The sequence below is a fragment of the Phallusia mammillata genome, chromosome 3, assembly GCF_965637545.1.
Source record: "Phallusia mammillata chromosome 3, kaPhaMamm4.hap1.1, whole genome shotgun sequence".
In the NCBI taxonomy this organism is placed as follows: Eukaryota; Metazoa; Chordata; class Ascidiacea; order Phlebobranchia; family Ascidiidae; genus Phallusia; species Phallusia mammillata.
The window spans coordinates 1,569,771-1,839,684 of NC_137254.1; the positions used below are offsets into that span (position 1 = coordinate 1,569,771).

The 269,914-nt window shown below is 37.3% G+C and overlaps 17 protein-coding genes, 2 long non-coding RNA genes and 3 pseudogenes across 22 annotated transcripts; 10 read left to right on the forward strand and 12 right to left on the reverse strand.

Moving 5' to 3' along the window:
* Nucleotides 1-4,209: 4,209 nt before the first annotated feature.
* LOC145218146 (CD320 antigen-like) lies at nucleotides 4,210-16,317 on the forward strand. Its single transcript, XM_080085543.1, has 6 exons — nucleotides 4,210-4,216; nucleotides 4,629-4,757; nucleotides 14,414-14,530; nucleotides 14,967-15,080; nucleotides 15,571-15,687; nucleotides 16,178-16,317. The coding sequence occupies exons 1-6, from the start codon at nucleotides 4,210-4,212 to the stop codon at nucleotides 16,315-16,317; spliced, it is 624 nt and encodes a 207-aa protein (XP_079941669.1).
* A 110-nt stretch (nucleotides 16,318-16,427) lies between these two features.
* LOC145218147 (uncharacterized) lies at nucleotides 16,428-21,652 on the forward strand. Its single transcript, XM_080085544.1, has 11 exons — nucleotides 16,428-16,521; nucleotides 16,664-16,774; nucleotides 16,920-17,042; nucleotides 17,455-17,494; nucleotides 17,644-17,815; nucleotides 19,768-19,937; nucleotides 20,196-20,367; nucleotides 20,423-20,490; nucleotides 20,550-20,733; nucleotides 20,959-21,064; nucleotides 21,525-21,652. The coding sequence occupies exons 1-11, from the start codon at nucleotides 16,428-16,430 to the stop codon at nucleotides 21,650-21,652; spliced, it is 1,368 nt and encodes a 455-aa protein (XP_079941670.1).
* Nucleotides 21,653-29,839: 8,187 nt separating this feature from the next.
* Nucleotides 29,840-31,582, forward strand: LOC145217922 (uncharacterized). Its single transcript, XR_013857522.1, has 3 exons — nucleotides 29,840-29,945; nucleotides 30,002-30,820; nucleotides 31,517-31,582. It is a non-coding gene; the product is annotated as an uncharacterized LOC145217922 (long non-coding RNA).
* On the reverse strand, nucleotides 31,503-40,190 carry LOC145217920 (uncharacterized). The gene is made up of 3 exons (XR_013857520.1): nucleotides 39,035-40,190; nucleotides 32,020-38,509; nucleotides 31,503-31,749 (listed from the first exon to the last, which is right to left on the reverse strand). It is a non-coding gene; the product is annotated as an uncharacterized LOC145217920 (long non-coding RNA).
* Nucleotides 35,079-46,944, forward strand: LOC145217903 (uncharacterized). Its single transcript, XM_080085285.1, has 8 exons — nucleotides 35,079-35,136; nucleotides 35,650-35,745; nucleotides 37,190-37,306; nucleotides 38,401-38,517; nucleotides 40,182-40,307; nucleotides 40,869-40,979; nucleotides 45,898-46,020; nucleotides 46,766-46,944. The coding sequence occupies exons 1-8, from the start codon at nucleotides 35,079-35,081 to the stop codon at nucleotides 46,942-46,944; spliced, it is 927 nt and encodes a 308-aa protein (XP_079941411.1).
* Nucleotides 46,945-49,442: 2,498 nt separating this feature from the next.
* On the forward strand, nucleotides 49,443-59,616 carry LOC145217893 (zona pellucida sperm-binding protein 2-like). Its single transcript, XM_080085276.1, has 14 exons — nucleotides 49,443-49,770; nucleotides 50,463-50,576; nucleotides 51,351-51,470; nucleotides 51,830-51,961; nucleotides 52,481-52,585; nucleotides 53,324-53,452; nucleotides 54,336-54,372; nucleotides 54,973-55,138; nucleotides 55,547-55,704; nucleotides 56,228-56,393; nucleotides 57,696-57,766; nucleotides 57,849-58,038; nucleotides 58,515-58,623; nucleotides 59,112-59,616. Exons 2-14 carry the CDS (start codon nucleotides 50,519-50,521, stop codon nucleotides 59,264-59,266), a joined length of 1,596 nt encoding a protein of 531 aa, XP_079941402.1. The 5' UTR covers nucleotides 49,443-49,770; nucleotides 50,463-50,518; the 3' UTR covers nucleotides 59,267-59,616.
* A 2,293-nt stretch (nucleotides 59,617-61,909) lies between these two features.
* LOC145218151 (neuronal migration protein doublecortin-like) lies at nucleotides 61,910-67,287 on the forward strand. Its single transcript, XM_080085547.1, has 5 exons — nucleotides 61,910-62,012; nucleotides 62,311-62,457; nucleotides 62,807-62,860; nucleotides 64,876-65,000; nucleotides 67,160-67,287. The coding sequence occupies exons 2-5, from the start codon at nucleotides 62,366-62,368 to the stop codon at nucleotides 67,285-67,287; spliced, it is 399 nt and encodes a 132-aa protein (XP_079941673.1). The 5' UTR covers nucleotides 61,910-62,012; nucleotides 62,311-62,365.
* Nucleotides 67,288-77,696: 10,409 nt separating this feature from the next.
* LOC145217890 (serine/threonine-protein kinase DCLK3-like) lies at nucleotides 77,697-96,072 on the forward strand. 3 transcript variants are annotated; one of them, XM_080085269.1, is made up of 18 exons: nucleotides 77,697-77,836; nucleotides 85,288-85,448; nucleotides 85,611-85,766; nucleotides 86,411-86,490; nucleotides 87,014-87,122; nucleotides 87,435-87,601; nucleotides 87,847-88,011; nucleotides 88,735-88,923; nucleotides 89,710-89,739; nucleotides 90,206-90,419; nucleotides 91,001-91,141; nucleotides 91,201-91,320; nucleotides 91,731-91,908; nucleotides 92,334-92,440; nucleotides 93,180-93,326; nucleotides 93,770-93,902; nucleotides 94,359-94,526; nucleotides 94,921-96,072. In XM_080085269.1, the coding sequence occupies exons 1-18, from the start codon at nucleotides 77,755-77,757 to the stop codon at nucleotides 95,124-95,126; spliced, it is 2,553 nt and encodes an 850-aa protein (XP_079941395.1). In that variant the 5' UTR covers nucleotides 77,697-77,754; the 3' UTR covers nucleotides 95,127-96,072. The 3 variants fall into 3 exon arrangements, with proteins under 3 accessions (XP_079941395.1, XP_079941394.1, XP_079941396.1); XM_080085268.1 differs by lacking the exon at nucleotides 77,697-77,836 and adding an exon at nucleotides 83,229-84,504; XM_080085270.1 differs by lacking the exon at nucleotides 77,697-77,836 and adding an exon at nucleotides 83,229-84,504 and having other exon boundaries at nucleotides 91,204-91,320.
* LOC145217892 (uncharacterized) lies at nucleotides 78,994-83,247 on the forward strand. Its single transcript, XM_080085275.1, has 2 exons — nucleotides 78,994-81,643; nucleotides 83,193-83,247. Exons 1-2 carry the CDS (start codon nucleotides 79,648-79,650, stop codon nucleotides 83,216-83,218), a joined length of 2,022 nt encoding a protein of 673 aa, XP_079941401.1. The 5' UTR covers nucleotides 78,994-79,647; the 3' UTR covers nucleotides 83,219-83,247.
* A 782-nt stretch (nucleotides 96,073-96,854) lies between the features above and the next one.
* On the reverse strand, nucleotides 96,855-99,634 carry LOC145217911 (uncharacterized). Its single transcript, XM_080085294.1, has 4 exons — nucleotides 99,516-99,634; nucleotides 98,538-98,663; nucleotides 98,175-98,295; nucleotides 96,855-97,151 (listed from the first exon to the last, which is right to left on the reverse strand). Exons 1-4 carry the CDS (start codon nucleotides 99,623-99,625, stop codon nucleotides 97,005-97,007), a joined length of 504 nt encoding a protein of 167 aa, XP_079941420.1. The 5' UTR covers nucleotides 99,626-99,634; the 3' UTR covers nucleotides 96,855-97,004.
* Nucleotides 99,635-107,722: 8,088 nt separating this feature from the next.
* On the forward strand, nucleotides 107,723-112,630 carry LOC145217913 (cytoglobin-1-like). Its single transcript, XM_080085295.1, has 4 exons — nucleotides 107,723-107,852; nucleotides 108,413-108,538; nucleotides 109,413-109,533; nucleotides 111,309-112,630. The coding sequence occupies exons 1-4, from the start codon at nucleotides 107,752-107,754 to the stop codon at nucleotides 111,426-111,428; spliced, it is 468 nt and encodes a 155-aa protein (XP_079941421.1). The 5' UTR covers nucleotides 107,723-107,751; the 3' UTR covers nucleotides 111,429-112,630.
* A 1,368-nt stretch (nucleotides 112,631-113,998) lies between these two features.
* Nucleotides 113,999-119,570, forward strand: LOC145217898 (transmembrane 6 superfamily member 1-like). Its single transcript, XM_080085280.1, has 4 exons — nucleotides 113,999-114,669; nucleotides 115,145-115,361; nucleotides 115,888-115,971; nucleotides 117,936-119,570. Exons 1-4 carry the CDS (start codon nucleotides 114,038-114,040, stop codon nucleotides 118,131-118,133), a joined length of 1,131 nt encoding a protein of 376 aa, XP_079941406.1. The 5' UTR covers nucleotides 113,999-114,037; the 3' UTR covers nucleotides 118,134-119,570.
* A 1,140-nt stretch (nucleotides 119,571-120,710) lies between these two features.
* On the reverse strand, nucleotides 120,711-123,314 carry LOC145217894 (uncharacterized). Its single transcript, XM_080085277.1, has one exon. The coding sequence runs from the start codon at nucleotides 122,616-122,618 to the stop codon at nucleotides 121,329-121,331; it is 1,290 nt and encodes a 429-aa protein (XP_079941403.1). The 5' UTR covers nucleotides 122,619-123,314; the 3' UTR covers nucleotides 120,711-121,328.
* A 13,598-nt stretch (nucleotides 123,315-136,912) lies between these two features.
* Nucleotides 136,913-143,564, reverse strand: LOC145217889 (uncharacterized). The gene is made up of 3 exons (XM_080085267.1): nucleotides 137,217-143,564; nucleotides 137,085-137,144; nucleotides 136,913-137,022 (listed from the first exon to the last, which is right to left on the reverse strand). Exon 1 carries the CDS (start codon nucleotides 143,562-143,564, stop codon nucleotides 137,670-137,672), a length of 5,895 nt encoding a protein of 1,964 aa, XP_079941393.1. The 3' UTR covers nucleotides 136,913-137,022; nucleotides 137,085-137,144; nucleotides 137,217-137,669.
* A 1,734-nt stretch (nucleotides 143,565-145,298) lies between these two features.
* Nucleotides 145,299-152,588, reverse strand: LOC145217901 (uncharacterized; annotated as a pseudogene). The gene is made up of 3 exons (XR_013857512.1): nucleotides 152,048-152,588; nucleotides 151,749-151,878; nucleotides 145,299-146,351 (listed from the first exon to the last, which is right to left on the reverse strand). The product of XR_013857512.1 is annotated as an uncharacterized LOC145217901 (transcript).
* A 632-nt stretch (nucleotides 152,589-153,220) lies between these two features.
* Nucleotides 153,221-154,703, reverse strand: LOC145217895 (uncharacterized). Its single transcript, XM_080085278.1, has one exon. It carries the CDS (start codon nucleotides 154,585-154,587, stop codon nucleotides 153,316-153,318), a length of 1,272 nt encoding a protein of 423 aa, XP_079941404.1. The 5' UTR covers nucleotides 154,588-154,703; the 3' UTR covers nucleotides 153,221-153,315.
* An 8,305-nt stretch (nucleotides 154,704-163,008) lies between these two features.
* On the reverse strand, nucleotides 163,009-169,522 carry LOC145218154 (uncharacterized). The gene is made up of 3 exons (XM_080085549.1): nucleotides 167,895-169,522; nucleotides 166,369-166,379; nucleotides 163,009-164,579 (listed from the first exon to the last, which is right to left on the reverse strand). The coding sequence occupies exons 1-3, from the start codon at nucleotides 168,432-168,434 to the stop codon at nucleotides 163,457-163,459; spliced, it is 1,674 nt and encodes a 557-aa protein (XP_079941675.1). The 5' UTR covers nucleotides 168,435-169,522; the 3' UTR covers nucleotides 163,009-163,456.
* Nucleotides 169,523-176,552: 7,030 nt separating this feature from the next.
* Nucleotides 176,553-182,155, reverse strand: LOC145218155 (uncharacterized). Its single transcript, XM_080085550.1, has 2 exons — nucleotides 181,051-182,155; nucleotides 176,553-177,339 (listed from the first exon to the last, which is right to left on the reverse strand). The coding sequence occupies exons 1-2, from the start codon at nucleotides 181,754-181,756 to the stop codon at nucleotides 176,867-176,869; spliced, it is 1,179 nt and encodes a 392-aa protein (XP_079941676.1). The 5' UTR covers nucleotides 181,757-182,155; the 3' UTR covers nucleotides 176,553-176,866.
* Nucleotides 182,156-188,731: 6,576 nt separating this feature from the next.
* Nucleotides 188,732-224,402, reverse strand: LOC145218156 (uncharacterized; annotated as a pseudogene).
* On the reverse strand, nucleotides 191,045-191,792 carry LOC145217910 (zinc finger BED domain-containing protein 5-like; annotated as a pseudogene).
* Nucleotides 224,403-234,847: 10,445 nt separating the features above from the next.
* Nucleotides 234,848-236,644, reverse strand: LOC145217897 (uncharacterized). Its single transcript, XM_080085279.1, has one exon. The coding sequence runs from the start codon at nucleotides 236,413-236,415 to the stop codon at nucleotides 235,219-235,221; it is 1,197 nt and encodes a 398-aa protein (XP_079941405.1). The 5' UTR covers nucleotides 236,416-236,644; the 3' UTR covers nucleotides 234,848-235,218.
* A 4,859-nt stretch (nucleotides 236,645-241,503) lies between these two features.
* Nucleotides 241,504-246,973, reverse strand: LOC145218158 (uncharacterized). Its single transcript, XM_080085551.1, has 2 exons — nucleotides 246,154-246,973; nucleotides 241,504-242,139 (listed from the first exon to the last, which is right to left on the reverse strand). Exons 1-2 carry the CDS (start codon nucleotides 246,971-246,973, stop codon nucleotides 241,640-241,642), a joined length of 1,320 nt encoding a protein of 439 aa, XP_079941677.1. The 3' UTR covers nucleotides 241,504-241,639.
* Between the last annotated feature and the right edge of the window lie 22,941 nt (nucleotides 246,974-269,914).

The following is a 269,914-nucleotide window of genomic DNA, read 5'->3' on the forward strand; positions in this document are numbered from 1 at the left end:
GGTCGGCACATCAGGATTATGACTCAACAATCATCTGACGATTCCCGCGCGATTTCCGGGTTCTGTGTCTGCCGTCGTGTAACGCAGGAATGTATTAGAACAGCCACGTATTAGTTTGTATCTCCACAGTAAGGTGTGCCGTTTATTATATTGGGGATGCTGGTAGTTATTATTAGAGGTGTGTTCAGCAGAAACACGTAGATAGTGCGTTCATTTCTTTTAAAAAATTGTTAAAGTTAAACATGAACGCAGTTTGTTTTATATTGTATTATCATTTTTGAGAGTATTTGTGGTTATTTACTAGTTTTAATTTTCACCAGAAGTTTACAGGTCGTGTTGTACAAAATAAAAATATGATCTTATTCTACTTTAAGATTCTGGCCGTCTTTGCGATCTTCTTTATACAACCCGGTAAGACAGTTAACAATTTTCATGCCTAGTACAATTTGAACATTAAAATAATTGTAGAACTGTAACCAGTAATGCGTTATAATGGTGCGTATTCTAATGTAGGATACGGCAAGTTTTAGAAACCCGACTTGCCACTGTAATTATTACCCATAGACTTTTTTTTTAAGTTTTTATGTAAAAATCATAGAACTATGTGGAGATTTGAATCCCAACCATGTAGCTTTGTTCGTTGACAGGAACTGGCCAGTTCTGCCCAAAACATATGTTTGAGTGTCAAGATCGCAACTGTCTACCACAATACGAAAGATGTGATGGGTTTGAAGTCTGTTTTGGTGATGAAGTCAATTGCCATGGTGAGCTTGAAATCACCTTTCGTAAAGAATGTGTGTCCTTGGCCACCATTCTATTTTCATATTTTCCAGATTTAAGTTAATTTGATTTGTTTCTTCCTCACCTTATGACATCATAGTCTGTCACGCACGTTTATACACGAACGATATTTCACAAAGTGATACTTCAAAGTGAAATTCAATTGAATTGTTATTTCCAACAGGGAACTGCCCAGCTGACCAATACGAATGCCAATCTGGAAACTGTATTGATCTTTATAAGAAGTGCGACCGAAAACATGATTGTAATGACACTCTTAACAGCGAAGACGAATTCAACTGCATAAGTAAGTGATAAATTCGTCTATGTTTAATTAGGCAAAAAAGTAACAGAGAGTTTTTAGTCAACGCATGCCAAAGTAGGAATTGTTAATCTTTCACCTATTTCTCTGATTGCAGCAGGTTTTAGGTATTTTTATGTGGTTTACTTCCAGTTTTTAAAAAGTTAACAAATTCCCTTGTATTTCTAATTTGTTTGAGTTCTAGGTTACATCTAGAGATGAGCCATAATAAGTTGTTATGTCATGGGTTTTACTTTGCGAAATGTGTATAGAACATAGTGTTTAAAACCATTATTTTCATTGACCCTATACATTATTGGCATTTTATACTTCCAGATTCTAAAGGTTGCCGATATCATGAATTCCAATGTTTCCCTTCGATGGTATGCCGATTAAATTTGCGAAAGTGCGAGGCCAACATTTGCCCAGCTGGTGACGAAACACCCGTATGCGATGGTAAGATTTATATGGTTGGACGCTAGATGGTGCATGTTTGAGACGCTAGATTTGCTTTATATTCTTGTATGGATGTATTTCCAGCAATAAAGTATATTTTCTGTTCGAAGCAAAATATTACATAAGGGTTTCAAAGATTTTGCTGTTTCTGGCCAAAACTGATCCAAAACGCAAGCCTTATTGTACACTTTGTAGGCAGTGGTGCCTAATTACACGATAGATTTTTCCAGATATACAAAGTCGCATCAATTTAACTTTTTCCCTTCTTGCAGGAAACTGTGCAGCCGAAGAATTCCAATGTCAATCTGGAGCCTGTATTCCTCAAGCTTACCGCTGTGACCGAGTACCTGATTGTGGGGGTGGGGATGATGAGTGGGGATGTCTTCCACATGATTATATAATGGGCAAGTTCTGCTCCTAAAGTCCAAAAATCTCACATATAAATTTTAGCTTGTAACAGGCGCTGTGGTTGACTGCACGAAACTTGTTAAGAACCTGCATTAAGCTTGCAAAGTCGTGCATGTAACAAGCGCTATGGTTGACTGCACGAAGGTCGTTTGAAAACCCGTGAAGCGGCTCGTAGCGGGAAATATTTTCACTTGAAACGATTGGGTTGATTAACCACGCAAACACCTTCTGTTACAATCTAACAGCGGTATAACTCGGGCAATGGTTGTGGTGATTTACGATTTCCACGCGATCGTTGCGCGACTGCACAACACGGGTAGCGTGAGCACGGCTCAACTGGTGCAAGTTATAGTCGATGTGGGTGACTGCCTTCTGGTCTCCGATTGATTGAAATTCCTTTCATCTGGCCCCGAATATATTTCCAAAGGCCTCGCGCGTTGGTTGCCAGCGTTTCTCGGGCTCGTCCCAGTAAAAACACTAAGCCGAATCGAGGTTGATTTAAATACTCGTCTAGGGTAGGCTGGTATTCTGAAGACAGCTCTGCATAACTAGCGAGTATTGCATCTACATCCAGTAATTCAAAAACCGTTAAACCTGTATTGGATCTCTTAACTAAAACCTAACTAAATATTGTTTATGATTAATCTAAGCGCCACCGCTAGTGCCCAATTGTATTTCCTTTAGCCCCTATGAGCCGCTCGGGTTCCCGCGGGAATTCGCTCGTCGCAATCCCGCAGAATGACCGAGCGCTTGCCCGATCGGCTGTATGATCGCGTGCTAAACTCGGTCCTCTTATTTTTGATTGGTCCTATATCTGGTTATATATTTATTTGATACATTGATCTCAAGTTGGCGCAGTTAACCCAGGACACTATGTACATAAATCTTTACTGACCTGCGTCGCGAAGTTTTTTCTCGTTGGGAAACCCGCTCTAAGCTTGCAAAGTCGTGCATGTAACAAGCGCTGTGGTTGACTGCACGAAGCTCGTTGGGAAACCCGCTTTAAGCTTGCAAAGTCGCACGTGTAACAAGCGCTATGGTTGACTGCAAGAAGCTCGTTGGGAAACCCGCTTTAAGCTTGCAAAGTCGCACGTGTAACAAGCGCTATGGTTGATTGCAAGAAGCTCGTTGGGAAACCCGCTCTAAGCTTGCAAAGTCGTGTATGTAACAAACGCTCTGGTTGACAGCTCGAAGCTCGTTAGGGAACCCGCTTTAAGCTTGCAAAGTCGTGCATGTATCAAGCGCTATGGTTGACTACACGAAGCTCGTTAGCAACCCTGATTTATGCTTGCAAAATCGTGCATTTTACAGCAACCAGTAATTATTTTTTTTCACACAGATATGGATAACTGCACTGCACATCAATTTAGCTGCATTGGGGAGTGTACTGACATTTATCATGCCTGCAGTGAAATCGTGTGTCACCCTGTCAATTACCAAAGCACGTGTTATGGTAATTAACCTCTGATAGTTAATTAGATATGTTCAAATTAGAATCCCGTGAACGACAAAGGGCAATTTTCAGTTCTCGGACTGCCGCCTGATTGTCGAAAAATACCATAAAAAAAATGTTCAAATTAGAATATCAAATCCAATTTGGCCGTATATAACTACGTTTATGTGTGTTGTCATCGTTCAATTGTTTTCCGATTTTGACCACCAAAAAAAAAACAATCAACGATTTTGCGTTAATCGACAGTAAGCCATTTTACATGAGCGAGTCGAATCGAATCGTTGATGCGCGTTTTGTGACGTCACGTTTTCGATTCGCTAAAGCCTAAAATTACCTGGTTGCCGAACCGAATCGCATTCAAGGTTTTCAGCTTCGCGCAAAAAAGATGTGGTGGTTTCTGTAAAGTGACATATAAACATTAGGCCGGTTGATTGTTAATTACAAAGTATTTTCTCGACTGTTGGCCTATTCTTCCGAAAAAATCTAAATAAATTTGTTGGCAGCAGCTGTTTGCGTCTAGCTTAGACATACCAAATGTACAAATTTGTTTATTGTTAACTGTTAAACCCTCAGGAATAGTTGGAAGAAACATTCGAAATGTATAGATCACTCTGACTTCATTGTCCAATAGTAATAAGTGCTGATTTCTAAGTTGTACATACTAAAACTGTATTACATATCCAGGCCATACAGTAGCACATTAGAAAAGTCCTTCATATGACTGTACAAATCTATTAAATTTGTTTCATTACAGTCTCTTGTGGGTTATATGTATAAAAAAACTGACTGATTTATGTAACTTTGCACCAGTATGGAACGTTTGTTTAGCATTAACGTTAAATTTCCCCGTTATTTTCGGCACCAAATTAAACAAACTACATATGGTTTCAAGTTGACCCACTTGTTAGCAAAAGAGTTCTCCTAAGCGTATTGGCGCCTAAGCGTATTCAAACCACCTGTGCCGAGCACATCGACAATCGGAGAAGTCTAATACGCTTTGCTTTTTTTCTTTTTCGAAAACGAGAGAAAGGCGTATCGAATACGCTTAAACGCTCCATGTAAAAAGGCTTAGTAAGAAGCTTTTCCAAGTTTTTGAAGGTTTTAAATATCCCAAAAGAGAATGCAGTTGTGCACAGTTATAATCCTGTGACGTTAAACACCTGACAAACATAAAAATGTGCTGTTCTAGTGTTAGTCATCGGACGACTTCTGCACTTTTTTTCATCACAGGAGAATGTGGACCCGGTTTTCATCAATGCCGATCTGGTTACTGCCTTCCAGAACGATATGTATGCGACGGATTTCACGACTGTTATGACTTTGACGATGACGAAGTTAATTGTCCAGAGCCAGTTCCAGGTTTGTTGTCAATATTTTAACTCACAAGTGCACTGGCTTATGACAACAAAAATTAACAAAGTTGAAATTACAAGCAGTAATACATGTAAAGCTCACTAACCACTTTGCCATCCTAAAGACAATTCTGCTATCTCATGGGTCATCCTAGCCAAATGACAAGCAGGAATATGAATTACCAACCATACGACTGCAAGGTGGATACAATATCCACAGGGTCACCTTAGGGGACCGACTTGGGATTATAACAAACAAACTTGTAAGGCGGTTGCATTAAGCAGTAGGTCACCTTACCGACCAAATCTAATTTACAACCACCAACCTTACGAGTGCAAGACGGGTACACTAGCCACTGGGTCACCTTAGGGGCCGAATCGGGTTAAGAATTACCAACCTTACGATTACAAGACAGTTGCAATAACCACTGGGTCACCTTAAAAGTCAAGCTTAAATTACAATCACCAACCACACGATTACAAGGCGGTTGCAGTAATCACTGGGCCATCCTAAAGGATAAGCAAGGATATGAATTACTAACCCTACTATTGCAAGGCGATTGTACCAACTACTGAGTCTTCCTAAAGGGCAAGCAGGGATATGAATTACCAACCATACGATTGCAAGGCGGTTGCACTAACTACTGGTCCATCCTTGTAGGAAAGCAGGGATATGAATTACCAACCTTACCATTGCAAGGCAGTTCTACTATCCACTAAGCCAGGGCTAGGGAACCTTTTTGTTTATAAAGGTCACGTAACGTTTGATCGACACTCATTTAGGCGCATAGACTATTTCACAGGCCTGGTGTTTTAACTTTTTGCCTTACATGGTCGATCGTTTTGCTATTCCCTTGTGGAGTTGTAGGACATACAGCCCAAGCTAAATAAAATTCCTCCCTACATTTCCACCTTCACTTCAACATTCAGGATTTATTTAACCTAGAAACTGGCTTGTTTACAAATATCAATGATCTAAGAGCAGCTTGTGACGTCACAGACGATTTTAAGACATTCGATTATGCGCAAACAACCATTCTTTTGCCACTCCAGTAAGATTTTAGAACCTTGGGCTTAGTGCAGTAGTGCTACGAAAATCGATTTGTGTACCTCTATGGGACCATGGGCTCTTGTTTGAAAATCGCTGCCCTAGAACAAATTAAATAGAAGGTAAAAAAAACGTTTCTGTCTGGTTTTCAGCGCCTGCTGCAGTCTGTAATATCAACATCCTAAAAATGTATTCTGACCTTCAAGGCCGCATTTGGTGCCCTAAAAAGCCGCATGTGGCCTTTAGGCCGCAAGCTCCCCACCCCTGCACTAGGCCATCCTAAAGGCCAAGTAGGTATATGACTTACTAACCGTTTGATTGCAAGGTGAATAAAACATCAACTGGGTCACCTTAGGAGCCGAATTACGATTACAGGACGGTTGCAGTAAGCACTGCGTCATCCTAAAGGGCAAGTTGGTATATGAATTACCAACCGCGCGACTACAAGGTGGATACAACATCTACTGGGTCACCTTAGGGGCCGAACTTAAATTACAACCAGCCTTAGGATTGCAAGACGGGTGCACTAACCACTGGGTCATCTTGGGGGCCGAATTGAGTTAACAAATACCAACCATACGATAACAAGGTGGTTGCAATAACCACTGGGCCATCATTATAGGCAAGCAGGGATATGAATTACTAACCGTCCGATTGCAAGGTGGATGCAAAATTCACTGGGTCACCTCAGGGTGCGACTTGGGATTACAGCAAACATCTTTACGATTGTAAGGCGGTTGCACTAAGCACTGGATCACCTTCGGGGCCATACTTTAATTACAACCACCAACCTTGCGATTGTAAGACGGTTGCACTAAACACTGGGTTATTTTTAGGGGCCAAACTTACATTACAACCCCCAACCTTACGACTGCAAGACCGGTGGACCAACTACTGGGTTACCTCAGGGGCCGTATTGAGTTAAGAATTACCAACCTTACGATTACAAGACGGTTGCATTAAGCACTGCGTCATTCTAAAGGGCAAGTTGGCATCTAAATTACCAACCATACGACTGCAAGGTGGATACAACATCTACTGGGCAACCTTACGATTATAAGGGCATTGCACTAAGCACTGGATCATTGTAAAGGCCGAACTTGCATTACAACCACCAACCTTACGAGTGCAAGAGGGGTGCACTAATCACTGGGTCATATTAGGGGCCGTATTGGTTTAGAACAGGGGCGCGCAACTTCTCCAGTCGGCGGGCCGGATATGGGAAAATGAAGTACTTGGCGGGCCTGATTCCTGAATAGATATTTATTAATCGCGTATTTATCCAGTGATTTAAAACGGATTTTAGACCACCTAAACCAAATACATTCAAGAACATCACAAATACAATACAGTCCAAACAATCTAACTGATATAACATAAAATTATTCACCACAGCAAATGTAATGCATACACCACAGACTTAGATACTGCTCAAACACTAACTAGGCTACACGTGTGGAAACAAAGGAAACAGTGAAAGCAGGCCACACACAAGGTTGGCAGTTATGTCGTAACAATGGATGTATGGTGCAATGGTAACAACGGCGGGAAAGTTTTTTTGCTATTGGGGAGCGTTACTGACCGTTATAACTATAATTTGACGCAGTAAGCAAGTAGTGGGGGATTGCGGCAGACTGTGGCCGCGGGCCATATTATCATGTAAGACCTGAAACTGTCTGCGGGCCGCTCAAAATCCCGTCGCAGGCCGGATCCGGCCCGCGGGCCGTATGTTGCCCGCCCCTGGTTTAGAATTACCACATTACGATTACAAGGCGGTTGCAATAATCACTGGTCCATCCTAAAGGGCAAGCAGAGATATGAATTACCATCTGTATAGTTGCAAGGCGGTTGCACTAACTACTGGGCCATCCTCATAGGCAAACATGGATATGAATTATCAACCGTACGATTGTAAAGTGGCTGCAACAACTACTGGGCCATCCTAAAGGGCAAGTTGGGATATGAATTACCAACCATACAATTGCAAGGGTTGCACTAACCACTAGACCATTCAAAAAGGCATCCAGAGATATCAATTGCCAACCTCACGATTACAAGGCCTTTGCAATCACCACTGGGTCACTTTAGAGGTCGAGCTTAAAATAAAATCGCCAACCACACGATTGCAAGGCGGTTGCACTAACTACCGCACGATTACCAGGCGGTTGCAGTAATTACTGGCCCATCCTACAGGGCAATCAAAGATATGAATTACAGACCAAACGATTGCAAAACGGTTGCACTGAATACTGGATCACCTTAAAATTGAGCTTAAATTACAATCATTAGCCAACCGCACGATTGCAAGGCGGTGGCAGAAATCACAGGAACATCCTAAATGGCAAGCCGAGATATGAATTACCAACCGTACTACCGCAAGGCGGTTGCACTAACTACTGGGCCATCCTTATAAGCAATCAGGGATATGAGTTACAAACCGAACGGTTGCAAGGCGGTTGCACTACTACTGGGACATCCTTATGTAACCATACGATTGCAAGGCGGTTGCACTAACTACTGGGTTACCTTAGGGGCCGAATCGAGTTAAGAATTACCAACCTTACGATTACAAGGCCGTTGCAATAACCACTGGGTCACCCTAAAAGTCAAGCTTAAATTCCAATCACCAACCACACGAAAGGGCGAGCAGGAATATGATTTACAAACTGTATGATTGCAAGGCGATTGCTCTAACTACTGGGCCATACTTATAATCAAGCAAAGATATGAATTACCAACCTTACGATTCTAACGTGGTTGCACTAAGCACTGGGTCACCTTAGGGGCCATACTTGAATTACAACCACCAACCTCACGATTGCTAGGCCATTGCACTAAGAACTGGGTTATTTTACGTACCTAACATACAGTACATAACAACCACCAACCTTACGAGTGCAAAACGGGTGCACCAACCACTGGAACCATTGCCAACCATTGTAGGCAAGCAGTGATATGAATTACCAACCGTTAGATTGCAAGGCGGCTTATTATCCACTGGGTCACCCTAAAGTGCAAGCAGAGATATGATTTACCAAACGCACTATTGAAAGACAGTTGCACCAACTACTGGGCCATTCTTGTAGGCAAGCAGTGATATGAATTACCAACCGTACGATTACAATGCGGTTGCAATAACCATTGTGTCCCATTAAAGGCTGAGCTTAAATTACAATCACCAACCGCACGATTGCCAGGCGGTTGCAGTAATCACTAGGCCATAGTAAAGGGCAAGCAAGGATATGAATTACTAACCGTTTGATTGCAAGGTGAATAAAACATTAACTGGGTCACCTTAGGAGCCGAATTGAGTTAAGAATTACCAACCTTACGATTACAAGACGGTTGCAGTAACCACTGGGTCACTTTAAAGGTCCAGCTTAAATTATAATCACCAACCTCGCGATTGCAAGGCGGTTGCACTAACTAATGCGTCATTCATAGAAGCAAGCAGGGACATGAATTCTTAACCGTACGATTGCAAAACGGTTGCACTAACCACTGTACCATCCTAAAGGGCAAGCAGGGGTATGAATTTCTAACCGTCTGATTACAAGTTGGAAACAACAGCCACTGGGTCACCTTATGGGCCGACTTGGGATTACAGCAAACAGTATTAGGGTTGTAAGCCGGTTGCACTAAGCCAGTGGTTCCCAAACTGTAGGCCATGGCCCAGTACTAGGCCACCAAGACATTTTCAACGGGCCACAGAGCCATTTGAACAAATTCTACGGTTTTGTTATACTGTAGATATTATGCACTTTGGTTTGAAAAACATAATATTTGCAAAGAATTCCCAATCTAGTAGCCAAATTTCAGGAGCATGTATTTCATTAAAAAGAGATTGCAAAAAAACATTTCACCTGTTTTAGAGTTAAATTTTCAAAATTGTTTCTGCCCAAATTTTGCAGCACATGGTGAGACATGAATCGCTATTAAATAGACATTTGGGCCACAGACCTAAAAAGTTTGGGAACCCCTGCACTAAGCACTGGGTCACCTTGGAGGCCTTACTTAAATTACAACCACCTACCTTACGATTGTAAAGGGCATTGCCCCAAGCACTGGGTCATTTTAGGGGCCGAACTTACATTACAACCACCAACTTTACGAGTGCAAGACGGTTGCAATAACCACTGGGTCACCTTTAAGGTTGAGCTCAAATTACAACCACCAACCGCACCATAGGATGGCGGTTGTAGTAATCACTACGCTATCGTAATAGGCAAGCAGGGGTATGAATTACCAACCTTGCGATTACAAGGCGGTTACAATAACCACTGGGCCATCCTTATAGGCAAGCAGGGATATGATTTATTAATCGTCCGATTGCAAGGTGAACACAACATCCACCGGGTCACCTATGGGGCAGACTTGGGATTACAGCAAACAACCTTACGATTGTAAGGCGGTTTCACTAAGCACTGGATCCCCTTAGACGCCATACTTCAATTACAATCACCAACCTTGCGATTGTAAGACGGTTGCACTAAACACTGGGTTATTTTTAGGGGCCAAACTTACATTACAACCCCCAACCTTACGACTGCAAGACCGGTGGACCAACTACTGGGTTACCTCAGGGGCCGTATTGAGTTAAGAATTACCAACCTTACGATTACAAGACGGTTGCATTAAGCACTGCGTCATTCTAAAGGGCAAGTTGGCATCTAAATTACCAACCATACGACTGCAAGGTGGATACAACATCTACTGGGCAACCTTACGATTATAAGGGCATTGCACTAAGCACTGGATCATTGTAAAGGCCGAACTTACATTACAACCACCAACCTTACGAGTGCAAGAGGGGTGCACTAATCACTGGGTCATATTAGGGGCCGTATTGGTTTAGAACAGGGGCGCGCAACTTCTCCAGTCGGCGGGCCGGATATGGGAAAATGAAGTACTTGGCGGGCCTGATTCCTGAATAGATATTTATTAATCACGTATTTATCCAGTGATTTAAAACGGATTTTTGACCACCTAAACCAAATACATTCAACATCACAAATACAATACAGTCCAAACAATCTAACTGATATAACATAAAATTATTCACCACAGCAAATGTAATGCATACACCACAGACTTAGATACTGCTCAAACACTAACTAGGCTACACGTGTGGAAACAAAGGAAACAGTGAAAGCAGGCCACACACAAGGTTGGCAGTTATGTCGTAACAATGGATGTATGGAGCAATGGTAACAACGGCGGGAAAGTTTTTTTGCTATTGGGGAGCGTTACTGACCGTTATAACTATAATTTGACGCAGTAAGCAAGTAGTGGGGGATTGCGGCAGACTGTGGCCGCGGGCCATATTATCATGTAAGACCTGAAACTGTCTGCGGGCCGCTCAAAATCCCCGGGCCGTATGTTGCCCGCCCCTGGTTTAGAATTACCACATTACGATTACAAGGCGGTTGCAATAATCACTGGTCCATCCTAAAGGGCAAGCAGAGATATGAATTACCATCTGTATAGTTGCAAGGCGGTTGCACTAACTACTGGGCCATCCTCATAGGCAAACATGGATATGAATTATCAACCGTACGATTGTAAAGTGGCTGCAACAACTACTGGGCCATCCTAAAGGGCAAGTTGGGATATGAATTACCAACCATACAATTGCAAGGGTTGCACTAACCACTAGACCATTCAAAAAGGCATCCAGAGATATCAATTGCCAACCTCACGATTACAAGGCCTTTGCAATCACCACTGGGTCACTTTAGAGGTCGAGCTTAAAATAAAATCACCAACCACACGATTGCAAGGCGGTTGCACTAACTACCGCACGATTACCAGGCGGTTGCAGTAATTACTGGCCCATCCTACAGGGCAATCAAAGATATGAATTACAGACCAAACGATTGCAAAACGGTTGCACTGAATACTGGATCACCTTAAAATTGAGCTTAAATTACAATCATTAGCCAACCGCACGATTGCTAGGCCATTGCACTAAGAACTGGGTTATTTTACGTACCTAACATACAGTACATAACAACCACCAACCTTACGAGTGCAAAACGGGTGCACCAACCACTGGAACCATTGCCAACCATTGTAGGCAAGCAGTGATATGAATTACCAACCGTTAGATTGCAAGGCGGCTTATTATCCACTGGGTCACCCTAAAGTGCAAGCAGAGATATGATTTACCAAACGCACTATTGAAAGACAGTTGCACCAACTACTGGGCCATTCTTGTAGGCAAGCAGTGATATGAATTACCAACCGTACGATTACAATGCGGTTGCAATAACCATTGTGTCCCATTAAAGGCTGAGCTTAAATTACAATCACCAACCGCACGATTGCCAGGCGGTTGCAGTAATCACTAGGCCATAGTAAAAGGCAAGCAAGGAGGTGAATGAATAAATTGCAAGGTGAATAAAACATTAACTGGGTCACCTTAGGAGCCGAATTGAGTTAAGAATTACCAACCTTACGATTACAAGACGGTTGCAGTAACCACTGGGTCACTTTAAAGGTCCAGCTTAAATTATAATCACCAACCTCGCGATTGCAAGGCGGTTGCACTAACTAATGCGTCATTCATAGAAGCAAGCAGGGACATGAATTCTTAACCGTACGATTGCAAAACGGTTGCACTAACCACTGTACCATCCTAAAGGGCAAGCAGGGGTATGAATTTCTAACCGTCTGATTACAAGTTGGAAACAACAGCCACTGGGTCACCTTATGGGCCGACTTGGGATTACAGCAAACAGTATTAGGGTTGTAAGCCGGTTGCACTAAGCCAGTGGTTCCCAAACTGTAGGCCATGGCCCAGTACTAGGCCACCAAGACATTTTCAACGGGCCACAGAGCCATTTGAACAAATTCTACGGTTTTGTTATACTGTAGATATTATGCACTTTGGTTTGAAAAACATAATATTTGCAAAGAATTCCCAATCTAGTAGCCAAATTTCAGGAGCATGTATTTCATTAAAAAGAGATTGCAAAAAAACATTTCACCTGTTTTAGAGTTAAATTTTCAAAATTGTTTCTGCCCAAATTTTGCAGCACATGGTGAGACATGAATCGCTATTAAATAGACATTTGGGCCACAGACCTAAAAAGTTTGGGAACCCCTGCACTAAGCACTGGGTCACCTTGGAGGCCTTACTTAAATTACAACCACCTACCTTACGATTGTAAAGGGCATTGCCCCAAGCACTGGGTCATTTTAGGGGCCGAACTTACATTACAACCACCAACTTTACGAGTGCAAGACGGTTGCAATAACCACTGGGTCACCTTTAAGGTTGAGCTCAAATTACAACCACCAACCGCACCATAGGATGGCGGTTGTAGTAATCACTACGCTATCGTAATAGGCAAGCAGGGGTATGAATTACCAACCTTGCGATTACAAGGCGGTTACAATAACCACTGGGCCATCCTTATAGGCAAGCAGGGATATGATTTATTAATCGTCCGATTGCAAGGTGAACACAACATCCACCGGGTCACCTATGTGGCAGACTTGGGATTACAGCAAACAACCTTACGATTGTAAGGCGGTTTCACTAAGCACTGGATCCCCTTAGACGCCATACTTCAATTACAATCACCAACCTTGCGATTGTAAGACGGTTGCACTAAACACTGGGTTATTTTTAGGGGCCAAACTTACATTACAACCCCCAACCTTACGACTGCAAGACCGGTGGACCAACTACTGGGTTACCTCAGGGGCCGTATTGAGTTAAGAATTACCAACCTTACGATTACAAGACGGTTGCATTAAGCACTGCGTCATCCTAAAGGGCAAGTTGGTATCTAAATTACCAACCATACGACTGCAAGGTGGATACAACATCTACTGGGTCACCTTAAGAGCCGAATTGAGTTGAGAACCACCAACCGCGCGATTGTAAGGCGGTTGCACTAACCACTGGGCCATCCTAAATGGCAAGTTGGTATCTAAATTACCAACCGCGCGACTGCAAGGTGGGTACAACATCCACTTGGTCACTTTAGGGGGCGATTTGGGATTACAACAAAAAACTTTACGATTATAAGTCGGTTGTAATAAGCACTGGGCCACCTTAGGGGACAAAGTTAAATTACAACCAGCAACCTTAGGAGTGCAAGACGAGTGCACCAATCACAGGGTTCCGTATTTAAGAATTACCACATTACGATTACAAAGCGGTTGCACTAACTTCAAGGCCATCCTTATAGGCAAGCAGGGATATGAATTACCAACCGTACGATTGCAAGGCGGTTCTGCTAACCACTGGGCCACATTAGAGGCCCAATTGGAGGTAGAATTGCCAACTCTACTATTGCAAAGCTGTTGCAATAATCACTGGTCGCTATTGAGGCTGAATTGGGATTAGAGTTACCAACCGTATGATTTCAAGGCAATTGAAATAACCACTGGGCCATATTAGAGGCCGAACTGGAATTATAATTACCAACTGTACGATTTCTTGGCGATTGCAAAACGGTCACTCCAAGCATTATGTAACCGGTTTAGCAGGGAATGAAACCATAGTACGACTAAAGATTAAAACCGTCAAGAGTCCGTGCTTGACACGATAAAATTATAATAAATATTTCACAAAACAATTGCTAAACAATATTCATGAACAGTGATAGAAAGAGTTTGCCCGGAACAGAATTTTCAGTGTGGAGACCAGACTTGCCTTTCGCACTCTCTTAGATGTGACGGAAATGCCTTTTGTGACAATGATGAACTAAACTGCGACGGTCAGTAAGAATTTTTTTTTGCTTTTGATCACTGATGGTTGAATGTTGTTTTGGTGCATCGTTTGGAAGTTTGTGTGGATCTTTGGACATTTTTTTTTCAGTATTTTGTCGCAATCCCAAATCTTTCATTTTAAGACGTAATGATTTAATCGGATGATTATTTTAAATATTAATGCGGTTTGTGATCCAAAATGCAACACAATGGAATAATCAAATTACCAAAGTAAATAACTAAACTATTTAGAGACTTGATCTTAATCTAACGACATTATTGCATACAGCCTCATCCAGATAACATAATACTGGTTAATACTGGTACATTTGAAACTTCGGTTTTGATGCATAACAAACTGTGGCGCATGATTTTACCCTGCAGGTGTTGCCACCAGACAATACAAAAACTATTTTGTTTATTAAACTTTGATCTTTCTCGCAGGAAACTGCACAGCTGACGAATTTAAATGTCAATCTGGAGCTTGCATTCCTCTCCATATGAAATGTAACAGAAGGCAGGATTGTGCTCACAGTGCTGATGAGATTAACTGCACAAGTAACACACATTGATTTATAGCACCTTTCTCAATCGAGAGTTTAGTAGTGTAGGAAAACAGCACAAGACAGTTGGTCTATTTTATTGTGGCCAAAACCTTTTTTTGTCTGTTTGTATGAAATTATTACCTGTCTTAATGGATTAGTAACGTAACTTTAAGTGCTGCAAGTTTGCCATTTGCAGCTGGAGGGCCACGGACCCTGGGAGTTACTTAAGGGTCGAAAATAACGACGACAAAATCGGTTTGACAAGCAATTGAAAGTCTAAGATATAGGTCAAGGCAGTTAACGTTCCAAAGCGGGTTGCTCTACTAATTAACCAATAATATTCTTATGGAATGTAGTAGGTGGCAACAATAGAATAAGTGGAACATATTGGCAATAAATATAGCAAAGCTATTCTTCGAGTTTTTTATTGTTGGTAAAAGAGTTTGCACATATATATTTTGGACAAATCTGATGTTTACTTGACGTATATTATTTACTTATAGATACAGAGGGTTGCAGGTATCATGAATTTCAGTGTTTTCCTTCGATGGAATGCAAACCGAATAGGGCTATGTGTGATTCCGCTTGCCCAGCCGGTGACCAACAGCCCGTCTGCGGTGGTAAGTTTTCTATCAAGCGGATACTTCACTCTTTTTTGCACTTTTCACGTCAACACTCGGATTCATCACAAACTTGAGTGATTTCTGTTGCAAACGCCTCTGGTGGTAAAAAATATAGTTGTGAAACCCTAATTAATCCCCCCACGACCGAAGTCATCAACAATCATCTAACAAGCACGCTAAAGCGATTCAGTCTAAAATAATGTACAATATTAAATAAGTTTGAGTTGAGTTTATTTCGCTTGATGGAACAAATCATAGAAGCACAATTGCACGGAAACAATCACCAAGACGAAATAGCCGCGCAACGTTGAGATTCGGGTTTTTAAAACCTCAAATATAACAACACACAGTATTGTTGTTTGCTGATTATGTTTTAGTATCCAAATTTTATAACATTTCAACATGTGTTGAATATTGTCAACGAGACTAAATACCAATTTTGTTGTAAGTTTACATTTGAACTCCTAAAATTGATGCTGCGATTTAGGTCAATGCGAGCCCGATGAGTTTGAGTGCGACTCTGGAGCCTGCATTCCTGGATTCTACCGGTGTGATGGACAGAGTGATTGTGCAAGTGGAAACGATGAAAATGGATGCGAAGCAATACAAATGGGCGAGTTTTTGTAATCTCACGTCCAAATTTGACTGCACGAAGCTCGTTAGAAAACCCGTTTAACCGGTGCGATGATTGACTGCAAAAAAACTTTAATGTAACGTTAACTAAATACTGGTCAATCATGCGATCCTCTAGTTCTAGTCCGACATATGTAGCTCAGCACTGTGCCTGCGTAGCTCAGTTGGTAGAGCGCGAGTCCCGGAAAGACTTCTGTCGTAGGTTGGAGTCCCACCGCAGGCTAGATTTTTCTTGACTACGTTTTGCCATATGACAATGCTTGGTTGACCAACCGATTCGTTTTTGCGCTTTAAATTGGCCTGGCGTACCAGGATTTTGATGTATGGTTTTATGTTACAGGTTTCGACAACTGTCTTGTCAATCAGTTCAATTGTTCTGGACCATGTTATCTTTTATCTTATGCTTGCTTTTCGCTCAATTGTCACCCCGACTTCTCTGACGATTGCTTGGGTAACAAATTGTTCTTTCCTGTTTTATAATATGCCACTTTATATGATATATTGTGAGTACAAAGTTAACATGGTGATAGCCACTATTCTACTTTACAAAATTGTCCAACCCTTAGAAAAACCATAGCTACATGTTTTCATCACAGGACATTGTGGACCTGACGAGTATCAATGCCGATCTGGATTCTGTCTTCCACAACATTATGTCTGTGATGGTTTCCATGATTGCACGGATTTCGATGACGACGAAGCCAATTGTGATGCCCCAGGTTTGTTTTCACCCTTCTGCTGGATTCAAAGTTTAAGCCATGCAAAAACGAAATTGATTTAATTTGCCAACCAACCGATTGCAAGCCAATCGCACCAGCCACTGGGTCATTTTAGAGGCAAGCTGGGATTAGAACCACCAACCTTACGATTGCAAGGCTGTTACATTAACTACTGGGTGATCTTAGATGCCGGCTGAGATTACAACCACCAACTTTGTGATTGCAAGGCTGTTGCATCAACTAGGTCATCTCGGATGCCGGCTGAGATTACAACCACCAACTTTGTGATTGCAAGGCTGTTGCATCAACTAGGTCATCTCGGATGCCGACTTATTATTTGGTTATCTTAGATTGCGAGATTAGAATCGAGCCACCAACTTTACAAATGTTTTAATGTTTTCCGTTTTTTCAGTGATCACGACCAACTGCAGCACGACTGGAGTTTCGGCAAGGTTAGAAATTAAAATTTGTTTTGATTGTCTATAATCTGCCAATATATTTTGTCGCTACGAACAGATTTGAATATTGTGCAACAGATTTTCTTTGTCGTTGTTATCGTTTTGTTATATTTTCTTCCATTATCTTTTGCTTATTTCCGCAGCCTTCCAGGAAGTTTCGTCCGATCTTGGCTCCCCGGAGCCGGCGATCAGCTTGAAATGATCGGTGACGATTCGTCACCACTTGAAAATTGCTTTGCACTGAAGGACAACCAGACTGACGAGTATAACATGCATTTCCCGGCTGGAGTTGAACATTGTTCTGCAAACATTAATGTAAGATTCAAAGCCGGGGTGTCAAACTCGTGGGGTTCGGGGGCCACATTGCAGTTTGAAAATTATGCCGAGGGCCGCATATGATTTTGAATCTAGTTTTATACACTTAAACAACCATTTCGCTAGGACGACCGCATCCTTATTTCACCAACAGCCGCCAATTACCTTCTAGTTTTTGTTTTAAAATTGCAGATGTAAAGAAATAGGTTTATATCATATATAATATATATATACCATCTATTGACGCCCCAAAAGCCCAGATTAATTTTAAACTTGTTGCACTGCACAATGTGAATGTCAGTTTTCAATGTTTATTACGTCATATTCTATTGTGACGCTTTTGGTACCTGTTTTTTTTTGCATTGTTTGCACACAATCGGCCTAAAAATAGTCTGCTAAGCTGGTAATACTCTTTTCAGTAACACAAAATCTGCTTAGGGCAGTTTAAAAATCAAAAGTTTTGGCAAAGGAGTTTTAATTACTTCACGGCCCCCAGTACATGCATTTTAATGAGGCCGTATGGCCGCAGGTTGTACACCCTTGGCTTAAACTTTAACCCTTTGAGGGTTACTGGTACATATATGTACCACAACTTTGAAGCGTCGTAGAAAATTAATTTGTTGTTCGATCGACATAATTTTCACACAACCTCTCAATTTGGATTTAATGTTTATATTTCTATGATTTTTTTGCACTTGCCACCTTCAGATCAGCTGTTTTTGTGCCTTAAAGTAGTCAGTTTTCGGTCATTCTCAAGGGCATAGTTGTTTCACTTACTGGTGAGTATGCAAAAACATAAAAACAAGTGACTGATAACGTTTTTTATTGTTTGTGTGTTGGTTATCAATAATTAGTAGTTTTAAAAAATAAAACCCAAGTAAAAATGTAAAAATTTTGGACATACATGTTATGGTACATATATGTACCACTGTCCATTTGGGGAAAAAAGTCAAAATTTTCAGTTTTGTTGAAAAATGCTGTTGTTTGTTTTTTAAGTCCAATTAGAACTACAAAACAGCACATTTACGGTTTTTAGTATTTTATATCATGAAAAATAAGTTTCTGTGCTTGATTTTGTTGTATTTTAATTTTTTGTGACCTGTTACCATTTGCTATCTATGCCTTCTTCGTACAAAACTAGCATTTCCTTTTCATCTCTATATTTTTGTGAAGCTAAGTTTACTGAACTGAAATCCTACACCGGTAATGACAACAACTATTGTTGAAATACCTGCACCATTATTCTATATTTACAAGTTTTCTGGCATTTTTGTATGCTGTTGACTAGGTTTTGTTTGTTGTTTAGTATTTACTAATCAAATACATGGAATATAAGTATTTTTAGTAAACAGAGTTTACTTACAGTGATCCTTGAATGCAGTTTCTACTATAAAAATGGATTTGCACCAAAATTGAAAAAAAAAATTTTCCAAAAAAAATTCCCCCAAACGGTTGCTGGTACATATATGTACCATGCTCTAAAATAAACAAACTAAGAAATTACACAAATTTTTTGGGGGGAATACTTTTTTTGACCCATTTTAACTAAGATTTGTTGATTGAATTAAAAAAAGTGTGTCCCTCAAAGGGTTAAGGAACGGTTTAATTACTATCGTTTCTATTCATAACATATGAATTTGTATTTATAATTCAAATTTCTGTAATGTCTGTTTAAAAAATAGCTTTCACTTTAAAAAGTAAGAAAAATTAATTACAATTAGATAAAAATCTGACAAAATACTACAATTGTTGTTGAGTGTTCGTGGGCCGCATTGGAGGGCTTAGTGGGCCGCACCCCTGTTCTAAAGTACTGATCATATGTTTTTTTGAGATATATTCAAAAGTATTGTTAATCTGTCATACACCATAAGCGATAGAATGTGCTGTTTTTTCCATTTTTTTGTTATTGGCCGTGTTGATTCCGCCGTCGAGCTTTGTATTTTCTATTCCAGGAGAGCGAAACAGAAATTGTGGTAACATACAAAGTCTCGCTGGGTCTTCCTGCTGGCTCGTCGTCACAAATAATAACTCGCAACGGGGAATCGTCAGTCGTGGTGTTTCAATGCGCTTACAACCGTTCAGGAATAGCAACAATGGATCAACCTCTGTTGGCAATGATCAGGTTAAATAATTGTAAAATGCTACTGTATTTTCTTTTTATGCATGTGACGTATAATTGATTCCCGAGGCCGTTATGACGGACTCTAAAAACCTATGTGATTTGCAAATGAGTGTTCAGTTACGGCATGTGAGCATAAACGTTTTAAGGCAGATCCAATACACTAATATGTGCTTGTTTATATTTCAATAATAATACAGTAGTTAACAGCTGTCGTACAGTGACAAATTTTTGCAGTCCTGGTTTTATCTTCTTTTGCAGCCGCATTGAGGTGGATTTGGGCAAAACATCGTCATCATTCACTATGGAAATGGCTCGTTACACCTCGGATAGTTTTACTACAATTGAAACTGAACAAATGATAACAATTGGATCCCCTGTTTACATTGGTGTTAACATCGATGTGGAAGCTGACGCCAACTTGGTTTTGCAGGTATAATGTCACATAAACACTTTCTTGCCAACTGTTTTATCACTTTGATCTTTAGGGAATTGTTTGTGTTCTGACGGACAGTGAGAATCTAACTGAAACTATTTATCCTGTTGTCATCGAAGGGTGAGCGCTTGTAATTCACGGTGAGGAAAGTTCCACTTTAACATTTATCGTTTTGACAGTTGTGCCGCGCCTGATCCTCTTGATGCGGACGGAAATGTCATCTACAATGTGACCGACACTCGCAAGTTTGATTTCTCTTTCTTGGGATTCAGCTGGTTTGGTGTACGAGACTCGTACCAGGAGATATGGCTTTTCTGCAAAATTAATATCTGCGAACCATCGGAAGGCAACGACTGCAAAATAGTATGAAGTTTGTTTTTTCGGATAGTTTTGTGAATTTCACTAAAACCACTTACTTTTATAACCTCAGTGCATCCTGCTATACTGCTTTACTAACATTGTTACAAAGGCCATGTTGTAACATACACAATTTAATTGCAGAAGAGTGATTAAAATTGTCATTCCTCGCAATTAATGCCACTTCAAATATCCATTTTTACAACTACATTTAAACCTTTGTTTGATTAGGACTGTCCACCTTCCATACCCGATCTTCCAGTCAAAAGATCAATCATAGACGAAACAAGAGACACAACAAAGAAAATTTCTCTCGGACCTTTTGTCCTTGCACCTGGTAAGAACTTTTAAATCTTTTGCTGATTGTTCAACCTAAACGCATATTAGCAACAAAAGGGAAAACATGGCGCAAAAAAAGCGAAAAATGGGCTGCAACACGGTTTAGCAGTTTTGTGTTGTTACCGCACATGATGTGTGTATAACACTTGCACCTGGTAAAAACTTTTAAATATTTTGCTGATTGTTCAACCTAACCGCATATTAGCAACAAAAGTGAAAAAAATGGCCCGAAAAACACTTGAAAAACAAGCGAAAATATGAGCTGCAACACGTTTTAGCAGTTTTGTGTTGTTACAGCACAGGATGTGTGAAACACAAGAGAAGTAAAAAGCCAAGGCATTTACTTCCAACAAATGCTTAAGAAACTTTCAAAGTATTATTCATTGATTATCAGGCCCTTTTCAGAAGTATATTCAGCTGAAACACAATTAAAGAGGTTCTTCAAATTTTGTATTTAGTTCATTCTCCAACTCTGATGGAGGTCTCTCTCATCTCGAATCTCTGCCTGATGATATTGATCATTCTCATTCTCACTGTTGTCGTGGTGATGAAGAAGAAGAACGCTGGGAAGAAGATTGAGATTTAAACCGAAAAGGGGAAATAATAATGTGATGATGACACAAAAGACTTACTATACAGATTGCAATTGATTATCGTGTGGTTGTGCCAATATAAAATAACCCACTTCATTTTGCCTGTTCATAACAGTGGTTTGGGATAGATAGTGACTTGTTGGACATCCTAGAGGCCGAGCTAGAATCGGAACCACCAACCCGATGATAGCAAGCAGTTACAATTACCACTGGGCAATCTTAAGACAAAGCTTGGATTAGAACCACCAATCTTACGATTGCAAGACAATTGTACTTACCACTAGGCCAACAATGAATGCAGTATTTTGTATATTTGATTAGTGAAGACAGATCCGTCGGTCACCACTCTGGTACAAAGGCTGATTCATGCAGTCTGCTATGACATTGCACTTATACCAAAATTGAAACTTTTGTGTTTTCTTGTCAAGAGGTATGGGCCATATCCCAAACTTTGTTCAGCAATTTGAAATAATAGCGCAGCTTGTTTTTGACAGGCCTATCTGTGACGGCTTTCGGAAGTAATGCTCACCTTTCCAAAGCATAACACTTAACCAACAAAGCATGAAATTTGTAAATCATTTACTTCTAGTCAGTACAGCTTAACAGTTATACGTTTTTGGGGCTTGTGGGTGAACCGGTGGGTCATTCGGACAAAAACAATATGTGTTCCCTTCAGAAGGGGGTCCATAATAAGCTGCAAACATTGGCACTTTGAAATAAAAAGTTTACAAGAATAACTACCTGGATAAACTGCTGCACTTTTTATAACAAACACACTAATTTACAAAAAAATACACCCTTACCTAAAGATTCGACAAACAGCATTTGACCCAAACCTGAATGCAAGAGTTTTTTTGCCACTATATGCTTGAGTATTTCTATGTTTTATTGCTTTTCAGTTTTCAAGCAGATTGTGACCTCCTTAAAGCTTCACTGATGTTGAAAAATAATCAAATTTGGTAATTGGACTCATTTCCATAGATAATAGGATAAAAAATTTTGAACATTACATGGCATTAGCAGTTAAACACATAACATTATTTCAATAAAATCATTTCCATTAGAAAACACCAGGGAGTCGAACCGGAACTGATGTTTGTTATTTACTGAGCAAAAAAGCAAGGGCCAGTATACTTGTGTAAAACATTAGTACGTTTCGACAAGTGCTATTGTCATCATCTTAATTAAAAGCAACAGAGAGCACTCAACTAGGTGTCGCACAAAGGTAAAAAAAGGCGACACGAAGTAAAAGGTAAAAGCAATTAAAAAAAGATAAAACAAAACGCACGATTAAAGGTTGCAAACGGGTGACACGACCGCTAGATATTAAACAAGTAGTGTGGTGTTGATTCCTGATCTTGTTTTTTACTGTTCCTTACTCATATGTTATAGGACGAATTGGGATGCTCTCGCATGTGTGGTATCGACACGACAGGTGTAGCTTACTGTTATTGCCCTCAGGGTTACTTTTTCATGAATGATGGGAAGACTTGCCTTGGTAGGACACTTTTTCAATTTTTTTTTCACATAATCTATCCATCTCCTTTTCAAGTAAAGTGACGATTCAGGTTCATTAAAATCAGATCAGTTTGCTTATAAAAACGCAATGCATTGTTTTTGTCCCACAAATAAAACACTACGACCGATTTGGTGGTTTTCACGCTAAAATTTCTTGAAGTAAATAAGTGTCAGTATTATCTAGCCACCGTACTCTTGTTTTGTCGATAGTACCCCTTGGTACCTTTACTACCTTATTTTTAAAGAACAGAAATGGCGGTTTCCAAATCTACTTTTTATTACGATTTGAGAGCCAACATAAACTGCTATTTCCTTTTGTTAGAGGTCAAGCAGTTCGTTAAGAAACTGATGGAGGGCTCTCTTATCTCGAGTGAGGGGAGATTTGAAAAGAACGAAGAGTTGGAGGAATGAAACTAAGACGATGCAGTAAAAAGACAAACCGAGCATTATAGTCTATCTTTACATGGAATGTTTTTTCGTGTGGTTGTTTTATTACAAAAATAACCCACTTAAATTGGCTTGTTTATAGATGTGGTCTTTTTGTGTTTGTGAAAGCATAGTAAGGCCACATCCACCTTTGCTGCTTTGATGATTTAGGTTGTAAATAGGTTACGTTATAAATGTAAGTGAAATGTAATGACAGGCTACAGGAATTAGTCTGTGTAACAGGGCGATGACCGACGGTGACTATCTTCACCTATATTAGGGTTGCCATATTTTATAATACTCAATCCCTGACAAAATTTATTTCAATGCGTTAACCTAGTGGTTCTCAAACTTTTTCGTTATTTTCTCTAAACGGATTCTTTGCCATTATTTCGAGGGCTTGTGGTCCTTAAGCCTGAATGGGTTTTTCAGAAAAAGGAAAACTGATTGCAAGATTTTAGCCAGTTATGCAAAATTGCGCATAACAATGATCCAAATCTGGCATTACAGACAAGACAAAAACATTACCACTGTGCGCGAACAATTGCATTTTTGGCATGCAATAAAGCCTATTGTTAGTTGGCATTAGGGCTGTTATCAAATAAATAATTATTTGCTTATTTAAAATTTTTAATTATTTGAAAATTTATCAAATAATTTGTTACTCATTTCAAATAATCAAATATTTTTTTCCTATGCTGTAAACCAAAATATATGTGCAAAATCATATTTGAATACATTGGTGACATTGCTATGGAATTGCGGTTACACAAAAGCACTTAAGCATATGTTTTCAGCCTTAAATTAATGTTCATTACCCATTTCTTCAAAATATTAGACTAAAAAAGCACGACAATTTACTGTTCATTCCGGTATTAGTTACACCCAGAAATAATTCAAGTTTTGCATGCAAGTGATTAAAATGGTACAGATCACAATTCAATTCAGCCAGTATCCAAGAAAAACCAGTTGTAATGGTGTAAAAATACACACGGAATACGATCATGTGCTTTTGCCAAATTACAGAGATTAATTGAAACATGTCTCTATCTGTACTAATTATTGCTTTAACCCTTTAACTGCTGAATTATTTTTGACAAAAATTAATGTTTAGACATGCTCTTGCTCTTTAGGGTTTTATGCAAAATCGATAGAAGATAGGCAAAAACTTTCTCTGGGAAAGTTGTTGGGTATAAAATTTTCTACAATTTGAAGATAAAAAAATTTCGGTGACGTCATCACTTACGAAATGACGTCATTTCAATTCTATTTTTCCATAAAATTGCAGTTTATCGGTGTTTTTCGTTACAATTATTAGTTCCAAGTTGTTTTACAAACAATTCCTTACAAAACTTGATGTGTGTTTTTTCGATGACGTCATTAATTAGCTCATGACGTCATAATGATCAATTTTAGTTTCTTATTTTTCTGTAGTAAAGGATAAAATTAATGTTTTTGAGCGTATGAAACTTGTTTTCAATAATGATTTTTGGCAATCTTGACAATTTACGGACTTATTCAAACGTTTACTAAATACCTGTACACACATAATTCATTTACAAGTGTTTGTACATGGGATGTTTATTATGTATCATTACACCACAACATGTGCAAGTTTGAAACACAGATCACAGAAGTTAGCAGAAAAAACACAATTCCAAGCATTCCCAAGGTACTTTGCCCTGATTCTTCTGTATTTGTTGTCCATTCATGAAGCCAAATCCTACCATTTGGCAATGTAAATGCAGTTGAGGACCAGATATAATCAAAATATTGGTCAGCAACCACAAACTTCCCAAGTCAAAATGCTTCTACAACAGTTGTTTTCTTGATAAATAACTGCTGTCACCACGAATAGTAAAGCTAAACTGACTGATACAGCAGTATAATCAAGCAAACCAAGGCAAATTTACTGCCCAAAACTATCCACTTTCAAGCCCAATTCAGCTGAACACACATCAAATTGTAAACAAAGATCGCCACAACGCCCTTACAGAGCCCTGAAACAAACTCCAAGCAGCTGTGTGGTAATCAACCAAGCGTAAAATAACAAAAAAATGGCTGCAAAACATAAATTAGAAAAAAACACGTTTTTTCTGAATTTTGACTTTCTCCTTAGTGTAATTAATTTTTTTCAAATACTAACATATCATTTTTTTCGAATAAATTGAAGCTAATATGCATAAGCTTTCAAACGCACCCCAGTTGTAAAAAATATCCGCACAAATACGATTTTTATCGCTGTTTAGAACCAGGCATGTGTCGGGGCGCATTTATGCGCCCGCCGCAGTTAACCAGGGAGTCGAACCGGAACTGAACCCGAACCCGCGAACCGGTTTGAGCGGTTAATTTCATTAAACCCGAACCGAACCCGAACCGCTAATTACGATTTTCTAAAAACCCGAACCGGAGTTGAACCCCATATTTTGTTTGGCGTTGGACCCGAACCGGACTTGAACCAGTAAAAAATGCAGTCTGTTTAATATTTTGTGATTTTTTTTCTCAAAACAGCGCACTGAAGAATACGCGAAATAACACTTATAGGGCGTGTCAAAAATAACAGAGCAGGGGCAAAATTCTTTTGGAGTTTATATAAGGCCAGGTAGATGATGGGTAGAATTAAAATGAAACGAATAAAAATTTGAACCGGTTTAAAAACCGCAAACCGGTTCGGACCGGATAATTTGCCCAAACCGGAACAAAACCCGAACCCGAAAATATACATTTTTAAAAACCTGAACCGAACCCGAACCCTTAAAAACAAAACCAAGTGAACCCGAACCGAACCTGAACCCATATGACAAGCGGTTCGACTCCCTGCTTTAAACAGAAAAAAAGATATAGCCTAGATTTTTTCTACCATCCTTATTTAATAATAACTCTGGGCCTTATGTATCCGGTATTCTAAATTATTTGAATTGTTCGCATTATTTGATTATTTGAAAAAATAAAATTCTTTATTTGATAACAGCCCTAGTTGGCATGCAATAAAGCCTATTGTTTGGCAATGGAGACGGTCGATTCTCAATCTCACTTTAATTTAAATTTATTTAGTTGCACAAACTGACGCTAAATTAGAATATAGAATTATTTCCAGCTTTTTGCGGTCCCCGCAAAATCGCCTCACGGAGCCATAAAGGACCGCGGACCCCGGTTTGAGAACCGTTGGGTTAACCTTTTTTGCGATCCAATTACTTCTTTAGATAGTAACGTTAGATACGATACCCTGATCCTTGTTGATTAACTTTCTGCGTAGGCTTCTGTTTATTTAAGTTTATTAAGCTAAGCTTACTACTCTCACTATCCTTGAAACATTAAGCGCATATATCACGGGCCGTCAACCTTTGCCACTCTTAAAACTATTAGGACCATTTAAAAAATGTCACAGAAAAAAACAACACTGGAAACCCCCCTTTTAAAGACCTCTTTTTTAAATTTGAAATAAAATGCTACTGTAAAAACGTGTTTACATCTCACGACATTCGACGTTTTGTTGTTAGTTAGTTTCTTGCGTATTAGGTACCAGTTAAAGCAAATGGAACTTCCCACGTTCCCACGTAGCATCGAACGCTGTGTTTTCTTGAGACGCGGATTTTTATTTCTGCATTTAACGCGTATTGTTAGACAACTAGTAACAAACAGGTATTGTTACGCGTGCACACACACTGCAAAACGAAACAGTAACCTTGTGCGTTAACCTGTCCGCCGCCAATTTACCTCTTTACGTTTCATGGTATGGACGCGGTCGTAGCTAACTACTAGAAATTTTCTCCGTTGGTGCATTAATTTCATAGTATATCTATATTTTTTTCTTAAATTCCTGACTTTTAAGTACATTTTCACATTTCTCCCTGAAGCAGATTTGAACACTAAATTCCCTGACATGTCAGGGAAAATCCTGACGTATGGCAACCCTAACCTATATGTCGGTCGTCTGCAGGTCTTCTTGATTATATTTTGAATACGCTACTTTACTTTATGAAAGAATTACTTCAGGAAAGTTTTAGGAAAAACACTGACACCAAACACGATTTAATCTTAATTATGAGTAAGTTCAAAAATGTTTGCGATATTTGTAGTGTTTCGTTTCCATGAGGATCAGCAGTTGTTTCCTAGAGAGTTGGTTCAGTCATAGAAATCAAACTCAATCAAACAATCACTCAACCGTGAATATTGTTTAAAAAATTGGCGCAGTGTATCAAATATTTGCAAAACAAAACGGTAATAGAAAACTATTTGTATATGTTAGTCAACTAGACTGGAGTTGAACATAAATAGTGTATTTGTTATAAATACAGCCTAGATCAGATGTAGTATATTCTAGGATTTGCTGTCGATTATGAAGTTGTAACCCATCACAATAAAAAATAAAGGTTGTACATGAATTCAAGCATAGGCAACCACTTTGTTGCTTGCTATATTTGTGAATAAAAATATGTATATTAGGCAACAGATTAATATTTTGTTTCCAATTAAATGGAGTGCGTGGCAAACCAGGCGGTTTTAAGCTTGTGTAAAAACTTTACACTAGAAAGGTGCAGATGTTTAGTTTATTGTCATTTTCCTACATGAGTTTGTATTGTAGTTCAAGACTAACATTCTGTGGTGCTTGTGAGATTTGAAAGCGTCAATTAGTAAGAAGAAGCTTCTGAAATGCAGTAATTTGCAGAGTATGACTATAAACTATTTGGGAACTGCAAGCAATGACTAATGCTAGGTATTTGTTGATAAATATAAATTGTAATTTGCTTGCTTTTTAATATCATGCAATAATTAAGCAGCTGTGATTTTTTTATCAGAGATGATTTTCAATTACCCTGTTTCCCTTCTCTGCAAAAGCAAGTATTGAAACCCATTTTTAAATCCGATGAGTGACTTCTAGATCAGCCTCTCAGAGATGATAATTTCACCACCAGCCATTTCTTTGGTCTGGTAAGTTGATCTTCAAATTTTTTGTGCAAGAAATTAATAGATCTGTTAATTAAAATCATCAGACAGGCCTTAAACCAAACCATTTAATCTACAATTTTTAGTAAAAATACAGATGAGAAATAGATGTTAAGAATGAAAACAATGGTGTAGATGTTTTTGTTCCTGTTTAATTTCTATTAGTTGTGAGCAGTTGCAGTTAACACAAACGTATTGTTTCTTCAAGCAAACACAGCCGTTTACAAAGCAGCCATTGGATGGAACTTAAACCCACAATCTTTAAGATCCCCAGAAGAAGTCACAAATAATGTACGTTTGTTTATAAATGGTGTATTTGTTTCGTTCAGTGCCTTTATGCATAATATCAACAGCACGCAGCTACCAACACAGGGTCGTATAACAATACGCGATGTGTGCGAGGAAATGGTTGCACGCTCGACAGCAATTAGATGCCAGTCACCCGAGCCTGCAGCTTGCCGGTGTATTACGCAACCATTACATTCTGTGTTCTAGCTGTTACAAAATAATACCTACAGTTATGTCCTATCGACAAATGATGTTGTAATGTCGATATTCCCAAACAAACCTTTTTTTGACTTAAAAAACCTTTGATATTTTGTTGAAATATATGGTCGTTCTTACTTGTAATCCGATTTTAATATTTTTTTAACTTCATTTTAAAAGTTACCATCTGCAAACGGTCAAAATCACGTTTCTGCTCACTTCTAGGGATGTTTAAAGGTTATGCTGGATGTTGAAACACCGATTACAAGGCGGTGGTACCATACTTCTTGATTTTTTCAACATTTTGACCTACAGTTATGTCTTATCAACCAATGATGTTGTAATGTCGATATTTCCTAACAAACCTTTATTTTGTGTTTGCAAACCCTTTTATAGTTTTAAATTTGGATAGGAACTGGCAATCCAATTGGAATAACAATTCAACTCCATTTGATTAGTTAAAGAGCGTAAACGGTCTTTGAAGCGCTTATACTCGTAGAACTTTCTACAGATTGAACTGGGATTTGAACCAGTGATGCACGTAAGTTTCGGTTGATCGAAATGTATCGGCAGAATATACTGTTTTTAAGTTGTTTTCGGTTTCTACAGGAATGCTTGGTCACAGATTATTATTAAGTAAATGCAATGTGTGACAAACCCAATCCCAATTAACCGGAATAATTTGAAAGCTATCTCCGTTTCAAGTATTTGTAAAAACTGTCCTTGTTCTTATATGAGTTTGTATTGTAGTTAAAGCCTGATATTCTGTGCTTTGTTGTGGGATGCAGAAACATTAACTTAAAACAAGAAGTTTTCTGATTTGTGGATATATGTTGTGCAGAGTATGACACGAAAAAAATTTCACAAAAGTGCAAGATTGCAAGAATTGCAAGAAATGACCAATGCCAGGTAACTGTTTGTTAAATTGCGTAAATAATTCCCGATATTTACATGTCAATCAATAGAGGTGCCCTGTCAGACGTCGGCGACAATCAAATGTTCCTGTTTTTCCATACACTTGATGATGTCCAGCGTCGAACTGTCCGTGACACGTGACAGCCATCCAAGATAATCAAACGCTGCCGACCACGACCTCTTCGCCCCTCCACCTTTCCGGTGAGCACCAAATGTTCCAATTGCTTTTTACGAATCACGTGGCCGAGAAATCGAACCTGTCTCGTGACGATGGTCCGCATCAATTGCCTTGTTCACATGTAACAAACTGAATAATGGTGTTGTCAGTTTTCTGTGTTCTGTATAGTTTTTTCTAATGTGCAAAGGATGAATGTTTCGGAGTAAATTGCATTGTCATGAACTGAGACACCTGACAAATGATATAGTGATATAGAACTATTGAAAAAAGAAAACCCATAACAACAGTTCATATTATATAAAACAAAAAGTTTCTCAGTTTGCACATTTAATCATGGATGCATTTTTTCAGAATGAAATAACCAATCTCTGCATCAACTTTAGGAACCACTACTAAATCCGATGAGCGATTTGTAAATACCTGTAAAGGTGATAATTTCTTCACCAGACATTTCTTCATCAATTTCCAGCATATAAATTCCCATGAATAAATCGCAGCAAAAGATGATAGAAATGAAATAAATGATGTAGATCGCAACGTTTTTGTTCCCGTTTATTTTCTATCAGATGTAGGCAGTTGCAATTAACATGAACGTATTTTCTTTCCAAGCCAACACAGCTGTTCACAAAGCAGCTATTGAGTGGGATTCGACCCACAATATTTAAGATCTCCAGAAGAAATCACAAAGAATGTAAGTTTGGCGGTTTTAAGTGATTAATTAGTAAATCATTCAGTAGCTTTATGTGTTGCATACTGTAATAGTGTAATGCTTCGGGTGGAATATTAACAGCATGCAGCTACCAACATAGGCTCGTATAACAATACGCGATGTGTGCGAGGAAATCGTTGCGCGCTCGGCAGCAATTAGATGCCAGTCACCCGAGCTAGCAGCTTGCCGGTGTATTACGCAACCGTTTCATTCTGTGTTTCTACCTGTTGCGAAATAATACTTATAGTTAAATCCTATCGCACAATCATGCTAAAATTGCAACATTTCAAAAGAAACCTTTATTTTGCTTTTGCAAGCCCTTTTAAAATTGTATGTAAGTTTGGTTAGGAACTTGCAATCCAATTGTAATAACAATTCAACTCAAATTGATTAGTTAAAGAGCGTAAACGGTCTTTGAAGCGCTTATACTCACATCTAGGACTTTCTACAGGCTGATCTGGGATTTGAACTCGTGATGTACGTAAGTTTCGGTTGACCGAAATGTATCGGGCGAATATACTGTTTTAATGTTGTTTTCGGTTGCTACAGTAATGCTTGGCCACAGATTATTATTTAAGTATGCAATTAAATGCAATGTGCGAAAAACCCAATTCCAGTTAAATATAATTGCTTATATTTGCGTAAAATAATTGCTTATATTTACATGTCAATCAATAGAGATGCCCTGTCAGGCGTCGGCGACAATCAAATGTTCCTGTTTTTCCATACACTTGATGATGTCCAGCGTCGATCTATCCGTGACACGTGACAGCCATCCAAGATAAACGCTGCCGACCACGACCTCTTCACCCCTCTACCTTTCCAGTGAGCACCAGATGTTCCAATTGCTTTTTACGAAGTACGTGGCCGAGAAATCGAACATGTCTCCTGACCATGGTCCACATCATTGCCTTGTTTACATTTAACAAATTGAATAATGGTGTTGTCTAGTTTGTTCTAATTGCATTGTCATGAACTAAGACACCTGACAAATGATGTTTGTTATTGTGATATAGAACTATTGAAAAATGAAAACGCATAACAACAGTTCATATTATATAAAACAAAGAGTTTCTCAGTTTGCAAATGTAATCGTGGATGCATTTTTTCAGAATGAAATAAACAATCGCTGCGTCAACTTTTGAACCCACTACTAAATCCGATGAGCGATTTGTTAATACCTGTAACGATGATAATTTCTCTAACATTCCTTTGTTTACTCTGGTAAGTTGATCTTCTAATTCCTCTGTATCAAAAATTAATAGAGCTTTTGAATAAAATCAACATACCAGCCCTGAACAAAAAAACATTTGGTTTACATTTTTTTAGCAAAATACTAGCTGGAAAATTAGAATTCTTTGCACTATAACTCCCAGCAGATAAACATCCATAAATAAATGTAAGCAAAAGATGATAGAAATGAAAAAATTGGTGCAGATTACAACGTTTTTGTTTATGTTTACTTTCTATCAGATGTAGGCAGTTGCAATTAACACAAACGTACTTTTATTCCAAGCTAGCACTGCTGTTCACAAATCAGCTATTGATTGGGATTCGAACAACAATCTGTAAGATGTCCGTATGAAGTCACAAAAAATGTCAGTTTGGCGATTTTAGGTGTTTAATGGGAAAGTCATTCAATAGCTTTATGTGTTGTATATGTTAATGCATCGGGTGGAATATTAAAAGCATGCAGCTACTAACACTGGTTCGTATAACAATACGCGATGTGCGCTCGGCAGCAATTAGATGCCAGTCACCCGAACTTGCAGCTTGTCGGTGTATTACGCAACCGTTACATTCTGTGTTCTAGGCCTTGCGAAATAATACCTTTAGTTAAGTCCTATTGACCAACAATGTTGTAATGTCGATATTCCCAAACAAACCTATATTTTGTGTTGACGATTGTTTGAATATTGGGACTTTCGTACTTGCAATGTGCATCATGTTAGAATTGCAACATTTTGAAAGTAAACCTGAATTTTGCCTTACAAATCCTTTTTGTAACTTATTTCGGCCCACATAAAAGTTAGGGTAGGCACTTATTCACTCGTAATTCTTTTGGGGCAATAATTAAAATCCAAAATAGCTCGAAACTGTAACAGGTTTATGAACAAAAAGGTTTTCTTCACTTCTAGCGCTGTTTACAGTTTAAGCTGAAATTTAAACCACCATCCTTACGATTGTAAAGTAGATCCGCATATATAACACATATAGTTTATTTTGTTTGTTTGTTTTTGCCTTGGAAATTTCTTGCTGCATGTACTGACCCAAATTGGTTCGTACTTTGATAGTCTGTGTAATTTTGTTGTATGCTAGTAAAACCGATGTAACGTTGTTGTTTTTTCTGTTTTACAGCCAGCGAAGTGTGTAAAGAATGCAACAACTGCAAAGCAGCCAAAACGCTTGTAAGTGCGATCGGTAAAGAAGCACCAAACAAATGGTTTGTTCTTGTTTTATTGTTATCTTTCCAATGCAATACAAAGATTGAGACGGGATGCCCCGGTAGGTGCCACACCGTTAGTATGTAACTACAGAGTCGCCATGCATTTGCATAAAAACAGCTTATTCTGTTCAGGGCAATGATTAAAAGCAAAAACCTTAATTTGGTGGAATTTGTGACGGTTTTTTCCTGCTATGGTGGGTCAGCTGGTAAACTCATCGGTCACTTTATTATAAAGCACAAGTAAAATAATAAATGTTATGTGATACGAACGCCAGACAAGTGCGTATAATGTGGCATGAACAAAAACAAAACTGCCACAGAGCTTGTGTAGATTGCAGACGATTTTACAAACGCTATGTTCATCCTATACGCAGTTGTGGACCAGTTACAACAAACACAAACATAACAAGCCAACACAACTGTTTCAGTGAAGCCATTGGCTGGAACTTAAACCCACATCTTAAGATCTCCTAAGTCACAAAAAATGTAAGTTTGACGCTTTTAAGTGTTTAACTTGAAAGTCATTCATCAGCTTTATGCGTTGTATATGTTAATGCATCGTGTGGAATATTAACAGCATGCAGCTACCAACACAGGGCCGTATAACAATACGCGATGTGTGCGAGGAAATCGTTGCACACTCGGCAGCAATTAGATGCCAGTCACCCGAGCTAGTAGCTTGCCGGTGTATTACGCAACCACTACATTCTGTGTTTCTAGCTGTTTTATCCTATCCATCAAATATGTTGTAGTGTCGATATTCCCAAACAAACCTTTATTTTGTGTTGACAATCGTTTGAATATAGGGACTTTCGTACTTGCAATGTGTATGGAATATACATCTAACTTTTAAATAGATTTTAAACAGTTGAATAGCTATAAGCTGCAAAATAGTCTTTAATCGTTTCTGCTTCGTTCTACGGCTTCTTGAAGTTGAGCTGGAACTCAAACCACCGACGTTACGATTGCAATGGGGTTGCACCATACTTTGAGCCTCCTTGGATCCAGAAACCCACTAACCCTTTGATTGCAATGCAGTTGTACTAACCACTGGACCATCTTAGATCTAGAAATTAGATTAAAACCACCAACCTTGCCATTTTAAGGCGGTTAACCATACTGTGGGCCATCTTAGATCCAAATTTTGTTTTGCAAGACTGTTTTTCTTGTCACTAGACTATCTTAGAGAATGAAATGGGATTACGATGATTAATCTTATGATTGTAATGAGGTTGTATGGACCTGGGTCATCTTGGGGAGCAAATTGGGCTTAAAACCGTCAAATAGAAAATTATACTAAGGTTGAACTACTATCATGTACTTGTACACAGAGAAGGGTTGTTTTCAACACAGGAGCATACGATCAAGCATGTTTATCAGGATTATGAATCAACAATTGTTCTACGATCACAATACGGTTTCCTGTTTTTGCGTCCGTTGTTGAACGACGTATTGGATCAAAGCCAGGTACCAGTTTGTATCTCCACAGTAAGGTCTGTGGTTTAATATAGTCGTGACGCTGGTATCGTTAACCATAGATATTCAGTAGATAACTTGAATACTTAAAAATGCGTGTAGTTGTCTGATACCAGTAGTAATGTTATTTTTCTTGATACCTATATAAGTACAGCCAACTTATATAGGTATCATTTGTTTTATTAAAACCAATTTATCTTCGTGGATTTTTGGTAGCTTATGTTTTCCACATTTTATTATTTGCTTGGTAAAATTAATACTTTTTATTCATTGTGTTTCAAATAGGAGTTCATAGGATTTGTTGTACAAACTAAAACTATGTCAATTTTCAACTGGAAGTTACTGACTATTTTTGCCATCTTCTTTATAAAATACGGTAAGAGATAAATAAATTTCCAGTCATATTGCAAGATGAACTTTAAGTTGTTTAGGAACACACTAATTATGATCACTTATGCGTCATAATAACCCACATTCTAATTCTATAACCTTGTTATGCCTCAATAATTTTACTTTTTTTGTCTTAATTAGTTTTTGTTTAATGGTATGAGTGGAATACCCATTACACGACGAGTGCCAACAAAATTAAATTGGACGACCTAATACTACCTGAACCAATCGAAAATAGTTTTCGAAGCTTTATAACCGTTTGTTTGTCACAAAATTCATTTCCCAGAAAACTTATTTGGTGACTAATTTTTTTTAACAATCACTATAGCTAAGATTTGAACCGACGACCTTGCGAACACAAGGCGTCAAAATTATTGAGCTTTGAGGGTTGATTTAATTGTGCAAAGTTTAAAGTATCGCAGTAACAAAACCAAAACTATTATAAAGGTAGATTTCCCGGTAGTATACAAAGCTTAACTGTTACGTCTTTGATTGACAGGCTCTGCACAAGTCTGTCCAAACCACATGGTTGAATGTCCAGATGGCTCTTGTAGTGTATACGGTGGCCAGTGTACAAACTGTTTAGTATGCAACGGTACGTAAAATGCTTGTCTATAATTTTGACTGATTAAAATTTTTGCTGACTAAGCAATTATTGCCATTGCAAACGCCTGTGCTTCATTGCGCTACCTACCGGAAATTAGGCGGCCTGTGCCGTGAGTTCTTTTTATAGTAGCTCTCGGAAAACGAGCGTTTTTCTGCTTATCACGCAGCTTGAACCGGCGAAACGGTTTGTGTTATGGCTGTGCACGGGTTTCTGATTTAAAAATGTTGTTTTTTAGACATAGATAAAAGATAGTATGCTATTTCCCTGAAATTTAATTACTTATCACATTCTTGTGATTACATGTTTTTTTGTTGGTCTTTGAATATTGTAATTGAGCGCATATAAATAATGTGTTTGTACTTACTACCAAGCATAGGGGACTACATGCTCGTAAAACATGAAAGTAAGATAACATCCTAAACAATCTTGTCTAATTACCAAGATACAAAATCACAAAATAGATGAACATAATTTCATAACTGGGATCAGCACTGAAGCGCTTATGCAGACCAGCGATCGCGGCACACTTATATATAAATCACAGTGCGCCAGGGCTAGAAAAATGGCGTCTTTAATGGGCCTGTTGTACTGTGAAATCACAAAATATTCAAATAGTAATCATCCACAGTTATTGTGAGGTTAAAATGACGTCGAGCATACTATTGAGTAAAGTTAGGTACACCAAAAAATGCAGTGCAAACCGAAAGGAGTCCCAAGGCAGGGTTAGGTTAGGTTAGGTCGCAGGAGGTATGGTAAAACATTTTTCATAATTTTTCAATTTAACAGGAGCACAATCTGAATAAAAATAAAAAGGGGGGAGACATAAGCACTTAGCGTCAAAACTGCCTAGCGAGTTCCAGCTTGGTAAAGTCTACGCCAGGGCTGGTAAGCCATACGACCCTCGCGCTTGATTAAACAAAGTATCCGGTCCGCTGTAAATAAGGTTTAGTGATGCCTGATCTAACCGATTAGAATCTGTGTGGGTGTGCATTTGTACAAAGAGGGACTAAACCATGCTAAACCATAGGACTAAGTTTTGACAGAAAAATTACCAACATATGCTGCAGACAGTGCGCACTGTTTTGAAATCAGCCGTATCTCTCGTCACCACCTGCATTGACGAGACCTTATATGTCAAAACAGTGTGCAGTGTCTGCAGGCACAATTATAAACTGCATCATAAAATCTATTAACTCACTCATTACCTTTTGTCTCATTGCTAATGCTATTGTTACACAGCATTCAGTTCTTGTTTTGTTTCTTTATACTAACCCTTTAAAGGTTTTTATTTACATGTTGTTGTCTAAAACTGTTTAATACCAGTTTTTGTATCTCATTGCTAAGATGTTGATCTAATCTTATAATGCAACAGTGGACAATTTAGCTCAACAGAAACAAAATCGTGTCTATTCAACGCTGTTTCTTCTTGTAGGAAATTGCGACCCTTTAAACGAATTCGAATGCCAATCAGGTGGATGTATTCCTTTGACTAGAAAATGTGACCGAGTACAAGATTGTCCAGGCAGTGAGGACGAAAATGGCTGTCCCAGTAAGTGGCAGAAAGGCCGTGGTATTTTACTATCTACTTATTTACCCTTTTACGTTTTTCAAAAATACAATGTAATTCACATACTGATAGTAGCGCTTGTAATTCTATTACAAAGTTAAATGACGATTTAATATCATCAACTGCTATATTTAGCGAACACGTGCCATTTCTTACCTGTTTTTATTGTCGCTTGGGAGGTAATAACCATGATATCCATATTGCATTATTACAGAAACCAATATTATGCCGTGTGTGTGGTTACAGGAACTAATTTAAGAATAAAATTCAAAAGCACAAATACAAGATTATTCCGCATGCTGATAGTAGCGCCTGTAATTCTATTTCACAAGTAAACAAAGATTTAATATTATCAATTATAAGTAGAAGATACAACTTTACTCGTGTTGAAGGCTTTATAAAAACAAATAAGCAAGCGTTCGAAAATCAAAACATTCAAATTGGCAAACTCAAAACATGACAAAGCATTTTTTACGTGGTTCGAACCCCGGACGCTCCCAGGCGAAGTCCGGTTAAGGTTTTATTTATGTCTGTATGTGGGTCAGGCTCGCCGGGCCATTCGGCCATGCTCCTGCCCGTTTGGCCAGACATTGGCCCTATCAAAAATGACTTTTATGCTCCCTGTTGGCGGAGAAATAGCGTTTTAGACTCTCGTGCCGACTTGGATTGCATTAACCTGGCTACTCCAACATGCACGTCCAATATCTTGTCAGCAGCTGCGCTAGTAAAACCCTGATCGTTGCAATAGCTCCATGTTTTTATGCTGATAGTGTACTAATTTTACACCGCCTTGGTTCCCATGCAGTTGGTTAGCCATTGAGTATGCAGTTCTCCTGTGGTTTTTGCACAGTTTGTGGCATTGAACAAAGGATTGGGCACACCTTGTTCGCCTTGTATTTCCAACAACCTGCGTTGTCATAGCCTCCCTACACTAGCCTGTAAGGCCAATATACATATATTACAATATACTTGACCTTACAGCCAGGCTGCTGCACTTTGTTGAGAGTAGCATTTTGAAAGCAATCACTCACCTTTGTTCAGAACAATACAAAGGTAACGTAAATTTTTGCTTCTAGTTTCTGAGGGTTGCTGGTATCATTACTTCCAGTGTACTCCTTCGATGGAATGTAAATGGAACCCATCAATGTGCGATTCCCCTTGCCCAGCTGGTGACACACAGCCCATCTGCGATAGTAAGATGTTTGTTGTTTTTATCATCCGGTACCTTAGGGTGGGACGTTGTGATGGTTGATAATACGCCAGGCCTGTTGAAGGCGATTTACTGAATCAGCCGGTCACCAAGCATATCTATATGGCATGGCGTAGCTAAAAACATTTGATTCGGAATGATGTCTTTGATGGGGCTGACGTAGTATGATTTACAAATGAGTTTAATGGCAGGTGAAGTCTTTCTGCAACGGGCTCGACGTGTAACTGCTTAGCGGGGACGTTGCACTTTGCTTAGTTGTGACGTAGAAGTTTTCGTTGCGATTAGTTTTGGGTTTTGGACCTGCTCCGCTCCTCTTGGGCGAGGGAAGGCGCAGTGCTTTATGTTCCAGCGCTCCTTGGCGCCCTTGAGCGTGCAGCGAAATCAAATTATGGAGCACGGTTTTTATCATGACAAATGTAAAAAAAACATGTGTAGTTTAATGTCATTCTTCTACAGCTTTTCGATAGGCCTTTGACATACCATTATTTGATTTCACATACCTTTGCAACCTTCTGTCTTTCTTTTTTTTAAGGGGGGGGGAGGTGTCGGACTTTAAAATAAAACTTCGATAGCTGGAAAATCTGTAAGACCTACAATAACGGGCAGTCGTAAAACTGAGTGTGTATTCAAATATGTGGTGTAAATACGGTAACAGATTAACAGTGCATATATAACAAGCTCGGCACCACTCCCAGGTTAACACCACGTGGAGAATTGCTGCTAACACTATATATCACGGCAGATCCACGATTAGCTGAATTACTAATTTAGCAGCAAAAGATGTGTAGGGTTAGGAAGCAAGTTTTTGAAATGTGATAACATGAACTTTGGTTTTGATTTGTTATTGATAATACCTTTCCTTCACCCAAACATACCTATTCGCAGCATTTTTAGAAACATATCCTTCCAAATATGTATTTGTGCATGTTGCACCACCTATCGTAAATTAGCTATATATGGATTTGCCATATAGTGTTAGTAGATTATCTGCCTAATAGGGCCTCGTTGTATACTACAGCGACATAACGTATTATGATAATTACGACGTCATAGTCGGTGACAAATGACTTCCTTTGCTTTATGTTGTTGTGCTCCCTGCCATAACGCTGCACAACTAACGATAAAATAAATAAAACAGACAAGTACGGAACCATGCCTAGTATGCACAGCTTTGTAATAGGAATACCAGACCATTCAGTTAAGATGAACATAAATTCAAACCGCGGTTAGCCATTAAGCTCGCAGTAAACGCGAGTCCGGTCGTAACCTCAAAAAGTAAAACACTCCGGTCGTAACCTCAAAAACCTCGAATCCCACTGCAGCCTTGCCAAATGGGAATACTCGATGACAGGCTGTACTATAATTTGTATGTGTATGCCGTGAAAGCAGGTCTGCATGAACGCTTTAAGGCTAATACCAGTTATTAATTTAAGTTTATCTAAACTGATTACTGGTCAATCGGTGCAAAAACGGTGCGCGTGAATTGACTTTCAAAGGGCTCACCACAAAGCCTGTGTTCTTCACTGGGTAAAGCATGAGTCCTGAATAGATTTCTATAGTGGGTTTGAATCCCACAGCAAGCTTGATTAAGCTTGATATTTTGAGTTAATCACGACATTAATAAGTAAAACTGAAGTTGTGATGCAGGTCAATGCGGTGCCGATGAGTTTTTGTGCGATTCCGGGGCTTGTATCCCAATGTATCACCGTTGTGATGGAGCAAAAGACTGTGCAAGTGCGAACGATGAAGCTGGCTGTGCAGTAATACCAGTGGGTAAGTATTTGTGTTCTTAATATCACATGTAAAAGCGATATTATTGACTGCACAAAACTCGGTTGGAAACCTGCTTTAAGATTGCAAAGTCATGCATGTAACAAGCGCTATGGTTGACTCCACGAAACTCGTTAGGAAACCCGCTTTAAGCTTGTAAAGTCATGGATGTAACAAGCATTGTTGTTGACTGCACGATACTCGTTAGGAAACCTGCTTTAAGCCCGCAAAGTAGTGCATGTAACAAGCGCTGTGGTTGACTGCACGAAGCTCGTTAGGAAACCCGCTTTAAGCCCACAAAGTAGTGCATCTAACAAGCGCTGTGGTTGACTGCACGAAACTCGTTAGGAAACCCGTTTTGAGCTTGCAAAGTCGTGCATGTAACAAGTGCTATGGTTGACTGCACGATGCTCGTTAGGAAAACAGTTTTAAGTGTGCAAAGTCGTGCATGTAACAAGCGCCATGGTTGACTGCACGAAGCTCGTTAGGAAACCCACTTTAAGCTTGCAAAGTCGTTCATGTAACAAGCGCTCACAATTTCATGATCACTATTTTTACCTGCAGATGTGGACGGCTGCCCTTTACATCAGTTTGACTGCGGTGGCTCGTGTAGTGGGATTCAACTTGCTTGTAACGCTGGATCCTGTATCTTTGATATTGCAGCCCAATGCTCCGGTGACTATTAAAAAACTTTAGTTATGCCTACTTATGTCTCTAAAAGAGATGCCTGTCCCCATCTTTGGTGGCTTGATTCGGTATGATGCCGTCAATGGGCCTGGCGTATAAACGAATCCGGTTAATCGCATCATCGATTTGCCAAAACATTTAATGCGATTAACCGGATTATGTGATAATCTGGTTGTAATGTAAACAGCCTTTAACATAAGTGCTCATTTTCAATTTCCCATCTAACAAAGTTGAATTGACGTTTAACTACGGCTAAAGTGCAGTATTTTCTCTTTTTTTATGCCAAGAATAAAAATAAGTACTCTAAAGTCATGCTTTCTAGCTGTCGTGGCCCATTTGCACAAACAATAACAAATTTGGGAGATTGAAGAAACAACTTTTAAAAAACTAACATGTCTAGCTTGCTTCAAAACAAACTACAAAAAATTCCACAAAATCATTACTTAAAACTTATGGTTGATAGTTTTAGATAAACTCTTCTTGAATATATATTTTATAATGTGGTAAAGAAACAGTAGCAACGCACACGCAGTCTTTAGTTGGCGCACACACCAACAAATTGTTTGATTTGTGCTTTCTCTTGCACCAAGATCTATTTTAAAAGATGTGTTACATCGCACCTTAGACAGGTGTATCCTGAAAATGTTTGCAGGGTCGCAATATTTTGATTATGACGTTTTGGTTCCGCTTTGGGAAGTTTCTCTTTTGTTTTTTAATTAAAAACGTCGCGTAGGTGCAGAATTGTAAGCATGTACCAACTTATAAAAGTACAAGACCGAAACCTGGTCAAAAACTTCGGCACATTCTACACGGGAAGGGCGCTAAGGCGAGCTGCGTCAGTTACTTTTGTAATCCATTATCCAATTGACATAAAAATAATTAATCTTAGCAAAACCTGACTCAGATTGCGGCGCTGGTTTCTGGCTGATTCGGCGAAACTGCAGCTGCAAGATTAGATCAATGTACGATCGTTGCTTTAAAAATTGAAACTAGCAACTGCAACAACTACTAGAGGAATAAATACCTTTCAGAATCGGTGATCCACCTATTAAGTTGCGCAAGGTCACGAAGAAAAGACATTAATTTTGCCAAGCATTGGCACTTCACCAATTATGTGAACCTGAACAACATAGTTTGATTACCTGCGATCTAAGATTTATTGCAACCATTGCGAGTTTGGAGGGTCACAAACAATGTAACAGTAAACGTTTTTAACCATTTGTTTTGCATTTAACATTCTTTAAAATACAGTTTGATGCTTTAAGCTTGTGCAGTTCGCACTTTGCAAGAAATTACAATCTTTGCAAGAACATCAGTTTCGTAATTTTAACACATTGGACTCATCATTTATTGGATATTAGACAAACCAACATAATAGGTTAATGCGCACTTTAAGATAACGACTTATTGTTATCGCTCAGCGGTAAACGGAACGTCTATTTAATATCCTAATAACTCTTCAAAAAGAAAGGGGTTCCGGAAATAGTTGCATGCAATTGTTTCAAGAGCAACCACACACAGAACATTGCTCTGCTACGGCGTTTTTAAAGCGGCAATGGCGATTAAATGAAAAAAAGCAAATGGAACGCTTTGATTGCGTTTATGGAGAGGCAATAGCGTTTAAAAAAGGCAAATAGCACGCTTCATAGCGCATAAGCGAATACGGTAGTGAGGTCGCTACAATATCGTCGTTTTCCATTTGAAAAATCTGTCTGTGCGACTTTCTCATAACTTAGAAATCATCAATCCGGTTAAACGCATATTTTGTTCAAAATCGATGCGATTATCCAGTTTATGGAATAAACCGATGTGCGATTAACCTGTAGTGACAACACGCATTACGTTTGCAAGAAACGCCTTTTTTCCTGCGTTTTGTTTTTGTCTCTCGTTTTGGCGTGGCCGGCTCATTCTTAACCGGACACGCTTAATAAAAACAACTTCGCTACATATTGGTGACCGCCGACTACAAGATACGTTTTATCTTGCTTCAAAGATGACAAACCAAGAAAACGCTGTGTCTATTAAATTGCCCACTTTTTGGGCAGAACAGCCAAGGATTTGGTTTCAACAAACCGAAGCGCGATTTGCCCTAAAGAAAATTACCTGCGATCAAACCAAGTACTATTATGTGGTCGCATCACTTGATCAACAAACAGCAAGTAGGTTGATTGATTTATTAGAAGAACCGCCAGAAGAAGGAAAATACACCACGATTAAGCAGCGACTTCTGAGTGTATTAAGTCTTTCCGAATATGAAAGAGCCGCAAAATTATTCCGTATAAACGATCTCGGAGATAAGAAGCCGTCGCAACTTATGGATGAGATGCTGTCTCTGATGTGTGGTCATGTTAACTGCTTTTTGTTTCGATATATATTCTTGCAAGTTTTGCCAAAAGATATACGTTTGATTCTAGCAAAAGAAAGCTTTGATGATCCTCGGAAACTTGCTCTACGAGCTGATGTGCTTTGGCAGGCGAAAGGGCATGAATTGCAAATATCAAAAATTAACAAACGGGATGTAGAAGTGCCCAGAAACTACACGTTCCGGTCTAAAAAGCAGGCTGGATTATGCTTTTATCACGAGCGTTTTGGTAAAAAAAGCTATAAAGTGTCAGAAACCTTGCAGTTGGCAGGGAAATTTACCAGCCGGTCACTCCTAACATCTTCAGCGACCGGCCAATTCAACAACTTGTTTTATGTATGGGATAAAAATACCTGTCAACGCTTTTTAGTTGACACAGGGGCAGAGATTAGTGTTTATCCTGCGTCTGCGTTTCAGCGTAGGAATTGCATTTGTGGTAAATAACTTCAAACAGCCAACGACACCCGCATCTAAACATACGGCAAAAAGCAACTCCAGTTGGATTTAACAATTGGAAGGTTTTCCTGGAATTTCACGCTGGCGCAAGTTTCTAGACCACTCCTTGGTGCTGATTTTGTGCGCGCATTCCTTGATTGTCGACCTCAAGCACAATTGCCTGTTGAATGCTAAATTGTTTTCGAGCATTCCTTTCCAAGCTGCCCCCAAGCTGAACAACATTGCCTGAAACACAGACGCATACGCGAAGCTTCTTTCTAAATTTCCGGTGATTACAGCACCCACTCTACCTTCCACGCCGCCAAAACACAACGTCAAACATTACATCGTGACAACAGGACCACCGGTGCATTCAAGGGCTCGCCGATTGTCTCTTGAAAAACTGGCCATAGCCAAGCAAGAATTCAAAAAAATTCTTGACATGGGAATAACTCGAAGATCAGGGAGTCCCTGGGCTTCGCCCCTACATATGGTTCCCAAAGATGGTACAGGCTGGCGCCCTTGTGGCGATTATCGCAGGTTAAATGCGATAACAGAACCAGACCGATACACACTGCCACACATTCAAGATTTTTCAGCAGGTCTGGCTGGCGCAAAGATGTTTTCCAAAATAGATTTGGTCAAGGGTTACCACCAAGTACCAGTAGCACAAGAAGATATTCCAAAGACGGCAGTTATAACGCCTTTTGGTTTGTTCGAGTTTCTGCGAATGCCATTCGGTATGAAGAATTCCGCGCATTTTCAACGATTAATGGACAGCATTTGCCAGACTCACAATTTTGCATTTGTTTACTTAGAAGACATTCTGATAGCAAGTAAATCCAAGAAGCAACATCTTTCTCATCTTGAGCTTTTTCAGAATTTGTCTGCAAATGGACTGGTAGTCAATTTAAATAAATGCTTATTTGGGAAAACTCACATTGAGTTTCTTGGTCATCACATTTATGCAAACGGAGCTAAACCTCTGACAAGCAAGGTAGCAGCCATTCAACGCTTTCAACGCCCACACACAATTAAAGGTCTGCAGCAATTTGCAGGAATGGTAAATTTCTACCACCGCTTTATTCCTTCGGCCGCAAGCATTATGCTACCCATTTATAAAGCTCTATCAAAGAAGGCTAAACAGTTGGTTTGGACAAAAGAACTGCAGTCCAGTTTTGATGAGGCGAAAAATGCTTTAGCTAAAGCAGTGACACTTGTTCACCGGCAGCCACAAGCACCAGTATCATTAACCACGGCCGCATTGGATCATGCTATAGGCGGGGTTCTACAACAAATGGTTCATGGCTCCTGGGAGCCTCTTGCGTTTTTCAGTCGTCAATTAAGACAAGCTGAAAAGAAATACAGCACGTTTGACCGAGAACTACTCGCTTTGCATGTGCAATCTCTTAAACGAACTTGAACAAGTTCGAAACAGTCCATTCTGTTTTGCCCATGAGCGGAAAAATCACTTTTGCTAGGTTCGTCGTAAGATTGTAGGTTGGGCTACCAACAAACGAAACAATTGGTTGCAGAGGGATGCCTTCCTTGTGAATTTTTGGTAAGCCGTAGATACGCGGGACGGAGCCGTCCGTGCTATGCAGTTGATGGAATAGCCAATACTTTCCGCAAGCTACTGAGTCACTCGAAAGGTCTCATCAATGCCTTTGAACAACGTGGTGTTGAATATTCTATTCCCTGCGCCAAGTGTCCGTTAATATATATCGGGGAAAGTCGACCCTTTCCAATCACGAGGTATCACAAGGCCAACGTATTGATTTGTTCTGGCCCGAGAGCCTGACTACAGGAAAGACTATTTCTTGAGTCATTGAATATTTACCAACGGGGAAACACAAAAAACATCAAAACAGACATGATGGACTTAGAGCGCTACAGGCACCATTCCTCAGCACACAGTATTTTTGTTGCGGTGTGATGTGCTTGTGCTAAATTCTTTTTTCCTTTGTTTATCGTGCACTGTACTACGGGCATTCAGTGTTATTTATCCTGATAAAGGCGACCTGTATAGGACATCGAAATGTAGGAATAAAAATACATTTGCCATAAAAGCTCTGTAGTTCCTTAGTTTGACCACAAATGTTATCACAGGGGTGTGTGGAGCTAACGAGCATGCGTGCCGATCCGGTTACTGCCTTCCGAATCATTATGTCTGTGATGGTTTCCACGATTGCTCTGACTATGACGACGATGAAGCTAATTGTCCGGCCCCAGGTTTGCTACCTTTGTATTTAAAAATTTGTTTATCAGTCACCATCCTTGCGCCAGGGAAAAATTCCAAAGGTTTAGATCAGTGATGCACAATCTTTTTGCTAATCGCAGATCCTTATTTTACCAATGGCCCCCATTTACCTGCCTATTTTTGTTTCAAAATTACTGATGTAAAGAAATTGGTTTATATCATAAATATACTATCTAATAGTGCCAAAAAATAGATTAATTTCCAGCTTGGTGCACGGATTGAGATGCACAGTATAAAGATCAGTCAAGTGTTTATGTCACAGTACGCCAGGCCCATTGAAGGCGCTATTATGACGTCATCAAGTGTTTATGACGTCATAAACTATATTGTAATGCTTGTGGTACCTGTTTTGTTGGCATTGTTATATCTATGGTCAAACGATAGATGGCGCACCCTTGTATGATGTTATCTGCTTGGTATAGTCGCCTACTAGAAAGAAGTCATTTGAAACGGGGTATAGTAGATTAACTTTTTACGGATGTTTAAATGTAATGTATTCCCGCCATGAAGCCAAACAATCAAAGATACCATTTATATAATTATAAAAGTTGCAATGATTTAATTGTTCCCTGCTTTATATAATCCAAAAATCCAAGCCCTTTATGATGTTAGCTTCTTTATGGCATACTGCGAATGGACTGGTGCTTGATAACAACTGACCGATTTTTTCACCAGGTGAAATAAGTGACAATAATTCAACTTTGTTACTTGTTGCAGGAAACTGTGCATCTGACGAATTCCAATGCCTATCTGGAGCCTGTATCCCACGATTTTACCGCTGTGACCGTGTATGGGATTGTGTGAATGGGGATGATGAAGATGGATGCACCCCGGATTATATCCAAGGCAAGTTTCTTTCTCGGATGTCAAAAAAACTTACCAAAATTCACATGTAAATTTGAGCATGTAACAAGCGCTATGGTTCACCACTGAAAGTTCGTTAGCAACCCGCTTTAAGTCTGCAAAGTCGTGTATGTAATAAGCGCTGTGGTTGACCGCACGAAGCTCGTCAGGTAACCCGCTTTAAGCTTGCAAAGTCGTGCATGTAACCAGCGCTATAGTTAACTGCATGAAGCTCAAATCCTGCAATCAACTTTCGTTTTTATGAAATACACATTTAGGCTTAAGGACCGCGAGCCCTCGAAATAATGGCAAAGGGACCGTTTTAAAAAGAAATATGAAAAAGTTTGGGAACCACTGCCCTAGATGAATGCATTTATACTGTGATCAGCTCTAAAGCGTTAATGCAGACCAGCGATCACGGTACACTCAACGATAAACCAAAAAAATCTAGGTTTTTCTAGCCTGTGCCTTGTCACACGCGAATGCTGTGGAAAGGCCGGTTCATTCGATATAACGTCTTCAATAGGCCTGGCGTGCCATGATTCTATAAATCTTGTTTTACACTTAGGTGAAAAACTGCACTGATAATGACACGTGCAATTGTCTTCTGCAACACTTAGTTGACAAACTGCACTGATAATGACACGAGCAATTGTCTTCTGCAACACTTAGTTGACAAACTGCACTGATAATGACACGAGCAATTGTCTTCTGCAACACTTAGTTGACAAACCGCGCTGATAATGACAAGAGAAACTGTCGACTGCAACACTTAGTTGACAAACTGCACTGATAATGACAAGAGAAATTGTCTTCTGCAACACTTAGTTGACAAACTGCACTGATAATGACACGAGCAATTGTCTTCTGCAACACTTAGTTGACAAACTGCACTGATAATGACACGAGCAATTGTCTTCTGCAACACTTAGTTGACAAACTGCACTGATAATGACACGAGCAATTGTCTTCTGCAACACTTAGTTGACAAACTGCACTGATAATGACAAGAGAAATTGTCGACAGCAACACTTAGTTGACAAACTGCACTGATAATGATAAGAGCAGTTGTCCTCTGAAACACTTAGTTGACAAACTGCACTGATAATGACACGAGCAATTGTCTTCTGCAACACTTAGTTGACAAACTGCACTGATAATGACACGAGCAATTGTCTTCTGCAACACTTAGTTGACAAACCGCGCTGATAATGACACGAGCAATTGTCTTCTGCAACACTTAGTTGACAAACTGCACTGATAATGACACGAGCAATTGTCTTCTGCAACACTTAGTTGACAAACCGCACTGATAATGACAAGAGAAATTGTCGACTGCAACACTTAGTTGACAAACCGCACTGATAATGACAAGAGAAATTGTCGACTGCAACACTTAGTTGACAAACTGCACTGATAATGACACGAGCAATTGTCTTCTGCAACACTTAGTTGACAAACTGCACTGATAATGACACGAGCAATTGTCTTCTGCAACACTTAGTTGACAAACCGCACTGATAATGACAAGAGAAATTGTCGACTGCAACACTTAGTTGACAAACTGCACTGATAATGACACGAGCAATTGTCTTCTGCAACACTTAGTTGACAAACTGCACTGATAATGACACGAGCAATTGTCTTCTGCAACACTTAGTTGACAAACTGCACTGATAATGACAAGAGAAATTGTCGACAGCAACACTTAGTTGACAAACTGCACTGATAATGATAAGAGCAGTTGTCGTCTGAAACACTTAGTTGACAAACTGCACTGATAATGACACGAGCAATTGTCTTCTGCAACACTTAGTTGACAAACTGCACTGATAATGACAAGAGAAATTGTCGACAGCAACACTTAGTTGACAAACTGCACTGATAATGATAAGAGCAGTTGTCGTCTGAAACACTTAGTTGACAAACTGCACTGATAATGACACGAGCAATTGTCTTCTGCAACACTTAGTTGACAAACTGCACTGATAATGACACGAGCAATTGTCTTCTGCAACACTTAGTTGACAAACCGCGCTGATAATGACACGAGCAATTGTCTTCTGCAACACTTAGTTGACAAACTGCACTGATAATGACACGAGCAATTGTCTTCTGCAACACTTAGTTGACAAACCGCACTGATAATGACAAGAGAAATTGTCGACTGCAACACTTAGTTGACAAACTGCACTGATAATGACACGAGCAATTGTCTTCTGCAACACTTAGTTGACAAACTGCACTGATTATGACAAGAGAAATTGTCGACTGCAACACTTAGTTGACAAACCGCACTGATAATGACACGAGCAATTGTCTTCTGCAACACTTAGTTGACAAACCGCACTGATAATGACAAGAGAAATTGTCGACTGCAACACTTAGTTGACAAACTGCACTGATAATGACACGAGCAATTGTCTTCTGCAACACTTAGTTGACATACCGCACTGATAATGACAAGAGAAATTGTCGACTGCAACACTTAGTTGACAAACTGCACTGATAATGACACGAGCAATTGTCTTCTGCAACACTTAGGTGAAAAACTGCACTGATAATGACACGAGCAATTGTCTTCTGCAACACTTAGTTGACAAACCGCGCTGATAATGACAAGAGAAATTGTCGACTGCAACACTTAGTTGACAAACTGCACTGATAATGATAAGAGCAGTTGTCGTCTGCACTAAGATGCATTCTATATGAACACAATTTCTCTGGCAGCTGTGTTTTGATTTAATTATGATCGTTAACAGTTGTTGAAAGAGTCTGCCCGATCGACGCCTTTCAATGTGAAGACCAAACTTGCATCTCATATTTGTTCAGATGCAACGGACAGTCTCAATGTGACAACGATGAACAAAACTGTGATGGTAAGTTATAAAACAACTCTATACAAAGCTATTTTATCTACTATTTTAGCTAATGATAGCCACAGATTTGGATTTAACCTGAAAGAAACTTTTTTCTTTCATATTGATAGTCACAGATTTAGATTTAATGTGAAATAATTTTGTTCTCTACTATTAATAGCCACATATTTTGATTCAATATGCAATAAATCCATTTTTTTAATCTATGGTGTGAGCTAGTGGTAGGCCACAGTTTCTGATTCCGTATGCAATTAAACGAAACTTGCCACAAACATGTTTGCAATTGACCTGAATCTTTCTGTATTTCAAATTTCATACAAAAAAATGTATGTATAGATCAGTCCGTTGTATACAATTTAGATAATGGAGTAAAAAAAAACTTAAAAAATTGTCTTTTATGCCATCAACCGTATTCGTTTGTCCTTTACTTACTGTGATGCTAAAAAGTTGAAATTTCATTTCGTATTAAAAACACTAGGCTCACAATATATTTCTCAGTTTTATTGTAATTTGTTTCAGAATTATACTTAGTGGGCCTTTCAGTTTTCTAAACCTATTGGCGTCTAATTCCGAAACCATTTTACTCCGAATGAGTTTTAAGTGATGGAAAAGTATCGAAAATAAGTTATAACCAACATATTTTCCACCAAGCAATAAAAGTGGCATCAATTCAGTTATGTTCTTTCTTGTAGGAAACTGTGCAGCTGACGAATTCCCATGCCAATCTGGCTCCTGTATCCCTCGCTATATGGAGTGTAACAGAAGAATAGATTGCTATGATGGCACCGACGAAATGGATTGTACATGTAATTAAACATTTAGCTCATTTTGAGATCATTTTTAAAAAGTAGCAGCTAGACTTAAACAAAAACACGGAGAATAGAAATTGAAAACTTAAAAACTCTTTTTTTTTCTGCTTGAAGAAAACCACTAAAAATATTTACATTTTGAATATTTATATTAAAGATATTTAAAGATTGTTTTTAGTGTTGTTAGTTTCTGGTGTTTTAAAAGTTATAAATGTCCTGTTGTAAAGTATTTGATATGCAAGAAATAAGTGCATTGATAAGCTAGATATAAAAAGTTTCAAACATTTTTATTCCTTTCTTGCATGCTGATTTTTCTCATATTATACATTTGTTATTTCACAATACAAGTAAGGCTTTAATCGAAAACTTATGACAAGACATTAAAATATGTTTTAAATTTTGCGAAATGTAAATGAAACACATAACTTTCGTCAAGTTTCTAGAGCTCTTCTGGCAAATGTAATTTTATTCCAAGGTTTCGACGTCCCATACAGGTCTTCTTCATGAGGGGAAAAATATATCGCGCAGTGTTTTCGTTGCGTTTGTGACGTGCTTGCATTTCTTTCTTTTTTTCCTTTGTTTATCGTGTACTGTACTAGTCGCATTCGGTGTTATTTACCCTGAAGAAGGCGACCTGTATAAGACGTCGAAACCTCGGAATTTTTACATTTGCCAGAAGAGCTCTACAAACTTGATACTATGCCTGGCAGCAATAGCTTATATATTACTTTCGTGGCCGCCATTTTAGTTATAGATATTCTACACTTCTAGATTCTGAGGGTTGTAGATACCATGCGTTCCAATGTTTTCCTTCAATGACATGCACGCCAAACCGTGACATGTGTTTGTCAAACAGTTGCCCAGCTGGTGACGACGCTCCCGCATGTGATGGTAAGATATCTATGGTCAAACGATAGATGGCGCACCCTTGTATGATGTTATCTGCTTGGTATAGTCGCCTACTAGAAAGAAGTCATTTGAAACGGGGTATAGTAGATTAACTTTTTACGGATGTTTAAATGTAATGTATTCCCGCCATGAAGCCAAACAATCAAAGATACCATTTATATAATTATAAAAGTTGCAATGATTTAATTGTTCCCTGCTTTATATAATCCAAAAATCCAAGCCCTTTATGATGTTAGCTTCTTTATGGCATACTGCGAATGGACTGGTGCTTGATAACAACTGACCGATTTTTTCACCAGGTGAAATAAGTGACAATAATTCAACTTTGTTACTTGTTGCAGGAAACTGTGCATCTGACGAATTCCAATGCCTATCTGGAGCCTGTATCCCACGATTTTACCGCTGTGACCGTGTACGGGATTGTATGAGTGGGGATGATGAAGTTGGATGCACCCCGGATGATTATATCCAAGGCAAGTTTCTTTCTCGGATGTCAAAAAAACTTACCAAAATTCACATGTAAATTTGAGCATGTAACAAGCGCTATGGTTCACCACTGAAAGTTCGTTAGCAACCCGCTTTAAGTCTGCAAAGTCGTGTATGTAACAAGCGCTGTGGTTGACCGCACGAAGCTCGTTAGATAACCCGCTTTAAGCTTGCAAAGTCGTGCATGCAACAAGCGCTGTGATTGACTGCACGAAGCTCGTTAGGAAACCCGCTTTAAGCTTGCAAAGTCGTGCATGCAACAAGCGCTGTGATTGACTGCACGAAGCTCGTTAGGAAACCCGCTTTAAGCTTGCAAAGTCGTGCATGTGACAACTGGTTTAGTTTACTGCACGACGCTCGTTAGGAAACCCGCTTTAAGCTTGCAAAGTCGTGCATGTAACAAGCGCTATCGTTGACTTGATGCAGTTTCTTACGAATGCCGCTCCAAGGATGTCATGTAAAAAATCTAATTTCGACAATCTTGTGATTAATTTCTTTCCATGCAGATGCAGACAACTGTACTCGCCATCAACTCTACTGCGATGAAGTTTGTACCGACATTTATGTCGCCTGCTACGTGTGTTACACCGATTTCAATGTCGAGTGTTTAGGTAACAAACCTATGATAATTACTATGGACTTTTTCAAAAAAGACCTACTTTTATTTTTCGTAATCCTATTTTTGCATTTTTATTATTTATTAGATTTAGAGCAAAAGAGCATGATAGCCCTATGCTTATCGTGTTTGTGTAATACTGGAATTTAAAATGCAAATCCTTTTTTTATTTAGCAGAATTACCCTGTCTTTGATTTACAAGCCTGGAGCTAGCATGCTCGTCTCCCATATTGGATGTTCGATAATTTATATGCGTTGGGGAACCATGTATTTCTGCCCAATTAACTAAATCAGGCTACAAAACACTTCGACAATCTGGGACCCTATGTAACGTAACGTAGAAAATCTACAGTCTAAAGGTGCAGTTTGCCCCAAAGTTAGAACAAAAACAAGTCTATGAATCTATTACGGGCGAATCCGGTTAATCGCATCATCGATTTGCTGAGACATTTTATGCGATTAACCGGATACGCATATTTCGATCAAAATTAATGCGATTAACCGGATTTTTCTGTAATTGGATTTCCAACCTTCGCAAGTGTAATTGGCTATCGCTGTGGAATGTTTTATCAAATCGTTTGTTAACAAGATGCCTATTTAACAACGTGATGTCAGATAAGAAATAGGCAAAGAAACAGGATGTGTTAGGGCGTCTGAAATTTACACGTTTGTCAACAAAGGACAGGATTAATTTTGCTTATTTCATCGCCCGTTTTACATTTAACCATCACAGGACAATGTGGACTGGACGAGTATCAATGCATATCTGGTTACTGCCTTCCAGAACGATTTGTATGCGACGGATGGCACGACTGTTTCGACTTTGACGATGATGAAGCTAATTGCACATCTCCAGTTCCAGGTTTGTTTCAATCCTTTGTATTTTAACTTTAATTCGACACCTACAATGGGGCTTTGAGCGAACTATGCACTATTAGAACTAAAAACCTTCTGCAGGGTGGTTACACTAACCATTGGGTCATCATAGCGACCCAGCATACATCAGAACCACCAACCTTACAATTGCAAAGTAACAGAAGGCCGAGCTAAGACAAGGGGAACCAACCTTACGATTGCAAAGCGGTTGCACTAACCATTGGGTCATCTTAGAAGCTGAGCTGGGCTTATAACCGCCAACCTTACGATTGCAAGGCAGTTGCACTAACCACTGGGTCATCTTAGAAGCCCGGCTGGGATTAGAACCATTAACCTTATGATTGCAGGGCAGTTTTACTAACAACTGGGTTATTAAGAAGCTGAGCTGGGATTAGAACCACCAAACTTACGATTGTAAGGCGGTTGCACTAACCACTAGGCTAGCATAAAAGCCCTGAAGCGTCCATGCAGACCAGCGTTAGCGGCACACTCATCGATAACCAAAAAAATCTAGATTTTTTAGCCTGTGCCTTGCCATACGGCAATGCTTGGGAGACCAGCTTGATTCGGTATGACGCCGTTAGTAAGCCTGGTGTACCATAATTTTATAAATCCTGTTTTACACTTAGGTTTGTCTGCACTAAGATGCATTCTATATAAACACAAGCTCTCTGGCAGCTGTGTTTTGATTTAATTATGATCGCAAATGCGCCGGGCAGTCAAATTGTGACCAGGATAAAACACATCTACATTTTAGTTTTTAATGTAACGTGTGTTTTAGGTTATTATGGCGAATCACTCTGAATTTGAGAATGACAAAAGACACCCTAAAGACTAAAAATTAAATAATTTTAAATAATTGTTTTTAGTGACACTTGAATGCAAGGATCAAGATTTGACTATTTCGTAAGTTTTATATTTTGATATGTATGCCAAAAAACTGAAATATCATTCGTTATCGTACGAGGCAGGCAACGGTGCTTAGTGATTTAACATTCGGCGGGGTCACCATTGAGCCTGTGTAGCTTAAATGGTAAACCGTGAGAGACAGAATAGGTCCTGTCATGGGTTTAAATCCTACCCAAATCCAAATATATTAGACTGTGCTTGGCGTATGGAATGTTTGAAATGCTGTAACTTTTACTTTATTTGGCCTGCTGTCGGGTATTGGAAAAATTAAACGACAAATTGTCATTACTTTGTCGTTGGATGTTGGAGAGATTTAATTACATTTACTGTAGTTACTCTCAAAAAGTGTAAAAACTTTTGATGCCAATTTGTAAACCGAGACTATACAATTCGTGGACCAACTAGTGTTTTGCACTCTTTTAGTGTGACTTTAATTTTACTCTTAGCTAAAACCTAATGTAGTTGATTTGGCATGAAAAAAGTCTACTTGTGTTATAGAAAGATTGCCCTCCGCTCGTGGTAGACAACTAAATATATTTTTCTTTGTCCTGCTAAATTTATTGATCTGGAAAAAACCTCACAATACAATCTTAACAGAGTAACAGCTGATGAGCAGATAACATTAGACTACGAACTCGGTGACACACTTTACATCGCATTGGACCGGGAAACTCCCCTTTCTCATCTCCATGACAACTGCAAGGTCACGGGATCAGATCCCGTGTTTGTGTTTGACTTGGGCGATTGTGAAGGTTCCTATAAGGTAACAAATAATATAAAAGCATTAAGGCCAATAAATGATAAGTCAGACACACGGCTACACTAGCCAATACGGGCTAAACTTAAACAAGTTTTAGAACAAATACTGCAAACCAGTTTCTTTTGAGTTTTATGCCCTGTGGTGTAAAACAGAATTTGTAAAATTTGTATGTTACTCCCATCAAACTAAAGTGCCTTTGGATGGCTACACTAGCCAATACGGCCTAAAGTCTCAGTACCATCTGCACTGAAGGTACCTTACGTGTCGAAAAGGTATGTACTGTCTGCAGTTGGTGTTGAAATAAAACTAACAAGAGAAAGTAACGACTCCAAATTCATTGCTTTATTTCCTTTAAAGAAACCAAGTGTTTCCAATAAGCGGCAAGAAAGTAACTTTGTTATACACGCACAGAATGACAACGGAATGGTGTCGGTGTCTTTCCTGATCTGGAGATTCCTAGCTCCAACTTCTGCTGTGATCCAGCGCGCCCCTCAAAACAAGCTCAATGTGACTTGTCTATTTGACGCGGACGTTCTTCTCTCGTCTTCCAACGTCATACCACAAATCGAGTAAGAAACATTTAAAAACATTGGAATTGCCAATTAAAAATGCATTAGCATTGACATTGGCCCTTAAAATGCATCAAGGCTTTTATATGGCACTGAAATTGGTACTGGCTTAAACATGTATACAGTCGTTAAAATAGGCATCGCTATTAGGACTGGCACTTTCAAAATACAAGTATTTAAGCTACTGGTACTTGAACTGGTATTACATGTCCTAAATGCACTTTGTCTCAAAAAAGCCACAGACACTTCAAAATGCGTTTATTTTTTTATAACAGGCGCTGGCACTTAAAAAATGCTTTCGCTGTTAAAAAACTCACAATGGCAATGGAATTGTCATTTGCACTGCCACTTAAACAATGCATTTAGTCCCCAACACGGGCACTTGCTTTGACACTAAAATGCATTCCCTGTTCAAACACTGCACTTGCAATGGCATCGCTGTCACAATTTGCACTGCTACTCAAAATATGCATTCAGTGTCACAAAAAGCCACTGGAATTTAAAATTCTCAAAACGTTTGTAGAGCCGATGAAATATACGCTGGCAATACTGGAGCCTTTGCTGTCGCTCTAAACCTGTTCAGCAACGAATATTTCAACGAAAGCTTGTCCGGGGAGGTTAATGTGCCAAGCTACATTTATGCTGAAGTCAAACTTGTTGATCTAGACGACGACCACACTATTGTGCAGGTTTGAGCTGCTTTACTTATGTTTAACTTATGTGTGTGTAGTCACCAAACTTTTTTCACTGCGGGCCGGATAAGTTTAATAATAATTTGTGCAGGCCGCATAGTTTACATGCCCTCACGCGTTCTTACCAAACTTGGCCCGCTAAGCGATTTTTATAGGGGCGCCAAGATAGGGTCTTTCTACAATCCCATTTAAAATCTGGTGATCGACCGTTAAATTGTGTAGTTAGTCTCATCTTAGGAGCAATGCTTGTATATTACGTCAGAAGTAACTAAAGAAGGCACAATTGACACTTGCAGTCTTGTCTGTGACGTAACAAACTGGCTTTGAATTAATACTGGACGTTGTCATCGTATAAAACTAGGTAATATCAATTCTACATATCGCGACAGGAAAGCTTACGTAAGGAGTAGATAAATTTTTGGAGTAGAATATTACAAAGTTATCTATACCATTTGGCAAACCAAAAAAAGTGGTCGCGGGCCGAATGAAATGGCCCCGAGGGCCGTAGTTTGGTGACCCTGCTATAAAGAATGCCAAGTTTTTGCTTTTATTTTAGAAAACACCAAGTAATAAACGCCAAGTTGAACTGTTTAGTGAAAATGAACTGGACTGAAGCCCTGACCAAATAGCCTAGCAATGTTACATGCTAACACAAAGATTCTCAACTCCAAAGACGCGCCTAATTTGGGCAAAACCACGACACTAAATTACAATTGCTGGATATGTGACTAACTTAAAGTTTCAGATCATTTACTGCCACGCAACAATTCTAGCAAATTGACAAACTGTTATAACAACAGAATGACAAACAAATATCACTTTTATTATTATTTACGGTAAAATGAATTGATTTCATGTGGTAATTATGAGTATTGAATTGGTGAAAAGTAAAAAAAATGAGTTAATACGTTCTTGAAACAAAAACGTTTTTTTATTATAAAAGCATCACTCAATCCTTTTGAGCTTGATTGTGCTTGAAGCCCTTTGAAGGCGTTATATTCAATTTATTGGTCGACCTGGCAATGCCCTGCTTCGAAGCTGGAAATACGTAGAAGACTGGCTGATTCTGTATGGCGCCTTTAATTGCCCTGGCGTACTATGATTGGTTTATAAGTGTGCCGTGAACGCTTTAGGGATTACCTCAGTTTATGAATGACTATTTATCCTAATTGTTTGAAGTATTTAAGTATATTTTTGAACCGTATTTAAATGGAACTAAATTCTAAATTCGAAGTCATTATGTTACTACTTTTTAGTTATTGTGTATGACTTACTTAATGAGCTATTTTTTGTACACAGCTTGAAGAATGTTGGGCGACACGCACCGAAAACAACAGTGGTTTACCCACTTATTCCATTGTACAAAGCGGGTAAGCGTAATCAGCAATAAGTATGGTAAAAGTTCTTTATTTATTTTTTATTTTTTTTTTCACCCTGCTAATAAATTATCAGATGTGTTGCGCCACCCAGTGGAAGCGAACCTGCCGACGCAAAAATGTTGATCCGAAATTACCAACCCAACTTTGCCACGTTCAAGCTGATGAGCTTTGTGTGGACAAACTTTACCGACGCAGAACAATTTATCTACATCCACTGCGACGTGACCATCTGCCAAAACTCAACTGGACAATGCGACTCACCAGTAAGTTAAGTTGAGTTAATCAAACTTAGTCGGGAAATGGGCTTGACAGTTGAGTTGAGTTAAGTATTTTAACTTTAGTAACAAAACGTAACTGAGCAATGCACTAGACGTTTGTTAGGCACATTAACCTAAGTAATAAAACTCAACCGGCCAATGGACTTGACAGTAAGTTAAGTTGAGTTAATCAAACTTAGTCGGGAAATGGGCTTGACAGTTGAGTTGAGTTAAGTATTTTAACTTTAGTAACAAAACGTAACTGAGCAATGCACTAGACGTTTGTTAGGCACATTAACCTAAGTAATAAAACTCAACCGGCCAATGGACTTGATAGTTAAGAGTATGTTTAGTTCGGTTTCAAAGTTAAAGTGGACAATTAATTAGGTTCATTTTGAAACGAAATAAATATGGAGTAAGTTTTTTTTGAGACTATTTGTTTCCTAGAGTCCTAGAACTACAAAACACTAAATTATTTCCAGACATGTCCTGAGAAAAAACGACGATCTGTTGACAACAATGGACATAGCCAACGACTTTCTGCAGGACCAGTCCACATTGTACAAACTACCGATCATTTGCTTTTGCAAGGTAACATCGCAACATGCAAGTTTATAATGAGGTTTCATAAGAAACCGTGGATCTTCAACAAGTTGAATACAATTCTGTTTTGCACTTCTGATTCTCGACCTAAACCATAGATTGTAGGCTCAAATCTTAGAATTTCGCGTACGCTTTGTCTTTTTCAGGAGCAATTAAATCAACGATTTTGGTGGAATTTTTTGTATTTAAACAAATAATATTGGATAATTCACTTGTGACTTTTATTACTATGGCAAAACTCTCGATTTTATGTCAGATTGTTCTCACACAAACCAATCCAGCAAATTCTTGTTCTAATAACAGCGGTCTATAGTTGTTTCAGTTTGTTAAAATAAGCATCGTTATATACAACGCTTCTTGCATAGCTAGGTCTTTGGAACCAGTAATGTGGCATTATCGCTGGTCTGCACTTATCAAATATTACTCTAGGCCTACATTGTACGTTATATCTGATTTAAACATATATTTTGTCGCAGACGGTGCAGGAGACGAAGATGAAGCAAATGAATCAGCTTACAACATCTTTCAACTTGTGATGTTTGTGCTTCTGGCTTCTGTAATGATCGGAGCTGGTTACCTCATATGGGGCAAACTTGTTCAAGACCGAAAAGCTAAGGAAATCCTTCTGTAGATGAAATTTAGTGCATACCGAACAGTGTATTGTATAGAGTGCTTTCAACATGTAAATATAGGTCTAAGTAGTTTCTTGAAATGCGCACATTTGTTCAGCACCCTATTGTAATACAATTTTGAAAATGTAAAAGTACTTCGAGCATGAATTTGTGTATGTATTTGAAAAGTACCCGTGGTATAGTGTTTTTTCGTTCCGTTCCGTAAAAAGAATGAACCCACATCTCTTGTATGGCTAACATACAAATAGACATTGGATTCAGTGCTTAACTGTTGTCATAAATGTGCTTTGTCGTTGTCTTTTGTTGTGTCTGTGCGTTCATTACTACAATATAGTCGAGTTTAATCCAATCGTGCTGCACTATGTTGAAGTTTTACACAGAACAGCTTTTTGACAACATTTTTGCTACCGTTGCTCTTGGTTGGCTAATGTACCTCTACCGTCAATAAGTCAATCACAATCACACCTTATAGTTTTAGGAAACCAGATTTTCGAAAATATTAGCGAGTTAAAAACTGTTTAGCACAGGCGTTTACATAAATTATTTTATAGGGTGGCATATTTGACCCGAAAAAGTTGCGAATAACACTGACAAGGATAGCAGACGGTACGGTACGTATTGCGTTGACCGAACCACGTACCTCGTTACGAATAGCGTACCACGAAACCGTACCAAATGTAAAAAATCGAAACGTACCGTACCACTGTACCATACTTGAGGTACGGTATGCTAAATCAATCGGAATCTGGATCTGGATAAGTGTTATGATATACTTAAATGAGAGGTGTCTTAACAAGCTGCCCCACTACAAAACCTGTTCATTCGAAATGAAAGGTTTATGTACTTTCTACGATGGGCTCGTGCAGCGACCGTGTGTAATTTTTAACAGCATACTTTTGTAATGTCAAATCATTGGTTTAAAAGAGACTATAAGATTAAATAACTTTTTTAACTAATATCAATCATTTGCAAATGCCGATTTAATGTCTGTTACTGTTGTAGCAGCACCTGCCTCGATGGCGACTTGTTTAAGGCGGCTACAATGTAAACAATGATGTTCATTGCAAATTGTTGGGTAAGTCTGATCTTTGCATCTCAATAACAGCTGACTGATTAACAGCCCCACAGAGTGTCTCTTATTTCTTTGTATTCTTGAGTTAACGTTTAAAGGCGAACGATTAAATCAGCTTCCACATCCCCAAAGGGAGAAAAATAGAAGAAAATAGACTACCAGAAGACTAAAAATAGTCTAAGAACAGACCCAGAATAGACCAAAAATAGCCCGGCGACAAAGTCGAAAACAAGCTATTATACGGAAACGACAGTATAAACGACAGTAGAGGAAGTGTGCGTAATGATAAACGAACACCTTATGTTTGTGCAGAACATTCTAGAATAACCAAATGACTCAAAATATCTTATGACTTGCATGAGAACGGAAATACCAACACTTACATCCAGTTATAAAGAGGTTAAACACTTCCCCTACATGATGTGTAACATTATTGCAAACAACATGCTAACGTTAAACATAAACTTTGTGCACATTAATATCATGACCGCTACACTGTCATGTGTCCGTTTCATTAATAGGTCTACAGTTTCGGGCAATTTCAGCAAGTTTCGGGCAATTTCAATATTATCTGCAAATGGTAACGACCCAAAAATCCGTTTATACAACATTCTTTTCTTACCAGTGCGGTGGTACGGTACGCTTTCGGTACGATGGCAGGTACGCTCTGGTGAAGGAGCGTACGTTCAGCGTACCATCGTACCGTACCCCTACCTCTGCTTTTGTGTGTACCTTACCTACGTAAGGTACTTTTTGATGAGTTTTGCTCCGTACCGTATCGTATCGTACTGCCATCCTTGCACACTGTACCGATTTAGAAAAAAGAGTATTTGTGGACTTATTGAGTCGTTTTGCCATAGAAATCATAGTCAACATAATAATCACTGAACCGTAAAATTTGGTAATATTTACTCCAAGCTTTCAATGAGTTAAGTTGAGACTTGAGTGCCTTAGTGACGGTGTAAAACTATAAAGATGGTAATTTTATGCGTATTGTTTGAAAAATAAGTTTACTAATAACCATTGAAAGCGCTGACGTTTGATAGTTGTATCAAACTATTTGTTTCAACAACTAACCCTTGTTAAGGTGTTGTAGAAAATTTAAATTTGCCATAAGTTAAGAATATTTTTAGTCCCACTCCCAAACTTATCTTAATTGATGCTTACTGCTAAGACGTTTTGAAACCAAAAAAATGGCCACATTTCAGCAGATTTTTCCTGTTTGAAGTTGGTTTAGTGCATTAGGTGTGAATAATAAGTGCAGCCAGCTTATATATGGAAAGTAAATTGCTTTAAAAAACAGTTTCAACTGCTACATGTTGTTATTGAAATTACCAAAAACTTCTGTAACTAGCTTTAGCTTTTTTTAAGTCTTTTTACACCAATCTGAAAAAAAGTCATCTTTGTAATGAGTGAAAAATTAGTTGTAGTAGAAAAATTCGGAAAATTGTCTAATCAAGCTTAAATTTAGAAATTCAAAGAAATGAACAATCTTAACTTTAGAAAAGACAATTATGTCAACTTATTACTTATCCAGTAGCTGTACTTTACCTAGACAAGACAGAAACCTTGAGTCTTATTATTTTTATAGTGTTTGCTGATTTTAATTATGTTGTAGCAATATTGTACAAGATTTGGCTATTTTGTATTTTGGGAGCTTGAAAATTTTCCTGGTAAGTAAAGTATGTTTTTGTTTAAAGATAATTTCATTTTTGTGTGAGGACATTGGCATTTTTTGTTGTTAGTAATTTGTTTTACTTTTAGTAATAACTTAAACTAGCAGTGCCAGCCTGAGCATGGCAGCTGCACAGTGCATACACGATCTATTTGAAAATATTTTAGTTGCACACGGAAGTTGTGCATGTGGGACATATTGGTACTGCATGCCCAAGATCTCGTTAGGAACTGCCATGTTTTGCAGACTCGCCAAAGTGTAAGACTGGATTACCTTTGATATTTTTTGTTGTTCAGGCATAAATTTCTTGTGGGACATAGAAAAACATCTTCAAGAAGCAGGGTTTCTGAAATGCGGGAATGTGTTGTTGTGCAGAGCATGGCACGAAAACCATTTCACAAAAGTGCTATATCGCAAGAATTGCAAGACCTTACCGATGACAGGTAGTTCCTCTTTGAAATACCGCAACAAATTACATGGTTTAATCATAAACATAACCGTGTCTGCATGGTGTATTCTATATACACTAGTTCCTTGGCAGTTGTGTTTGTGATTAAACTACTTTTCAAATTTGTGTATAGTGTTCCTAAATTACATATTCTTGACTATTTTACGAATTAACATTGATTTTCGCGAAATTTTGTGCAGAATTTCATGTGGTTTCTGCAAAACAATGCCAGCATATTTTTCAGTACTTTTTCAGTAAAATTTTATGTTTTTTTGTGTTAGTTCTGTTTTAGCAAGTGTAGCTGTCATTTATGTAAGAAATAATATGTCAATTGTTATTTGTAGATATCGTGATTTGAGAAGACCCAGAATTGTGATGTTTTACAAAAATGGAGACAGGTAAAGAAGTAATTGATATTGTTCACCCTTTATCATTCCGAGATTGATTTACTGTAAATGTGTCCTTCATTTTCAAACTGCCAATATACATAAACATTTATTAGCATTGTTCATGTGATTTATACAACCTTTTGGTTTTTTAAGCTGTCATGTAATTATATTTTTTGCTTAACCTGGTCCCAGATTAGCATTGCTTTTCCTAAATTTGCAAGTTCAGTTTTTTCTATTGCTATGGACCTTTGCCAAACAATTACTGTAGTGGCATGTATAGGTGACAAGTTTATATGTTAGTTTTCTGATTATTTGATTTCCAATTTAACAGGCATATGATTATCTGTTCACCTAGTTAAAGGAATTATTAAGTAACAACGTAATCAAACAAACGTTTGTTTTTAACACTTTTATATTGATATGCAAATTAAATAGGGAATGCAAACCAGTCTATAAAGGATTCTATCATTTCAAAGGGCAGCATTTTGTTTTTAATTTTCTGGATTGGAACTCAGCATTTAGTATTTAGTTTCTTCATCACAGCATGTGACTTACAATCAAGTAAATACTGTATCTTATATTGCTCATTGGAACAGACTTTCAAACATTTTGTCTAAACTAGTCAGTCCTGAAGGCATCCCTTTGTATAGCAATTAATAGGAAATACTGTTCTTTTTACACTGAACATGCTCAACTACCACTATGTATGTGTAAGTTCTGTAAAGGTAAACACAAATGCAATTATTTTAAGTGTGGCAGTTGTCAAAATGATATTTCTTAAAAACATTTTAATATCTGTTTGTTACCAAAACACCAAAAGAAGAAAAATGTATAGTTTGATTTATGATGTTTATCTATAAAACTAAACATACAGCACAGTAATGAAAACGTTGTTCAGTTTAGGCAAATTTGTGCTCGGATGTGCCTAGAGTATTCAATTGAACTTGTACAAATCATTTAAAGTGCCTTTTCAATTTGTTTAAGTGAATCAAGTGTATTAAGTGCTTGATAATCATAAAATGATTCATCAAATTACGCATGCAAAGCTACATTCATTAAGCCGTAACCAAAGCTTTTGTTGTTAATTTAAAAGTTGTCATACAAAGTCCATGTATGTTTTTTTTGTTGGACTAATGTGCAGAAGACAATTAGTTTAATGCGTCTATCATAAAGTCATGTAACTATTTTTTGAACGTCTGCATTTTGAAACAGAATGCCTTCAATCTTTCTTACCAACAAGCAGCTAATAATAAATACATTTTATGTATGTTGTTCGGCAAATATTTTAAAGGATACTGAAACTGTACTTTTTACCAATAGGCCTAAAAGTGCCTTTGTTTAAAATCCAATCTCATGGCCGTTGCTTTAACAATTTTTAACCTGGTTTGAAACCCCTGTTTTAAACTAAAACTTAATTTAATTTTTCCAAACAAACATTAGACATGCCCTTTAAAAAGTAGTTTTAGCAAATACCACACACCTGGATAGCTTTCAAAAGCAGATTTTTGCACTGTAATGTGTTTAGTATGAAATGACATTTTAGTGGTTTTATTTCATGCTATTGCACTACGAACGCAGTCCAGTTTGTTTAGGAAATTAGTGTAATATTACCCTCCTGCTTTACATTCACCAATTCTGCCTTTATTGTTTACTGCTGTCAAAGTGCTTTTGTTTTGTTTTGAGGCAAATATTATGGCTTTAATTACAGTATTATGGCTTTAATAATAATTTTCTCCTTTGAGTAATAGCTAATCTCTAATTTGTCAAGTTTTATTGTATGATTACCTGGAGTATATATATTTTTAACTAATGATAGGATTCATTTTGAAATTAAGTAAGCAATAAAATATTTGCTATTAACCGGACTATTATCGTTACTAATGATAGTTTTAGCTTTTAGGTTCAGCATATAAGCAACAAAAATGTCTCTGTGAACAATTGCAACATTTCCTTGACTAATAATAGCTTGCAGTTTGGGATTGAGTTTGTAACACAAGGAAACTTGCAATTGTGTTTTGCTACAGGTACTTTAAAGGCAAAACTCTCCACATTACGCCGCACCGCTACTTGCATTACGATGAACTTCTGTCTGACCTTTCAAAGTCTATGTCTTTGCCATATGGCGTAAGAAGAATTTATACGCCAATAGGTAAGTGATATAAAAAAAAGAGTCATTTTTCACAGAGGTTTATGACTAGTAAATCACTGAATATTTTGAAAGATAAAAATTGACATATTTGTTTTTAGCCAGCTAATTTGTAGGGTGATAGTGTGTTTTATGTTCTAAGTTTAGTGTTTGGATCTCAGATTTTTTTCGGCGTAACCATAGCAGACTCTAGAAAACTCAAAAAAAACTATGAAACAGTATAAAGCTAAAAAAATTTGAGATGGTCACAGACTTATATACATCTTCAATAGATTTAGCGTGGATAAACGCTATCCTACCATATGATCACATAATGTACCATAAAAGTTTTCAAATCCTAGAATTTAAATAAGTTCTTTTTTTACATTACCTAAATATTGCAATATCTTTAAAAGGACATGTATGGCTAGTTAATTTTATCTTATAAAGACTACATATTGTTTGTTTTTAATTTAAAAAGCTGTCCTGGATTGTCTACATCACTGAAAAGGTTTGTTCACTCACAATGCTTGTATTGTTTTGTTATGAATTCAATTTAAATTCATTTGTTGTTGGCGTTTTGTGTTTGGTGAACAATTGCACAAACAATTATTTGTTATTTCAAAAACAGTTTTGTATAACTCGATTCTGTTTTAATATTCAGTATATTTGTGTGAACAAGTATACCGTTTTTGCATGACCAAATGTTTTGTGTGATTCTTCATTCTTTATTTTTTTGGGGGTTATTGTTCCAAGCGATTTTTTTTAATTTAAAAAGTTTTTTTGTGTGTGTGTCTTGCGAAATTTATGTGTTTTTTTAATAGTTTCCAATTTTTATTAATAAACTCACACAATAAATTTTGCACTTCTAAGTGATTTAATTGAAATAAAACTTCCCAATCTTTTTCTATTTTTTAGTCTATGCAACCACCTTATGTAGTATTATTTTCAATATCATAAGGCTTTAATACCACATAGCTTGGATAAAAATATCCCTCTAGTACAGGGGTGGGCAACATACGGCCCGCGGGCCAGATCCGGCCTGCGACGGGATTTTGAGCAGCCCGCGGACAGTTCCCGGTCTTACATGATAATGTGACCCGCGGCCACAGTCTGCCGCAATCCCCCATTACTTGCTTACTACGTCAAATTACAGTTGTAACGGACAGTAACGCAAACGCACCCAATAGCAAAAAAAAATTCCCGCCGTTGTTACCATTGCACCATACGTCCATTGTTACGACATAACTACCAACCTTGTGTGTGTCCTACTTTAACGGTTTCCTTTGTTTCCACACGTATAGCCTAGTTCAGGGGTGGGGAACCTGCGGCCTAAAGGCCACATGCGGCCTTTTAGGGCACTAAGTGCGGCCTTCGATGGCAAAATACATTTTTAAGATGTTGATATAACAGACTGCACCAGGCGCTGAAAAAAATAGACAGAAACGTATTTTTGATTTTATTGCAGATTATTTTTTGATTAGTTCCAGGACAGCGGTTTTCAAACAAGACCCATGGTCCCATAGTGGTACATAAAGCGATTTCCATAGGACTACCAAAAACTCCAGGTTCAGCAATTTCTAGGTTAAATAAATCCTGAATGTTGTAGTGAAGATGAAAATGTAGTGAGGAATTTTAATTAGCTTGGACCGTAAGTCCCACAAACTACGAGGTAATAGCAAAACGACCATTCTGTAAGTCAAAAAGTTTGAACATCACTGTCCTTGGCCTGGGAAATAGTCTATGCGGCCTACACGAGTGTCAATAAATCGTTTGGTAGCCTTTATAAACAAAAAGGTTCCCCAACCCTGGTTAGGTGGTCAAAAATCCGTTTTAAATCACTGGATAAATACGCGATTAATGTATCGATTCAGGAATCCGGCCCGCCAAGTATTTCATTTTCCCATATCAGGCCCGCCGACTGGAGAAGTTGCCCGCCCCTGCTCTAGTATATAGTATTTTGACACACACACACATATATATAGACTGTCTAAATTTGGTTCAGATTGACTTTCCTGTCAACAATTACAAGCACGTAACAACAGACCACTGTAGTTTTGCCAATCTCTGTTCTTGAACTGTCTAGGTCAGCAATATAAAAAAGCATGCATATTTTTTCAACTGTTTATATTCAAAACAGAATAGCCAACTTTTTAATCTAAGACTTGTGTACATATGAATAGGTGGAAGACTGATTGAAGACATTGAAGAACTAAAAGATGGGGAAGCCTACGTTTGTGCATCGTTCGAAAAGTTTCAAAGAATCAAATACGGAATGTACAACGACCAATCACATTTACGTGAGTTATGATTGAAAATATCTTTCAACATACACATAGTTTTGTTGTGTAAAGGTTGAATTTTGCTTAACAGTAATTGCAATTTTTGCTTAACAGTAATTATTACAATAATGTAGCATTAAATGTTGTTGTATGTGTAGTGTTTTTTTTCTGTAGTCAGTTGTAGGTGATATTTATGAAAGCCAGCCCAATTTTTTTTTGACTTTAAAAAAGAAAGTTATTTTACAATATCTATGTACTACTTTGCCAACCAATGCATAGATATATTTAAATTAAAGAATTAAAATCTCCTTTTTTCACTTGATGTTAATTATTTGTAAAACTTTTGAAAGTTTATTTAGTATGAAACTATGTAATATATTCAGTAAGATATTGTCAGTACCATTTAACTCATAAAAAATGTTTCACAAAAAATGCCTTTTCTGCGTCAATGGCAGAATAAAGCAGAAAAGATGAGTAGTTTTTGTGACCCTGTGTGCTGTGGCAGGCACTTGTAATTTTCACAATAGCATAGAGTGCTGTTAACAGCCCATCTCTTATGCTTGAATGGTCACTGTGGATTGTTTGTCTGATGCTTCAAAGCTGACCAATACTTATTATCTCATTATTGCATAAGGTGTTGTGGCTTGCATTTTTGGTCTCATGTTTCTTGCAAAAAAATACTTTTCATAAACGACAGACTACTTAAAGTTAACTTGCATTTAACAATGATTGAGTGGTACAAATTTTTCCCAAGTTGATGGTCTTACCAGATTTAAGTCTGCTTTTTAGTCTGTTTTAGTATAAAATATTAATTTGGTCTACTGCAAGTCACGTAAAACCATGTTATTGTGCTGGTGTACATATCAATCTCAAATTTAATCAAAATTACAACCATGCACAACCAGTTCTCTGTACATACAACTTGTTTGTGCCCAAATCTTTTTTATTGCTCGGTTAGAAGGGTTTTTGTTGTGATTTAGTAACAATTTTACTATTTCCGATTTGAGTTGAGTTTATTTCGCTTGGTGAAAGAAAACATAGCGACACAATTGCACTAAAAACAATCACCAAGCCGTAAATAGCTGCGCAACGTTGAGACTTTATGAGGCACAAAAAAAGTGGAGGGCACAATTGGTGGATAATGATTAAACGCGCTGCAGCTACACTGTATTATAAAGCGTTATGTGGCAGGAGCTCACCAGAAAGTGAGTTTGGCGCACTGTGAGAATAAGTATGGATAAATATGTTACTTTTGTAAAATTGGTAAAGTTTTATCTCGACATTCACTTATGTGCAAGAGAAGTTTATGTTTATAATACTGTTTGATGGAGCATTTCTGCAGATTTTTTGCTTTGTTTTGACAATTTATTTTAAAATTCATTTTTTTTGACAAAATGATTGAAAGGTGGAAAGTACCAAAAATTATAAACAAAATCAGAACATTGAAAAAATATTTTTTCAGTCTGTTTCAATACTTACAATGGATTTGTATTTGGTTTTAAATAAACTTTTTCCTTGTGCAAATTAAGTTCTTTAAGTTAATGGCTAGGTTTATAGCTTTAATGGCATGGTATTTAAAAATCTGAGCAAACTCGTTCCTGTATCATTGGTGACTCTCACAAACCATTGTTATGTCACAAACACTTTACAAATCGTGGAACAAACTTTCCAAGTTGCGTTTGTTTGAACTGCCCTACGTTGGGAGCCCCGTGTTTTCATTGCAAGGCGATAAGTCGTTCTATAAATCTGTGTACAATGCCGCCGCGCGCGCCAATTGTTGTTTCTGTCTGACGCCTGGTGACCATGGCAACCGTATCGCGTGTGAATATTGCAACCCTGACGCGTGTTTCTTTGTTTCCCTAAAGGTTACATTTTTTGTAAGGCAGATTTCTTATCCTGGTTGTGTAAAGCTAGAGTGGTCGAACTTCACACACGTGGTCGATATAGATAATTATCTGAAGTATAGGCACACTTCGCAGGTAAACATAACAAAAGTTGTTCAAAGAATGATAGTTTTCAACTTTTTTGCAGTGGGTAAGGATGCTTTCATTACCAAAAACAAAGTATGAGCTATTTGACCCTGTCATGCACACCGGTATTTCGTCACGAAGTCCTAAAACACCAAGGAATTGATGCACTTTAAAATGGCGAATATTTCGCGGCATATTTGAAAATCTCTCACGGTAATTTTGGTCTATTAATTAAACCACTGTCCTCTAAAATGTGCAGTTTTAAAAAAGCGTGATTAGATCTTATTTTCTTTAAGGGTATTGTTTTGTTGTTGTTTTTAGTGTCTATCACCAGTTGTTGTTTCTCATCAACAAGTGGTTCACACTGACTTAAATATACTTAAAGTTGTGGTCTGTAAATCCATTTTCGTTGTCCGATTGTCAACTTCTATCACGCAGGTTTATGGTTTTTCTGAGACAAACTAAAGGAACAGGGTTGAAATCCCGCTACTTAACATGCAGGTCGTCTAATTTGTCGACGAAACAACTTAGGGGGTTAAATCCTGCTTATCAAGTTTCTCAAGGGTTTTATACAAAAAATACCTGTTCGTGATTGAACTAGGGGCCTCACGCATGCGAAGCGTGCACTCCACCACTGAGCTACATCCACCAAGCGACGAGGATGGGATTCGAACCCACACCTACAAACAAAAATGGAATAGCAGTCCATCGCCTTAACAAATAGGCCAATAGGTCAACGATATCCCACATTTTAATTCATTTGAACAAAAAATTAAACGCATGTTTACAAAGAAAAGCAGCCTTCCTGGTAATTGTCACAAGCTTGTTATTTGTTTCACTACCAAGAACAGCGGGGTCTTTTCGCTGATTTCATCCATAATCCCTTTTCCCGATTGTATCGTTTTTTGTTCGGATCATCATATTGCCCCTACTTGACGCCCTCAAGTGGCCACTTCAACGTCACCGCGTCCAAAGAGCCGCCTCTACCCGCCACGTTGCCATAGCGACGCGCTGTTGTGAATGGCCGATTGTTACGTATGAGTTTGAGTTCGCCGAATGTCTGGGACCAGTTTTGTTGTTTGGTTTTTCACTCCGCGGTTAAAAAGTACACTACGGTTGTAATGCGAGAAAACAAAACTACCAAAGAGTTTATTAATAGGAAAGAAATTATTGCAAACCTTTTGTCCAATGTTGTTATCAATATCAAATAATTGAAACGCCCACAGAAATTGCATTTACTATGCACTTTTGAAGTCCGTATTATTTGTTTTTCTAAAGCACGTACCATGTGGACAATAACTCCTCTTTTCTTATCACCCTTTTTAACAATAAGTGACAACCTATAACCATTTTATGTAGGGACCTTAAATAAAACTGCAAAACTGGTTTATTCTTAGACCAGTGGTTCGCAAACGTTTTCATTATTTGTTTAAAACGGTTCCTTTGCCATTATTTCGAGGGCTCGCGGTCCTTAAGCCTAAATGTGTATGTCAGAAAAACGAAAGTTGATTGCAGGATTTTAGCTGGTTATGCGAAATTGCTCATAACAATTATTCAAAGACAGGTTGTGACGTCACAGACAAGACAAAAAAGCATTACTACTGTGCGCGAACAATTGCATTTTTGTTAGTTGTCATGCAATAAAGGCTATTGTTTAGCAATGGAGACAGTCAATTCTCAATTCTACTTTGATTTAAACTTATTCCGGATTACAGAATAACTTCAACCTTTTCGCGGTCCCCCCAAAATTGCCTTACGGACCCCGAAAGGACCGCGGACCCAAGTTTGAGAACCGGTTGTGTCTATTATGTTCCCTAGGGCTTTAATTCTTTCCAGGCTTTTATAGATGACGCAATTTTTAATTATGACAGTGGCGTGCTTTGTTTCCTAGCAACGCAAGTGTAACCAAAATTGTGACCACTAGCGACATCTGGCGGCAGCCAAAATTAGTAAATTGATCAGAAATTAGGTCAATTTTTGTCGTATATTTACTGCTTTGATCCTAATGCCGTAAAATATTTTCTGAAAAAAATGTAGTCTAACCATAGCGCTTGTTACGTACACGACTTTGCAAGCTTAAAGCGGGTTGCCTAACGAACTTCGTGCAGTCAATCATAGCGCTTGTTACCTGCACGACTTTGCAAGCTTACAGCGGGTTTCCTAACGAGTTTCATGCAGTCAACCATAGCGCTTGTTAGCTGCACGACTTTGCAAGCTTAAAGCGGGTTGCCTAACGAGCTTCGTGCAGTCAATCATAGCGCTTGTTACATGCACGACTTTGTAGACTTAAAACGGTTTTTCTAACGAGCTTCGTGCAGTCAACCACAGCGCTTGTTACATGCACAACTTTGCAAGCTTAAAGTGGATTTCCCAACGAGTTTCGTGTAGTCAACTACATTGCGTTTGTTACATGCACAACTTTACAAGCATAAAACACGAAATTAGCTGAAATTTCGACGTGGAAAGCTGTATAAGTTTGAATGACATTTTAATGAGCGTATTTACAACACTTACTTACACTTCTTCGGCAAATAGCTTCGTTCAAATCAATCATTAACTAGCCTGATTATTCTCACTTGGTCCTGTGCCGTTCTCCACATCTCACGCATTGTCTTTGCGCCAGTGCGAGTGAATGGTTTGTGTAAATAGATGAGACTCGGTTGGAATTGAGCTGGTAATACCTTGTGTAAAGCCAGAACTGGTTTGTCTTGGATACCAGGTTGTATACAGATTCAGTTCTTAGCTGAAACTTCTGGCTTCAGGTTTTGTAATAAAGGTTTAAATTCAGCTAAGCGGTTTGTTTTATAAAATGTTGTTTGTTTAGACACAAGGATTACCTTTTCTTTGTTTTGGGAATGATGTTGTGTAGGGCAGTTCAAAAACTGTTGAATTGAACTGGGTATATTTTCGCTTGTTGAATGAAAAGTAGCGATACAATAGCACTAGAACAATCGCTAATCCGAAAATATCTGCATAATACACATGGTATGTAGTGCAAAATATTAGCGGGAACGAATTTTGGATCATCGCTAAACGCGCTACATTTTAGGAGACTAGTTAGGTAGTGTTTAAGTTGCAGTATGTTTCGATGTAGCTAAATACTACCAATGCCACTTCGGCACTTGCACCTTAAACGCCTTAATGTTCTTGTATTTTTCATTATTATGTGAAACCTTTGCGGTGATACGGTCTATACTGTTAAACATTAAACTAACTTTATAGAGGTTAACGAAAATATGGTGTGGTACAAGGCCGGTGTAATGTTAAAAAAGAAATGCATGTGATAGCACCTTGTTGGTAATAACTCAAACTTATTGGACAGCAACCGATTTGTTTATACTGCAACCTGTTTACGTTTTTTTACCAGTATTAAACGTTTAGTAAAATGTGCGGGCAAAATGTTAAATACCCAAACCTTTTTGCGGTTTGACAGATAAAGCTATACGCATCCCTAAAATTAAAAAGTTACCTAAATGTATGTTTTTTTTATTGGAAACTGTCCAAAATAAACATACTCGTGCAATGCCTGGTTGTCGTGGCCACCTCAATAAATATAGATGACGTAACCATAAGCCACGTCATTCAGGGTGGTCATTAAAATCGTAGGTTACAATTATAGGCTCTGGTAATGACATTTTGGGCTGTGTCTAGCTTGACAGCAGAGTTGTAAACGGGCCTGCAATTGAAGCCCGAACTCGGCCCAAACCCGAATCGTTTTTGAGAAGCCCGATTAGGCCCGAAAATTTAATTGACAGCCTCAGAAAAGACCAAAACAACCAACACAATAGACAGTTGGTCTCGAACAAGGCGTTTTGGGGCTGTTTGGCATTAGGTCAGGTCCAGCAACTGGTTATTTAGCTAGTTAAATTTATTTTTAAAACATACTGATACAAAGTGTAAAACTCTGGTCGACAACTCTGGTTCACAGTATAAATCAGAACAGAAAGAGGGTCTAAATTTTATGGACCGAATGTGAAAATACAAAACTATAGTTTTATAGCCGTAAATTTGTGTCGAAACTGTCAATTGAACCCGAATACTTATTTTTTCCAGTGAACTACTGGGGCCTGCATAAAGGCAAACACGGCTAACCAATACGTGCGAAGAATTTAAAATTACAAAGTTATTGTTGCAAAGATTAAACTCTGGCCAACTTTACTGGCATTCTTATAAAAACTTCCAAACCCAAACACAATGTGATATGAACCAAAGGGAACCGTGCCCATTAAATATTCATACACGTAACTTAATAACAGGGATATCGTGTGAAACGGACCGTAAACGCCACTGTCCAATCAGAGGCTTAGTTCTACTTGATGTGGTAGCAGTGGCACTATAAGTCTTGCGATATAGGCTGGCAATGTTTTTGTGTTGTTAGGGCAAAATACTTTGAATTGATGTACGTGTTAGTAGTGGTCGTTTATGTTACTGACTGTATCTAAGTGAGATTTTCAAGTTTTGCATTTGTTTGTCTTTTTGTGTTTTTGCAAATTTTTATTTTATGTCTTGGGCTTGGGGACAAAATGTAGTTTTGTATGAAGATGCTACAAACCTTGTTTTTCAATCTTATATGTCCCATAAAGGAGTTTCAATAGTCACTTATGCAGCTTAATACCACAGTTTACTTAACCTGTAAAATGTGACGCAAAATGTTGCGAAAAGTGTTAAGAACAGTGGTATTTGTGTCTAAGTTTTTGCTAAAAATAACTGCAGAAAAATGGGAACAAAATACTAAACTATTCAGTTAGCCGAAATGTGTTTATCTCATGTAAATTCATTGACTGATTCTGTTACTTGGAAATTATTTCCCGTTGTCAGTTACTTATTGTCATAAACAGTTATTGTCAATGTGTGTTGTAGGGTCTAATGCTGTTTGGTATAATGCTTCTCAGTAAACCAAACCAGATTTGAACTGCTAAATTGCTTGATTTTGACAAATTGGCGCCTTTAATGGGCCTGGAGTACTGTGATTTTTGACGAATTGTGCCCTTTATGTGCATTTTAACATATTTCTTTTTAATTGTGGCTCTGTAGACCTAATTATAGCGTAAGTATGTAGTGGATTCTAAACTGCGAACAGTTTCCTTTCTGCTGTGGTTATTGGGCATCGATTTAAGAAGTGAAAATGGCCGATTTGGCTGCTAGTCTGTTTGTTAATGTGGCTGATTTGCCAAAAGCACAACATCTTGGGACTATCAAACGCAAGGTAGCTGTTGTGAAGCAGAGAAAAGCTAAACAACAAGCCCAAAAAAGCCACAAAGACGTAGGCACTGTAAAAGGTAAGCAATTCATTAATTCAAACTTATATATACCTCAATTTTGGCTTGAAACTTCCAATGGCTTGTGTAGCTCATTTGGTAAAACTGCCAACTACTAAAAGACTGCTGTTGTGGGTTCGAATCCCAGTGTGGTATAGACTTTTTTCAATCACAGAGCATACTGCTTTAAGGTATTATACTTTGTTCTATACGATGTGTTTTTCTTACCTGGGTTTCTCTGGATTTGATACTGTTATCGTAGACGGGTTTGAACGCACCAGGGCTGTGATACCAGTTCATAGTTGTGAAATAATGGTCGAACTGGCGATCCCCTTCTACGAAGTCGACATGCGCAGAATACGAAACAGGCAACGGTGCTTGTGATTCAACTTTCGGCGGATTCTCCACTGAGCCCGTGTAGCTCAGTTGGTAGAGCGCGAGTACCGGAAAGACTCCTGTCGTGGATTCGAATCCCACTGCAGGCTAGATTTTTCTAGCCTACTCGTTCCATTCTATTCAATGTTTCTTGTCTATTATAGAAGTTTATAGAAGCATTGTAAATGCAGTACATTGCGCCGTAAACTATTCGCTAGGAACATGTACCAACCCAATGCCTGTGATTACAATACTTTGAAACTACACGATGAAATTACAACACACGACAGTGGATACATGCTAAAGTTGTAAATACGCTGGACGTGGCACCTCAAAGCAATAATAGGACAGGACATTTCGTCAATACGAGGTTGTCCTAGAAACGGTTTTAACTCTTAAAAGTTATTGCAAGATGAAAACCTTTTGTATCTGTAACAGGACACGACTTTGGTGCGCATTCCGAACTGTAAAGTTTAAGAGAAGATGTTTTATCTCCTTTCAACCTTGTTTGTTTTGTTCCCTTTACATCTGTCCAACCGCACTTAATGTTTGCTTCAGAAGTTGCCACTTTCTTGTGCTACCTATCCGTCGTCTTGGTCTCTTAGCCCCAACCATAATCGCTTATGTACATAAACTGTCAAGTGTTTGACGTCTGCGCTGCTATTATGTACGTCACAAGTCCATTTGTGACATTAAAAAAACACGTTTGTTACGTAACACACACAAAGTGGTGTTGAAGTTCAAATTGGCTTGGCACTCGAGATTTTTTCATCAGGCGGACTGTTTGCATCTTGCCGCTAGATGATGCTGCTGAGGTATCAAAGCCAGTCACATTGGTCGTATCTGGGATTAGAACCACCAACCTTGCGATTGCAAGGCGGTTGCACCAACCACTGGGCCATTTTACAGGTCCAGCTGGGATTAGAACCACCAACCTTACGATTGCAAAGCGGTTGCACTAACCACTGGGTCATCTTATAAGCCGAGCTGGAATAAGAACCACCAACCTTACGATTGCAAGGCGGTTGCACTAACCACTGGGTCATTTTAGCGGCTAAGCTGGGATTGAAACCACCAACCTAACGATTGCAAGGCGATTTCCATAACCACTATTACGATTGCAAGACGTTTGCACTAACCATTGGGTTAGCGTCGTAGCGGGGGTTAGACAATATAACTTTACGACTGCAAGGCGGTTGCAGTTAGTTATCTATGTGCCTGGGCTGGGATCAGACCATTGATCTATAGATAAATTCCTTTGCTGCACAAATTATGTGGGCTTTAATTTACCATATTTGGAAGATACACATCCAGGTTACTCGTAAAGACAAAGTTTCATTTCAAATGTGATTTTAACACGATTTAAACCCAACTCGCACTATGGAAACCACATTCAGCTAAAATAACACCTATTTTCGTGGACCATTGTTGCGTTATAGAGCCTGCATTGTGACGCAAAGGTGTTCATTATTCTCGAATGTGAGATTGTCGCGAAAGCCCATTGTGTTGTTCGACTTTCGCTATCTGAAATCTAAAAGTTGGAGTGCCCTGGACACAATGCTTTCAAGTAGTACTTTAAGCTGTAGCGTGTACACGGGTGCTTGTTTAGCGGGCAAAAGCGTGGCCCCTGAATGTAACGTAACTGTCGCACTTGTAATTCATTTTAGGTTAGCTCGAGGTTTTTAAATTTGGAGATTTTTTTGCAGAACTTTCGAGGCATTTGGTACAGCTGATAATATTCTAAGGTGGAAATTTGCAAGCTAAGTCTTAAATGCATGTTCAAATTAAGGAATGACTTTTTAGTTAATTATGCAGAAAAGTATATAGACTAGTGATTTACTAGGTTTTGCGACAAGTCGGAGACATATAAAATAATTATAAAACTTACATAAAGAGGAAAAATATTATTCATGAATTTGCATTGTTTCAGATTTATTGATATCACAGACGCAACTTTGAAGAAAATTAGGTTTCGAAGTGAAATGAACAGGAACACCATAGGGAAACGTAACCCGAAAGAAGTGAAAACTTAGGGAGGTTGAAAGTATAGAAAGGCAAAATACAAATAGCAAATGGTTCTTGAACATTTTATCAGCTAATGTAGGCCTAACTCTTTACTAACAGGTAATCAGATTACACCAGATCCACAAGAGTCGAGCAAATCAACCCGATTACCAAGCCAGAAAAGATTCACCTATTGTGGGTTTCGAACCCACGAAGACACTCTTTTCGATACTTTTACACTGCTTAAAGCTCGTTAGGAAGACCACCTTATATGTGTTAAACAAATTTTATTTGTAAACGTAATTGGTCTGTAGAAAGAGACGCCTGTACTGGGTGTGACAGAGTAGTCATTCGTAAGAAACACACGGTTGTATTCAGTCTTGTAGAAAAACAGTGTGCTTAGTCTATCTTTAGGTTTTGATACTGATTTGAAATTGACAGACTTAGACGTCAACAGATACAAGTATCAACAGGATTCAATATCAGATCGTTTAGCGGGTTAAACGTCGACCTTTACGTGCTAGAAAGAGAACTGAAAAAAATATTCAGAAGGTTGATATACCAGAAAATCTTAGCTTTGCGGTTACGAAAGTTTCCTACCAAACCCTGTTTTACACTGTACAGAAAAAGTTGTAAAAGGGCTCCACAGATTAACTATACCCGAGCAGTTAATCATGGTTTAAGCTTATACTCAACCACATTTTACATCAGATATTTAGACTGATTTACAGTAAGTTGATTAAAATACAAAAAACATTCCTTATTTACCAGAACATGTCCTTTTTCGTTTACTCATTCATATGGCATATTGCTTATCAGAATAAACTTCAAGTCTGAATAAACTAAGGTTTATAACTGACGTCACTGATGACGTAATAACCGTGACGTCATGCCCGTGTTTCTGGAGTCAGTGGACGGTGAAGCCGACAGTCCTTGGTTGTGCAAGAAGTACATATGGGGACGGCTGCCACGTAAGGACAATAAAAAAATGTTTGTATGTTTTAACTTTGTATGTTTTCGGTTCTCTATGGTTGACTGCACGAAGCTGGTTAGAAAACCCGCTTTAAGCTTGCGAAGCCGTGTATGTAACAAGCGCTATGGTTGACTGCGACAAGCTCGTTAGGAAACCGCTTTAAGCTTGCAAAGTCGTATATGTAACGAGCGCTGTGGTTGACTGCACGAAGCTCGTTAGGAAACCCGATTTAAGTCGTGCAAGTAACAAGCGCTATGGTTGACTGTATGAAGCAAGTAAGGAAACCCGCTTTATGTGTGCAAAGTCGTGCATGCAAGAAGCGCTGTGGTTGACTGCACGAAGCTCGTAAGGATACTCGCTTTAAGCTTGCAAAGTCATAAACGTACCAAGCGCTATGGTTGACTGCACGAAGTTCGTTAGGAAACCCGGTTTAGGCGCAACAAGTCGTTACAAAATGTAATACACAACCGTTCAATACATTACAATGCGCGAACGAGGCTTAATATTACAGTTCAATTACTTATTTGAAGCGCCCTCTTTCAAATATCAAGTGGTGTTGCTTGTTACAATGTGCTAGCAAATATACCAGTCTCACTTTGTAATAAACTTTGCCGAGTCGAAGTGATAATATCTGATATTAAAAGTTTCTTGTGTCGAAGTAAAAATGCAAGATAGACAATACTGGAGACGGGGTAAGAATAGCTGCCTAGAATTATGTTGTGTGCTTCAAATTTTGCTTTTGGCTGCAGTTTTTTTATTCTGAGTGGCTAAAACTATGTCTAAATGTGACATGTTCTTTCAGCGTTTTTTTCTAGCCGTGTTTACTGCAGTAAGTTATTTTTTAAAGTGGCACCGAGCGAACGAAAAGTAGCTAGCAGGTTAAGGTCGCAAAATGTACCTGTTTTTCGTATGGGAAGTACATTTGTTTGCAAATGATACGCTTCTTACATGGAGACAATAACTGATGTGTAAAAGTGTTTAAGTGTTGTTTCAATAGTGATTAATATGTTAGGGTTAGCTAAATCCAAATACCTCTAATCAACTTATATTTTAATCAACAATACTTATAACCGCGCAATCGCTTTGTTACGACACTATCGCGAACAATTAGCGTCTCTAATTATTACGTCACTATCATCGTCAATTATGACGAATCACCGCGATTGTTCATTTTCCCACGGTGGGTGTTCGACTGTCCGCCGTGATTTGGAACAGTTCCAATTGTGCGCTATCTTACCTCGCATCCACTTAAACCCTGATTGGGATGTTTGTTTTAAGGATGAGACGTACGTGCGCCCCATTGTTATGGCAACTGGCCGTCTATAAAACCTTGGTTCGGTGCGTGCAGGCGCAGGAAGAAAGATTGGTCGTACAGTTGCCATTGCTAGCTCGTCTGCATGTACAGAATTTCGTTGTATTTTTGAGTTATAAGGTTTCGGGATTAGATGTCTTGTTCAGTTTTGAACCAAAGTGCTGCAAAACAATAATTCCGGGTTTGTGCTTTTGTTGGAGTCTGGCTTAATTGACCATTTGAGTCACCCAGTATTTAGAAGATTAGCATTTGATTTCGTTTCGTGGCTTTTCGCCTTAAAATTGCTTTCAAATCTTTATGAATGCAGAAAGGATTAAAGACAATACGAATCCTCGCATTCCACCACTGCGGTTATACAACCAACATTATTGCAGCTATATTTTTTCCATTTGCCGATTTTCTAAGTGGTAAAACTATTGACCAAGAACAGTTTTCAGTCTGTAAATTAAAGACCTCTCAAGACTTACGATTTCAACATTTTGACGTAGTAAGCAGAAATGCCACACAGGGGTTTATTTTCAGTGGAGGAATTAAAACGTTCGTGTCCCCGACTTGTCAGTTATTCAGTGCCTGAAAAACCTCTCTGGAATCAGTACATCCCTAAAGGTCAACGTGGGGTCACATTGCTCTACTCTGATTCGTCAAAATGCCCCGCTTGCGATGTTATCAAACATAAAAAGCCGAGCGTTTCCGAAATTTGCCGAAGAAGTCCGAAGTTGAGTGAAAGTTTCCGATGTTTACCGAATCATTCCGAAACTATAAATACTCGTAAAAATGCCGATTATGACCTTAAGATTGATCTTGGAAGCTTATCGCAATGCGAAAGTGACGAGATTATTTCGTTTTCTCCTAAATTTGCAACGTCAAGTCCGAAATTTGCAAGCTGTAGGACAAAAAGATGCAATTCTCCTAATATTTTGCGTAATGAAGCAATCTGCCCAGAACCTTTTCCAGTGACTAAATATGAACACATTGAAAGAGAAATTGAAACGCAATGCGCACAAAGAATTAGTGCACCACACCAGCCTTACAAGTATGCAACATGTTTTATGTCGAAACCTTCTGTCAGTGTAGACTACAAAAGCACAAGAGGACAGTTTTCAACGGGACAGAATAGAACAACTCGTCTCTATGGCATTAAAGAAGAAACTGATACGAAATCTGCCAACAAGATTTGTAACAGGCAAAACCAACATTCCCAGTTCATAAGCACGTCTGTAGCGCAAACAGAAACTAAAACAACTGTTAACATTTTATCTGAACAAAAAGATACGAAAACTCAATGCAATGTGTCCAATCAAAACTGCAATGATGTTTTGGATAAACAGAAAAATGTTGATGATGAAAAACAAAGTGATGTTGATTTCATTGATTTCGTGGACGGCTTGACTACAGCAGAAGTAGAAAGTATATCTACGGACCGTACAAATAACAACCCACCGACTTTGGTTGTAAATCAAATTCAAGATTCAAATGTGACAAATAGAAGAGAGAAAAATATTTCTACGGGTCTGAAAAATAACAGCGATCCAGTAGGGACAAAGAAAGAGCGCTCTCGGTTGGATGATGTGTCTAAAGATGATTTTAAAAAGAAAGCAAAAACTAAACCTGCTAAAACCAAGACAACATCCAAACGCAGTTTCACTCAGACTTCGTTTAACTTTTTCAGCAATCTCACTGTAACTCGCTTCAAAGACACAAAACCAAAAAAGAAAATGACCAAACCAAAAAAACAGACAAAGAAATCAAAACTGGGACTTCTGCGAGCGCTGATGACGTCATCGTCTACGTCATCGATTGACTGTGACGTTTCGAGGCGAAGCAGGGCACGGGCGGTGTATAGAAACACCGAACTGTCTCAACTTAAAGCTATAAAGACAACGACACCTAATGGGCAAAATAAACCTAATAGCTCGTCCGCTAAACGGCGCTCTGGAGCGAGGACTTCAAAATTAGTTTCATCAGACTCTCACAAGTTTGGTCGGGGCTCAAGGGTGAGTGACGTCACAAAAACCGAAGACGTCACGAAAACTGCTGACGTCAGTAAAAGCGAAGTACAATCACCAAAACTGTCTAACAACAATACGAAGGACTTAAAATATAGCGTATCAAATTTAAGGCCAGGACAAAATTTCTCAAAAGCTAAAGAAAATAACACAAAAACTAATAGTGGGTTCAGAAATAGTCAATCTGCATTAAACAGATCCTCTGGGGCTTATAACGCGCAACCAATGAAGCAGTTTGCCACACCAGTTCAGAATATAGTCAGACCGATTGCAAGACCCGAATATCCATTTCCACATCCGGGACACTTTCAAACGTTTAAGCTTCTTACACCGATTCAGTATCTCGCCGTGAAACAACAGGCTGTTTTGCATGAGCCAGTGAACCGTGACCGTGACGTAAGCGCCTACGATAGCGTTCACGCATCGCTGCCTTTCAGGAATTTTCCGTGTTTTTCTGAAACTTGTGAATCCCAACCACTGATACCAGGTGAGTGTTTTATTGTTTCAGCCCAGTGAGTGTGTTTGACTTCGCTCAAACTGCTGCTGTTTTTGCTAGTACTCCACTTGAGTTTCATTTTACTTAATAGGCAGGTAATTGTATTTGCTGAGAATATTAATTGGTTGACTTGACTGGGGTTGTTTTGTCATCATCTTTGTTAGCTGTTTTGACGTGGAATTACTTTTTGGGTGTTTTGTAAAATTCTGTGTGGATTTTTTTTCGCTTTGCACAAAGTGCTGCTGTTTCGGCTAGTGAGTTTTGAAACTTGAGTACTTTTCTTAGGTGAGTTTTGAAATTGCTCAGGATATGAAGTTGATTTGACTTCATCGTTTGCTTTTTTGACTTGTCATTACTTTTGGGCGTTCTGTATAATTCTGTCTGGGTTTGACTTTGTCCAAATCGCTGCTGTTAGTATTTGGCTTGAGTGCTTTACTTATACGGAGGGAAGCGTTTTGAGTATTGAGTTATTTACGTGATTGTGGTTGTTGATTGTTTAACTTTAATCTAAGGATCTTAGACCTGGCATAACTTATGGGCGAAGTTTTGTTGGCAGCATGAACTTTGTATGTGTAAAAAAGAAAATTTGAAGTAAAATATATTTCGCCTATTTGCATCTTACCAAAATTTTGCCGGCCAAACAAAATTCAGTTCATTTTATTTCGCCTATTGGACATACATACTGCTTCGAAAATCCAAAAACGCTTTAGAATAAGGTAAGCATCAAACCGAACTACCTAAAACCCGATATCTCATTAAACTGTAGCGAAGTCCTCGATCTTTTGTTGAAAAACGCAATTTCACGCTTAATCGCCACCAGCTCTTGACAGTTTTATTACAAAACCCTGCGTGAAGGACTTAGAAGGGCCCTCAACTCTCTCACAGTGAAGATATAACTTACAACGTTTCGTCAGATTTATCGATTTGTTTCGCGATTTTCGAGTTGTTGACTGTGTAGAGATGAGATATGTGACATATTAATTGCCAACTGATGTTCGAGAGTTGCTGATAGATATCCCTTATGAGCTTCTGCACCTGTTATTGTCGTTGTCAGTAGCAACGCCTCGCTTTTGGTTGCCATGCCAACGTAATGTGCAGAGCTGTTTAAATTTGAGTTGAGTTAGTAGGTTTTACTGTTGTTTGAGTTGAACATCTGATTGAGTTTGTAGGTTATAGTTGAGTTGGAAAGATGGTTGTAACTGTTCATGTTTGAAATTCCTTTGAGGTTTATTTTTTAGTGTTTTAGTTTTTGGCAACTAATAACTATAAATTTGTGAAAATCAAGCAAGGAGTGTTCATATCTGGGTGTGTCTGACTTGTTCTTTATTAACAACATTGATTTGTTTGTAAGTTTCAACTGGAGGTGTAAAAAATAGTTAGTGATTTCCAAGTAAACGTGTAAAAATCCATAAAACCATTGTTTTAATCCATTTTTAAACCTTTAGGTTATTTACGCGTTTTACTACGAGTTTGGCTGTTTGTTGTGTTGCATCAAAGACCGGGTTTTAATTTAGTTAAATTACAACTTCTGTTTAACCAGCCGAGCTTCAGAAGAAACTTTGCTGAAAAAATTCTGATGGTAACCAATAGCAACCACTGTAGAAACGACGCGGTGAGCGACGTCAGTGCAAACTTCAAAAATGACGTCATTCATCCAGTGGTGACGTCAACGCCAAGGTCATCTGCAACCCCGATGTTATCGACTGTGAAAATACGTCAGCGAGTAAAACTGACCCCTAAAACCCCAGTGGAGGTTGTGCCGCCCCTGGATTTGACCCATGTTGTAAAAGCAAGCCCCAAAGTGGACCCAGGTTGTGGGGTTAAAACTGTGGGGGACGGGGGTGTGAAACTTTCTGAAGCAGATAATCAGAAGGTTTTACGGTTTGAGAACGCAGCGCCAAGTTATGAAGACTTTGAACCGGACGAAAACTTTAATTCAGAAACTTACCCTGATGAAAAACCGGTTACCATCCCCAATTCCGTTGCCAGGGCAACCAGGCGTTTTTTGTTCAGCAGCTCGAGTCGAAGCCCCGCCCTGACTAAAGCACCGTCCGTCGACCAGCAGCCAATCAAAGCCGGCAGCGACCCTTTGATTGACGTGCGGCCCGAGCGGGCGAAGGAATCGAGCGGAGTTCGTTCCGAAGACGATTTTTCTTATTACCGCAAGGTGGCGTGTTTCAGTGTGAGTGGAACGCCGGAAGATTTTGAAGAATTAAAAGTGAAGAAAAACCCAGAGAAAGAAAAAAAGCGGATTTCTATGGACAAACGCACTAATACATCATCAACAACGTCATCGAGTTCCGGTTCGCTGGGTTCAAAAGGGGTAAGTCCTTATGAGCAGAAGTTAGCCCCAACTTTGGAAGCGGGGCGAAAAAAGGTGGTGAAGAAACAGCCCCCGGAACCCACGAAGGATAAAAAGCCCTTGAAGCCCCATAAACGTTTACCCACCGTCACTAACCCAATCAGGGTGACCCCAAAAGTCAAAGTCAACTCCCGTAGAAGGGCTCTAAGCACAGCTTCAGTACCAAAGAAAGTTCAGATGAAATCTTTCCTGCTCTTAAACGACGTTGAAATCCCCACAAACGAACAAACCAACTTCTACATTGAGAAAATCCAATCATCGTTTCTTCAGCGTCACCAGATCCGGGACTATCCCGACGGGGAATTCCCGGACTTCCGGTCCCACGAGGACTTCATTCTTAACTCCGAGATCCGAGCGGGCGGTCTCAGCTCTAGACGCACTCATGCGCGTCCGATGCGCCATGACGTCATTGACCACGTGGTCGGTGACGTAGAAGGTTACGCGAGGTCACGTAGAGAGGAAGACGTTGAATATATTGCAACCACTACTGGTACAAAAATAGTTTTAGATACGGTTTCTGTTGATAACAGTTACAACTAAAGTTGCTTTAAGTGTGTTTGTTAGAATGAAAAGTATTTTTTGTGGAAATTTGTTTCAAATGAGACGTTTTGCTTGGCGACGATATATTAGGAGGTTTTCTTGTGAGCATCGAGCCAATAAACGATAAGCTGCAGACAGCTAGATTGGCTTATTGAAAGGCACTACTTTCTTTTTAAATGTAAGAAACATGTTGCACTGACTGTTATGAACAGTTCTGAGCATAAGTTTATGACAAATTGACTTGGTCTTACTCAATGGTTTGTTGTAAGGTAATGTACGAAAGTTAAATTGGTTGTGTAAGAGTGACAGGTAAACAATTTTGCCCAAGCATTTTCAGCTTTCGTGATCAATTTTTGTAGCATTTTGAGAGAAACAAGTTTTTGCGATTTCCGCTTCTCCTGAAACAATTTCTAAATATTGCTTAAGTACCTGAAACTATCGATGTACAAATGCCGAGGAGTTTGTCTGTAGGAGTAACGAGTTTTCTGGGTTTGGGGACGAGTAATTTGTAATACATTATACATATGGAGTCGTTTTTTTGACAAAGAGAGTACATTTTTTAAACAAGTGACGAGTAGTTTTTTAAGTTTTTGGTGCGTATCGAGTACTTAAAACACTCTGTTCGCGATCGTAACGAGTACAAATACTTTTTCTCATCGAGTAGCGAGTATTAAGCAACACAACTCTTCGAGTAACACACAAAGACACACAACCACTGTTGTTTTGCATACAGGACACCGGATACCAAACTACAATAGCAACAACAACAGTAGCAGCAACGCCTATCATGGTTTCAACGACTCCGATTCGGGTTTTCCCCACACGAGTACGGGCGCTGGGAGAAACGGACTCCGCTCTACGTTTCCACCTAGCGGCAGAAATGTTTTCGGAAAAGTATTACATTTTTTTTGTTATAACCTACTTTTTTAAATCTTTGCCTTTGCATTTTTATTTTTGGTTTCAAATAAAAAAAAATATTTGTGATGGAAATTAAGAAAATATACTTTAACCCAAAAGGTGATTTCCTGTTTAACCCTTTTTTCTTTTTTACCCCAGCACCGGCCAATGACGTTTGGGACAGCCCCTAGAGGTGATTATGCACACACAACTCATTCTGACAATTCACCGATGAAACCGAAAGTTGTTACAGTGGTTCGAGCTGGACCTACCCGACCTCACAAGAAGATTACGATTCTACTAAATAGAAGAGCTGTAAGCTTGTTGATTTATATCTCTTCAACTAATGTTAGTTTGTTGACCATTTCAATGTGAAACTACTTACATAAGACCTTTAAGCTGGTTTCTAAACTCGTTCATTTAACCATAGCGCTTAATAATCATTTACAATATCATGCAACTGAAACATGTTTCCCAACAAGCTTCGTGCAGGCCACTTTAACAACTTTACAGGCTTAATGTGGTTTCTTAACGAGTTTTTATAAGTCAATCATGGCGCTTGTTACATGCACGACTTTACGAGCTAATTGGGGCTTTCCTGACGAACTTCGTGCCGTGAACAATAGTGCTTTTTGCATGCACGATTTAGCACGTTATAAGCGGGTTTCCTGACTACACACTTTGTGGATTTCTAAACGAGTTTCATGCATTTAACCATAGCGCTTGTAAAATTCATGTATAATTTTTGTACCATAAAACATGTTTGAGCTTCGTGCAGTCAACTGTATTGACTTTAAACGCCTAAAGCACGGTTTTCTAACAGTTTTCTTAAGTTATCCAGCATCGTGGTCGTAACCGCAGAAATATTCCACTTGTATTTCTTGATCGGTGCAGTTTTTGGCAAAATTTTATTTTACATGATGTACATGATAAACAATTGCTTCCTATTTGTAACGCAGGTTCAAACTTACGAACAACTGGTAGCGGATATTTCAGAAGCGCTTGGACAGCCTAAGTGGAAAAACGACCACATAAGAAAGTGAGTTCAACAACCTAACCTAAGTTTCATCATCCCCGACGCACTAAATGTATGCTTCCAATCAAAATAATGTGTATCTTAACAATGTTGTTAAATTATTTATTAAAATATGAACATTCTGTTCTGCTTAAACAGTTTTGTTATTTAACGAATCTCCCGCAGACAATAGAATGCAAGACTGTATTAGACTGTTTTATTTAAAAAGCAGGTAAAACGCATTAATCCTTACCTTAAATAACAGAAATATATATTTCGCCTTAAATAAACTAGCATTGTCAGTTTCTTATTCAAATATAATCTAATTCTTTTTTCTTATATTCAGGCAAAGGATTTTTACCTGTTTTTTTATGAAACAGTCAAATATCATTCTGTTTTGTTGAGACAAATCCCCTGAAATCATGTTATTTTGACCCACTTGCAATCACAAAATTTTTTTATAGTGCAACGACACTGTAATAAAATACCCTATTTGTTCAACACTTACATTTTTCTGAGTCAAAATTCACACCTATTCATGTTGCAGGCTGTACACGTTAAAGGGGCGCGAGGTTCGGTCTGTGTCGGATTTCTTTCGCGAAGATGACGTTTTCATAGCAGTCGGACGTGAACAGCTAACCACTATGGACGTTCAGGTACCCTAATGGACAAACTGCTAGTGCTATGACTTGCCTAGTATAGGACATTTTTGTTGTTATTTGAATTCTGCTTCTTATTGTTCTCATTCTTATTGTAATATGACGTTTTGATGACGTAACTATAGATTAATTTTGTTTTATGTTTTATTTTCTAGAACTGCAATGTTACGGATTTTGCGTTTTTTTAACTTTTGTTACGTCATTCATGCGTGACGTCATCACCGAATAGCTCACAATTTCAATTTGGGAATCGAAACTATCCAAATCCATTTTATAATTTATAACCGAATCCTCCGTTTATGTCTTTAGGAAGTTCTACAAGAGCTCTACCCGGATTCGCCTTACGCAGAAAGTCTAATAAGACAGAACCTGCAAAAAGCCTACAAACAAAATAAACAGAGTAGAAGACATCTAACAGAACAATCGAAGGGTTCTAAATCCGATTCGGGTCTTGGAGATTCGACTGAAGGCGAAAGGTGAGGTTTCGGGTAATATCGGTTCTTAAATACCAGCGGGTTGTGCCGATTCGGGTAATACCGATTCTTGATAACCAGCGGGTTTTGCCGACTCGGGTAATTCTGGGTAATTAAATTGTTTTAGTGGTATAAAGGTAGTGATGTTACACTAGTTAAAAAAAAACATCGTCCAGTACTTGTTAACAGTGGTTAAGTATTCGAAACTGTTCTAGAATAATTATTTTCTCCAAATCGCGCGATTTTAGACGCTTCAACGACGCCACCTACCGATCACCTCGCATGGAAAAGGGCCGCGCACGCCAACTAGTCACGGAACGACGTCGCTTTCAGGACCAGGAGAGGATCAAAGCGCAGAAGTGGGAGAGAGGAAGATGGGAGCGGGAGCAGGAAGAGCTGGAGGATGAGCTAAGGTGAGATGACGTCATGGAAAAAATTTAAAATAAAAATCTTAAACAGAATGTCTGGAGTTAAGATACCGAGGAAAAAAATTGAAACCTTTTTAATTATTTTTAGTTTTTTTTAGGATTTAATCCTCTTTAGTTTACAGCTCACTGACCGAAAGAATTTTTTTGTTCCACTATTTTTGTCTATAGTTTACGAATTCTTTTTTTTGTTCCACTATTTTTGTCTATAGTTTACGAATTCTTTCAGGCTTTGACAAAAATATATTTATTTCTGAAAACTAAATTAAAATCTATAACTGTTAAGTAAACCTGTTTATGATATGCAACCTTTCGTATATTTTTTATTTCAGATATATTTAAAATAAGAAACAATATTATAATCCACTTTTTGTGCACTTTTGTATGAAATGTACATCTTTTTTTGCAAACCAACATTTTGTAACCTTTAAAACACAGTGCCAATAAAACAATGACTTCAAAATGATCGATCAAAAGTTCTAAAGGAATGAATTAAAAAGTGCTAAACGGAAACGTCAATACAATCTTCAACTGACACTTTTTTCAGTTGCATATTTTTCTTCAATCAATTGAACGTCGCCACGGCGAACTAAAAATACAAGTCGTAATGAGAACTCCAATCAATTAATTTCTGATTTTTTGCACATTTTTCTTGATTAAAAATTTCCCCAAAAAAAATTGACGATTATTTAACAACGTTATTTTTGTCAGACGTCGCCACGGCAACCGGGATTCCCCTAGCGACGACCTCAACCAATCACTGCGCGACGCTGAGAGGAGGAAGAAGGAGCGAGCGCAGTGGGAGTCGGAGGAGCGGGAGAGACAAAGAAGGAAACAATTGGAGGAGGAGGAGCGCAGGAGGAGAGAGGACGAAGAGAAAAGAGAAAGAGATAGACTCAGGTGGGAAAATATACAGTAAAATAAAAGTATATTTGTAAGTTCGAAACATTAGATTTAAAAAAAATGCTTTTGCAATTTCAAGATAACATAGGCTCAGGTGAAAAAATTAAAAAAAGATCATATACCAAAGATAAACGTCATAAAGCTTTTCTGGCAATTGTATTTAACGCTTTTACAAAATTTCAATTGCCAGAAGAGCTCTGTAAAGTTGATATTCTGCCTGGCAGCAACAGCTTGCATAAGATAATTTAAAAAAATATTTTTTTTTCAATTGTAAGTTACAAAAATTGCTTTGCTGAATAATTGATAACGTTAATAACAAAAACGCGTTTAGAGAGTACCAATATAGTAATTTCCAAGCGAAGAAAAAAAAGTATTTCTGGAAAAGATACTGAAATTTGACACTGTATAAGTTTGAGAGTTTCTTTGCTACCTTATCGGAGCCTTATTCAAATAGAATCAAAAACATATAGTTAGTAAACATAAAACGAGCACAAAATAAGTCAAAAACACTTCAAATAAAGTTAAGTCAATCTAACACCAACTGAAATCATTAGAAACAGAAAACAAAACAAATGACCAAATAAGTAACTAAAACACAAAATAATGAAAAAATGATTATTTGCCGAATCTTTTGAATAATAAAGCATGTCTCTTTTTACGTCTATTTGGACCGTTTTATTCGTCATTAAACTTATGAACAGATCTCTGCCTAGTGTTCCAAATCAAGGTTAAATAGATCAAATACAATGTTAAAAAATTTCTTACCGGATTTCCTATATGTAGGCGCAGTAAATTAACCCTGGCAAATTACAGGTAAGATTGTCACATGTTGACGCATGAACACTTCTGATTGGTTGAGCTTAGTCACGTGATTTTACGCATGACTTCCATCAGCACCCTTGAAAACTGGGATTTTTGTGAACGTGTACAAAACTTTATTTACGTTTTCACTTTTTTTCCTTTCTGATTGCAATTTGATAAAACTGTGCGAGACGCTTTGATTACGATTTGTTGTTGTCACAGATTGATTGATTGTTTCAAAAATGATGTGCGATTTTTCTTCAAAATGTTTTAAAAACTCCTTATTAGTATGTTAACTTTAGTATAATTGATTATGTATTTTGACGTTATGATTTCCTAACCTCTACGAATCTTGATTGATTTTGAAAAACAAAATCAAAAAAAACTCTGAAAGTAATGCCTTAAGTTGTGTATGTCGTCATAATATTTTTACACAATACGTCATTCGTGACCTTTATGGCGTCATAATCGGTTTTAGGCGGGAGCGAGAAATGGAAGAACAACGAAAACTGAAACACCTCGAAGACGAACTGAAACGAGAGAGACAGAAAGACGACGCCGAGAGAAAAAGGCGAATAAGAGAAGAAGAGGAAAAAAGGCGAAGGAGAGAAGAAGACGAAGAACGGAAACTGAGAGAGATCGAAAACGAGAGAAAGAAGCTGGAAGAGGAAAGGCGCCGCCTAGAGGAAGAAGTAAGTTAACAGTTTTTGATATTTTCCTGAAAAAAAAATGTTTTCGTTTAGAGGTTTTTTATCTAACGCGTTTGGTCAAAAAAGAGTGCTTTAAACTTATTCAAATTTACACACATGCTGGCAAGTTATCCAAATTTGATCCTCCTGAAGTTTGACCCCGATTGACCCAGCGGTTCACCCACAGGCCCCCCAAAACGTAAATTTTTTAAAACGACTGTACTGATAAAGTATATAATCTAGGAGTTTCATGTTTTGTGGGTTGGTGCAATGTATAGAATTCTGAAGTAATTTGCAACTATTAATTTGATTCGTTCTTTTTTTACCCCTTAAGCTCGAAATGTCCGTGTTAAGGTTTCCCTGTCCTCAAGGTCAGAAATATAAACCCCAATATGCTGAATTTTAAACTATTGATTCTTCGTTTTATATTTACAATTTTTGCCTGATCGGTCGACTGGCCACCTTTAGTGCTGTATTTCAATGTATATCTAGTTAATCGTTAAATAGAACACATACAAATACATAAAATAAAAAATACATAAAAAAGCCAGCCTTGTAGTTTTTTTTGTAAATAAATTTTGCAGAAAAAACGAATAAGAGACGAAGATGAGCGGAGAAAAAAACGAGAGGAGCGACACCGGGATGAGCAGGAGAGGAGAGAGATGATTGAAAGAGAGAAACGGGAGCGGGATGAAGAAGAGCGAAGGAGAAAACGAGAAATTGAGGTAAAAAAATTGTTAAAAAACCTTTGTGGCAAAAATTTTAAAACGAGAGAATTTTGCAGCAGATGGAAGAAGAAAGGCGAAGAAGAGAAGCAGCGGACCGTAAAGATGTTCACTCACCCGTGACGTACACGAATAAAGCTGACGACACAGATCGGCTTCGACGAATCCAAAAATTCAAGGTTCGTTTGAGCGGTTACAAATCGGGTAGTTTCGAATCCGAATATTTCATACTTTGAATATGAGTAGTCGAGAATCTGAATTGTCAAGAATTTAAATTTGAATATTTAGGAACCAGAATAGTTTGAAAGCTTTAAAAAGTTAACAATCCAAATAGTTAAGGAACCGAATCTCGATCGTTACGAAACCAAATTGGTGGGAATTTATATTAATAGTGTTGGGGTGTCACGAATTTGCATTTCAATATTTAGAAACCAGAATAGTTATGGATCCGAATAGTTGACGATTCGATTCTGAATAGTTGTGAAGCTTTGAAAAGTTGACAATCCAAATAGTTCAAGAACCGCATTCGGATAGTTAGTTTAAAAACCTGAAGAAATATTTCTGCTAACCCCCGGTTTGTCTCCTACAGGCCCCATCTCGGCGAATAATCAACAGGGGTGATATCGAGAGTCGATATGAAATCGGTAAAACGATTGGAGACGGCAATTTTGCAGTTGTGAAGGAATGTAGGCTCCGAAATACCGAATCGGAATACGCCATGAAGATCATAGACAAGTCCAAGTTGAAAGGCAAAGAGGACATGATAGGTAGGTTATTACACGTTTATTATTTTTGATAAATGACTGACCTGGCAATCCCCTACTACAAAGTTGACATGTGCAGCATACGAGGCAGGCAACGGTGCTTGTGATTCAACTTTCGGCGGTTTCTCCATTGAACCTGTGTAGCTCTATTGGTAATGCGCGAGTCCTGAAAATACTCCTGTCGTGGGTTCGATTCCCGGCGCAGGCTAGACTTTTCTCGCCTACGCCTTGCCATATGGGAAATGTTTGGTGACCGGCTGTTTTGGATTTTGATTTGAATGACGCCTTTAATAGGCCCGTATACTATGATTTGTATTTGAGTGTGCGCTGGACTGCATGAAAGCTACAGGGCTGATCCAGTAATGAGTACAATTTGTCTTCAAGCAAAACCCACTTTCATTACACAAAAAAAAATTTTATTTTTACAGAAAACGAAATCGCTATTATGAAGAACTGTCATCACCCTAACATTGTTCGTCTTATCGAAGAGTTTGAAACCGAAGATGAGATTTACCTTGTACTTGAATACATTAAGGTAAATACATATTTCGCTAGGAGAGTGTTTCTCAACCCGTTTAAATCCATGGACATCCAGTTCAATTAAATAAATGTCGTGGACCAGTCCATTGTTAAGTAAAGATAAAGAAAGCATCCATATCGGGTTGAGCCGATTTTTTTACTACTTCAAACAAATCGTAGCAGCACAATTGGCCCTAAATATTTACCAAAATAATAATGTGAAGCCGGAAAATAGCTGCACAACGTTAAGACGTTATAAGGCTCAACCAAGCAGAGGGCACATTCACTTTACTGGGTGAGGTTGGCTCGTTGGGATATCAAGACTGGGAAGCTACGTTGGTGGAACCAGTCAAGTTGGAACCTAAAATCTAACCACCCGTGTTAGGGAAAGAGGGTGGCGCCTTATGTCGTAGTTTGGAACAAAAATGTCATGATTACTGAACTTTTTCGCGCTTTATAACAGTTTAACGTTGCGCCCCTGTCTTGGTGAATATTTTAGTGCAATTGTACCGGTAAGATTTGTTTGAACCAGTCAAATAAACTCAACTAAAACTAGGCTTTTTCTCAACTTTGCTTTAAATGTGTATAAATGATGTGACAGGAATTAACATAAGGTCGGCGTTAAACATCGCAGGGTATAAGTCATCTGCCTACGCCTGCCACTTAGAAAACCACCTTTATATTGTATACTGTGGGCATGTTATACCATAATAAAGTACTTGATGTCCATAAATCTTTAACTTTTCGCATTACAGGGTGGAGATTTATTCGATGCGATCACCGAAAGTGTAAAGTTCACTGAAAGAGACGCAGCAAATATGGTGGCCGACCTGTCCGAAGCTCTTGCATTTCTGCACTCCAAGAACATCATACACAGAGATCTTAAACCGGAAAACTTACTGGTAAGCGACACGAAACAGTGTGAAAATAACAGGCGTGTTGAAAATCATGTGGGTACGGTTGGTAACACCCTGATTCGGTTTGACACCTTCAATAGGCCTGGTGTATTATGATTTATATATGAGTGTGCCGTGATCGCTGGTCTGCATGAACGGTTCAGGGTTGATCCTTTATACACATATACGTTCATCACCGCTAACTAATATAAAAAGCCTGTTTTACAGCAAAAGACAATTAATTTTAAAAGCTGGTCGCTCACTTTTTACATTTTCTTTTAAATTAAAGGAAAACGTAATAAAAAAATAAAAAAATAATATTTCTAACTCTAAAATTAGTAGCAAGTTTCACGATTAAATTTAAATGAAACAACAACGCTAAGCACATTTAACGTGTAAGTTCGTTTGTTACGTCACAGACACTGTATTATGACGTCATAATATTACAGGTGTCGCGTAACAAAGACGGAAGTATGACGTTGAAGCTAGCCGACTTCGGACTTGCGATGGAAGTAACGGAACCGATTTACACAGTTTGCGGAACGCCTACCTACGTTGCGCCCGAAATACTTGCCGAAACTGGTAAGATATTACGTCACTCTAACATACGATTGGACCATGACGTCAGAATGGAGTTGTTACGTCACAATAATGTTTTATGTTTGTTTTGTGGCACACATAAAATTTTGACGTAATTTTCCGAAAAAGTTTGACATGTTTTGTTTTTGTTTTTTATCTCAACACAAATGAACAAAATCTGTTTTGTTGGTTTTTGCTGGAATTTTTTTAATTCTGAAAAGTTCTCTGTCCTTACCGAACCTCCTGACAGGTTAAAACCAAAACTGAAACATAAAATTTGAGCCCGATTTTTGAAAAACGTTGGTTTTAACCGAAATATTCCACTTTCAAAGTGGTTTCTGCCTTCCAATGAGCCCCCTTGTTTTGACCGCTAATGTTATTGCTTCTCAGTTTTCAAATCAATTTAATACCACGTTTTTTTTGGTTTCGAATAATTTCGAATCCTATTGTATCTACCAGGTTACGGGTTGGAGGTGGATATGTGGGCAACAGGCGTGATCACCTATATTCTGTTGTGCGGCTTCCCGCCATTCCGAAGCCTGGAACGAGATCAAGAGGAACTATTTGAAATAATTCAGCTCGGAGAATATGAATTCCTTTCTCCTTACTGGGACAATATTTCAGATGGTAAGAAAAATATCCTTTTGGTGGCAGGCTTAAAGCGAGTTACGTAACGAGCTTTGTGCAGTCAACCATAGCGCCTGTTACATGCACGAATTTGCAAGCTTAAAGTGGATTTTGTAGTAGGTTCGTGCTGTCTACAGTAGCGCTTGCTACATGTACGACTTAGAACGTTTAAAGCGGGTTTCCTAACGATCTTTGTGCAGTCAACCATGGCGCTTGTTACATTCACGACTTTGCAAGCTTGAAGCAGGTTTCCTAACGAGCTTCGTTAAGTCAACTATAGCGCTTGTTACACACACGACTTTGTTAAAGCGGGTTTCTTAACGAGCTTCTTTAAGTCGACCATGGCACTTTTCTAGACAGTCAATCACCAAACAAAATTGTCTTTGCTTTTCAGCTGCGAAAGATCTTATTCAAAGACTGCTCGTTGTCGACACCAAGCGGCGATATACAGCTGAGCAAGTTTTAGCTCATCCCTGGATTCAGTCTGAAGGTTCATACAAGGGTCCAAACCTCCAGAGGGAAATCACAATGAATTTGGAGAAAAACTTCGGCGACAGAAACCGCCGTAAGGTGGCGCTCTCACAGCAGGCCGTCCATTGAAGAGTTTCAGTTTGTTTGTTGTTTAAAGTTTGCACAGCGGCAAAGTGAAGTGTAGTTGTACGTCTTTGTATCTTTTTCTCGACACTGTACAGTGCCGCATGTTTGTTTTTTGTTTTCCAAAACTGTTTACCTGAAGTTTACCCCCTGAAGCAGAAGCTTTTTTTAACTTCATGAAAACAACAAAATCACGTCGATTTTCTTTATTTGACCTTTAATGACCTTCCGTTTATGACGTCATAATGCGTTTGTCGATTTCGCGTTCCTGCCACGATGTTCACTGTTACACGAAAACTGCTTTCTTTGTTCCCGTTTTAAATTGAACTAGCAACTATTCTAATTAGATCCGATACAATTCCTTTGTTGGAAACGGTTCCCATCGACTTGTTTCGGTTTATTTTCGGATCTTGACCCACAACTTGTCTTTGATGGTAAAATTCTATCCGAATCCGACATGTGCAAAAGCCTTACTAAGCTGCCCATTGTGACGTCACTTGCAATTCTTCCCTCCACAATCAAGTTGAGCGCGACAATCTTTTATGACGTCGTGGCTGCTGTTCTAATCCCCTATGACGTCACAAGTCAATATTGGTAAAAAATTAACTAAACCTAATGTTTTAAAATCTGGGGGGGAAATTTACGCTTTTGTGAAATTTTATTAGCCTTCCGTCCCTATATGTGTCCGACCTAAGTGAATCGGATCCGGATTTCTCTGTAGTCTTCAAATGCCCTTTTGTGTCTTCAATTTTACATACAAAGATCGTGAAGCCGAATATCCTTTTTTATTGTAACATGACAATCGTTTTTTTGTTGTTGTTTTTTCTGCGTGTACAGAAATGTATATTGTGTTTAAATTAAGATTTTTTGCGTGTAGTTTTTATTTTTGTAGCTCACTTCAGTTTTCTCACTTTTCCGTGCGAAGATGAATAAAATAAATTTTGTAAGTTAAGCTTTTACAAGAAAGCACGAGATTGTTATTCATAGTACGCCAGACCAACTAAAGGCGTCATACCGAATCAAGTCGGTCTCCCATTTTCACATGGGATAGGCTAAAAAAAACTATTTTTCAATTTAACCTACTACCCTTTTGCTAAAATATTAAGAAGTTTGTTAAACCTATTTATTATTAGGAATCTATAATGTATTTTTATTTTGTTCGAACCCCAACCATTTAGCACAAGGCTCTATATTTTTGTTGGAAATATGCTAAAGCTAATTTCTTGCCGAACAGGAGTGCATGAAAGACCGAAATTATTAGGTGAAATGCTTTTATTAGGCCAGGCGTGCTGTGAATTATACCACTGTCTATATTTTAAAGATAGAAATTACTACTAAAAGCACGACTTTAATGTTTAGCCACAGAAAGGGGCCAAACGTTATTGGTTTGTGTCTAAAAGTGTGTCAACAGTTTGGTCTATTTTTGTAGCAGACATGTTTTCATGCACATTGCTTATGAGAAATTTACCGGATGAAAGAGTCGTGCCAAACGCTTGTAGGCCGCAGACAGTTCAGCAATTAGTCATTCCCTACCGGTGTTATATTGCGTTCTTTTACATCACGATTTAAGGTGCCTAATTAGATGCATGCCACGTCAAATGATTCATGCTTTGTAACCCAAGTAATTGTTTTTTTGTTAAATTTTTTTTGCACATGTACATACTTTTCCAATTCCGAACGTTTGGCACAATCAAAAATGTACACATTAATTAAAAAACATGTAATCCTGTAATTCTTAGTTCAGAAAACGCAAAAAAAACATCATGTACAATAAACACATTCTAAAATTGATGATGCAACAAACATACGTATGACATCACAAGTCCGTTTATAATCCAGGCACACTATTGGAACACATGTAAACTGTTTAGAATCAACGAATTATTACATATTTTGCCGTTTTTCCACCATGCCTTCCCACATAACATCGGTCATGTCCGCTAAGACTTTTTTGAAAGCGTCGTAAGTGGTGGAACCAAACTCCACATCGTATTTTTCACACAAAACTTGCAACACGGCTACCTCCAACGCCTGCAAAATACAGCTTTTGTTAGCTTAAGCACGTTTATACCAGTAAGGGTTACGCGTTGCTTTAGGTCAGTGGTTCTTGAACTGTGGTACGTGGTACGTGAGTAGCTTTCTGCTATACTTAATTCAAGCCACATCAAGATTTGCTGCTCAACTGACCAAACCGATCAGCCCTTTTTTTGCAGAAACATTGTCTAGGACATTACAATAAAAAACTGCCGGAAGAGCTAAAAATTCTGTTAATACGTTATGCCTGGCAGCAACAGTGTATTCATTGTCTAGGACGTTTTTAGGAATTGCTAACATGCTGGTTTCCTAAAGAAGATTTAGGTGGTACACGGCGATAGAAAAAGTCGCCGCAATCAGTATAAGTTTCAGAACCACTACTTTAGGTAGACCGAGCTGGGATCAGAACCACCAACCTAACGATTGCAAGGCGGTTGCACTAACCACTGGGTTATCGTAGAGGCTGAATTGGGATTAGAACCACCAACCTTACGATTGCAAGGCGGTTGCACTAACCACTGGGTTATCGTAGAGGCTGAATTGGGATTAGAACCACCAACCTTACGATTGCAAGGCGGTTGCACTAACCACCGGGTCATCTTAGAGGCCAAGCTGGGATTAGAACCATCAACCTTACGATTGTAAGGCGGTTGCACTAACCACTTGGTTATCTTAGGGCCAAGCTGGGCTTAGAGCCACCAACCTTACGATTGCAAGGCGGTTGCACTAACCACTTGGTTATCTTAGGGCCAAGCTGGGCTTAGAACCACCAACCTTACGATTACCGGGCGGTTGCACTAACCACTGGGTCATCTCAGAGGCTGAATTGGGATTAGAACCACCAACCTTGCAATTGCAAGGCGGTTGCTTTAACAATTAATTCTGTTTAGAGGCCGAGATTGGATTAGGAATGGTTGTTCTATCCACTGCGTTAACTTCGAGGCCGAGCTGGGATTGGAACCACCAACCTTACGATTGCAATACAGTTGCACTAGCCACTGTGCCACCAGTGTAACTTACCCTCAAGTGTTCGAGTTCGAGGTCAAGTCTTGCATGAGCTCTTCCCATCCTCATTCCGGTTTTGTAGAAAGCTTCTGGTTCTTCGATCAGCATTATCAATTTCCTCATGGCTGCAAATTGCCTAAAACCAAAATGTTGCGATAATCGTGTTCATCACAGTTGTGTGACAACGCGTTATGACGTCACAGAGCAAATATGACGTCATACAGAACTTATTGCGACGTCATAGCGACGATGCACTTTTACAATAAAAACTTTCTTTTTTTTGAATTTTTTCGGTTTTGAAAAATTGACAGCTATTTCTCTGCTTTAACAATCGCTGAAAGGGTGTTTGTGACGTCATATAGGCGCATTATGACGTACCTCGGAATGCGAACTTTCATCTTCTCGTTTTCCTGTAACATTGGGATAGTGATGGGGCAATCCGCTTCTTGGGGAAGTCCGTAAGAACGAAACACTTTTCGGGAATCCAGGTTTTCGTTTAACATTCTGCGATAAAATATTTCAGGATTATTCCATACAACTTCACTGTAGCAATTTTGGTATTTTTGACTGTTTTCAAATTTTTTTGTAGATGCTGAAAAATCTTGTTTTAAACAACAAAATTATCGGACAAATTGAATTTAAAACATAAGTTTTTTGGCAACAACGCGCTATTAAACTGATGTAGGTGTGCATGAATATTTATATTCTGTTAATCAATACATGTGTAGTTTTGGTACTGGGTGTAGAACATATAAGTTTGTGTTGAGTTGAGTTTACTTCGCTTGGTGAACGCACACATAGAGACGCAATTGCACTGAAAACAATCACCGAGCCGGAAATAGCTGCGCAACGTTAAAAAGTTAAGGGGCGCAAATTAGTGAAGGGCACAGTTAGTGGTTAATGACTCAACGCGCTGCAGCTACACCGTATTATGAAATTTTTAAACATTTATTTTTATTAAAACATATTCATTTTACTATTGCAGCGTTAAAGAGGTTTTCAAATACGGAGCAAAACGCCTTTTTTGCAAACTCTACTTTTTAGTTTTCAGCTGCAATGCGTTTCCTTTCGCCAATTGTGCCCTTACTTTTGTCGCGCTTTATAACGTCTCAACGTTGCGCAGCTATTTCCGGCTTGGTGAATATTTTAGTGCTATTATGCTGCTACGATTTGTTTTAACGCTGAGCAACAATATACATTTGTGCTTCACAACGCCAGTACATCAAATTTTTAGCTACTTTAAAACCTTACAATTATTTGTTAATTTTTAGGTAATGTGTAGTTGTCAACTGAAACACTTGAACAACTTGCGTGAGTTTTGAACCATTGACCTTTGGGTTGTAATTTGTGTGTTACCTTTCAAATATCACCAAACCGAATTCGGTCTTGTAGTCGTCATTGCAGGTTCCGAATGTTTGGGCCGAAACCTGAAGAACGGCATCGGTTTCAGATTTTGACATACGCATAATGCTACGTTTTTAACTGGTTTCTAAAAGACAAAACATTGGCCTATAAACCATGTGCAATTAAAACAGCGACTGATGCGATATATGTAAAAATCGTAAACGGTAAATGCATATTGCATCATCAACCATGTTATTATGCTCTACGTCTCCCATCGAAAACTTCATAAAATTAACATATATGCTGGTATATGTTGCCTTGATACCTAATTCGTTTACCCAGCAATCGACTTTCTGTTTTTTTGAACGGTTTGTATCAAGAGATTATATGATAAAAAACCTAACGTGTTTTAAACCTTTATAGTTTGGCATTTTTTTTCTGTATTACAATGCTTAGAGCAGTGGTTCCCAACCTTTTTTGTTACATTCCTCCCTTCGCCCATTTTCGAGTTATTCATTCCTCCCCATAAGAAGAAAAACAAATATAACATAAAAAATTATAGCAATTTGAAATAGACCTTATAATCAAGGATGTCCATGCAGTATCCTTTACCAAATGTGAACCGGGTCCAAATTATAATGGACATAATAATGTATTTACAAAAATATTCTGTAACATTTCCAATGTAATTTGTTTTGCAGTTTTTATGAAATTCCTCCCCTGAACTCATAAAATTCCTCCCTAGGGAGGAATTCCTCCCAGGTTGGGAACCACTGGCTTAGAGAGTTCATTCCCTAAAAAGCACAACACAAAACAACCGACATTCAAAACAAACACTTGACAAAATTGCGGTATGTTAAGTGTATACGACACCACGATTTGTCGGGAGGTGCAAACCAGGATATGTGCAATAACAGTTAGGAAATCCGCAAAAATACTTCGCGTATAACATCAACAAATTTCGAGTATTTTATTCACACACACACACAACTTTGCAAGCATAAAACAGGTTTCTTAACGAGCTTCGGGCAGTCAACTATAGCGCTTGTTACATGTATGAACTTGCACTCTTAAGGTGGGTTTACTAATGAGCTTCGTGCAGTCAACTATAGCGCTTGTTACATGTACGAACTTGCACTCTTAAGGTGGGTTTACTAATGAGCTTCGTGCAGTCAACTATAGCACATAATACATGCACGACTTTGCACGTTTCAAATGGGTTTCCTAATAACTTCGTGCAGTCAACCATAGTGCTTAATTGTTACATGCACGACTTTGCACACTTAAAGTAGGTTTCCTAATAACTTCGTGCAGTCAACGGTAGCGCATGTTACTGCAAGACTACGCTCCCTTGAAGCGGGTTTTCTAACAAACTCTAAACAGGTTTTGCAACAAGCTTGTATATAGCTCAATTTGAGTCTAATTTATACGAGCAACACGTGCTGCTGTTAAAATGTCTACCATATGTGTTAAACGCTTCCAGTCTTACTTAAACAGTAAGCAAAGCACCACACGCAAATACATCAACAAAGAAATACTACAAAGATACTTGAGCTGTTACAACGTTCAATGTTTGCAGTTGTTATAAACTAGTGTGTAAATAATTCAAAGTCTTTCTCCTCACTATGTTGAACTTTGCATTTAAATTTTCTACCGCTTTATGCAAAACAGTTTCTCGAAATATATTTATTTTAAACAGGAGAATTAGCCCTGTGTCTAAATTATTCCGAAATTGTCGACATAGCAGAAATATTTTCAATATAGTTTCTATATAACTTACAGCAGTGATTCCTTTTAGCCACAAATATGTATTTATGTTGAGAAATTACTTTGCATGGAAATAACAACCACTTTAAAATTTCTATACTTAGCTTAACAGATCATTATTCCAGGTCATTATTGGTTTGACATAACAATTAAATTAGCACTCAACAATTAAAAGGTTACCTATACCGTTGGCCAGCAAACACTACCGCCATCTTAACAAATGAGCACACCAATCAACTAAGTTTTGAGTATTACATTTTACGATTTATCTAACCATGGCCACGGTTTTATTAGACATAGGTCCAAATACTTTTTAAACCAATTTCTTTTCTTTATATTTCAACGGTAAACTTAGCCTCGACAAATTCTGCTTACTTATATTTACCCCCAAGCGTTACTTATTCCCGCCCAATGTACTTTGTCATAAACGTTCACTTAACGACAGGTAGACCTAATTCATGTCCGAACACTTTCCGGTAACGCTTTTTGTAAACCTTCTTTCTCATAAGCGTGGCTGCAAACTCTTAGTGCAAAATTAACCCCATTTTTTTCATTTACCAAAATTTAATTAACAAAAGTTACTAAAATATAATGTCCAAACAAATGGATTTTATTGCTCCCTTAAACAAAAGTTTAACTTTACAATCTGTCAGCCTAAAGCTCTCTCAATCGATCAACAGTGCGATGAAATGTGAATTAGAATGGAGAAGTTTTTAAGCAATCAGACCATTTCCGTTTAACATGGTATGCAGTGACTGTTGAACGCAGATACATTGCACCAGCTATTCGCGTCACGTTTTTGTGACGTCACAGACGGTTGTGAAGTTAAAAATATGACACGTGCCGGAAGTGACGCACTTCGTGGGTTACGTTGAAGTGGGAGGAGTTTTTGTGACGTAACAATAAAAACACGGTTTTAGAAGAAGTGACATGTATAGATGGGACAATTTGAGCTAAAAATGTTATTAAATGTTTGTTGTAACATCGCTATGTAAAACGTTAATGAATTTTTATGTTTGTTTCTTTCCTTGTATTGTATTGTTTCTAAGTTTGTTTTTTAATACGTTTGGTTGCTACTACATTACCATGCAACTTTGCTCCATTAATCACTCTACTACGGTTTTTTTATCGTCCCTTTTTTAATCGTGCTACTAAAGACTGTAATGGGTCAATGACTTGGCGGCCAATGACCTTTTATTGACCTTTCACGCAGTTACCTTTGTTCTGCAATTTCCTTCATTTTTTGAAATCGTGACAAATATTAATTGATTGATTGTTTGTTTCCACAACATTTGAAAGAACGATTTTGGAACGCCGTGTAAAATAATATGCGCAGTGGGTTAGGCTTTGACAAGGACTGTCAATCACGGGGCTGTAATTCTTCGTCGCCATTTCATTATTTGGCTAATTAATTGCGGGTTAATATATCGCATAATGAATTGATGGCATGGTAATTTCAGCGGGGATTAATTCATTACACTGTGAATACATCGCAATGTACGGAAAGACTAAACTAAACTCAGAGTTTAAGCGAGCCTAAACCCGAAACGACAAAAAACGAAACAGATTGGCTTCATTTTACAAGATTATGGGATCAAATTCCAACTCGGACGCTTGTGTTTCCGAGCAAAAAACTTGAGCGTCATTGCTTCAACTCAGTGGTTCCCGATGGGTTGAAATAAATTAAAGTCATCATTCACCTCAAGACGTAAAAAAATGTTTCATCGGACTTGCAATAAAACAGGCATCTCGAATGCGGACTCATTGTGAGCATAACGCATTCAGGCGTTGCCCGCCCACCGATGATAAAAATGAAACAACAAACAAATGAACATAACTGGGATCAGCCCTGAAGCGTTTATGTCGACCACTGTAGCTTAATTGGTAGAGCGCGAGTCCCGGAAAAACGTTTCACGAAATACAGGAAACGCATAACAATTATTTAATTAACCGTTTTTGTTTTGTACATAGATACTGTGTTCGTTCGTCATATATTACGTACATAATAGAGCAGTTGGTATTTGGATTAAGAAATACATTTCAAGCCTCTTCTTTATGCAGTTAGAACACATTTCAAGCGTTTTTGTCATCCTGAATAGAAAGGAGAGTCTAAAAACGTTTTATTATTAATAATAAAGTTTATAGTACATTTATTACAACTTTTTAAAATGGTAACTTTGTAATCAGGAATATAAACAGAATAAGATAGTAGAGGCCAATAAAGTATTTTAAACATTTAACAAAGTTACCGTATACAAGCTTTTATTCTCATATTCTATAACAAGTGTTTTTTTCGCACACACGACGGAAAAACATGCTGTAAAGCTAGAAGGTAGACGACGGTTAAAAATAGCATCAAGCAACCTTTTATAGGTCTGTATATTTTGCTTTAAATGGTGTAAGTTTAAAACTTTTACCAGTTAGATTCATACCTTTTCTAAGGTGAATTGTTTAGTGTCAATTTCGTGATTAGAAAAGGAATTAAACATAAATTAAACCATTCGGTTCCTGGACTTAAAATAGATTTTGGTCATGTTTAAGTAATAGGTACAGCGCACCCACTAACGGATAAAATGTATGCAGATTATCAATCACAAGTTTGCCTCAATACTATGCTACCTTTTTTTATGTTTTGTTTTGTTTTTTGTCCCGGGGTTCGAACCCAGGACACTCCCGGGGACGAATCCCGATCAAGGTTTTTTTATGTCCTTAGTATATGTTTCTTCGGTTTAGAATAGGCAATGCCATCCACCGGATTAACTCCAAAATATAGGTCGAATACGAAATGGTGTTTGAATTGTAAAAGCATATTTAACGAAATTATTTTAAGTATGCGAAAGTAATTACTACTGCATGAAGCTCGTTAGGAAACCCGCTTTTAGCGTGCAAAGTTGTGTATGTAACAAGCGCTATGGTTTACTACACAAAGCTCGTTAGGAAACCCGCTTTAGGTGTGCAAAGTAGTGCATGTAACAAGCGTTATGGTTGACTACACGAAGCTCGTTAGAGCAGTGGTTCCCAACCTATGGGTCGCGACACAAAGTTGGGTCGCCTAAAAATTCTGTTGGGTCGTCTGTTTCTGTGACAATAAGAGATTACTCATGCCTCTTAGCGTTTTTTCCCATTTCGTGGCTCTTTCCCCAAAGCTTTAAATCAGGGTTCTTCAATGGGGACGAGTTTAACATTACTGATTGTATGAATACACAAGCGTACAAGCACTGTGGGACTCAGTTAACTTAAAGGATTCTCCTCTACCGAATAATGCACTATTGTTTCAACAAAAGATGGGTATTGTTTGCTAATAATCGTATTATTATTATTTTTTTATGATGCAACAAACTGTTTTAAATTGTTGCCCGAAGATAGTTTTAAGACAACTTGACATGGTAATGATTAATCTGACTTTGCTTTATACCGGCTCTAAAGTTCTCGCCTAATTGAAATTTGGTGTCGAAAAAACGAATAGTGTTTGTTTGATTTTTAATTTTTCAAACTGGCGTAATAATTTTCGAAAAGCTTAACTGATTTATGGGCAAAAATACAACCACAATAATAAAAATGCGTGTCCGCGGGTCGCGAGAAACCCAAAAACAAAATTTTGGGAAGTATTTGGGTCGCGTCAAAAAAAGTTGGGAACCACTGCGTTAGGGTACTCGCTTTAAGCTTGCAAAGTCGTACATGTAACAAGCGCTATGATTGACTGCCAACAGCTAGTTAGAAAACCCGTGTTGACATGCAAACAAAGTCGTGCATGAGAGGTTGTTACGAAATCAGTTTCAAGCGTTTAAAGTCACGTCGGTATTAAGATACAGTGTTAACAATAGGACAGTATCTTGGAACAGACTAAGCTGTCATTACCAGCAGACCAATTTCCCTGTAACCGGCGTTTGATTTATGAAAGGTGTCAAACACAGAAACAAAAATTAGTCACGGAATTAAAACGATGTCCGTTTTTTGTTACGTAAGAAACGTTTCACGATTTGACGTTTTGTATCAAAACATTACATGTGTATAAACTGTACACAGTCGTACCGATTTAGCAACAGTTTAAAAATATAGAAATACTAGAAATTAGGTTCTATTCTTTTCGTATATCAGTTTAATTTCTTTCAGCTTTCTTTGTAGTTTTGTAATCTTCTAATGTCTTTAATGTTTATGTTTAAACGACATTAGAACAGTGGTAGAAAATACCAGATTTGTAAGTGAAATAAATCTAGGTTGTAACAAACGCTATGGTTGACTGTACGAAGCTCGTTAAGAAACCTGCTTTAAGTGTGCAAAATCGTATGTGTAACACGCGCCATGGTTGACTGCACGAAACTCGTCAGGAAACTCGCTTTAAGCTTGCAAAGTCGTGCATGTAATAAGCGCCATGGTTGATTGCACGAAATTCGTTAGAAAATCTGCTTTAAGCTTGCAAAGTCGTGCATGTAAAAAGCGCTATGGTTGATTGCACGAAGTTCGTTAGGAAACTCGCTTTAAGCTCGCAAAGTTGTGCATGTAACAAGCGATATTGTTGACTACACGAAGCACGTAAGGAAATCTGCTTAAAGCGTTCAAAATTGTGCATGGTAAAAGCTATATGGTTGACTTCAGAAACCCGCTTTACGCGCACACAGCCGTGATTGAAGCAACATTTTTGCAAATGCGTCATTCCGCCGCAGTCAGACATGACGCCAAGCTTGCTGTTGGCGACAGATGATAAGGTTTATGCAATGTGCCAAAGACAGAAAAAAATCGGTTTTGAAAATTGTTGCTGAGACATGTCACGAATTGCAGTCATGATTTTAATCGTTAAGCCCGCTGCAGTAAACGTATAGACTAGAACACGTTTGTTTAGGTGATGACAAGCTTAGATACAGATATTGCAGAAAGGTTAGTAATTGTTTGTTCGTGTTGTTTATTCTTGGTTTTAGTTTAGCTCCATTTTTGACAGGGGTGTTACAAATTAACATTAAAAAAGATTGGGAAAACCAAGGACGCGCAAAGAAAAATCAATGTGTAACAAAAATTTGGCGTTGACTTTACTAAGTTTTTGTCCTTTTTGGTATTGGACTTTAAAAAAACGTCAAAATTTTAAAGTTTGGCGGTTTAGAGCAGGGGTGGGCAACCTGCGGCCCTTCATTAAAGCTTGTGCGGCCCGCAGAGACGCTTGGATTTCAAAAGTACTGGCAAACGAGTGCAATTATTACATATTTTTAAACTGATTAATGAGCCTGATGCTAGTTTTCTGCGATCTGGCAAAATGTGACTAGAATCAAATACGAATTATACTTGTAGTTAAGCATATTTGGTAAGAAACAAAGCAAAATCACTTTGTGTGATGCACATGTGCGGCCCTCGATCCAATTTTGACATTTATAATTGGCCCTACAGTAACAAAGGTTTCCCACCCATGGTTTAGAGCTATAGTTCTCAACGGGGCGTATCATTGAGGGGGCGTTGGAGGATAATTGGGAGATTGGGGGGCGCGGGGATAAGATAGGGCAGTTAAAGCGGAACAAAACGAGTCATTTTTGTTGTATCTTTCCAGCGACCGATAAAAGTAAAATAGATAGTATTCACTGTATTAGTACTTTATTTTGCTACGTTATTTCAATAATGATGTCACAAAGCATTTTGTGCAAATAACAATGCCTTATTTGTCAGGCTTGTTTGCGCTTTAAGAGCAGATTTTGCAAGTAGCAATATATTTGTGCTTGGTTGAACCGAGTCAGAGCCCTAATTCTCGGTGCCTCGGCGCTCGGTCGCATTAACAATCACTGCGAAACCGCACTACGAATTGATTACTAGCTTAACGGGTTTGTTGACATCACAATTAAACGCTTTATTTGTTTACTGCTGAGGTACCGAAGTAGGGTCTCCAAGAATAATAGTGTTGTTTTCAAAAACGTCACATAATCCCGTGCATCGCACTTAAATGTGTTTTCAATTAGTGCTGTTACTTGAAAAACGTTGGTATCGCCTAGCGTTGGCTTACATCACACGCAGAAGGTACTATTACAACTTAAATAAAACCCTGGGAGCTAAAAAAGGGTATTGAAATCAAAACAAAACCATGTGAATGTGAGCGATGCGTGACCGTTACAATACACCGAGCGTTAACGAGAGATACTCGACTAAACAGAACAATTGCAGTTTTTGCCCATCCCTGGTACCAAGTTGAAAGCAATGAGCTCTGTCTGCAATTAGTGGTATCATGGTGAATTAACCCTTAGGATTCTTTTCGTATATTTTAAGCGCTGAAACATCAATTATCACATTGATGCTGTACGTGAAATACAATCATTTTGATTTTTGTCGTTTTAAAGGGGGCGTTTATAAATTAAGTAGACCTAAAAGGGGCGGTACAGAAAAAAGGTTGAGAACACTGGTTTGGAGCTTTACATCAGCTGTACAATTACTGCGATATCCTTTTAAACATAATCGTTTTGGTGATTTTTTACAGCTTACATCAGTTAATTTTGTGTAACAAGGCAAAATGGGTTTGACTGCTGATGATATCCAAAACATTCGAAAGAGTTGGAAAACGTTGGTCAACGCTGTAGGTCTGGAGACATTGGGGATAGTCGTTTTGCAAGGGTTAGTCTGTTTTTTATAAATACGACTTTGTAAATATATTTTGCGATAGCAAGTATGGCGTGGACGGCCAAGAAATAGAACTGTTATTGTGGTCAAAATAACGAATAATATATGGAAACTGCGCAAAAATAATATAAAATGTTCCTAACATTTTTGGTAGTATGGTTTTGGTTAACTCTTTTGCTTTCTAAATAGTTCTCAAAACCAAGAGTATCACTTGTACATAAACTTTAATTGTGAGTTGCACTGCAAGATATGTTTACCGCGGGCCGTAAAACCAATTTTGGTCTCGAGTGCGACCTAACAAAGAAAATACAGAATATCGGTTGTAGGCTGGGATAGACTTGTTGGGTACAAAATAATATCAAAATTAGGATCCGCATTTTGTTATAAAACAAAACATGGTTCAAATATATCAAAATCGACATTTCTGGGCCCAATCAGACATCTATCTAGGCACACTGAATCACTGATCAAAAATATTGGGGCCCCACTAAATGTGCCTTTGAATGCAAAAATAACTTTTTTGATAAAGTAGCACATTTTGTCTCTTCATGTAGACTTTTCAACCAAGCACCCGAAACAAGAAAAGTTTTTACGCAACTTGGAGTTACTGGAGGTCCGGATAAAATGTACAGCATAGAAGAGCTCAAGGACATTCCCAAGGTCGTGGAGCACGCAAACAAGTACGATGACGTTTTGTTCATGTGTTATAAGTGTCCAAAATTAGATCCTATAGCTTAATTAAAGCAGAATTAAACAATAGGGCCAGGAAATGTGGTTTCCATGGTGAAATTACGACAGAAATGTGGCCAAATGTAACGTCAGGGCCGAATCAAGCCCGTTTTTTTTTCAAACATACGCCCAAACCCAAATCGAACAGCCTGGCCCGACTTACAGCTCTGGTTCGAAATCAAGACGAATAAAATTCCGGTTAATTTTCTGCATAATTTTAAAATGCCTGAAGGCATTTGGTCAAGCGTTTGCGGGTTACAAATGGACGATGAAAAGATAATATCTTAGCCAGTGTTGTTTCAACAGCTGTTTCGTTGAAAAATAAATTGCCGTGAAAGAATGACAAGTGTTCCACCAAATATTCGTTTTTGGAACGAGCTTTGGGCTTGGTAACGAAACGTTAGAATATCCTATTTTCTCATTGTAGCCCATGCATGGTATTGGTATTATAATTGCAAATTGGTGTTCGTGTTTTTGTCCGCAAAGTGGATTTAGTTTGTTAGTGTGGCCCAACATAAAAATCTGAAAAAATCGTTTTAATTGATATATTTTAATTGATATGATACGTAGCCAAGTTCTGTTCTTAAAACCCAAATCGTACTGCGCAAATTCCTCAGAATAAGTGTGAGTGTGGACATGTGAAGTACAACAAGTGTTTGCATTATTTGAGGAATACGAACCTTAAAAAAACTTTAAGACCCATGAAATTCAAAAAGAAATCATCTGTTGTTCATGCTCAAAACGTTCAGGTTTATCCCGCATTGTCACCACATTCATGACCAAGGTTTTTTACAAAGGTTTTCAAATTTGTTTTTGTTTTTTCAGTCTCGCTAACACCATCGATGGCCTCCTAAAGATTTTAGAAGACACTGACGCTGCTGTGAACGCTCTCAAAGATCTCGGTCGTGTTCATGTGATTCACAAAGTAACACACAAACACATCGACGTAAGTAAAAGATTTTCACGGGATTTTAACTCCTAACGCAGTGGTTCTTAACATGGGTTCGATCAAACCCCAGGCGTTCGGCAACACTGATTCAGGGGTTCGATGAAGGTCTTTTGAAGTACAATACAAATTCTCGTTTTCGTCAATATTTGGGGTTGTATAATCACTAAAAAGTGGCAACTTTTATTTGCTAAATATCAAAACACTGAAAGGTTACACTAAGGTTTTGTTTTCCTTTTTTACGGTACAGAGAGAGCACTGTGCGCGTTCTTCGTAAGCAGCACAACAACATAATTTGGCTTCATATTTTTTATGTTTGAGCACAGATGCTAAAAATACAATGCTTCATTTTGACAAAAACTAAAAAATGCCGGAACTAAAGCAATTCTGAAACAAGTTGCTTGTATCATTATGTCAGAATATAACAAAATGACAAACAATAACTGTTGCTACTCTGTTTGGTCAAAAGCTAATTATGACCCACAAAACAAAACGAGTTAGCAACCTAGTTGGGATGTACGTTGGGGTTCGATCAAAGACTAAAAAATATCGTAGGGGTTCGGCCGTTATAAAAAGGTTAAGAACCACTGTCCTAAGGTGAGTATGTCACGGGATTTGACGGACTTGTTTACAAACTCGCTTTAAAATGTCAACACAGAATAAATTAATAAGTCCCCCCGAACCTTTGAAAAGTTCAGTTGTTTAACCCACCGTTAAATAGCTTTGCACGAATAACTTTTTTCAATAAAACGATCGTTTTTCACGATATAGCTTCGTTTGCATTTAATTATCACGCCATTTCAACGAAGATTAATTGCCAATACGCACGTTTTACCGAAAGTGTGATAAAAAAAATTTCGCAACGATTTAATATTACCACGATTTTAACCCATATCCCAAACGTGTCTTTTTAATTGGGGCAGATGAAAGGAAAAAAATAATTACACATTAAAGCAATATCGTGGCTTTTGCATCGCATTTATGAAGTCACAAACAATCCACGTCGTGATACTATAACCAGTTAATATTGCCCAGCCCAGAACCCGGTGTAAAGCAAATTCCCATCTATTGCGTCGCGTTTATATGACGTCATAACAGCAACCCGGTAAATAAGAAAATTACCTTGTCGCCTGCGTCACATTTTGTGATGTCATAAGAGCACCCGGCAAAAAATAATTTCGCTCTGTCGCTTACCTCATAATTTTACAAAGTTTTAATTTTATACACGATATTTTAATCAAAAACATAACTGCCACAGTAGCTAGTTGTGTATAAAGAACGCCACCCTACTCAATGCCAAATCTGCGTTACTGTCTGTGACATAACTTCGCATACTTGACATTCACCTTTTGGAGCAAGTGCTTTTATATACCTACGGTGTTGTATAGCTCGATTGACAACCTGTACTGATGATGACAACAGTGATTGTTGAGGTAGAACTACTAACACTGGAACTCAGCTGACGCCCGGTTTGGTGGATGGCGCAACAGAGCATACGTGTTTATGGTACTGACTCACCAATCATTCTTACCATAAACCCAAATTGCTGAGTCAGCACCATAAACGCCTATGCTCCGTTGCGCCACCTACCAGAAATTCCAGACCGGCCGTCAGCCAAATTCCAGTGTTAGTAGCTCAACCGATTGTTGAAACGTCTGCATATTGTATTCTATATACGCAAGTTCTCTTCTGGCAGTTATGTTTTTCATTAAAGATAATTTTATTGTTCGGAACACAAAATGAATTGCTTTATTTCATACTTGTTTTTGTTACAGACTCTCGGGCCAATATTGCTGAATGTGATTTGTTCAAATTTGAGTTTGCCTGAATCTTCACCCACCGGTGTTTCCTGGGGAAAGTTGTACGGAGTCATCGCTGCCTGCATGAAAGTTTAATCTAATCAATAAATGTGTATTCTGTTCATGTACTTTAACTGTATTGATAAACTTTGTAAAAAATCATTGTATCGCATATCTTTTTTTATGCTTTTTGACCTTGCAATCAAGTATTGCGCTTGTTACATACACTAACAACCAATGTGATTGACTGCACAAACTCCCGTTTAAGAGTACAAAGTGCATGTAACAAGCGCTATGGTTGACTTTTCGAAGTTCGTTGGGAAACCTGCTTTAAGCTTGCAAAGTCGTATGTACCAAGCCCCATATGTGACTGCATGAGCCTATTTTTACAGTGATTTAATTAATGATTGCAGTTAGAAAATTCAGTGTGAAATACCACTAAATCTGTCGCTATATTTTATTTGTTTTATCAAAACAAATGCATTTCGCTATAAAAAGCATCATCAGTGTATAAAACAAAATAAAAAGCGGGATAAAAGCAAAAAATACAGACAACACGCAACCCCAGAATAACCGCAAAAAGTCTTTCCTCTGTCTTACAGGACTGCAAATGCAGACCAGCAGGTATGGCGCTGATAAAAAAACACGAAAAAAGGCGAGGAAAAGATAAAGGCGCAAAACGAAAAAACAAACACGATTGTAACAACAAAGCGATTGCAGTCAACGAACTGCCGGAAGGACCATCGCTTGAACATTTATTGTGGCGCCCGTTAAAATTAGCCATTTGTTTTCACAAACGTCCAATTTTTCAGTCCGAGGTTCCTCTACAAAAACCACATTATAACATTGTGCAATGCCTAACTTTTTTTGGAAAAGTCGGAAATGTTTATTGTGGTAATGCTGAAGAAGGGCCGCGCGGTCATCCCCTAGACTTATGTCGGACGTCCGCCAAACAGCTCGATGTGAATTCCATCGGGTCGAAAACTTATTTTTTGTTTGGCATATTGTTCTTCACACACCAAACACGTGGCAACATATATTCCGTAGTTACGACACGAAAGTTGCTGACGTAAGTGAAACAGTCTTTGCTGTGACCGCAAGTCAGTCACCGGAAAAACCATTGATTTGGATTTGCCGTGGTGACCGCACAGCGCGCATTTATGATTGCAGTTACTAAGACTTTTTTGCGCAGTACATGTTTACATTGTAAAGCTGCATTTGCGTTTGTAATATTATTGTACTTGGTGATAATGTCTTTCACCGTATGCTATTTATAATAAAGTATTATTTCCATGAAAGTTTCAGAAGAGAACACAAATTAATTTGAGTGACAGATTTAAACAATATTACAAACACTGTATTTTTTCCTATAGTCGATAAGTTAGTAATGGATTAATATTGATTAGTTGATTTATGGGACAAAAATCGAATTTCTTCAGACACCAATCCTAAAAAACAAGTATATCCTATAGGCCATGTAAATAACGCTAAAACATTGCCAGTTCGTAAGCGTACCAAAAGCAAATACAGGGAAGTTTTAATTTGCTTTATATTTTACCCAAAGTCTTTGTGGAAATGACCGGTTTCGCCACCTGGAAAACCGTAGCTCTTGTAAGGCTACATTCATACAGCACTAAAACATACAACATGCACGAAAAGCAATTCAATGAAACTCAAAACCTACTTTGGGTAAAACAAAAGACGTTTCATTTGTTTTCACAGCAATCGTTTCTAAAAAGAACAAGAAAACTTGTTTACTTTTGGCCTCGCGCACCAAAATCGCTCAACCGTTACGACAAAATATGTGCAATTTTTAAATCAAGCAAGGGGCAAAGCACTGTGATATTAATGTTTAAATTTTTAAACACTTTTTTTTGTAAAAAGATTAAAAAAGTGACACAATTAAATCGTGGTATTTACATTTTTGTTTACTTGTTTAAATCAAATCAAACGTAAAAACATATGTTAACATTGCGTTTTGTACCACAGTGCAGTACTTTTAGGGCAGCAAAGATTAGTGTAATTGGCAGTTTTTGTGATTTTTCTTTCGTTTACAACGTTGCAAAATATTGTTTAATTTGATGTATGTTTTATTGTGGACATTACAGTGGCACCACATTACAATATAAATGGGCCAAAAACTGTAAACAAGTATTAAAACATATAAAATTGATGATTATTAAATTTAAACACAAATTAGCAAATGCCATCAATATTAAAACACACAAATTAGCAAATGCCATCAATACATTGAACAGAATTTTATAGGAATGCAACACAATATTGTCAAGTGTTCAATATTTAATATTGATTAGTGGAAAAAAATAGAAAAAAGGAAAGGCATGTCCCATTTGCTAAGATGTAGATGTTTGGGGGAATTAAATAGATTTTAGCTGCAGACAGTGCACACTGTTTTGATTTATTAGTTCTCATCAGTGCAGACCTGGTGACAAAAACTGTGGCTGTATAGGCAAGTATGACCACATTACAGCTTTTCAGTTTTAGTACAACCAGGTTACAAAAAAACTGGTTTAGGGCTTGCAGGTTAAAAAGCCAAGCATCACCATAACTCGATATAAGGCAAATTTTGCTCAAACAAGTATTAGGCATTGGATCACATATCCTAGGCAATTAAAGTGAACATGCAATTATCTTAAATAATTTGTAATCATTTTTTGTGTTCTAGCTGAAATTAGTATAGAACCATGGCCAATCTACAAGGTTTAATAGTGACCATGCTTATCAGCTTCACTGCATTTCCATTGGTGATGTATGTGACAACTTCAAATGTGTTGACCGAACCTTTGACGCTAATGTCAATCGGATTGGGGCTAACAGCAGCAATTTTGATAACAATCGCAGTACTTGTACCTCCATCTGGAATAAAAAATTCAAAAAACATTGAAGGCCGTGGACTTATTTACTACACATGTGCTTTGTTTATGTGGGCAAGCATGGCTGATATGTCAATACAAACAGCACATTTTGGATTTTTTATGGGTTTGGAAAGCAATACAGATTATTTCACCAATGGAGAACCGTACCTAATGACCCCTATCGGCATCAGCACTCAATACTGGAATGCAATTGTGAATTATGTTCTGTATTTATTTATCATATACAAGATTGACAATAACCAAGACCCACGGAACTTCGTACTGTACTGGTGTGGATCAATTTGCACCAGCCAGTTCGTGCTGATGTCAGGGATTTTAACTGGATCATACTCTGATCAATTGGAATATGCTGTCTGGATGAATGTTACGTTCGTTGTGTTTCCAGTTTGGGTGTTGTGGAAATACCTTGTTAAACCTAGGACGGATTTGCCGGTGAAAATGTATGTAGTTTTTCACCTTACATATTATACCTAGTACGTAACTTTTGTTTAGTGACAATGCACTAGTCTGCAGAGTATGGCTGATGCATGTGTAAATTTTTGGATTTTTTTTCTGCACACCATTTTTTTGGTTTTATTATCATAATCAAAAAATAAATCAAAAAACGCAACAAAGTTAAGAAATAGAGTTATATTTTCCCTTGTTTATCATGCACTGTACTATGTGTACTATCCAGTGTTATTTACCCCGGTAAAAGCGACATGTATAGGACGTTGAAACATTGGTATAACAATACAATTGACAGAAGAGTTCTGTTAACTTGATACTCTACCTGGCAGCAACAGCTTATATAGTAGATGCTCAAAAAACAAGCAACCCCACAATTTTCAACCCATAGTTTGGAAAACACTGTTTTAACCTGTATGTACATGACATAACTAATGCTGCAAACCATTATTATTTTTGCTTTTTTAGAGCAGAAAAACATCAGTCTGGGTTTTTGGATTTGATTCTTTCTGTGGGTCTAATAGCAGCTTCTTGCCTTGCTTTTGTCCGTGTCCTTGGTGCAATGGGTTCAAAGTTCCCAGTTATGAAGTATTATGCAACACATTATGAGCCACATCTTCTTGATGAAACTGACTTTGGAAAAACATGGGCTCTGTATTCAGCAATGTATGGAATTCCATTTCAGGTATGGTTTTGCATGCATGATTATGGAGTAGTATTATTTAGGTTTTGTATGTCCAGCGATGGTCATTCTGACCAGTCTAAATATGGTTAACCATTAAAAATTAAACATTTGCAATTTAGGTCTTTTTGTCCGAAAAAACATTGCTTATGTAGTTTTGCGCACTTTTTTATATTTTTGACTTTGATTTTTTTCATAAAAGCAGAAGTAGACAGTTTAATTTATTTACATGTTATATTCTTTTTTATTGCAAGTGTATGTATATATATATATATTTAAAAAAGGTTTGAAAAAAATGAAATATTTATCTTTTGGGTAAATATATAAATATAATTGTGTATTCCAGTTTATTTTTTAGGAATTTGTAATTTAAGACATATGGTAAAAAATCAAAATTGTTAGATATTAGCAATTTTGTGCAGTATATTCTGGCCTTTTTGTGTTCACCAAGAATGATTTAAAAAAACAATTTAGTTTCAAAATACATTTTCTGCTGTGTTATTTACCAAAAATTATTATTATTTTTTAGTTAGCTGCAGTGTATGGCCTGCGCTGCCCTGGAAAAGAATGGATGTTAAACCTGTCAGTTTACTATGCAGCAAGTATGCTACAGGTGAGTTACTTATGATTTGTTTGCGTATTTACACATAAACATATCCCACTAAATTGCTTTGTGATATCGTGTAGCTGCAGCGTTTTTAACCTGTATACAACAATTGTGCCCTCCACTATTTTGCACTCTATAACAGACTAACAATGTGTAGTGTCGCCATCTTTTCTTTACCAAATGAATTCAAATTATTTTGAGGTGGAATATATAAAAGACGGTGTTTATGGCCATAAAAAGCAGTTGGGGTTTCAGTTCTTTGTTCGGCGAAACACAAATTTTAAATTTTAAATAAAGAGTCTCAATCTTATGTACAGCCCCAATAAAACACTTTTTTACATTTTATTACCTCCCAGAAAATTGGTAACTTGTTGTTAGCTCTTAACTGGCGAACAGAAAAAAACAATTGCCTTTTTGTGATTCTGGTTGGAATCAAAGGGGTGTTACTCTGCAGAGGAGACTGTTATACAATGCACATAAAGTTACACTAGAATTACCAAGTAAAAAATTACATATACTTCACTGTTTAGTAGCACTGACGAAATGAGTTTTATTGTAAGTTGGTTACCATTGTATTTAAAATGTATGGCCTGTTGCCATACATACCATTATTTAAGTGTCTCCTGTGGCAAATTAATTGGCAAACACTGCTCTCAAGCTCACAAAAACAATCATCAGTAAAGACAATGTGTTTAAATAGCAGCATGTTTAATCTGATGCGCCTCTTGTGCCTGGTGTTTGTTTGCATTAAAATTTTGTTGTAAGTTATAGTTAACCAAGTCATATTGCGTATCCCCCAGTCCTTGCATATGTTTTACACAAATCGTAATTTTGATATCACCACCCACTTTTAAAAGTAAAACTTACCCCAACTCCAAAAATTATCACAATGGCCCCCTCAGTGGACAAAATCGCCCCTCGTGAAGAACCTTGAGTTAGTGTAAACAACGCTGTTACAGTGCCTTTTCATATTTTACATACTGCTTAAGGCAGCAAACAAATGACGGCATTTCCTTAATTACAGGAAGCTTTCTAGGGCTCCTTACATTATCAACCGTTTCTGATTTACATACTAGTAAACCTGTGTTATGATGATGAAGTAGGTTTAATCAAAAGCCCTTTAATGTGCTGTCCTGTCTAGTAAATGTATTTTGCTAAAACTTTCAAATTGTAATTGTAAACAATAGTTGACAAATGTCAAAACTGACAAATGCAAACAGTGCAAGCTGTTTTGGACCGGAACTGTTATAAAAAAGCGTTTAAAAAGTGCTACGTAAAGTCATTTGTAACAACATACATATGTAAATATATTAGATAGTAAACCTTGGTTAAACCAGGTTTAATAAACCTGCTCCTAGTTCAGGAAAAACTCTAGTTCAAATTATTGTATGCGAGGTGTTCAGTTTAACATGCATTGCCGTTTATTTTGATAATAAAAAAAACTTTTGCGTATGCAAGATAGATATATTTGGCAGAAATTTCCCTAAATAGTATGCTATAGTATGCTATAGCATGGGTTCACTGGCCTAAAATGTCTGGTCACCAGCTGCACTGACCTTACAGGTTGAAACATTGTGTACTGTCTGCAGTTAACTTAGAATCATTATGGCTCATTTCTTTTATACTGGATTATTGTGTCAAATAAACTTACAAGTAAATTGCATGTTAAAAAAACTAATTGGTAAACTATGAATGTGCAGCATACAATACATGCAGTGGTGCTTGTGATATGACTTTCGGCAGATTCTCCACTGAGCCCGTGTAGCTCAGTTGGTAGAGCGCGGGTCCCGGAATGACTCCTGTCATGGGTTTGAATCCCTCCGCAGGCTAGATTTTTTTTTCTCTTTTGTGCCTTGCCATATGGGAAAGCCTGATTTAGTATAATGCCTCCAATGGCCCTGGTGTACTATAAAGTGGTTGGCCATATGGCTTACAAAAGTAGGATTAACATGATATTTTATTTATTCCAGGGAAGTTTTGTATTCACATCATACTCGTGGTACCCATCTTCAGAAGAGCAATACAGGATCCCTGATGAATCAAGAAGCACTGTCTTGTGTATTAATATTGCACTTGTTTTTCTGGCAAATCTTCTGATGTTTCGATGTCTGAGTGACCCAGGCTATTTTGCCCCGAAACCTGCAGTGCAAGACAAGAAAAGAAAATGAGTTTTATGTTGTTAATAAGCAACATAAACTAATCTGGTCAATTGCATATTGTGCTATTGTTTAATCACACAAATCAGTTAATTTAATCGGAATGGTTAATCTTAAGCCTTTGTTTATTAACAAATACTAAAATTCATGTTTTTTCCAAATAGGAGTGTTTTTGTATAAACTTTGATTGTTAACTCTTTTATAATTCATACAAAGCCTCAAACATTTTAAACACACAAATTTATTGCCTTTATTATGATGTACAGTCAAATAGAAGTGCTATTGCTTTTTTTGCACCACCAATTTTATCATTTTAGCCAAAAATATTTTAGCCCCTATGTTTTGTTTTCATTGTCATTTAAATTCAAATCTTCAAAACTATTGTTCCGAATATTATGATCTCTATTGTGCACTTACCCACTATTGTCAACTCATATTGATTGTTATGCAAATCAGATTTTAACATGCAAAGTGTATGATATGCACCCTAAAATATTCAATATAATAGTTCATGTGCCTGTCTTAAAAGATAAATATCACAAATCAGTGTTTTACAATTTTTATGTGTACATTATAAATTATGAGGAGTGTGTTTTACAAACTGAAAAAAAGTATTGTTTTTGTTTTCGACTGTTAGGTTTTGCAGGCGGTTTTAACATTTTACATACTTAGAAAACATTACATTTAGATATGTATTTTGGTAAGCATGCAAAGTAGAGCTACTAACACAGGAACTCACACCATAGGTTTGCCAATTGCCACGTATGCTCTGTTACGCCATCTACCGGAAATTATCAAACCTATTGTGCAAGTTCCTATAACTAGCTCTAACTTGCATTCTTACCAAAATGCATTATTTGAAGATAATGTTTCTGAGTCTGTAAAATGTTACAAAAATATTTGTAAGGTCATATGGTTTCTATCATTATAAAAACAATTCATTAGTGGGTAAATAATTTCAAGACCTGGGGTTTGTAGGTTAGTTTCAGTTTTCCTCGGTGGTCCCAAAGGGAAAGTTTACTTATATTTGTACATGTAGTTTTTAGATAGGTCTGGGAATATGACCAGTAAAATTGACAAAAGACTAAATTTTCACACATCATTATGACGTCATCAAAAACACGACCGTTCGAAAACCCTACTTTTATTTACTTTATTGCAGTGGTTCCCAACCTTTTTGTAGTCACGGACCCCTTTTATAAGTTGTATAGGTCCGCGGACGACCAACGTAATGTAGTCTTGTTGTGTTTTTCGCTTCCTGCATTATACGTTATTATACTTTCGCTTTTTGGGGGAGAATTTAATCAACCTTCACAGTCGTTCAATCTCAATACAGTTCTGTGGTGTAGCAGTCAATGCAGCGAAGAAATAAAATTTCTGGTGTACAATACTTGAAACAAAGCAGTTTTCTTGGTCCAAGGGTTTGAAAACCATTTTGCACTCATATGCCGGATTATAAAAAGCGGTTTGGGAACTTAAAAATATTGTACTGTTGGTTAATGGTACCTACTTAGTATGTTTTTACCTCCACGGACCCCCTGAAACCATCTCACAGACTCCTTGGGGTTTCGCGAATCCCAGGTTTGGAACCACTGCTTTATTGGATGGATTTAGGTTATGTAAAGGACAACGGCACAATTATACCGGACCGTTAATGAAGGCGGTGGCTGCAAAAAACTAGATGTGAAACTAATGTCTAACAAACGAACGTATTTTCTGCCCAAACTTCTTTCCTAATCCGAAGCCATAGAATGTTTTCTTGCCAACCGCCACTAAAATAATAAATTTCGACTAGACAAATGGTTTGGTGGATGTTATTTAAAAGCTAGTCTATAATGAGGAAATCACTGATTTCTATAAACACTGGATTACGCTACTGGCCGTCACGGTTGAAGCAAATTGAAGCGTAATGGCGGCTGCTCAAGGAAGCCCAAAAAATGCATTGCGGCAATGGGGTTAGAGTGGAAAAAATTCGATAAATCTTGTTTTAAGCAATTGTATAGCAATTGTTGGCAAGTATTCATGGTTCTCAAGTCAATCCCTTTTCAGTGGGTGTTGTGCAAAATACCCCCTTCCCCCTGAATTGTGTTGCATTTGCATTACTGACAATTGTCAGACCTCGGCAGCTTTTACCCTATTTATTTTGTGATCTGACGAAACTAGTTAAGCAGAAGTTTTTTACGTTCCAAATTGTGTAATTTATTTTACGAGTGGGTTGTAAGGAAATGTGGGCAAGCGGGCAAAGTAGAGGCTTTACATTTAACGCTTGGCAAGATTAGGCCTACCATTTACATCCTCTTTTTGGAGGACATGTCGTCCTTTTTAACAAAAACCAAGTTGTCCTCTCGGATTTTACATTTTTTAAAACCAACAAGGTTATTTTAGTGTGGTGATGTGATAAACGTTAAACTTCATCCGAATTATAATTCAATATCGTCTAATTTCTACGGCTTTTATGTTTTTGGGGCCAATTAGATTTTTTCATGTTCTTTTCAACAATGTGTCCGCCTTTTGGAGGATGGAAATATGGTAGCCCTAGGCAAGATTAGCCAGCTTTCATGACGTTAGAAACTAAGCAACTAAACAACATTCAAATTACAACACGGTTATTCAACAAACAACCCTACAAAGTAAAAATGCAAAAAAGTTTGATTCCACTTTGAAGATTTACATTATGTTTATGTGCTGCAGATACATAACAAATTATTTCAACTTGCTTTAGATTTTGGAATTTATGAGTAAAAAAAAACAGCCGTTTGTTGACATTGATTAGTCCCCAGTTTTGTGCGAAAGCAAGAGGTACTAAAGGTAAAAAACTGCTACAATATTGAAGACAGCATTAGAATCCTTTACACACATAAGAGATTTCTGTTTGTGTGTTGGAAATGCACATTACTGCAAAAAATGTGAAATCAGTTGTCAAACAATCTTTTTACGAAAAACAAAGATGGAGTGTCTATTTTGTTGTGCTTGTGTGTTTGTGTGTTTTTCTTCTCCGCAGTCTAAAAAGTATTTTTTCATAAAAGTCACACCAATGTTTTTTTGTCAATGTGTTAATCAACTTGAGTTTTTTTCAAACCTCCATTTCGGGTAAAATTGCTTTACAAACGTTACATCTACGAGGTGTTTTGTTGGTGTTAGTCAACATGTGTGTTTTCAAATGTACATATTATGCACACCTTTCCAATCACATCGTTGGGGTTCTCTTTAGGTGTGTATCGACATGTGTACTTTTAAATTTTCCCTTCTGTTAAATCTTTTCTCACAAACAACACATCGATAAGGTTTCTCGCCAGTGTGGGTTATCTTGTGTCTTCTCAAATTTCCATTAGACTTGAATTTCTTTTCACAAACATCACATCCATAAAGTTTTTCTTTGCTGTGTATCAACATGTGATCTTTCAATTCTTCGTTTTGAAAAAATCGTTTTTTACAAATATGACATTGATGCGGTCGTTCGTTGGTGTGAACCAACATGTGTGTTTTCAAATTTCCCCTCCTGTTAAATCTTTTCTGACAAACAACGCATTGATAAGGCTTCTCGTCCGTGTGGGTTATCTTGTGTTTTCTTAGATTTCCATCCGAATTAAATCTCTTTTCACAAACATCACATCGATAAGGTTTCTCTTTGGTGTGAATTAACAAGTGTGCTTTCAAATCTCCATTTTGGCGAAATCGTTTTTCACAAATATGACATTGATGCGGTCTTTCATTAGTGTGAATCAACATGTGTGTTCTCAAACTTCCAACTTGTGTGAATCTTTTCTTACAAACAACACATAGATGGGGTCTTTCATTGGTGTGTGTCAACATGTGTCTTTGTAAATTTCCGATGGTTTGAAATCTTTTTTCACAAAGCTTACATAGATGCGGTTTCTCTTTAGTGTGTGTCAACATGTGTGTTTTCAAATTATTACGAATAATGAATGTTTTCTCACAAACATCACATCGAAAAGGTTTCTCATCGGTGTGTGTCAACATGTGTGTTGTCAAATTTCCACGGATACTAAATCTTTTTTCACAAATATTACATTGATGAGGTTTTTCACCTGTGTGTATCAACATGTGTCTTTTCATATATCCTTGTTGGTTAAATCCTTTTCCGCAAACTTCACATCTATGAGGTTTCTCGTTATTGTGTATCATTAGGTGGTTTTTTAAATTTCCGTTTGTCTGAAATCTTTTTCCACATATCTCACAGGCATGAGGTTGTTTTCCAGTGTGAATCATTATGTGATTTTTTAAAGTTCCATGAGAACTGAATCTTTTTCCGCAATCTTCACATTTATAAGGTTTCTCTCCAGTGTGAGTCCTTAAGTGGTTTTTCAAATTTCCACGAGTACTGAAATTTTTTTCACAAATCTTACAAAAATTAGCTTTCTTACTACCACGAGCTGACTTGTGTGTTTTTCCATGTTGTTGGAAGTTTGTTGATAAACCAATCTTCTTTTCATTAGGGGAAGATGGTTGCTTAGAGCCGAAATCCTTGGTTTTCATCTCTCTTTATGTGGTTGATCAATTTTTCTTACTAATATTGTGAGTTAAACTAGGATGGAATTGATGCAATAGTGTTGTCCTTGTTCTGTCAGAAGAGGAGTAGTATTACTAGTTTCGTGCTGCATATATTTAGTTCAATTATCTTGATTACGTAAAAAATGTACCAACATAAGCGAAACAATGTTCCAAGGATGGCAGGACGGTATGGAACAGTACGACAGTCAACCTTTTATTTCGAATGAGCGGGTTTTGTAGTGGGGCAGCTTATTTTGACACCTCTCCCATGAAGGCATATCATAAAATTTGTCCAGATCTGATTTCAATTGGTTTATTTGAATCTACTTTACGATTTTGGTAGGTACGCCCTTCGTAACAAGGTACGTGGTAGGTTCAATACGTACCATACGGCCATCCTTGCAATGTTTACGTCTTGCTAAATTCAAAACGATTTAAGCAACAAAGACAGTAATGTTAAACATGGCATTAAAATATGGCTAAGTTGGCAAAAAACCAAGACTCCTTTTCGCTAATGGTCAAATATCTAGCACAGAAAAATGTATTCCGTGACACTCTCAAGCCTATTTCTCTGATTTAGCTCGACACTAAATTTCGGGTGCAAGTTAATTAATTCTCATAGAATTCACTGTTACAATAGTATCATGAACAAACAAAAAAATAATGTAAAACAAAGAATTGTCACGTAAAAGCCTGTGATTTTTCTTTGATGACTAGTTGCAATCATATGTTATTACTTTCTTGTATGTCAGATGTTAGGTCGCGTTAGTCAGTTGCAAGTTTTAGGCAAATCGTGAAGACTTGACATTGACATGGTTCTACAAATGTTACTACCAAATCTCCATGTACAACAACCTCTATGAAAAGCATCTTTTGCAAACCTCTCCATAGTAAAGGTACAATATAAATCCGGGCCCGTTTGTATCAAAACATTTGTCCGAATTAGGCGAAGATCCTGATTAACCGAAGACGATTAGTTCAAACCTTACCACATTAAAAAATATTTTTACCTCAATTATTGTCAAAATTTAGCGAAACCGAGGTTCGCTGTGCTTATCGAATGTAACTTTGTCCCATTTTGTAACTGGTTTATAACAAGTTTTTCACCACAACTCAGGCATGTCAAAACATGATTTAAATTTGCCTTCTAACTAAGATATACATTTTCACTAAACACTATAACATTGTCTGCTCAAGTTCAAATATTTAGCACATTTAGCTGCACACACATTTATTTATTTGAATCCCAAAATATAAACAAAGCCTGTTTAATATTCAAAATATTTCAGCCCAAAATTAGCTAAACAGACAGATTTACAGGGCTATTCTTATTCTTGGCGCATTTTAACGTTGATTGGAGGTGGCAGAATGTGTTGCAAACAGAACACATATTTCACTCATGCATTAAAACTATCTGATAAGCCTAACTCTAGACGGAAGTTTAAGCTAATCGCCATCAACTGCTTTCCACTGCATTTAGCTGTGCAACTATTTTCCTTTTCAGGCGTGTCTGATTACAAGCGTCATTTATAATGGTGCGTGTAAGTTGATCGCTTAAAGGTTAACTTTCTCAAATTTAGCCCAACATAACAGACCACTGGAAAAATAGTTAAGCTGTACGTCCTTAACATAATGTACAAACAAAAATGCCATAACGGAACCAAGTATTGTGCACAATAGTTTTGCCTCTGCTGAAAAGTCACTCAACTTGTTTTATGACCTTTGAGTTGATGCACATACATAAAATGATTTAGATAGTAATCAGTTTGTGTAGCTGCGGCCATTTGTACGTTCTGATATGACTGGTTCGAAATTAGAGCAATCAATGACACGTCAAATGCTACATAGCCTTTCTACATAAAACGTAAAACAGTTTATTTGCCCAGTCAGTTGGTACAACAGTCTTATTATTCCTCTACCAGTGCTCTCAAACAGCAACACAAACTTGACTGTCGTGCTAATACAGTTTATACTGTGACAAATGTGTCACTCTAGTACTACACACTTTGTTCACCACCTAAAGTGATAATTAGTTTCGGTCTAAAGCTGCTTTCGAGACCAGATAGCCTACTTATGTCTGGGGCATTAACTGTGCGCACCGACGCGTGTAACTGGAACAGTCGTGAAGTGACGTCAGTGCGTAGTTGCCGTCACGGTTAAGCGGACACGAAAAAATGGCTTGTGCTCACATACAGCACTGGCTGACAGATCAAATGTCTCGCGCTACAGTTATTTCTAATGATGGCCTTTCATTTTATCATTTCTTTGTGTAAGCCTTGGCAGGGACTTATCAATGATTGGTCTAATTTAGAACGTTGAGATGATTTTAGTTTCTGCATAAATGTAACACAAACAAACTTACCGTTAGCAGTAATAAAGTACCTCCCATACAATGTTATTGTCCATGTAACAGTCACTAACTGAACAACTTGAGTAGCAATAACACGCTGCTTAAATACATACAACCTATTGAGGAGTGTAGTGAATGGTTACCAGTAAAAACGTTAAGCCGTTGATAGCAAGTGGTTCGTTTGAAGCAAACATTGGCCAAACGTGGAAATAAACACATATGTTTACATGGTAAATAGTCGTTAGACCTCCCAATTTTGCACTTTTACGCATTATAGGAAGCAAATGGGTTGTTTCAAACCAGAGCAAGCTGTCAGAGTTTGCCAACAATTTAGTTTATGAGTCAGTTGGTACAACAAATGTCTTATTACCGCCCAGATGTTTCTTTAAAAAGCAACTCATTTATTTATTGAATGTAGCAATTTGGATCAATGCGGGAAGTATATCATTCAATACGTGGGATTCAGATTTTTTGTCAGTCGGTTCTGTCACAAAAGTCATATTTTTCAGCCGGTTCTGTTACAAAAAGTCCATTGACAGTACCCAGTAATGCTGATCTTATAAGTTTTCGTGAGACGGTTATATAGAACCCAGGTCTTACTATGTTACGTATAGGGGCCTTGAGGCCCAAAAGGTACTTTTAGGGGGGGGGGCTACGGTGCACGAAAGGTTGAAAATCACTGGTCTTCACTGATGATACCTTATTGGTCGAAACAGTGTGCATTGTTTGTAGCTTAACATGTATTACTTTTTAAAAATGAAAACAAAAACTTTGTTGTCCCAGTAACCACCTTTATGTTTCACTAGTTTTTACTTCTTTACGTTTCGGTCTAGTTAAATTGGGGACTACGAGAATATCGGACGGTCGTCACATGTCGAGGCGGGAGTTGGGCCTCAACAAAAACGCACCTTATCACAAAAGTACAGAATGTAATACATGTGTTTGGGTTATCGAATGTATAGGTCACCTTAATCCTTGAAGGGGGCGCGTTTTGATTTAACTCATTTTAAGTTTGTCCATGCACTTTTGGCATGAAATCTTTGTTGGATTTGGATGCACTAACCACTGGATTATATTGTCGTCAATTGTCAATGAAGTTTGCTTACAGTGCGCCAAACCTACTTTCTTGTGAGCCCACGTCACATAACGCGTTTAAATACGGTGTAGCTGCAGCACATTTTACACTTTTGCACGAAAGCTGTCCTTTCTAAATGTTTCTGTTCATGTCGTTGCAAAGTGGCGCAGATATTTCCGACTTGGTAAGAAGCTGTGATTAATGTCACAATTTTTTCATGAATAAAGTGATGCGGAAGGTAAGCAACTGCCTTACTTTGACATCAGAGAGCCAATACATAATGTGCTGCGCTGAATATTCTTGCTGTGCTTTCAACTTTTGTGAGTTTAATGTTCTTTTTTCGATTATTTTCATATCACCTCAATACATACTTATGTGCCACTGTAATTAAAACCTTTTAATCGGTATTTATGCTTCCGTGTAACTGATTGCTCAAGAGACCTTGTAGGAAATAGGTATGTGTATTGCGTGTTCTAGTTCGACTTACGCTTCCGATTGTGCTAACAGCAATAGTCCAGTCGTTGGTTAGTTTGTTTTATTATAACACCAACAGTAATGCAGTTTAAACGTGGCTTGACGTAGTGTGATTCATACGCCCAACCGAAGTCGAAGTCGAATCGAATAGAATATGTATGGGCAAGGGCTGGGGCGAAGCCCAGTCAATTCTGCCCAACGAGAAGTTGCAAGACACGGTATATAAACACATATCAAAACAACGTCATTAAACTACGCACGTGGGATCTGTTATTGGCCTGGAGGTACAGAACGTTTCCATCCTGTCTCCAAAACATCAATTAGCAATTATATGGGATGTACCTCTGCGGTCTCACGCATTTAAACACTTGAGGTATATAAATCACGTAATGGGAAAACTTACAAGTCACGTCCGCTCTTACTCATGACGTCAATACGAATATTAGGTCATTTACGTTACAACCTAAATTGCCAATACTTAGGTACGGTACGAACAAAGTCTACATAAAACAAAAGTTGTCCCACCCATTGTTACGAGATAAAGCATATGGAGCTATTTTGTGTCCAAACAGGTTCTTTTTTTTTGAAAAAACCCAAAGCACTTGGAAATAAAAAACCCAAAGCACTTGGAAAACCAACTAACACCATAACTCATGTCAGCCACACATTAAACTAGATAGGTTGGATGAGCACAACGCTTACTAAAGAGGCATATTTCCGCAAACCCTGATGGTTACGGATATCATGGTCGGGATTAGGTAAAAGTAACCTAAAAACTTAGTTCCTAATGTAAAATTTTTAAAAGCTTACATCCCAACCCTATCCCTTTTCGAAAAATATACAATTCTTCTTTTTGTGCCATTATCAAAAAAGCCAAGTGTGGACCTGCCATAAAATCTTGTGTTAGTAGCTATACCAAAGCGCTTATGTATAATTTTAGTTACCAGTTTTCATCCTACAGTTTGCGGCTTACATACGACGTCAGCTTACATTTTTGTGTTGAGTCGATACCACATTTTCGACTATGGGTTTTCATTTAATGTGTGTTATAATTCGTTCGCGTGTTAACATTATTGGTTTACATACGTCCTGCTGGGAAAAGTTATCTGCCACCAACAATTGGTGACAAAGATATATATCACAAAACGAAGTATTAGGAAATATCACAGAAAGAAATATTAGGTTAATTGTTAGGCTTATACATTGTATCAGGGATTCCCAAACATTTTTGATGGCGACCCATTTTAATCTCCTCAAATTTTCCGCGACCCTTCACAGGTAATATGATAAACAGTGCGAAATATTCTTCAGTATGTGTAAACATGTGTGTTTTCAAATAATCACCTCGGGCAAATCGTTTTTCACAAACATCACATCGATGAGATTTTTCTTTGGTATGAATCAACAAGTGTCTTTTCAAACCTTCTCTTAGAGTTAGACTAAATCTTTTTTCACAAACATGACATCGATGTGGTTTTTCATTGGTGTGTGTTAACATGTGCCTTTTTAGAGTATCATCGAAGGAAAATCCTTTTTTACAAACATGACATTCGTGGGCTCTTCCCTTATAGATGTGTGTAATTATGTGGCTTTTCAATGATCCACAACTGGCAAAAAAATTCTCACAAACAGAACATTTATGGTTTTTTCATTGGTGTGTGTCAGCATGCGTTTTTTCAAAGTTTCATCTCGGGAAAAACTTTTTTCACAAACATGCGCTGAATATCTGGTTCGTGATTCGCTGAATATAATTACACACTAAATGCCTTAATGATGCGTTTAACTATTCTCGACCAAAGTTGTAAGCTAAGCGGCACTGACTGGCTTCGCAAAGTGACAGTCAGCTGTGCAACAATATCCTTTCCGACGTGTCCCCTTACAAGCGTCATTTATACTGGTCAGAAACCACTGATTGGATATTATCCAGTGGCAATATAGCCCAAACGAGTACTGAAATAATTTGATACAAAAAGTTAATCTGGCAAAAGTAAATTAATAATCGTGTGAATTTGCTGCAACTCGCAAATCGTTTCATACAATTTGAAAGTCCCTAATTGTGACCGGTCGCCGTCATAGCTACAACAGCAATAATATGCACTTTCAGTTATCGGGTCTTACTATGAGATTACAACAGATACACAACGAGTTAAAACAAATGTAAGCGCGACACCATAAAATGATTTAAGCTTAACTTTTTGCATACAACAAAAGTAAACAGTATACATTGAAATTTTCGTGAAAAGCCGAAATGTGTGTATTAAAATTTTATGCGTCGCATCCTTAATTTGCGAAGTGCAGTACTTTTGTGCGTTGTTTTTACTTGTTGTATTTCACCTATCATGACTGACCACCGCTGTAATGTCAAAACATAGTAGAAAAATCGTCTCAACGAAACTAACTAACATACACACTGGCTTTACATCCCCTGGGCTACGAAGACAATTTGTTTCTGCGTACATGATGCAATGTTGTCGGTAATCGATTGTGCAGCTGCGACTTTCGCCTTTAGTACGTTTTCGTATTATGTGTGGTTTTCCAAGCGTAGGAAATTGCCCCTGATTCAGCTCACATGGGAAACCCTGTCGTACACAGTGGAACAATGTGACGCGTGCACGTTAATGATATCACAATGCCTGTTGACGAGATATATCTTTGACAGGTTGCATTTTTGTTAATATTTGTACTTTTTAACTTTAAACTAGTAGCTTTACGTACGACATGTGTCAGATTATCTAGCATTTACGTTGAAAAGTGAGAGACCAAACAACTGGTGAGGTATCTATTTTATACATCAACAATTAACGATCCAACTGAAACCAGAGAGTGATAAAAAGAACTATGAACCCTTAAAACAGCGTTTGTTTATACTACACGCAAAACGAAGATATTGTGTCTTCAGTTTCATGGTGAACATTAACGAATATCCTGTTGTAATAAATTAAACTTGTTTCATTGCAAGTAACAAATGAAACTCTTATCAGTGCCCAGTTTTAATATGGTCTTTATGTTGACCGGGACGTGATCATCTGCACACTAAGGGAATTTTACTTTGGTGCAAGCCAACACAGATAATTCAAAATCTTAAATCAGTTTGCTCTTTCTAGAGTAAGTAAGTAAGTTTATTTCGCACGAAAATATCCGAACAAAAGAAAATACGAGAGTGTGTATTATAATGTGTTAATTTCAAATTTTAACTTCTGTTAAACCTGTAGTTGTATTACATTAATGGAGTTTTAACATCACATCGAAAAGGTTTCCGATTGCTGTGGGTCAACATGTGTGTTTTTAAGTTTCCACTTTGGGTAAATCTTTTTTCACAAACATTACACTGATGCGGTTTTTCTTTGGTGCGTTTCAAAGCGTGCAGTTTTAAACTTCCAAATTGACTAAATATTTTTTCACAAACATCACATCGATGTGGTTTTTCATTGGTGTGAGTTAGCATGTGTCTTTTCAAAGTCCCAATTTGGCGAAATCTTTTTTCACAAACAGTACATCGATGAGGTTTCTCATTGATGTGTGTCAACATGTGTGTTTTTAAAGTTCCACATTGACTGAAACTTTTTTTACAAACATCACTCCGATGGGGTTTTTCATTGCTTTGTGTCATCATGAGTTTTTTTTATTTCCAAAACGTCATTTTTGTACGTTACAAGGCTAACCTTAAATTGCATTGAAACGGAACTCTCGACTGAAGTTACATTCTAATTATCTGCTTCAACTGCATTCGCTTCCTCATCCACGTGTCCGATTACAAGCGTCGTTTGTATTGATCACAAAAATAGGCAAACAACTGATCGGACACATTCCACTGGCTAAATTACTCAACGTTTTTGCAGCATTAACTCCATAACATAACACATAAAGTTAAAGGGCTAATATGAATCAATTTGGGTTAAATATATTGGCATTTTTTACAATTTGAAAGTTCCTATGACGGCGGTAAGCGGTCAACGTCAGAGCTATGGCACATTTTATTCTATTGCAGAAATATCATCGCAAAATATGCACTTTGTGTTGTAATTTTACAAATAAATAAGATTACAGTAAATGTGGAATAGTTTAATACTAATGTGAGTACCGACTTTTGTGTCCAAGTCTTTGTGTTTTATGTAACCTTGTGGAAGATTTATTTTTGCGTCGCTTGCTTCGTTTCGAAAAGAACTGCAGTTGCGTTTTTTGCTTGAAAGGGCTTCAACTTTCTAATAACTAATTCAGCATAACATACCATAGAGAAATATCTTAGGAATGGAATGAATTAAACTGTTTTTCTTTAGCATCGTAGACAAACAAAATCGTACTAACATACTACACACTAGCTTGACCCTGTAAACTCCCAACTGGGCTAAAATGAACAGCTTGTGGGTAGGCACGAAGTAATTTGAACAATCGGTTGTGCAGCTGCAACATACGAGTTTTGCACGTTCTCGTGTTCAGAAAGCAATTTACCAGTTTGACATCAGAGCACAAGAGAAGAGTTAAAATGCTGCATAGCTTTTCTCGATAATTCGAATATCTACACAACATGTTTTCCATTAAAACTAATATTCGTCAGTATATGCTTCAAGCCCGTGTTTAAACAGATTTTCAGTTTCGAATATGGATCATTTTACAAAGTATGCAAAAGCTCTTTACGTAAAGTCATCTGACAAATCGCAAAACATTTTTTCAATAAGTAAAAAATTAGTTCTCGTACAAAATTCCAATTACCAGTTTTGCAAGTATTAAGGTCTTCGACTTGAGTGTTCACGCCTTGGAGCAAATCCACAACTGCAGTAATGCGTTTGAGAATTCAATGCTGAGTAAATCAGATGGTAAAATAGAAATGTAACTGGGCAACCGCAAAGGACCCTTGTAGCTTCGACGTGGCAAACAAGCAAGTGACTAAAGGGCTATTGAGCAATTCAGTGTAGTAGGACAAACAACGTTGTAAAGTGACTATTGTATCAAGCATTGCTTGTAACAAAATCGTCATGGCTATTTCTTAAGTCCTGTGTAGGTTATTAATGTGACGAGTCCAAGCCAAGTCAATTCTTTGTATTCGTGCGAAATCAGATAGTCATGCATCTGGTTGTAAAAACAACTTTGCAAGGAGAAAATTATCTTATAGCACTGAATATATTTTGCTTGGACCGCGAGTTTTCCAAAGAATTATGAAGGGAAAAATATTGTGTCTTATTTAGAATATGCTTATTTTGTTTCGATTTTTTCCACCAACAGAACGAATTGTATATGTATGTACAAAGGTAAGACGATGGATTTTGGGGTTAAAGAATTGTTATTTTGGATTAACAAAACCTTCCCCAAAAAACATCACATAGATAATTTTTCATCAGTGTGTGTCAACATGTGTTTTTTCAAACCACCTTTTCGGCTATATCCTTGATTACAAACATCACATCGATGGGGTTTCTCATTGGTGTGGGTCAATATGTGTCTTTTTAAAGTTCCAAGTTCGCGAAATCTTTTCTCACAAATGTCACATCGATGGGGTTTCACACTGGTGTGAATCAAAGAGTGTCTTTTTAAATATTCACATTGGGCAAATCTTTTTTCACAAACAGCACATCGATAAGGTTTTTTGTTGGTGTTGTGGATCAACATGTGATTTTTCAAATTTCCACTGAGGCCGAAATTTGCTCACAAATGGGACATTGAAGAGGTTTCTCTTTGGTATGTGTCAACATGTGTCTTTTTAAATTTCCACCTTGGCTAAATCGTTTTTCACAAACATCACATCGATAAGGTTTCTCATCGTTTGTGTGTTTCAACATGTGTTTTTTTCGACTTCCATCTTCAGAAAATCTTTTTTCACAAAAATCACATCGGTGAGGTTTCTCTTTAGTGTGTGTCATCATGTGTTTTTTCAAATTTGCACCTTGGTTAAATCTTTTTTCACAAGTTTCACATCGATAAGGTTTCTCTTTGGTATGTGTTAACATGTGTGTTCTGAAGTATCCACCAAAACGAAATCTTATTTCACAAACATCACATCGATGAGGTTTCTCGTTATAATGTGTCAACATGTGTTTTTTTTAATATCCATAGGCAAATCTTTTTCGCATACATTACATCGATGTGGTTTCTCCTTAGTGTGTGTCAACACGTGTCGTTTCAAATTTGCACTGAGACCGAATCTTTTCTCACAATTGGGACATTGAAGAGATTTCTTGTTGGTGTGTGTCAACATGTGTGTTTTCAAAGCATCTTCTCGGTTAAATGTTTTTTCACAAACATCACATCGATGAGGTTTTTCTTTGGTATGAATCAATATGTGTCTTTCTAAATGTCTAGCTTCGGCAAATATTTTTTCACAAACGTCACATCGATGAGGTTTCTCATTGGTGTGTGTCAACATTTTTGTTTCCAACTACTTCTGTAGAAAGTGGACATCTACGTTATGTTAGCGTTATAAGTGCCATATCTAGGTCATTTCGTGCAAATAACGACGACTTGGCGACTACTATGTTATTGTAAGTTGGAACTGCGCAGAAGCAGTGCGTGTATCATCGAATTTGTTATGTTTCGCAACCTCGCACAACTGTCTGGCTTGTTAAATATTGTCCTAAACCAAGGGTGCACACCTTTTTTCAGTATGACTGCCGCATGGCAGATCTTTATTTCACCAACGGCTGCCAATTGCCTTCTTGTTTCAGTTTGAAAATTACAGCTGGACAGAAATAGGTTTATATCATATTTATACCATCTCGTGTCCCTCTCACTCAGTGGTTCCCAACCTGGGGTTCGCGGACCCCCGAAGGGTCCGTGGGATGGTTTTAGGGGGTCCGTGAAGGTAAACATTCTTAGTACCACCCAGGTTTTTTTTAAGGTTTGGTTTGGGTGACCGCTAAGTAGTTTTAAGAGACCGCAAGTGTTTCATTTAAATACCAAAAATAGCAAGTCCAAATTTTGGAAACCGCTGGAGAAATTTGAACGGTCCCCCAAAACACCACCAACCAACAGTACAATATTTTTAAGTTTCCAAACCATTTTTACAATCCTGCATGCAAGTGCAAACTGTTTATCAAACCTTTGGATCAAAAAAACTAATTACTTTTTGTATGATTGTTACCTCCATTGTTTCGTCACAACACACATGAACAGTATAACTTAGTGCTTTGTTTCAGGTATTGTACATCAGAAACTGTATTAGTTTTTTGTTGACTGCTACAGAACCGCTTGTCATACGGGTTCAGGTTCAGTTCGGGTTCACTTGATTTTGTTTTTAAGGGTTCGGGTTCAGTTCAGGTCTTCAAAAATGTATATTTTCGGGTTCGGGTTTTGTTCCGGTTCGGGCAAAGTATCCGGTCCGAACCGGTTTGCGGTTTTTAAACCGGTTCAAATTTTTTTCGTTTTAATTTAATTCTACGCATCATCTGCCTGGCCTTATCAAAATCCAAAGAATTTTGCCCAAGCACTATTATATTTGACACGCCCTGTAAATGTTATCTATTCTTTAGTACGCTGTTTTTTTTAAAAAAACACAAATACCAATCCGACTGCATTTTTTACTGGTTCGGTTCCGGTTCGGGTCCAACGCCAAACAAAATATACGGTTCGACTCCGGTTGGGGTTTTTAGAAAATCGAAATTAGCGGTTCGGGTTTAATGAAATTAACCGCTCAAACCGGTTCGTGGGTTCGGGTTCACTTCCGGTTCGACTCCCTGGCTGCTATTTTATTGAGATTTAAAGACTGTGAACGTTAATTGAAATTCTGCCCCCAAAAGTATAATGCAGGAAACGAAAAACATAACAAGACCAACTTACTTAGGGGGTCCGTGGCCACAAAAAGGTTGGGAACCACTGCTTCAACTAGACGCGAAGATCGAACTGAACAATCTAAAGATCAGTCCTAACTGTTTATGACGTCATCATCATTTATAATATTGTGTCGCTTGTGGTGCCTGTTTTTTTCCGCATTGTTTGCACACAACAGGGGTTCAAAATGTCTGCCTTATATTGATACTATTCTGGTAATACTCTTTTCAGGCCACAAAATCTGTTGACAGCAATTTTAAAATCAAAATATTTAGCAAAAGAGTTTTATTTACGTCACCGTCCCCAGTGCATATATTTTAATACACATCTTAGGTTGTGCACCCCTGTCCTAAACCAACGAACCATAAATCAGTTCACATATTGGTCAGGAAAGACTTCAAAATTTGCTTGAAGCAAAAATGAACTAAAGCAAATTTTTAAACAAGCACTGTTAAAACAAGTACCAACTTTTACACCCAAATCTTTGTGGAACTATATTAACTTTTGCGTCGCTTACTCAATTTGCTGCACTTGAAAAGCACTCAATTGGCCACTTCAATCATTTCTCGTTATCATAGTAGACAAACAAATTCGTCCCATGAAATTCAACTACGCGTTGGCTTTACCTCGCAACTGCAAAACCCACTACTGTGCTGGGCTACTGTGATCAGCTGTTCGTACACAAAGTAATTTAGGCAGTAATCGGTTGTGCAACTGCGACTTACGATTTTTGCACGTTCTCGTGTTACAGGAAGCAATTTACCAGTTTGACATCAGATCACACAGCAAGAGATGGGTTACTGGATAGTTCGGAAATGTATTTCGGCAGTGTATGCTTTACGCCCGTTTGAAAAGTAATTTCGTTTTCGAACATGGAACATTTCACAAAGTATGTGAAGCCCTTTGCGTTAATTTGTAATGACAAAATACAAAACGATTTTTAAAGAAGCAAAAATTTACAAAATAATAATTATCCGTTTCTTAACTGTTTTGCGACGCAGGTTACAAGATACACTTTACCACGATCGAAAATAGCACAAATAATTAAACAGCCAACGCAAGCACAGATAGAAACAAAGACTCTGGAATGTTTTCTTTTCTTGGAACGTAAAAAAACATTTCTTAACTACGAAATGGTCCAGAACCTACTAATACATGTATACCTAACAACAATTACAGGAAAACAAGGTGGTAAAATTAGTTGGAATTAAATAACCTTCTAGAAAATAAACACTACTTAAATCGTTTTATTAGGCCACTGACTGTCTTGTTTTCTCAAAACCAGTTCAGGACCATGTGTCTGCTTTAAAACATTGCGTGTTTTAATTGTTAGGGTGGCAGAAGCCGCAGATTTGTCTTGCTTGCATGCAATGTTACTGCTGTGGTTTTGCGATCGCAGGAAATAACCAATCATTAAGCTCGCATAGAAAATGATGTCATGCACACTGGGATGCAGTGACGCGTTTACGGATGTTGACAACGTAGGTCTGCCAACTTACATTTTTGTACCAATGCTGTGTACCAAAAACTTTGATGTTTTTCTTGTAAATGCATACTTGGGTGATTTGGTAATACATTATTTTTCTCCGTCACTGAAACATACAGTTATACCCAGGGTTGCCATACCGTCCTTATTTCTAAGATTTGTCCGTATTTCAAAGGGCTATGTCTTAGAAAAGTTAATTATCCTTATTTCTAAGAAATGTCCTTATTTTGAAAACAATACTCAGACCTCTGCTACAGGTAGAAGTGAACCTAGACCCGGCCTGTTGTGAGATGCACTTAGTACTTTCTACAAACATCGAGTTACTGGAACAGATTGTTTATGGCCAACGGAAGCAATTTGATCGTACTGTGTTCGAACATATAGTATAGTTTTTTTGGTGCAAAGCTTTTTTTGTAAAGGGGTTTCAGAAAGAAATAGATTTATCATATTTTAAACAATAACTTTGTTTATTCATTTTTTGCACATTAAATTTTCCAGGGTAAACTATGATTGATTTGCCGGCTAACACATTTTAACTTTGCTTATTTGTACAAATTTAGGAATATGTTTACACACATTTGTGAAATAGGTCATTCGCGGGCGTTATGTACAAACTTCGCAAGTCTTTGTGAAATCCGTCACGAAAAGTTAGAATTAGTTTTTGCATCTTATGAAAGCAAATCCAGTTACGAAAAGCAGGATTCAATATACCACCAGATGCTTATGTGCTGTGCGCTTGTATGTTGCTTCCAATCAACAGCGCTGTTAATCCCTTGCTTTATTCGAAAGCTTTAGAAGATCAGCTTACCAGGGCAAAGAAATATCTGGTTGAAAAATTGACGTCTCTACAATCATCAACAAATCGCACAGTATAAAGATTGAACCTGTTACTGATTGAAATATATATTTTTTATTAAAGAATATAATAATGTAAATTCAAGTTTGGTCTGATATACAAAACGTATTGCATGTTTCATTTTTAAATCTTTTCAGTGGCAAAACTAACTGTAACGCAGTCCTTTCGGAAAAGTGGCCAGCTTCTTCAGACGGCGTAACAGGTCACCTCTGCAATCTCCGTAATTACCGCATGTACGTAACTACTCCCCGTATACGTAACCAAAACACCGACAGCAGACTCTCAAATGAAATGCTTTAATCGGCGAGTACGAGAAAACTCATTCACGTATCAATGCAGTTTTTTAACTGTGAGAAATGGCCCACAGAGGTAACTCAGTGAGTGGCAAAGCTGAAATAACATATCACACGTCAATAAGCATTATGACGTCACAGCACATACGATTCACTCACCAGCAATATGTACTTGCAGTCAACACGACTGTGCAGTTTACAGGCGATCGGATGTCACAACTGTAATATTTACATTCAAAGTTAGATTACATTCGAACACTTTAAGTTAGAAACATATGCAAGAAAGCTTACCACGACAGCAATGCACAGAATCACAAGATCGCCAATCGAATTTCAGTTAATACAATCCAATAATACTTTACAGTTTGCCACTATATTTCACAGCTGCAATAATGTATAGACTAGGTTAGATTACACAACTACGACAGCATTCTACATAAATCTCAATCGCTAACCAGTCGACACGGGCAGAAACAGACAAACTCTGACACACAAACTTGGAAATGATATCAACCACGCTACAGTTCGCGCATGCGCAGGAGTGACGCAACAATCAAACGCTTGTTGTGCAATGCGCAATGAAGCGTGTAACATGAGGTTCCATAAACAACTTACAAGAGCGCAGAGAAATTCTTACACTCCCCCCCAAAATTGACAAGTGGTTCACATTCACGTTCAATTTTGCAACACACACAAAAAATTTTGACGCGCTGTCGAATAGACACCACAACCGCAAAATGTCATTTACAATTCGTTTGCAGGCGAAGCAACAGCCACTGGGTCGTCATGCGCTTGCACATAAACTTTCTCATCAGCAGGAACGATTAAACACAACTTGTGTATAGGCCTTCGAACACAGTTTCCCTTGGATCGAACCATGACGTTTCGTACAACTCCATGCTCATCAGGATGGACGGCGACGATTCTTCCTATCGACCACGACGATCTCGGGGATGCGTTGTCCACCAAAAGGACAACGTCGTTCACTTGGAGATTCTTTTTTTCATCATGCCATTTTTGACGTGAGATAATAGTACGCAAATATTCTCTCGACCAGCGCTTCCAGAACTGATCCGAAAGGTACTGGACGTGGCGCCAACCTTGGCGGGCATAACAGTCACGGTCATTTGTAGCGGCCGGCGGAAGGCCGCCAAAAGGGTTTACCCTGAGCAAGTGGTTCGGGGTAAGTGGAGTTTCATCATCAACATCCCAGGTGACCGGTGTCAGAGGACGAGAATTCAGAATTGATTCAACTTCCGACAGCAGAGTTTGCAGTTGATCATCAGTGAGCGTCCGTTCGTTTGTCAAGGCTGAAAGTATGCGTCTTGCCGAACGGATCATCCGCTCCCAGGCTCCTCCCATATGACTAGCGCTGGGCGGGTTAAAGGTCCATTGTATTTCCTTCTGCTTCAAGTGTTCTTCAATCTGCTGCTGGTTCCAGTTTCGAATTCCATCCTTTAGAACACGTTCCGCACCAACCAGGTTAGTGCCGTTATCCGAGTACATGTGCAAAACCACACCTCGTCGCGCAATAAAGCGGCGGAGCGCGTTGACGAAGGCGTCGGTGCTCAAGTCACATGCAACTTCCAAATGAACTGCACGTGTTGTAAGGCAGGTAAATAGACATCCATATCTTTTCACTTCGCTGCGCCCTCGTTTGATTAGCAGAGGGCCAAAATAATCAACACCAGTATAAGCGAATGGGTGGACGTTCATTTGTAAACGAGCAGGTGGGAGTTCAGACATCAGCTGCTTCGCGGGCTTGGCATCGCGGCGTCGGCACTTCAGGCAACGACTTAACGCGCGGCGAACGGCAACTGCTCCACCCACGATCCAGAAACGTTGATTCAGAGTCGTCAATGTGTGGTTCAATCCAGAGTGACCAACACGCTGGTGGAAATCAGTAATTATTAGATTGGTCAAACACGAGTTGTGAGGGAGAATCGCTGGATGGCGTGCCTCGTATGAAACTGGGGCTTTCTCCAGTCGCCCACCAACGCGTAAAACTCCCTCAACAAGAAATGGATCCAATCGAAATATTGGTGATGACTTAGTCATCTTTTTCAATCTTCCTTCTCCGGACATGCCAAACATCCATTGAGCGAAGTGACATCTTTGCACATACTTGACCAACTCCATCTCAGCAAGCTTTAATTCATGAACTGTCAAAGGCGTGTTTGAAACTGGCTGAGGTTGGCGTCGCACTCTTTGTAACAAATGAGATTTAAAGCGCAGCATCCAAGCGACTGCAGACTTTAATTTGTACAGAGAAGAAAACCTCATTAACAGTCGGTCCATTGGGCAAGCAGACTCCACAACCGTAAATACATCCGCAGGTTTCTTCTCAAAAACATTAGCATTGACCTCGACGTCCTGTTTCTCGAACATATTCGGCCACTTTGCAGGCTCATCTTTCAGAAACGTTGGACCAAAAAACCACATATTCGACTTTGCAAGAGTATCAGCTGGTGCACCCCGAGACGCCAGGTCAGCCGGATTCTGTTTTGTCGGCACGTGCTTCCAGTTCCGAGTGCACGTATTTTTCTCAATAAAAGCAAGCCGACGGGATACAAAAAGCGGAAATCTTCGTCGATCGTTGTGTATGCTCTGCAACACCACAGAAGAATCCGTCCAAAATATTGAGGGACGCAGATCCAACCCTAGTTCCCCCTTGATTGTCTGCTCCATCTTTACAGCAGTTACAGCAGCCATTAGTTCAAGCCGAGGGATGGAAACTTCTCCTTGAGGGGCCAGTCGAGATTTACTCATGACGAGAGTACACGTGACAGAGTCCTTTCTTGTAGATCGCAGGTAACACACTGCGCCATATGCCTCCTTTGATGCATCGGAAAATACATGCAATCGGCTTCCTTGTATATTGTCGTACGCGTGCAAGTTAAATGAACGCGGGATACTGATGTCGCGTAGACTTGACAACCTGAATAACCATCTTTCCCATTTCTGTAGGTCCTTTGGGGGCATTTCCTCGTCCCACTCGATTTCTTGCTGACATAAACTTCGGTAGATCAAACGTGCTTCCACCACCACTGGAACAACAAACCCAAGCGGGTCGAACAACGAATTCATCGTTGACAGCAATCCCCGACGAGTGCGCGGTTTGACCGGCAAAGAAACCGTAAAATTAAACTTATCAGCCTGAACGCTCCAATGTACACCAAGCACCCGCTCCTGTAGATCTGCATCCAGAGGGTGCGTCAACAGAGACTTGGAAAGTTCCTCAGTCGGTAAACTATCCAGAATTTCCTTGCTGTTAGATAGCCACTTGGTCAATCGAAACCCGCCTTTCGCAAGCAGGGAGCGCAGTCCTGCAACGAGTTCCAGACCAGTGTTAACATCCGAGACCGACGTGAGACAATCGTCCACATAAAAGTTTCTTTCCACAGTAGACGCGACAAGCGGTTCAAATTCACTGCCAAAGTCACTGGCAGCTTGTCGCAAACAAAATGCAGCACAGCTTGGGGACGAAGCGGCGCCAAACAGGTGAACCTTCATTCTGTGTGGCGTTGGGGCCTTTGACAGATCGCCTCCTGCCCACCATAAAAAACGTAGGCAATCGCGGTCACGCGGAGCCACACGAACTTGATAAAACATGGCTTCAATATCGGCCACAAGAGCAATAGGTTCCTTGCGGAATCGCAACAGCACACCGACTAAACTATTTACAAAGTCGGGTCCTTGCATCAGAGCCTGATTGAGTGACAAGCCACGATATTGAGCAGCGCAATCAAATACAACGCGGAGTTTACCTGGCTTGTTGGGATTTAAAACGCCGTGATGGGGAATGTACCAAACACGTTGATTAGTACTTAATTCCTCAGTGGAAATTTCTTCAGCATACCCCTTGTCAATTGTGGTTTGCATTTGCTCTCCATATTTCGACATCATCACGTCATCCCTTGCTAGACGGCGTCTCAGGCAGCCTAACCGGTTTGTCGCCATTTTGAGGTTGTCGGGCATGATTTGGTGGTCGTGTCTCCAGGGAAGTGGCAATTCATAGTGTCCATCAACAAATTTAACAGAATCCTTCATCATCCGATATGTTCTTCTATCTTCAGTCGAAAATGGATGACCCAACACGTCCCCATCTTCTCCGTCAGTAGGCAAAAAATCTCCTTCGTCGCTCAAGAACATGGCGTGAGCATTTTCAACAGCAGATGCAAAATGGACACGGGCGGAGGGATTTTGTGATTCGAAGGTTTGTCCAAGCAAAGACCAACCCAAAGGCGTCCTCACTGCATCTGGGCAACAATCATCCCCCGGGCGGACAGACTTCACTCGATGTGCGACAGGAATATTGGCTCCAATCAATAACGTAACCGATCCCCCTGGCACGTTGCATAACGTCAGGTCTTGTAAAGAACGATGCGCCCTTAACGTCTGGGTGTCCGGCACAACGTTTGGCATCACAGGAATTTTGTTGACCACAACCACCTCGGGAAGATCAATTGCTTCTCCGCCACCCAGCGGTTCAACTGCAACGGATATAGCAACAGTGTTCAAATGACGTGGCGTCGTTAGAGTATTCAACAGTATTTGTTTAGGTTTGCCACAGGCTCCTAATTTATCCATTAATTTACGTTCACAAAATGTGGTAGTGGACCCCTGGTCCAGAAAAGCATATGTCGCGATTGCTGTGTTTCCATGTCGCACCACAACTGGAACCACATTCAAGTATACGCTCGCAGCATTCACACTGGCAGTGTACTCCTGCGTCTGAATCGCGGTACAAGTAGGATTTCCGTTGTCAATAAAGTGCGGCTTAGCTCGAAAGGCCGGATCGTGTAAGAGATGGTGATGGGACGTTCCAGTACAGCCCTCAACTTTGCAGGTACTTGTTGCGTTGCAATCACTGGCAATGTGATCGCCCTTAAGACATCTAAAACACAGTCCTTTTGTACGAACAAACCTTCGCCGCTCTAAGTATGTCTTTTCCTTAAAGGCAGGACAGTCGTACACTTCATGTGGGTAGGCGCACAACACGCATCTTACAGAAGGCGAGGGTTCTGAAGCGACGGTATTGTGAGCTGTAACCTTTGTATGTCGATTTGCAGCCTTGGATGCTTCCTTCGGGGGAAATAGAGCCTTCCCAAAAATGGAATTCGCTTGTTGACTCTTTTCACCAATAAACTCAGTCAACGCAGCAAAGTCCGCTCTTCTTCCTGTCTTCTTCTCTATATCGGTGGCCCTCGCAATCCATTCATCACGCAGTGGCACGGGAAGTTTTCTTGCGACGGTAAGCATAATCTCCATCGAGTCTACACTAGACGCATATCTTATATCATGTAAGGCAGTGCAACATTTATCTAGTAGCACAGATAGTTTCATCAGTCCATCTGGATCGCGGGTCTCAACGACCGGAGACGCTTTTAGATGTTGCTCGCATCGTTGTGCTATAACATGCGGTTGGCCGTATTCTTCGTGTAAAGTTTGCCATGCCAACTTATATCCTTCAGAGGGATCCTTGGCATTAAAACGTTCTAATTTTTCACAGATATGCGGTTCGCAGTGCTGTTGCAGAAACAACAAACGCATATCGTCACTTCGAGACTTTTTTGCAATATACACGTCAAACTGGCGCACGAACGACCAGTAGTTCATCGGGTCTCCATCAAATTTCTTTACTACAGGTCTGGGTAAAAAGCGTTCACCCACTTCAGGGTAATCGTGATCAACGGGTCTCGGTAGCGCAAGCTCTCTGACAAATTGTGATGGCTGTTCGTGGGATGGTTTGGGAAAGCCTACAAACGGCTTATCGCGTTCCAGTGAGTGCTTATTGTCGTGTGGTAATTTAGAAAATATGTGTGGCGACGCCGCCGTGTACTGCTTATCCTCTGTTACAGGTATTGGTCGCTGCGTACTGCCTGAATTCATCAGGTGCAACTGCGAATTTTGAAGAGACTCACACGTGGATTCTTCCTCCCAAGCTTGAGCTTCAACCTCAGCTAGTTGAAGTTGACAGCGCCTATCTTGAGCATTTCTTCGAGCATTCTCTTCAATACGATCAGCCTCCATTTTCATCTTCGCGACCTCTTCCTCCGCAGCACGTTGCGCTTCCTCTGCAGCACGCTGGACCTTTGCAATCTCTTCCTCAGCAGCACGCCGGGCAGCTTCCCTTATGCGACGCGCCTTGTCTTCTGCGTCACGGCGCAGTCTTTCAGCTTCTTCAGAAGCTCGTCGTTGGTTTGCTACTTCCTGATCATGAGCGAGTCGTGCGATTTTTACCTTCACGCGACTTCGGCGAATCTCACTTCGAATCGAACTCGTAGTTGAATTTCGACTCGATCGAATTGACAATCTGTCATCGGGAACATTGTGACTCGGTTCTGGCATTGGAGATTTTCCCTTTTCCAGAGTTGCAAACCATTGCTGCACCCTCTCGTCAAATTCTTCCTTTTCCCAACGGCAATCGGCTTTACGACAAACTGTTTCGGGTAACGTATCCGAATCTGACATTTCGTCGCACAAGTCCATGACAGCTTTGAATTCCAATTCAAGCGTTGGTAGAAATTCCTTAAGTGGAATTGCACCTTCAGGTTTAATCATCAGGTTTTCAGCACGCAAATAACTATTTTGAAGCGCCTTCAAGGCGGACACAATTTTTGACTTGTCGGCAGACATTGCGACAATCACAGTTAAAAAACGATGTAACGCAGTCCTTTCGGAAAAGTGGCCAGCTTCTTCAGACGGCGTAACAGGTCACCTCTGCAATCTCCGTAATTACCGCATGTACGTAACTACTCCCCGTATACGTAACCAAAACACCGACAGCAGACTCTCAAATGAAATGCTTTAATCGGCGAGTACGAGAAAACTCATTCACGTATCAATGCAGTTTTTTAACTGTGAGAAATGGCCCACAGAGGTAACTCAGTGAGTGGCAAAGCTGAAATAACATATCACACGTCAATAAGCATTATGACGTCACAGCACATACGATTCACTCACCAGCAATATGTACTTGCAGTCAACACGACTGTGCAGTTTACAGGCGATCGGATGTCACAACTGTAATATTTACATTCAAAGTTAGATTACATTCGAACACTTTAAGTTAGAAACATATGCAAGAAAGCTTACCACGACAGCAATGCACAGAATCACAAGATCGCCAATCGAATTTCAGTTAATACAATCCAATAATACTTTACAGTTTGCCACTATATTTCACAGCTGCAATAATGTATAGACTAGGTTAGATTACACAACTACGACAGCATTCTACATAAATCTCAATCGCTAACCAGTCGACACGGGCAGAAACAGACAAACTCTGACACACAAACTTGGAAATGATATCAACCACGCTACAGTTCGCGCATGCGCAGGAGTGACGCAACAATCAAACGCTTGTTGTGCAATGCGCAATGAAGCGTGTAACATGAGGTTCCATAAACAACTTACAAGAGCGCAGAGAAATTCTTACACTAACAAAATGAACTTCTTTCAGTTATGGAGACTGAAAACTACCCAGTAGTTATGATTCCTTCTACAGTATATGTACAGCCACAATTTGTCACATTTGGTGTTTGATAACAGGAATCTCAAATAATCTAAATTTTATCCTGTCGAATTTGCCAACATCGATTTTCACCATTTAACTTTTTTTGCAGTTGTAATGTGTGTTAACTCGGTAAAGCAGTACTTACAAAACGCAGTAAACAAAGTTTGCAAAGAATAAGTTCATGTTTATCGGTTACTTGGTTACTAAACATAAAGCAAAAAAAGAAAAGAAACAAGAAGTTAGTTGCTGGATTATAATAACCGGTTGTGGTTACATTGGTGACTGCTTCACATGTTTGGGAAAGCAAAAAAACTGTTTGGGAAAGGAAAAAAGTCAAATACAGCTTTTTTCCTGAATGCTTCACACTGTCGTTTCAAATTTGCAGATATTTTTTTTTCAAAACATGCAAAAATCTATCGAACCAAACAGTTTTTCACAAACCACACATATGTGTCACTTTCCTACTTTTGCACTACTGCTATCTTAGACTCAAATGTACATGAGATTTAAGTGCAAGACAACTGTGTTTTATCCAATTAAAATTTTCTTTTATCGACTAGTTTTTACTTAAGTGTGAGTTAACTGTTTTTTTTAATTCTTTGCACCAAAACCAAATCTTTTTTATCAAACATCACATCAAGAAAGTTTTCCATTGGTGTGGATCAACATGTGTTTTTCTGAAACGCCTTGTTGGCTATACCTTTCATCACAAAAATTGATGGGGATTCTTTAAGTGTTTGTCATTTGTCTTGCAAAGTCTCAAGTTCACAAAATCTTTTCACACAAACATCGGATTGATTTGGTTTCTCGTAGGTGTGAATCAACTTGTGTTCTCACAAACATCACATTGATGAGATTTTTCTTTTGTGTGTGTCAACATGTGTCCTTGCAAATGTCCACTTGTGCGAAATCTTTTTTCACAAACATCACATTGATGAGGTTTGACATTGGTGTGTGTCAACATGTGGATTTTTAAGTGTCCAACCCGTCTAAACCTTTTCTCGCAAACATTACATTGGTGAGGTTTTTCTTTTGTGTGAATCAACATGTGTTTTTTCAAATCTCCACTTAGGGCAACTCTTTTTTCACAAACATCACATCGATAAGGTTTTTCTTTGGTGTGTGTCAACATGTGACTTTTCAAATGTCCGCTTGTGCGAAATCGTTTTGTACAAACATCACATTGATGAGGTTTTTCTCTGGTGTGAGTCAACATGTGTGTTTTCAATGCTCCACTTTGGGTAAACCTTTTTTCACAAACATCGCATTGATGAGGTTTTTCTTTAGTGTGAATCAACATGTGTGTTTTTGAATTTCCACCCTGGTTAAATCTTTTTTCACAAACATTACATTGATGAGGATATTCATTTGTGTGAATTAACATGTGTGTTTTCCAACTTCTACTATCGGCAAAACGTTTTTCACAAACATCACATCGATAAGGTTTTTCATTGGTGTGAGTCAACATGTGCCTTTTTAAATGCCCATGTCGGCGAAATCTTTTTTCACAAACATCACATCGATGAGGTTTTTCATTGGTGTGAATCAACATGTGTGTTTTCCAATTTCTACTATCGGCAAAACTTTTTTCACAAACATCACATCGATAAGGTTTCTCATTGGTGTGAGTCAACTTGTGTCTTTTTAAATGCCCATGTTGGCGAAATCGTTTTTCACAAACATCACATCGATAAGGTTTTTCATTGGTGTGTGTCAACATGTGGCTATCCAAATGTCCATGTCGGCAAAATCTTTTTTCACAAATATGACATCGATGAGATTTTCCATTGGTGTGTGTCAACATGTGCTGTTTAAAATTTCCATTCTTTGCAAATCTTTTTTCACAAATATCACATTGATAAGGCTTCTCTTTAATTTGAGTTAACATGTTGCTATTTCATGTTCTGCAAACAAGAATACTACAATATAAAAATAAGATAGTACATAACAATTTTAGGTTATTATAAGGTCTCAGTAATTATGTTTTTTTCAAGCGAATGGTGACAACCTGGTAATAAGACATTAACATCTTCTCCAAATGCGAGAACCCCCTTAACACTGTGTAGTGAAGGTGCGGCTATAGCGCTTTTACCATATCTTTACCGTCTATACTTTGTCGCACAATTGTTTTTGCTAATCAAAACAAACACGGGGGAATTCAAATATTTCCATTAATTCATAACTTTCAAGGGCGGATCAGATTGTTTTAGGAAATCCTTAAATCTTTCTTCACAAAAACAAGTTTAAAGATCAACAGATTACCAGCTGGAGAAAATGCGGATGAAATCAGAAAGCAATTGTTTAAAATCAGAGCACGCAGTAAAATGCAGTCAGTACAACTAATGCTGTAGTAGCATCACAAAACTTACTGCGCCATTTATTCGTCAATACTGTACTGTAATGATTTAATGCTCGCCAAAAGAAATAAGTTACAAGCAGATTCAAACACGTATACAGCTTGCATTTCCTGGGGCTTTAACTGTTTGCATGGATGCGTGTAACTTGAACATTGGTGAAGTGACGACAGCGCGTTGTTGTCGTCACGGTTATGTGATCATTAGCAATGTGGCAGGTCAAATGTATGTGCGTTAGTTAAGTTTTACGCCTGAGGCCTTTCTTTATATCGTGCCTTTGTTTAAGCTTTGACTAGAACTCATGTTAACCCAGGGGTGTCCACACCCGATTTTGGTTTCAAAATATACTCGCCTGCCAACGTTTGGTACTTGTTTCCAAACCATGTCTTAACGTCACCGACGCGTTTTGTACAGTTGGCCAATATGTTTAACACTATTAAATGGTCGGAAAAAATGTCGTCAAATGCAAGTAAACTTGTTTATGATACTCCAGAAACCTTGTTCTGTTTATGCAACGCAAGATACAAATAGTTTGCAACGGGTTTCAAGGTTGTTGTTTTTTCAAAAAAAAACGAATAATTTAATTAGTGGGTTGCGTAATTTTACTGCTCATATTCTTTAGAATAATCAATAGAAACAAATTTTCATTGCGTGACAAATCCTAATGTTTACCTTCTAAATGTTTGCAAAAGCTAGTGTGCCACAAATGCTCTACGTGCCACGTGTTTGACATCCCTATGTTAACCTATTCACCTGGTTAATGGCGTTGGAAAAGCATCAGTTATTAAATAAATGCAATTCAAACAAATTTACCGCGTATCGCAATAAAGTTCCTAACACTGCTAGGGCAGGGGTCGCCAACCTTTACCACTTAAAGAGACATTCGAACCAGTTTCACATAGTAAATATAACCCTAGGAGCCACAAAGTCGTAATAAAATGTGAAATGAAATGCAACTTCATAAGCGTTTTTTACGACATTAAACTTTTTGTCGTTAGCTAGTTTCTGATTGCGTATTATTGGGCACACTGGCGCCCACTTATGGGGAGGCGCCGCCTCCCCGGGTATTTGCGTCGCTGACTACGTCATAAACAAGTTTTGCGCTAATTTATGCACACACAGTTTTGTAGTAACTCTGTACTACTGCACAGTCAACAACTGCCTAGTTTGAACAGACAAACCTTTCTGAAAAATCAAACAACGCATATTGTTACGTCACAAACGTATACTTGAAGTGTTATATGCAGGGTTGCCATACCGTCCTTATTTCTAAGATTTGTCCTTATTTTGTCTTATTTTTAACAATTACAAGTCAAATCCCTGCTAAAAGTAAACCTAGACCTGGGCTGTCGTGAGATGCACTACGTGTTTTCTACGAACAAGGAGTTGGAACAGATTGTTCCTGGCAAAAAGAAATATGACATGTGATATGTATAAATGCAAGGCTCGTATGAAATGCAAAGATTCAAAAACGTTTGTTTCGACATGAAAGTCCAATTTGTTCGTGTGTCCTTTGACATGAAAGTCCAATTGTTCGTGTGTCCTTATTTCGAGTTCCATGTCGATGGCAACCCTGGTTATATGCAATGAACCATTGGATAAAAACATGCAAGAAGTGTTTGCTAAAACTCGGTCAGCAACATCGACACAAATTGACATCGTTTACAAAGGGGGTAGCCAATTTTTTTTTCAGGGTGAGCCGCATAACATGAAAATGACATTAGACGGCCACATCGCTTACAAGCACAAACGCAGCGCCGTTCCGCAATTGTGGTCTACAAAGCGCTTTTGTGGGACCAGCAGGAGCTATACAATATTATTAAGAGATAGCGCTACTGTCGAACTATAAAATTGTGTGACATAAATTACTAACTTCTCATTTATGTCATCACAATTAAAAAAGAAAGGCACCTGTACATGCACAGTAACGAAAGCATTGATACTTTAAGTCTTGTCTGTGATGTAACAAACTGTTTTTGGATCATTTTTATGCGTCCTGTGAAGTGTAAAACTAGGTAAACTTAAGACCATATGTTGTTGTGGGAACTCTTTGGTGGCAAATTAACTTTCAACGGTTGACTCGTTATTTTCCAAGATATATATTTAGAACAAAAACCTTCGCGGGCTTTACTTTGGTAATTCCTGATTTAAAATAAACTAAACTTAAATGCGTTACATGCAATTTCCTGTGTAAATAGAAAACATGGTTGAAACCAACCAAACGACCTAGAAACGTAAGAAACGATTATTATAATGGCTTTTTAGACGCATGTGCGCCTTGTTGCGTAAAAATAAAACATGCTTTGTAATAATTGTTGCGGGGATGAAAAAATGTATTACTGTATAGTTGGGTCGGCATCAGCTGCTAATGTTATGTATACTAGTACAGAAACACTGCAAAGGGTGTAACTTGCGACGTTAAGTGACGTCCGAGCTGAATATTTCCGTCTTTACCGAGTTATAAAATTCTGCCTCCCCGCCGATTTTAGCAAGTGGGCGCCTATGATTGGGCACATTGGTAAACCAGCTTTATTAGCAGTGAAAGCAAATTAATCTCCCCATTCGTTGTATAATACGTTTGTTTGATAACATTTTCAAACATGTATTGTTGCGCGGGCGCACACACTGCAAACCAAAACAGTATTTAACAACTTGCGCGCCGCCAGTTTTCTTCTTTTAATTTCATGATATAGAAGCGCGGTTGTGGCTAATTACTAGAAGCGGTTACGTTTCATTTTCGACTTTTGTGTCCAGCGTAATCATCACAGATTTTGACTTACATGAATTCAAACATTTTGTTATTTCAAAACCTGGGCCGCATTAAAAGGATCAAAGAGCCGCATGCGGCTCCGGGTTGGCGAGCCCTGTGCTAGGGGTTAACTGGGATTTTAAGATGCGATTGGCCGTTGCAGACTTCAATAAATCGCAGTTTTTCATCTAAAATGTGGCATATGAAACACCTAACTCAATAGACCAATAAAGTCGTGCTAGCAAAACCCAAGCAAACAGATTTACTTACTTGACAAAAACTCAACTTGGCTACTATAACCATAGTTGCGTGAACACGAAGTAATTTAGATAATATTCAGTTGCTAACTGCGAATTTTTTTGTATGTGTCCGTATTTCAAGACGCCATTAACTTCTTTGAAGTCAGAGAATCAAGCAAGGGGCGTGTTGATATTATTGCATAGCATTGCTGCATCAAACGAAAAAAACATTTTGCTGCTAAACAAGCCACACGTAATTGTTAGACGGACACAACATTTTACTGCGGCAAATATATCATTAAATACTGTACCGCACACATAAAACTTTGTTTATCGTCTAAAGAAATCAAACAGTTTCAACTCGTTTTATCTCCAGATGGCTCTGACTTTGTGCCCCGAAGCGTGTAACTGGACTATTGGTAAAATGAGGTCAGTGCGTTGTTGTCGTTCCGGTTAAGTAGAATGAGGACTGTGAAAAAAGTTTCTTGCATCTAGCGCTGACTAGCGGTATGTACTTCAATAAAGACTGCAGGAAGAGCTAACATTTTGTTGATGTAAACTATCCTCTTCGTTGTTGTTTAAAAATATCATTTAACACTACACAGATTTAACTTAGTTTCTCGCCTTAAAACAATTCACTATGTTTTAGCTCAAACTCTACACTCGTATTAGCACAAAGCTTCCCTGAAGCTCTGTGTGTGATCCAAGTGACGTCAGTGCGTAGTCGTCACGGTTAAGTAGACATGAGCCATGTAAGAAAACATTCTCACATGCAGCGCTGACAGGTCAAGTATTCCCTGCGTTGGTTAAGTATTACGCCTCTAGCCATGCCTGCCTCGATGACGACTTGTTAAAGGCGGCTACACTATGAACTATAATGTTCATTACACATTGTTTGGTAAGTCTGATTTTTGCATCTCAATAACAGCTGACTGATTTACAACCAACAACCATAACAACCAAATCAGCTCTTAACGACAGAAATCTCTCGCTTAACAATTGAAGAAAATAGAAGTATAGAATACTAATAGAAATACTCCCGACAAAGTCAAAAACAAACTATATATAGTAACGCAGAAACTTGGTTTTACAGTAAACCTTTTTTTTCCTTTCAGTTATAGAATTTATTTTATGGCAAAGGTGCAATTGATAAAGTCATACCGCCATCTAACGCAGCTGCTATGCTTCTTCTCAAGTACGAGCGGATGTGTTCTACTTTAAACTTGAAACAGAAACGACAGTATAAACAAGAGGAAGTATGCGTAATGATGAACAAACACCTAGTTTACCATTAGAACATTCTGGAGGCAAAAAATATCTTATGACTGGCATAAGAACGGAAATACCAACACTTACACCCTGTTATAGAGAGGTTAAACACTTCCCTACATGCTGTGCAACATTATTTCAAACAACATGCTAACGTAAAACATAAACATTGTCCACACTAATACTATGACCGCTACACGCCCGAGGCCTTTCATTATATCCTACCGTTATGCTTTGACTTGAACTGATCTTAACACAATCATTGACATGATTCAGAGCGTTAGAACAGCGTCAGTTTCTACATAAATGCAATACTGTACAAAATATAAACCAACTATTGTTGCTTGTAAACAAACAGTGTTACGCGGAAAAAAAAATTTGTTTGTTACATTTTCAGATGTCATAATGCTGTAAACAATACCAACAATAACGCACTACTAAAAATTGCAGTAGTTTCAAAAAGTTAAATGCTGCATAGTATTTCAGGATTAAACGAAAAACAAGCTTTACACCACCAAGTCGTCACAACAAGTGCCTCTTACTGTTCTAGTGGTTCTCTAAACAAGCAACACATTTTTGTGGTACTGCAATTTGTTTTACTGCGGGAAATATTTTAATCAATACCTCACTGCCCAGATTAACATCGTTTTATGCCTAAAAATAAGTCAATACGTTACGTTTAAAACTCACCAGTTGTGCCAGCACGAGATAACCTGCAATGCCTGAGGCTCTGACTGTGTGCGTCGATGCGTGTAACTTGACCACTGATAAAGTGACGTCAGTGCGTAGTTGTCGTCACGGTTAGTCAGACATGAACAATCTGTGAAAATATGCGCAGGATTGCAGGTCAAACAATTCCTGTGTTCGCCTTTCGTTGTGTTGTAAGCTTTGACTAAGTCATTAACCTGATTCAAAGCGTCAGAATAGCGTCGGTTTCTACATAAATACAATACAAACAATTCACTGTTACGCTCATATTTTTGTTTTACCTCACAGAAGATGTGATAAAAGGATAAAACCCTTTCGTACGCTGCAGACGCTGATCATTTTAGCCATTGATCATTCTCCACTAACAACAATGGAGTAAAATCACTAAACACTGGTGCATAAAAGCAAAAGAAAGATCGACAAAGGCTCGCCAAACTCATGTCAAATCAATCGGTCATTCAGCTATTGTCTAAACCAGGGGTGAGCAACCTTTTTAACACAAGTGCCAGTTAGGAAAATGTCGTGGTTAAAGGAGGGCCGCACATTAAATAAACACTAATTCATTCTTTAAGCTTTTGCGAGAAAATCACAAGTACAAGCGGATATGAATTATGTCCGTAGCCTATTGGGGTTAAGGCAAATTCACACAGACTGGAGAAGCTGCAGTAGTGGTCACAGGTTGTTTCACAAAAAAAGCCAGTCTAAAGCAAACTAGCGCAAATCGAAATACGCAAATTACCATAAAAACAAGCAATCTTAAGTTGTACTGCTTAATGAGCTGCTGGGCTGCAACGCTGACTAACTCTATGGCGGTTTTGTAAATGCTGTCTACTTTTCACCTCCCTGGGCGCTCGCGTGAGCACCGCCCTAGGGTCTTCGACATGGTTGATTAGTAAAGCTGGTCAAAAAACTTGTGCGCCGATGTTGCCAGATACTCCCACACCTCGATTAATCAAAACTGTGTGATGATTATATTTACCAATTTTAGCGACCAAATCCTTATGGGAAACCTATGCATGTTTACAATTATTTTATGCGTCGCTTACTTAATTTGCAAAGTGCAGTAACATTGTGCACTTTTGTGCAGGTTTTTTTTCTGGGTAATTTAGCAAAACTACATGAAATTTAACAAGCATGTCGCTTTGGCAAGATTTCCAAACAAGTAATCACAAAAAAAGCCATAAGAATTGCATCAAGCCCTTTTCAACGATCTGTTGACTGGGTTCAATCAACGAAAACAATTAATTGGTTCAATTATGACATGGTTTAACATTTGCTATTCTTTTTAAGCATTTAAAAAAAAACGTTTTGCAGGAAAAAATCTAAAATGCCATAACAATGAATAAAAAAGTTTGTGAGGATCTAAATGCATTAAACATTTTAACAAACAGCACACAAGGGTGTTTTCAATGTCCATTCGTATTAACTTTTATTTTTTTAAGAAAGCACACGAATTGAATTTCACTTTGGTACAAGTCAACATACATAATTAGTTAATTACAGATCCTACATCATTTTTTTCTAGAGTGTGTAATTTAGTGTTTTTATTTCAAATTTTCACTTCTGTTAAACCCGTAGTTGTATTACATCGATGGAGTCTGTCTTTATTGTGTTGTGTCGTAATGTGCCTTTTCAAACTCCCACTTGTGGTGAAGCATTTTTCACAAATATCACATCGATACGGTTTCTGATTGGTGTGCGTCAACATGTGTGTTTTTGAGTTACCGCTTAGGTTAAATCTTTTTTCACAAACTTCACATCGATGCGGTTTTTCATTGGTGTGTGTCAACATGTGGGTTTTCAAAACTTCAACCCGGCTGAATCTTTTTTCACAAACATCACATCGATTTGGTTTTTCTTTAGTGTGTGCCAACATGTGTGTTTTCAAATGACTACCTCGGTAAAATCTTTTTTCACAAACATCACATCGATGAGGTTTTTCTTTGGTGTGTGTCAACATGTGCGTTTTCAAATGACTACCATGGTTAAAGCATTTTTCACAAACATCACATCGATGAGGTTTCTGATTGCTGTGAGTCAACATGTGTGTTTTTAAGTTTCCACCTCGGTTAAAGCTTTTTTCGCAAACATCACATCGATAAGGTTTCTGATCGGTGTGTGTCAATATGTGTGTTTTTAAGTTTCCACTTTGGTTAAAGCTTTTTTCACAAACATTGCACTGATGAGGTTTTTCTTTGGTGTGTGTTAATGTGTGCTGTTTTAAACTTCCACCATGACGAAATGTTTTTTCACAAACATCACATCGATGTGGTTTCTCATTGGTGTGTGTCATCATGTGCATTTTTAAAGTCACAAAGTGGCGAAATCTTTTTTCACAAATATCGCATCGATGAGATTTTTCATAGGTGTGTGTCAGCATGTGTTTTTTCACATTTCCACTGATGTTAAACCTTTTTTCACAAACATCACATCGATAAGGTTTCTCTTTAGTGTGTGTCAACATGTGTCTTTTCAAACTTCCACTTTCGCTGAAGCGTTTTTCGCAAACAATGCAGCGATGAGGTTTTTCTTTGGTGTGTGTCAGCATGTGTGTTTTCAAATTTCCACGCCGACTAAATTTTCTTTCGCAAACATTACATTGATGGGGTTTTTCGTTGGTGTGAATCAACATGTGTCCTTTCAAATTTCCACTTTGACTAAATCTCTTTTCACAAACAACACATTGATATGGTTTCTCTTTAGTGTGGATCAACATGTGTGTTTTCAAACCTTGTGAACTGGTGAATCTTTTTTTACAAATGTCACATCGATGAGGTTTCTCAATGGTGTGTGTTTTTAAATGTCCACTCATTGCCATCATTTTTTACACAACATCACAATTATAAGGCGTATGTTTAGAGTGAGTCGCCTGACACAATGAAACAACAAGAATACTACCTGAAAAAAAATACCAAATTTGCAACCTTCGGTTCTGTCATACTTTGCAATTCACTTATGTGTGTAACTATTTGTAATCCTAATACTCGAGTAATGTTGCTAACCGAAACCAAGCGGTCTGTGCAACAATTTCCTTTTCCAGCGTGTCCGATTACAAGCGTCATTTATATTAGTTACAAACAACTGATCGGACATAATCCAGTGGCACTTGTAAAATAAAATCGTTTATCCAGTATTAAAGAAATTTAACGTATAAAGGTTATCAAGCAAAAGTACCAATTATCGAGTAAATATATCAGAAAATATTTTATCAGTTTAAAATTGCTTATCTGTGTGTAAAGCAGTCGATGTCACGTTTGCAATACATTTGTTCCATTTAAGACTAGTTATTGCACTTAAATTAAGAGAAATAGGTCTTAAACTTTTTTAATTCCTTAAGATTTCAAAAGAAGTACAATATATTAAAACTAATATACACTCATCAATTAAAGTGATTTGGCTTGTAGTAAAAGTAAACGAAAGTCATCATTTAACCCAATAAATATTATATGTAAGTATATATATCAGTATCAACACTTAAGTCGAAACCCTGTGTGGAAATTCGAACCAGGTTTGATAATAATTCTGCGTCGCTTGTTTGTTTCAAATTGCAATTACGTAACACCCTCAAAAGATATTTTTAGTTTACCGAATCTAACCAAACATAACAGACTACTGGTAAAATGATTGAAACGGCGTGTTCTAAACATGGACAAACAAATTCGTCCTTCCAAATCTAAAAAATATACACACTAGCTTTCCCTCGCCACTGTTAACCTTAACTGGGGTTGCGCCCACACGAAGTAATTCAGACATTAACGGGTTGTGCAGCTGCGACTTACGGCTTTGCCACGTTCTCGTATTACAGGAAGCAATTCGACGCATGGCCAGATTAGCTAGCTTCCATAAAGTGAGAAACTCAGAGAACGGGCAACTGGTGTGATTTCAAAATTGATTTCATGAACAAGTAGTCAACAATCAACAGAAATGGAAACATGCAACAAAGGTTGATCCCACTTCCGCACACCATATGGCGATTCACATTGTGTTATTTTGTTTAGTGCTGTTTTAAAATTAACAAACAATTGAAATAAGATCGCTGTTAAAAAAGCATAATTTTGAACTCAACAAAAGGTTCAACATCCTGTTCTTACCTACAAAGCAAAAAAGTTTTTATTATCTTTAGTGTAAGTCAATAACGTTTTCATCGCAAATATTGTATCATTGGAGTTTCTCTGTAGTGTGAGTAAACATGCTTGTATTGAATTGTCTTGGTGCAGAATCCTTTTCCACAAACAAGTATTAAATATTTGTGTAAAGACAAGTATACCATTTATTGAAACAAAAAACACCATTAGGCATTTACTTAGCTGCAAAACCTATTTCTTAAATATGATTGTAAGCTATCCGGCATCAAATGGCTGTGCAACAATTTCTTTTTCCAGCGTCTCCGACAATTCGGCATATTTCACTGGAAAATGGTTCACACAGTTCTTAACAAAATATGTGCAACAAACAAGTGATTATACAGATGAGACAAAATAACACTTTTAAAATCGTATGTAGTATTACTTTATTTAACCTATCAAAGTTATTTGATAAATAATTTTAGTATTCATGTGCAGCAACAAGTATGTGGGTCAGGTACGATTACACATGTGAATAAAACATCTACCGCTAATTCTTTTATTTTTTTCTCACAAACGTAACATCGATGAGGCTTTTGATTTGTGTGAATCAACATGTGCTTGTTTGAATTTGCACCGTAGCTGAACTTTTTTTCACAAACATCACATCGATGAGGTTTCTTATTATAACGCGTTGACTTGCGTGTTTCTAAATGTCCATCTTGATGAAGCTTCTTTTTAAAAACACCGGATGTCCTTGATATATCCCTCATCTTGGGACGAATGTCACCTTCCAGATCATGGTTGAATGCCAATTTTCTCTCGAGTTGTTCGTTTATTGCAGAGAAATTAAACGTCTCTTTGTTTTGCAAGTGTGGTTGCGCAGGACTTAAAGCTTTGCTTTTAAAATCCATTGAACAACTTTTATAACCAACGTTTTATTTCGCAAACGAGTGCTGTAAGCTGAATTTTGATGTTAAATTTTCAGCAGTTTTGTCGTTGATATGTTTGAAACAAGAAATATATTTCTAATTTAACAAAAAAGTACTACTTTGTTACTTCACTAAACAGTAAAGTATACACAATTTTGTGTTGCAAAATGTTGCAACGGTGTTAAATTGCGGTCGGAAAATTGATATGTTGCGAAACGTTTATTTGGCCAAACAGGCTCATTACATTTTTAATGCAATTTTATATTACAAAGCCCTAGAACAGCGGTTCTCCCCCTTTCGTAAATGGAGGCCCCCTAAAAGTAACTTTTTGGTCTCGTAATCCTGATAGTCCTGTGGCCCACTTAAAAAAGTTAAATGGCAACCCGTGTTGGATTTCGGTACTAAGTTGGGCTTAAAACAGGTCGAATAGAGTAAACAAGAATCCGCAATTATAAAAAACCTCAATATAGACAAATAGTGTGAGAAATAGTTGATTAAATCAGGTAATAACGTTTTTTGCAACACACACTTATGGTCATCAAAAAAGAAAATGGTAGCTTCTTGGCCTTACTGATGTTTTATTTTTTTGTAAAGACACAACCTTCATTTATAGTTTACACAAACGGAGGCTGCATTACTTGATCACAAAACTTGCTTGTTAGCGCACTACTAAAAATCAAAAAATCGCTTGCAAACGCTAAAGCATGAATGATAGTATACTAAAATGTTATTGTCTCTGCGAACGGCCAGTGTCTGAACAACGGCGCCTTGAAAAGCAATACATGCATTACATATGCTCGGCTGTAAATAATAACACACATCAATTTTTAAATCAGAGATAACCAGATTACTCTTTGCAAATTATACCGGATATTGAAACTTGCACAAGATGTTATGAGCAGCGAAAACGAAGAGTGAAGTAATAAGCTAACTAGCATTAACTGGCTTGGCAATGTGACAGTCAGATACGCAACAATTTCTTTTTCAGGCGTGTTTGATTACAAGCGTCATTAATGTTGGTGCTATTAGGTTTTTCGTTCTAGTTTATTCACAAAACGTAAAAATTATTTGGTGTTGTTCAAAAATATCTTTAAATACTGTACTGAGCATATAAAACTTTGTTTCTCGTCGAAAACAAGTCAACACGTTTCAGGTAAAACACTACACTCGTATTAGCCCAAATCTTTATGTGCATGAGGCTCTGACGGTGTGCATCGATGCGTGTTACTTGACCATTGGAAGTTACGACTATCCGTGGTTGTCGTCATGCTTAAGGAGACGCGAACGATGTGACGAAGAATGTGTGCAGAAAGCGCTGGCTAACAGGTCAAATGCTTCTGCTTTAGTTCAGCATTACGCCTAAGGCTTTTCATAATAGTTTGACTATATGTAAGCTTTAGACATGAATTAATGTTAACGCATTCATTAGGGTAATGTAGAGCGTCAAAATAGCGTCGGTTTCTACACAAATGCAATACAAACAAATCTACATTGTTCTTCCAATCATACTGTAACGCTCTTATTTCTGCGTTTTACCTTATAGAAGATGAAATAATGCTGTATAGATAAAACCTTTCGTTTGTTCATAACTTGTCTATTTTACGCAGCAGACATTGATTCTAATCTGGGCGATCCATGAATAACAATGGAATAAAATTTACTGACCACCAGTGCATAGCAGCAAGAAAAAAGAGCGAGATCGACAATAGCTTGCCACTTACAAACGCATGACCAATCAACCGGTCATTCGGCTATTGTCCAAACAATCGGGCGTTAATGTAACACGAGGTTATTATGGGTCCCCTTCCCTGAAGGGAACACATATTGTTTTTGTCTATATTTTTTTCCATCTAACACGGATTTGTTCCCATGTTTTATGCAAGAAAGAATGGTTCATTTTTTTCAAATTTACGCACATAGATATTGGTCTAAAGATGTTCCATGTGAACTTTGACCCCGTTTGATCCCTCGGTTCACCCACAGCCCTCCAAAACGTGAAATTTTTAAAACTATACTTTGTAAAGCAGATGATTATGGAGTTTCATACTTTATTGATTGGTACATTGCAGCGTATTTTAAAGTATTTTGTAACTTGAAGTTGTATATAACCATTTTCATCCCTTTACCCCAAAATATTTGTTTGTTTGTTCACATGTTAATGAGGTCAGAAATACGAGACTTAACCTGCTGAAATTTTAAACAGCCGTGGATAGGGTGCTCCTTGTTGGCTGTTAAAAATTTCAGTGCAATCGGCTTAGTAATTACACTTACAGCCCCAAATATGTTTTACATGCTGTCTTTTCATATTTGTGCTCGCTCAGTGCACAGCTGACGCAATGGGAGTGATTGACGATAGTTGCGCATGGAAAAAATGCCTCTGCTTCACGCATGAACGCAGTCGTCACTTGACCATTTTCTCGCTGGTTGGAATTAGGATGTTACGATGTAAGTTATATTGCGCTGTAAACGTTAATGTAGGTCAACTTATTTGTGTTTCAAAACGCAGAGCGACAACGCAGCACGATTTATTACACCTGTGTAAAATGACTTCTCAAACTGAAAGCGTTAATAAAACTGTTTCAAAACAGGTTTTGGACATAAAAAGCTCAGTTAAGCAATCGTATTGTTAGTATGTAGAAACTTAACGGCGCCAGGGAATGCTATGCGCGGATTAAAAATCATAATTCAACAAACAGGGCTGTTAAGGAAAAAACTTTGTTAAAAGTTGAACTCATCCATTTTCCACCTCGTGAAATCATCGCGCAACTCCATGTCGAAAAAAAGCCCAATTGGGCGCGTAAAGCGCAAACCTGCCCACTGAAAAGCGAATATCTCGGCCTCGCGGATAAGTGGACGTGCTATCAGACAGTCTTTTTGCACTGTGCAATTAAGATATGTTTGCAGATCATTTAAAACGTTTGTTATGCGATTGTTGTATCACGCAGTTCTGCGTCTTATGGTGGTTAACGAAAGTTGCAAGTAACAAATCGAAGTCTTGTCAGTGTACAGTTTTAGTATGGTCTAACATTTACACTACATGTCACTTTGGGAAGTTATCGAAAGAAGTAATTTAGAAAACCACCACTATATGTCAACAGTAAGAAACGTAATGTGTTGCGTTGTATTGTTGATTGCGTTCAAACAACTGAAATAAACAAATTAATTGAATTAAGACAAGGTTCAACAGACATTTTTCTGAACTTTTTAACTATTTGCAAGATAAATTGGAAAATACCTAAATCTTGTAGCGTATCTTCAAACTACACGCTGACTCGCGACGGCATTTGCGATGTTGGATTGTGTGCACGCTTTATTCTATTTAGTGTCTCGCAACAAACGAACGTAAAACAATGCGTGCCTTCAATCTGAAGAAAAAATAATTTCCTAAAATCTGAATGCGTTAAGCATTTTTTTCAAAGAGTACACAAGCATGTTTTCAAATGGCCATTCGTGTTAATGTATTTTTATTTACAAACCACACGAAGGTAATTTCACTTTGGTGCAATCCAATATACATAGTTCAAAATCTTACATCAGTTTTTCTAGAGTGTGTATCATAATGTGTTTATTTTACATTTTCACTGTTAAACTTGTATTAGATCGATGGAGTTTGTCTCAATTGTGTGTCGTTGACTTTTCAAACTCCCGCTTGCGGCAAAGCGTTTTTCACAAAAATATCACATCGATAAGGTTTCCGAATGCTGTGTACCAACATGTGCTTTTTAAGTTACAACTTTGGGTGAATCTTTTTTCACTAACATCACATCGATGTGGTTTTCGGTCGCTGTGAGTGAACATGTGGGTTTTCAAACTTCCAGCGTGGCTAACTCTTTTTTGGCAAACATCACATTGATAAGGCTTCTCTTTGGTGTGTGTCAACATGTGTTTCTTTAGACCTCCACTGATGCTAAATCTTTTTTCACAAACATCACATCGATGAGGTTTTTCTTTGGTGTGTGTCAACATGTGTGTTTTTAAATGTCCACGCTGAGTAAATCTTCTTTCACAAATAACACATTGATGTGGTTTCTCTTTACTGTGAATCAATATGTGTTTTTTCAAACCTGAACTGGTAAATCTTTTTTCACAGACGTCACATCGATGAGGATTCTCATTAGTTTTTGTCAACATGAGTGTTTTTAAAAGGCCACTTATTGTAAATATTTTTACAAGAAATCACATTTGTTAGGTTCAAGTTTAGGGTGAGTCGCCTGACACCATAAAGCAACAAGAATACTACGTGAATATAATATGAAAGTTACAACCTTAAGTTCTGTAATACGTTGCAATTAACTCGTGCGTTTACCAGTGGCGGCTTGTGCCTAAAATTTGTGGGGGTGCTGCTCCAAATTTCAGCCTTTATTGAACATATATAAGTTGGCAATATATAGACAAGCTACATTTGTAGAAATACAAGTAATACAAATCTTAATTAGCAACTCCATTGTGACGTAATTTTTGTTACGCAATAATGTACACGAGTGTAAACAGCAGACGGTATCATTGGGGAACTTTGTTTACTTGCATGGCGATGGGCCAAACACAATAACATGCAGTAACAAAAACACATGCAACACAGATTTGAAACGAAGCGATTGTAAATACGGTAAAACACAACAAAAATATAAAAAAGTAATAGTAAGAATAGTTATAAATGATTCGAAAAAGTCGAAGTATTTGAGTTAAACAACAACAAAAATGGTCATGTTACATTTAAGTAACTTATAGTCACAGTCATCGTTTTCAACACATTCTATGACACTTCACAGATTATTGTCACAAAAAAACAACTAGCCATACAACTTTTTATTGGTATCATAACTGACAAATTTTACAACCACATTACATTTGTGTCAGAACTTTATTTAAACATGTTTTCTTTGAATTTTTGTTTACAGACTATTAATTGGCTTTCAGTTTCTTAACTGCTATACTTGCTGCTTTTTTGCTGGCAAATAGCTTATAATTCCTTTTTAAGTGCAAAACTCCTTCAAGCTTAAAAATTTACAATATTCTCACTTAAATATAAAGCAAATTAATAAACCTTGTGCTTCTTTTTTACAACCAAAATGAATCATAAAGTTATAGTTTGGGCATGATAATTGATAGCTTCTTTCTTGATTCCAAATGACAACTAAGAAACTGTTTTTTTTTTTCTATTTAGTACTAGTACTGCAAGTGCAAGTCTTTTGGAAATAATGGTGTTCCTAGGAAAAGTTTGCATCCTTTTCAGTGTTAAAAAGAACAGTTTTGCCTTTGAAGGACTCATGGAAACAGCAAAAATGTTATTTCATCCTAGAAATTTCATTTGTCAAAACATCATCTAGAATATTTTCAAAGTAATCATGAACATCAGATCTACACAAAAATTTTCATTTCAGCAACTAGTTTTTCTTTGTCAACAATAGGATATGCTTGGTGGTCACTACTATCTTGTCTGTAGAATGTTCATTCTTAAGAAACACTTTCTGTGAAGCAATTTAGCAGCTACTGTTTAGACAAACAGTAGGGGAGATGCGGGACCATTGGGCATGAAGGACCTTTGGGCCATCATGCGTTTCTCTCAAACTGGCCGCTGTAGCGAGTTCTCAGTCATACGTTAAAGTACTTGTGTTGCAATAGTTTTAAAGCTGTAACAACAAGAAGGTCAGTCATTTACAGAAGAAACTGAGCATCGCTAAGTTTTCACAGCTTGAAAGTAAATATTTTGCTCCTTTACATTTTTGTAATTTCTTTATCAGAGAAAGCTAGTTAAAACACAAAATTTGCAGGATATTAGTTAGTTAATTGTAGCGTTAGGTGAGCATTAGTATTTCTTAAGTTAATCTGTGTAGCGTAGTTCAGTAAGATAAGTTCGTAATGGCGGCAATACAGGAAAATAAAAAATATTTAGCAAAGAGTTTTATTTGCGCCACGGCCGCCAGTACATATATTTTAATAAACATGTTGACGGACCCCAAAGTTTGACGAAAACGAGTATTCGCACTTCAAAAAGACCTTCGTCGAAACCCTGATTCGGCGTTGCCGAACCCCTGGGGTTCGATCGAACCCCGGTAAAGAACTACTGCTTTAGATCAAGCGTTTGTTTTGTTTATATTTATTTTTTGCACCAACAATATATTTTAGCTTTGTCTTGATTAAAAAATATGATAAAAATGACAACCATACTAGTGTAGCCACCCCTGCCTCGATGACGACTTGTAAAGGACTGCTAAAGTGTAATCTATAATATTCATTGCAAATTGTTTGGTAAGTCTGATCTTTGCATCTCAATAACAGCTGACTGATTAACAGCCACACAGGTGTCTCTTCTTTCTTTGTATTCTTGAATAACGTTAAAGGCGAACGTTTAAATCAGCTATACTTTCACAATACTTATTCAAAATAGAAGTTACTAGAAGGACGATAAAGTTAAAAGTCACACTTATATAGCAGAGGGAAACATTGGCTGGTGTATGAATCCTTTTTCTCCTATTATTTATAGAATTTATTTTGTTTGCAATTGTGCAATTTAGAGTCATGGCGTCGTATGTTGAACACTTTATGCTTTTTCACAGGATAAAAACATTGGTGTCAACATATAATAATCAAATCCGAAGACGGACTGAATCTTATTTCATAAACAAAACATCAATTTTTTTTCTTGTGTGTGTCGTAACAAGTGAATTTTTGAACTTTCATCTGGTGCAAATAACTAAGGTTTATCTTTAGCGTGAGTCATCATGTGTTTTTTCAAATCTCCGTTTCGGCGAAATTTTTTTTCACAAACATTACATTGGTAGGGTTTTTCATTGGTGTGTATCAACGTGTGTCTTTTCAAATGTCCTCGTTGGGAAAATGTTTTTTCACAAACATCACATCGATACGGCTTATCATTGGCGTGTGTCAACATGTGTGCTTTCAAACTGCTTCGTTGGGAAAAATTTTTTTCACAAACAAGACAACGATGGGGTTTGCAGTTGGTGTGATTCAATATATGCCTTTTTAAAACTCCATTTTGGGCAAATCGTTTTTCACAAAAACGGCAACGATAGGGTTTCTCTTTACTGTGAGTCTGCAAGTGATTTTTCAAATATTCCAAGTGAGCAAATCCTTTATGACAAAGATCACAATGATGGGTTTTCTCTTTATTGTGAGACATCATGTGTTTCTTCAAATCTCCATTTTGGCGAAATCTTTTTCCACAAACATGACACTGATGGGGTTTCTCGTTGGTGTGTATCAACATGTGAACTTTCAAAGTTCCACTTAAGGCAAAACATTTTTCACAAACATTACATCGATAAGGTTTCTCATTGGTGTGGGTCATCATGTGTTTTTTCAAATCTCCAACTTGTCTGCTTCTTTTTCCACATATTTCACATATATAGGGTTTCTCGTTAGTGTGTGTCATAATGTGTGATTTCAAATTTCCAGAGTCATTAAATCTTTTCTCACAAATGTTACACCGATAAGGTTTCTCATTGGTGTGACTCCTCATGTGTTTTTTCAAAAGTTCTCGTTGGGCAAAAGTTTTTTTACAAATATCACATTGATGGGGTTTCTCCCTGCTGTGAGAAAACATGTGTTTTTTTAAAGTACAACGTTGGCTAAATTGTTTTTCACAAACATCACAACGATAGGGTGTCACTTTGGTGTGAATCAACATGTGTGTTTTTAAATTTCCACGGGTGCTGATTTTTTTCTCACAAATTTCACAACGATGAGATTTCTTACTGATGGCTGTAATAGTATGTTGTCGTAGATTTCCACTTTTGATAAACATTTTCTCCCAAATGTCACTTTGCTTAGAACACAAATCTTGAGAACCCATTTCTCTTCAAAGTGGTTAGTCAAGTATTACATATTTTCAACAATTATTTGACGTACAAGTGCTGTAATCTGAAACATGATTTTAGAATTTCACCAATTATTTCAACTGTGTGTTTCGTTTTAGTTGTTAGAAACAAAGGAATGATAATTCCCTAATTGTTTGACACAAATGTAGTTAAATACACTTATTGCGTACCCAAACATGGAAACAAAAAAAATATTTACGTAATACGTATTTCAAATAATATGTCTTAAATTTCGGTTTACACTATGCTTTCGACCCCTTCCGTTTGCAATCCTATTACGGCGCGTATTTACGATTTCAGCTTACAGTAGCTGCCGATGACCATAAATCGGTTTATCTATTGTTACATATTAAGTTTGAAAAGCATTGTATAAATGTAATTTAAATAATATATTGTTTGTAAAGATGGTTTTGTATCTTGGTGATCAGACAGGATTGCATATGACGCTGTGGTCTAGATTGGTGGCATGTTTGGCTTGTATATCTTGTAGTTTCATTTGCTGGGTAGAATGTACAGCACCTGATATTTAAATGCTCTGGTTGTTTAACTTTAAATTCAAACACAAAATCATGTAAACATAACAATGTGATAAATAATTAAACTTGGGGCAAATAGCGTACCATCGTTACACATTGTTTTAATTATATTCACTTAATTACAATCTTTAAACACTCATAAAACAACAACATGTAATCATTACAATGTGATAAGCATTCGGCCTAAATTTGAGGCAATTTGCGCACCATTTTGTGAAATGCCTACGTAGAAAATATCACGTATCAAGATGTTTTCAACTAGTCATTCTATGCACATACCCTTACAATACGCGCAAGCAGGGTTTCTTTTCAGGTTTGGTTTGGGTGACCGCTAAGCAGTTTTAAGAGACCGCAAGTGTTTCATTTAAATACCAAAAAATAGCCATATTTGCTTATTTGGGAAACCGCTGGAGAAATTTGACACCTTAAAAAAAACCTTAAAAAAAACACTGCACGCAAGTACCGATCAAATATATGGCGCACATACGGGCGCGCTACGCATATTGTAAACGGGCCTTAAGGACAAACTTGCTACAGGTAAAGTTGCACATTGTACCTGATATACTGAAAAAATATCTTGCGCAAAATATATTTTTTTATGACTCTTTGTTGGCTTGTCTCGCTGAATAGCTGCAAGCATACTCTCGTAGCTTTTAAAACCTCTAACAAACACGAATACAATATAATGTTGACAAAACTAGACTACTACGTCTAACAAATAGGGTTATCACAAGTCTGAACGAAACTACGCATCAAATACTTCCAAAACTTTAATCCAACCCAAAAAGTGATTTTCCACATATACAAGCACATATCAAGGTGTATTTACTTTATGGCATTTTCTGTTTTAACCAATCCGAAACAACCAAAACAGACATATGCTGAGCTTACTTTGGTACATTACACCATTTATTGAAACATAAAATACCATTACGAAATTGGACTGCAAATTTTTTGACCTATTTCTTAAATAAAATCATAAGCTACCCGGCATCAACTGGCTTCGCAATGTGGCAGTCAGCTGTGCAACAATTTCCTTTTCCAGCGTGTCCAATTACAAGCGTGATTTATATTGGTCACAAACTAGGCCAAACAACCGATCGGACATATTCCTGTGGCACTGGGAAAATGGTTCGTTCGTACAGAACTTAACAGAATATGTGCAACAAATAAGTGACAATCATGATGAGACAAAATACCACTTTACAAACCGTATGTAAACATTTGCTTACCCATCAAGGTTCTTTGATAAAAGAATCATGAATGATTAATTTCAGTATTCATGTGCCGCAACAAATATGTGGGTCAGGTACGATTACACAGGCGATTAAAACTTTAACGCCAAATCTTCGTTAAGTATTACCCCCATGTGCAGTATTTATTTACGTTTATTTTCCTTTATTGCATAAGTTTTTTCTTTGTGTTATGCATACAGCCTCAACAGACCATTAGTAAACTATTAAACCTGTGCTTTATAAAGATACTAAAATCGTCCAGAACAGAAATTATTCAACCTGCCCACTAACTTTACCTCGCTACTGGAAACTCCTTAACTGAGTAATCAGTTGTGCAGTGCACGTTCCCGTATTACAGGAAGCAATTCGACTCACTCGACTGAAATCAAAGCAAGCGTTCAACGACGAGTTGAATCCTGCATGTAGTGGTTATGGTGAGTTAACAACAGTTCTGAAAAAATGCCATTTCTAGCGCATGCTTTGAAATCCAATTTAAATTTCAAATTTCAGTAACTGTGATGCGTGTACTGTGCAAATAGGCCTGGCAAGTAACAAATTACCCTAATAACATAACTCGATTTACGATTTAATGTTATTGACAAACTATTACGTGTTTTGCGGATCAAAGCAACACAACATTACACGTTTTTAACACTTTTGCATTGTTCAAATGCAAAAAGAGTTTGATATGTTGCACTTAGTGCAGTTACCATTTAGCAAGAAACTGCTACCAGCGTCCTAGCCGGAACGTAATTTTCCGATTGTTAGCGCATACCCTTGTTGCGTCACAATTCGCGATTAGATAACAAGCGAATACAAGACATTGAAGGCTCGCGTCTTTGAGATAACGACTCCCTGTTATCACGCAGTAAACGGAACGATTTTGGCCTATTTAATTTACGCACGACTTTTTGAAAAAAGGGGGGGAGGGGTCCGGACCCTGAAACCCCCCTCCCCCCTTGGATACTCCAGCCATTGAATCGACTATTGTAAAACAATAATGTCTAGCATAACAGCATGCAGTTTATAACCGAAGACGAGTTACATGCGTCTTTACAATCAAGTAAAACAGTTACCGTATTTTAAGAAACCTGGGCTGGTCATCTGTTCTAACAACTTTCATAACAGGAAACAAAATCGTGCATTTGCATTAAAACACTTGGGCAAGAAGTAAATTTTGTTTGAAAAATATATTCAGCATCAACAATATATGTGGCATGAACTACGAGTGCTCATAGAACATTGAGAAGGGACAAATTATAATAAACAAAACAGTTTTTTTAACTTCTAATAGCAATAAATGTATATCTTTATTTATTTTGTTTAACATGTAGGCTACGGATTCCCGTTAGCGTGCATTATTGCGTTTGAATTATAGTAATCATTCTCCATCGAAAACGCGATTGGAGAACTGTTAATTTCAATACTTCTAAAAACATTCATTTGGATTTTGAAAAGTTTTCTATGAAACCAAAATTATTTAACAAACATCACATCGGTGTGTGTTATTATGTGCCTTTTCAAACAATCACCCCTGGCAAATCTTTTTTCACAAATATGACATTGATGGTTTTTTTATTTGTATGTGTCAACATGTGTCTTTTCAATTGTCCACGTTGTGTGAATCTTTTTTCACAAACATTACACTGATGAGGTTTTTCTCTGGTGTGAGTCAACATATGCGTTTTCAATGTTCCTCTTTGGGAAAAACATTTTTTACAAACATTACATCGATGAGGTTTCTCTTTGGTGTGTGTCAACATGTGACATTTTAAATGTTCATGTTGCCGAAACCTTTTTTCACAAACATCACATCGATAAGGTTTCTCATTTGTGTGAATCAACATGTGTTTTTTCAAAGCTCCTTTTTCAGCAAAACGTTTTTCACAAACATCACATTGAAGGGGTTTCTGATTGGTGTGTGTCAACATGTGTCTTTTTAAATCTCCACTTTGACGAAATCTTTTTTCACAAGCAACACATCGATGAGGTTTTTCATTATTGTGAAGCAACATGTGTCTTTTAAAAATCTCCCTTTTGAGCAAACCTTTTTTCGCAAACATCACATCGATAAGGTTTCTCTTTAGTTTGAGTCAACATGTTACTATTCTATGATCTGCAAACAAGAACACTACATTGAAAAAAATCAGATAGTCACATAACAAACTTTGGCTATTATATGATCTCAGTCATTCTGTGTTTTTTTAAGTGAATGGTGACAACCCCCTTAACACTGTATAGTGAAGGTGCAGCTGCAGCGCTTTATTTGTCAATACTGTACTGTAATGATTTAATGCTCGCCCAAAGAAATCAGTTAAAGCAGCTTCAAACTCGCTTTCAGCCTGCATTGCTCTCTAAACATGGTGCATAGGCTACAACTTCAACTTGACCATTGGTGAAGTGACGACAGTGCTTTCTTGTGGTCACGGTTATGTTATCATTAGCAACTTAAAAAAGAAACTTGTGCCTACATACAGCGCTGGCTAACTGGTCAAATATCTGTGCGTTAGTTAAGTCTTTAGCTTTATCCAGATGACAGGTTAACCCATTTACCCGATTTAAAGCGTGTACCGCTTATCGCAATAAAGTATCTAACCTGCTACACTGTACAGCAATTAAATCAATAATTATAACGCGTAAATGGTTGTTGAAACTTGCACAAGATGCTGTAAGCAGCGAAAACAGTTATTTCATGCGTTTCATGATATCTGCAAAGCCATGTTCTGACTAAAGTTATAACCTAACTAGCGTCAACTGGCTTCGCAATGTGGCAGTCAGCTGAGCAACAATTTCATTTTCAGACAGGACTGATTACAAGCGTCATTTATCTTGTTGCAGTTCAGTTGCCCGCTCAAGTTTCTTGAACAAACAAAATAAATAACTCACCAACCTAACTGCGCTACGGAAAACCCCTCAACTACATTACAAAGACCAGTTGTTACGCATACATGAACTATTTTAGAAAATAATTAGTTGTACAGCTGCGCCCTCTAAATTTTTTATGTTTTGGTATGACTCTTTTAAAATCAGAAAACCAGTTAAATGCTGCATAGTGTTTACGTACGTAACTGCATTAAACGTAAACTATCTTAAATATAGTGTTGCTGCTCGGCATATTGTATCAACAAAATTTTTCGATGTCCATGCTAGACACCTTCATCAAGGTAATGACATAAATTGCAAACACAAGTTATTATAAAGCGAAAAAGGCGGCGAAACACACACACAGACAAAAAGGGCGGTGGTAAAAAAACGCAATGCGCACCAATGGTCGAGTGATAACACTTAGCTAAATGGTGTAAAAGCGACCGATAAGTAATCGGTATTAGAACGTCCGTTTTAACGTTCATCCTGTTGGTGTGAGTATGTATGTTCCACGACTCCAGGAAACCTCACTTTGGAAAGTCGGTTTCTCTCGCTAACACCTTGGCAAAACCCAATAATTTTTCTTCATTCAAAAACCAATGTGATTCTAATTCATATTCCTTTTGAAGACTGTGCAGTATTGGTATCTTCAATACCCACCACATAATGGCATTTTACTTGCAATCGATGGGTTGAAAATAATGGAAGCTTTATATTTATGTTTAGTATAATTTTAAAATCACGGAGACAATCATAACATTAAAACGAATGCCAGATGGTAAATTATTAAGCAGCAAAATTTGTATGTTGTAAAACGATGGCACAGTTAACTTGCTGATCAATTACTTGTGATGCTTTACAAAAATTCTTTTGAGTGTATTTTTTGGCTGTATTTTTCCAAAATTGCGATACTCATATTTTGTTGTTTGAAAATTGTCGATAAAGTATGCACCGTTTTTGGTTTTAGGTACATTATTTTTTTACATTTTTTGTTCACTATGGACAAGTAACTTTTTGCCAGATGCTTTTCACTTTTGTTCCACACCATGTAACTAATAGAAACTTTTTCAAAAAAGGGCAACTAAATACTTATATTTTATACTATTAATCAAATCATTCCTCATTTTTGCACAACTTACACTTGTGTAGTGATACTTTACTATGAGTTTATATTCTGATTAAGTTTTTGGAAACCAATACAGTCTTAAACATAAAGACACATTTAATTCTATGTTAAGGAATCATGTCTCGTTGAAAAATATTTTGGCAGGGATCTCTATACAGTGGCTGTGTGACCATGCCTTGTATCAAAAACAACTTGGTTCTGAACACTTTACTTGCAAATTTTAAGCACGAACTTTTGTGACCAAATCTTTGTGGAAAATCTATCTTTGTGCAATATTGATTTTGTGTCACTTGCTTCATTTAACCACTGCAGTTACGTTTCGCCTACAACGGTTTTAGTTTCTCAAATCTAATTCAAAATTGCAGACCAAAGGTGAAATATCTAGGCAGTGGAATATTAAACCTGTGTTTCTTTAGCATATCAGACCAACGAAATCGTATCTGACTAACATACAATCTAGCTTTACCGCGCAACAAATCGTTTGTGCAGCTGCGACCTCCGCCTTATGTGTGGTTTTGCAAGTGCAGGAAATTGCCACTCATTAAGTTCACACGGTAATCCCTTTCATGCACTGTGGAACAAAGTGACGCATGGCCGTTGATGATGTCACAATACCTTGACGAGGTATATGCTAAATTTGTGGTAATACTTGCATTATTACCTATATATTAGTAGCTTTGCGTATGACATGTGGTCAGATTAGCTAATTAGCGATCTAGCAGAAACTACAGTGATAAAAAAGAAACATGAATCAGTAAAACAACGTTTGTTTACAATACACGCCAAATGACGATTTACATTGTGTTCTTTACTTTTGTGTTGAGTATTCTCACAAAGCGGTTGAACAAAATTCGTTACAAAGTAAATTTGATTCAACTTCTTATTTTGTTCATACGTGTAAGTCAACATATGTGTTTAAAAAGTCACTTAAAATTAATCTTTTTTCACAAACACATTGATAGGATCTTACAGTTGCGTTTTTCGCTTAAAAGGTTTTTAGTTTTTCCAATGTAATGCACGATTACAGACCATACGAAAAGTATCTAGACAGTAGAATATTAAACTGTGTTTATTTAGCATAGCAGATCAACGAAATCGTACTAACATACACTCTAGCTTTGCCTCGCCACTGCAGAAACCCTTAACTGGGCTATTATGACCCGTTGAAGCGCGTACATGAAGCAATTTCGACAGTAATCGGAAAATATTTTTTTTGAGTTTTTTTTTTCAATAGGACTGTTTAACTCACTTTGAAATTAGCAGCTGTAAGTACGACACGTGGTCAGCTTTCGTGTTAGAACCTGGGAGAACACACAACAGGTGGAATATCTATTTTTTTCACATCATAACGATCCAACAGGAAGATACAAGACAATATAAGACATTCTGGTTCACTATAAAATAAACCAACGCAAAATAAGCTTGTGCTTCTATTATTATCATCTCCCGCTAGAGTGGCTTTAAACCTTGCACAATAGTTGCTTTGTGACAGTTATAAGTCTTGTATATTAGTGTTTTTGTCACATACTGGTCTTTTGTTATCAACTTTCACTAGAAGCGACTATACATTCTAGCTTTAATACAGCGCATGCGTCACTGAAAAAAAAAAACGTAAACCAACGTTTGTTTTCACAACACGCCAAATGACGATTTACATTGCATTCTTCAGTTTCGTGATGAGCATTAACGAATGTCCTGCTGCAACAAATTGAACTAATTTTAAGTAACAAAACAAATTCTTGTCAGTGCACGGTTTTATTATGACCTTTCTGTAGTCCGGGACGTGATGATCTGCAAGGTAATTTAACAAAATCACATGAAATTTGCCCGACATGTCGCTTTGGCAAACTTTCGAAAGAAGCAATATCGAAAACCACGGCTATATGTCAAGCAGTAAGAAATGCAATGCCCATTTTCGATTTAGCAATATGTTGCGTTGTATTATTGACTGGGTTTAAACAACTAAAATCAATTTATTGGTTAAATTATAACGTGGTTTAACATTTGCTATTCTTTTAGGGCATTGTTATAAACTTTTACCTATAAACTTTAAAATGCCTCAATTTCAATAATCTAAATGCGTTAAACATTTTTACAAACAGCACACAAGCGCGTTTTCAAATATCCATTGCTGCTATTTGTTATATTTATTTAACAAAACACACGAAGGGAATTTCACTTTGGTGCAACAAACATAATTCAAAATCTTCATCAGTTTCGTTTTTCTGGAGTGTGTATCATAATGTGTTAATTTTTCACTTTTTATTGATGTGGTTTTTCTTTAGTGTGTGTCATCAAGTGTGTTTTTAAAGTTCCAACATGGCGAAATCTTTTTTCACAAACATCACGTCGATGAGGTTATTGTCAATATTCTTACACAAAATCACTGCACACACACGAAGTAATTTAGACATTAACGGGTTGAGCAGCTGCGACTTCGTTCTCGTATTACAGGAAGCAATTCGACGCATGGCCAAATTAGCTAGCTTCCATAATGTTAGAAACTTAGAAAACAGGCAACAGGTGGGATTTCAAAACTAAGTTTCATCCCACAACTGAACATCAAATGGCGATTTACAATGCGTTTTGTTTCGTTTACTGCTATTGTTATATACAAAAACAATTAAGTGAAATGCCCTGCAAAACAAAGTATAATTTTTGGAGTTAAAAATGTTTCAAAACCATGTTGTTTACTGCCAAAGCAACAAGCAGAAAGAAAACATTATTCTGTAATTTTAATCAAATTGTGTGTTCCCTTTTTCACAAATATAACATCCAAAGTCTGAAGACAAGTTGTAAACTTTAAATGGGTCGCAGTCCGTATATGTTGCTAATATACATTTATAAGCAGCAGCAAGACGCCTAATTCTGCCACGTCGCTAACCATTTCAAAATCACATGTGGGCTTCCAATAACACTGTTACGCGCAAATTGGTTATTGTTCTGTCATACAAGTTTTGTTAATGCTGTAAAAACTGACTCGTGTGCGTTTCTCGGCTTACAGGAATGGAATAAGTAAATGGGTTTGTGTCAAACCATTAAATTAAAATTTGCAAATTTAATCCAATTTGAAAATTTTCCATAAACCACACTTTGCTTTTCATTTATTTTGTTTTAATTTCGCAATTTTTTTGCATACCTGTCTGCATTTTGTACACTTGTTGATGCAAAAAGTGTTCATTTTAGTTTGGTTGCAGTTACTAAAAGTTTTATTTGTGTTGCATAAAAGTTATTTGTCGGTCATCATAAGAACTCTCACAGTTTTTCAAGTTGCAAACTCAAAAGTATTTTTTAGCAAAAATGTTTTGTTTGTGTTTTGCACAGGAGATTACTTAAACAAGAACTCAGTTTGTTTGATTTTGTGTACAGCGCCATAATAATTGTGGTTTTAAAAAACATTTTGAAAATAATTTAGTTTTATTTGTCTTTTATTTTTTATATTCGGATATCTTTTAGGACAACAGAAGTTCCAGATCAGTGCAGAACAAAATATGATGTACATGTGTACCAATGATTTAGAATTAAAAATGTATATCCAGGAAAGGATTGAATAAATCAAGTCGTATGCAGAAAAATTCACTAATCAAAGAAGAAAATCTCAATTATCTAATTTATCACACTGGTTTGTCATTTTTTTAGGTTTGCATTCACACTTTTGATTTCTCCAATTTTTTTTCAAGCTCGTACCAGTTTTACCTGTTTTAAAACCAAACTTTTACAAAATACTTTGTTTTTCTCTTTGACAGGTACACTACATATGAATGATATCATGGTTAATTCACCTTCACAGTCTGGTAAATTGCAATAAAGTGTCTGTACTGTAGCGGTTAACACAACAAATCGATCAACACAAAAAACTGGTTGTTGTTGGTTCAATTGTAATCAATAGTGATATAAACAGTTTGCACTTGTGTGCGGGATGCGAAAACAGCTGAGAAGCTTAAAAATATTTTTTGTTGGTTGAGAAAACTACATATATTGTCTTCATGGTCCCCCTGAAACCATCTCACGGGCCAATTGGGGGTCAGCGATCCCCAGGCTGGCAACCACTGACCTAAACCCTGTTTGAATGGTTAGAGCAAAAAATATGCCTATTTTCTCGACCTGGTTAGCATATTTAGCTATTTCAAAACAAATGTCCGAAACACGAATTTCGTACAAACCAGGGCTGGTCAGTTGGGTCTGTTGAGTTTCAATTTTAGATCGGACTTGAATTGGGTACAGCAGAAAGCTACTCGCCTACCACCTAAAAAGTTCCGGCGCACCACTAGTGTTTGAGCGGTGCCTTCCAAACCAGCAGGTTCGCTAACCTTTTTTGAAGCGAGGAAACTTGTACTTACTGCGACGTAACGTAATAATGCTGTAGGTGCTGGTTTTGATGCTTGGGTTAGTGTTAAGGTTAGGGTTTTAAGTTTGGGGTATGTGTTAGGATTATCATAGCACTTTTCCAGTATTATTTGCGTGTTTTTAACGTTCACTGGAGTATTTACGATTTGTCGAAAAAACAGGACAGCTGCAGTATTTTCGAGTAACGTCGTAACTGTTATGAGTTTAATCGCACCAAAGAGAGTTACCTGCACTACTTTTAAGTTACGTTGCACGAAAAAAGGTTACCAAGCGCAACTGTAGTATTCGAAGGCACCCTTGTTTGAGAACCACTGGTCCAGACAGAAAGTCCAACCTAAAATTTATATTTTTGCATGCAGTAAGCGTTTGTATAGAGAAGTAGTTCTGACTCCTGACACGTTTTCAGCACTTCTTTCGAACAACCGATAACTGAAACTTGGTTATGTATAAACATGGTCTGAAACGTATTACCCTGCCATGTAACTTTCCTCAGATTACCAAAGGTACATGTTGTAAAAAAAATCAAACTTTTGTTTTTCTGAAATATTTATTTTGCATCAACATTTAGTATGCAGCGAATGCCCAAGAAAATTAGATACAAGGGTAAGATATTGACCATGGGGCTAGTTTTGTTTAGATATACTTTCCTTTTTGCCACTGAAAGCACGAACGCAAAATAGTAGCAGCCTCCACTTAACTGGCGAGTGGAAAAACATGCTTTCAAAACGACAAGAAGTTTCTGCATTTTAATTTGAATTTTGAGGAATGTCCTGGACTAGAAAAACAAACCAAAATCTCATAGCTTAGCTAAGGTTTCTTGTTAGTTGTTTCATTGAGTGCGATTTCAAATGTCCACCTTGGGCAAACTATTCATCACAAATATGTGACTGTTTTTTTCATTAGTGTGTGTTAACATGTAGTTGTTTCAAATCTCCACCAGGGCAAAACAGTTTTTGCAAACATCACATCGATGGGATTTCTCTTTTGCGTGAGTCAACATGTTGTTTTTAATTTTTCAGAAAGAGCAAAACGTTTTTTCACAACTACCACATTGCTGTTTTTGTTTCGTTGCTGTGTGTCAACGTGTGCCTTTTCAAATTTCCCTTTCGGGTAAATCTTTTTTCACAAACATCACATCGATGGGGCTTCTCTTTGGTGTGAATCAGCAGGTGGGTTTTCAAATTTCCAGCACGCCCAAATATTTTTGGACAAAGATGACATCGATGGGGTTTCTCATTGGTGTGTGTCACCATGTGTTGTTTCAAGTCTGTTCCACACCAAAACTTTTTTTCACAAACATCACATTGACGCGACTTTTCTTTCGTGTGTTTCAACATGTGTCTTTTTAAATCTTGGCCACACCGAAACCCTTTTTTACAAATATCACACAGATGGGGTTTTACATGGATGTGAATCAACATATGTCTGTTCAAATGCTCACCACGGCGAAATCTTTTTTCACAAACATCACACCGATGAGGTTTCTCATTGGTGTGTGTCAACATGTGTTTTTTTTAACTTCCAGAAATGGAAAAAAATTTTTCACAAACATTACATCGATAAGGTGTTTCATTGCTGTGAGTCAATATGTGTGTTTTCAAATTTTCAGAAAGAGCAAAACTTTTTTCACAAGTACTACATTGATGGGTTTTTTTATTGCTGTGTGTCAATTTGTGCCTTTTCAAATCTCCCTTTTGGATAAATCTTTTTTCACAAACATCACATCGATGGGGCTTCTCGTTGGTGTGAATCAGCAAGTGGGTTTTCAAATGTGCAGCACGGCCATATGCTTTTGTACATAAATGACATCGATAGGGTTTCTCATTAGTGTGAATCAACATGTGTTATTTCAAATCTGCACGAGACCGAAACTTTTTTTCACAAACATCACGTCGATGGGGCGTTTCACCAAAGTGGGTAAACAGGTGCATTTTTAGGATATCACTTCGGTTAAATCGTTTTTCACAAACATCACGTTGGTGACGTTTTTCTTTTGTGTGTTTCAACATGTGTCTTTTCAAATCTTGGCCACTCCGAAACCCTTTTTTACAAATATCAGATCGATTGGGTGTTTCATTACTGTGAATCAACGTGTGTCTTTTCAACTGCTCAGCTCGGGCAAATCTTTTTTCGCAAACATCACATCGAAAAGGTTTTTCATCGGTGTGTGTCAAAATGTGTCTTTTTAAATATTGACTGATTCGAAATTTTTTTTTCACAAACATCGCATCGAAACGTTTTTTCTTCAGTGTGAATCAACCTGTGACTTTTTAAATCACCAGCTCGGCCAAATCTTTTCCCACAAATATCGCATGGATGAGGCTTTTGATTGGTGTGAATCAACATGTGTGTTTTTAAATTTGCATTAGAACTAAACTTTTTTTCACAAACATCACATCGTTGAGGTTTCTTATCATAACGAGTTGACTTGTGTGTTTCTGAATGTCCATTTTGATGAAGCTTCTTTTCACAAACACCGGACTTCTTTAATTTTTCCCTCATGTTAAGGCGAATGTCACCTTCCAGATCATGGTTAAATCCAAAATTTCTGTCATATCGGCCACATTGATTCATTGTAGATAAATCAAAACTTGTTTTGCGAGTATGTATGCGCAGGCCTTGCAGCTGAACTCAGATTTCAAATTTTGTTATGGTTGCGCAGGTACTGTCAGCTGAACTCAGAGTTCAAATTTTGTTTATTTTGTCATTGATCTGTTTGAAAAATATATATATTTCTGATTTGTTCAAAACATTTGTTTTCAATCTCGTGCATCGCGCGAAACATTTTAGCAACCAAAAGTACAGTGCGAACCTCATTTAAAAATTGCCGTATATGTTTCATCAACCCCTACTGTGGGCAAGGAGGCAGAGTCTATGCTTGCTTTCGGTTTTCGTAAACAAACCAGTTATCCTGTAAACAAACCAGTTTCGTAAACAAACCAGTAGGGCGCTTTTAGCTTCGACGTGGCAAGCGCACTGACTCGACACCGTAACTACCGTTACATGAATAACACAAGCAACCGAAGGGCTATTGAGCACTTGAGTGTTTACCAAGATAGAAAAAAAAACGTTGAAGTGGGTCACTGTATCAAGCATCGATTAAATGTTTGGCAGTGAAAAATTTCGTTACAGACCTAAACCTCCTACACTATGGAAGACATAAGCAATAGACTATAAGTCCAGAACTTGTTTTTGAAACGAAATCAGCTAAGCCAACTTGTTACACAACCTAATGCCGAACTGCCCTACTTACAACTCTACCCAGCTGTGCACCATTTCCTTTTCCAGCGTGTCCGATTACAAGCATCATTTAACTTGGTTCTCGAATCTAATCCAACATAACAACCCACTGGTGTGTGCTATTAACTCCGTATGGAAACAAAATTACCACAACAAAACCAACTAACGTACATAATAGCCTTGCTTTCGAAAATCCCTTAACTGGGTTATCATGACCAGTTGTTGCACGTATAAATTAATTTAGATGGTAATCAGTTGTGTGTTACAAGAAGCAAATTACCAGTTTAAAATCAGAGCACTCAGCAGGAGATGAGTTAAATTCGTCATAGGTTTTCTTGCATCAAGCGAAAAACAATTTACTTCCACAAGTCGGTCGGTATAAACAATGTCTTACTTTGCCTAATATTTCTCTAAAAAACTACTGATTTTTTTCAGAAGATATATCAGTAAATACAACACTGTGGCCAAACCGACAATGGCCGAGGGTCTGACTGCGCGCATCAAGCATAACTTGACTATTGGTGGAGTGACGACAGTGCGTAGTTGTCGTCACGGTTAGGTAGACATGAGCAATGTGCGAAAAATGTCTGGCTCACATGTAGCGCTTGCTAACATGTCGAATGTTTCCTGCATTAGTTACGGCTGAGAGGTTTTATAATACCTGGCTTCATATAAGTATTGACAGGGATTAATATTCACGCATTTATTAATCTGATTAATGGCGTTTTAGATTAGGGTCAGTTTCTACATAAATGCAAAACAAATAAATTTACTGTGTTCATCCACATCCATTGTTACTTTCATATTTTTGTTTTACCTTGCAGAAGATGTGATAATGCTACAAGCATAAAACCCTCGGACTATTGTCGGCTGCAGACGTTGATTGTTTTAATCATTGATTCTAATCTGATCGACCCACGAACAACAATGGAGTAAAATCACCGAACACTGGTGCAAAGCAACAAGGAAAAGGGCAAGATCGACAAATGCTCGCCACTTTTAAACGCATGACCAATCAACCGGTCGTTCTGCTATTGTCCAAACAATCGGTGGTTGGGCTATCGTCCAAATAACCGGGCGGTAATTGGACAAGCGACTTTAAGATGCGATTGGCCGTTGTAAACTTTAAATAGGTCGCAGTTTTCCATCGATATGAGTTACTATTTTATGTTCGTACGCAGCAATAAAATACCTCACCATACCATTTTTACACATTGACTGCTTCTTGTGCCACGTGCAAGTTATTTATCGGTCATCATTTACGCGCTGAGTCACTGTTATTTCAAGTTGCAAAATGGGAAGCAAAGTTTTTATTCAGCCGGATGGTTTTGTTCGCGTTTGTTCTATTGGAATAAGTTTTGTTTACTTTTTTTCCCAGCTAATCATAACTTGTAAATGTTTGCATTCACACTTTTGATTTCTTTGAACTTAGGTTGGTTTCAAAACAATTCTTACCAGTTTCACAATTTTCAAGCCAAACGTTTACACAAACTTGTTTGTCTTGTTTTCAACAGGTGCAGTGCATGAATAAAATCATGTATTATCGTTATACCAAACTGTTTTGACATTAATCATGCTTTGGTAATAAGAAAAATTGAAAACATTAAAAAATCCTTACCGTGAATTGAAAATGTGTCATAAGAAGCTAACAGGTAAAACATAAATAATTACCTTTTGTTTAACATTGTTCCGTTTTATCGATTTTTACCAAATCTGGGGAGTAAGTTAACAAATATTTTTATTTCCAATTCACAAATTTAGTGACCCAGATAATCAACTGTTGTATTTATGAAACACTTTTACTGCTTTTCAAGTAATGATGTTACATTATTACATGTTTAGGCATTACATTTCAACATTTCTAATTTAGTGTTGCCGCAATGATTTAACCATAATTACATTTCAAAAGGCATAATAAATGTATTTTCCATTAAAATGTTCACAGTACGCCAGGCCCATTGAAGGCGCTATACCGAATCAGCCGGTCACCAAGCATTCACCACCATATGGCAAGGCGTAGGCTAGAAAAATCTAGCCTGCGGTGGGATTCGAACCCACGACAGGAGTCTATCCGGGACTCGCGCTCTACCAACTGAGCTACGCAGGTTCAGTGGAGAATCCGCCGAAAGTCGAATCACAAGCTCCGTTGCCTGCCTCGTATGCTGCACATGTCAGCTTCATAGTAATTAAAATGAAAATGTTATGATGCAGAACTTTGATAACAATTTTTCCTAATTACAAAACCTAAAACATTTTCTCTCCAGTTAAAACTTTGTGTTGCAAACGCATATTTTTTTGAAGACCATAGACTGACTGGTATATATATTGGAAGTCATGTTTTTTTTAAAAAGTTTTTGAACGTCACATTTCCAACATAAATTTAGAGACAACATGTGGTTTTTGCCAAAAAGAAAATTATTTAGCTTGAAGCTGCAGTGATATGCAACGTTCAAGGAAAGAAAGAAAATGTGCGATCTGAAAACTGTGAACAAAACCTGACGAATAACAACTAGAACGTAAAAACTTATTTAAAGTCACAACAAACGTACAGGTATGGCCTTCTTTTTTGCATCTAGCATTAGTATTTATAGTGAGAAGTTAACGTGTTGTTTTGACCTGAGGCGAAGTTATGTCACCCCGAAAAAACGAAATAGTTACTGCGATGAGAAACACTCGACGAAAAAGGTTTTATCGCTGTGACGGGATTGGGAAATTACAATTTTAGAAGAACGTCTGCTAATATGCAAAGGGAAATAATTAGAACAAGTTTGAAACACCAAACATAAAAATGCAAAAATCTAAACGAATTAAACTTTTTTTTACACAAATAGCGTACTACCATATGTAATTAAAATTTCACTTATGGCAAATGTAAAACACATCACATAGATTGAGTTATTGTTTGGTGCAAGCTTATGAATCACTTTAAAATACAGTGTCTTTAATGTCATTAAATGTTTTCTTATCAAACAACATGTTGGTGTGTGTCAAGATGTGTCTGTTCAGTAAAATGTCAATTCTTATCAGAGATATTCTAATTGGTGTGATTCAACATGTTTGTTTTTTTAATTTCCACTTTCGCTGAAGCGTTTTTCACAAACATTGTATCGATGGGGTATTGGTGTGAATCAACGTGTGCGATTTTAAATTTCCTCTTCGGGTAAATCTTTTCTTACAAACATAACATCCATGCGGTTTCTCTTTGGTATGAGTCATCATGTGTGTTTTCAAATTTCCACGTTTGCCAAATCTTTTTTCACAAACATCACATCGATGGGGTTTTTCTTTCGTGTGTGTCAACATGTGTGTTTTCAAATTTCCACGTTGGGTAAATCCTTTTCCACAAACATCACAACGATGTCGTTTCTCCTTCGTGTGAATCAACATGTGGGTGTTCAAATCTCCTCCCCTGCTAAACTTTTTTTCACAAACATCACATCGATGGGGTTTTTCATTGGTGTGTGTCAACATGTGTGTTTTCAAACTTCCACGTAGGTCAAATCTTTTTTCACAAACATCACATCGATGGGGTTTTTCGTTGGTGTGCGTCAACATGTGTGTTTTCAAATTTCCATCTTGGGTAAATTCTTTTCCACAAACACTACAACGATGTCGTTTCTCCTTCGTGTGAATCAACATGTGGGTTTTCAAATCTCCTCCTCGGCGAAATTTTTTCTCACAAACAACACACCGATGGGGTCTTTCATTGGTGTGTGTCAACATGTGTGCTTTTAAATGTCCACCCTGGGTGAATTTTTTTTCACAAATATTACAACGATGCCGTTTCTCTTCAGTGTGAATAAACATGTGTGTCTTTAAACTTCCACCGTTACCAAATATCTTTTGTCTTTTTAGTGCGAGCAAACATGTGCCTCCTAAAAACCCAGTCTTGCAATAAATGTTTTACAGCCAAGAATGCTATGATCGAAAAATAGTAAATAGTCAAATTTAATCGGCAGGTATCGATGTCAAAACCTGTGGCAGCAAATCTTTGTGAGAAAGTTATCAATGTATAATATTACATTTCGCCTGGGTTGAAACAAACCGCACATAGTTAGCGCGTTCAAATTATGTTTACCCTAATCATCAAAGAGCTCTGGTGAAATATTTATGAGGTATATCAAGTAATTTAGGTAGTAAGTTGTTCTGCAGAGTTTAGATTTTTGACATTCTATGCAGGAATGCAATTTGCAAGTTTGACAATAGGGGTCATCGTCTGGAACCAGTTAATTTAATATCCAACTATTTTTCAAAGCCTACCAGCAATAAACCGTTTAATTCGCTTTCACAAATCGGTCGATAACATCCTAATATCACGCATATTTGACTCTAAAAATGCAATTTACGAAGTTTATCAAAAACAATCTCAACGCGCTTACAACAATAGAACCGAACATTCTTACTGACTTTTCAAAAGTTGAGAAAAGCTAGTGTTCTACCATTGCACGTTTTGGGGCCACTACCACAGCATCCGCCGGTGCTGGTGAATTAAGTCTTTAGTAATCTAAGAAGATTAGTTCAGTTTATAATTAGCTCAGGTTAACAAGCAAACAAAACGTATATAAGTAAATTTACCTGCAAAAACCTAATCTTCGCGGAAAAACTATCGATGTGTTATATTAAACTTCGCCTGCCTACTTTATTTGCGAAGTGCAGATTAGGCGCGCACTCAAAATGCAACTTTTTAGAATCTAACCTGACTTAACATACCACTTCTGAAAAAAAATAATTAAGCTATGTGTTCTTTAAACCGCGGTCTCGTCCTGTATCGCAAGATTTAAAGGCCTTCAGGCGTAACACACAACTACCGCCCGAAACTCTTAACTTGTCAGCAAGCTGATGATGGTCCAATTACAAACATCCTTGCGCATAGTCAGGGCCTTAGGCGTTGAAGTTTTGAAGACAGAGCAGCCAAGGAAAAAAATACATCATGACATAACTGTAACTTACAATTACTTAGCTGCGAGTAAGTTATGTAACTGCGCAACATTAAAGGGTTGTAAAGTGCAATGTCCCAAAAATGGTATTTGACGGCTAAATTTGCTGCAGCTACACCGCATTGCAAAGCAAGAGAAACGCGTAACTGTGCTGCTGGTGTTATGTTGTTATATTTTAACTTTATTGAAATTTACTGTCATTTTACACTTTTGCACAGCACCAAAACTACATGAAGACTTTATTGAATTTACATTAGTGCAAGAAATTGTTGTAGTGTGACATATCGATTAGGATTAAAAAAGCCACATCGCAAAACCTTTTATGCAAGTTTTGTGAGAAAATAATCAATATAGTACGTGATAAACACCCTGTGGAAACGCAGCAACAAATACACAAGTGAAAGTGCTGAACAATCGCTCACAAACTCAACATGAAACTGCAATCAATTATTAAATTTGTTTTATTATGTTTATAGCGCCCAGAAATGAACCGAATAATTCACAATAAACAGAACAAGTCAAAGCGTAGCAAACAAAAAAAATATCAGCTTGAACCACATGTGGCTATACCTTGTAGCTGAGCCCAACCATTCAAAATAATAATCTCTATTTGTGTAAAAGTCGGTAAAAAGTAATGCTTGTGACTTGCTCTGTTTGAAAGTAGTATTACAGCTGTCGTATTAGGAAACACATTAACTCGACATGAAACACTGTGAGTACAAAGCAACCACATGATGAAAAATGAAACAAGCATTGTAGTCAACAAAGTAGACCTCAATGCTAAAGTTTCTTTCCAATAGAGTTTCCCCGTGGCCGTGAACAGCCATTACTCTTTGAAATGCATTTTTGGGCTTGTTTCTGACTTTGTTTCTAACCAAGTCCGTATTTGTGTGGAAAGTTGTATATATGGTTGGTCACACGACAAAAGAAAGTTGTGCATTTTTTTGCTCTCGAATTCGTTAAGTATTCCATACCACACTAACAAAAATCCCCAGTTGGTCTTACTACCGTTTAATAATTTAACACAGACCAAGCTCCAAATAACTGTTTCACAAGTTGTATTAAAAGAAACACAAAAAAACGAACATAAAACAACTTAATCGTAAGCATAACTGCCAAAGACTTTATGTACAAAGAATACATTATGTAGATGTTTCAACAATCACTGTTTTTGTCATCAGTGCAGCTTATCAATCAAATGTAATTTAAAATTTTAAATGGTAATGACAGCCACGTCTCCATAAACTTTTTTTAGTGTTTTTTAATGTATTCACATCGAAAAAAGTTTTTCATTAGTGTGTGTCAACATGTGTCTATTTAAACTTCCTTTTTCGGAGAAGCTTTTTTTCACAAACATTACATCGATAAGGTTTTTGGTGGGTGTGTGCCAACATGTGTGTTTTCAGATGTCCACTTTGACAAAATCTTTTCTCACAGATAGGGCAGCTATAAGGTTTTTCAGTGGTATGTGTCATTAAGTGTGTTTTTAATTGTCCACCTTGACAAAATCTTTTCTCACAAACATCGCACCGATGGGGTTTCTCTTCAGTGTGTGTCATCATGTGTACATTCGAGTGTTGCTTGAATGCGAATCTTTTTTCACAAACATCACATCGATAAGGTTTCTCGTTGGTGTGTGTCACCATGTGTGCTTTTAATTGTCCACCTTGACAAAATCTTTTGTCACAGATGGGACAGCGGTGAGGTTTCTCTTTAGTGTGTGTCTTTATGTGTGCTTTCAAACCTCCTTTGATTGCAAATCTTTTTGCACAAGTAGGACAGGAATGCGGTTTTTCTTTGCTGTGTGTTGACATATGTTTTTTTAAGCTTCCACTATGTGTAAATTTTTTTTTACGAAGATCACATTGGTGTGCGTCAACAGGTGGATTTTCAAACCACTGCCTTGGCTAAATGTTTTTTCGCAAACATCGCATCGATGAAGTTTTTTATTTGTGTCAGTAAACATGTCTGACAAATAATTATTTTTATCATTATAATCAATCTTACAATAAATGTTGTACAGCTACTGTAATGAAAGTCACATTTGAATGAAAATCTGTGAAGTAACTGCGCACTAAATTGCGAGAGGCTAAATTAAAGCGATCACTTATTAACATCTCAAACGTTTTATTGTGATAACTTCATGGAGCTCTTCTGGTAATTGTATTTTTTTACCAAGGGTATGGCGTCCAATAAAGGTCGTCTTCGTCAGAGTAAATGAAACTTAAAGCGTGTAGCACAGTGCACAATAAAAAATAAATGAAGAATTGAACGCAAATACGCCACAACGCATTGCAAATGCAGTGTAACTAACGATTGATTTCTTTGAGTATATATATATATGTCAATCTAAAGTTTAGGCAGAACAGTCAAGTTTGATGTATTCTTATGCCTACAACAAACATCTACAAAGCCGACTAAACTTATGCGCTAATCGGCATCAACCGGTTTTGCAATGTGGCAGTCAGCTGTGCAACTATTTCCTTTTCCAACGTTTACAAGGTTAATTATTGGACATTAGATCGGACATTTTCCACTGGCACTGGGAAAATAGACAACCGTTTTTCAATTATTGAATCAATTTAATGGAGCACAAGTAAATTAATTTTCGCGTAGATATGTCAGTTTTGTTTTCTTACAAATCGAAAGTCTTATTTGAGCCGTAAGCGGTCAACGTAACCACTGGAATATACATCATTCTTTTGATAAAGCATTACGTTGTATGATGAGTCTTGAACTCAACATATCTGGCGATTGGGTCTTGAACTTTTACAAAACCACAAGATCTCAACAGATGTATAATAAGTTAAAACTTATTTAAGCTAAGGTGAACTAAAGCTAATCAAATCTAACCAACATACTAACTACACCTCGCTACTGTAATTTAACTGGACAACTAAGACCATAAGTTGCGCGTACATCGAGCAATTTAGACAGTAGTCGGTCGTGCAGCTGCGACCCCCGCCCGAATTATATGTGGTTTTGCAAGCGCAGGAAATTGCCACTTGTTAAGTTCACATGGGAATCCCTGTAGTGCACAGTGGAACAACGCGACGCATGCACGGTAATGATGTCACGATGCCTATTGACGACCTATATTTTTGATAGGTTGCATTTATGGTAATACTTTCACTTTTTAACTTTAAATAGTAGCTTTACCTACGACATGTGGTCAGATTACGTAGCATTCACGTTGAAAACTGAGTGACTAAACCATAGTGGGGTATCTATTTTATTTTATTACATCAACAATTAACGATCCAACAGAAACCAGAAAGTGATAAAAAAGAAACATGAACCCGTAAAAAATTTTTATTTACACTACACGCCAAATGACGATTTACATTGTGTTCTTCAGTTTCGTGATGAGCATTTACACACACCGGTTGAACAAAATTTATTAAAAAGCAAAATTGGTTTAACTTCTTTTTTTTTATTTATATGTGTGAGTCAACATGTGCATTTTTAAATAGTCAGTTCAAAGAAATCGTTTTTCACAAACATCACATTGATGGGACTTTACAGTAGCGTTTTTCACCTAACCAGGTTTTCATTTTTTCCAATCTAATGTAAGATTACAGACCATACGAAAAGTATGTAGACAGTAGACTATTTAACTGAGTTTGTTTAGCATAGCAGATCAACGAAATTGTACTAACATACACTCTAGCTTTGCCTCACCACTGCAGAAACCCTTAACTGAGCTATTGTGACCCGTTGAAGAAGCAATTTGGACAGTAATCCGTTGCGCAGTTACGACCGCCGCCTTAACTACGTTTTCGTATTATGTGCAAGCGAAGGAAATTGACACTCATTAAGTTCACATAGGAAACGCTGTCAATGATGTCACAATGCCTACTGACGACGTATATATCTGCTACTTTTTATTTGTGTTAATACTTGAGTGTTTTTTTCAACAGGACTTTTGAAATTAGCAGCTTTGCGTATGACACGTGGTCAGCTTTCGTGTTAGAAACTGAGAGACACACAACAGGTGGAATATCTATTTTTTTTAAATTAAAACTTTTTTTGTAGCAAATAACAAATCAAAGTCTTGTCAGTCCACAGTTTTAATAATCTTTGTGTTGTGTGGGACATGATAAACTGCAAGGTAATTATGCGAAACCACATGAAATTTACTATATATATCGCTTTGGCAAGCTCTCGAAATAATTAATCTCCAAATCCACTACTTTATGTTTTACGCAGTCTAGAAATGCAATTCTTTTAATTTTCGATTTAGCGCTGTATTGCGTTGTATTATTGAGTGGGTTTAAACTACCGAAAATAGATGAATTGGTTGCATTATGACATCTACTATTATTTTTGGGCATTTGTTAAAAACCCTAAAAACTATTTGCAAGATCAAGTCTAAAATGCCCTAAAAATGCAAAAAAAAATGTTTCAAAGTATCTAACTGCGTTGACACGTTTTTACAAACACAGTACAAGCGTGTTTTTAGGTATCCGTTCGTTTTATTTAACAAAATACACAAAGAGAATTTTGTATTGTGCAAGCCAACATAATAATTCGAAATCTTACATCAGTTTGGTTTTTCCAGAGTGAGTATCATAATGTGTTTATCGAGAAAGTTGGTCTTTTCTTTTTTTCACGGGGTTCGAACCCAGGATACTCGCATGGGCGAATGCCGATCAGTTTTTTTTTACATCTGCATATCGGTCAGGCGAGCCGGCTCATTCGGCCAAGTTCCTGCCCTTGAAGTTTGTGTGTCGTAATGTGACTTTTCAAACTCTCACTTGCGGTGAAGCGTTCGAAGTGATGAGGTTTTTCTTTGGTGAGTGGTTAACATGTGTGTTTTCAAATTTCCGCTTTCGCTGAAGCGTTTTTCACAAACAATGCAGCGATGAGGTTTCTCTTTGGTATCTGTCAACATGTGGTCTCACTATGCCTGTTGACTACGTCTATCTCTGTCACTTTTCATTTGTTTTATTACGTGTGTCTTTTCAACGGAACTGTTTATTTTTTACTTTGTTATTAGCAGTATGTACGACAATTGGTCAGCTTTCGTGTTAGAAACTAAGAGATCACACAACAGGTGGAATATCTATTTTTCACATCATAACGATCCAACAGAAACCACATAAAAAGAAACATGAGCCCGTAAAACAACGTTTGTTTACACAACACGCCGAACGACGGTTTACATTGTTTTCTTCCGTGACGATCATTAACGAATATCCTGTGTCAACAAATTGAACTTATTTCATTGCAAGTGTTGTATTATTATTTCTATGCTGTGTATTATTTCTATGGTTGCTCCATATATATATATAAGAACTCGCATGACCTCTAGAGATCATTACACTATAGACTACAATAGAATGAGTGCTTACGTACGTCGGAATACAACAGCAAGTAACAAAACAAAGTCTTATCAGTGCACTGTTTTAATATGATCTTTGTGTAGTCTGTGACATGATGATCTGCAAGGTGATTTAGCGAAACTACATAAAATTGACCCTACTTGTCGCTTTGGGCAAGCTCACGATAGACGTAAACTCGAAAACCACTACTATACAAGAAATGCAATTCTTCCCATTTTCGATTCACTGATGTGTGTTAACGATGTGCAAAATAAAGTCCGGGCCGTGATGACACCCACAATCAAAAATGTTAAATCTATCAGTTATTTTTTAGAGTATGTATCATAATGTGTTTATTTCATATTTTCACTTTTGTTAAACTTGTACTTTTATACATCGATGGAGTTTGTCTTTATTGTGTGTCGTAATGTGACTGTTTAAACTCCCATTTGCGGTGAAGCGTTTTTCACAAACATCTCATCGTTCGGGTTTCTGATTGCTGTGTGTCAACATGTGTGTTTTTAAGTTTCCTCTCCGATTAAAGCTTTTTTCACAAACATTACACTCATTTCTTTGGTGTGTGTCAAGGTATGTAGTTTTAAACTTCCACCTTGACTAAATCTTTTTTCACAAACATCACATCGATGGGGTTTTTCTTTGGTGTGTGTCAATGTGTGCAGTTTCAAACTTCCACGACGACTAAATTTGTTTTCGCAAACATCACATCGATGGGGTTTATTTTTGGCGTGTGTGAAAATGTGCAGTTTTAAACTATCACATTGACTAAAGCATTTTTCACAAACATCACATCGATGAGGTTTTTCTTTGGTGTGTGTCGACATGTGCGTTTTTAAATTTCCACTTTGGGCAAAACTTTTTTCACAAACATGACATCGATAAGGTTTTTCTCCGGTGTGTGTTAACATGTGTCTTTTCAAACTCCCACTTACGCTGAAGCGTTTTTCGCAAACAATGCAGCGATGAGGTTTCTTTTTGGTGTGTCAACATGTGTGTTTTTAAAGTTCCACTTTTGCTGAAGCGTTTTTCGCAAACAATGCAGCGGTGAAGTTTCTCTTTGGTATGTGTCATCATGTCTCTTTTCAAAGCCCCAACTTTGCAAAATCTTTTTGCACAAACATTACATCGATGAGGTCTCATTGGTTTGTGTCAACATGTTTTTTTTTAATGTCCACTTATTGCAAATGTTTTTGTACAAAATCACATAAAGTTTTTGGTTCATTGTGAGTGACCTGGAACAATAAAGCAACAAGAATAATACGTGAAAAAAAATATGAAAGTTACAACCTTCAGTTCTGTAATACTTTGCAATTAACTGATGTGTGTAACTTTCTGCAATCCTAATACTCGAGTAATGTTTTAAGCTAACCGAAATCAACCGACTTCTCAATGTGGCAGTCAGCCGTGTAACAATTTCCTTTTCCAGCGTGTCCGATTACAAGCGTCATAGATATTGATCACAAACTGGGACAAACAACTGATCGGACATATTCCTATGGGACTGGGTAAAATAGCCAAATGTTTTATCCAGTATCAAATCAAATTAACCTACAAAGGTTACGAGCAAATGTAAGTATTTTGGCGTAAATGTATCAGAAAACATTTTTTCAGTTCAAAAGTTCTGATCTGTGCTTAAAGCGGTCGAAGTCACGTATGCAATACATTCGTTCTATTCAAGACAAGTCATTGTTTCCTAAAGGGAAATGGGTCTTGAACGTTTTCAAACCGTCAAGATTACAACATATGTACAATAAATTAAACATGTTTACTTTTCCGAATCTATTACAACATAACAGACCACTGGTAAACAGATTGAAACAGTGTGTTATAAACACGACAGACAAACAAATTCGTCCTTTCGAATCTAACTAACATAACACACTAGCTCAGTGCCGGATTAAGGGTCTGCTGGGCTGTAGGCACGTTTTATAAGTGTCCCGAAAATCAGGGTTGCCAAATGAAAAATTAGAATTATCATTGTTGCCAAATCATTGTCACAAAGAAAAGTGGCCTGGATTTTTGACTGGTACGTGCCTACTTTGCCTAATGGTTAATCCGGCACTGCACTAGCTTTCCCTCGCTACTGTTAACCTTAACTGAGCTACAAAGTCCACTTGCTGCGCGTAAACGAAGTAATTTATACATCTACGGGTCGTGCAGCTGCGACTTGCGGCTTTACCCGGTCTCGTATTACAGGAAGCAATTCGACTCAAGTTAGAAACTAATAGAACAGGCAACAGGTGGGAGTTTAAAATTAATTTCATAAACAATTAAACCATTAAGACTGATACGCAAACATTTAACATAGTTTAATCCCACTACTACACACCAAATGACGATTTACAGTGCGTTATTTTGTTTAGCGCTATTGTTATAAAAAATACAAATATATTCGCTGTTTAAGTATAGAAGATTTCAACATTATTCTTTAATGTGAATCAATATGTGTGTTTCCTATTTTTTACAAACATCACATCCAAGAGTCTGTATGAACACAAGTTGTGCAATGCATTGTTACGCGATAAACCCTCGTGGAGCAATTTTGTGTCCAAAATAATGGGCCGTTGCAAACTTTAGATAGGTACTAGTTTTTCATATGTTTATGTTGCTAATATATATATTTATAAGCAGCAATAAACACCTCATTTAGCCACGTCGCCAACCATATTAATATCACATGTAGGCTTTAAAAAACGCTCTTACGCGCTAATTGGTTACTTGTATGTCATAAAGCAGTGGTTCCCAACCTTTTTGTGGTCGCGTACCACTTGAAGGCAACGCATTGTTGCCGCGTACCACTTGTTTTTAGAAAAGTATTTTCGAGAAGATAACTTTTTTATTTCCCGAATCGACTAATGCAAATGTAACGAAGAAGTAAAAATGAAGAAAAGATAAAGTTAATGAGCAATCTGTATTTGTTTGCCTTCTACAAGTCGATCGATGCGGGGCACAACTTTGCTTACTGCACATCGGAAATCATGGCCGGGGGAAGTAAGGCGGTTACGACTCTTCGTCTTGATATTCATCATTGAAGAGAATCCCTGCTCGCACTCCCACGTAGAGGGGAATATTAGTAACTGGGGTATAGCGCGACCGGCTAATGTGGGATACGAGGAGGCCATATTCAGCCAAAAAAACTGTAGGAGAATATTCCTTGTACATTGCCTGTGTAGTGTCGTCAGCCTGAATATCGATGAGCTGCTCTTGCTCCCCAGTTCCAACAGGTAGGTCGGCTGGGTCCACAGAAAATGGATTAGTGATGTAGGGACAGCAATCCACATCCGGAAAGTAATGAGTAAGCTCAGCTTTTAGTACCGTGAGGTGGCATAATATCTCATCATCACTTTGGCCATTGTATCCTCCCGGAAGATTACTAAGTAGTTCGAACATTCCATAGCGCTTGTTTTTTACGTTATTTGACCAAAGTACCAGCTTGCGCACAAATGCCCGTAGCCTTGAGATAAACTGAGTGACAGTGCAGTCAGTTCCTTGCATTGATAGGTTCAGGTGGTTGATGACCCCAAAAATATCAGAGAGGTAAGCCAACCTTACGATAAACATTTCATCCTCTAAGCGCGGAAAAGGGGCATTGTGCCCATAATAAATGGCAGGTTTGCTTTAACACAGAATGTTTTGGCCTTGGTAAAATCCATTCATGGTTTATGAGTGACGAACTGGGGGCCGAAACCGCTCAGAAACAACAAAATTGCCTACTACTAAAAGCAATCAGTCAGTTACACAGACCTTAAATTTAGAAGCAGCCCAACTCAAACTTTCAATTCTGATTTCTCTTAATATGTAACAAGGGAATTTTCTTTAAGCCGCGCCAGACAATTGTTACACAGATCGACCAATCAGATCGCCACGTTTGATCACGTGAACTGATTTGACAAACGCGCTTTGCATGGTTTAAGGCAAAATGTCATGTACTCTTTATTAAATGTTCAGTCTGCAACAAGTTTGTAACCTGTGTACCTTAAATCATTTTAAAAGCCGTCATTATAGGGTTGCAATTTTAATAACCCGTCATTACGCTCATATGGGAAGCCTTGTCACGCACGCATGATGGAATATGACGCGTTGTTATGGATTAAACGATAGTGATATCACAATGTCTGATGGCGTAGATCTGCCACCTGATGATATTGCACCTTTCAGTTAAATTCAGACTTGGACAACTAGATTTTTTTTTGTTTTTTCAAATTAGATTAGAATTACCATTTTATCGAAAGCTAGAAATTAAATTAGAATTTAAACTAGAATTAGATTTAAACCAACCAGCTTAAATTCATTTTAAAATTGAACTCGAGTTTGCATGGTTTTATATAACTCGGCGTGACTAAAATGCGTTCAGGCGGACCTGATTGTGGCCGTCATGTCAAGTGGTCGAGCAGCATCAATTCGAAAATGATTTGTTATTTTGGCCTGAGATTTTCGTGAATCTCGATTTTTTTTTGACGTCGGTGGACAGTTGCAATTGTACTGCCCCTTCACGATTTACGCAGCTACCGCAGTTTCTCATCCCTGTGTTTTTTGTTTCTTTTGATGGGATGCGAGATAAACTATCTTCGTATAGTGACTCTAGAAGATTTTGAAAGGGCGAAGCGACACAGCTGTTTTTCATTCTCCTACTCTGTTGACATTTAAATGTTCTAAAGCTTTGTTAATTTTTGCACTCTGCATAGTGAATACCTTTTGTGTAAGTATGCTACCCTCAGTACCATGAGCTATAACAAGGTAAAATTACTTTTGTATCGTATGACAAGATTACCTGTCATTCTAGCTCCCACTGCGCTTAAAGACCTTCTGAGAAATTTTACAGCCATCTTAACATTTTAGTCCAAAATTAAGGTTTTCTAGCCGAAAATCTCAAGACTAAAAATAACTTAAAATACTAATGAACATAGAATACTGGTTTCCATAATGTGATGATGCTAAGTTAGTGAAGTTTTATACATACCGGTATCCTACTTCAATTGACCGACAAACTGTTTTCCTTTAATCACCAAACCACATTATGACGCAACAGCCCAGGAGGTAGTAACAAAGGGTGTAGGTACTGTTTGTCACAGTGCCAAATGAAAAACATGTTTCAGTGATGTGGGTATGGACATAAAAGACATGCTCATATCACTTGCCTAAAAATGTCGTTCGACAAACTAGCGTTTTTGGGAAAACGGTAAACTAGATTAGAATTAGAATTAGAGCTCACCCGATATTTCTAAATTAGATTAGAATTGGAATTACCGCCATTTTGCTCTATTTTGCCAAATTAGACAACTAGAGTTATCTAGGTACACCAGACACGGACTTGAATAATAGCTTTAATAAAAAGCAAATTGCCAGCGACGTAGAGTAAAACGTATTCATTTTTATTAAAACAGACGCGCTTGTTGCTGGTGCATTACATTTTACACTGATGATCAAGGGCGTCCGCACATAGGGGCAAATGGGGTCAGCTGACCCCCCCTGGAAAATTGTTGGATGAAAAATGACTATACGCTTGCTGTTCAATTTTTTTAGTTTTTTGACAAATGAAGCTGTATGGTGATTTGTGGTTCGTAGATAAAATAATTGATTTTGGGGATTTTGTCCCGCTGCCTAAACCAATTGTCCCGTTGCCTAAACCTTCTCAAACTGTGGGTCGCGACCCCAATTGGGGTCGCGGAGTATAATTTTGGAGTCGCGAAACATCGTCCGTTATTATGTCATTCAGGTATTGTCACAATAAATGCTATATGTGCGTAAATTTATTGTTTAAACGTCATTTCCGTGCTGTATAGTCTATGCCAGGGGTGCACAAGTGCGGCGATAGAGACGAGTTTGTTCGGCTGTGAACATGTTTATTAAAATGTATGTACTGGCGACCGTGACACAAATAAAAACTCTTTTGCCAAATAGTTTGATTTTTAAACTGCTCTTAACACATTTTGTGGAACTTAAAAAGTATTATCAGCCTAGTAGCCATTTGCGCCCACTTTTTTGTGCCTATTGTGTGCAAACAATGCGAAAAAGCAGATACCACAAGCGTCACAATGTATATTATGACATCATAAAAGCTAAGACTGACAATCTGTGTATCAAGTTAGAAACTAATTTAGGCTTTTTAGGCGCCATTAGATCGTATATATATAATATAAGTATTTTTTTCATCAGTAATTTTTAAACACAAGCAAGCAGGCAATTGGCGGCCGTTGGTAAAATAAATAGCTGCGATACGGCCGTCATAGCAAAATAGTTGTGCACCACTGGGCTATACCCATCAAGGGGTCGCGTAGAAATTCCTGTTTGAAAATGGGGTCGCATAGCAAGGAAGTTTGAGTAGCCCTGGCCTAAACTACCACTCAATTGTCCCGAGCACTTTAACCCGAAGGTACAAGACGGAAACCTAATCCAACTTTCGACTTTGGCGGTTTCTCTATCCGTCCAGTTGACAGAAATAACAAATAATTTTCGCGACAGCTTTGTAGTTTCCTGATTTCTCAATGACTGAACGCCTTTCTAAAGCGATAATGCTACTGTTAAGTTGCGCAATGTCAAGAATGCACTAAAGTTGGTAACTGTAGAAGGCATAAATTCAATGAACATCGATCTAATGTTCGTGACAAACTATTACGTGTTTGGCGAGTCGAAACAATACAACATTAAACGTTTTTATCCATTTTTACTCATTTTACATTTTTAAAATGCAAAACAGGTTGATACGTTGCAGTTAACAACCAGCGTCCCAGCCGGAATGTAACTTTCCGATTGTTAGCGCATAAAACTCCTTATTCAACCTTGTTACGTCACAATTGGCGTTAGATAGCAAGCGAACACAAGAGATGAAATCCTCGCGGCTTTGAGATAACGACTTCCGCACAACTTTTTGAAAAGGGCTGGTCTGGTTATTTTCAAACTATTTTCTATTTGATTCTACATTTAATATAACGACTAATTTGATTTGTTTTACACATTTTTATGACAAAAGTGATGATTATGGATATTTTACTTTTACATTCAATTAGTACTGTTACATTTCGTTTATGCAAGATATTTTATTACAATGCAGCCTCAGAAATGTTAAATTGTTTCGATTTCTCAAAACATATGTAGTTTTTGAAATTAAAAAAATCAATCGATATAAATGACGTTTCATGTGTGTGGAAATTAGCAGTGGAATGAAGTGGTCAAACAACATAACGATTAACAGAACTGGAAAAAAATGAATATGTAGCGATTGCGACATAATTTGTGCAAACTTTGCAATAGTTGTTTACCAAATATAGCTCGTTTTTGACTCGCTAGCTTAAAGCTTGCGAGGAAGTTAAAGAATTGTGCAAGAGCCAATGACAAGAGCACATGTGTACGATTTAACGCCTTTATCCGGGGTATATATAAAACCGCACTCGTTCATTTCGATCTCTCTTCTCTTTTCTTCTTGTGCCTTTCAGAAGTAATAAACAAACGAACCGAAGTGCAAGACACCTGTGTGAAGTTTCCAGGACTCTGTCCTGACAAGCCCAGGAGCTTGGGAGGTTAAGGACGGTGGAATAGATCTCTTTAATTTGTAGTGACGCGGTTATAACCTTGAGACTCATCAGCGAACATTAACATAAAACCGATCACTACAAATACAAGGATCACATAGATGGAAATATCTACGGCACTTTATCTGAATTAAACAAAAATTAAACCATTTGTGTGTTGTTGTTATTTTCCAACAGTAAAATGACTAACGAATTACAATGTGAGCTTTTACCCTACATTGCTTTAACATGAGCGCTGTAAACCATTGAATGCTAGATTTCACATTTGCAATGTCATCTTAATATATGAATATTACAACTTGGTATTTTGCAACAGATTTTTTTCCTGCATTTTCGGTTAGTTTAGTGCTATTCTTATTCACTGTGAGGTTAGTGGTTCAAATCGCAGGCAACTTCTCAGTGATCAATGTAACAGCCTTGATTTTTCCAAATCTGATTGCAACTAGAATAGGGTTGCCATACGTCAGGATTTTCCCTGACATGTCAGGGAATTTAGTGTTCAAATCTGCGTCAGGGAGAAATGTTAAAATGTACTTAAAAGTCTTTGAAATTTAAAAAGAAAAAAACATATACTATGAAAGTAATGTACCAACGGAGAAAGTTTCTGGTAGTTAGCTACAACCGCGTCTATACTATGAAACGTAAGGAGGTAAACTGGCGGCGCGCAAGTTAACTCACAAAGTTACTGTTTCGTTTTGCAGCAGTGTGTGTGCACGTAACAATACCTGTTTGTTACTAGTTGTCTAACTGTACGCGTTAAATGCACAAATAAAAATCCGCGTCTCAAGAAAACACACCATTCGATGCTACGTGGGAACGTGGGAAATTTCATTTGCTTTAACTGTGTACCTAATATGCAAGGCACCAACTAACCACAAAAAGTCGAATGTCGTGAGACATAAAAACGTTTTTTCAGTGGCATTTTATTTCAAATTTAAAAAGGTGTTTGTGGATCCCGTTGTCAGTTTTTCTTTGTGAAATTGGGCCGAATGGTTTTTAGAGTGGTAATAGTTGGAGACCTCTGATATGTGTGCTTATTGTTTCAAGCATAGTAAGAGTAGTGAGCTTATAAGCTATAGCCTAATAAAGTTAACTAAACAGAAGCCTACGCAGAAAGTTAATTGACAAGGATCAGAGCACCGTATCTAACGTTTTCTCGTGTCGCCGTCCGTGCGACTTCCGAATATATTTTAAATTTTTACCGGAATAGAAGTGTTTGGATCGCAAAAATGGTTAACGCAGCGGTCCTCAAACTAGGCTCCGCGGTCCTTTAGGGTATTTTGTGGGGACCGCAAATATATATTTCTATATTTATATTTGGCGCCAGTTTGTGCAACTGAATAAGTTTAAATCAAAGTGAAAGTGAGAATCGACCGTCTCCATTGCTAAACAATAGGCTTTATTGCATGACAACCCACGAAAATGCAATTGTTCGCGCACAATTGTAATGCTTTTGTATTGTCTGTGATGTCAGATTTGGATTATTGTTATGCGCAATTTTGCACAACTAGCTAAAATCTTGCAATCATTTTTCGTTTTTCTGAAATACACATTCAGGCTTGCGGACCGCGAGCCCCCGAAATAATGGCAAAGTAACCGTTTAAACAAATGACAAAAATGACTGAGAAAAACTGGGTTAAGGCAACTGAGATAAATTTTGTCAAGTACATATGAGCTCTTACATGAAGCTTTTTAAGAGATTTTTGCCACTGTTACTAAACCTGAATATTTGTGTGTGTATTGTTGCAAAGCATATTCCTAATTACAAAATTGTTGTATGTGCCACAAAAGCCTAAATCATTTTCTTTGCCTTTTTAAATGTAATCATCACTCTTTCGATTATAAACTTTTGCTTTATCCCTGAAATATCCCTGCTTTATCCCCCCCTTTCGTTCTATTTACATCTCATTTATAATTGTTAGAAATCATACCTTACTCAAAAGATTTCAACAGTAATAGATATTCACACAAGCATATGTACAACATAATGAAAATCAGATCAAATACAACATGATTTAACACAAAACTTCAACGATTATTTGTGGGATATTTACTATTGTTTTAGTTTATTTTTGTGTTTGTTGTTTTCATCCAATGGTCTCAATCACCCTGTCGCTTTCTTGCTCTGCATCAGCTTTGCATGTCACAGCTAAATCAGATGAGCGATTTGTAGCTGCTCGTAGAGAGGAAAATTTCTCCACCAGCCATTTCTTTGCCCTGGCAAGTCGATCTTCTATTGCTTTGGAGTAAAGCAAGGGATTAAGAGCACTGTTGATTGGAAGCAACAGACAAGCACTCAACACATAAGCATCTGGTGGTATATTGAATCCTCCAATACTCAAATATCCCATAACGCAAATTGGAATCCAGCAACAGAAGTCGGTCAAAATCAACCTGGAGATTCTCTTTTGCATCTTGGAGCTGACATCGTTGCTTCTGGACCCCTTCATTCGGTTACTCTGTTTGTAGATAAGAACATATGCAACAACCATGTAGATGAACATAAGGAAGTTGATTGTGATGAGAAAAGTTGAATATTCCCAAGCAAATTCACTGGTTGTGGCAAACAAACGTGGCATACAGACACTTGTTTCTCCATAATATCCAAACTCTCCTTTGATGGGGTTGCGGGGAAATGTTTCCTTAATAGTTTGTTTCACATCGTTCCAAGTTTCTGGTTCTACACCAGTAATTCTTTGTGCAAGAAGTGACATGTTTTCCCTGGAAACAAAATCACTTCCAAAAAAGTTGTTTGGAAACCAAACATCAGTTGTATAATACTCCGAAGTGACTTTTAGTAAAGGAACAGTCGCCAAAACTACAGCAAAAATCCAGCAAAACAATTCAGCAAGTAAAACTCTAAGGACACCTACACTTCGAATTGTAAATGGTTTAAAGGCTGATACAAGGCGATAAGTGGTCATTGCTGTCATAGTCATGGCCGATGCTTCAGAAGAAACCACAGCAAGTGCTCCAAGCCCTGAACACAAACTACTTGATCTCCACTCCTTATCAAACAAACAATACGAGCCAGAAAATTGTGTGGCTTGCACTATAACCACAAGCAGATAAATTCCCATCAAAAAATCTGAGCAACAAAGGTTGAGAAGAAAAACACTAGTATTAATAAAAACATTTTTGTTTCTGTCAACATTCCATAAGCTGTGGGCAGTTGCAATGAACACAAACAAATTTCCCCCCAAAGCTAGCACAGCTGTTATCCAGAAAATTGCTCGGTATATTGCATTGGCAATCATTTCATTGACGTCTGCAAACGCGTCTGCAGCCAAGTTCACACATTCATCGCTTCCATCTGAACAATCGCGAATTCCGTTCTGTACCAGTTTCCAGTCAACCGACAAAGGTTGTTTGTTTGTGCAATAAAATCTATTTTTTTCACAACGGCATTTGCTTTCATCAGATTCATTGTCGCAATCGATAATTCCGTCACAAACAGTTGTTTTGTCAATGGAAACCACATCTTTGCTTTTGCAATAATAGCGGGTTTTGTTACAAAGTTCAGAAAATTCATCTGAGCCGTCGTCACAATCTACTTTGCCGTCGCAAACCTGTGAGTTTTTTATGTTAATCTCTCCATTTGAGAAACAATAAAACATATTTGGACAATTCACTTCACCAGGTAACCACAGTTGATTCTCTACTTTTCCATCACATATTGAGTTCAACAAAACTCTGGCATCCATCCCCCTACCTAGCCAATACTGAAACTCACTCCTCAACAGTTTGTTATCAGTTCTCGCACACTTAAATATTTTGTCAAGTTCGAGGCCTTTAAAGTTTTCTGGTAAACACTGAGTTTGTTTCAAATTATTTGCAGATGAACAGTATTTTGTGTTTATTTGACCAACACATTGCACGCTTGGATTGCACAACTTTCCACTTTGAACTGAACATGCAGATTTATTTTGGCAATGCATCTGATTTGATGGACAAGCACCCCTTATATTATTACACAAACTTTGATTCAAACACAAACACTCATCTGACATATCATAGCAATCCACTATACCGTCACAAACTTGCTTGGGCGATATGATCAACTTTTTATCTACGCACTGAAAACATTTGAACTGTCCGTTGACAAAACAAAGATCAGATTTATCAGAACATTGAGCAATTGAATCGTAAACATTGGTTTGTGGCAAAACACAAACACCTTGTCGCGATGATCCAGCGCATTTAAACCCAAATCCTGACTTAATTTCATCACTATTGTCACTACAACTACTAACTGAGTCACAAAAATCAGTTCCAGCTATGATTTGTTGGTTTTCACAAATGACATAAATCTGACAAAATTTTCCTGTTTTTTTGCAGTTTGAAGAGACACAAATCACATTCTTGGTTTCAGAATTGTTGATGTCATCAGCACATGATGGTTGGATTACTGTGTTGCACTTTGCTGGAACTTTGGAATGTACAAGATACCTGGCAAGTTGTTCACTCTTACAAATTGTAGCAAACATTGTGCAAGATTGACATGCAAAATGGAAAACGGAACAAATTTCATCACTCCCATCATAGCAATCCTTAAATCCATCACCAATCCAATCAAAAGGTATGCATCTGCCATTAGATTGGCAATGTTTGTTACCAGGATCACACGAACATCTGGCAGAAACTTCAGAGCAGTTACATGTGTAATGTGTCTCATCACTACCATCAAAACAGTCCCGATTTCCATCACATAATAAAGATCGGTCAATACAACTTCCACCTATACTGATATCGCATTGTTTTGTGCCAACACATGCACATTGAAACTTATTAGCTGGACAAGTGCAATTAACTTCATCACTCCAATCTCCACAGCTATTATGTCCATTACATTGCCAGTCTTTGTAGATGCATCCAGTGGCAGTTGTGCAATTTTTTGTTTTGTAACAATTACATTCAAAATCATGAGCTGGACAAGTGCAATTAACTTCATCACTCCAATCTCCACAGTTATTAACTCCATTACATTGCCAGTATTTGTAGATGCATCCTTTGGCAGTTGTGCAGTTCTTTGTTTTGTAACAATCACATTCAAACTCTTTATTAGCTGGACAAGTGCAATTATCTTCATCACTCCAATCTCCACAGTCATTATATCCGTCACATTGCCTGTTTTTGTTTATGCAACCAAATCCAGTTGTGCAGTTCTTTGTTTTGTAACAAGGGCATTCAAACTTATGAGCTGGACAAGTGCAATTAACTTCATCACTGCCATCTCCACAGTTATTAATTCCATCACATTGCCTGTCTTTGTTGATGCAACCATATATAGTTGTGCAGTTCTTTGTTTTGTAACAATCACATTCAAACTTATGAGCTGGACAAGTGCAATTAACTTCATCACTGCCATCTACGCAATTTATCTTTCCATCACATCGCCACCACTCCAACGCACACCCAACAACACCTTTACAAGTTGCGTTGATGCAGTCACACTGAAACCTGCCTTCATGACAAACCTCATTATACTCGTCGCTCCAATCACCACAGCCCTTCCGCCTGTTATTTACCCTCCACATCTCAATGCATCCTGGTTTGTCCCCACACCGACCAAACTTGTGGCAAGCACATTCGAACATTGAAGAAGGGCAGGTGCAGTTGGGACCGCGGTACGGTTTCTCGCACACCGAGACATTTTCAGGTTCTGTGAAAAAAATTGCAAAAATAAGTTTTACAGAAAAGTAAATTAAGCGAAAGATGAGGAAAAGTTTAATTTGATACAACGATGTGGCGGTTATTTTCAAATAAATTTATAATCGGGTAAGCTTACTTATATAAGGTCGAGGAGCGAGACTGAAATCCTCGCCCGGACATTCACCTTCCGCGCATCCGACAGAAAAGAATAGAAATAATAACCACAGCATGTTTATAATTTCTGTATAGCAACTATTAATATAAGAGTTTAGTTGATTTCTGTACAAAAAAAACTCGTACTCATGTAATCGTTTATTATTTTGTACCAAGTTAAGTGTTGTTACTTGTAGTTGTGTGAAAACAAACAGAACACTTTTTAAACTAAATCCGATCCATGTTACCGTGAACTTAAAACTACTTTACCTGTCTTATGAATTAATTTACAACTCCCAGAAAAAAAACCCGGTTCTTCTTTATTTTATTTTGCGCTTTAATCTTGGTAGGGGAAAAGCATGAGCTAAAATCAGAGTTAGAATGAAAAGATTTTTGCGAAAACGAAAAAGCAGATAAATCTTTTTATGTCGGAACAAATTCCCAAAATGTTACCAAAACATTTGGCAAACACAAAATACTACGAATAAACCTGGGCAAAATTATTTTATCTTCAAAATAAAAACCCACACCACCTAATTAATAGTTACACCTTTTATCCCCAGAAGAAATAGAAATATCTAAAATCCTAATGAATAAAAACTTTTCCCCGGGCGATAACGGACTTCCTGTAGAATTTTATTCTGTTTTTCGCGACTTCTTAACAAAAATGTTATAGAACTTGTATACAATGTTTATTCAACAAAAGAATCCCCTGATCCTTAAACCGCGCAAGTCAAGTTAATACCCAAAAAAACAAGACAAGGTTCTATTAAAAAACTGGCGCCTGATTTTTCTTCTAAACGCAGATTAGAAACATATCAGTAAAATCGTCTCAGTGCGACTACAAAAAGAAAAAAAGCTAAAGTTTCTAATGAGCAAAAATGCGTTCTGATTAATAGATACATACAACATATTCATTACAACCTGCAAACCACTTGGAATATAACCACAAAAATCAAACTTCTCTCGCATTTATGACGATAAACATTGAGTAAGCATTTGATACCGTCGATCAATCATTGTTCACCAATTTTTAAAGACCCTAAACACAAACGAATATAGGCCTACTAGATCATGCGTAACATACTATATAAAAATATTACCAATAAAATCAACGTAAATGGTACCACAACTGACAAAATAGATATCAAAAGAGGAGTGATCGTGTGCCAAGCCCTAATTAATGTGGTAACTGATAATAAGAATATAAATAGATTATTGAAACAAAAATTCAACAATAATTATAACCCAAATCCAATAATAATTATAACCCAAATCCAACAATAATTGAAACCAAAATCCAATAGTAATTATATCCCAAATCCAATGATAATAATTGAAACTAAAATCCAACATTACGCCGACAATTCAACGTTTTTAATTTCAAACCAACAGTCAATACTGGAAATCTTTAAACTAATGAATTTGTATTGTTAGGTAAGGGGACCAAAAATAAATTAAAACAAAACCAAATTGTTTCCCATTTTCCAGCTTTGCACGACGAACTAAACTTTATTTATCCTTATTTTGTTTAAAAATAGCCGAAATTTTAAGAATAATGTAACTCAAGATTATTCGATACACGTGAAAACTGGTCTTCAATTTTAAGACATGCAAAATACACTTTCGCACCTAGAAAAACTCCCATTTATCGACAAAATTCCAATTATCAATACCCTTAAATTGCAATTATCATTGCCCTGAAAATAATTATTTTCTCAAATAATTATTTATCGCTTAATAGTAAAATCATAGTACGCCATCCTTTTGAAGACGTCATACCGAGTCAAGTCGGTCTCCCAAGCATCCCCTGCGATGGGATTCGAACCGACAACAGGAGTTTAACTGAGCAACACAGGCTCAGTGGAGAATCCGCAGAACCTTGAATCAGCCTACGCCTTGTCATATGGAAATGCTTGGTGACCGGCTGATTCGGTATCACGCCTTCAATAAGCCAACCGTACTATGATTTGTATGTAAGTGTGTAGTGATCGATGGTCTGCATCGACGCTTTCCCAGCTATTTATATCTGTCATAATCTTTTTTCCCAAATTTTATTTATCGCTAGAATGGTAAAACCGACACCGACCACTGATATTAAAACTTCCCGATTTAGAAATCAAAATAAAGGCCTTTTGCGAACGATTAAATTAGCTTCCACATCCATAAAGGGAGAAAATCTCAGCTTAAAATAGAAGAAAAATAGACTAATAGAAGACTCAAAAACAGACTGGCGACAAAGTCGAAAACAAGCTATATAAAGCAAAGCAAAAAATTGGTTTTTCCGTGAACCTTTTTCCTTTGAGTTACAGAACTTATTTTATGGCAAATGTGCAATTTATGTAGTCATAGCACCCTCTAACCAAGCTGCTAAGCTTTCTCAGGCGTGTGCGGCTGTGTTCTACATGAAACTTGAACCGGAAACGACAGTGTAAACAGGAGTAAATACGGCAATCGTGAACAAACACCTTATGTTGGTGCAGAACATTCTTGAACAGTGCTCTTCAACCGGTGTGCACGGTACGGTGCGCCAAAATATGTATAGGGTGTACCAGTACCAAAAGGTATACAAGGGTGCATTACAAACTTTTCATGAACCATTATCATTTGTCTTTCAGGATATTAGAAAAAATAAGTAGGTATGAACTGATGTATAAATGAACTTTTGTATTTGTTTAAAACAGCACTTCTCAACGGGGGCGCGTTTACTCTCACTAAAGGGACGCTGGAGAATAATTGGGCGATTGGGGGGCGTTGGGAAAAGATGGAGCAAGTAAAACGAAACAAAATGTCAAAGTCATTTTTGTCATATCTCTTCCATCTGCCACCAGTTAAAGTAGATTAACTATTCACTGTATTGTGTACTTTGTTTGCTGCGTGTTTTTGACTGTGATGCCACAATGCATTTTATACCAATCATAATTCGTCATTTGTCGGAGCTTGCCTGCGCTTTGTTAGCAACATTTGCTGGTATCAATTGATTTGTGCTTGGCCGAACCGAGATAGAACCCGAGTACTTGGTACCGAGCATCGCACATCGCAATGTTTGATGCTCGTCGCTCGGCCGCATTAACTAAGCCGTTAGACCAGGGGTCACTAAACTACGACGTCATTTTATCCGGCCTACTAGAGTATTTAGTCCTAATATATGTCTTGGAAAAATTAAAGTTTTAGTTAAACGTTAAAAGTTAATTTACTGGAAAAGTATTTCTTCAACAACATGTAGGATCAAGTTCACCTAGTTTTACAGAACCCACAAAATGATCCAAAAGTTGTTTGTTTTATCACAGACTAAAACTATCAATGCCTTCATTATTGTGCGCGAACAAACGGCTTTCTATTGTTAATTGTGATAGAATAAATGAGTTTTACCTGTAGAAGAGATTCTATAATTTTCAAAACAATTTTACTATTTGGCAGTAGCACGATCTGACTTTAATAAAGATTGCACTTTTGTTGGTCCCGGAAAACTTTAATAAAGATTGCACTTTTGTTGGTCCCGGAAAGACGCGCGTCAGGGCTCATAACCTATGTGACCCTCGCAAGATATTTTTAATGTTATCCGGCCTGCAGTGAAAAAGGTTTGGTGACCCCTTCGTTTAATAAAATCAAAAAAAAAACAAATCCAAAAAACAATTTAAAAATAAAATCAAAAAAAATTTCACCCCTTTCGCTTATTACCCAATATTGTAAAAATAAACGGTTTTTGTGACATCACAATTGAACGTGTGGTTTGTTTACTGCTGACGTACAGAAGTTGACCCCCTCAAAATAAAAGTGACTGTTTTCAAAAACGTCAAATAGTGTTAACAATCTCAATTGCTCTTTGTTACATCAAAACGTTGGTGTTTCACTTGGCGTTAGCTTTTCTTACGTGTCATGCAGAAAGGACCTAAAAAGGGAGCAAGTAAAACATGGAATTCGAAACGTTTCTGACGTCACAATACACCGAGCGTAAACTTGAGATGCTCGGTGCTCGACCAAACAAAACAATTGCAGTTTTGGCCGTCATGTGTACCAAGCTAAAAGCAATGAGCATTGTTTGTAGTCAGTGGTATCATGTTGAATTAACCATTAGAATATTTTTGATTAAGTGCTTAAAATCTTAATTATCGCATTGAAATAAAATCGTATTATTTTTTGTCAGTTTTGACCGAAGGGGGGCGTTCATAAATAACGAACACGTAAAAGGGGCGGTACAAGAAAAAAGGTTGAGAAACACTGGTTTAAAATGTTCATGTCTAACACTTTCAGTGTGGATTGACGTTAATTCACGCCAAAAGTTTTAATCAGTGTGTAAAACTTCGGTAGCTCCGCTCGGTTTAATTGACTTGATGATATGTATAATGATTTTTCATATCGCTTTTTACCTCAGTTTACCTTTTAAGCAAACAGGGTGCATGAGTTCGTCACAACAACTTTTAGGGTTCACCAAATCAAAAAAGGTTGAAGAGCATTGGTATAGAACAGGGGTGGGGAACCTTTTTGTTTGTGAAGGCCGCCAAACGGTTTATCGACACTCGTTCAGGCCGCACAGACTATTTCTCAGGGCAAGGACAGTGGCATTCAAACTTTTTGACTTACAGAATGGTTGTTGTGTTATTGGACTTGCCTTACAAGCTTAACAAAATTCGTCGCTACATTTCCACCCTCACTACAACATTCAGGATTTTATTAACATAGAAACTCGCTTGTTTATCAATATCAATCTAAGAGCAGCTTGTGACATCACAGACGAGCATAAGACATTCGATTATGCGCAAACAAATGTTCTTTTGCAACACAAGTAGGAATGTAGAACCTTGGTCTCTTAGCAGTTCTACGGATATCGCTTTGTGTACCAGTACGCAAATATTTGGCTCTAGTTTCAAAACCGCTGCCCTAGAACCAGGTTCCCCATCCCTGCTATAGAAGAACAAAATGACTCAAAATTTGTATGCATCAATTCAAAAACGGAAGTGTTATATCTTAGAACTTGTTATGAAGAGTTAAACACATTTCCTCTTGTTGTATGAAATGCTCTTGCACACGAAAATGCACACGTTATTGTAAACAATGTACACAATAATATGATGACCGCTACACATCAGACTGTTTGTATGCCTATTGTGTGCAAACAATGCGAAAAAAACAGGTACCACAAGCGTCAGAATATAGATTATGACGTCATAAACAGTAAAGACTGATCTTCACACTGTGCAGCTCAAACTCTGCATTCAAGGGACATTTTGGGCGCCATTAGATGGTACATCAGTGATTTTGAAACAAAAACAAGCAGGTAATTGGTGAAATAAGGTTCTGCGATTTCGTCGCAGCAAAAAGGTTGTGCAAACCTGACTTAGACTGTTCTATTTCCAACCAAATTCTCCACCATTTAGACCAACTCCTTGCCAACAAATTTATTACTAATCTCAAAACTAACCCTTACCTCAAATCATCACTGTGTCTTGGAAACTTCATTATTGCAAGTTAAAGCTTACACAATCTGGCGCACCAAAATTATAAAAGAAAAACAGAAATTGGACTTCTTAAATAAATACGTCCACAATCTAACATCTTTGCAAAGTGTATTACCGCGAAAATATTTGTTTTAAATCTAGACATACATAATACGATAAAAATTTCGTTGATAACTATGTCAAATTAAATTTGTCATTAATACACATCTAATAATTAACACAGCCACTTAGCGTAAACCAGTACATGTAATACTCTGTACCATTATGTGTCAATTGATTTTGTTTCGTTGCCTTTGTACGGCGGCCCAGAAGTGCAAAGCACAAAACTCGTGACACCACTAAGTCAGAACACAAAAACCATGGCACGCACCCCAAAATCAAAACACAAAAACAGTGGCACGCATCAAAGTCAGAACATGAAAACCGTGGCATAACCCTAAGTCAAAACACGAAAACCGTGGTACGCACCGAAGTCAGAACACAAAAACGTGTTGAGCGTAAAATATTCTAACGACGAAAATGCCACACGGTTGGCTGAATAGAATCAGAAACCACCCCCACTGTTTCGGGTTTTCACTCCGCCTCAGTCTAAACGAGTCAACACATTAATGTTTCCAACAAACAAACGGTCGTAACACATCTTAACCCTGTATTGAACATCTACGTCAACAGGTATTGTGACATCACTATCGTTCATAGCCACGCGTCACTGTTTTCCATCATGCGTGACAAGGCTTCCCATATGAGCTCAATGACGTGTTATTTCCTGCGCTTGCAAAACGACACCAGTAACTCATTGGATGCAAGCAAGACAAAACTACCACCTTAAGAATTACGGCGCTCAATGATGTACACAGGCCATCAACACATTGCAAGCTGAACATTTAATAAAACTTCAGATTTTGTCTTCAATCATACATAGCGCGATTGACAAAATGAATTTACGTGATCAAACGTGGCGATCTTGTTGGTCGAGTTGTGGTATGCATTAATCGCCTGGCGCGGCTAAAACAAAGTTTCATCTTTGAACATTTCAGACTGAATCAGAATTGGACTTTTAAATCCTATTGAAATTTAGGTTTGGCTGATTCTGAATATAACTACTGTACAATCGTGTAAATTGGAATTTTAACGCATATATTTTATAAACCAAACTCTAGCAACGGGATAAAGCGAGTGTGTTAACCAAGTCATGTGATCAAACATAGCAACCTGATTGGTCGAGCGGTGTCACCTGACACGGTTTGTATATTGGTTACAACTTGTTAAACCACCATGACGCTTATTTGATAAGAGGCATGGGGTTGTTTTTTCGCGACAAGACGCTCCGGCCCAGCGAGAAAGTTAGTTACACTTTTATTTTACTTCGGATCTCCACTTTGTCCAGTTTATAGGCTTCAACATATAAAAGGTTTCAAGTTTTATTGCATTACCTTCCGCGGGTACAAGAACTCCGTGGTTAGGTAAGCATTAGTTAATACACAACAAGCAATATGTTGGGTACTTTATTATGGGCGCAAGGGCCTTTATTTAAGCATCATCCCTCCGCAGGCAAAATAACACCGTTAAGCGAGCATTGGAAAATACAATTTGTCATGAGCTCAAGGCATCTTCCGTTCGTAATGGCAATCAAAGTAGTAAAACATCATACAAAGTGTTAAAAGATACAGTGACAGTATTAACATTAGTTGTATAGCTAGTTGCAAACATTATAGATGGCAGATCTACGTCAACAGGCATTGTGACATCACTAACATTTCTAGCAACGAGTCACTACATTCCATCATGCTTGACAAGGCTTCCCATATGAGCTTAATGACAACAGTCACACTTTCATGCAAGACAAAACCGCCACATTTCAGAGGGAATTAGAATTGGTCTTTCAAATCCTATTAAAATTTAGGTTTGGCTAATTCTGAATATAACTAATGTACAATCGTGTAAATTGGAATTTTAATGTACATATTTTCTGAACCAAACTCTAACAATGACATACAGCGAGAGTGTTAACCAAGTCATGTGATCAAACATAGCAACCTAATTGGTCAAGCTGTGTAACCTGACAGGGTTTGTAAATTGGTTGCAACTTATTAAACCACCATGACGCTGATTTGACAAAAGGCATGGGGTTGCTTTTTCGCAACAAGACGTTCCGGCCCAGCGATAAAGTTAGTAACACTTTTTTTTACTTTGAATCTCCACTTTGTCCAGTTGAAAGACTTCAACATAGGAAAGGTTTCAAGTTTTATTACATTACCTTCCGCAGGTATAAGAACTCCGTGGTTAGGTAAGCATCAGTTAATACACAACAAGCAACATGTTGGGTAAGTTAATATGAGCGCAGGCCCGTTATTTAATAACACCTTTCAGCAAGCCTTGGAAAATGCAATTTGACATGAGCGCAAAGCATTCTTCCGCTAGTATTGAAGTTTACAAAACAAGCACGCATGCTGAGCCGGTACGTCATACGCCGAAAAGTTAATGAAAATATCAACTAGAATGATTCGCTTGGAATTAAAACGACAAAGTGCATAAAATATGAATGTTGTCGTTTACTTGTTTGCTATGGCAGATCAAAACAGAATGAAAGGTTTGAAACGACTAAGCAAATTTTTCTTGGACATTTAGGTCCAAAGACCTTACCCTACGATGCACTTTGTATTATATATTTATGGGTGGCAGATCTACGTCAACAGGTATTGTGACATCACTATCGTTCATAGCAACGCTTCACTATATTCCATCACGCGCGACAAGGCTTCTCATAAGAGCTTAATGGAGGATTATTTCCTGCGCTTGCAAAACGACACCAGTAACACATTAGATGCAAACACGGCAAAACTGCCACCCTAAGAAATGCGGCGCTCAAAGCCACAAAACCTTGAGAGCTTTAAAGAAACTTCACATTTCATATTCAGTCATACGTTGGGCGTTTGTCAAATAATGTCACATGATCAAATGTGGCGATATTATTGGTCGAGCTGTGGTATGTAACAAATCGCCCACTCGGTGTGCCCGCAATATTGTTATGACCAGTGGCGGCTCGTGCCTAAAATTTCTAGGGGTGCTGCTCCAATTTTTAGCCTTTATTGGACAAATATAAGTTGGCAATATATAGAAAAGCCACATTCAAGTAATACAAATCTTAATTAGCAACTCCATTGTGACGTAATGGTTGTTACGCAATAATGTACACGGGTGTAAACAGCACACGGTATCATTGGGGAATTTTGATTACACGTCACAGATAATAATTGCCACACACAAAAATAGCCATCAAGCTTTTTATTTGTAACATAACTGACAAATTCAACAACTACATTACATTTGTGTCAGAACTTGTTTATTCAACATCTTTTCTTAATTTTTGTGTACAACTATTAATTGTTTGTACAAAAGCTCTGCAAGCTTTGAAAATTGAAAAAATTTGCAACACTTTCACTTAAATTTAAAACATATTATTAAACCTTGTGCTTCTATTTTACAACCAAAATGAATCACAAAGCTATAGTTTAAGCAAAATAATTGATAGCTTCTTCCTTGATTTCCAAATGACAACCAAGATTTTTTTTTCTATTTAGTGCTGTCACTGCAAGTGCAAGTCTTTTTGGAAATAATGGTGTTACTTAGAAAAGTTTGCTTCCTTTTCAGTGTTGACATGCTTTTCAAGAACCGTTTTGCCTTTGAGAGACTCATGGAAATTGCTGGCTAACTGGCTTTTCCTTTAAAAGTTTCAGTAACTTTTCTAACAACAGGATATGTTTGGTGGTCACTACTATCTCTCCTGTAGAATGTTCATTCTTAAGAAACATTTCCTGTGAAGCAATTTAGCAGCTACTGTTTAAAGAAACATAACATGTCCATTATATCAATACACAAGATTGCACTTGGTTGCAAATACTGTCCACATGGTGTGTTAAGAAACCAAAACTTGAAATTGTCATCACTAAGGTATTTCAAAATTCCTGTTGCTTGTGTTGTCATCACTAAGGTATTTCAAAATTCCTGTTGCTTGTGCAATTGTTTGTTCTGCATTTAATATTGCCTGAATTTCAGTGAGGCATTTAACTTCACAGTGTGAGTAGTTCTTGTGGTTGCTTATTCCTGCATGACATATTTGGAATTGCAGATGTTTTATCCCAGTTTTCTTAACTTTTTATTCAGGTGTTTATTATAAATGTTAATCGTGACTTTTCAAAGTGTTAGATGACCTTTTTCAAGGTGGTAGATACACTTTCCAATTCAATGATAACTGCAAAAACTGAAGCCCACTTACAGTCATCTTAAAAATTCACGACTAACCTTCAAACAAATAAATTAAAACACGGCAAAAAATGTTTAACTGTACTCACTGTCGAACTTAGAATATAGCAAACGGGTTTGGTTTTGGAGCACAATATAGACCCGGAACAGACAACACAACTACAGCGGCCGGTTCACACGCTGTGTGATTGGTGGAGCTGCGCGAGCCGCAGCACCCAGTCGCCTATTTCGCCCGGCATGTAGCTTTTCCAAGTGCGCATGCGCACAAGTGCAAAACGTCACGATTCGTCATAATTTTTTTTTTAATGAAAAAAATGCCGATCAAGGCGGAAATTATACTTATAAAAATTGTACTTAGGAATAAAAAATAAGTAACATGAAAGTTATCTGTATTGTTGTGGTAGGAATATTAGGTGAAAATATCTAGGGGGTGCTGCAGCTCCGCAGCACCCTAGCACGAGCCGCCCCTGGTTATGACTTGATCAAAGCGCGTTTGGATTACATCATGATAAACGAATTACGGCGGAAAGTTAAATTTATGGTAAAATTACGAAACAAAGTTGGCCGAGTATGAAGTCAAGCCCGAATCAAGTCTGTTTCATTCAAACTTGAACATGAAAAGCAAATTGACAGCTTTGCAGGACTTGGAACTCGCTGGGTGAATTACAAGGGTATGGAGGCTTATTTTTACATTGGCAACCATAAACAACAAATACCATTGGTAGTTTGTAACTTCGAGTTATAATTTCATGAGTTCATTTTGCAGGTACAAGTTTAGTTGTGTTTGGGATATTATACAATGTTGTGTTATTCCAGCTGAGTGGTGGCATTTTACCAGTATCCTTACTTTTATTCGTCAACCTAACGTTTCCAAATCTCCCAGGCGGTGCAGGAAAAACCAACATCGTATTGTTGTGTCTCTACTTCCCCCCGCTGGTCGTTTAGTTTACGACTTAGTATGCATAATAAACGTTTCCCAACCATTTTGTGCAGTTAATCATAACGCAAATTAGCCTTTATAGTTGAGTTGAGTTTAATTTGCACAGTAAAATATTCACCGAGTCGGATATAGTAACACTTTCTCTTAACTCAAACGAACTCAATATAACTGAACGGTGGTAACATTATGTGTAATCGGTTGTAAACTTGTCGTGGATTTATGGCTTGTTGGTGTATAGTCTGAATAAGCATTAAGGCCCGTTTACACTATGCGTAGCGGTAGAGCTACTAACACTGAGCTTGGACTGGCCCCCGGCCTAAGAACTTCTGGTAGGTGGCGCAACAGAGCATAGGCGTTTACGGTGCTGTTACAGCAATTTGGGTTTATGGTAAGAATAATTGCTGAGTCAGCACCATAAACGCCTATGCTCTTTTGCGCCACCTACCAGAAGTTCTTAGGCCGGGGGCCAGCCCAAGCTCAGTGTTAGTAGCTCTACCTTGCGCAGCTTGCGCGCTAAACGGGTAAACTCTCTTCCATAGAAATAATATTCATTTTTAATACTTGTTAATTTTGCTGCAGTTTTGCTAAAATATTTTTAAGAAACAGTTTCCAATCCGAGTTAATGTTACTACTTTATCAATATGTCACATTTTATGGCAATTAGTAAGTTTTACAAAGCAGTAGTCAAAATGTAAGTTGGTAAGGTAAGAATTGTTTTGTTGAAAGACACTTAATAAAAGTAACTTAGTGCAAATGTTAGTGGATATTAATCGGTGGAACTTTTTGGTTGAAAGTATTCCTAAAATTGAACACTTGATGATCCGACGAACTTTTTTTGTGAATTATCTAAACTTTTTGTAATAAAATGTTGATAGATTTAGATAAAAACTTTCAAGTAGAAGAACTAGAAGATGATTTCACACAAGGTAAGTTTATTATGTACTTTTCAATCAATTTGTAGCATTATGTGTTGGTATGTCATTGGTATAGTTTACCTTTATTTGGATTTACCCTGTTAATCCCACACAATAAAATGTTTAAATGCATATATTAAATAACCAGTTAAGATGAACATTAATTCATAACTGGGATCAGCCCTGAAGCGTTTATGCAGACCAGCGATCACTGCACACTCATATATAATATGGTGGTGAATGCTTGGTGACCGGCTGATTCGGTATAGCGCCTTCAATGGGCCTGGCGTACTGTGATTTATTAAATAACCAGTTAGCTGTGAAATGTAGACAGGTACAAGACTGGCAGTCACTCTTCATCAAAATGTTCAGCACAACATTACCACAATCAGGTGAGTTTAAAATCTACAAACAGTGGCTGCTGTCAATAAGTCTACTGCTCTTCTGTTGTGTAGAAAAATTCTGGTTTTGTCGAATTTAACTATGATAAACCAGATTGTGCAAAAAGTTCATAACATATGATAGACTTCAGTTTATGTATCTGTACACAGTAAAACGACATTTTCATTAACAAAATTGCAATTAACCGAAATTGTATGTATTTGTTTGTTTCTCGGTGGGAGCTGGATGTGTTGTGCATAACAAGTCAGTCATCAAGCCCAACAGGGCTTACAGCAAGAATTTGCACAATGTGCGCCAAAATGTGCAGGTCGAAATGTGGGCACATTTTATGAAAATGTGCAGGTGCCGAAATGTGTAGGTCAAAATGTGCACATTTTTTGAAATTGTGCTGGTGCCGAAATGTCCAGGTCAAAATGTGCGCACATTTTTCGAAAATGTGCAGGTGCCAAAATGTGCAGGTGCCAAATGTGCAGGTGCCGAAATGTGCAGGTCAAAATGTGCGCACATTTTTCGAAAATGTGCAGGTGCCAAATGTGCAGGTGCCAAAATGTGCAGGTGCTAAAATGAGCAGGTCAAAATGTGCAGATAGGGGAGATGCGGGACTATTGGGCCAAAATTCAGTTTTTCATGACTATTTCTTTGAGTTCGAAAGAAAAATTGCCATTGAACACCTGTACTAATACTACACGTTTTAACACACTTACACAAGGGCATAACTTTCTGATTTGGAAAGGAGTTGGCAAGATATTCCGTTTTAAAAATTGCAAAAAATATGGCTCAAAGCTCCTTACCCTTGGGGACCATTGAGCCTCGCATAAAGGACCTTTGGGCCAGTATTTTCATGTGATATTCTGGACCATTAAACCACGCATGAGGGAGCTTATTAAGTGTTGTTTTGAAAGTAGAACAAATTTATTGAAAAAAAATCTAATATTAATCAAAAGAAATCAATTCAACCAGCATCAATAGCTTCATAGGCCAAGGACCTTTGGGCCATGCTCAATGGTGTAAAGTCAAATGGCCATGCCCAATGGTCCTGTGAACAACTGGCTCAATGGTCCTGTATTGCCGCCATTACGAACTTATCTTACTGAACTACGTTACACAGATTAACTTAAGAAATACTAATGCTCATCTAACGCTACAATTACCTAACTAATATCCTGCAAACTTCGTGTTTTAACTTGCTTTCTCTCATAAAGAAATTACAAAAATGTAAAGGAGCAAAATATTTACTTTCAAACTGCGAAAACTTAGTTATGCTCACAGTTTCTTCTGTAAGTGATTGACCTTCTTGTTGTTACAGCTTTAAAACTATTGCAACATAAGTACTTTAACGTATGACTGAGAACTCGCTACAGCGGCCAGTTTCAGAGAAACGCATGATGGCCCAAAGGTCCTTCATGCCCAATGGTCCCGCATCTCCCCTACCAAAATATTGTGCAGGTGCCAAAATTTCTCGCTTTCACACTATAAGTTTTTCTGTCCCTTTCACGCAAACAATTTTTTGTTCCAATTACATAATTATTATATACCTTTCCCTGCATTTTTATTTTAAATAGTGTTCTGTGCAAATCAATGAACTTATATGGGTATGTTATTTTTCTTGTTAAATGCAGTGGATTAAGTATTTTAACTGATCAGAATATGACGATTTAGGGCAAAAGAACTGAATATACAATGAGGTTTCAAACAAATGCAGTGGTAAATAACTGATACCTACATAAATGGTGAGAACTTATACTTTGCATTGCACATCCATCATTTTGTTCATGACATCTCAGTATTATCCTTTTCTAAACCTGTTTTGTTACCATTGTAACTTACATATTTTTTTTCCAAAAATATAATACAGAATGCCCACAGCGGTCTCAAAAAATTTATTTTCCCTATCCTACTTTTCTTTCTGGCTGTTTTATTCTCTTCATCTCTCTAATTGTTCACATCAGATTTAGTTTGTTTATTTATTTGCAATCTCACATGAAACATACACCTTTTTCGTTTGTAATGGCAATCATCTAGTTTCTGTATATTAGTCAGGAAACAATTACAAATTTTGCAAAAGCATCTAATAATATTTTGGTGTATTATGATATTCCTACAGTAGGTCTTTGGACACTGGACAGCTGGGTCTTTGACTTGGTTTTGAGTTTAATCACAGTATACTCATGTGGTAGTCCAGATCCCCTTTTCCTCTCGTTTCGTTTGTTATCAACTTCTAGAATTTCTCATATATCTTTTTAGGAAACTTTGTGAAGATCAGTGTAAAACGTTTGCAATGCAGTAAAAATCTAGCTTGTTGGCTGGCCGTAAACTTCCTGTCAGGCATTTACACACTTGGTAAAAGTTGGAGTAACTCATAAAAGGATAAGTGAGACCTCAAGACTTTTGCTTCACTAAAGAAATCAGCTGGCCCTGTGGTTTCATGGTTGACAACATGCTGACAATTTTGCTTACTTCTGTAAACTTATTTTTTGCCTTGAAAAAACATATCCTCATAAATACTGTGTTGTGTCAACTCTTTGTTACTTATCATAACAATTTGACTTGTTTTTCTGCACCAGTTTCCTTGGTGGTTATGATGTCTAGCAATTGTTTTGGTGCCTTGAATTTTTCTTTGAATTAACTTAATTTTTACCCTGTTGCTCACCACAAACTGGAGTGCCGTTTGATGGCTACACTAGCCAATGCGGCCGATTTCTCGTCACCAGCTGCACTGATGAGACCTTATAGGTCGAAACAGTGTGCACTGTCTGCAACTTAATTTTTGCTTCACAAAATTACCCTTTGTTGACAGTTTAAAATGAGTAACTTTGGAAAAGACATGGTCTTCGTTCAAGCTTGAACTTTTGTCTGTCCAGAGTTCCTGGTCGAGGCCAAAGTCGTTGAACATCAGTTTATCAAAGATACAGCCAATTGGTAAAGTTCTATTTTTACCAGACTTTAATTCAATTAGTAATAAACTTTATGTACCTTGTAATATGTTAGGTGAAATCACTTCAATGCGTTTAAAGAAGTACTAATAAGATAAAAACGTACATTAAATACTCTCCAACAGCACAATAACAACCACACGTAGTAATATTACACATGGTAGATGAATAAACCCGACCACGCGAGCCCAGCTTTGTCGTTTGCTTTCTCTTAAAGCACCAAACTCAATACAAGCATCCGACAAGCGTGGAGTGTTAATCAAGCGTGACGGAAACAATAGCTGGACTGCTATATGAGTACACTATGGTTTATTTGTAAAGCTGGACAGGCTACAAGCTAACAGGCCTTAAATTGAAAACAATAAAGTCGAACCGATTGAGGTGACGATCGTGCACATATCTATACTGAAAAACAGTGTTTCCTATATCCTGAATGCTAGATAATTTCATGCTTTGCCATATCTGACAAACACAACATGCATTTTTACAAGTTTCTCTTAAATCCGATTTTAATTTATAGGTTATAACTAATATTTTTGGCACAATTTATAACCACAACACTAATAAAACATGTATGTAAGTGCTTTAACACTGCATAGTTTGACGTTAAATATCAATACTTCATTTGAGAGACTGCACATTTTGGCACCTGCACATTTTCGAAAAATGTGCGCACATTTTGACCTGCACATTTTGGCACCTGCACATTTTGGCACCTGCACATTTTGACCTGCACATTTTGGCACCTGCACATTTTCGAAAAATGTGCGCACATTTTCACCTGTACATTTTGGCACCTGCACATTGTGACCTGTACATTTTGGCACCTGCAAATTTTCGAAAAATGTGCGCACATTGTGACCTGTACATTTTGGCACCTGCACATATTCGAAAAATGTGCGCACATTGTGACCTGTACATTTTGGCACCTGCAAATTTTCGAAAAATGTGCGCACATTGTGACCTGCACATTTTGGCACCTGCACATTTTCGAAAAATGTGCGCACATTTTGATCTGCACATTTTCGAGCACATTGTGCAAAAAATACTATAATATACATAATAAGATAAAAACCAGTGTTGTCTTTACATATATAAGGATGTTTATTATTTCTGCAGCAAAGTTTGCTGCGAAAAAAGTGTCGAATAATTTTTGTCAGCCTCAAACAAAATTACATTTCGTTTGTTATTTGTAACAAACCTTAACAGTGACCAGACTGGTATGGGCAAAATATTAATATGGGAAAAAAGATTACACAAATTTTGCAGGATCCTTTTGTTCGAATTGTTTTATATTTTTGATACACTTATTAATAGGAACTTTTTAAAAAAAATTGTAAAAAAATGTATGTCAAATATGCAAATGTGATAATTATAGAGTGTAGCTAAAGTTTAGTTGTTTTTAATTGTCCCAGGAAGTTAAATGGATTTAAATTCTTCTATCATATGTTGTCTTTTGAAATAAAACAATTAACTGAACACATAAGCATCTGGTGGCATCTTGATTCCTCCAATACTCAAATATGCCATGACACAAATTGGAATCCAGCAACAAAAGTCGGTCAAAATCAACCTCGAGATTCTCTTCTGCATCTTAGAGCTGACATCATTGCTTTTAGACCCTTTCATGCGGTTGCTTTGTTTGTAGATGAGAATATATGCAACAACCATGCAGATGAACATGAGGAAGTTGATTGTGATGAGGAAAGTTGAATATTCCCAAGCAAATTCACTGGTTTGGGCAAACAAACGTGGCATACACACACTTGTTTCTCCATAATATCCAAACTCTCCTTTGATTGTGTTGCGAGGAAATGTTTTCTTGACAGTTTTTTCACATACATCCAACTTTCGGGTTCTACACCGGTAATTCTTTCAGCAAGAAGTGACATGTTTTCCCTGGAAACAAAATCACTTCCAAAAATGTTGTTTGGAAACCAAACATCAGTTGTATAATATTCCGAAGTGACTTTCAGCAAAGGAATAGTTGCCAAAACAACAGCTGAAATCCAGCAAAACAATTCAGCAAGTAAAACTTTACAAATACCTACATTTCGAGTTGTAAATGGTTTGAAAGCTGGTATTAGACGAAAGGTTGTCATGGCTGTCATTGTAAACGCTAATGCTTCTAAAGAAATTATTGTAAGTGCTCCAAGTCCCAAACACAAACTACTTGATCTCCATTCTTTATCAAACAAACAATACGAGACAGAAAATTGAGTTCCTTGCAATACAACTACAAGCAGATAAATTCCCATGAGAAAATCTGAGCAACAGAGGTTCAAAGAAAAACACTAGTATTAATAAAAACATTTTTGTTTCTGTCTACATTCCATAAGCTGTGAGCAGTTGCAATAAACACAAACAAATTTCCTCCCAGTGCCAATACAACTGTCATCCAGAAAATTGCTCGGAATATTGGATTGGCAATCATTTCGTTGACGTCTGCAAACCCTTCCTCAGCCAAGTTTACACATTCATCAATCGCGAATTCTATTCTGCACCAGTTTCGATTCAACCGACAACGGTTGTTTATTTATGCAATAAAATCTATGTTCTTCACAACGGCATTTGGTTTCATCAGATTCATTGTCGCAATCGATAATTCCGTCACAAACGTTTGTTTCGTCAATGGACATCACATCTTTGCTTTTGCAATAAAAACGGGTTTTGTTACAAAGTTCAGGAAATTCATCTGAGCCGTCGTCACAATCTACTTTTCCGTCGCACACCTCAGTGCTTTTTATGTTGATCTCTCCTTTTGAGAGACAATAAAACAAATTTGGACAATTCACTTCAGCAACCAACCCGAAGTTATCCTCAACTTTTCCATCACATATTGAGTTCAACAAAACTCTGGCTCAGCCAATACTGAAACCTTCTCCTCAACGCTTGGTTGTCAGTTCTCGCGCACTTAAACACTTTGTTAAGTCCGAGGCCTTCAACATTTTCTTGTAAACACTGAATTTGTTCCAAATTATTTGCAGATGAACAGTATTTCGTGTTTATTTGATCAGCGCATTGCACGCTTGCACAACTTTCCACTTTGAACCGAACATACAGATTTATTTTGACAATGCATTTAATTTGAAGGACAAGTACAACTTATATCATTACACAAACTTTGATTGAAACACAAACACTCATCTGACATATCAAAGCAATCTACTATACCGTCACAAACCTGCTTGGGTGAGATGATCAACTTTTTATCTAAGCACTGAAAACATTTGAACTGTCCATTAACAAAACAAATGTCAGAATTATCAGAACATTGAGCCACTGAATCGTAAACATTGGTTCGAGGTAAGACACAAAAACCTTGTCTTGATGATCCAGAGCATATAAACCCAAAACCTGACTTGATATCATCACTATTGTCACTACAACTACTAACTCCGTCACAAAAATCACTTCCAGCTATGATTTTTTCGTTTTCACAAATGACATAATTCTGACAAAATTTTCTGTTTTTTTACAGTTTGAAGTGACAAAAATCACATTCTTGCTTTCATAACTGTTGATGTTATCAGCACAGGACGATTGCATTACTGTGAAGCACTTTGCTGGAACTGTGGAATGTACAAGATACCTGGCAAGTTGTTCACTCTTACAAGTTGTGGCAAACATTGTGCAAGATTGACATGTGTAGTTGGAAACTGAACAAAGTTTGTCACTCCCATCATAACAATCCTTAAATCCATCACCAATCCAGTCCAAAGGTATGCATCTGCCAGTAGATGGGCAATGTTTGTTACCAGGATCACACGGACATCTTGCATCAATTCCAGAGCAGTTACATGTGTAATGTGGGGGCGGCTCGTGCTAGGGTGCTGCGGAGCTGCAGCACCCCCTAGATATTTTCACCTAATATTCCTACCACAACAATACAGATAACTTTCATGATACTTATTTTTTTATTTCCTAAGTATAATTTCCGCCTTGATCGGCATTTTTTTCATTTAAAAAAAATTATGGCATTAATATGTTATCTATGGTGGAACTGCAGCTCCAGTTTCATGACGAATCGTGACGTTTTGCACTTGTGCGCATGCGCACTTGAAAAAGCTACATGCCGGGCAAAATAGGCGACTGGGTGCTGCGGCTCGCGCAGCTCCACCAATCACGCAGCGTGTGTTGTCTGTTCCGGGTCTATATTGTGCTCCAAAACCAAACCCGTTTGCTATATTCTAAGTTCGACAGTGAGTACAGTTAAACAATTTTTTTGCCATGTTTTAATTTATTTGTTTGAAGGTTAGTCGTGAATTTTTAAGATGACTTTAAGTGGGCTTTAGTTTTTGCAATTATCATTGAATTGGAAAGTGTATCTACCACCTTGAAAAAGGTCATCTAACACTACGAAAAGTCACGATTAACCTTTAAAATAAAAACCTGAATAAAAAGTTAAGAAAACTGGGATAGAACATCTTCTATTCCAAATATGTCATGCAGGAATAAGCAAACACAAGAACTTCTCACACTGTGAAGTTAAATGCCTCACTGAAATTCAGGCAATATTAAATGCAGAACAAACAATTGCACAAGCAACAGGAATTTTGAAATACCTTAGTGATGACAATTTCAAGTTTTGGTTTCTTAACACACCATGTGGACAGTATTTGCAACCAAGTGCAATCTTGTGTATTGATATAATAGACATGTTATGTTTCTTTAAACAGTAGCTGCTAAATTGCTTCACAGGAAATGTTTCTTAACAATGAACATTCTACAGGGGAGATAGTAGTGACCACCAAACATATCCTGTTGTTAGAAAAGTTACTGAAACTTTTAAAGGAAAGGCCAGTTAGCCAGCAATTTCCATGAGTCTCTCAAAGGCAAAATGGTTATTGAAAAGGATGTCAACACTGAAAAGGAAGCAAACTTTTCTAAGGAACACCATTATTTCCAAAACGACTTGCACTTGCAGTGATAGCACTAAATAGAAAAAAACAAAACAGTTTCTTGGTTGTCATTTGGAAATCAAGGAAGAATCTATCAATTATTTTGCTTAAACTATAGCTTTATGATTCATTTTCATTGTAAAATAGAAGCACAAGGTTTAATAATATGTTTTAAATTAAAGTGAGAGTGTTGTAATTTTCAAAGCTTGCAGAATTTTGTACTTCAAAAAAGGAATTATAATCTATTTGCCACCAAATAAAACAGCAAGTTTAGCAGTTAAGATACTTACAAACAATTAATAGTTGTACACAATAATTAAGAAACGATGTTAAATAAACAAGTTCTGACACAAATGTTATATGGTTGTTGAATTTGTCAGTTATGATACAAATAAAAAGCTTTAAGGCTATTTTGTGTGGCAATTATAATCTGTGACGTGTCATAGAATATGTTGAAAATGCTGACTGTGGCTATAAGGTACTTAAATGATACGTACATGACCATATTAATGACTGGATAGCATGTGTGTTAGTTAGTAGTCATTGTTATAACCAGTTTTACTTAAATGTTGTGCAATTGAAATACTTCGACCTTTTTCGACTCATTTACTAGTAATTTTTTTCTATATACTGTTGTTGTGTTTTACCGCATTTACAACCGCTTTGTTCAGAGTCTGTGTCACGTGTGTTTTTGTGCCACATTATTACTGCATGTTGTTGAGTTTGGTCCGTCGCTGTGCAAGTAAACAAAATTTCCCAATGATACCGTCTGCTGTTTACACTCGTGTACATTATTGCGTAACAAACATTACGTCACAATGGAGTTACCAATTAAGAGTTGTATTACTTGTTTTTCTACTCTAAACAATGGCTAGAAATGTGGCTTTTCTATATATTGGCAACTTATATATATTCAATAAAGGCTAAAATTTGGGGCAGCACCCCCAGAAATTTTAGGCACGAGCCGCCACTGGCTATTAGGGTTAGTCTGAGGTTTCATGATAATAACAATAATAATAATAGCAATAAAATCAACCTAAAACTAGTTTTTTATCTAGTATATAAACCTATTCCAGTCTCACTGTTAATTTAAATAACTGATGTGCTCTTTACGCATCTACTAGTATTTATCCTGTCAGGTGAAAGTTCTTGTGTTAGTGGCACAACCTTAAATTTTGAATGGAAATCTGGTTGGAAAAAGTTCGGTGGATTAGGGTTTATTAAAAAGCACTATTATGTCTAAACAAGCGTATTTGAAGATGTATGCTTTATTTAAGTTTCTGGTGTAGTTTTACGTTTTCTGTTTAGTGGTAGGCGAAGGAACATCTAGCTTGGGCTACTGAGTTGCTTACGCCAGTGGCTTCCAAAATAATTAAAGGAAAATCGCGAGGGGCTTGATTTCATTCTAAACTTTTATGGAAGGTTACATTGTGAATGATTTCTAGAGGTAGTAAATTTTCTAAATTTATTTTAAGTGGGGTTACCCCGCAAATTCCTGAGTATATTTAAATAACTTACATCCAAAAATAGGCAAGCGACTTTTCCCGTGAGCTGACTGAATCGTATTGTGTTGGATTTGCATTACTAACAAAATTGTCGACCCTGAGGCAGATTTTACCTTATGTTTTTTTTTTGGTGATGTCAGAAAACGAGTTGAGCAGCAGTTTCTATACTTTCAAGTTGTGTGATTTATTTCAAGAGTGGGTGGTAAGAAAATGTGAGCAAGTGGGCAAAGTAAATGCTATACATTCAACGCTTGGCAGGATCAGCCAGCTTCCACAAAGTTAGAAACAAATCAACTAAACAACATTTATATTTTAGCACGGTTAATCAACAAACAACACTACAAAGTAGAATGCAACAAAGTTTGATCCCACTACTACACACAAAATGACGATTGACATTGTGTTTATTTTGTGCTGTTGTTACGTATACAAACAAATCAATTCCATTTGCTTTAAACTCTACGAGTAAAAAAATTCAACACAGTTTATTGATAGTGGCTGGTTCACAGTTTCCTACAAAACCAAGAAACATTAAACGGTAAAACTAAACTGCTACAATATTGAAGACAGCATTAATTCGTATGGATCCACATGTTAAATTTTTAAACACACGGAACATTTCTGTTTGTGTGTTGGAAATCCACATTATTGCAAAAAATGTAAATTCAGTATTCAAACAAACTTTTCACAAAAACAACAACGCTATAGTCTACTTTGTATGGGTCTTCATGGTGTGACTTCCAGAAACCGGAAGAGTGTTTTTTTACAAAAGTCGCACCAATGTTTTTTTGTCAATGTGTAAATCAACTTGGGTCACAAATACTTCATTTCCGAGTCATTCTTGCTCACAAATATTACACCTGTGAGGTTTTTCATTGGTGTGTGTTAACATCAACATCAATTTAAGTGTGTATCGACATGTGTACTTTTAAATTTCCCCTTTGGTTAAATCTTTTTTAACAAGCAACACATCGATAAGGTTTCTCATCAGTGTGGGTTATCTTGTGTTGTCTTAAATTCCCATCCGAATTGAATCTCTTTTCACAAACATCACATCGATAAGGTTTCTCTTTGGTGTGAATCAACAAGTGTGCTTTCAAATCTCCATTTTAACGAAATCGTTTTTCACAAATATGACATCGATGCGGTCTCTCATTAGTGTGAATCAACATGTGTGTTCTCAAACTTCCAAGTTGTGTAAATCTTTACTTACAAACAACACATAGATGGGGTCTTGCATTGGTGTGAATCAACATGTGTCTCTGCAAATTTCCGATTGTTTGAAATCTTTTTTCACAAACCTTACACAGATGGGGTTTCTCTCTCGTATGCGTCAACATGTGTGTGTTTAAATTTCTGCGGATAATGAATGTCTTCTCACAAACATCACATCGAAAAGGTTTCTCATCAGTGTGAACCAACATGTGTGTTTTCAAATTTCCACGGATACTAAATCTTTTTTCACAAATATTACATTGATGAGGTTTTTCATTTGTGTGTATCAACATGTGTCTTTTTATATATCCCTGTTGGCTAAATCTTTTTCCACAAACTTCACATTTATGAGGTTTTTCTCCAGTGTGTCCTTAAGTGGTTTTTCAAATTTCCACGAGTACTGAAATTTTTTTCACAAATTTTGCAAAAATTAGCCTTCTTATAACCACGAGCTGACTTGTGCGTTTTTTTATGTTGTTGGAAGTTTGTTGATAAAACAAACTTCTTTTCTTCAGGCGAAGATGGTTGCTCAGAGACAGAATCCTTGGTTTTCATATCCCTTTAGTTTGGTTGATCAATTTGTACAACTAATATTGTCAGTAAAACTAGGATGACATTTACACAATAATTTTAATCTATTAGAAACGGAGTTTTATTACTAGTTTCGTGCTACATATGTTTAGTTCAGCCACCTTAATTACGTAACAAAATGTACCAACATTAGCGAAACAATGTTCGAATGTTCGACAGTATGGTACGATAGTCAAACTTTTTGGAATATGCGGGTTTTGTAGTGGACCAGCTTGTTTAGACACCTCTCCCTTAAAGGCACACCATAAATTTATCCAGATCAGATTTTAATTATTTGAATCTACTTCACGATTTTGCGCACCGTACCTCAAGTACGGTACGATAAGTTTCGATGTGTAACATTTGGTACCGTACGGTGGTACGGTACGCTCTTCGTAACAAAGTACGAAGTACAGTCAACGCAATACGTACCGTACTACCATTCTTGCAATGTTTACGTCTTACTATCATCAAAACGATTTGAACAAAAAATACAGTAATGTTAAACATGGCATTAAAATATGGCTAAGTCGGCTAAATAACAAGACTCCATCCGTTTCGCTAAAGATCAAATATTAAGCACGTAAAAACATATTCTGTGACACTGACAGTTTAAGTTGTTGCAAGTCTCTCAAGCCTATATCTCTGAACTACGCTTAGTTTCGGGTACAAGTTAATTAATACTTGTAGAATTCACTTTTACAGTGGACAAACAAGAAGATAATGGTAAACAAATATAATTGTCATGTAACAAGCCTGTGATTAAAAGCAGTGGTCGGCAACCGCCGGTCCGCGGCCCGGTACCGGACCGCGAGGAGTTCGTTACCGGGCCGTATAATTTTTCCGGTTAAATGCTATGAACATTTTGCCCATCTATTTCGGGGATGATAAACTAATTTAAGCGTTTTTATTGCTAAATATTTGTAGTTTTTTTTATGACTTGTCCGCGGTAAAATTTTCATTTCAAAAGCGGTCCGCAGTGCAAAAGGTTGCCGACCCCTGATTTAAAGTATCTGCTAAGCCTAATTCTCGACGGAAGTTTTAATCCAACCGTTATCAACTGCTTCCCACTGCAGTCAGCTGTGCCATAATTTCCTTTTCCAGCGGGTCATATTACAAGCGTCATTTATATTGGTGCGGGTAACTTGATCGCTTAAAGGGTAACTTCCTTGAATCTAACCCAATATAACAGACCACTGAAGGAATATTTAAACTATACGTTCTTAACATACTATACAAACAAAATCTCCACAACAAAACCAAAAAACGTACATTTTTTTACGTCGCTGCTGAAAAGTCAGTAAACTCAGGTTATAAGATATAACCAGTTGTTGCTTATACATTAAATAATTTCGAAAGTAAACACATCGGAAAAATTAGTGACTAGTCAAATGCTACATAACCTTTCTACATAAAACGTAGAACAGTTGAAAACATCCCAGTCAGTTGATACAACAGTCTTATTATTATGAACTTGTCTGTAGTGCTAATACAGTTTATACTGTAGAAAATATGTCACTCTAGTTAGTACTACACACTTTGTTCACCACCTAAAGTAATAAGTAGTTTCGGTCTAAAGCTGTTTTCGAGACTAGAAAGTCTACTATGTATGGGTGTCTGAGTCAGACCAGAGACTACTAAGCAGAGACTGCACACTGCCCATTTAGCGACGACATAAATGGGGCGATATCTTTGCCAATACGCAACGGATCGAACTAAAATTTTGTATATAAGTTTGAATTAATTATTCAGATTTTTAGGAATTTTAATCTGATACTTATAAAACTTCATTTGTGTTTTAAAAATAAAAATGTTCTCTGCAAGTATTAAGATCGGTTCCGCTTGAACGCGACCACTAAGATTTCAGCGTTTACAATGGAAAAGGATAGGAAAAAGTGGTGTTGTCGTCTGTTTTTTCGTGTTTTTGTGAAGCGTAGGCTTTTAAATCGGATATTAATGGTTGTTAAACAAACTAGAATACTTTTTAAAAGATATAAAGGTAAAACACCCATCCACCCCATGGAAATACAGGCCCAAGGTAGTGATAGAAAGCGAGATTTCTGACATGACCACATGTGTTCAGTCAAAATTGGCTATAGGTTAGTTTAAAGTTGTGCTGCAGGTTTTTGTCGACAGCTCTCTCCTATACTAAGAATGTATTGACTGAAATACACTACTCCCAAACGATTTATTTGTCTTAATATTGTTGAACTGAACTTTAAAGGGCTGTGGTAAAACTTTTCTTTTGAAACTAATGTTGTGGTGATTTTTTTCTATAATACAGTGACTTTAGAATGATAATAAGTTGTTGATAGGCTCTGACTTAAGAAGATGGAGTTGTGTCACCACAGCAACATGCTTAAACTCATCAAATGTGAAACCAAAACACAAGTTTATTGTTACTATTAAATCAGCAGTTTCTGTTATGTTTTGTAACAGACTAGATTTGTATGCACCTTGCTACCTCAAAGTTCAGATATAGACAATTCCAAAGTGTGTCTTTTATACTTTTTTATTTTTGCTGCTAAACAATACATTTGTTTACTAAGTGGTATTTGTGTGAAGGCTTAACAGAGGAAGATTTTAGCTGGTAGAGAAAATAAAATGACATGCAGATGCAGTGGTTGCTTAAAAAAATGACATTGACTCATGCAAATGAAAATGTCACAACTCAAAGATAAACAATAGATGAAATATATGACTCAACAATGTACAAAAATTCAAAAAAGTTTGCTTTAATGATTGAATAAATAAAAAACACATAAAAAAGTAGGCAGTTGATTTGAAAACAGTCCAGCCTTAATAGTATTTTAAATGCAATACCATAAAGCTTGTCAAATGCCTCAAATATTATAAATTAAAATTAATGGCAATATCGATTAAATAATGCATGATACTATTTCCAGTTTCATCCTGATCATCAAACTAAAATATCAGGGATCAACACCTATGAGATTGGATAGTTTAAGCTGCAAAAACAACATCTAAAATCACTTTTTGTAAAAATGTTAAATTGATAAAACAACACAACTCCCAGAACAAAAGCGAAATGATAAAATTGATTGCATTTTATATGTGTAAGGCCTGACATGGTCTTTATTTGATGATAACCGATTTTAAAATTTTGTGCCATTCCTTTGAGAACATATGCTGTTTCCACTTTCATCCTGATAATCATCAAAATAATATATCTGGAATTAACACCTATGAGGTTGGTTAGTTTGAGCTGCTTGAATTGATATTTTAAAAAAACAAGTACCAGAACAAAAGGCAATGTGATAAAATTTATTGCAGTTTAAATGTGTTGGGCATAGCATGGTCTTTAATTATACATGACAGATTTTAAAATTTAGTTACATTCTTTTGAGAACATTTGTAACTCCCAGCAATTCGTATTACATCTCTTTTCACAAATATAATCTATAGATGTTGGCAATAGTTGATTTTTGTCATACATGCACATCCGAAAATTTGGTAGCAAATTTCGTACATTCAATCGCCACCTGTGTCGTTTTTTTTCCGCCTTCGGAAAGTTTCTTTGTTCAATATGTTTTCAGAAGTAGTCAAGTTGATGTAGCAATCAATAAAACCTATTTCAAAAGCCTACGCTTCACGTAAACACGAAAAAACAGACGACAACACAACTTTTTCCTATCCTTTTCCATTGTAAACGCCGCAATCTTACTGGTCGCGTTCAAGCGGAACGGATCTTAATAAAAATCGCAGTGTGCAGTCTCTGCTTAGTAGTCTCTGGTCAGACTGACTGTGCGCACCGATGCGTGTAACTAGACCAGTCGTGAAGTGGCGTCAGCATAGATAACTTAATTCACTAGATGCGCAACACGACGAAATCGCTCAGACAGGTCACGCTCGAATGAACCAGTACACATTGGCTTATTTACAATGGGTGAAGAGTGAAGATATTGGCAAAAAATCGCAATTTATTGCATTAAACGTCAAATAACTTTGGAATTGAAGTGATAATAAACTTGCAGGTTACGTAAGTGTTATGTATCTCGTGTATTTTATTCGTTTTTAGAAGTTTATTGTGTGTTTTAAAAGAATCACTAACCGTTTTTGTTTGATTGATTTTGTATGTTAAATATACCATGGACAAGACTAAATTCTCGTATTTGTGATTTAGTTGTATTTCTGTGTAATAGCTAGGTCAGTCACATCGTGCCAGCCAATGGCAAAAAATCTTTGTTTAAAATTTGCAATCCTGAATTTCAAAGCAACTGTGATATGAAGAAACATTACAGCAATTTACAAAAATGTGTGCTCTCATTGCTTGACCCAACTTAGGGAGACATAATACATGCTCCATAAAGAAACGTAATATTAATTTCCTTTTAACCCACTTCTGTTGTCAAAATCAAACAGTAATTCTTTTAGAGCATTCATATATGAAGATCACTTTGAAAAAAAACGATCTGCTGATTATTGGTTGCAGAAAAAAGTTAAAAATTGGTGCTTTGCCATCCCAAACAAATCCTAAACAGCAGTACAGGACAAAATTGGTAACATTGCCCATGAACATATAAATGTTTATTACAGCTAAAATCATTTGTTGTGGCCAAGACAAGCAGAAAAGCACCATTTGACAGAAAGGTTCTTTCATAAGTTAAACACCACAGCGTTAAAAGTGTTGAGAAAGCTTTTAAACAATTAGGTCCTCAGCTGAAAGTTAGTACACACTTCTTAAGTTAACAATTCATTTTAAACAACAAGTTGTACAACATTTAGAAAAGTCATTTTATAGAAAAGGCAAATACCTTTTGGTAGAACAATATAAAAATAAAATTGTTAAAGCATACATAAGGTACAGTTATGTTTATTATGAATTAATCTGGGTTTCTGTATGTTATACTTTTTGTGGCAGACTTTGCATCTCAAGCAATGTTGAGGTTGAATGGGCTCCATTTTATGGATGGTAAGTTAAACCACTATCCTTGGGTATTACTCCATTGAGGAAATCAACTTTAAATGCATTTTTAAGTATAACACCTGCTTTTAAAACAAGATAGTTTTTACCATTAGGCTTTTATTGTTTTTTGTGCATCATTACAGGGGAGTTGGATAACTTTGAACAGGAGTAAGCAGGAAAAAACAAGAATATTAACAAACATGTCATACAAGCATGGAACGCCCCGACAGGCACAACCATAATGCGCTCACCTCACTGCAATGTAGCCAGTAGATATGGCAACACATTTAAAACTAGATCACCTAATATTCAAACACAGTAACAGAAAAAGGGCCGGTAATGTGTAAAATGTGTGCAAAGTATGGCAAAAAATGGAAAGCAACAGAGTGCGGCAAATGAAATCCAGTGCAACTAGTGAAGAAGAATTGGTAACAGTGGATGACCGAATTCATTAGGATATCTTGGTATGCAGATTCAAATGTTTCTCATTTAATTTTGGAACAGTAATGTGTCATTTCCCATCTGCAGGATTTGGTTGAAAGTCAAAAACAGTCACTAATGAGTGGCAAGCCTCATTTTTTAAAAATGCAATGTAAAAATGCTTCAAAGACCATTAATCGGAGACGGTACCACCCTGATGTGGTTCATTGGGCAATTGAGTTTTTTGCTAGAGCTTCAGCAGCATATAATCATCTCAGAACCAGTGGTGTTCCTATATTGCCATCATCACGTACTTTACAGTAGTACAGGTATAAGTTGCAATTTTACACATAATTTTTTGAAATGACATATCATCACACAATCCTTAAAACACTGTATGCTAGATTGTTAAAAATATTGGCTCTGGTGCATGTGGTATCAACCAATTGGCAGTCAATGCTCTGTGGATGCAAAGTTAGTTAACAGCAGCAATTTATGCACTTTTTCATGTTTTTTAAATTTATTATTCTCATGTAGTCAAGAAAATTGGTATTCTAGGAAGGCCACTTAGTTGGATTTACTGACTACGGGGCCAGAAATGCAGACACCATAATGGCAACCCATGTATGTAGCAATGTGGTACACATACTGCAAATTGTCCAATTCAGCGAATTCAAAGTCCAAACTTGCTACATAAATATGGTTAATAGCCATTTTTTATGATATTATTAAGAAAATTCCAAAAACTAAAACATATTTATCAAATTAAACGTCGCAGCTCAAAAACTTTCGACAAGACGACAAGATATGTGTATGTTCTTACCAATGCACACGAAATGTGTACTTGTTCATTCGAGCGTGCAACGTCTGAAGGAAGGCAAAACCAATATATTCGCGTTCGTGGTAATCAAATTAGATTTGTTAAAATAAAAATGTTTAAAAATACATCAACCAAACATAACTACACATTAAAAGTTACAGCTTGTTCTATGTAGTAATTCACCCCAGAGATTTTTTTTAATATTTAACCGGCAGACGAGTTGCGCATCTAGTGAATTAAGTTATCTATGGCGTCAGTGCGAAGTTGTCGTCACGGTTTAATGGTCATGAAAAAGGCTTGCGCTTACATCTAACACACAGCAGCAGATCTAATTTCTCGTGCTACGGTTATTTCTTAACGATTGAGGTCTTTCATTGTATTATCCCTTTATGTAAGCCTTGACATGGACTGATCTTAGCACAATGATTGTCTAATTTAGAGCGTTGGAATGCTTTTAGTTTCTGCCTTAATGTAACACAAACAAATTTACCGTAAGCAGCAATTAAGTACCTCACCTACCAATGCTATTGTCCATTCAAACGGCAAGTAACTGAACAACTGCGTCTTGAGTAGCGATGGACACATCGAATAACAGTTCGATCACGCTACTAATTCATACAACCTATTGAGGACTATAGAACAAGTAAATGTTTGCCAGTAAAAACTTTTGGCCGTTGATAGCAAGTAGGTCGTATTAAGTAACACATATGTTTACATAGTAAATAGTCGTAAGATAGTAAATTGTCGTGATACTGGGATCTCCAATATTTTTCCGCACTATAGAAAGCAAATAACTCGTTTCAAACCAGGGCAAGCTGTCAGAATTTGCCAAAAAATTAGTTTATGAGCCACCTGGTGCAACAAAGTCTTACCCCCCAGATTTTTCTTTGGAAAGCAACACGTTTCTTAAATTGAATTCAGCAATTTGGTTTAATGCGGAAAGGTATATCATTGAATACCACATAGAATTTGCCTCTCGCCTTGAAATTTAGTAAAAAGTTTTAGCTCTAGACTGCTTTAATAGACCCGTACTACCGAACTGTCTACAATTTCTGAAGCATTGGATTTGTTCACTGATGTGTGTAACTGGAACATTGGTAAAGTGATGTCAGTGTGTAGCAAGGCTACGCGCTAAACCTGCCCGGGCCTATACCTTACACATGTTGGTATTTTGTTGGTAAAAAGATCACATAGCAACACAATTTTCACCAAGTCGGAAGTAGCTGCTAAGGCTAAAATGTTCTAGTAAATCAGGGAGTCGAACCGCTTGTCATATTGGTTCAGGTTCGGTTCGGGTTCACTTGGTTTTGTTTTTAAGGGTTCGGGTTCTGTTCAGGTTTTTAAAAATATATATATTTTTTTGGGGGGTTCGGGTTTTGTTCCGTTTTTTTTCATTTGTGTGCTTCAACATGTGTCTTTTCAAATTGCCACCAATACTAAATCTTTTTTCGCAAACATCACATCGATGGGACTTCAGTGTGACTCAACATGTGGGTTTTAAAAATACTCTTACAGTTAAATCGTAACATTACATCGATACATTAAAACAACAAGAATGCTACCTAAAAAATATGAAAGTTACAACATACTTTGCAGTTAACTGATGTGTGTAACTGTCCGCACATAATACTCGAGTAATGTTTTAAGCTAACCGAAAGTAACAAGCTTTGCAATGTGGCAGTCAGCTGTGCACCAATTTCCTTTCCCAGCTACTCCAGTTAAAAGCGGCATTTACAAACGCTCTAGCACATTCAGTAAAATATATGAATTTTAGGTTTTTAGACTCTTCAGGTTTGACGTTCTTGTCCAAGCTGTTTAATGAGTGTGAATTACCATTGGCAAACATGCTTTTGTTTGTTCTAATTGACTAATGAACGTATTAAATGCTTGATCATCTGCGCATAAACTATAATGCAACTGATCAAATTATTCTAGACATTACTATAGTATGCAAGGGGAGCTTAGAAATTGACTTGCATCAGCATGTTTTTCTTCTCTCCAGGGCTCTGACTTCAGGTAATAACATTCTTGTTTTATATTATGATAACATTCTTGTTTTATTGTTTATACATATATTTATTTCATTTTTTACAGTTTAATGTGTAATGGTTTATTAATATGTGCTATCTTTGTGCTTGAGATAGTGATGATGATGTCAAGGCGAAATATCTCTTTTTTAAACTTTGAGGTTGAAACACTTAATGTTTTCATCAATTTAAATTATAGTCACCACCTTTGCCACTGACAGCAGGAATAAATTTGAATAAATGTTTAATTTCAAGAAAAGTATTTTTAACATATAGTAACAACTTTGCACTGAAAGCTAAATAGAAAAAAAAAGTTCTTTGGGTTCAAATTCGTTTCAAAACTTTTGTTTGTTGTTTAAAAAACTTCACACAAAACCTGTTTAATCATTAAATTCAAAGATCACAATAATGGGATTTCCTCTTTAGTGTATGTCATCATGTTTGTTTTTAATATCTCCATTTTGGTGAAATCTTTTTTCCAGAAACATGACTTGGTTGGGTTTCTCATTGGTGTGTATAAACATGTGAACCTTCAAACTTCCACTGTAAGCAAATCTTTTTCCACAAACATGGCATCGATTAGGTTTCTCTTTAGCGTGAATTAACATGTGTGATTTCAAAACTCCATTTTGACGAAATCTTTTTCCACAAACATTACATTGGTGGGGTCTCTCATTGGTGTGTATCAACACGTGAACCTTCAAACTTCCACTGTGAGCAAATCTTTTTTCACAAACATGACATTGATACGCCTAAAAAAAAGTCAATACGTTTCAGCTAAAACTCACAAGTTATGCCAGCACGAGATAACCTGCAATGCCTGGGGCGCTCACTGCGTGCGTCGATGCGTGTAACTTGACCACTGGTAAAGTGACGTCAGTGCGTAGTTGTCGTCACGGTTAGTTAGTTAGACATGAACAATGTGTGAAAAAAATGCGCAGGATTGCAGGTCAAATACTTCCTGTGTTGGTTAAATATTATTACACTTTTAGCCTTTTATTATGCTGTAAGCTTTGACTAAGACTCATGTTGACCAAGTCATTAGCCTGATTCAATACGTGCAATACAAACAAATCTACATTGTTCTTCCAATTTTACTCTTACGCTCATGTTTTTGTTTTACCTTACAGAAGATGGGATAAAAGGATGGAACCCTTTCCTGATTGTTAACATAACTCGGACTATCGTACGCTGCAGACGCTGATTGTTTTAACCTTTGGTTGATTCTCCACTAACAACAATGGAGTAAAATCACTGAACTGGTGCATAGCAGCAAGAGAAAAGGCGAGATCGACAAAGGTTCTCCAAACTCATGTCAAATCAACCGGGCATTCGGCTATTATCTAAACCAGGGGCGAGTTAGGAAAATGTTATGCTTACAGGAGCGCCGCACATCAAATAAACACTAATTCATATTTTAAGCTTTTACGAGAAAATCACAAGTACAAGCGGATATGAATTATGTCAGTAGCCTATTGGGGTTAAGGCAAATTCACACAGATTGGAGAAGCTGCAGTGGTCACAGGTTGTTTCACAAAAAAACTAGTCTAAAGCAAATTAGCGCAAATCGAAATACGCAAATTAACCTAAACACAAGCAATACTACATTGTACTGACTAATGACCTACTAGGCTGCAACGCTGACTAACTCTATGGCGGTTTTGTAAATGCTGTCTACTTTTCACCTCCCAAGGCGCTCGCGTGAGCACCTCCCTAGGGTTTTCGTCTTCGACATGGTTGATTAGTAAAGCTGGTCAAAAAGTGATTATATTTACCAATTTTAGTGACCAAATCCTTGTGGGAACTTATGCATGTTTACAATTATTTTATGCGTCGCTTACTTAACTTGCAAAGTGCAGTAACATTGTGCACTTTTGTGTAGGTTTTTTCTGGGTAATTTAGCAAAACTACATGAAATTTAACAAACATTTCGCTTTGGCAACCTTTCGAAACAAGTAATCTCAATAAAAGCCATAAGAACTGCATCAATCCATTTTTAACGATGTGTTGCGTTGTATTATTGACTGGGTTTAATCAACGAAAAAAAATAATTGGTTCAATTACGATATGGTTTAACATTTGCTATTCTTTTTAAGCATTTAAAAACATACGAAAACGTTTTGCAAGATAAAATCTAAAATGCCCTAACAATGAATACAAAAGTTTGTGAGGATCTAAATGCATTAAACATTTTTACACACAGCACATAAGAGTGTTTTTAATGTCCATTTGTACTAATTTTTATTTATTTAAGAAAGCACACGAATTGAATTTCACTTTGGTACAAGCCAACATACACAATTAGTTAATCACAAATCCTACATCATTTTTTCTACAGTGTGTAATTTAGTGTTTTTATTTCAAATTTTCACTTCTGTTAAACCCGTAGTTGTATTACATTGATCGCGTCTATCTTTACTGTGTTGTGTCGTGATGTGATTTTTTAAACTTCTACTTGTGGTGAAGCGTTTTTCACAAATATCACATCGATAAAGTTTCTCTTTGGTGTGAGTTAACATATGTTGTTTCAAATTTCCACTTTGGGAAAATCTTTTTTCACAAATATGGCATAGATGGGTTTTCTCCTTGGTGTGTGTTAACATGTGTTGTTTCAAATGTCCACCCTGTTTAAATTGCTTTTCGCAAACATAACACCGATGTTTTTTTTCATTGGTGTGTGACAACATGTGTTGTTTTAAGCTGCTACCATGACCAAATCTTTTTTCACAAACATCACAGATATGGGGCTTCTCTTTAGTGTGTATCAACATGTGGGTTTTTAAACTTCCCCCATGGGTAAATCTTTTTTCACAAACATCACAACGATGAGGTTTCTTATTGGTGTGTGTTATCAGGTGTTTTTTTAAATGTCCAGTCTGGGCAAATCTTTTCGTACAACTATTACATTGATGAGGTTTCTCATTGGTGTGTGTCAACAAGTGTTGTCTCAAATCTGCACCACAACGAAACTTTTTTTCACAAACAACACATTGATAAGATTTCTCATTGGTGTGTCTGATCATGTGTAATTCCAAATATTTCCGTAGGGCAAAGCTTTTTTCACAAACAGCACATCGATGAGGTTTCTCATTGGCGTGTGTCAGCATGTGTCCTTTCAAATCTCTAACTCTTTTCTCACAAACATTGCATTGATAAAGATTCTCTTTAGTGTGTATCAACCTGTGTCTTTTCAAATTACTCCGCAAGGCAAATGTTTTCTCACAGACATCACATCGATGAGATTTCTCATTTGTATGAGTCATCATGTGTGCTTTCAAATTACTCCGCAAGGCAAATCTTTTTTCACAAACATGACATTGATGAGATTTCTCATTCGTGTGTGTCAACATGTGTCTTTTCAAACTACTCCAGAAGGCAAATCTTTTCTCACAAACAGCACATCGATGAGGTTTCTCTTTAGTGTGTGTCAGCATATGTCTTTTTAAACCTCCACCTTGGCGAAATCTTTTTTCACAAACTTCCATTCGATGAGGTTTCTCATCAACACGAGTTGACTTATCTAATGATTTTGTACGTCTATTTTGATTCGCAAGCATCACGTTTGGTTGTTTAATAAAAAGCTCATCTCATAAACGTCACAATTAGGTATTTCTCTGAGTTTGTTGTTGGAAGTGTGCAGGTAAACAAAACCTCTGTCAGTTTTGTGAAGAAGGTTGTTTAGACTTCAGGGTCCAAAATCAGTGTTTTCATGTTGTTTGGTTAATCATCTACTTTAACATTAACGCAATAAATATAGTTGTTTTTGTTATATCATGCTAAACTTAAACATGTTCTGAAACAGGGTAAAATGACTGGTGAAATGAAAAAAAAAATTTATGTTTTTAAAACATAAACACTGATTTTTATGTTTGGGAACGAAGAGCACACCCTACAGTTTTAGTTGCTTACCTGACTTTACTAAATGAAACGCTCGAAGACATTTTTTAGCTCACCACAAAATTCGATTTATTGTTACATATTTTAAGTTTTAAAAAGTGTAAATTAAATGATGTTTTGTAACAACATGCACCATATACAAAAGTATAGTAGATGTCTTCGTATGAATACTGCGCGAGCTAGAATAGCCTAAATTTGAGGAAAATTGCGCACCATCATTTTGTTTTTCTAGAGTAAATTCATCATTAGGCATTTTCTTTAAATAACCTAATTAGCACATTTTACATGTACATGAACTGTCGTGGTAAAAACAACTTTTATGCAGGCTGCACATGCATTATTTTACAAGACCCGCGTGCTACGCATAGTGTAAGACTGTAAGGATAAACTTAATACAGGTAAAGTTGCACCTAATATACTCACTAAAATGTCTATCGCAAACGTTTTTTTTTCCGTGACAAGTACTTTGCTTTGTTGGCTTGTTTTATTGAACTAGCTGCACGCATGATTTCGTAGCTGTCAAAGACTTGTGCTGACCCATTTCTAAGTCAAACAAATAGGATTATCACATAAAAACTAAAAAGTAACTTACATTCCTCAAAATACTTTTGTAAAAGTGTTCTAAAAAAATTAATCAGTCTGTATCAGCCCATTCTGCATCGACTTTGGTACATTATACCGTTTATTGAAACATAAAATACCATTCGGCAATTACCTGTCTGCAAAAACAATTTCTTAAATAACATTTTAAGCTATCCGGCATCAACTGGCTTCGCAATGTGGCAGCTAGCTGTGCAACAATTTCCTTTTCCAGCGTGTTCGGTTACAATGGTCATTTGTGTTGGTTAAAAACTAGGCAAACAACTGTTCTGCATACACTACTGGAAAATGGTTCACACAGTTCTTAACAAAGTATGTGCAACAAACAAGTGATCATAAAGGTGAGACAAAATAACACTTTTAAAATCGTATGTAGTATTGTAAAAATTTGCTTACTTTATTTACCTACCAAGGTCATTTGATAAAATGATCATGAATGATTAATTTCAGTATTCATGTGCAGCAACAAGTATGTGGGTCAGGTACGATTACACAGGCGATTAAAACTTTAACGCCAAATCTTCTTTAAGTATTACCACAATGTGCAGTATTAATTTACGTTTATTACATTTTTCAAAGTTTTTTCTTGATGTGATGCATACAACCTCAACAGACCATTAGTAAACTATTAAACCTGTGCTTTACAAACATACTAAAATCGTCCAGAACAGAATTTGAACAACCTGCCTATTAGCTTCACCTCGCTACTGAAAATTCCTTAATTGAGTAATCATTTGTGCAGCTGCGACCTCCCACTTTTTCGCGTTTCCGTATTACAGGAAGCAATTCGACTCACTCGACTGAAATCAAAGCAAGCGATCAGCGACGAGTTGAATCCTGCATGTAGTGGTTATAGTGAATTTACAGTTCTGAAAAAATGCCATTTCTGCTAAAGCCTTTGCTAGTGCATGCTTTGAAATCCAATTCAAATATCAAATATGCGTTCAGCCACTGTGGTGCATGTGACCCTTCCTGTGTGGCGAAACTTTCATTGTAAATTTTCGGCTGAATCAGGCTGAACCTAAAATACTCATTCTCATGGATGTTTTCAACTGAAACTTGTGTTGTTGATGCGAGTAAACTCAATTATGACAAACCAAAATCACTTTCACAATGCGTAAGCTTTGCTAAACTTGTAATATTTTGCAGACAACGTGGCTCGTAATTTATAAATATAACAAAAAGTTAATTTATGATGTTTCGTATGGGCGAAAATGAAATTTAAGGCTTTAATTGCATGCAACAAAAAGTTCGGTTTCGGCCGAATTTTCAAAAACGTTCGGGCCGAAACCGAAACATTGGAAAACAATGGATTCGGCCAACCGAAACTTCGGTGCATCACTAAGGTACCTGCAGCTAACAAGGCCCCTTAATAAACTATTGCGTATAACTGAAAAACCATTTAACCGTTCCAGGCCAAATTCGGCATGATTGTTGCAGAGGTTGATATTAAACATCCATTAGATTTTGAGGACGTTTGCTTGTTTTTTTTTATAGGATAACAGTTTAAAAAAATTAAAACTTGGGCCTTAATACAAACCTATGCTGTTAATAAAGCCCAACATTTTCATGTTTTTAAAAATAGTCTAGAAACCAATCAGACTCATTTATACTTTGCTTCGGTGACAAACAAGCAACGTTATTAACTCATATTACACATATACTGTTAACTAAGACATATAACTGTTAATCTGAACGTACTAAAAACAAAAAATAAACGACCCCTTGACATTTGATAACCAAAAATACTAAATGAAAGATTACTTCCACAAACATCTTATTCGGACTTTTTATCCTCCTAAGAAAGCAAAAAAGCAAATTTTGTGCATATCAGTCGCCTTTACTATAAAAGACACTTGAGAAAATGACAAATTATTGTTGGGCCTTATTGCAAGCACAGGCTGACAAACAAAACCGTTATAAAAATGTAGTTGAAATAATTCTTTTTTCCAGATCGGATAATGCTCCAATTAAACTAAAATGACCCCATATATCTCAATAAGTTTGCATTTCGACAACACAACCTTTCCATTTTTGCTCCCAATTTTAACAAAAAATAATAAAAAGTTGAAAATAAACACTTCTTAATTTGGATTGGTCATGATAACAATTACATATAACTTGCAGGTCCAAAACTTTGTAAATCATTTTAAGTACATATATATTTTAAAATTGCATCAAAACGGAAGCACCTTCCGGGCCTATATACCTTCAGGTACCTTAGTTCTGAATAGGAAAACGAAAAGTCACAAAGTGTCTCTTAATCGACATTGTTCTGCAGCGCAATCTAACAAATAGGTTACATGTTGCCGAATAAGCACAAAAATATTATGCCAAAAGTCGCACGAGTAAACCATAAGTTGGAAGTAAAATACCAGTAGGTCGTAATCATAAAACTGCTGTGGCACTATTTTTGGAAAGCAGAATTTGGGAAGCAAAGATTTAATTGTGTTTTGAGTAGAGACTGAATTTACACCTTTGTTTAGTTCTTCGCTAATAATGTTTTACTCTTGTAGTTTTCCTAACGCAGGAAATATGCAAATCATTTGAAGTTAGGTGTGGACAGTGCACGTCACGGTTGAGTTCACATTAGCACTGTGAAAAAGTTGCGCTTTCGTACAAGGCTGACTGGCAGGTCAAATGTTAGAGGTAAATTTTGCACCAATACGAAATAAACTTATCTTGATTAAACGTGCGGAATATAGCAGTTGGATGCCTTTCTGGGCGTATCCAATGTATCCCACATTCCAGCCAAAAAGATCGATTGCCAATTGTGATTGCACTGTAAAATTTGGAGGTTGTAATAATCCACCTCAGGGTGGAAATTTGTTAAAAATGGTGGTAATTTCCACCATATTTTGAAAAAAAGGTGGGAACAAAACTCCTAAGCGTGGAATTTTCCACCAACACCAACATCATTAGGTTTATAGCGTGGAAGTTTCCACCCTTTGATACTGAAAGCGTGGAGAAAGCCACTCCACCCCAAATCATAGAGTAGAATTTTCCACCGTGTGGTGGTTAAGGTGTGCATTTCCACCCTCTGGCACAAAATACATGATTTTTTCAACGTGGAATTTCACGTGGAGAATACCACGCATTCTCAAACGACATTAAAATGCAAATTAGCAATATTCATTTGTTAAATTCAATCACCACAAAAAATATTCCAACGTCAAGATGTTTGTGGCAGCGTCGCGTTTGTAAAACGTCGCTACATACAGACAGTATTTGAATTTCGACAAATGCTTAACACATGTCAGTAAATTTTTGCAACCAGGGAAGCGGACAATGCTTTCAGAACTTGTTTCAATTGCAAAGCAGCAATGTGCGCCGACTCGTCAGGGTAATAAAGACACTGGCTGTGTGTTGACTTTTATATCATGAGCGCCATTCTACCTTATATGTTCTTTGCCTATGTCCTACATGACAGCCATTTATCCATGTGAGCGAGGATGTGTCACATTTTGCCCCTTGTAAAACTTCGCCGATGAAATCAACGGGTTACATGGTACAGGAAAATCAACACGTCAGACCCACTGAAGGTGTTGTACCGAATCAGCTGGCTGCCAAGCATTCCCACACATAGGAAAGAAAAATCTAGACTGTCGTGGGCGAACCCAAGACAGAGCCTACTTTGGGCTGACAGTCTGCAGCCAACTGCACGGACGCGGTGGTGAGCGTTTACTAATTGTAATCACAAGAGGTTTTGTGAGCAAAGATGTAATTGAATTAATTACTGTGACGAACTCCGAAGCGCCTATGTTTAATTTTAGTTTTTTATGTGAGGTTTTATTCATGTAAATATTACAGGTCAACATACGACTGTACCATTAGTTTCATTGTAGCCAAAGAATCAACGATTGTGAAACAATAGTGTCTAACATCACATTATCATTTTTCAACTTTACATCAAATAAAAATAGCAACCATATTTTAAGAAACCTGGGCTAGTCAGCAGTTCTAAGTTAGAGTCTGCGGTCTTTAGGTTCAGCAAAAGGGTAAAAACTAGTCCCATATTTTATCACAGCAAACAAAATCGTGCCTGTTGTTGTATATATGCTTTGACAAGGAGTAAATTTGGTTTGAAAAGTATATTCAGCGTAAACAATTTATGTGGCTTGAAGATATGTGGGAGAGTTATCGTGCATTTTTGCGCTTAAATTATATCAACCATTCTCCATCGAATACGCCATCGGAGAAGTTTCATTATTCAAAACATTTATTTGGATTTTGATCAATTTCTATGAAAGCAATATTATATAACGAACATCACACCATAAGGCATCACATCGTGTGTGTTAATATGTGCGTTTTCAAATAATCACCCCGGGCAAATCTTTTTTCACAAATATGACATTGATGGGGTTTTTCATTTGTGTGTGTCAACATGTGTCTTTTCAATTGTCCACATTGGGTAAATCTTTTTTCACAAACACCACACCGATGAGGTTTCTCTTTGGTGTGTGTCAACATGTGTAGTTTCAAGTTTCCACTATGGGCAAATCTTTTCTTACAAATATGACATTGATGGGGTTTCTCATTAGTGTGAATTAACATGTGTCGTTTCAAATGTGCACTCAGAGCAAACCGTTTTTCACAAACATCACATCGGTGTGGTTTCTCTTTGGTGTGAATTACCATGTGTGATTTCAATTGTCCACGTTGTCGAAATCGTTTCTCACAATGTTCACATCGATGAAGTTTCTGATGAGAGTGTGTCAGCATGTGTGTTTTCAAACCTCCACCACGTGCAAATCTTTTTTCACAAACACCACATCGATATGCTTTTTCATTGGTATGTGTTAATTTGTGTGTTGTTAACGTTCGACGGGTGCTAAATGTTTTTTCACAAACTTCACATCGATGAGGTTTCGCATTGGTGTGTGTCAACAAGTGCTCTTTCAAACTTCCAACTTGGTAATAGCTTTTTTCACAAATATCACAATGATACCCTTTCTCATCGTTGTGGATCATCATGTGACTTTTCAAATAATCACTGGTACGGGACGTTTTCTCACAAATTTCACATCTATGAGGTTTCTCATCAGTGTGTGTCAGCATGTGCTTTTTTAAATCTCCAGCTCGTTTAAAGGTTTTTTTACACACATCACATCGATGAGGTCTTTCGTTACTGTGTATATACATTTATTGTTTTAAATGTCCACTGAGACCGAACCTTTTCTCGCAAATGTGACATTGATGAGGTTTTTCTTTTTTGTGTGTCAACATGTGTCTTCTCAACCTATCTCTGTGGATAAATCCTTTCTCACAAACAGAACATCGATGGGTTTTTTTCATTGGTGTGTGTCATTATGTGTTTTGTTTACAAATTTCCACCTTTTTTCGCTAACATCACTTGGATGGAATTTCGTTTTGGTGTGAGTCAACACATGGCTCCTGAAACATTAATCTTACAAAAATGTTCTACAATCAAGGATGCTACGTTGAACAAATAAGAACGTCACCTAATTGCTGATGAAGTTAATTGCACATTTTTGCACGTTAAACTGTTTCAGACCAAATTAAAATGAAAACTTGAACACCAAAACAGTTGAATATGGCCTTTAGGTAAAGCAGTCAGATTTGCATAAAATCGTTTTTGTGCGTCACACCGCCTAAAATAGCATTTAAACGGAGAAACACAGCACGTGCGTTTAACTATTTTGTGTCTAACCCTTGACTGAAGTTGCATGCTAATTAACTGCATTAACTGGCTTCGCAATGTGGCAGTCAGCTGTGCAATAATTTCCTAATCCATGTGTCCGCTTACAAACGTCATTGGCCACAAAATGGGTCAAACAACTGATCGAAAATATTCAACTGGCTAAATTACTAAACGTTTTTGCTAAATTTAACACATAAAGGTAATGGAGTACACAATTCTTACGAAAATGTGTTATCATTTTTTAAGGTTCCTGACGTCAAGGCTGACCAATTTTATTCTATTGAAGAAATCATTGCAAAACATGCACTTTAGTTTAAAAATTTGCAAAAGATAAGATTACAGCAAATGTAGTATAGGTTAAAACTAATGTAATTACCCACTTTTACGCCCAAATTCTTGTGGAAAATCTATACTTCTGCAATAACAATTTTTGCGACGCTTCCATCATTTGACAACTGCAGTCACGTTTTTTGCTTCAAAAGATTTTAACTTTCTCATATCTAAAGCAGCATAACATACCATAGGGAAATATCTTGGCTATGGAATATTTTAAACTGTATTTGTTTAGCATAGCAGACAAACAAAATCGTACTGATGTGCTACACACTAGCTTTACCTTAAACTCCCAAACTGTTGCTCGTAGGCCTACACGATGTAATTTGGACAGGAATCCATTATGCAGCTGCAACATACGACTTCTGTGCGTTGCTGTGTTACAGGAAGCAATTTACGAGTTTGACATCAGAGCACACAGCAAAAGATGAGTTAAATGTTGCATAGGGTTACTGGATTGTTCGGAAATGTATTTCGGCAGTGCATACTTGATGCCCGTTTGTAAACAGTTTTGAACATGGATCATAATACAATGTATATAAAGCCCTTGCGTTAATTTGTACTGACGAAATACAAAGCGATTTTTACAGAAGCAAAAATTTAGCTAATATACAAAATGCCAATCTTCAGTTTCTTAATTGTTTTGCGAAGCAGATTAGGCTACAAGATACACGTTATTACAATCAGAAACATCACAAATATTCAAACAGCCAATGCAAGCACAGATATAAACAGTACAAAAATATTCTGGCATAAGTATGTGTTTCTTAAAACGTAAAAACCTGCAAATTAGTATAAAACCTATCTACCTATTACAACAATTGCAGAAAAAATAATAAGTTGCAATAGTCAGTGGGTACAACAAATATCCAATTTGCAACTGAAGATACGTTACAAACAAACTTACTAAAGGCGGCACTTAGTTGAAATTAAATAACCGTATAAAATATAAAAAGTGGTTTAGCGTTTTATCTGGCCACTGATGTACTAATTCCCCAAAACAGTTGAGGGCCATGTAACTGCTTTAAAACATTGCGTGTGTTAAGTATAAGGGTGACAGGTTAGTCTAGTTTTCTTTCAATGCTACTGGCGTCGTTTTGCGATCGCGTTTTGCGACCCCCCTGGGGGCGTTTGCTAATATAAAGGGGGCGCTGGAGAATAAATGGGCGATTGGGGGGCGCTGGAAGAACATAGAGCAGTTAAAACTAAATAAAACGACATAGTCATCTTTGTTATCCAGCGACCGGTAAAAGTAAATTTGACTGGTATTTACTGTATCGGGTATAATCATTCTTACAAAACCCTGATGAAGGCGACCTGTATGGGACGTCGAAACGTCGGAATAAAATTACATTTGCCAGAAGAGTTCTATAAACTTGATACTATGCCTGGCAGCAATAGCTTATTCTTACAAAACGTTTGAACAAAATTCATTACAAGGCAAATTTGGTTCAACTTCTTATTTTATTCATATGTGTCATTCATTATGCGTATTTGTAAATAGTCACTTTAACTCAATCCTTTTTTTGCAAACTTCACATTCATGGGATCTAACAGTTGCGTGTTTCGCTTAAAAAGCGTTTCAGTTTTTCCAATCTAATGCTAGATTACAGACCACAGGAAAGTATCTGAGCAGTAGAATAATAAACTGTGTTTGTTTTGCATAGCAGCGAAATCGTACTTACGTATCTAACTAACATACACACTAGCTTTACCTTGCCACTGCAGAAACCCTCGACTGGGCTTCTGTGAACAGTAGCGCACATAAAGCGATTTAGTCAGTAATCGGTTGTGCAGCTGCGACCTCCGCCTTTTGTACGTTTTCGTATTACGTGTGGTTTTGCAAGTGTAGTAAATTGTCACACATTAAGTTCACATAGGAAAGCCTATCGTAAACAGTGGAACAAAGTGACGCATGTACGGTAATGATGTCACAATGCCTGTTGACGACGTATGTCTATGCTACTTTGCATTTTCACTTTCATTTAAGTTAGTGGGTTTACGTACGACACGTGGTCAGTACCATGTTAAAGTCTGACAGACCAGACAACAGGTGGAATATCTATTTTATCCATCAACAATTAACGGTCCAACAGAAACCACAGTGATAAAAAGAAATTGTTACATGTCGCTTTGCCAAGCTTTCGAAAGAAGTAATCACTGCTGTAAAAAATGCAATTCTTCCCATTTTTGTTTTAGCTATGTGTTGCGTTGTATTGTTGGGTTCAAACAACTAAACTAAATTAATGAGTTAAATTCTGACGTGGTTTAACATTTGCTATTTTTAGACATTAAACTTTTTTACTATTTGCAATAAAATTTAAAATCATCTGGAGAAAAAAATAGTTTCCAAAATTCCAATTGCGATAAACATTTTAACAAACAGCACACAAGCGTGTTATTGAATGTACATTCGTGCTTTTTGCTTTATTTAACAAAACACACAAACGGAATTTCACTTTCGTGCCAGCCAACATACATATTTCAAAATCTGACACCAGTTTAGTTTTTCTCGATTGTGTATCATAATGTGTTTATTTCAAATTTTCACTTCTGTTAAACTTGTATTACATCGATGGAGTTTTATGTGTGTCGTAATGTGTGTCGTAATGTGACTTTTTAAACTCTAACTTGCGGTGAAGCGTTTTTCACCAACACCACATCTATGAGGTTTTTCTTTGGTGTGTGTCAACATATGAGTGTTTAAATGGACTACCTTGGTTATAGCATTTTTCACAAACATCACATCGGTGAGGTTTTTCTTTGGTGTGTGTCAACATGTGCGTTTTTCAATTTCCACTTAAGCTAAATCTTTTTTCACAAACATCACATCGATAAGGTTTTTCTTTGGTGTGTGTCAACATGTGCCTTTTCAAAGTTGTACTTGCGCAGAAGCGTTTTGCGCAAACGATGTAGCGATGAGGTTTCTCTTTGGTGTGTGTCAACATGTGAATTTTCAAGTTTCCACTTTTGCTGAAGCGTTTTTCGCAAACAATGCAGCGATGAGGTTTTTCTTTGGTGTGTGTCAACATGTGGCTGTTTAAATTTCCACTTAAGCTAAATCTTTTTTCACAAACATCACATCGATAAGGTTTTTCTTTGGTGTGTGTCAACATGTGCCTTTTCAAAGTTGTACTTGCGCAGAAGCGTTTTGCGCAAACGATGCAGCGATGAGGTTTCGCTTTGGTGTGTGTCAACATGTGAATTTTCAAGTTTCCACTTTTGCTGAAGCGTTTTTCGCAAACAATGCAGCGATGAGGTTTTTCTTTGGTGTGTGTCAACATGTGGCTGTTTAAATTTCCACTTAAGCTAAATCTTTTTTCACAAACATCACATCGATAGGGTTTTTCTTTAGTGTATGTCAACATGTGTCTTTTTAAAGTTGCACTTGCGCTGAAGCGTTTTGCGCAAACAATGCAGCGATGAGGTTTCTCTTTCGTGTGTGTCAACATGTGTGTTTTCAAATTTCCACTTACGCTAAATCTTTTTTTGCAAACATCACATCGATAAGGTTTTTCTTTGGTGTGTGTCAACATGTGCCTTTTCAAATTTCTCTTTCCGCTGAAGCGTTTTTCACAAACAATACAGCGATGAGGTTTCTCTTTGGTGTGTGTCATCATCTGTGGTTTTAAAGCCCCGACTTGACGAAATCTTTTTTCACAAACATCGCATCGATTAGGTTTCTCATTGGTGTTTGCCAATATGTTTTTAAATGTCCACTTATTGCAAATATTTTACACAAACATAACATTTATCATGTATATGTTTGGAGTCGCACGACACAATGATACAACAAGAATACAACCTGAAACAAATATAGTGTGTAGTTTTCGACGCGGTTAAGCAGACATCGACAATGTCAAAAAAGAAACATTTTTTACATTCGGCGCTAGTCAACAGGTTAAATGTTTCATGCGGTATATATGGTGCCCTTCCCAAAGCTTTTCATTAAATCTCGTCGTATGCAGGCTATGACCGCTACTGGCATTAATGCAATCATTCTGAGCGCCAATACAAACTAATTCATGTACATCTCCTCTCAGAGCGATCATTATTAAATCAATCATTATTAACTGTAAACAATTACACTGTTCCTTTAATCTTGCAGATCTTTAAATGTTGTAAACAGTTTTAACAGAATGAGCAAATAAAAATATATAAGTCAAAAATCGCATTGCTAAATATACTCAAAGCGGCAATTTTGTGTTGTTGTTTCCAGGCTTTTGCGTGCGATGACCAGGTAAAGACACGTTTTACATAATATGTGCATGATTTTGTTGGTTTTGTGTTAAATTGTGCCAAGTTTGTCCGATGTGTGCTTTCAAAAGTTAGTTGTAGACCATCATACAACTGCTGAGTCAGTATTTAGGAACGATGAAATGAAATGCAGACCAGAGTCGGAGTTTTACAACCTTAGTTTTTTAGATCTGAAGGGCCTTTTAAGCGTTGTATTAAATATAAGATAGATATGTGCAGTAACGTTTGGAAATGAAGTTCACAAAGCAGATACAAGAACAATTGATTGCAGTGTGTATATTTTTCATAGCTTTCTGAAAAGAAAATCTTCTGTATAATTAAATTGTAGTGATCGAATGTTTATGTTAATGTTCGTTGATGAGTCTCAAAGGTATAACCGCGTCACTACAAATTAAAGAGGTATACCACCGTCCTTGACCTCCCAAGCTCCTGGGCTTGTCAGGACCAAGTCCTGGAAACTCCACACACGTGCCTTGCACTTCAATTCGTTTGTTTATTACTTATTCTTATGCAAATAGACCTTATTCAAATAGAATGCTGATTCAAATAGACTTATTCAAATAGAATGTTTGGGAAACAAAACATATCGTTAGAAATTAATAGTAATAACGTTTACATATAAATTAAAGTTTAACTAGCAACCAACACATTATTTCAATGCAAGTAATTAAACAGTAAGCCAAAGAGTTAACTGCGGTAAGACTAAAACTGTTATGAGCCATTACATCAGCGGTACGTTTTATAAATTCATAGCACGTGACATTAACTGTACAACTATGCCTTTGCCGTTAGCGCTTGCACATTTTCTCACACACAAAACAGCGCCAAATTTACCGCACAATACCAAAACATACGATTAAAGCGGGTAAACACCAGATAGCAAGGTCGAACAACCTCCTAATTTAACTGTAACAGGAAATATTATCAACTTGAGCATTTTAGCAAGTAAAACCAGCTAATTTGCTAAACAATTACTGCAAAGTTTGCACAAATTATGACGTAATCGCTACAAAATACCCCACGCCATGTTTTTAGGCAATGGGCAATATATGGTCATTGCGTTTTTATGGACATTAAAATGACACACAGAATATTTACAATAGAAAAAGGATACAATTGACAATTTGTTGATTTCTGAAAATTTCTGGATCAACTTCACAACAAAAAAACACGTAACAGCACAGATTTAACAATTTCAGCAGTAGACATTAGAAACAACATGAGCATATACATTCAAAAACAAACAACATTCAATTTACACCACACCAATTATCAAACTTGATTATCGCATTTCGAGCGTAACGTTTTTGTGTTTCTGGAGTTTGGTTGTCTCCAGTCTGCAGACATCTGAATCGCTGAAATTCTGTGTCTGTCAGTATGGTGAATTTGAATGTTCTTTGTTCTTGATCACAATAGTGGTGGAAAGTCACTTCGCTTCTGAAACAACAATAAAACAAGCAGTACATGGAAATAGCAATGACACATTAAGTTCTACAAGCTCCTTATTTTTTTTATTTTTTTATATGTTTTTTTGGTAAATTTTTTTTTACATGCAAGCAAATACAACAATTTATACAAACAAATACAGCAATTATACATGGCAAAATTGCAGTTTTGAGCAGCACATTTATCGCCTGAAAATCGAATTCATTGTTATCTGTTACAATTATTGGGCAGGCAATAAATTTCGCAATTGATGCGGTAGTCTTGGCTGACTAAACTCGACAAAATTGTACAAAAAAATACGTTTGATAAAGTAGAACATGAAAGCAGGTTGTGATTTAATGTAGGTATGCCCCCAAGCTAGCCGATGTCGTGACTAAACCTTACATTTGAGATGGTACTCAGGAGTATATTGATATAAGTAATCATTCGCATAGTATTCATTCCTCGTGGGAAAGTAATGAAAAGTACGTACGTGTATCGAGCCATGCTCGGAAGCTGCGACAAGCTTCGATTGTTCGTTCTTTTGTAATAAATAGAAACGCGCCTATAGTTGGCGTAGTAATGCAATAATAAGAAAGTAATCACCGCCTATTTGGCGTAGTAATGTAATCATCAGAAAAGTAATAACGACCGCCCAGTTGGCGTATCATGCAGGAATAAGAAGAACAATAAACGCCTATTTGGCGGAACATGCGATGTAGTAGCACGGTGGCATAAACAATATACTCCTATGGCTAGGCTAGTGGACAGTACCTACACCATTTGATTGTTTTTATGGTTAAATTATGTGTTTCTTGAAGTCAGGCGCATGAGGTCTAGAAAGACCGGTACAAAATTCTTTGTGCGCATATAACGTAACATGGGTTGTAAAAACATTTACTTTTGTTAAAGAAAAATGCATACAAATAACAAATCAGCCAAGAATAGCACTTCAATATTTGCTCACCTCGTTTAACAAAAGACATCGTACTGTGGTGTAACAGCTCGTACGATGAAATAGAAACATGATACGTACGGTGAGAAACAAAAATGGTCGGCGTTGATGACAACACATAAAATACAGACTTCTGCAACAAAAATAAAATGTTTGTAATTTCTCAGCTTAAAGATACAGTCCAAAAATTTCGACGGCAATCTTGTAATTCTTTCGGTCGCTTGTCGTAAACTTTGGTGACATCACTAGAGCTTTTCTTAAGTTATCACTCGGTAAACAGCAATTTTTTTTTTTTTTTTTTTTTTTTTTTTGTAAGTTGTCCTCACTCGAGCGGCACCAAATTTTGTAGTGATCGAATGTTTATGTTAATGTTCGTTGATGAGTCTCAAAGGTATAACCGCGTCACTACAAATTAAAGAGGTATACCACCGTCCTTGACCTCCCAAGCTCCTGGGCTTGTCAGGACCAAGTCCTGGAAACTCCACACACGTGCCTTGCACTTCAATTCGTTTGTTTATTACTTATTCTTATGCAAATATACCTTATTCAAATAGAATGCTGATTCAAATAGACTTATTCAAATAGAATGTTTGGGAAACAAAACATATCGTTAGAAATTAATAGTAATAACGTTTACATATAAATTAAAGTTTAACTAGCAACCAACACATTATTTCAATGCAAGTAATTAAACAGTAAGCCAAAGAGTTAACTGCGGTAAGACTAAAACTGTTATGAGCCATTACATCAGCGGTACGTTTTATAAATTCATAGCACGTGACATTAACTGTACAACTATGCCTTTGCCGTTAGCGCTTGCACATTTTCTCACACACAAAACAGCGCCAAATTTACCGCACAATACCAAAACATACGATTAAAGCGGGTAAACACCAGATAGCAAGGTCGAACAACCTCCTAATTTAACTGTAACAGGGAATATTATCAACTCGAGCAATTTAGCAAGTAAAACCAGCTAATTTGCTAAACAATTACTGCAAAGTTTGCACAAATTATGACGTAATCGCTACAAAATAATATTGGAAATTGAATCAATTCTCAAGTAAGTTTTGTTTTAAACTTTTTGTAGCTTTAATTTTGGTTTTAAATCAAGAAATAATTAAAAAAATATTATTTCAAGTTGAACTTTACACGTAATGTGTTTGTTTGTTTCTATTTTAGCAGGTCTGCCAGATGTAAATGAAATAACAAATAATAGGTTTCATCAAATGTGTTCAATATTTTGATAAATGAACTGAATAAATACTCAATACTGACCAATTGCAATTGTTTTAATGTACCATTCGGACCTTACAAGATTTTATTTGCCTGTGTATTTAATATGAATCTGCAAATCAAATGTATTGGTTGTACACCACTATGTAATAAACCACAACACTTATGTCAAACTTACTGACAGATGTATGATGTTCAAAAATTAGTCTACAAGGTTCTGGATAACTGCATCTTAGTTGTTTCTAATTCTTTTTTCTTTGCATACTAATATCCCTAACTGTAGTTAAGGCAATCTTCTGGTTAATATTTTGCATATTTTGGATAAAAAAAAATGAAAAGTGTGACAATCAAACAAACCAGTTGGGTTCGTTGCAAAATTCAGACACAGAAGAGTTGCCAATGTTTGGTATTTTAATTGTGTTCCATGTATGTTGCTGACCTGTTCAGATATAAATATGTTTGTTTGGGTTTCTTATTTAGCTATCGTAGCCAAAGCAAAAAAAGACTGGGCAATAAATTTGGATTTTGTTGCATAGTAAGTTTTTCATCTTGTGGTTTGATACCAGTTTTTTCCAACTGTAGTGTGTGAACATAGAATATTTTGTTAGGAAAATAGTTTAATATTTAAGGTTAATATTTTTAACAACAAGAATCATTTGTATTTATGTCATTTAGAAATACATCTTGCTAACTTTGGGCTTGGGGTCTATAGTACAATAGAGACAGTTTTGTGATAGACATTTATTTTCCACAAAAATAATATGCAAACACGTATATGGTGGCCGACAGCTGCCACTCGAAAGAATAAAAAATAAAACATCAGAAAAAAATGATAATATTCCAAAAAAATGAAAATAATCAGAAAATTTTATCAAACAAAAAAAAAATTAAATCAAAACGTATTTAAAAAAAAGTAAAAGCAAAGAAAAAAAAACGAAGTAAAAGCAAAAATAAATTAAATCAAACGTTTTTAAAAAAAAGTAAAAGCAAAAAAAAAAAAAAAAAGTAAAAGCAAAAAAATAAAATAAAAACGTAGTAAAAGCAAAAATAAAGTTTTGTTCAACCCGTGGCCGATAACTGCCATTGCCTTTAAAATGCATTGTGTCGGCCGATGGCTGCCATCATAAGCCCGTGGCCGAGAACTGCCATTTCCATTTAAAATGCATTGTGCCGGCCGATGGCTGCCATCAGCCACCATGCGATGCGATACGGTTGAGCGGCTTTGCGTTTTAGCGTCTGCTGCAGTCCGTAATCAGTTCTGCCCAGAAGGTCCACGAGTGACGTTAATATTGCAATAATGGCCGAAAGGCGGTCCTTTAATCATTTTTTAAAGAAAATGAAGGCAAAAAGATGCAAAAAGAAAGAAACTGAAGAAAAAGTCGAGATCATAGTTCAGCGCTTAAGCGAAGAAGTGCACGGAAAGGCACAGAAATACACACGCATTGGACCCAGAGAGTCCGTTCCACTGCTTGGCGAAAACCTCAGTATTGAAAATATTAAAACCTCCTGTGAAATGCATTTTAAAACAGATTTGCAGTGTGATGTGTTGGCAGGGGAGCAAGGCCCACCTTGTACTAGTGTCTCACAGATGTCAACAAAAAAGTTAATACACATCAGATTTGTTAAGGTAAAATCAGGTTCAAACGATCAAATTTCAGATATTGTTGTTCAAGCTCACATACCAATGTAAAAGAAGAAAACTCGGTTCTTACTCCAAAGAGTATGACTCTTGCAGAGATGCTGCGATTGGGAAAGGTGATTTATTGTACCAAGACAGTGCTTGAAATGTTTGTCTTTGACTCTACTATGACCTGGTCTGCAATTCCCAGCCGTATTGAAATGAATATAGATGAAGAAATTTTAGGCAAGGGGTGCTTTCGAACAGCCTATAAGGCCAAGAGCACCTTGCCTTTTTTAGATGTTCAAAGTTGGGTAGTAAAAAGGTATCATGAAGCTGTAAAATGGGATATAGCTGAAAGCCTTGACCAAACACTGGAGGATCATACAAAAAAGATAGTTCAAATGACCTTTCTAGCCAAAAGTTTAACTAAAAACTTCAACAAAGGGTTATTGAGAGAAAAGTACAGGCTGAATTTGGTGAGAAACCAACTTTTAATGATGTTTATTTTGGCAAAGATTTAAAAGATAATGAGTGTGTCTGTGTTGAACCGTATATCCCAGGAACATTTAAAAAATACATAAACAATGATGACAACATCATTTCTGCCTTCAAAGATGAAGAACTGTGCAAGAAAGCAGAATGTCTCGCTCATTTTTCATATGTTGCATCAAATTCTCAAATAATGATACTGGATATTCAGGGAAGTGGTCACACTTTATTTGATCCGGAAATAGCATCACAGAAATTAATTGATTCACATAAATATTTGTTTTGTGCTGGAAATTTGTCATCTGTTGCAATTGACACATTTATGTCTCAGCACACATGTAATTTGTTTCGTAAACTAGTTGGTATTAATATTAAGTAGCTTTGCTATTTTTTTAGGTGCTCTGATACTACATTCATACCTTACTTCTTTAACCTGTCTACCAGTTACAGTGCTTATTTGTTTTGAGTTTATGTTAATAGCTGTACAGTTGGTTTAGTTACAACTTTCAAGACAAAGAAGTGTTAGTTAAAACATCAACATTTTTAGGTGATGTTGCATGCTGACTTATTGCATAATTGTTGTTATTTGTTTCCAGTGTCACTTCATATTAGATTACTAACATGGCTGATTGGACTATTGCCTGGAGTATTCGTACATTGGACAGACGACTAAGGCATTTTAATATATATTACACACATACTTTAGCATCACCTGAAGATGTGAAATCTGCTGTCAGTAAGGAGTTAAATGGACCGGGTCAACTTTTGGGATACCGGTTATGCACAAAAAAATTAGACAATTCTACAATCTTAATGTCTCCAGAGACTTGGTGTATAAAACTATGCATGTACTTGATACAGATAGCATGAAGCAAAGCGCTCCGTGTTTCAAAAGAAAGAAGAAAAAGGTTCCATTTATTACTTGTGGAACCAATTGGGTTCACTCGTTAGACGGCCATGACAAGATAATGGGATATCAAAACAGCACATTTCCCATTGCAATATATGGTTGTCTTGATAGTTGCAGCAGAAAACTTCTTTGGGCTAAAGTTTGGTCAGATAATAAAAATCCAAAACTGATTGCAAGATGCAAGACTTTTGTTAGTGTTGTGTGGAATACTCATCGAATTCGAGAGCAGAAAAATGCAGTACTTCCATCTGGTGTGCCCAACCATATATACAACTTTCCAGACAAATATGGACTTGAGGAATGTGGTATGATGTAATGTGATACTGCATTTCAAGCCTAATTGACATGTTTAATTTGAGTTTATTTCCAAAAATCATTGCTTGAATTTTCTATGTTTTTTACTTGATTACTTGGATTTTGTTTCTTAGATTTTAGCAATTTAGTCAGACGAACTGCACTATAATTTCTTCATCTCAAAACAAGTAGCAATAATGTTTTTTTTTAATGGTATAGGTTTGGTTGTGACAACTGAACAACTTGAAAAGGCTGTGGAAGTGTCTGGAATTCATGATGGTCCACTAGACTATTTGTCAGAGGAATTCAGACTTAAGTGTGCCTCAGTAATTCCAGGTCCACTGCAAATTGATGTTTCGGATTGTGCAGATGCATTTTGTTTTCTTAAACAACAGTTTGCTAGTAACACTGGCTAGTTTTTGCAATACACCAAAACATAAAGTGTAGTTTATCGTGTGCTATAAGATCGTGTGCCCGTTGTGTGGGCTTGGAATTAGACAGTAGCCGTGTGCTTGGGGCATAAATAAAAGGCAGTGTAGCCAGGTCAAATTCTCAAAACCGCCATTCTAATTGTCCGAATTAGCCTAAAGACGCAACTACATGTAAAATTATAACCGAGGTTTTTGACAACCCGCCCAAATAACCGCAATGGCAGTTCTCGGCCACGGGCTTATGATGGCAGTCATCGGCCGTCACAATGCAATTCAAAGGCAATGGCAGTTCTCGGCCACGGGTTGAACAAAACTTTATTTTTGCTTTTACTTTGTTTTTATTTATTTATTTTTGCTTTTACTTTGTTTGCTTTTTTGGTTTTTTATTCTTTTTTGCTTTTACTTTTTTTAAAAACGTTTTTATTTAATTTTTTTTGCTTTTACTTTGTTGTTTTTTGTGTTTTTTTTTATTTTTTTTTGCTTTTACTTTTTTTAAAAAACGTTTTTATTTAATTTTTTTTGCTTTTGCTTTGTTGTATTTTTATTTTTTTTGTTTTTTTGCTTTTACTTTTTTTAAAAAAACGTTTTTATTTAATTTTTTTTTGCTTTTACTTTTTTTTTGTTTTTATTTATTTTTTTGCTTTTACGTTTTTTTAAATACGTTTTTAATTAATTTTTTTTTGTTTAATCAAATTTTCTGATTATTTTCATTTTTTTTGAATATTATCATTTTTTTCTGATGTTTTATTTTTTATTTTTATTTTTTTTCGAGTGGCAGCTGTCGGCCACCATACACGTATGATGTAATTGAAAAACATTATACTAAATAAAGTCAGTAATTATTCGACAGTTCTGAGATTTAGAATAAAGTGCAATTTTCATATTGCTCACCTGAAAATATGTTTGCAACAATCAACAAAACGGTAGAGCAGGGGTGTCCAACCTTTTTGGCCAAAGGGCTACATGCGTTTTACGAATCATTGCGCGGGCCACTTAAGTGTTACTGGCTAACTGCTAGTTTGGAATCTTAGAAATAGCTGTCTTATAATTCTAATTAAAATCCTCGCACCGAAATTCTAATCTTAGAAATGCGTATTATCCTCGTTTACAGTTATAAGACCAACAAACACACCAAGATATAGTAAAGTCAACAAAGTTTTTCCCGCACGTCCACATTTCAATGTGAAGTTTGGGACCGTTTATCTCTAACAAATTTGGCAATATTTGTTGAGATGGACGATGGAGCAATGCGAAGCGACTTTTTTCCATATGGCTGTCAGAAATTACTGATCTCGCAGGGATTTTAAGTCACATGTCAAACTTTCTTGGAAAGTTCTATTAGCGTTACTTGCTTTTTGTTTCCTGTTTGGCATAATCTATATCATTGCAGAGTGCGAAAGATGTTTTACTGCTAAATGCGTTTTGCGCGAGTCTCTGATACCAGATGTATCTCAATGAACTAAGAAACATTACTGACTGACTCTTGAAGCACGAGTCAGATTGTGACGTAACAATATGAAAATTGTGATGCGTAACAATGCGCATTGTGACGCAATAAAAGTAACTTGAACAGTTGTGTATTACTACTCTAGTGACAAAGAAACAAAGCAAACAATAAATGCCAATTTTTCAGAATGAAAATTTACCATAAATACGTAAGCGAATATGAGTCATTTCTCAGAACTGTCGAATAATTACTGACTTTATTTAGTATAATGTTTTTCAATTACATCATACGTATATGGTGGCCGACAGCTGCCACTCGAAAAAAAATAAAAATAAAAAATAAAACATCAGAAAAAAATGATAACCGGTCAGACAAATATGTGATATGTCTCTCCTATATTAAAATGGTTTGCTATTTTTTACAAAATACTTAAATAAGTTAAACTTACCACCAATTTTTAGGAAAAAAACTCCATATATTGAAGCCAGTGTTCTAAATTCCATCTTTCTACCGCACTGTAAGGTTCAGTTCAGCTGATTTAATTTGTCAACAAACAGCCACAACCGACGAAAACAACACACAGGGTAACCCCCTAAGCTGTTCGTAATATCCATAGCATACCATGTCGCTTAAAGCGCAGAATCCATAACACGGAATATAATACGACAGCATAAAGGCCCGGGATTATCCAGAATTCGACAGTTTTAAGCGCCTAAAAGTAGACGGATCGGGTGTCTCGCGATAGCAGGGTCCTGGCGTGCTCGCCAACTGTTACGGAATTATTTTGGTAACCTCGAAATTTAGAGAAAGTTGTTTGGTTGCGAGATCTTTAACGCTAAACCTTCCCAAGTATCCCGATTGTGTTTTAATACTCAATGCTACCTCCCTAATTCGAAAAACGGTCCAATAACGGCTTATCGCTAAAACCAAATTCACTATGGCGAGACTCCAAATGCTGCTTCAATTTGCTTGGTTTCATACTTTCCTACGTTCATACTTTTTTGAACACGTTAGAACTTTAGAACAAATCACACACTGTGGCTTTTCAATAGAATTTTCAATAACACTCGTAAAACCAAAGTTTAGAAAAGCTTCTTTGTAACTTCGTTTCCTTGGAGGCATTTTTATAATTTTTGGGGTCTAAATTAGCCTTACTACTACAAAAGAAACAAATGCTACCTCACGCCTATCACTAACTGGACTATACCGTCAATTGTATAGGAAACAGATATTTACGAGAGACTATAGTTCTAGTTTTATGACATCACAAATAGCATCGTTATGAGTGAAACATATTAAGACTTTTAGAGTAGAAGCGCATGACAACGTTTGCCATCAAATTTACTTCTTTTTTTTTGAAAATGTGGCAGGACGCCAAGAAATCTATTAAGGTTGATTTTTTATTGAATTATTTTGAATAAATTTTACCCTCATTACAAAATGTTTGCTGGTTACAATAATGATTATCAAGAATCTAAAGATATCTACAACAGAAAATCTATGTTACCCCTTTAAAAATGCCAATTACCCCTTTGGGGGTAATTACCCACAGGGTTCCGCAGCCCCCTCGCACGAGCCGCCCCTGGTAAAAAGGTATATTTTCGGGTTCGGGTTTTGTTCCGGTTTGGGCGAATTATCCGATCCGAACCGGTTTGCGGTTTTTAAACCGGTTCAAATTTTTATCCGTTTCAATTTAATTCTACCCATCATCTACCTGGCTTATCAAAAATAATTTTGCCTGTGCACTGTTATTTTTGACACGCCCTAGAAGTGTTATTTCGCGTATTCTTCAGTGCGCTGTTTGAAAAAAATCACAAAATTTAAAACAGACTGCATTTTTTACTGGTTCGGTTCCAGTTTGGTTCCAACGCCAAACAAAATATGGGGTTCAACTCCGGTTCGGGTTTTTAGAAAAATCGTAATTAGCGGTTCGGTTTAATGAATTTAACCGCTCAAACCGGTTCGGGGTTTCGCGTTCAGTTACGGTTCGACTCCCTGATTTGAAGTGAAAAAATACACATGTTGAATCACACATATGAATAAACTAAGAAGTTGAACCAAGCTTGCCTTGTAATAAATTTTGTTCAACCAGCTTCACAACCGATTACTGTTTAAGTTGCTTGATGTACGCGCATCCAATGGTCATAGTAGCCCAGTTAAGTAACACTAGCAAGGTAAAGCTAGTACGTGAGTTAGATTTGTTAGTAAGATTTCGTTGGTCTGGTATGCTAAAGAAACCCAGTTTAATATTCCACTGCTTAAATTTTTACCTGTGGTCTGTATTCTTACATTAGATTCCATCAAGCTAAAACCTTTTTTAACGAATAACGCAACTGCAGTTGTCAATGACGCATACTTGTAACTCGTTTAAATTTGAAAAAGCAGTTTAGTTTACAGTAAAGCAGAATGTTTAGCTTAAATCACTTCAGCTTTTATTAGTTTTACCTTATTCTACACATGTTGTAATCTTGTTGTAAGATATTCGTCAACGGGCACTGTGACATCATTAACGAGCACGCGTCCCTTTTTTCCACTGTGCACGACAGGGTTTCCTATGTGAACTTAATGAGTGGCAATTTCCTACGCCTGCACAACCAACCGATTACCGACTAAATTGGTTCATGTACGCACAACAAATGGTCTTCGTGGCCCCACGAGGTAAAGCTAGTGTGTACGTTAGTCAGTTTTGTTCAGACGATTTGTCTACTATGTTTTGACTTTACAGCAGTGGTCTGTTATGTTAGTTGAGATACAAAAAGTAAAAAAAAAACTTGCGCCACACAATGTTACTGCACTTTGCAAATTAAGTAAGCGACGCATAAAATAATTGTAAACAGGCGTAGGTTTCCCACAAAGATTGGGAATTACATCGCACTTTAAACGCATTTAGTATCTGGCAACATCGGCGCTCAAGTTTTATGACTAGCTTTACTAATCAACCATGTCGAAGACAAAAACCCTAGGGAGGTGCCCACGCGAGCGTCTAGGGAGGTGAAATGTAGACAGCACTTACATAACTGCCGAAGAGTAAGTCAGCGTTGCAGCCTAGTAGCTCATATTAGTCAGTACAATGTTTGTTTTTAGGCTAGTTTGCTTCTGACTTGTTTTCGTGAAACAACCTGGCACTACTGCAGCTTCTTCAGTTGTGTGAATTTTGACTTAACCCCAAGTACAATTAGTTGTCTTAAATAGAACAAATGTATTGCAGATCTGACATCGACCGCTTCACGCACAGATAAGAACTTTTGAACTGTAAAAAAAACGTTCTGACATATTTACGCGACAATAATTGCTTTTGCTCGGTAACCTTGGTAGGTTATATTGATTTAATACTGGATAAACCATTTGACTATTTTACCAGTGCTACTGGAATATGTCCAATCAGTTGTTTGGCCCAGTTTGTAACCAATATAAATGACGCTTGTAATCGGAGACACTGAAAAATGAAATTGTTGCACAGCGGACTGCCACATTGCGAAGCCAGTTGATTTCGGTTTGTAACATTACTCGAGTATTACGATTGCAGTATTCTTGTTGTTCACGTAGCATTCTTGTTGTTGCATTCCGACAGGTGACTCACACTAGACATGAACCTTATAATTGTGATGTTTGTGTAAAATATATTTAAAAACACACATGTTGAAACAAACCAATGAGAAACCTCATCGATGTGATGTTTGTGAAAAAAGATTTGCCCAAAGTGGAAAATTGAAAAGACACATGTTGACACACACCGAAGAGAAACCTCATCGATGTGATGTGCGTGAAAAAAGATTTCGTCAAGTTGGGACTTTGAAAAGACACATGTTGACACACACCAAAGAGAAACCTCATCGATGTGACCTTTGTGAAATAAGATTTAGCCTAAGTGGACACTTAAAAAGACACATGTTGACACACACCAATAAGAGACCTTATCGATGTAATGTATGTGAAAAAAGATTTCGACACGCTGGGACTTTAAAAAGACACATGTTGACACACACCAAAGAAAAACCTGATGGATGTGATGTTTGTGGAAAAAGATTTAGCATGAGTGGAAATCTTAAAAGACACATGTTGACACACACCAAAGAGAAACCACATCGATGTTATGTTTGTGAAATAAGATTCAGCGAAAGTGGAACTTTGAAAAGACACATGTTGACACACACCAAGGAGAAACCTTATCAATGTGATATTTGCGAAAAACGCTTCACCGCAAGTGGGAGTTTCACATCACGACACAACAAAATAAAGACAAACTCCTATGTAAACAGCTTTAACAAAAGTGAAAAATTGAAATAAAGATATTGTGATACACACTCCAGAAAAAAAATGATATAAGATTTTGAATTATGTATGTTGGATTGCACCAAAGTGAAATTCCCTTCGTCTGTTTTGTAATTTAAAAAAAAATCACCAAGGACATTTTAAAACACGCTTGTGCGCTGTTCGCAAAAATGTTTAACGTGTACTGACCCTGTGGGATTATGATCTGTGCAAACGTATTTGACAAGTAAATCAATCAACACCTCAAGCATTTAATTCCGCACAGCTGTATACCATAGGTTCTCACCTTTTGTTGACTGTTTGTCGTTGACAGTTATACGTATATATATATATACATGTTGTTTCGAACGATACCATATCACTATAAGACAACCCAACTCTTGTAACTAATACAAAGTCACTACGGATATTATTGTGCATAGAAGTGCAATTAAGGATTAGGTCTAGCAAGTCGTATCTGACTCTTTGATTAAACAAACTGATCGCAGCTCAACTATACCTATATGACGCCGAACACTACAGTTAAAATCCAAAGTCTATATTTCAACAAAGCATGGCGCAGCAACGCTACTTGCAGTTTGAGCACACAAAACCAATGCTGCGATCTATCGTAGTTGCTAGTGTACTATGAACTATAAACTCTGATTTTACGTACAAAAGGCTTGACTTATTTAGCGCCCAGGTCAGAATATTAACTCGGAAACACGACATAAACTACAAGGGTGAAGTTCTAAACTGTAATTATCCTTCAATTGATTTTGGAAACGTCAAGATTAACATGTCTGGAAGGCGTTTCATACGTTACTTCTCGGTAACACGTAAGGGGACGATAAAATATTAGCTTTGAGCTAGTTTATGACTGGTGCAATGATTAGAAAAGTAACGGGTCAAGCTTTTGTGTAGAAAAAGGCGAGGTAATTTGAAAAATTTGACCGACACACATAAAATACGTCACTATTATTGCATACGAATGAAATGTTTGAATTTGAATTCCAAAGCCCGATACAAACGCATTAAGATTATTGGAAATGAGGCATTTTAAAGCTTGTCTTGCAAATAGGTAAAAGTTTATAACAATGCCCTAAAAGAATAGCGAATGTTAAACCATGTCACAACTCAACCAGTGAATTTGTTTTACTAGTTTAAACCCAGTCAATAATACAACGCAACACTTTGCTAAATCGAAAATGGACATTGCATTTCTTACTGCTTGATATATAGCCGTGGTTTTCAAAATTACTTCTTTCGAAAGCTTGCCAAAGCGACACCTGGGGTAAATTTCATGGAGGTTTGCTAAATTACCTTGCAGATCACCACGTCCCGGACAACACAAAGAGATCATATTAAAACTGTGGACTGGCAAGACTTTGATTTGTTACTTGCAATGAAATAAGTTCAATTTGTTGCCACATGATATTCGTTAATGCTCATCATGAAACTGAAGACACAATGTACATCGTCATTTGGCGTATAGTGTAAACAAACGTTGTTTTACGGGTGTATGTTTCTTTTTCATCGCTGTGGTTTCTGTGTGTGATCGTAATGGTGTAAAAAATAGATATTTCACCTGTGGTGTGGCCTTGAAATTTCTAACACGAAAGCTGACCACGTGTCGTGCGTAAAGCTTTAAAAAATAAACAGTTTCGTTGAAAAATCACAAAAGTATTAACACAAATGAAAAGTAGCAGAGATATACGTCGTCAACAGGCATGGTAACACCATTAACGTGCACGCGTCACTTTGTTCCACTGTGCACGACAGGGTTTCCTATGCGAACTTGACTGGCAATTTCTTGCGCTTGCAAAACCACACATAATACTAAAACGTATGCTAAAGGCGGAGGTCGCAGCTGCGCAACCGATTACTGTCTTAATTACTTCATGTACGCACAACGATTTGTCTTCGTAGCCCAGTTAAGCCTTTCTCGGCAGCGTGGTTTTCAGTAAATATTGTGTCAATGGCGCTTTGCTTCACATTAATCGACTGATGAGAAGCAATCTGTTGTAGACTGCGCATTATATAATGTGCAGAACTCATCGTTGTAACAGCTCATTTCTAAGCATGGGTGGTAGGCGGTAACGGCGCGACCACCGAAAGGTTGAAAACAACTGTCTTGAGCAGGGGTCACCAAACTTTTTTCACTGCGGTCCGGATGAGTACTAATAATAATTCGCGCGGACTGCATAGTTTACATGCCCTAGCGCCGTCTTTCCAAACTTAGCCCGTGAGGCGATTTTTTAGGTGCGCCAAGATACGGTCTTTCTACAATCCCATTTAAAAACTGGTCATGCGACTGTTCAACTGTATAATTAGTCTCATCTTACAAGCAATGCTTGTATATTACGCCACAAGTGACAAAAGAAGGCAATTGTTTGCGCACAATTAACACTTGTAGTCTTGTCTGTGACGTAACAAACTGGCTTTGGATCAATCCTGGGCGTTATAATCCTATGAAACTCGGTAATATCAATTCTGAAAATAACTTTTAATGTTACAAAGTTATTAATATATTTTAGCAAACCAAAGATGTGGTCGCGGGCCGGATGAAATGGGCCGTACTTTGGTGACTCCTGGTCTTGAGTGATTAAGTGAAGGTTTTTTATCACAATATTTAGTCTTAGCCTTACAATAACACCACACTCGTGAACAGTGGTGGCTAGTGTATAAGCACTGCAGAACTGCAGCATTTGTATCCATTTTATATTGATGACTTCGAATAACAAGTCGATTAATCAGTCCGTTTTATTTGGTTCGAATTTCAAATTGTATAATCCCACTTTACTCCCCAGCAGCCATCTACCAGTTCCAACACTGCACGCTCCAGTAATGCAAAATAGTTTGTTGTGTTGACGTGTAAATGAATACACCGGGCATTCTTATATATTTCACAATAAATCTGACTTTAAAGAAGTTGGTAGAATAACCTTGAGCACTTGGTGGTTCCGTCAAACATAATTCGTTTGGACAGGTAGAGCTACTAACACAGGAACTCACAGCACACACAGTTGGCTAAACACCGGTGAAGGGCGTACAGAGCGCAACTATTAAAAACAGTAAAACTGGGGAAGGATTAGGGACTAAATTTAACAATACCTAGATTGTTGGGTTAATTTTATTGTTATTATTATTATGAAACCTCAGACTAGCCCTAACAGCCCTAACCTTGAGCATTTTTTGCACAAACTATTATTCGTTGTATAATTAAGAATCGCATCTGTTTTAATCTTACTTTGGAGCATTTCCGTTTTTTAATTAAGATTTTCGCTATCTATAAATACCGCGTCTACCATTAAATTCTTTCTAGATTATGTGTAAATATTCTGTTAAAAAACCGTCCAACGTTTGTTTTATTCGTCAAGTTCTGCGTCGTTGAAACCTTAAAGGTAAGTTGTTTTATGTTCGTTTGTTTACATTGTTTTGAAAACAACTCGTGAAACAGTTACTAAGAGTCTAACTATGTTCAGTTGGGGGTCAGTAAACGTTGTGTTTAAAATGGCATTCGCTGTATAACTGCAATAAAACTCATCCATCCACATGTCCGACGTAAACAACCTCGGTAAAGAAAATGAAAATAAACCAACTTAATGCCTAAAGCTTCAAATTATCATGTGCTAATTAAAATATATCTTGTGATAATGTAAAACATTTTAATTACACGTATTGTCACCTGAGGTTTACTTACGAGCTTACAAATCACAGTTAAAATCTAGGTTGGCATGAAATGGTAGCCTACTTTATCAATTGTTTAAGTGTGCCCTAATCGCTAGTCGGCATGAAGGCAAATTAGATTTTTTATGTTTTATCCGGGGTGTCTTCGTGCCTGAATTAAATTTAATTTACCGTTCCCAAGTAAATTGAACTGCTTGACAGGTCAGCTTGTTTAATAGGCCTACCGTGCTGTGATTTATGTCGTTACATTTTTGGGATACCTAACCTTTGATGTTACCATTAAAAGCATGATTGCATAGTTCAATCTATTTTGGGAGCAAACACGTTTTAATGTGTGTTGTTTGTGAGAATTCTAACGGATAAATAGGTCGTGCTATAACGCTTAGTAGGCAACAAACACTTTGATAATTACGTATGCTGCGTCCGTGCTACATCACATTTTAAAGTTGCCCCATTAGCAACAAATTACATGAACTTTATACATATTCTTGTTACATTTATTTTCTGCAGATTTATGCACACAATTTTACCATTCTGACTCCCACTTATAAAAATCCAAAATTTAAACATACACTAGTGCAATTATTAGTTCAGAAACCAAAAAACAAAAACATTATGTACAGTAAAAATGCTTCGAATTTGATTCACCTATTTGTAACGTCATTAGGGCAATTGTATGAAGCTTTCAGGTTCTTACAATTAGAATCACAAAGGTAACAAATCCGTATATGCCTCAAGCACACTATAAGAACAAATGTAACACAGGTAAACTACTTAGAATCATCTAATTATTACATATTTTGTCGTGTTTCCATCATGCCTTCGTACATTGCATCGCTCATATCGGCTAAGACTTGTCTGAAAGCGTCGTAAGTAGTTGAACCAAACTCCAGGTTGTAGTTCTCGCACAAAACTTGCAACACAGCTTCTTCCAAAGCCTGCAAAATACAGCTTTTGTTCGCTTAACTATGTTCAAATTAGTAATAGTGGGCTGATCTGGGGTTGGAAATACCAACCACATGGTTGCAAAGGTGTCTCGGAGAACGAGTCGGGATTAGAGCAACCAATAATTTAAGGCCGTGCTGGTCCTAAACTTTATTTAGTTCAATAATTTAAGGGTTGTATTAATAATTAAGTCATCTCAAAGGCCAAGCTGGGATCGGAACCACCAACCACTGGATCATCTTAGGGATCAAAGCATGGATTAGAACAAGAAACCTTATGACTATCAGACTATTACACTTACCACTAGACCGCCAGTGTAACTTACCCTTAAGTGCTCAAGTTCGAGGTCAAGACTGGCATGAGCTCTTCCCATCCTAATTCCGGTTTGGTAAAAAACCTCTGGTTCTCCGATCAGCATTATCAGTTTCCTCATAGCGGCAAATTGCCTAAAACAGAAAGTGTTGTGTTAATCCGGTTCTACACAGTTTTGTGGCAACACATCATAGTCTCTGTGACGTCATAATAACCACACAAAAATAGACACGTGGTAACGTAAGAGTTTGACGTCATGCAGGACCCACTGTGATGTCAGAGCGACGGTACACTATTACAAATAAACTTACAATATTTCCTGCAAGTAAAATCGCTTTTAAAAATCTGACATTTATGTCTGCTCTTTAACAATCGCTGAAATGGTGTTTGTGGCATCATAGGCGCATTATGACGTACCTCGAAATGCGGACGTTCATCTCCTCGTTTTCCTGTAACATTGCGATAGTGATGGGGCGATCCGCTTCTTGAGGAATTCCGTAAGAGCGAAACACTTTTCTGCAATCCAGATTTTCGTTCAACATTCTGCGATATTGAAATTGCAGCAAGGTATTCCGTATTTTTATTTGAATATGTTTAATAAAACACAAAATAAACTATTAGAGCGTCCAAGAAATAAAATCTTAAATGTTTTGCTATTTATAAACTTTTACCTAATTTTCAAGCGAAACGATGCAACAGACAAAGGTTTGACGCAACATTATAAGTTTTAATCATAAACTACTTTTCAAGTCCGTGTATAGTGTTCCTAATTATAAGTTTTAATATTTAATTTTTAGGATATGCTCGTTATTTTTAGGTAAAACAGGATAAGTGGGTTTTGAACCATCAACCTTCGAGTAGTTAATATTACGTATGTATTACCTTTCAAATACCATTAAACCGAATTCGGGGTTATAATCTTCGTTGCAAGTTCCAAATGTGCGAGCAGCAATTTGAAGAACTGCATCGGTTTCGAATTTCGACAAAGGCATGGCGCTATGTTTTTGTTGGTGTCTAACCACAGACAAAGTACTATTATTATTGTGTGTACAAATTAGCAAAAAACAAACAAACAATAAGGCACAACGATTCACAACAAAGCCTTGGCAAAAATGTATTTGGTACCAATTAAGATGCGATTTGTCCAGAGGTGCAAAACAGGATAAGGGCAATAATCGTGAGGAAATCCGCAAAAATAAACACCGTGATACCAACCGCTTATAACATCAACAAACTGCTAATACTTCATTCGCACCCATCACTTTGCATACATGAAGCGGGTTTCCTAACGAGCTTCGTGCAGTCAACGATAGCGCATGTTACATGCACGACTTAATACGTTTAAAGCGGGTTGATTCGTTTAAAGCGGAAGAGAGTTTAAAACTGTTTTTCCCACGAGCTCGACTTTGGATCGTGCATTTAATACACGTTTAAACAACACACGCAGCGGTTACAATTTTTTTGCCATATATACACCAAAGTACCACAAGCAAATACAAAATCTGCTGCAAAGACACTTGAGCTGTCACAACGTCCAATGTTTGTAGTTGTTAAAAACGTGTGTGTAAATAACTCAAAGTCTATTACCCTTACTGTCTTTAACTTTGCTGTCAAATTTGCTACCACTTTGCGCAAAACGTTTTTTCTAAAACATTTATTTGTTAACAGGAGAACTGGCCCGATGTTTCAATTAAACAAAATCGACTGCACAGCAGAAATATGTTTAACATTTTCTTGTAAGTACATACAGGTGTGATTTACTTTTGCCACAACAATATGTTTATTTTGAGAATATACTGTTACGACACTATACTTTTCTTCAATAATTCCTCCTACTGTTTTCGTATTAACTTTAGAACTAAATAGTTTTTTTTAATTTGTCTCAATACGCCAGGCTCATTTAAGACGTTATTCCGAATCAGTCGGTAATCAAGCATTCCCCTATCTTATTGCAAGGTATCCAAATAATTTACGCACTTTCCCTAAATAGTTTCTGTAACAACGAAATGTCTAAACCAGGGGCTGATTACGCCTGGAGGCAATTTTTAGTTGCACAAGTTATTTAAAATCCATATTCAAGTACTTTTCAGAACAAAACTATCACAATATTCGAACGCACTGGTACGAGTCTGATTGCTTTTATATTGCTATTCAAATTAGCTTACACTTACCTCTGCTAAACACATAAACGGTAGTGGCACTTAAGCCATTAAAAGTTTTCATGACAAATAAATTGTCACGAGAACTTTAAAAGGTTGCCGACCGCTGGACTAAACATTATAGTTATAGCGTTATTATCTTAATAGATGAACATATCAATCATCTATATTTATTATAGCTGATATGCCAGTTTAATTGGTATGAAAACTAATAATTACAGTGTGATATGTATTAAACAGTTTAATACGTATTTAATTCTGACCGTTGCTTTGTAGATCATATATTATCAAGCCAATTTCACTTGTTTACTTTTTAATTGATCTCAAATTTTGTCTGGTTATATTTAGACCCAAGGCGTGTCATTCTTTCCGCTTAAGGTTCTTTGTATCAATGTCAACTTTAACGGTTTGTTCCTGCGCAACCACGGGCGAAAAACCCGGGTAAGATGACATATACCTCTGTTTGGGTGTACCATTTAGCCGTGCTGAGCAATGCTCTATAATTTCATCACAGGTTACAAACAGAGGCGATTATTTGCGCACAATCCCTAAATTTGTGTTTAGTCGTGTCGATGATATAATTTGTTATGGAAGTACTTTTAACAGAAGTGAATTATCTTGGCAACCTGAAATTTCGTTTTCAAATAAATATAAAATTAAAATATTTTCGAAAGTTTGGCAAAAGCTCTCCCAATCGAACAACAGCACTATGCAATGTGTGTTGAACAATCGGCAGACCACATGACTAAACATTAGCGTTATCTTAATAGATGAATCCATCAATCAGGTATACTTAATATAGTTTAATATAGCTGATTTGATAATTTATAAGATATAGAAATTAATTATTACGGTTTAATATACATCTAATATGTATTGAACAGTTTAATACCTATTTTAATTCTGGCGGCAGCTACGTAGGCCAAAGCTATGAAGCAACTTAGCTTTTAATTGAACTCAACTTTTGCTTGGTTATCTTCCGTTTGCACTGCGATTTTCAGTGAGTAGCTGAGTTTACCAAATAAAATTTGATATCTCATTTTTAGATCACAACAACTGTCGATGACCATAAATCACCACATAAATTTATTGTTACATATTCTAGATTCAAAAAAGGTTTATATCAATCTAAATTAAATACTACTTTCTCAGTAAACTATATTTTGGCAATCGGACAGGGTTCTTACAGGCTGTGGTGGATGCATTCTTAACTGACTTTCGTGTTTTCGTAACATGCTGTGGCCTGAATATAAAAAACACTGGTTATTAAAATGCATTTGATTACAAATTCTTTTCTAAAACAACAAGAACAACATCGTGCAATCATAACAATGTGATAAGTAATTGAATATTGGCCAAATAGCCGTACCATCATTTGTCTTTGCATTAAAAACTAACTTTTTTTAATCAGAAACCGCACACAGCGATAGCAAAAACCGTTTTGCGCAGGTTCAAGCTACAAGATATGCCGACAAAAACTCATCAACCTAACGCTTACAATGCAACTAGTGTACAAAAACGACAAAAAAGTGTTAAAAACAGCCATAGCCAAACATCCAATAGTAAGGTGACGCGTACAACCTATGTAAAAAAGCAAGGTCTTAGACGTAAGTCAACAGGTATTGTGACATCATTGGCGTGAATGCGTCACGATATCATATGATGGTTTCCCATTACAGTTTAAAATTTGGATATTTCCTTGGTTCGCAAGACATCAACAGTGACACATTTTTTGGGAAAAGGTAAAAAACTACTATCCTAGATTAAATAAAAAGTTTTTCATTAGCAATATATTTTCTGAAACCCCTGATCTAATAAAGATTTAGGAACACCACACTCAGATTTGTAATAATTTTCCATAATATGTCACCAGTTTTGTTGGGTAGAACTACTAACACTGGAACTCAGCTTGCGCCCGGTTTGGTAGGTGGCGCAACAGAGCATAGGCGTTTATGGTGCTGACTGGGCAATTATTCTTCTCATAAACCCAAATTGCTGAGTCAGAACCATAAACGCCTGTGCTCCGTTGCGCCACCTAGCAGAAAATCCCGATGTTGTTCTTGTTGTTTTAGAAAAGAATTTGTAATCAAATGCATTTTGATAACCAGTGTTTTTTACATTCAGGCCACAGCATGTTAC

Bases quoted from the DNA above. Each gene is read 5' to 3' on its own strand.
- LOC145218146 (XM_080085543.1), top strand. The intron at 14,531-14,966 runs GTCAGTAAGAAT...TCTTTCTCGCAG, and splicing joins TGATGAACTAAACTGCGACG to GAAACTGCACAGCTGACGAA. The intron at 15,081-15,570 runs GTAACACACATT...ATTTACTTATAG, and splicing joins TGATGAGATTAACTGCACAA to ATACAGAGGGTTGCAGGTAT.
- LOC145218147 (XM_080085544.1), top strand. From the start codon at position 16,428: ATGCGATCCTCTAGTTCTAGTCCGACATATGTAGCTCAGCACTGTGCC. The intron at 19,938-20,195 runs GTTAAATAATTG...CTTCTTTTGCAG, and splicing joins CCTCTGTTGGCAATGATCAG to CCGCATTGAGGTGGATTTGG. The intron at 21,065-21,524 runs GTAAGAACTTTT...TTTTGTATTTAG, and splicing joins ACCTTTTGTCCTTGCACCTG to TTCATTCTCCAACTCTGATG.
- LOC145217903 (XM_080085285.1), top strand. From the start codon at position 35,079: ATGTCAATTTTCAACTGGAAGTTACTGACTATTTTTGCCATCTTCTTT. The intron at 35,137-35,649 runs GTAAGAGATAAA...TTTGATTGACAG, and splicing joins CATCTTCTTTATAAAATACG to GCTCTGCACAAGTCTGTCCA. The intron at 35,746-37,189 runs GTACGTAAAATG...TTCTTCTTGTAG, and splicing joins AAACTGTTTAGTATGCAACG to GAAATTGCGACCCTTTAAAC.
- LOC145217893 (XM_080085276.1), top strand. From the start codon at position 50,519: ATGGAGTGTAACAGAAGAATAGATTGCTATGATGGCACCGACGAAATG. The intron at 53,453-54,335 runs GTTTGTTTCAAT...AATTGTTTTTAG, and splicing joins TTGCACATCTCCAGTTCCAG to TGACACTTGAATGCAAGGAT. The intron at 58,624-59,111 runs GTAACATCGCAA...ATTTTGTCGCAG, and splicing joins CGATCATTTGCTTTTGCAAG to ACGGTGCAGGAGACGAAGAT.
- LOC145218151 (XM_080085547.1), top strand. From the start codon at position 62,366: ATGCGGGAATGTGTTGTTGTGCAGAGCATGGCACGAAAACCATTTCAC. The intron at 62,861-64,875 runs GTAAAGAAGTAA...GTTTTGCTACAG, and splicing joins TTTTACAAAAATGGAGACAG to GTACTTTAAAGGCAAAACTC. The intron at 65,001-67,159 runs GTAAGTGATATA...ACATATGAATAG, and splicing joins AAGAATTTATACGCCAATAG to GTGGAAGACTGATTGAAGAC.
- LOC145217892 (XM_080085275.1), top strand. From the start codon at position 79,648: ATGCCACACAGGGGTTTATTTTCAGTGGAGGAATTAAAACGTTCGTGT. The intron at 81,644-83,192 runs GTGAGTGTTTTA...CTGTTTAACCAG, and splicing joins ATCCCAACCACTGATACCAG to CCGAGCTTCAGAAGAAACTT.
- LOC145217890 (XM_080085268.1), top strand. From the start codon at position 83,229: ATGGTAACCAATAGCAACCACTGTAGAAACGACGCGGTGAGCGACGTC. The intron at 86,491-87,013 runs GTGAGTTCAACA...TTCATGTTGCAG, and splicing joins AAAAACGACCACATAAGAAA to GCTGTACACGTTAAAGGGGC. The intron at 89,740-90,205 runs GTAAGATTGTCA...AATCGGTTTTAG, and splicing joins TTAACCCTGGCAAATTACAG to GCGGGAGCGAGAAATGGAAG.
- LOC145217911 (XM_080085294.1), bottom strand. From the start codon at position 99,625: ATGCGTATGTCAAAATCTGAAACCGATGCCGTTCTTCAGGTTTCGGCC. The intron at 98,664-99,515 runs GTAACACACAAA...ATTTTATCGCAG, and splicing joins GGTTTGGTGATATTTGAAAG to AATGTTAAACGAAAACCTGG. The intron at 97,152-98,174 runs GTAAGTTACACT...TGTATTTTGCAG, and splicing joins TCGAACTCGAACACTTGAGG to GCGTTGGAGGTAGCCGTGTT.
- LOC145217913 (XM_080085295.1), top strand. From the start codon at position 107,752: ATGGGTTTGACTGCTGATGATATCCAAAACATTCGAAAGAGTTGGAAA. The intron at 108,539-109,412 runs GTACGATGACGT...TTGTTTTTTCAG, and splicing joins GTCGTGGAGCACGCAAACAA to TCTCGCTAACACCATCGATG. The intron at 109,534-111,308 runs GTAAGTAAAAGA...TTTTTGTTACAG, and splicing joins TAACACACAAACACATCGAC to ACTCTCGGGCCAATATTGCT.
- LOC145217898 (XM_080085280.1), top strand. From the start codon at position 114,038: ATGGCCAATCTACAAGGTTTAATAGTGACCATGCTTATCAGCTTCACT. The intron at 114,670-115,144 runs GTATGTAGTTTT...TTGCTTTTTTAG, and splicing joins ACGGATTTGCCGGTGAAAAT to AGCAGAAAAACATCAGTCTG. The intron at 115,362-115,887 runs GTATGGTTTTGC...ATTATTTTTTAG, and splicing joins TGTATGGAATTCCATTTCAG to TTAGCTGCAGTGTATGGCCT.
- LOC145217894 (XM_080085277.1), bottom strand. From the start codon at position 122,618: ATGAAAACCAAGGATTTCGGCTCTAAGCAACCATCTTCCCCTAATGAA.
- LOC145217889 (XM_080085267.1), bottom strand. From the start codon at position 143,564: ATGTCTGCCGACAAGTCAAAAATTGTGTCCGCCTTGAAGGCGCTTCAA.
- LOC145217895 (XM_080085278.1), bottom strand. From the start codon at position 154,587: ATGATGGCAATGAGTGGACATTTAAAAACACACACCATTGAGAAACCT.
- LOC145218154 (XM_080085549.1), bottom strand. From the start codon at position 168,434: ATGTTTGCGAAAAAAGGTTTGCTCAAAAGGGAGATTTTTAAAAGACAC.
- LOC145218155 (XM_080085550.1), bottom strand. From the start codon at position 181,756: ATGTTTATTCACACTGAAGAGAAACGGCATCGTTGTAATATTTGTGAA. The intron at 177,340-181,050 runs GTTTGTGAAAAA...TTGAAATCTGAG, and splicing joins CAATACCCCATCGATACAAT to TTCAGCTGCAAGGCCTGCGC.
- LOC145217897 (XM_080085279.1), bottom strand. From the start codon at position 236,415: ATGCTTGCGAATCAAAATAGACGTACAAAATCATTAGATAAGTCAACT.
- LOC145218158 (XM_080085551.1), bottom strand. From the start codon at position 246,973: ATGATGACACACACCAAAGAGAAACCTCATCGCTGTATTGTTTGTGAA. The intron at 242,140-246,153 runs GTGGAAATTGAA...CCAATGAAAAAG, and splicing joins TGAAAAAAGATTTAGCTTAA to CATATCGATGTGGTGTTTGT.